This window comes from Macaca fascicularis, chromosome 5 (genome assembly GCF_037993035.2).
Source record: "Macaca fascicularis isolate 582-1 chromosome 5, T2T-MFA8v1.1".
NCBI classification, from domain to species: domain Eukaryota; kingdom Metazoa; phylum Chordata; class Mammalia; order Primates; family Cercopithecidae; genus Macaca; species Macaca fascicularis.
Window position 1 is genome coordinate 47,605,305 of NC_088379.1, and position 288,358 is coordinate 47,893,662.

General features: G+C 40.0%; 2 protein-coding genes, 1 non-coding gene and 1 pseudogene across 17 annotated transcripts; all 4 read right to left on the reverse strand.

Annotated features, from left to right (window-relative positions):
• Window positions 1-16,000: 16,000 nt before the first annotated feature.
• On the reverse strand, window positions 16,001-95,428 carry TXK (TXK tyrosine kinase). Of its 12 annotated transcripts, XR_012434814.1 has the most exons (16): window positions 95,333-95,428; window positions 73,435-73,489; window positions 72,299-72,401; window positions 71,402-71,607; window positions 63,444-63,509; window positions 57,734-57,788; window positions 48,273-48,352; window positions 47,220-47,347; window positions 42,885-42,959; window positions 38,473-38,644; window positions 32,023-32,239; window positions 28,532-28,596; window positions 26,115-26,233; window positions 23,767-23,924; window positions 19,786-19,938; window positions 16,001-18,018 (listed from the first exon to the last, which is right to left on the reverse strand). XR_012434814.1 is itself a non-coding variant. In XM_005554841.5 (15 exons), the coding sequence occupies exons 1-15, from the start codon at window positions 95,346-95,348 to the stop codon at window positions 19,870-19,872; spliced, it is 1,584 nt and encodes a 527-aa protein (XP_005554898.2). In that variant the 5' UTR covers window positions 95,349-95,428; the 3' UTR covers window positions 19,353-19,869. The 12 variants fall into 12 exon arrangements, 8 of the variants coding, with proteins under 8 accessions (XP_005554898.2, XP_073895838.1, XP_073895839.1 ...); XR_012434817.1 differs by lacking the exon at window positions 47,220-47,347; XR_012434816.1 differs by lacking the exon at window positions 26,115-26,233.
• Window positions 58,930-59,037, reverse strand: LOC123573697 (U6 spliceosomal RNA). The gene has a single exon (XR_006698440.1). It is a non-coding gene; the product is annotated as a U6 spliceosomal RNA (small nuclear RNA).
• A 551-nt stretch (window positions 95,429-95,979) lies between the features above and the next one.
• On the reverse strand, window positions 95,980-96,328 carry LOC102132917 (large ribosomal subunit protein eL43-like; annotated as a pseudogene).
• Window positions 95,980-233,703, reverse strand: TEC (tec protein tyrosine kinase). Of its 4 annotated transcripts, XR_010586809.2 has the most exons (19): window positions 233,588-233,703; window positions 194,481-194,666; window positions 140,180-140,284; window positions 135,310-135,391; window positions 134,038-134,166; window positions 132,348-132,388; window positions 131,542-131,714; window positions 126,654-126,719; window positions 118,574-118,628; window positions 112,753-112,832; window positions 111,446-111,579; window positions 108,242-108,316; window positions 107,310-107,481; window positions 106,977-107,193; window positions 102,954-103,018; window positions 100,451-100,569; window positions 100,205-100,362; window positions 98,102-99,053; window positions 95,980-97,978 (listed from the first exon to the last, which is right to left on the reverse strand). XR_010586809.2 is itself a non-coding variant. In XM_005554845.5 (18 exons), exons 2-18 carry the CDS (start codon window positions 194,616-194,618, stop codon window positions 98,970-98,972), a joined length of 1,893 nt encoding a protein of 630 aa, XP_005554902.1. In that variant the 5' UTR covers window positions 194,619-194,666; window positions 233,588-233,703; the 3' UTR covers window positions 95,980-98,969. The 4 variants fall into 4 exon arrangements, 3 of the variants coding, with proteins under 3 accessions (XP_005554902.1, XP_045248275.1, XP_073895837.1); XM_005554845.5 differs by having other exon boundaries at window positions 95,980-99,053; XM_045392340.3 differs by lacking the exon at window positions 140,180-140,284 and having other exon boundaries at window positions 95,980-99,053.
• Between the last annotated feature and the right edge of the window lie 54,655 nt (window positions 233,704-288,358).

The following is a 288,358-nucleotide window of genomic DNA, read 5'->3' on the forward strand; positions in this document are numbered from 1 at the left end:
CAGCCTGGGCCATAAAACTAGACCCTGTCTCTACAAAAATTTTTAAAAACATTAGCCAAGTGTGGTGGCATGTTCCTGTAGCTCCAACTACTTAGGAGACAGAAGTAAGAGATTCCCTTGAGGCCAGGAATTGTAGGCTACAGTGAGCTATAATCACGCCACTGCACTCCAGCCTGGATGACAGGGCAAAACCCTGTCTAAAGACCCCAAAAGAGGCTGGGTCCAGTGGCTCACACCTGTAATCCCAGCACTTTGGGAGGATGAGGCTGGCAGATCACCTGAGATCAGGAGCTCAGGTGAGTTTCATCCAGCCTGGAGGTTTCATCATGGCCAACATGACAAAACCTCATCTCTACTAAAAATACAAAAACTAGCCAGGCTTGGTGGCATGTGCCTGTAATTCCTCGAGATGCTGAGGAAGGAGAATTGCTTGAACCTGGGAGTGGAGGTTGCGGTGAGCCGAAATCATGCCATTGTACTCCAGCCTGGGCAACAAGAGTGAAGCTCCATTCTCCAAAAAACAACAACAACAACAACAACAACAAAAAGAAAATCTCTACATTACCTCTAGAATGGATCCTGGGTAATGACATATGGCTCCTCCCTGAGTTATTTGTGCCTCGCAAACATCCAAAAAATAAACTCAAACATGTCCCATAGCTCAAGGCCAATAACACAGATTGTTTCAGGACTGGGCAAAATACCTTTTAACTGCCCAGTGGTTTCAACCTTGCCCCACTGACTAGACAGAGCCAATTTATCAAGACAGGGAAATTGCAATGGAGAAAGTTATTCAAGCAGAGCTGGCTAGTGCGGAGACAGGAGTTTTTTTTATTACTCAAATCAGTCTCCCCGAGTATTTGGGGATCAGAGTTTTTAAGGAAAATTTGGTGGGTGGGAGGCCAGTGAGTCAGGAGTGTTGGTTGGCTGGGTTGGGGATGAAATCATAGGGAGTAGAAGCTGTCTCGTGGCGAGTCATTTCCTGGGTTGGGGCCACAAGACCCAATGAGCCAGTGTATCCATCTGGGTGGTGCCAGCTGATCCACCAGGTGCAGGGTCTACAAAATCTCTCAAGCACTGATCTTAGGTTTTACAGTAGTGATGTTAGCCCCAGGAGCAATTTGGGGAGGGTCAGAATTTTGTAGCATCCAGCTGCATGACTCGTAAACCATAATTTAAAATTTTGTGGTGAATTCTTTAGTCCTACAAAGGCAGTCTATTCCACAGGCAAGAAAGGGTTTGTTTTGGGAAAGGGCTGTTAGCATTTTTGTTTCAAAGTTAAAATGTAAACTAAGTTCCTCCCAAAGTTAGTTCGGCCTATGCCCAGGAATGAACAAGGACAGCTTGGAGGTTGGAAGCAAGATGGAGTCAGTTAGGTCAGACATCTTTCACCGCAACAATCCTCTTAGTTATATTCTGCAAAGGCGGTTTCAGCCCTTCAGCTCAAAAGGCCTCTTTGTCGCTCAATTCACTTTTGCCTTTGTGTTCACTGCTAATGTTTCACTGTATTAACAAGAGTTTTCAATAAAAATGTATTTCAATAAAAGAAATCTCTCCTCTCCTTAACCCGTGGAACTGTAAAGCTGGGTTAGAATGGGCAAGACTTGGAAGAAAAAGAAAGCAAATTCTCACGGGAAGAATGAAATGAGGCTTTGTTTACCATTGTTAGCTTGCTTGAACTTAATTCCTTCTGAGTAGTCTTGCATGCACATTTTTAAAAGGCAAGGCTTTCTATCAGTTTTGAGTCTCTGCTTTCAGGATCTCAGGGCATGAATTTAAATAATGGTGATTTGGTCTTTTCAGCCAATACTGAAACAGACTGTATCAAGTTTACCTGGGCAAAAAGGACCAGCATCAGTGCCATGTTGATTTCTCACTGTAAGAACCAAACTGGTTTAGAATCAGACAGACCTAAGGAATTCAATGCAATTCAGGTTACACAAAACAGTTCCACTTCTTACAGGGAGACCTGCTGATTGAAGATTAACCTGCAGCAAAAAGGAAAAGTAAAAAGCGTGGAGGAACTGGTCAAACTAGATAAAGTGTTACACTCTTTGTTTCGCTGTTCAGTGTGGGATAGCAGGGGCTGGAGAAAGGAAATACCTGCAATGTAAATACATGATCTACTTTCACAATATCTGAACAATTCACAGTCCAACCGAGTGAAGAGTAAACACTGCCATCAAATACATGTATGTGTCTGATGTCTCTAAAAGGTGACTTCACCATCATGAATGAGAACATAAAGGGTGAGATGCAAAATACATAGCTAAGCAGAAACATGCTCAATTTCATTAACAAATAGACCAGATAACACTGACTTTAGTCAGAAATATACTCACCTGATTGTCATTTCTCGAATCAACCAGCAGACTCCACAAAACAAAAAATCTCCTTTTAAAATACTTGAATCTCTGGCTCTTTGCTAAGGTTTCATGGAATTCTGCATATAGCACAGCCTCCTGATGAGATACATGGTATAGAATTCCACCAGTTTCTCAGCACCTCTAGTATTTTGTTCCAGAGTCCTGATACTATTGAAATCAAGTGAGGAGAAGCCACAAACTCCCTGATAGGGTTTCTGGCTCTCTGTTACATAGCATTGTATTCCCTCTGCTCTACTGTTTTGATTCGTAGCTATTCTGGTGGCTGACACAACTGCTTTTAACCCTTGTCCATCAGTGAACTAGCAGGGAAACTAGATAAAACACACGAAGTTAACCAGGGATAGCCTATTGAAAAGCTGTTAGTCATCAGCATTGAGGGGATATCCTTCTCCCTTTTTAAAAAACCTCACAATAAGTGGATATCCTGATCCACTTTTTAAAAAACCTCACAAGAAGCCTCAACCCAGAATAAACATTTGTTTATAAAGTATTTAATCTAATGTTTTTGGCCCTGGCTATACATCTACCTTCACCTGCGAGGGTTTTAAAATCTACTTTAAAATTACCTATTCCTGTTGGGGCGGTGGCTCATGCCTATAATCCCAGCACTTTGGGAGGCCTACACAGGAAGATGACCTGAGGTCAGGAGTTCGAGACCAGCCTGGCCAACATGGCAAAACCCCATCTCTACTAAAAATACAAAAACTAGCTGGGCATAGTGGCAGGCGCCCTTAATCCCAGCTACTCAGGGGGCTGAGGCAGGAGAATCACTTGAACCTGGGAGGAGAGGTTGCAGTGAGCCAAGATTGCACCACTGCACTCCAACCTGGGTGACAGAGTAAGACTCTGTCTCAAACAAGCAAACAAACAAATTAATTAATTAATTAATTAAATTACCTGTTCCTTAGGTCTGTCTGATTCATGCCTGGGCCCCACCTCAGACCAATTAAATAGAACATCTGAGGGTGGATAGGATCAAGATAACAATATTTGCTAAAATCTCCCCAGGTGATTTGAATATGCAACTAGGGTTGAAAACCACAGATCTAATCCAAGACCTTGCCTATTAGAAGTCACATCCCAATTTCAGAGTTGCTTTTAGAAAAGTGCTGAAATAATGATATACACATTCTGTGGTTGTGGTTGTTCTCAGTTTCTTAGATTTTAACCATCTTTGAAATAAGGTACATAATCTGCTCCCACCCTCCCCTAACAATGAGAGTTATACTTTCTTGAAAAACATAAGGAATTCAACAATGCTATTAATAACATATCTAAGGTATTTACACGAAAATTGACATAGAATATCTTTGCATTAGTCAGCTTGAGCTGCCATTAACACAATACCATAAACTAGGTAGCTTAAACAACAGAAATTTCCCACAACACTGGAGGCTGGGAGTCCAAGATTAGGCACCAGCAAGGTTCCATTCTGGTGCGGCTCTCTTCCTGGCTTGCAGATAGCCTCCTTATTGCTGTGCATCCAGCTGGGAGGGAGAGCTGGGAAGGAGACTAGAGCAAGCTCTCTGGCACCTTCTCTTTTTTTTTTTTTGAGACAGAGTCTCACTCTGTCGCCATGCCAGAGTGCAACAGCATGATCTCTGCTCACTGCAACCTCCGCCTCCTGGGTTCAAGCAATTATCGTGCCTCAGCCTCCTGAGTAGCTGGAACTACAGGCATGTGCCACCACACCCAGCTAATTTTTGTATATTTAGTAGAGATGGGGTTTCACCATGTTGGCAGGGTTGGTCTCAATCTCTTGACCTCTTGATCCACCCTCCTCAGCCTCCCAAAGTACTGGGGTTACAGGTATTAGACACCACACCCGGCCTCTGACATCTCTTCTTATCAGGGCACTAATCCCATCATGAAGGTTTTACCCTCAGAACCTCATCTGAGCCTAATCACCTCCCAAAGACCCCATCTTAAATACCATTGCATTAGGGCTTAGGATCTCAACATAATGAATTTGGTTGGGTGAGACAGGGGACATATTCAGTCCATAACATTTTCACTACAAGCAATTCAACTAATTCAAATCAATAAGTACATATTAGCTAAGACTTATCAAGTATTGAGACTGTTCTAAGTATTTCATGCACAATCTTATTGAATTCTAACAACTCTGTGAAATATGGGTTATCATGCCCATTTTACAGAAGAGGAGGCACAAGTTGGTGAAGAACTTAGGAAGCTAGGAAGTAGCAAAGCTGCATTTGAATGCTGGCCGTCCTTGGCATCCACAATAGCCATTCCTATTAGAGTCATCAATATAATTAAGGGCTTGATAAAGATTTCTAAGTGGATAGCCCACCAGCTGCCATCAGAAGAGTCAAAAGAAATGTAACACTTAGGAATAAGACTTAAGTCTTGTTTCTTAAGACTTAAATAAAGCACTCTGATTTCTGGGGTGCTTGGTTTTAAAACCACCAATGCCTTGTCTCATATAACAAGTCTGGAAGTGGGCAACTCAGAATCAGTGCAACATCTCAAGAACACTAGGAGGGACCAGGTTTCTTTTATTTTTCTACTTCATAGGTGGAGCTGCCAGATTTAGCAAATAAAAACACAGGTCAGGACATCCAGTTTATCCTGAATTTCAGATAAAAAATGAAAAAAAAATTAGTATAAGCATGTCCCATAAAATATTTGTAACATAGTTATGGCAATAAAGAGTCTGACTTTGTTTTCCGTATTTGCTGACAACTTGCAAGCCCCGACATGCCCCTGCCCCTTCTGCCCTACACCTGGTCAAGATGATAAGAAAGTCAAAGCATTCCCTTCTTCCGTGACAACTGGAAGTTCAAACCACACTGACCTCAGCCCTTTCATAAAACCGCAAGGCAGCCTGCCCTCCCCACTCGCTCAACCTATTTTCAGACCTGCTTTGGAGCCTGCCCTGTGCGCCTCAGAAAGCCCCATTATTTGAGTCATAAACCTTTTCATATCCTCTTGGGGTATGGCATCAATAATCCCAATCTTTGAACCAAATTTAGGGTAAGAGGTTCATCCATTTCTGGGGTTGACGACAATATGGAGGGTGACCACAACTCCTACACTAAAAAATGATTCATGTTTTATCTGAAATTCGTATTTACCAGTTGTCTCATATTTTATTTGGCAATCCTGTCTCCAGGGCTTCATCTTCATGCCTGTTTCCTCAGAGTCACAGATGGGTGCTCTACTTCCAGGTCCCAAAGCCATATTCCAAGCAGGAAGACACAAACATTGTTTTCCTTCTATTAAGATATGGGCTTTGTATTTGGGAAAGGAAGCCCTACCCAGGCACTTCTGGCTATATCTCACTACACAGAACTTTCTCATGTGGTATGCTTGCTATGAGAGGGTCCAAAAAATTGAGTATTTTAGCCTTCCAAAACACGAAGAATAAAGAGTTGTGGGTGACTTTTGGAATATAAACCCAGCGTCCACTGGGAAGCTGTCTGTTGCCATATATTATGAGTATAATCCTTTTAGAAGACTTCTATTTACCCACAAGCTAGTTTTCCTCTTCCTGAAATCCTGTCAGTTAAGGGAGTTGGGGACAAATGCTGCCCTGGGAGGAATGATATGGTCCAAGGACCAGCACCTGTGTCATTACCCGAAAGCTTGTTAGAAATTCAAAATCTGAAACTCCACCACAGATCTCCTGAATCAGAATCTGTTTTAACCAGGTCCCCAGGTGACTGCATGTATTAATGCATTAAAGTTTGAGAAGAACTGGCTTAGAAGAACCCTAGTTTTCACATTTGCCATTGGAATAGCCCAGGGAGTCTTTAAAAATACCAATGACTTCCCTAGATATTTTGATTTAATTGGCCTGGGGTGCAGCCTGGGCATCAGGATTTTTTAAAGCTCCCAGAAGATTTTAATAAGCAGGGATGTTTAAGAACAACTGCCCCAGAACAGCGACGCTCAACTCTGGCTGCCCATTGGAATCACTTAGGGTGCTTGGTTTTAAAACTACCAATGCCTGGGTCCCCCTAAGAGCATTTAAATCAGAACTGGGGGGATGGAGGGGGATGAGAAGGTGAGACATGGGCAATGGTGTTTTTGAAAAGCTTTCAGATCATTCTAGTGTGTGAAAACCGCACCAGGAAGAGGAAGTGAAACACCCACATTCTCCAGCCCAGTGGTTTGCGGGCAGAACAGGGAGAGTGGTGTTAGAGGGATTAAAGATACTGCAGGGGCAGGAGGGCCAGGTAGAGGGTACTGGCAAGGGCAGGGAGGCTTGCATTCTGCCTCATATTCGGATTCCTGGAGGGAATTGCCCCACAAACTGTCTGGAAAGCAGCCATGGATAAACTCTGCAGCACAGCCTGATTCAGCAGGGGAGTGAGGGTAGAGACAGGAGTGCAAAATTGTCAAGTTTTAGCTTTTTGAGCTATTCTCAGTCCCTGTGTGGTATGGACAGGACCCAGAAGTTCCCACATGTGCTCAAGATGGGCCTCTGGAAGCAGCTGAGTTGAGTCATTTCCCAGAGAAATGACATGGCACTCACCCTTCAAGAGCAAGGTGACCTGCAGCCCAGGCTGAGGGGCCAATGAAGGCTGTGGCAGAGACTAAACTTACACCATAAGCCTGCCGTGCCCGCAAGAGCTGGGGTGAGGTTAAGTCAGCCAGGGAGAACTTCTGTGCCCTGGCCAAGTCAGGAAAGACCAGTCCACACCAGTCACCAACTCCACCTACGAAGGCTAGCAGGGTAAGCAGCAACTAGGATGATAAGAAACTTTAAGGAGACCAGTGGTGCCAAGGGACACAGCTCCAACACAAACAGCCCTTCCACTTCACTTCACCACTCTGAGGTCACCTTGCCAGGGCTGAGAGTCACAGTCTGCATTGGAAGGGCTGCTAATTGCTAGCTGTTAGAATCCACTCCAATGGATTGTGTCAAATCAGTTAATTATGTTGAATGTCACTCGTAGATAAAGCTACCCCTTTCCCTACCCTACCCAGATGCTATGTTGGGCAGAAACAGAAAAGGAAAAGCAAGACCTGAGAGCCTACCCATTTTACTGAATGAGAATAGTTTCATTATTGCACTGAGCTAAAGCTGTAGGGTTAAGCTCAATCAAGTTTCCCCAGCCCTACCCAGCCAGTAGGGACACATGAGGAAATCTACAGAAGTTACAGGCAAAATAAAAGAGCTACAGCTCTATCTAACAGTAGTGTGAGGAAATTTCCATTCCTGCTGTAGACATAAGAATAATCAGCTTCTTCTATGAAGTATTATTATTATTATTCTTAGCGATGGAGTTTCGCTTTTTTGCCCAGGCTGGAGTGAAGTGGCACGATCTCAGTTCACTGCAGCCCCTGCCCCCAGGTTCAAGTGATTCTTCTGCCTCAGCCTCTCAAGTAGCTGGGATTACAGGTGCCTGCCACCACGCCCAACTAATTTTTGTATTTTCAGTAGAGATGGCATTTTGCCATGTTGACCAGGCTGGTCTCAAACTCCTAACCTCAGGTGATCCACCCGCCTTGGCCTCCCAAAGTGCTAGGATTACAGGTGTGAGCCACTGCGCCCGGCCCAAAGTATTTATCTGTTTATAAAATATGGATTTGTATTTCTCCATAGATGTATTCAGGTGTCTTTTTTTTCTATTAATCTGATGTTAGTCCCTAACATAGTGTATTTTTCTTTGTCTATTTAAACAGAGAAAGGGAGATACAGAAAGTTGTGTGTAAACCCAAATTGTTCTGGAAAAAGTAAGATCTATACCAAAAAGAAGAAGGGCCAATGACCACCTGAGGTTGTCACGTGGAACCAGATGAAAAAACAGCCCATTGCTCTACAGAAATGCAATGGATTGGCCCAGAATCCTGAAAGGAGGCTACCAACCAGATTGGATCTCACATCTCCGGGAAATGAAGCTTCTGGGTGATCCCGCTACTTTTATTTCACTGGGTCATGCCGTGAATACTCACTTAGCTCAGCTCTATGCCAGGCCCTGTTCTAGGACCTAGAGATGCCACAGTGAATGCAACAGACAAAAATACCTGCCCTCACAAATGTTACAGTTGAAAGAGGGTGGGGATAAAAGACAGACAGTAGACCAAAGAAATAGGTTTTAAAAATGTATATGATTTGTGATATAATGTTAAGAGCTATAGAGAAAAATGATATAGAGAAGGGAGACAGGGAATGTCCAGGTGGGGTTGCGATTTTAATCAGAGGTGGTCAAAGAAAGCTTCAAGGAGAGGACGACAGTTGAGCAATGACCTGGAGGAGATGGGGAAGCGAGCCATGTAGAGATCCAGAAACATTGCCAGCGCAGGGAACAGTAGCAGGTGCAAAGGCCCTGAGATGAGAAGGGCCTGGCATGGGCAGCGGGCAGCAGGGAGGCCAGGGGCCGCACGGGTGAATGGGAGAGTAGCAGGAGGTGAGCTCAGTGAGGCTGTAGGTCCAGGTACAGAAAGGAAGCCGAGCACATTGCTCCAATCCAAGCAGATTCTTCAACTGCATCTTCAGCTTTCCCAGACAGCTCCATGCAGTGGAAGCCGCCAAATCCACCACTACTTGCACTCAAGGAAGGTACCTGCACAGGATTGTCAGCTTTTTCTTAAGATCTTCTTATATTGTTAAGGCTGTCTAATTGTGAGAAAATTTGCCCCCAGATCACTTCAAAATGTGAAAGTACTAGAGAAAACTGAACCTGGCCAACCGGCACTAAATATTGACAACATTCTCCCAACTTACTCATCATGTTTGAGCTAATTTCCATTAGAAAAACAAAGGTCATAACCGAAGTCTTCCAATTTGTTACTAGAGAAGATGGTGGGGGCAGGTGCAGTGGCTCACACCTGCAATTCCCACACACTGGGAGGCCAAAGCAGGCAGATCACTTGAGGCCAGGAGTTTGAGACCAGCCTGGCCAACACAGTGAAACCCCCATCTCTACCAAAATCACAAAAGTTAGCTGGATGTGCTGGTGCACGCCTGTAATCCCAGCTACTCTGGAGGCTGAGGCAGGAGAATCACTTGAACCCAGGAGGCAGAGGTTGCCAAGATCACACCACTGCAGTGTAGCCTGGGCAACAGAGTGAGACCTTGTCTGAAAGAAAGAAAGAAAGAAAGAAAGAAAGAAAGAAAGAAAGAAAGAAAGAAAGAAAGAAAGAAAGAAAGAAAGAAAGAAAGAAAGAAAGAAAGAAAGAAAGAGAGAGAGAGAGAGAGAGAGAGAGAGAGAGAGAGAAGAAAGAAAGAAAGAAAGAAAGAAAGAAAGAAAGAAAGAAAGAAAGAAAGAAAGAAAGAAAGAGAGGAAGGAAGGAAGGAAGGAAGGAGAAAAGAAAGAAGGAAGAAAAGAAAGGAAAAAAGAAAAGAAAGGAAAAAAAGAAAAGAAAAGAAAAAGAAAAAAGAAAAGATGCTGGACTACATGCAAAATGGCCAGAAAGCAAGAGGGGAATTGGGAAAAGACGAGCATTTGGTATTTGTTGATTATCATTCCAGCATTTATCACTCCCCTTTCCAGACCCTCTGAATGGCTCTCATTTTCTATTTTCAAGGTAAATGGATTTCAGCCCTGGCTCTTGCGGAAACATGTGCCCAAGTCCAAACCAGTCAAAGCATTCCATGTCCCTAGCTACAGAGATTTGTTCCTGGAGGGCGTGTGGATCTGATCCAGTCAGAGAGAACCTCAGGACTCTGGTGGAAATGCTGGGACAGAGATGTTCTCTCCCTCTGGATGGTATAGTATGTCAAGGTAAGGTATGTGACCACAACATCCACTTTTGATCTGGGAGGGGTGGAAGTGGAGGCAGTCTGAGACATAAGAAATGGAGCTGGAAGGATGATAACAGGGTGAGTGTCTGCATCCCTGGACTTCACAGTCACAGGGTCTAATGATACCCCTTTTAACCTTAGCACTGTTAACATTTTGAGCTGGATAATTATTTGTTGTGGGGGGGTGTGGTCTTTGTAGAATGTTTAGCAACATCACTGGTCTCTACTCACTAGATTCCAGTAGCACACCCTGCCTGGTGGTAACAACCAAACATGCCAGTTCAAATTGGATTTTGTTTTGTTTTGTTTTGAAAGTGGCATGGAGCCACCCCGCCTCCAGAGAGTTATGATTCACCCACTTTATCTCCCTTCAACTAGCTGGGTGTGGCTCCAGAGGAAAAGAGAGGCTCAAGTGCTCATCTGAAGATGAACCCAAGGCCAATTGGAGGGGGTGGTTGGAGCCAGCTTCTCTCTCTCTGCTGCCAAACATGGGGGCAGTTGAGGCTCTTCACTCATCACATCTTGGATCCCACCATAGAGGGTTCAAGGCCAGGAGAAAAGGGGACATGCAAACCAGAACCAAGGACCAGTCACAACAATATCTGGGGTGAAAAAGGCTTCGCTGGATACGCACATCAGGGAAACAGCTTGCAGGACTGGCCAAAATTAAATCTTCATGGGCCTGCTTTGTAGTCAACAGTAAGTGGCTGATTGGCTGTGTGTGGCCCAACCTCCCTCCAGATTCAGAAATCGTATTGGATACAGAAGGGTTTTGAACATTTTTTATGCTACAGACCTCTTTAGAAGTCTGGAGAAGCCTTCCTACTGCTTCTTGGAATAATTTTTGTGTTTTTTCTTTCCTTTTTTTGAGACAGGTTCTTGCTCTGTTGCCCCAGCTGGAGTGCTATGGCACAAACAGTTCACTGCAGCCGTGACCTCCTGGGCTTAAGTGATCCTCCTATCTCAGCCTCCTGAATAGCTGGGACTACAGACGTGTACCACTATGCCTAACTGGAATAATGTTTTTAAACACATAAAATAGAAGTACATAGAACTAAAAAGGAAATCAATTATATTGACATGAAGTTATCAAAATATTTATAAAACAAATGTGTGCTTTCATAATATGTCTTTTTATGTGTTAAATGACAAGATCTAGTGACAGTTCTAAAAACTATCACAACTTTGAAATAGTGATGAATGTAAATTGAGAAAGTTGAAACAACTCCCACATGATATGAAAATAATAGTTTTTCATATTTTGACAAAGTCCCAGAAACTTCACATAGAAAGTACTGGAGTTTTGTTTTATCCCATAATTCTAAATGTGAATTCACATTTAGAAATGCTAAAGCTTAGAGATTGATAAAAATAAAGATGTAGTTTTTTCTCTATCCAAGTCCATGAACCTCCTTAAACCCAGGTCAAGATCCTTTGGTAATGAAATCAGTGGTTCTCACCCCCCAGGAGACATTTGGCAATGTTCTAGGGACATTTTTGGTTGTTTCTCCTGGGGGAAGGGTATTGGCATCTAGTGGGTAAAGGCAAAACATGCTGCTAAATATCCTCCAATACACAGCACATCCTCCCACAACAAAGAATTATCCAGCCCAAAATGTGAACTGTGAGGTCCAAGAACTCTTGGATCTGGAGAAACTAGAGTCTGAACGAAGAAGATTCTCCAAAGAGAGTTGAGAAACTGCCCCTTGCACAAACCACACACCTTGTCCTTTGGAAGCCTGAAAAGCATATTGCTCCTACTTGCACCCTCAGTGCTGCTAGTGTCTAGAAGATGTTCCCATGGCAACACAATTCAGGGAAGACACAGGAAAGAGCACAAGTACAATGTGGGTAAAGGAACTGCATATGTTTTTAAGAGAAAAGCAACTCACTGATAAAAAGACATTTTGTTTGGTTTTGAAAGTTTGGAAGAAGTAATAAAGCATCTCCTTCCCCGCTCTCATCCCAGGAGAAAAGGGCAGGATTGTGATTCACAAGGTTTGTGCTTCTTACAACACCTAAGTTTCCCAGAATGAAAACAGTGTTTCAGATTTAGATCCAGTGAAGACAATCTGGATATCATTTTGTGACATCCAGAGTGGGTTGAGGGTGGTGCTTAAAGATGAAACAGAAATGTGCTGATCTGGAGGTGAGAGGCTGGCTTTCCTGAGACTGGCAGTTAATATGAGGGGTGGTAAGAGATTCCCTTCTTGATCAAATTTTAATTAACGTTTCTACAAGCCCTCTTCTTATCTAGGCCTTATCTTAGGTCCATCCTTGGCCTGGCTTTAGCAAGAATCCTGCTAATTCAGTTGAGCCAGAAGTCCCCAACCCTTGATATCTGATCAAATTCCTCATCCTTGATATCTTAATATCTTAGTCCTTGACCTGCCTTTAGTTAGAATCTTGTTAAGCCAGTTTAGCAAAAATCCCCTACTGACCCCAGCTGTCTTTGCTATAGTCAGAGCTGAGTTCAGTGTGTCTCTACTATTTGAAATATTCTCAAATAAAGTCTCCCATATCATTTTAACAAATGTCAAAATAATTTTGTTTTAAGGGTCAAGGCCCAAGCTCTACAGCACTGAGAATGGCAAAGTGGTCCCAGAATGTGTGAGAGGCTGAGCACTAAGGGATATGGCTTTCTAGAGAGCAGTGGCTAGGCCCTGGGGACTGAGCCCATAATCAGCAGGGAGGACTTCTGTGAGGGGGATCTCTATGCCCGACAGAAGCAGAGGACTAGGGGCAGCTCATCCTGAAAGGGAAAAAACAATAGAACTCACAGGGCACTATGAAGAAACTGCATCAACTAATGGGCAAAACAACCAGCTAGCATCATGACAGGATCAAATTCACACAAAGCAATATTAACCTTAAATGTAAACAAGCTAAATGCCGCAACTAAAAGACACAGAGTGGCAAACTGGATAAAGAGTCAAGACTCATGGTGTGCTGTATTCAGGAGACGCACCTCATGTGCAAAGACACACAGAGGCTCAAAATAAAGGGATGGAGGAAGATTTACCAAGCAAACAGAAAGCAAAAAAAGCAGGAGTTGCAATCCTAGTCTCTGAAAAAACAGACTTTAAACCAACAAAGATCAAAAAAGACAAAGAAGGGCATTACATAATAGTAAAGGGATCAATGCAATAAGAAGAGCTAACTATCCTAAATATATATGCACCCAATACAGGAGCACCCAGATTCATAAAGCAAGTTCTTAGAGACCTACAAAGAGACCTAGACTCCCACACAGTAATAGTAGGAAAATTTAACACCCCACTGCCAATATTAGACATATCAATGAGACAGAAAATTAACAAGGATATCCAGGACTTGAACTCAGCTCTGGACCAAGCGAACCTAATAGACATCTACAGAACTCTCCACCCCAAATCAACAGAGTACACATTCTTCTCAGCACCACATCACACCTATTCCAAAATTCACTACATAATTGGAAGTAAAACACTCCTCAGCAAATGCAAAAGAACAGAAATCACAACAAACTATCTCTCAGATCACAGTGCAACCAAATTATAACTCAGGATTAAGAAACTCACTCGAAACCAGACAACTACATGGAAACTGAACAACCTGCTCCTGAAAGACTACTGGGTAAACAGCAAAATTAAGGCAGAAATAAATAAGTCCTTTGAAACCAATGAGAACAAAGACACAATGTACCAGAATCTCCAGGACACAGCTAAAGCAGTGTTTAGAGGGAAATTTATACAACTAAATGCCCACAGGAGAAAGTGGGAAAGTTCTAAAATTGACACCCTAACATCATAATTTAAAAAACTAGAGAAGCAACAGCAAACAAATTCAAAAGATAGCAGAAAACAAGAAATAACTAAGATCAGAGCAGAACTGAAGGAGATAGAGACACGAAAAACCCTTCAAAAAATCAATGAATCCAGGAGCTGGTTTTTTGAAAAGATTAACAAAATAGATGGACCACTACTAAAGAAGAAAAGAGAGAAGAATCAAACAGACACAATAAAAAATGATAAGGCGGATATCACCACTAATCCCACAGAAATACAAACTACCATCAGAGAATAAATACTATAAACACCTCTACGCAAATAAACTAGAAAATCTAGAAGAAATGGATAAATTCCTGGACACATACAAGCTCCCAAGACTAAACCAGGAAGAAGTTGAATCCCTGAATAGACCAATAACAAGTTCTGAGATTGAGGCAGTAATTAATAGCCTACCATCCAAAAAAAAAGCCCAGGACCAGACAGATTCACAGCCGAATTCTACCACAGGTACAAAGAGGAGCTGGTACCATTCCTTCCAAAACCATTCCAAAAAATAAAAAAAGAGGGACTCCCCACTAACTCATTTTATGAGGCCAGCATCATCCTGATACCAAAACCTGGCAGAGACACAACAAAAAAAGAAAATTTCAGGCCAATATGCCTGATGACCATCCATGCGGAAATCCTCAAAAAATACTGGCAAACTGAATCCAGCAGCGCATTAAAAAGCTTATCCACCATGACCAAGTCAGCTTCATCCCTGGGATGCAAGACTGGTTTAACACACACAAACGAATAAACTTAATCCATCATATAAACAGAACCAATGACGAAAACCACATGATTATCTCAATAGATGCAGAAAAGGCCTTCAATAAAATTCAACACCCTTCATGATAAAAACACTCAATAAACTAGGTATTGATGGAACATATCTCAAAATATTAAGAGCTATTTATGACAAACCCACAGCCAGTATAACTGAATGGGTAAAAACTGGAAGCATTCCCTTTGAAAACTGCCACAAGACAAGGATGCCCTCTCTCACCACTCCTATTCAATACAGTATTGGAAGTTCTGGCCAGGGCAATCAGGAAAGAGAAAGAGAGGGCATGCCCAAGATGGCCGAATAGGAACAGCTCCAACCTCCAGCTCCCAGCGTGAGTGACACAGAAGACAGGTGATTTCTGCATTTTCAACTGAGGTACCAGATTCATCTCACTGGGGAGTGCCGGACAATTGGTGCTGGTCAGCTGGTGCAGCCTGACCAGCGAGAGCTGAAGCAGGGCGAGGCATTGCCTCACCTGGGAAGCGCAAGGGGGAAGCGAATCCCTTTTCCTAGCCAAGGGAAACTGAGAAAGAAATAAAGGTATTCGAACAGGAAGAGAGGAAGTCAAATTATCTCTGTTTGCAGATGACATGATTGTATATTTAGAAAACCCCATCATCCCAGCCCAAAAACTCCTTAAGCTGATAAGCAACTTTAGCAAAGTCTCAAAATACAAAGTCAACGTGGAAAAATCACAAGCATTCCTACACAACAATAATAGAGAGTCAAATCATGAGTGAACTCCCATTCACAATTACTACAAAGAGAACAAAATACCTAGGAATACAACTTACAGGGGAAACAACAGATGCTGGAAAGGATGTGGAGAAATAGAAACGCTTTTACATAGTTGTGGGAGTGTAAATTAGTTCAACCATTGTGGAAGACAGTGTGGCAATTCCTCAAAGATCTAGCATCAGAAATACCATTTGACCCAGCAATCCCATTACTGGGTATATACCCAAAGGATTATAAATTATTTTACTATAAAGATACATGCATATGTATGTTTATTGAACTTAATGTATAATTTTTTTAAAAAGTTAAAAATTGGAAATAACTCAAATATTCATTGAAATTAGAATAGATAAATATGTAAAATAATTGTACAATTCAAGACAATGCAAAAATGAGAATAAATGAAGTACAACTATATACAACAAAGATGGATGAAACAAACATATTATTGAGTGCAAGAAGCTAGGTACAAGAGAGTACATACCATAAAATTCCATTTATAGAACATTTTAAAATAGCCCATACAAATCCAAGGTGCTGGAACTCAGGCTATTAATTACTCTTGGGTTAGTGACAAATAGGGAAACAGAATGGCTTCCGAAATTCTAGAATGTTTTCTTTCTTTTCTTTTTTCTTTTTTTTTTTTCTTTTTCTTTTCTTTTTTTTTTTTTTTTTTTTTTTTTGGACAGAGTTTCACTCTGTTGCCCAAGCTGGAGTACAGTGGCACCATCTTGGCTCACTGCAACCTCTGCCCTCCAGGCTCAAGCGATTCTTGCTTGTGCGCCTCAGCCTCCCAAGTAGCTGGGATTACACACATGTACCACTGCACCTGGCTAATTTGTGGGTGTGTATGTGTGTCTAGTAGAGGTGGGGTTTTCACCATGTTGGCCACGCTGGTCTCGAACTCCTGGCCTCAAGTAATCCGCCCACCTTGGCCTGCCAAAGTGCTGGGATTACAGGTGTGAGCCACCACACCTGGCCAGAATGCATCATTTCTTGATCTGAGCCTGATTACAGAGATGTATTCACTTTGCCAATATGAATATACTCACGATTTGTGTACTTTTCTTTATGTATGTGTGAGCAAAGAGTTAATAGCGGGTCTGTACCATTTTTCTCCCAGAACTAAGCCTGCCTGGGAAATTGTAGGTTTGTCTTCTCCCAGCACAAGTTTCTTGTAAATGACCCAAATTAAGACAGATTTGGAATGTTGGGTGCCAGGGACAGAAACTTTGTGCACTGTGAAACCTACAATCTATGGGACAGTACATGGGGCTGGGAGACCTGTGAATCGTAGGCCTATATGACTGGTGGGAAACTCAAGTAGAAGTTTCTTTGCATCAAGATGAACCCCACATACCACAACCTCATCCCCAGCAATCATGCACGCTCTTTAGGCAGGTGAGGAGGGACCCAGGCATCATGCATGCTTAATTTCCTGTCCTGTATCCTACTACAAAGTTAAGCAAATTTAGTGCCAGGCTAAATGCTGTTGGATCTCATCAGTTTGCTTGCCAGTTCAACCATGTTACCAATATCATGGTGGTACCATGTGTTGTACTTCAATAAAAAGTTTACTAAATACCTTTATCTATTCTTGCCAAAAGGTTATTTTCACTGATTGTATATTCTTCTTGGCCTCCAAATTAATTCCATTTTTCTGAGCCTCCTCTCTGTCTGTTGACCTCCTATATTCTCCTTTTTAGGACTCTACAATCAACCCCTAAACCTCCTATTCAATTATTATGCAGAGCTGTTTAAATATTGCACTATCTTCACCTCAAATGACCCAGAGAATCCTCATATCAGTAACTAATATTAAGATTGGTTGCAAAACATAGTTCCCTTCCAGGAGAAGTTGTATCTTTTCTTTTTTTTTTTTTTTTTTTTTTTTGACAGAGTCTCACTCTGTCGCCCAGGATACAGGGCAGTAGCACAGTCTCCGCTCACTGCAACCTCCACCTCCTGGGTTCAAGCAATTCTGCCTCAGCCTCCCGAGTAGCTGGGATTACAGGCACACGCCACCACGCCTGGCTAACTTTTCGTATTTTTAGTAGAGACAGGGTTTCACCATGTTGGCCAGGCTGATCTCTAACTCCTGACCTCAGATGATCCACCTGCATTGGCCTCCCAAAGTGCTGAATTGCAGGCGTGAGCCATTGTGCCTGGCTGACAACCTCTTAAAGAAACTTTTTTGTTTAGTTAAACAAAGAATGGTAAATCTTTTTTCATGCACCTTCAAAATTCACACATTATCTGGACTCTTAGTTACCTAAGACATACCCCCAGTTATTCTTGTTCCTAATTTAGTATCTCAAATTTTCCTGAGGTGTTAAAATAAAAGGAATAGAGCTTGCCCAGTACCTTAGAAGTGCTGCACCCTCTTAGAAGTGCCAGGCGCTGTCATAGTTGTTGCCCTCTTAGAATGATTTACTTCTGGGTGTCACTCTTTGCTCTGTACCTGGTACATCTATAGTGATGGCAGATGCTCCATACTCAGTCCTGGCTTTTCAGAGTTTGGCTTTGCTGGGTTTTTTCTTTCTTTCTTTCTTTTTGAGAGAAATTGGCACTTCCAAGCTGAGTAAAACATGGAAAGGGCAACTTACTGCATCCATATATTGATGCTACATTATTTCCTATGTCATAACATTAACCTCCCTTCTGTCCACTTTTGCTGTTTCGTAGTCTCATGTCTTCTTGAGCTAGACTATCTTATATAAATTCACATATTATGTGAATTGAGATCTCAGTAATAGGAGCCTTCTATCTCTCCTCATCATAACAGGAGTCATAGGAAAGGGGGTGTGATAATCTCAGAAACAGACTAGCATCTCATACAAACTTGTTTCTGTTTTTGAGACAGGGTCTCGCTCTATCACCCAGGCTGGAGTGCACTGGCACAATCATGGCTCACTGCACCCTGGACCTCCTGGGCTTCTGTCTCAGCCTCTCAAGTAGCTGGGACTACATCACTACACCTAGTTTTTGTTTTGTTTTGTTTGGTAGAGACGGGATCTCACTTTGTTGCCCAGGCTGGTCTCAAACTGGACTCAAGCTATCTTCCCACCTCAGCCTCCCAAGGTGCTGGGATTATAAGCATGAGCCACCACATTCAGCCAAAACATTTCTGAGACCACCACTTGAACTATCAAGTATCTTCTTGTACCTGATTCTCATTAGAAATAATACACATTTATTGAGTGTCATTGATATATAAAGATACCATTCTTTGAGTGGGGAAATATAATTTAAAAGTCACAACTACTGACAATCAACAATTTAAACACTAATGAGAATAATAAAGCTTGTTCCCAGAGAACCATGATACAGGGTGGGAAAGTACACAAATAATGGGCTCCTGTTGTTAAACTTCATGGTAATTACACTTGTGCGTTCTCCAGTATCTTTCTTCCTATTGTACTCCTGAAGCACTCAGAATGATAAAGATAAATTTCTGATCATTCCTACAAAGAGTGCAGGCAAAGTTAAGATTTAACTGTGATTGCTGGTTGTTTCATCTTGAATTCAAAATCCTGAATTTCTGAAACAATGGAGCTTGATGTCCCATTTGGCTATCTTACTTTTGTCTCCTCTTCTAGAAAGAACAAGTCATCTTCCTGAAAATTACAGGAGACATTTACTATGACAAAATAAGGCCTCTGAAACTGTCTAATCTCACATGTAAAAAGTGTAAAATCACAGAACTAAAATCAGGTTCTGGATTTTCCTGGAAATAGGATGTCACCAGGGTCTGTTCAAAGGTGAGCTTTGGCTACATCTTATAACAGTGTTTAAAACTCAAATGCAAAAAAACTGCTTTCAATATAATCAGATATGTGGAAAAACAATTTGTTAAATAACATAGGAAGATCATATTAACAAAAGACATTTCCAGAACACTAGCATTCATGCGGTTTATAAAGGTGCCTTTACTATAAAGATCTACACAGCCCAAAAACATGAAATTATTCAAGGGAGGCCCTCTATCCCATGAATTGGCAGAATTCATTTTCGTCTTCTATGCGTGGATCACCGAAGTGAGGAATGTCACTCCTCTTCAAGAAGGAAACACCTTCAGCCTTGTGAAGGGTCAGGTTTTCATGTAACCTCAAGGGTTCCTGGGGCTATGATCATGAAGAGCAGCCACTATGAAGACTGCTGAGAAGCCTTTTTCACTTCTTCACATTCGGGATGTGAAATATTTTACAGAAAAATAAGAGTGTGCAAGTCCCTCTCACACATAGCGAAACGATTGTCTGCATACTCTTAAATTTTTAAAAGTTTTAAAAACTGTGATCTTTGCACTGTTTACAAGAGTCAGCAACCACGAAGAAAGATATTCACCGTAAGTGACCCCGTATGGTGAAGATGTTCACAATAGGTGACAGTTTTGCAAGATGACTCTTTGAGTTGGCATTGTGTTTCGGGTTACCAGGTTTCCGCAAGCTCTGTGAGAGCCCGCAGCAGCTCTGCAAACGTAGGGCGGCCTTTGGGTTTCTGGAAAAGGGAAGTGGGGGTGGTTAGCTTAGCTTAACCCACTTATGCCAAGTGTTTCATTTTTGGAACGCTAAGCATGTGGGAGTTGTTTATATCCCACTGCTCAAGATCATTGCCAAGGTCTGATTTTTCACTCATGCAAAAATTCAAAAAATTGCCACCTGTGGCATAAATGGGCTAAGGATCACTCAGAGACCAGCTCTGGAACTTGCTGGCAGAGACCTGAATCTAGGCTGGCTCGCCACAAAAAGGAAGAGAAAGGTATCTCCACCGACATACCACAGCGTGATTGGCAGTTGAGCGAGGCGTGAGTATGAAAATGTTAGAGAATGCTGCAAAAATAAAATGGCTAGACCTGCAAACACTGGCCACATGTGGCTATTTAAATGTAAATTCCTTAAGATGACATAAATGTTTAAATTCAGTTATTCAGTCATGCTGAGTGGCTGCTATATTGGGCAGCACAGATACAGAACGTTTTCAGCATCTCAGAAAGTACTCTAGGACACCACCACCCTAGAGACATATTTGGATGACTTGACATGTGTGAGGTCAAGAAAGGGCTGGCAGAAGGGGCATCTAGAGTACCAGGCTCCCAAGCTCAGTTCAGGGTATCTATGACACCTGAGCCGTTATAGAAAGGAGGATTTCAGTCAGAAAGCAAAAGGCATGTTTTCAGGAGGGACTTTGAAGATCCTGGGGTATAGGCTGTGCTTTCAGTCGCAGTCAACAGAAAAATAAGAGTGTGGAAGTTCCTCTCACTCATAGCAAAATGATTGCTAAATATTCTTACATTTTAAAAAGTTTTAAAAGCCTGTGATCTTTGCACAGTTTTCAAGAGTCAGCAACTCTAAAGGAAGATATTCACCATAAGTGACCCCATATCCCTGGTCATGGAGCCAAGGATTGGAGCATTTTTTCCTACTTCATTTAAGGGTGTGGTTTTCCTACTTCATTTAAGGGATGGCACTGTCAGCATCTTTGAAAACTGTGGGAAACAGAGCTACTCATAGTAGCCACATTCTCACAGGTGTCACCAACAGCAGGGTCAGCGGAAAGATACCCCTCTTCATGGCTTATAAACAGAGAGCCTCAATAAAATAAACAGAGTAGAAGACAGCACAAGTGCAAGTGAGGGTCCTCATTGAGACTCTGGGAATAAATTGTGGAGCTCTCTGAGGAACCTGCTTCTGTGCATGAATCCTGAAATTTGTCTCTCAAATATAACATAATCACTTTTGACTCTAATGCCCTAAGCACATGGGGTAAAGTTGTAGGCAAAATCAACTTTCGCACCTGACACAATGGCTCACATCTGTAATCCCAGCACCTTGGGAGGCCAAGACAGGAGGACTGCTTGAGGCTGGGGCAACAAAGTGAGACCCCATCTCTAGAAAAAATTTTTAAAAATTAGCTGGTCATGGTGGCACATCACTGTAGTCCCAGCTATTCAGGAGGCTGAGCTCGGCGGATTGCTTAAGCCCAGGAGGTCAAGGCTGCAGTGAGCTGTAATTATGCCACTGCACTCCAGTCTGGGCAATAGAGCAAGACTCTGTCTCAAAAATGAATCAACTTTTTCTTTTCTTTTCTTTTCTTTTCTTTTTTCTTTTTTTTTTTTTTTTTTTTTTTTTTTTTTTGAGACAGTCTCGCCCTGTCTCCCAGGCTGGAGTGCAATGGCGTGATTTTGGCTCACTGCAACCTCTGTCTCCCAGGTTCAAACAATTCTCCTGCCCCAGCCTCCCAAGTGGCTGGGATTACAGGTGCCTGCCACCACGCCCAGCTAATTTTTTCGTATTTTTAGTAGATACGGAGTTTCACCATGTTAGCTAGGCTGGTCTTGAACTCCTGATCTCATGATTTTCCTACCTCGGCCTCCCAAAGTGCTGGGATTACAGGCGTGAGCCACCACACCTGGTCAAATCAACTTTTTCAAACAAATAAATCAACATAACTACACCATTGTATTAATCAGTGTTCTGACTGCAATTTGAGACTAATGTTGTTTACATGGTCCTTCTGACAGCATCCTACTGATCACTTCCCTTCCTCCTTCTCTGTCTCAGATCCACTTATATATAACATCTCAATAAGTATTATATTACACACACACGTACATGAGTATTATTTCATACACAAGGTATACTTCTGAGCTACTTACATTATTATTGCAAAGATGCTCCTAAAATAGTTGTTTGTTACTACTTACTGAACATTTTTCTGAACATTTTCTTTATAGCTTACTGAACATTTTTCTATGTCTTTCAAGATTCCTTGTAAAGTAATTAATATATGTAAAATATTTTCATACATTGGGGCTTTCTATAAATGTAATGCTTCTTGGAATATGAACAACCACATCACTCTGAAAATACTCAATATTCTAGTGTTTGTGGTTATAAATTGATAATCAAGTGCTTTATTTTTTCAGCCAGGAGGAAACTTCTCATCAAGCTGTAATTTTCTAGGCTGAAACTGTCAGCTGGAAAGAGAGTAAAGCTCTCAAAATCACAGGGAAGTTCACTGAGAAGGGCAGGGGTGTGTTGAGTCAGTGTCCAGAGGTGGAACAGAAGCCCCTCTGGCTTTACTTCTAAGCTTGGCATTTCAACAAATAGAAAAACTAAGTTCTGGAGAGATTTCTTCCTGAATGGAAGTTCCTGACACACTTTCTGCCTCCATTCCCAGTCTAGTTTAATCTCTAGCAGGAGTCCTGAGTGTCAGAAGACAGATGAAACCCATTACTATTAGCGTTAGAAAAGCAAGACAAAGGAAAGTTGAGTGAAGTAAATGGAAACACCATCTTTCTTTTTCAACGTGGAAGTTTAACAAACCTCGTTCTACCCTTAGTTTCCACCATTAATTCTTTCATTTATTCTTTTATTTGTTTGTTTGTTTGTTTGTTTGTTTTGAGACAGAGTCTTGTTCTGTTGCCCAGGCTGGAGTACAGTGGTGCAATCTCAGCTCACTGTAGCCTCTGCCTCCCAGATTCAAGCAATTCTCCTATCTCAGCCTCCCAAGTAGCTGGAATTACAGGCGTGCACTACCAGGCCTGGCTAATGTTTTTAGTTTTAGTAGAGACAGGGTTTCACCATGTTGGCCAGGCTGGTCTCAAACTCCTGACCTCAAGTGATCTGCACACCTTGGCCTCCCAAAGTGCTGGGATTACAGGCGTGAGCCACCACACACAGCCTCCATCATTTAATTCTTTTTTTTTTTTTTTTGAGACAGAGTCTCTCTCTGTCGCCCAGGCTGGAGTGCAGTGGCACGATCTCGGCTCACTGCAACCTCTGCCTCCCAGGTTCAAGATTCTTCTCCTGCTTCAGCATCCCCAGTAGCTGGGATTACAGGCATGCACCACCATGCCTGGCTAATTTTTGTATTTTTAGTAGAGACGGGGTTTTACCATGTTGGCTGGGCTGGTCTCAAACTCCCGACCTCAGGTAATCCACCTGCCTCGGCCTCCCAAAGTGCTGGGATTACAGGCATGAGCCACTGCACCCGGCCCATTAATTCTTAAAGCTAATAAAACACCTAATCACTGAGGCTTGAGTAACACCAAGAGTTTCTGCAAGAACCAATCTCAAACAGATAAGACTCAGAAAATGCACTGAATTCCTCAGATAAAAGGCCATTGTTCAAAACAAAATGGATTCATGACTTTGTAGTGAGTTTGAGATAGAAATAGTACTTCAGACTCTCAGGATCATGACCAAGGCACAGATGCCTTTTCCTGCCATGACAGAGTTCTGAAGTCATGTTTGTGATAATCAGATCTGCTCTCAGATGCTGGGACTGCCAACCTTCGTAGGAAAGTAACGTATACTTACTTACCTCATGCCAGCAGCTGTACATAACTTCATATATGGACATTGGTGCTAGGTGAGGGCGATATAACCTGAAGCCTTCAGAAATAGCTTCCACGACTTGCAAATTTGACTTATTTTCAAAAGGCATTTTTCCTTCTGTAAAAACTTCCCACATTAAAACTCCTGCAAACAAAAATGCATGAAAACAAGGGGTTAGAGAGAAATGATTGCTTGGGAACTGAAAGAATAATTTCAAACTACAAGGCATTATTTTTGTGCTCCAGGCTTTGGGTTATAACCATCCTGAATAACAGCGGTTCTATCAAGGAAGCAAATCATATGTACCTCAGGTTTCAAAGAGACCTGTAACCTGAAAATAATCTAAGTGAAAACAATGCCTTTCCTTTTCCATGAGTTTTGATTGCCTTCTCTATCAGGAGAAAATGCCGGTAGCATTTCCTTTTTTTTTTTTTTTTTTTTTTGAGACAGGGTCTCACTCTGTCGCCCAGGCTGGAGTGTAGTGGCATGATCTTAGCTCACCGCAACTTCTGTCTCCCAGGTTCAAGCAATTCTTCTGCCTCAGCCTCCTGAGTAGCTAGGATTACAGGTGCCCACTACCATGCCCAGCTTATTTTTGTATTTTTAGTAGCGGCAGGGTTTCACCATGTTAGCCAGGCTAGTCTCGAACTCCTGACCTCAGGTGATCTGACCACCTCAGCCTCTCAAAGTGCTGGGATTACAAGCATGAGCCACCACGCCTGGACTAGCATTTTCATTTCTAAGTAGCAGTCATGTCCCTGCACTCTGAAATCAATGAACCTTTCTGTCATTCCATAGAAACTGACAAGATTATGTGAGCCTCTGCTGCCTACTTAGCCAAGAGTTTCAGCCAGTAAATGGCATGTGTCCCCTTCTTTCTGCTAAAAGATTAGACTGATGGGCAGAGCCCCAGAGTATCTAGCCGGGTCCAGTAATCATTGATTGATTGGTTAGTGAAACTCCTGCAAGAACTCCCAATTTGAGTTCATTCAATTATTCACTTATTCTACAAATATTTGCTAGACATTGATGAGAGGCCAGGCATCTCCCGGGGCCTGGCGATTTTATACGTTTGAGATCAACCCATGTGCCTAAGGAGCTCACTGTTCAGTGAGGGAGATAAGTACGTAAAATTCAGGGAGTTCTAACTGTTCTGCAACCTTCGATGAGGTCCCTATATTGCTCTTCATTGGTGTCTAAGATGTGGTCTCACAACCTAACTGCTCTTCAGTAAAGCTTCAAATGTCACCTGCTGAGACTATCATATGTCCATGGAAAGCTGATGAGATTAATGACACAAGCTTAACCTTATTGTATTTTTTTAAATTTATGTTTTAATTATTTTTTAGGCAGGTTCTTGCTCTGTCACCCAGGCTGGAGTACAGTGACACGATCCTGGCTCACTATAACCTCAAACTCCTGGGCTTAAGCAATCCTCTTGCCTCAGCCTCCCAAGGAACTGGGACTACAGGTACATGCCACCACACCTGGCTATTTTTTTTTTTTTTTTTGTAAAGACAGAGTCTTGCTAGGTTGCCCAGGCTAGCCTTGAACTCCTGGTCTCAAGCAATCCTCCCACCTCAGCCTCCCAAAGTGCTGGTATTGTAGGCCTGAGCCACTGTGCCCAGTTTTAACCTTATTGTAGACAATAAAACTGACACCCTTCTGAGGACCCGGAACCCACAAGCCTCCAGGCAGTTCTGGGTGAAAGAGGATAGATAGATTTTTGCATATTACCATTTCTTGAAAATCAACCTCGAAACTTCACTGGACGTGGGTCTATGGTGTCTCTTTTTCAATGAAGAACATTATCCAATATGAATATCAATTCACAGATCTCAAGGAAGCCTATGTCTAAATTCTACAAACTTTAAAGTTAAGGAAGTAAATGAGATGCCACCATTTTTTAAACTCAGGTTTTAAGTTCAGGTTAACAACTAAACAATTGGAAAATAGTCAAGCTGCTTCATAGTTTAGACAATGAAGTTTACTAATTACACTCTAAACTCAACAGTGTCATAAGATCATTTTTCCTTCAAGCGTCTGCAGAGTGGAAAACTTGTCTGAGTTTTTTTCTAGATCAGTAGACTCTTTGTTACAGTTTTACAGTGAGTGCCCATGGAGGAAGGAAAAGATCCAAAAGTCAGACTTATGTAAGAAGGTATGTGACACTAGTTGCCAAAGACAATCGGGATGTGGTTAGAACACACAGAAGGAAGAACAATTACAAGAAGACTTTTTAAAAAATTCTACATCAATTAGGAAATCAAAGTTAAAAATAACATATTGCCCATTTTATTAAATCAAGATCTAGCAAACATCAGATGCACTCACCAAATGACCAGACATCAGATTTACTGCTGTACTTATTGAAAAGAAAAACTTCAGGAGGGGACCACTTGATTGGGAACTTGGCTCCAAAAGAACTGACATACTCATCATCCAAAACATACCTACAGTTATCAGATTCAAAGCACATTGTGTTAATTACTTCCAAGCTCTATTTACTTCAAATCCCTTTAGTTAACTCTAAGTTGTTAAAAGACAAAGTATTTTACCCTAGAAAGCTTGTGGACACCTTCTTGTTAGTAGAGTGTGAAAGTGCCCTTGATAATGTTTCCTCCCCAAATCATGTTTCAGTTGTGTTTGTTTTATGTGGATCTCTGAAAATCAGAATGCTGCTTCAGTTCAAAACATGGCTCACCATTTATGTTAATTATGGTAAACTCTTGACTCTACAAAGAAGCATGCTAACAACCAAGATTATAAAAAGGAAATAAAAGACCACTCTTCCCAGGGGTGGGGAAAACAAAAACCACTCTCCTTGAAATGGAAATGAATGATTCAAAGTTGGATGTCGAATTTCCTTCCATGTTTATGTTTTTTTGTGAGGCATAGAGAAGGGGAGAAAGTAAAAGTATATGAACATAATGCTTCTGATGTGACAAATCTCTAATGCATTAGAATGGCCCTATATGGAAAGAAATCAAGAATAACTACCATCTCCTTAAAATAATAATAAGTTGAACCCTCTCTCTTTTTTGAGAGTTGTATGCAGGGATGTCCAAATGTGAGAAATTGGGGAGAAGAGACAAAAATTAACTTGTGCTTGTTGCCCCTTAAATATACAATATAGTGTTTTCACAGCATTTATTAATGCTGCCTCTACACTCCCACTTTTCTTTTTAATATACACTACCTCCCTCCACCAGTCAGCGCTTTATTGAGTCAGAGGTCATTCTACTTAGGTAAAGAATCAGTAACAGAAAACAAAGAGAGAAAAGCCATTGTCTATAGATTTTGAATTTTTCAAGTCTAGGCTCTTCAGAGAAGAAATATTGAGTTATTAACAAAATATCTTGGAAAATGGGCCATGAACAGGAGTGAGATCTCACTACCACCGTCCCTATTACCACCACTATCTAGAAAAAGATCTCTTGAGCTAGAGGAATGGGGGAAATAGAAGGGAAAGAAAAGGGGAGTACTAGACATTAGTAGGTCAGTGGGTTAGGATCCTTTATCTTGTACCCTATAAGGGCTGCCCAAGTCACACAGCAGAGAAAGAAGCTCCTAGTCCCACATTAGGTTGGTGGGATTTAAAAGTGAAACAGAACCTGTGCTCTTTTCCCTTGGAAAGGCAGAAAGATGCCAATGAACAAATGGCTGTGAATGTGCCTAGGTAAATGAGATCTGAGATCCCACCATGGAGTTTTGTAATCATAAAGAATGCTGACCAGGTGAGACTGCTCACGCCTGTAATCCCAGCACTTTGGGAGGCCGAGGTGGGTGGATATTTGAGGTCAGGAGTTCAAGACCAGCCTGGCCAACATGGTGAAACCCTGTCTCTACCAAAAATTTAAAGGCGTGGTGGCATGTGCCTGTAGTACCAGCTACTTGGAGGGCTAAGGCAGAAGGATAGCTTGAGTCTGGGAAGTCAAGGCTGCAGTGAGCCAAGGGAGCACCACTGCACTCCAGCCTGGGCAACAGAGCAAGACTCTGTCGAAAAAAAAAAAATGCCAGTTCTGAAGGAATCTTGCAGAAAAAAATCAGTATGGGTTAGCAGTTACCTGTTTGAGTAGCCAGCCAAAGACAAGACTGGAGGATGGTGGCCGCAAGGATGCCATGCACACGGATAACAAAAGGACCAGTAAGCCACCTTCCTACCAGTACGATAGCCCCACGAGACCAAGAACTTTGACTTTGAAGCTTAGGGAAGCCAGAGAAAAACCCCAAATTCCCTGGAATTATATCTCTAGCACCATCCCAAAAAAGGATGCTCAAAATTTAAACTATATTGAGTCGTAGAAAAATATGGCTAAATTTTTCACACTCTTGAATTGTAGACTTAGAGTCAACTACTATACTTAATAATAGAAATGTTTGGTGAGGACATAGAAAAATCAGAGCTGAGAAAACAAATGTATTTATTTTTCTCCCAAAAACATATGTATATCAGAAATGCTTTTTTCTTCACCTTTCTCAGTGGACCGAGAAATTCCTTTTTTAATTTAAAAATATACCATAGTTTTCTTAAAAGATGCGAATAGTCCACAGTAAACATTTACCTCACAGCTAAAATTGTACATGTCCTAAAATTCAAAGTGGGTCAGTAGGCCATACAACCAGGCCTACAACCTAGGAAGATAAAAACACAGTCTGCAGCATCTTCAGTTTATCAGTAAACAAATGTAAGATTCCCTCTTATGAGTAAACAAACAAACAAAATACATATATATATACATAGCACGTACCTTGTCATTCCAAAGTCCGAAATTTTTACTGTGCATGTTGAACTGACCAAACAATTCCTTGCCGCCTATGGAAAGAAGAATCCAAGTTTGAATACAAGTTTTTATTTCAAGAGTTTTTCCTCTCCTCTTCCTTAGGTTATTTGGACCCCACGCTACCTGTCTGTGTGGACAGCCAAGTCATTTTTATGGTGATATCCATCAATGGTATAGATTCAATAGTTTGCCTTCGTATTTTTTTTGAGACAAGATCTGGCTCTGTCGCCCAGGCTGGAGTATAAGGGCACCATGTTGGTTTACTGCAACCTTCCCCTCCTGGGGTCAAACCATCCTCCCACTTTAGCCTCTTAAGTAGCTGGTACTACAGGCACACACAACCACGCCCAGTTAATTTTTATATTTTTGGTAGAGATGGGGTTTCACTATGTTGCCCACACTGGTCTTGAACTCCTGGGCTCAAATGATCCACCCACCTTGGCTTCCCAAAGTGCTGGGATTACAGGAGTGAGCCACCAGGCCCAGCCTGCCCTCAATTCAATCTGAAAGATGATACAACTATAAATCTTGGCATAAAAATAGTGTATATTTGTTAACATCTTTATAGGAAAGCCCAAAATACATAACAGATAAGGCATATTGATTTTATATCTTTGGGATCTCTAATACATAATAAAAATTAAGAAAAGATAATTCAACACTGATTTCACTCAAGATAATTATTTACAGTGATAATTTCATATTTCTTAAAATTATCACAATGAACTGAATATATGCTATGTAGAAACAATGTATTTGAGGCCAAAGCAATTCATTCTCAGCAACTTAATCAAGAAAATCATTGATTTGATTATTTAGCCTCATGTAGGTAAACTAGATAAAATATTTGATAGAATTTTCCTCTTTTCAGCTAATTTGTGGTTCAATTAGTTAAGCAACAAAAGCAAGGAACTTGAAATAATAAATCACAAGGAACCAGTTTAGAAGATGCCAGCAAGTCCTAGCAATGACCAAACCACAAGAAAAGTTCTTGATGGGGAAAAGACTCATTGTTCACTGACATATTTTAAGTAGCATATAGGGAGATAAAATAGAACACAAAAGAAAATGAGCAAATAAGGGAAAAAACAGGAACAGGAGGGCCTGTCAGAATCCACTTGGAGCAAATAAAATGACCAGAACTGTCACCCAATTGTTATCCGCAAAGACAAACCTGCACAGACTAGGAAAGTGAGCCAGTTGGAGTTGATACCGTATTCACCCATTCAAAAATTTGCTCATTTCTCCTAGGTGCTGGATACCGGGAAATGTGCCTTTAGGAAATTTTTTTTAATGATCTATCTCTGTAATAGCAATAGTTAACATTGCTGAGCTCCTCTACATGCTAGACACTGTTTATTAATTCATGTAATTCTCCCAACAAACCCATACGAGGAAGGTGCTATAATTAATACCACTTCACTGGTTAACTAGCTTGCCCAAGCTCTCACAGCTAGTAAAAAACAGTATTTCAACCCAGCTAGCCTGGCTCTAGAGTAGTCGTTCTCAACCTCAACTTCACATGGGGCTCATCAGGGGAATTTTCAAAAAACATTGATGCCTGGGTTTCAGCCACAGAGATTCTGATTTAGTTGGTCTGGGGTATGGCCTGGCTATTGCAATTTTTCTAAAAGCTTCCAAGTAATTGTAATGCATACCAAAGTTTGAAGTTTGAGAATGACTGTTTGAAACCTATGTTCTCAATCACTGCATGGTATCTCAGACATCTAGGCCTTGATCTCAAAGACTCTAAGTCTCATAAGATAGACTCTAGTATTTGTGTAAACGATGTAAATAATTAACTATTGGGTGACGCAGTAAATAGCAAATGCCCTGAGTGTTCCAAGCCACGGGTAGGATAAGCATACTTCCCAAGGTGTGCTGAGGCCAATGTAACTATGCCCCCTTTTTCTCCCCAAAATACTCCAGCCTGTACAGTGAGTAATATGATCACTTTGATCATGTGTGATGGAAGCACAGAATTACTTCCAAGGGGCAATATCAGGGATTTCTCATAGACTTCTCCAATTCTCATTTGAGTTAATTTTTAGATTTCAAAATCAGACATGGAAGGACATAAGGACATCAAGGGAATAGTGTGAATATCATGAATAAATGTGGAATGGACAGAAAGTGTTACTCAAGGGGAGGTAGCAATGCAGGGAAGCAGTGCTGTTAGCATATGGTTTGGGTAAGACAATCATTTATTTAAATAGGAATGTTCTGAGCATTACAGAAAAAAATAATGTAGCATTCCTAGTCTCTTCAATAATGCCAGCAGTGCTCTTGCAATCCTGTTAGGGCCAAACTACCTCCACGTCAGGAGCCGTTATGCCCCTAGGTGACATTCTTTAGATAAAGTTGGAGACTAAAACTGGAAATTGTTCTTCACTGTTGTATCTCCAGTGCTTAGCAGAATGCTTGGCATATACTAGGCACCCGATACATGTTTGATTATGGCTTGAAAGGGAAAAAGGTGGAAGGAAAGAAAGAAGAAGGAAGAGAAGGAAGAAGGGAGAGTGGAAAGGAAAGGAAATCAGTTTTAGTCACATGATAAGTTAGGTGGTTAATTAGTTCAAGGCATAGAGTAAAGCCTTACTTGACTATGAAATCACCTTTGCAAAATTATGACTGAGAACCTAACTGACTCCATCTTGCTTTTAACCTCCAAACTGTCCTTGTTCATTCCTGGGCATAGCCTAAACTAACTTTGGGTGGAATTTATAGTTTATAGTTTAAAATGAAGATGATAACAGCCCTTTCCCAAACAAACCTCCCTCTTGCCTGGGGACTAGACTTCCTTTGTAGGACTAACAAATTAGCCACAAGATTAGAAATTATGGTCTAGGAGTCAGACAGCTGGAGGCTACAAGATTCTGACTCTCCTTAAACTGCTCCTAAGATCAGTGCTTGAGCTATTTTGCAGGCCCTGCACTTGATGGATCAGCTAGCACCACCCAGATCGATTAACTGGCTCACCTGATCTTCTGGCCCCCACCCAGGAACTGACTCAGCATGAGGACAGCTTCAACTTCCAATGGTTTCATCTCCTACCTAACCAATCAGCTCTCCTGGCTCACTGGCTTCCCCCCACCCACCAAATTGTCCTTAAAAACTCTGATCCCCATATGCTCGGGGAGACTGATTTGAGTAATAATAAAACTCCAGTCTCCTGCACAGTCGGTTCTATGTGAATTACTCTTTCTCTATTGCAGTTCCCCTGTCCTGATAAATGGGCTCTGTCTAGGCAGCAGGCAAGGTGAACCCATTGGGTCTTTACAGCAACAGCATCAATGTGCAATTAAAAACAAAGTTACATTTTACAACAAATTGCATGAATAGGTAAATGTTTAAAAATTAAATCAAGGATACATTATTCAAAGTATTGAAAGTAATTGTCACATCCTTCTGAATATTGGTACGATACATTTTAAAAAGTAAATTTGCACCATACTTACCAAATCCCTATGAATATAGCCATTCCTCTCCAGATATTCCATTCCTTCACATATATCCTGGCATACACTCAGTAGCATTTCCTTTCTAAGCTTTCCTTTATTCTCCCTGAGATAGTTAAGCAGGCAGCCATTTTCCATGAACTCTGTCACAATGTAAAGGGGCTTCCACTGTGTACAGACCCCATAAAGTTGCACTAGCTTTGAATGAGATAATTTCCTGGTGAAGAAAAACATACACCAGTGAGCAGAATTGTGTTTGCATTTTAAAATGTTTGAACACAACCGGTAATATTTACCATCTATTTATCACTCTCATTATCAAGATAAGATGAAAATCCACCCAAACACAGAGAAAGTAATGCAGCTTCCTTGCCACTTAATGCACTGAGAATGTGGGGTCAAGAGTTTAAGTGGTAATGCCAAACGCAGTGTGGAAACAGAATATTACATGCACCACATTCTACGTGTCAGCATTTTATTTTTCTCTTCTTCATTTTATAATCCTTTTGTTTCTAAACGCTGTTTATCCGTTGAGCAGATTTCCTTTCCTGTTCCTTGAATTCCAGCTTTCCTACCTGCAGCTGTCCAGATGAAAAATTTTGGACAGACAAGAGGGAGGAAAGAGTGACTAAAAAAAGAAAACAAAAATTAAATTCTAAAGCATGAAATTCTTTAAAAGGAAATTTTTAGATAAAGTTGGAAACTAAAAAACATTTACCAACATGAAAACTTGCAGTGCACACACACACACACACGCGCGCCTTGAATGTTGCCTATTAAAATATACCCAGAACTTTTTAGTTATCTAGACTTCAAAAGTTTACTGGTTTTGTGCACGTGTGTGTGGAATATTATATTCAATCTCTAAAAGCCTTTTATACCAACTAGTCATCATGGAAAATAATATTCAAATTAACACTTATAATTTTAGAAGACGTACCTTGTGTCAAATGTGCCTTGAAAATTTATTGCTTCTTTTCATTCTTTTCATTCATAAATGTAAAATAAAATCAGTGACTTGGGAAGACTGTGTACCTTAACACAATGTATATGAATGATTTTTGACTCATTATCATAAAATTAGCTTATGAAAACACTCCAGTTAATGTGGAAGAGAGGCATTCAGAGAACTTAACATTATCTTAATTTGGAGATATATGTATATGTATTATATTTTGTCTGGTTTACTTTTTGAATTCATAAAGTGTACTTTCAGTTAAGGGATGCAGTTTACATGTATATAGCGTAAGTGCAGAAAAGCAAGTCTTGAGATGAAATATTAATTTGCCACAGGAAATCCACCAAGTTGATACCCACATGGAAGCATCTGAGAATTGAAACATTACTGCATTTCCTTATCAAGATCACTGGTAAAAATCTAACAGAAATAAGGCAAACCTTTATCAGAAATCAGGCAAAGACAAACTCTCATATGATTCAGTCTAACAAATATGACAAATATTTCTCACAAGCACAGAAAGATGCAAATGGAAAACCTACATTCTTGTATGTTATAACTCTAGGACTTCTTAATACACATTATTTCTCAGTTTAGAGAAGTATGTGGGATTCATCATAGTCCAAACACACATTTAAATTCATTTAAATTTGTTATTTAAATATTTTCAGACCCTTTACAGGCTTCTCCAGTTCTCCTTTTCTAATTATTCTCTTTCCCTAAGTAATTGCATTAAGTTTCAGGGTTTTAAATATCATCTCTGGTGACCACTCTCAAGTTAATACCCTCCACTCTGACCTTTTTTCTGAACTCCAGACTCATATATTTACCTCACTACTTGATCACACCTAATAAATAACAGTCTTCTTAAATCCAACATGTCCAAAGCAGAATTCTTAATTTTTTCCCCTAAACCTGTTTGGTCTTCCCCCATCTTTGTAAATGGTGCCACTCTTTGCCTAATATAATAATGTACACCAAAACCTTAGCATCATCTTTGTTCCTCTGGTTTCTTCCGACTACCTACCACATTCAATTTATCAGCAAGTCTTGATGACATCTCAAAAATGTATCCTGAAACAATTCTCCTCTTTCCGTCTTTTGCCCTCTAACATATATTAGTTTTCCAAGAGTGTGTTGATAATTATGTTCATTAAGGTCACGTTTTTTGTGCCCAGACAGTTCACAGTTTTGATTTCAATTAGAAGCTCTAATGATGTTTTGTTGTGGGACTGCAGGCAAATTACATAATGTAAACCAAAAATAAAATTCTAAGCCCCTAACCATCTCAATGGACTCCTCCTCTTAGCCAAGGGCATTCCAAAGTTAACCTGCAAAACTAGTTCAGGCCACGATGGGAAGAGGGAGTTGGACATGCCTCATAACCATTAACATCAACACAGACATTGAGACTGATAGAAAAGACTCTTCAAGTCTAATAAGAAACATTTACCTTCTATTTTCCCTGAAACCTTCTACCTGGAAGTTTCATCTGCATAATAAACACAGACCATCTGTGCTGGTCTCCACAATTCTTTATAGTAACCCAGACATTCCTTTCCATTGATTTCAGTTCTTTGGATAATAACTCAACCAACTGTCAATCAGAAAAACTTTGAATCTGCCTATGACTTGGAAGCCCCGACTGATATGGACAGGAGACAGGGAAATATTGGGTAGAAGAAGGCAGTTTCCCCAGGAGAGTCCTCACCCTCAAGCCTAGATACCCATGGCCATAAATGAGAACAGCCATTCCTGTTTTTGTGCCCCAAAAGTTGCTTTTTGACCCAAAACGTCCCCATCCTGTACCCATATAAATCGCAAACTCCAGGTCCAGAAACAGATGAGGAGACAAATAGACAAACAGCAGAATGGTAGAGCAGAGGAGGGGAGAAGAGAAGAAACATCAGGAGGAGTTCGGCTGGACCAGTTAGAGAATTGGCTGTTGGATGGCCAAACTCCAGGGGAAGATCATCTTCCCAACCCATCCCCTGTCCAGCTTCCCATCCATCCTGCTGAGAGCCACCTCCAACACTCAATACAACCCCACATTCATCCTTCAAGTTTGTGTGTGACCCAATCTTCCAGAACACTGGACAAGAGCTTGAGATACACAAAGCTGTCACACTGGCCCCCTGCCCTTGCAAAAAGGCAGAGGGTCCACTGAGTTGGTTAACCCTTAAGCCATCTGTGGATCACAAGGCTAAAAGAGCACACTGTAACACGGGCCGACTTGGGCTTTGGGTGTTGCAGACACCCAACCCTAGATGCTGCTGTTGGGTTAGAGACCAAAAGCACTCACCCTGATTCCTGCACCTGCCCATCTGCATGCTCCCTATCCTGTAAAAGGTTTGAGATCATGGTGGCTGAACAGAAAGCCACACCTCTGTTGCATGTCCTGCAAGTGGGGGCCAGAAAACTCTCCTGTTTCACCACTCCCTGTTGTCCTGCCTTTCCCGACCAAACCAATGTACATCTTACATGGATGGATTGATGTCTTATGTCTTCCTAAAATGTGTAAAGCCATTTTTACATTTTTGCAGGCCAATCACCTTGGGCACATATCATCAGGACCTCCTGAGGCTGTCATGGGCATGTCCTTAACCTTGGCCAAGTAAACTCTTAAATTAATTGAGCCTTGTCTCAGATACATTTTGGTTTGTAATAAGCCTTCTAAATTTTCTCTTTCTTGTCTATAAAACTGGGATCTTAATAGAAGCTATCTCTTGGAATTGTGGTGAGGATTCATTAACTCATTCAATAATCCATAAATGTCTTTTAAGCACCAACTACATGCTAGTCATCCTTTTAACACTCACCAGGTTAAACAGGACAAATAAATAAAAGGTTCTATTATTAGAGAGCTTGCAAGCTAGTGGGGGAGAAATAAAACTACACAGGAAGCTTCAGAATATGACAAGGACTTTGATGGAACTAACACAAGGCGATACAACAGAAAGCATTTGGCAGTGGGTATGCCAGCTTAAACAGAGTAGTCAGAGGAGACCTCCTGAAAGAGGTGGTATTTAAACCACACACGGAAAGGAGCTAATATGTGCAAAGCTGTGTGTCCTTGGTAGATAGTATGTCAGTGCACGTCAACTATTTTAAAGATAAATATATTTGCAATAGGATGTTAGAATGGAAGATTTTCTGCCTCACTTTTTAGAAATCAGGGATGTGTGTGTGTGTGTGTGTGTGTGTGTGTGTGTGTGTGTGTATGACAGGGTCTCACTCTGTCACTCAGGCTGGAGTGCAGTGGTGCCATCATCATGGCTCACTCTAGCCTCAACTTGTTGAGTTCAATTGATCCTCCCACCTCAGCCTCCTGAGTAGCTGGGACTATAGGTGCTCACTACCATGCCTGGCTAGTTTTTTTGTTTTTTTGTAGAGACGGGGTTTCACCACGTTACCTAGGTTGGTTTCAAACTCCTAGGCTCAAGTGATCCTCCCACATTGGCCTCCCAAAATGAATCGGGGGGAAATATTGTCCTCAAAGATCCTGACCTCAAATGCCCAATGAGGCTTGTACCTTTCAAGAATTCTCTCATTCGGACATTAAACATCTTCAATTCTTTCTTGTTTGATAGAGATTCAAATATGGTTTTAACTCCCCCTGAATCACTTGTCTCCCATTCATTCTTTTTTTATTATGCCTATTTAATCCAACGCAGGAATACAATTTTTGTCCTTTAGGTGTAGAAAATCCATGGTAAGATGTAGACAGCTACAGGAAGCAAAGGCCAGCTAGAGATAGGTGCCTGAGGCACCTAGGGACACAAAAACATCATTGGGAAGCTGGTGTCACTGCAAAATTGTGTTTGTAACAACTTCTCTTGGAATTCATTCTATTGTAAGTGAATGGAAAGGATATTTTGATAGGACCCCCAGGGTATGGGTTGAGAGCCCCAAGGGATACACTTACTTTGCCTTTGAAAGAGAATAGGTTCAGTTAATCTCCTCTGATTGTTGTTTGCTTATTTGTTTGTTTGTTTGTTTGTTTGTTTTTCTAGTTGGAGTCTACAAGTGTGGGTCAGAACTAAACTTCTCTGGGAAACAGAACAGAATCTAAATACTGCCATCTGGAGTTTTTCTTCTTCACAGCATTGTTGTTCCTCTAAATAAACATTGAACAAATATTTAAAGAATGTTAACTTAAACTATGGTCAAATTATTGGCCTGTCCTGGCCCAGCTCAGGTTGTTACAGTTAATGAGCCACAGAAATGGGTTCAACTGAGTCAAAATGCTGTCCTGGGAAATCACAGAAGAGTTGTGTCCAATGGTCTACAAAGAGCCACTTCTTTTAAAGCTCTGGACACTTATATCCTCTGAAAGCAAATACTGTTTTATCCTTAAAAAAAAAATTAACTCTTTTTGGCCACTGGAGGATGCCCTTTCAAAAGATGAGTAGTATATCACTACTAAGACATAACCATCATTTTTGCTTCTGGGAAAAGGAGAAAAAAAACAGTACTTGTAAAGTACCTATTCTTGAGCTGAAAAGAACACGCTTGTCACTGATACCGACAGGAGGCAGGGAAATACTAGGTAGAAGAGGGCAGTTCCCCAGAAAAATCCCCACCTTCAAGCCTGGAAACCTGTAGCCCTAAATGGGAACAGACATTTTTATTTTTGTGCCCAGATGTTGCCCTTTCCAAGACTGTTCTAGCCTGCCACACCCCTGTCCTGTGCCCATATAAACCCCAAGCTCCATTGGCAGGTGACAGAGCAGTGCAGCACAGAAGAAGAGAAGAGGAGGAGTGTCTGAACATTGAGGAGTTCTGCTGGGGGCGGTTAGAGATTGGCTGCAGAACAGTCGAACTCCCAGGGAAGATCATCTTCCCACTCCATCCCCTTTCCAGTTCCCCATCCATCCCGCTGAGAGCCACCTCAATAAAATCTCTGCATTCACCATCCTTCAAGTCCGTGTGACCTGATTCTTCCTGGGTGCCATACAAGGACCCAGGTATCGAGAGGGCAGGATGCAAAAGGCTGTCACCCTGACTTTCCACTGAAGTGGTTAACACTTAGCCATCTGCAGATGGAAAAGTTAAAAGAGCAATGTAACACCTCCAGACACTGTCGTGGGGCTGGAGCCCAAAAGCGCTCACTCTGGCTCACCTGCATACTCTCCATCCCGTAAATGAGCACACAGTAGCTGAGTAAATGAGCCACCCCCTTCACAAGGAGTTCTGCAAAGGTGTCAAGGGAGTTCTCCTGTCTCATCACTTACATAAATTCTCTTATTTAATTCACACATTGATCCAGTGAGGTAGGTACTCTCATCCCATTTTATACATGAGGACATTGAGGTTTGGAAATACAAAATAATTCACCCAGGTCACACAGAGATCAAATAAGGTACCTGGGTTACACAACGAGCTTGAGCAAAGTTGTGACACAAATCCAGGTGTGGCTGCCTCCAAAGCTCATGTTGTTTCCATGACACCAGGGCATGATATTTATCAGTGTGTTGTTTATACGTACGTACATCATCACTTTGGCCTCTTCAATGAAATCCTCTTCAGACATGGAGCCTTCATTGATGGCCTTGATAGCTACCTGGATATGTGACCGCCATTCACCTAAATGGACCACTCCAAATTGACCACTTCCAATCTCCTTTATAAAAGCCAACTCAGATGGATCTATCTCCCACTTTTCTGAAAAAGTAAAACATCCATGTTACAAGTAGAAAGAAAGAATGCTAAAATATTAGGGCTGGGAAAAGTTTAGGAATTATCTATTATTTGACAGAGAGGTTAAAAAATGTATAAAGTGGAGAGGATCTGAAGCCATTTTAATACTCTATGACTTAAATGTAATTCAAGAACTCAAGTTTCAAAACACAAACTTTATTTATTTGGTGATGTTTGTATAACAAATTAAGGATAGCAAAACGCACTCTCTGCTCCCAAAGAGAACAGTGAACACACTTCTGTGCCTCTCTAAACTAAACCTACCAAAACTAGACCTGGGACCCAAAATATTTATGTTCCCAGTCTGGTTTTTTTTTCCTGGTGAGTAAACTTGTAAGGTAAATAAAACTGTGATTTCAGTTCCTCCTGTTGTTCTTCTCACTCCATCCCTAAAGGGCTTTTCTCCCTTGGTATCTTTTCTTCTTAGGGAAAAGTCCAATGAAATCATTTAATAAATTCAGTGTTAGAAATCTAACCCACATATATCTAAGAGTATATCTGAAGTGAAATTTTTACTGTATATTTCTCATTTTATAGAAGCAAATTGGGAAAAAATAAACTGTTTTTATTTTATTTTTTTAATTTATTTATTATTATTATACTTTAAGTTGTAGGGTACATGTGCATAACGTGCAGGTTTGTTACATATGTATACTTGTGCCATGTTGGTGTGCTGCACCCATCAACTCATCATTTACATCAGGTATAACTCCCAATGCAATCCCTCCCCCTCCCCCCTCCCCATGATAGGCCCCTGTGTGTGATGTTCCCCTTCCTGAGTCCAAGTGATCTCATTGTTCAGTTCCCACCTATGAGTGAGAACATGCGGTGTTTGGTTTTCTGTTCTTGTGATAGTTTGCTAAGAATGGTGGTTTCCAGCTGCATCCATGTCCCTACAAAGGACGCAAACTCATCCTTTTTGATGGCTGCATAGTATTCCATGGTGTATATGTGCCACATTTTCTTAATCCAATCTGTCACTGATGGACATTTGGGTTGATTCCAAGTCTTTGCTATTGTGAATAGTGCTGCAATAAACATACGTGTGCATGTGTCTTTATAGCAGCATAATTTATAATCCTTTGGGTATATACCCAGTAATGGGATGGCTGGGTCATATGGTACATCTAGTTCTAGATCCTTGAGGAATCGCCATACTGTTTTCCATAATGGTTGAACTAGTTTACAATCCCACCAACAGTGTAAAAGTGTTCCTATTTCTCCACATCCTCTCCAGCACCTGTTGTTTCCTGACTTTTTAATGATCGCCATTCTAACTGGTGTGAGATGGTATCTCATTGTGGTTTTGATTTGCATTTCTCTGATGGCCAGTGATGATGAGCATTTTTTCATGTGTCTGTTGGCTGTATGAATGTCTTCTTTTGAGAAATGTCTGTTCATATCCTTTGCCCACTTTTTCATGGGCAAAGACTTCATGTCTAAAACACCAAAAGCAACGGCAGCAAAAGCCAAAATTGACAAATGGGATCTCATTAAATTAAAGAGCTTCTGCACAGCAAAAGAAACTACCATCAGAGTGAACAGGCAACCTACAGAATGGGAGAAAATTTTTGCAATCTACTCATCTGACAAAGGGCTAATATCCAGAACCTACAAAGAACTCAAACAAATTTACAAGAAAAAAACAAACAACCCCAATAAACTGTTTTTAAAATAACCTTCTTGAAAACTGTGCCAAACTTAATGGTTTAGGGTCTCCTTTTTATACAGCAATACCACCATCTGCTGGAACTTTCGAATAATGCATTTAAAAGAATTAAAGAATTGTAAAATCTGATAGTCCCTTCTACCAGCTGTGCAACGTATTCCCCCTCCCTATAGAAGGTATGTTTTATTTTATTATTATTATTATTATTATTAATTTTTTTTGGAGACAGTCTCACTCTGTCACCCAGGCTGGAGTGCAGTGGCGCAATCTCAGCTCACTGCAAGCTCCACCTCTTAGGTTCAAGTGATTCTCCTGCCTCAGCCTCCCAAGTAGTTGGGATTACAGGCATGCCACCACGCCTTGCCAATTTTTTATATTTTTGGTAGAGATAAGGTCTCACCACGTTGCCTAGGCTGGTCTCAAACTCCTGAGCCCACCTCAGTCTCCCAAACTGCTAGGATTATAGGCATGAGCCCCACACCAGGCCTCATAGGTATGTTTTAAAAGTAACATGGGAGGATATATTCATGGCCTTCAAATTGGCATGCATTTATTCAACAGAATATAACCACAAAGAAAAATATTGATAAATTATACTTCATAAAACTTCCGTTCATCAAAAATACCCTCATTAAGAAAGTAAAAAGTTAAGCCACAGAAGATATTTCTAAAATATACAACCAACATAGAATTCTTATTCTGAATATAAATAAATCAACTAGAGGAGACATATACCCTAACTTTTTTAAGGGTAAAAAATTTGAATGGAGTATTCTGTCATGAAGAGAATATCCAAATGGCCACTAAGCCAAATTGATCAAAATAATTAGTCATCAGGGAAATGTAAATTTAGACCATAATGAGATACTACTACACACCAGATTGGCTAACATGTTAAAAAAAAAAAAAAAAAAACCTAGAATAAAATATTGGCAAGGGCAAAGGTATGGAGCCACTAGAACTTATATATAGTTGATAGGAGTGTAATTTGGTGTAAGCTCTTTAGAAAACTGACTGTATCTACTAAATCTAAACATATGCATAGCCTATGACCCAGCAGGTCTGCACTTAGGCACATATCCAACATATACTGGAATGTAAATGTGCACTTAACTTCATCAAAACACACACAGAAATGTTCTTAACAATATTATTTGTAAGAGCCAAAAATTGGTAACAACCCGAATGGCCATCTACAAGAAGCACAGCTAAATAAGCTGTGGTATGTCATGCAGTATAGCACAGCACCACAGTGAAAATAAACCAGCCCTACCCAGAACCATGGATGAAATTCACAGATGTAATGAGGTGAGGAGGAAATCAGACACAAAAAAATGCAGTGTCCAATTCTGTTTATATAACGTAATCAAACCAGACAAAACAAATCGAGCTATAGACTTATGACTTATGAGTTGTACACTATTCTGTTTGTTTTTAAATTTTTTAAGTTTATTTTTAAGAAATAAAAAAGAACCATGTTTAACTTAAGTAAATTGTTAATAGTAGAACTTTGAATTATATATACTATCTGTGGGCCAGAGGACTAATACAGGCAACAATAATAGCCAGAAATCCTGCTTCCATCCCACTTAACTTAATGAGATCCTGAGTCCCAGTTACTTGTTTCCCAATATAATTGTGTTATTAATTTTTTTTCAGTATATTCTGAATCCCACTACTGAGAGAAGTTTAAAGGAGTAAAATGTCACCAAATTAGAAAATAGGATTCCCTGGCACTTACTTATTCTCACAGATTTACAAATACCACATTTGCTAGAAAGTGGTTCAAATTGAACTTTGTGCACGTTCTGTTAGAAAAAAAGAAAAAGATGAAGAAGATACTTTGAGCAGCTCTTTTTAGTAGCTTCTCTTGGAGAGGAATCATTTCCCAGGCACCCTTGTAACCAAAGAACAACAACCCAAATATCCAAATGAAAAGAATTGTAATTTATCAAAAGGGTGAAGATTAAGGCTCCTGGTAATGTGACAGTAAAATCTGAAGTAAAACTGAAGCATTTCTCCCCAAACTTTAAATTGTCCTTATGAGATGTACGTATTTAAACGGTCTCAGAAGGATGATGTAAACTTTGAGAAGAAATGTTTCTAGATAGACATTTCAGAAGTGCTGATAGTTCAAAGAATCAATAGGGAACTTAGAGTAGATTCTTTTTTCTCTCTCTCTCTCTTTTTTGAGACAGAGTCTCACTCTACTGTCCAGGCTGGAGTGCAGTGGCATGATCCTGGTGTAACCTCTGCAGTGTAACCTCTGCCTCCTGGGTTCAAGCGATTCTCCTGCCTCAGCCTCCCAAGTAGCTGGGATTACAGGCACCAAATCCAGCTAATTTTTTGTATTTTTAGTAGAGGCAGGGTATCACCATTTTGGCCAGGGTTGTCTTGAACCCCTGACCTAAGGTGATCCACCCACCTTGGCCTCCCAAAGTGCTAGGATTACAGGTGTGAGCCACCGCACTCAGTCGGACTAGATTCTTTACTACTGGATTTGCTATTTTACTTCAGCATGTGTGCACACTTTACCGTAGCTAAACCCAGCTGTGGCTGGTAAACAACTGCCCATCAGCCCAACTGGATATCGGAGACGGGTCATGAGACCTAAGGAGAAAGAGAAATCAATATTTCAAGCCTAGTTGCTAATACAGAAGAAAGAATGAAATATACTAGAAGATAGTATCATTCTTTAAATAATTAAATAACTGGTACAAAATTCATTGTACCAGTTAGTCCATTTGCTTATTTTCCCATTTGAAAAACATTTTCCAAAAAAAAAAAAATGCTCATTGTATACAATTTAAAGAATCTAAGAAAGTATAAAGACGACCCCAAAAGATCCCTCACAAAATCTTAGTATCCACAGATAGATTGTTATCATCTCGGTGAACATTTTTGCAAAAATCTCTATGTGCATAATTGAAAACATGAACACATCCAATATATTTTACAGAAGTATAAATATTTTGTTAAAAACTTTTTGCACTATGCACGTAATTGATATATGTCATTGACTATAAACAGAGCTTAAATTTATTTCCAAGATTTCACTATTATAAAATATGCCATATGTCCTTGAACATACATTTGTCTGTACTTCTCAAATTATCACCTTATAAAATGTGATTTCCAGGTCAAAGAGTGCCCAGAAAGGCTATACTAATTTGTTCAACCACCAACGGTGTTGAAGTGTGCCCATTTTCTATACTCTTTTTTTTTTTTTTTTTTTTTTAATGCATGGTAGAGTAAATGAGACTTCATTTGGTTCAGTAAACACATAGAATTCTATACATTAAATGTCTCTTTTTTTCCTTTCAGTGACCCACTTAGGCATATACCTTACATTTCAACTTAGTTTAATAATCATTTATTATTTATTTATTCAACTAATATTTGTTAAAAGCCTGGTTTGTACTTTTAATAAAAGCTTTTAATAAAACACTATCTAGATGTTGGGAGACAGTAGAGAACAAGGCTGATGATTCCTGCTCTCATGAAGATTACATTCTAGTGAGAGGAAGAGAAAATAACAAGTGCACGCACACACAAGAAAAAGTAGATGATGATGATTCAGTGCAAGGCAGACCAGATAACATACAGTTACGTTAGAGTGGGTGCTCAGGAAAGGCCTTTCTGACAAGATGACAGCTCTGCCCACGTTGACTGACGAAGAGCCTTCCAGGCAGATGGAACAACATGTGCAAATGCTGGAAGACAGAAACGAGCTTGACCAGTGTAACAACAAAAAGAAGCATATATTAAGTGCCTATTGTGTGCAAGGCGCTCTTCTAGGTAGATTCCCAAAGATCACAGCAGATTCCAAGATTAGTAAAATGAGGACTCTGCCCACAGGGAGCTCTATCTCAGTGCAGGAAGACACGCAAAGAGAGGCCATTCTAATGTGAAAGGAATAAGTATTGTGCTGGAGATGCATATAGGGTGCCTTGGGACGTAGAGAAAGAGCACTTAACACATTGTTGGACTCAAAGAAGTCTTCGGAGGAAATGACTGAGATGAAACTAAAACATGGAGTTAACCCATGTGGAGAAACTAGGAAGGACCCTACTTTCTAAGTAGAGGTAACAGCATGAGATGAAACTTAGAAATGTGAAGCATGATGGTGGGCACTTGAGGTAGTAGAGCCAGATAAATTACACTGGAGAGGTAAGCAGTATTCTGGGTATGATGGGCCTCATAAGCCGTACTAGGGAGCATTACATTTTCCTGCAGGTGAGAGGAAGCTATTGAAAAGTCCCAAGTTAGGAGGGCACAGTCAGATTTACATTTCTTTTTCTTTTCTTCTACTTTTTTTTTTCAGATGAAGTTTCACTCTTGTTGCCCAGGCTAGAGTGCAATGGTGTGATCTCGGCTCACTGCAAACTCTGCCTCCCAGGTTCAAGCGATTCTCCTGCTTCAGCCTCTCAAGTAGGTGGGATTACAGGCATGCGCCACCATGACTGGCTAATTTTGTAGTTTTAGTAGAGATAGGGTTTCACCATGTTGGCAAGGCTGGTCTCAAACTCCTGACCTCAGGGGATCCACCTGCCTTGGCCTCCCACAGTGCTGGGATTACAGGCATGAGCCACTGTGCCCAGATTTACATTTCTGTTAGATCACTCTGGTACTAGCAGAATGGATTAAGGGGAAATCAACACTGGAGGCAATGAGACCAGTTAAGAGGCTACTGCAGTTGTCCAAGTGAGCAATGATTAGGGTGGTACTAGAAGGTAGGGAGAGGCAGGGATCTATAGGAGACACATTTAGGATATGAAATCAATTGCATTTGATAATTAATCAGAAGTGAGGTATTAAGAAGTATCCATTTAATTCCTATGCTTCCAACCCTTACAAGGGGCTGGATGATGCTGGTATTACCTGAGAGAGACAAAAGAAAGAGGACATTTGGAGGGAGAGTAATGGTGTAAGATGAAGCATCTATTTCATAAGTGAAGTTCAGGGTCTGCAGGATTGCAAGTTCCTTTGTCTACAAGAGAGAAGATTATGCAAAAGGAGATGCCTAAGGTGAGAAGACAAGTGATCAGGGATGGATTCTGTAGGAAAACCACTATTTAAGGGAAGAGTAGAAGTAGGGCACGTTGGGAAGACCCACTAGGAACTTCTCAGTTAGAGAAGGCCAAAAAGGGGTGGTGTCAAACATCGAAGGAGCAACAAGTGACGCTGCCAAATGTAGCAGAGAGGACCTGAACACATGAGAACTAGAAAGCACCACTGTACTGTCAAAATACGGGCCACTGGTCAAATAGGGAGTGCTGAAAGCAGAAGACAGATCGTAGATGTTTAAAAAGTAAATGGAAAGTGAGAGAGTGGAGACAGTGGATGTGGACACATTTTTCCAAAAGTGCAACTTACAAGAGCAATGTGTAAAGGGAGAAAGAATTAGGGCAGCAGGAGGAGAGTTGTTTTTGTTTTAGGATAAGAAAGTCTTAAGCATGTTTATAGGATTAAGAGCTAAAGGGAGAAAGTCAAAACAGAAGAGATACAGGAGAGAAAGGAACAGTGGATTGGCAGGTAAGGGCAAGAGCACAGGCATGCCCTCATTACTACTGGAGGGAATGAGGATGACAGGGCATGGGGACAGAAGAAGAGACGGAGGTTGCTCATGCCTGGTGACTTCACTTTTCCTAGTGAAGTAGACAGATGGGAGATTTGCTAATAGGGCAGTGGTTAATTTTGGTAAAGGAGTCTTGAGAATGGTAAAAGTTTGAACAGGGAACAGGAATGGATACTTACCAGTGACTCTAAGACCTAGTTGAGGTTAAAGCCCTCATCTAACCTCATTTAACTTTTTCACCATAACCACTCTTTCTTAAGTTTTTTCTTTGGAGGAAGGAAAAAGAAGAATGTAAAGGAGAAAACTCAGAACTGACATCTTGACTCTATCTCTAGCTACAACTATGACCTTTATGGCCCCACCCAGATATTTTACCCTCACTCCTTAACCAAAATTCCAGTGACTGCCTGGAATATCCGTGTGAATGCATCCCACAAGTGGATAAAAATGTCCTTTGATATATTCCTGATACTTAGAACCAGTGTAATGGAAAAGTGAGCTCTTTCCAAAAGGAATATTCACTTTTCATGAGAGAAATCTAAAAAAGAAATGCATGACAAGAAGTCAAAGTAATATGAAATGCTACAGTGGATTCTGAATTCTGCAATGCTGAGGTAAGAAGATTCCCCATGGGCTCAAAGTGGTTCAGCACAGGCTGGGCAAGGGCTGAAGGCCAGAGAGGTGACTGTAATTGTGCTGGAGCTTTCTGGGATCCTATATCTGTCCACAGATGATAGGTTTGCACGAATAGCAATTATTGCAAACAATGGCTGGGGAGATGGGTTAAATATGTTTCTGGTATAGTTACGCTAAATTGTAACTGTGAAAGGCTATATTCTCTGTGACTTTTTATATTCTCCAAACAAGAAAGAACAGAGAATGAGAGATATAAGGGTAATTTTCTATTGCAATTGTCTAAAGTAGAGAGCAGATTTATTGGGGCAAAGGGAAAGAAGCATCATTATTTAGGGTATTTGAAATCTTATTACATTTAGTCCTATGTAAATTTCCAGAACAAATGCATAATGATTGATGACTATTTGCTTCTCTGTCATCTATCATTTTTCTAACCTGGTAGAAATATAAGAAATTGACCTACCTCTTACCCCCAATTAACTAGAAAAATGAAGAGGCATCAATAAGAAATAATTGTTCAAAAGATAGATTGTACTTCAAGCGCTTAAACTATTTCTACAGGGAGATTTGCTCCTGTTGAGTGCCTGATACCAAAGATGCATTGCCCATCAAGGGCCTGGCTCCCTGACTCACCCAGTTTGAAGTTCCCCACTTACCGGCCGCATTGTGCTGGTGATACCAGATTAACTCGGGGACTGATTGAAAGACGTGTCTTTCAGTCACATACCACTGTCCTGAGTCATTCTTTTTTATCTGATAATGTTTTATGGCAGCCTCTGTACTTCTACAATCAAGAAAATGTGAATTACTAGAAGAGCGAAAGATCACTTTGGATCTAAGCCAACTCATTAAACAATAGAACTCCAGTTCTAAAACTCATCCTAGCAACACTACACTGAGAAGTGGATTGACTAAATTCAACAAGTGCCTCCCCATGCCAAGAAAATTCCTCAACTAAATTATTGGGGCCTTAGATTCAAACATAACTTCAGCCAAAGTTGTCTGAGTGACAAGACCAGTGTTCAAAAAAGTAGATCTCACAATGAATACATATAAGTACATACTGAATATCAAGTATTGGTTAAATGAATGAACACAAGCACTGTAAGCAATTGGAGATGTGAGACAAGAAGGGAGGAAAAACCAATGCCAGGTGCATTAGTTAGCAGGTTACTGCTATGGTTAATTGGGGCTCAATACTTGTAGGAACCTAGGAGATACTGGGGAACACACTTCACAGTTGTCCCACTGAAGTGCAAAGAAGCTGAGATATTTATTCACCAACTCCCATTCTCTTTAATGTAGGGTTGCTCCTGGGATGTTACCTCTCAGGTACTTTCAGCCTAGCCGTAAGTACCACAAGTTCCCACAGCCAGAGAACATCCTCAGGCAGACAGACACAGGAAGCTTTCTGAGTACAAGAGACCTTTCTGCAAGTGAATCCCAGAACAGATCAAGGGATATGAGGAAAGTGCCCAACAGTGTCTACTACAACTTTACTTGATGGTTGAGAAAAGGAAGACAGGAGAGGTTAAGAAATGTACCCAGTGTCACATAGAGCATGCTAGGGATATATCACAGACTGGCTGGTTTTTCTAACTTCCAGGCCAACAATTTTTTCCCTAAGCTAAGCTCTCACTAACATTCTCTATTTCATAGAGACTGTCCCAGGGATTATTTCTATAGTAACCAAAATCGCAAGTGCTTACCTTCTAGCTCCTATAAATACGGAAATTGTGTAGGATCCTAAATGTCTTGAATCTCTGACAATAAATGCACCTTCTTTAGACTGCAAAAAAAAAATCATTTATTGAATAAGTCTATTCCTTCTTAGAAAGACAAACCTACAACTCAGGGATGAAAATCAAAGCTATATTAACCTACCATAAATAAGCGACCTGCTATATTCTCAATATAAAGAATTAGATTGTCTTTACAAGTACACAAAATCTTATCTCCCTTATAGATTTAGAAGTCACACCTGTAAAATAAAATGTAATTGGGACATGCATTTATAATGTATTTTAGGATATTGTTACTGATTTTTCTAAGAAAAATTCTCTATTTGACAACCTTGTACCCTATTATTTATTTTTGTTATATTGGTCAGGATAATAGATTAAAAATCACTGTAGAATAGGAAGAACACTGGGACAGACTGACCGGATTGTACTTTGCACTTTGGAAGAAGAGCAACAGGGTGGCAGGGAGGAACACAACTGGGGCAGCAGGGAGTGGGGAAGGACACCAGAGTTCATGGGAAGGAGAGAGAAAGAACAGATTTGGGGGAGTCTGAAAAGAAAAGCAAAAGGAACCATATTAGTTGTAATAGGGGTATGGGAGAGATGAAAATAAATGGTAAAGGAGAGAACATGATCATAAACCTGAAGTTATATTATAAATTAGATTCCTATTAACACTTTTTGGGAGATGCCAATAAAGCTGTAAATTGCTTTCAAAGAATCTTGAATGTTGGATTGTTTTGATTCATTTGTTTGATATTGTAAAATGATTTAGCTTTACTGAGTGTGCTTATGCTTATGAATAGGGAAAATACATCTCAGAATCTTGTCAAACCCATAGAAGCTTACACTTATAAAGTGCTGGTGTTATTTACTTTGTGCTTGAGAATTGCAGAACTCAAATAGCATGGTCTGACCCTCAAGGTAAATGTATTACATTAAGTAGAATCTTCTCCTTCTCATTCCAGATATTCACCAATTAAAACATTTTGACCAAGCCTTATTCCCTGGCCAAAATGTTTTAACCAAAGAATCTCTTGCAGCCATTTGAAATAATAAAATCTAGCTTTTACTATATTCCTATGGTGTACAAGGGTTCTGTTACATACCACAGAGGACACGATGTAAAAGACAAAGATGAAAAAGTAAAGTTGAATGTATTGTGTATATGTATATAATACACACAAACAAGTATATATAATATGTATATAAAGTTGCATATGTAGTGATTGCTTCATAGAAACAAAGTAGAAAGGGTACAAGCAAGATTTCCTGACTACAAAGGAATAAAACCAGAAATTAATAACAAACTCAAAAGTAAAAAAGCTCCTATCACCTGTAGATTTTTAAATTTTCTTCCTTCCTTTCCTTCTTTTCCTTCTCTCTTTCTCTCTTTCTTTCTTTCTTTTTGAGATGGAGTCTCACTTCATCACCCAGGTTAGAGTGCAATGGCATGATCTCGGCTCACTGCAACCTCCGCCTCCCAGGTTCAAGCCATTCTCCTCTTCTCCTGCCTCAGCCTCCCCAGTAGCTGGAATTACAGGCACATGCCACCACGCCCGGCTAATTTTTGTATTTTTAGTAGAGACGACGTTTCACCGTGTTGGCCAAGCTGGTCTCGAAATCCTGACCTCAAGTGATCCACCCGCCTCAGCCTCCCAAAATGCTGGGATTACAGGCGTGAGCCACCATGCCTGTGCTTTTAAATTCTCTTTCACATAGCTCAAGGAAATTCAAATAAAAGTAAAAAATATCTAGAAAGTAATAAGGAAACATCACATATTAGAACCTCTGCTATGCAGTTCAAGCAGTACTCAGAAAAATAAATTTATAGTCTTATTACTTATATCAATAAACAATAGCAATAAAAATAAGCGTATTCAACTCAAGAAATTAGGATTAAAAACTATAAAATAAGCCCAAGTCAAGTAGAAGAAATAAATTAATAAAGACAAAATAGAAAATAATAAATTATTAAAGTAAGAATATAATATGACTAGTAAATTCAAAATCTGATTGCTTAGGAAAAAATAATAGACAAACTGCTAATTAACCTAATCACTAAATAATGGTGAAAACCCATCAAAAATAATAAGTCACAAGGAGAAAATTATCAAGAATCCAGTAAAAATTAAGGAATTTACTTGATTCTATACAATAAATTTGGAAACTCGAATGAAATGGATAATAAACTAGCAAGACATAAAATTTATCAAAATTGAATGCAGAAGAGTTAGGAATCTTTTTTATCTTTTTTTTTTTTTTTTTTTTTTGAGACGGAGTCTGGCTCTGTCGCCCAGGCTGGAGTGCAGTGGCCGGATCTCAGCTCACTGCAAGCTCCGCCTCCCGGGTTTACGCCATTCTCCTGCCTCAGCCTCCCGAGTAGCTGAGACTACAGGCGCCCGCCACCACGCCCAGGTAGTTTTTTGTATTTTTTAGTAGAGACGGGGTTTCACCGTGTTAGCCAGGATGGTCTCGATCTCCTGACCTCGTGATTCGCCCGTCTCGGCCTCCCAAAGTGCTGGGATTACAGGCTTGAGCCACCGCGCCCGGCCTAGGAATCTTAATGGACCTGTTGAGTAGAAAAATTGATAGGGTTTTTAAAAAGCTATCACTTTTTTTTTTTTTTTTTTTTTTTTTTTGAGACAGAGTCTCACTCTGTCACCAGGCTGGAGTGCAGTGGCATATCTCGGCTCACTGCAACCTCTGCCTCCCCGGTTCAAGCGATTCTCTTGCCTCAGCCTCCAAAGTGCTGGGATTATAAGCGTGAGCCACTGAGCCCAACCAAAAGCTACCACATTTAAGCAGTACTATAGTCACACATTACAATGTACCGAACCTTAAACAACAACAACAAAAAAATGGTATAGAGATGAAACTATGCCAGAGCACATGACATGAAAAGAAGAAAAACTTTTCCGTTTGTATGTATAAAATGAGCTTAATATCAATAATCAACAGCACAGCCAGAACTGTGCACAAAAGAGAAAACTACTGACCAGTCTTATCAATGTAAAACTTCTAAATAAAATGTTAAGAAACAAATCCAGTGGCACAAAAGAATGATATACCATGACCAAGAAGAATTGCATGACGAGTGTAAGAATAATTCAATATTTGGGATTTTATTAATATAATTTATCATATTATTAGGTTTGTGCAAAAGTAATTGTGGTTTTTTTCCATTAAAAGTAACTAAAAGTAATGGCAAAAACCGCAGTTGCTTTTGAACCAACCTATACAGCAGACCTAAGGAGAAAAACCACATGAACATCCCTAGAGATGTTGAAGAGCCGTTTGACAAATTTCAACTTCTAGTATCAATTTTTAAAAATCCTCAATAAAATAGGAATGTGTGTGTACTTCCTTAACACAATAGCACTTAGTCTCAAATCCAGCCTTGTGCTATACGTGGAAATCATTCCAAATAAAATCTCAAAAAGGGCTGGGCGCAGTGGCTCATGCCTCTAATCCCAGCACTTTGGGAGACCGAGGCAGGCAGATCACTTGAGGCCAGGAGTTCAAGACCAACCTGGCCAACACAGCAAAACCCCGCCTCTACTGAAAGTACAAAATGGTGCCACATGACCATAATCCCAGCTTCTTGGGTGACTGAGGCACGAGAATTGCTTGAACCCCGGAGGCAGAGGCTGCAGTGAGCCGAGATTGTGCCACTGCCTTCCAGTTTGGGCAACAGAGCAAGATGGTCAAAAAACAAACAAACAAAAAAAGAAAAATGGGAAAAAAGAAATAATGCCCACTACTATCATCACTGGCATTTCATACTGTTCTGGTGACACTAGTCAATTCAACTAAGTGAGAGGCAAACATTAAAAGTACTATATTAAAATTATAAAAGAGGAGTTGAAATCATCACTGTTGGCTGCTGATTGTATACTGAAAACCCAAGAGAATCAAGTGAAAACCTACTACATAAAACATGAGAATTTACCAAAATTATCAGTTACAAAATTAATTCACAGAAATAAAAAGCTTCATAAGTAAAAACAAGATATACTCATTTATGACACCAACACAAAAGATGAAATTCTTTAAGATAAACTTAAAAATAAATATACAAAAGTGGGATGAAGAAAACTCTAAAATGCTCCTGAAGAATACAAAAATGTTTACTTTTCTCTTTAGGTGTTTAATATACCTATGGTTATTTTTCCAAGAGGTATGAATCTAATTTTAATTTTTTTCTATATGAATATCAATATATGGCTTCTAGAACAAAAGGGTCCCCAAACCTCATTGATTTGTAATGCCTGAAAATTTTTTCCCAATTTAATCTGTACATTTAATGCAACCACAAGGTGATTCTGAAGTTTATATGGACAAAAATATATATTAATATATCCAGAATATTTCTGAAAAAGAATAATGAGGGAGGCTAGCCACACTAGAGACAGCCTCAGTACTTAAAACAGTGTAGTAGTCCTCTGTGAGGACTGATCAATAAAACCAAGTAGAAAGCCCAGATATAGTCCGAAATAGGGATTTTGTTTATGATGACAGTGGCATCTCAAATCAGTGCACAAAGGTGGATGTTTGGTAACCATCCAGAAGAAAATAAAGTCGGATCCATATCTTACTCCTTACATCAGGAAAAATTACAAATGGATCAAAGATACAAATGCATAAAATAAAACCACTAAAGCGATCAAGAAACATGAGAATATTTTTTAACAACCTGGGGATGGGAAAGGCAATACATATAAAATTCAAATACTCTTCAGGCCAAAAGACCATAAGACAATAGAAAAACTGCAGGAAATAACGCCACATGTCACAAAGGGCTAATTTCCTTAATATAGCTACATAGGTCCTACAAATTCTGAGAAAAACCTCAAAAACCCAATAGAAAACAATGCAAAGGATATGAACAAAGAGTTCACAGAAAAGGAAATACAGACATATAAAATTTAGCATATAAAAATGCTTAGCATTCCCAGAATATGAGAAATGCAAATTAAATCCACACTGAGATCAGGTGTCAGAGAGCAAAGATCCAGATGTTTTCTACAAAGTGCCGGCTGAAAAGGCTGTGGGAAAACAGACTCGCTGTTTTCTGGTAGACATATAAATTGATACAAATCCTACTGAGGACATTTCAATACCTGTTAAAATTAGAAATGTGTATTTCATTTGACCCAGAATTTGCACCTTTGAGGGTTTATCCTACAAACCCATATAAATGGAAAAAGATATGTGTATAGGTTATGGATGGTAGCATTGTTTCAACAGCAAAAGGATGTATACTATTTAATTTTCATACTGAAGAATTGGTTTTAAAAATTGTGATACACTCAAACTAAGGAATACTATGCAGGTATAAAATGAAGGAGGACACGTTTTGTGTACTGATGTGGAAAGATTCTAAATATATACCCTTATGTGAAAAAATAATATATATGTAAATGTATATAGTATGCTATCATTTGTGTAAAAGTAGCAACACAAGAAAATATATTTGAACTTCCTTGTGTATGTGTTAAATATCTTGGAAAGGACACAAAATAAACTAATAGTAGTTTTTCTGTGGGGAGGGAAATTGGTGGCTTGCAGACAAGATGGAAGAAAACTTTCCAAAATCTTTCGATTTTGAACCACGTGAACATACTGACTATTGAAATATGAAATAAATAAAAATTATAGGATATTGCCATGAATTGTTTGTGCAGTAAATTTGAAAATAAATTTAAAATAGGCAATTCTCTAGGTAAATATGTTATCAAACATTTCAAAAAGAAAAGGAAATTCAATCAGTAATCACGTATCTACCTGCTTTTAAAAGCAGCATATCTGGACTATGTTACAGGACAGTTATAGTAGCTAACCAACCAATATAAACTATTCTCGAGATAGGAAAGACAGCCAAAGCCCCACTCCTTAACTCATTTTATGATGTTAATGTAACCTTTATACTAAAATCAAAGAGAACAGAAAATTATAAGCCAGGCTCCCTTTTGAACATAACAGGATAAATGCTGAATAGAATATAAGGAAACCCAAACCAGAATATGTATTTTAAATGCCTTGTGACAAGTAGGAGGGCCAGATGTATTTTTAAAATAAAAATTAGAAGACCGGATGTAGTGGCTCACGCCTGTAATCCCAGCACTTTGGGAGGCCGAGGCGGGAGGATCATGAGGTCAAGAGATAAGACCATCCTGGTTAACACAGTGAAACCCCGTCTGTATAAATATACAAAAAATTAGCCGGGCGTGATGGTGGGGGCCTGCGGTCCCAGCTACTCGGGAGGCTGAGGCGGGAGAATGGCGTGAACCCGGGAGGCGGAGCTTGCAGTGAGCCGAGATCGCGCCACTGCACTCCAGCCTGGGCAACGAGTGAGACTCCCTCTCAAAAATAAATAAATAAATAAATAAATAAATAAATAAATAAATAAATAAATAAATTAGAAAATACATAAATTAGAAAAACATTTTTGAGATAGAAAAAAAATATGTATACTTTAAATATCCCATGCTTTATACACACATACACACTCATTTCTGAGAAAGACCCAGATGTGGAAAGCAAATCCTTAATACATTTAAAAGAGGATAGAAATCCATTAATTACTTCAAGAGGAAGAAAAGTTTCTTATACTAAGAAGAAAAGAAGCATAGATAATAAAGGAAAATTTGAGAAATGTGACCACATTAACCTTTTTAAATTCTATGCAAGAAAACAGCATAAAGTTTTCCTAAAAGCCAGAAACCAGAAGAATATATTTACAACAAATAGCTGACAAAAAAGATTGGTATTCAAAATATTATTTATTTATTTATTTATTTTTTATTTTTTATTTTTTTTTGAGATGGAGTCTCACTCTGTCACCCAGGCTGGAGTGCAGTGGCGTGATCTTGGCTCACTGCAATCTCCACCTCCCAGGTTCAAGCGATTCTCCTGCCTCAGCCTTCTGAGTAGCTGGGATTAGAGGTGCCCACCACCATGCCTGGCTAATTTTTGTATTTTCAGTAGAAATGGGGTTTCGGCATGTTGGCCAGGCTGGTCTCGAACTCCTGACCTCAAATGATCCACCTGCCGTGGCCTCCTAAAGTGCTGGGATTACAGGCTTTAGCCATCGCCCCCGGCTGTATTTTTTAAATATAGACGTACAAGTTCAAAAGGCAAGCACTATAGAAAAGTGGACAAAAAATGTTGACAGGCATGTCACAGAAGAGTAAGCTCAACTGGCCTACAGACACTTCAAAAGTAACTCAATTGCACTGGTAATCAAGAAAATGAAAAGGTATACAATTTTTCACCCAATGAATTGAAAAAAAACTGTGAAACTACTTGCCACCTGCTGGCAAGAATGTTGGGAACCAGTTTATCTCATTCACCACAAAAGCATAAATTAGTATAACCATTTTGAATCATGTTTTGAAAATATCTAATAATGTTAAATCTGCACATACCCTGTGACCACATAATTCCATCTCGCCCTGTGTACAAAATGACATTTATAAGAAAATTCATTGCAGCACTGTTTGTAACAGTAACAAATCAAAAACATTTTGAATGTTTATCCACATTGAATACAATTTTATATAGTCATATCATGAAATACACTAATATACAGTTAAAGGAATGTATTTGATCTATAGTATACATACCCATATCGATAAACTTTGAAAACATAATGTTTAACTAAAAAATCCACATACATATGATCTCCTTTCTATCAAATGGTAGAATACATAAAATAACATTATAGGTTGTTTATGTGCATGCATATATGACCAAAATTTAAACACATGGAGAAAACAGGAACATACCCTTCTACTGTGATTGCCTCTAAGGAATGAGAGAGGACCAAGAAGATGAAGGGGGTGGGCTTCAACTGTATCTGTAATGTTTTATTTATTTTTAAAATGTCATGGCCAAATTTTAATATTTGCCATGTCTGGGTTGTGGGCCTGTGCGTATAATTCCCTATTCAAGTCTCTGAAAAGAGATGAGACCCTTGCCTTGTCTGGTTTCTTTTCAGATGCAGAAGCTCTTATACTGAATCTCCACAGCCCAGTGATTTGGGCCATATTACCTGTGACCAGTGTGCTAACTGCAGACCTCCTCTGGGACTTTCCTTCTCTCATTCTGCCCACTTGTCATAACATTTTATTTCTCCATGTTGGACCTATTAATGTCATCTTACAAAAGGCCATTTGCTGTGACCATACCAAGAAGATAGCACATTTTCTGCCACACTCAGTTTCCTCCAAGCAAGCAAGGCCTGTCCAACCTCCATCCGTGGTCACCTGAGATGGGCCTGTGTCCCTCATTCTCTGCCTATAGCCCCTGCTATGAAGTGAGTCTTCATTGTACCCTGAGCCATTACTGGCATTGAGTTTTGAGTTACAGAACTGATTCTTTCTCATTCGCACTTCTAGATTTCCTCAATATCCAACAGCAGAGCAAAATGACACACATACTCTTACCTAGTTTCTAGTTTTGATTCTACTTTTACCCACAGTTAACGTTTACTGACAGTTGGAAATTTAAACTATAGGTAGCTTTGTTTTGGTTTGACCTAAATGAGTAGTTTTGATATGAGTTTGATATTTTGGCTATTCTACTCTTTCCTTTGTTTCCAAAGAACAAAGACACTGCAGCAGCAGGTATTTTTCTTTGTGTTTTTAATGAGTCTAACCTAAGTTCCTGAGGATCAAGTTTATACTTTACTGCCTTTGATGCAAAGGTTATAATGAGCAACTCAAATACAGGACTCCAGACTGGGCGTGGTGGTTCACACCTGTAATCTCAGCACTTTGGGAGGCCAAGCCAGGCTGATCATTTGAGCTCAGTAGTTCAAGACCAGTTGGGCAGCATGGCAAAACCCTATCTCTATAAAAAATACAAAGAAACTAGCCAGGCATGGTGGCACGCCTGTAGTTCCAGCTACTCGGAAGACTGAGGTGGGAGGACAGCTTGAAGCCCAGGAGGTCAAGACTTCAGTCAGCTGTTACTGAGCCACTACACCTCAACCTGGGTGACACAGTGAGACCATGTCTCAAAATAAATAAATAAATAAATAAATAAATAAATAAATAAAATATATATATGTGTGTGTGTGTGTGTGTGTGTGTGTATAGAGAGAGAGAGAGAGAGAGAGAGAGAGAGAGAGAGACTCCATTGGCTTGGCAGAATGCACCTTGGAGTGAGTGCAGTAGTCTCCATATGTTAGAGCTGAAATCCTTTCAGGAGAAACATATTTCTGAAATTATAATGAAAGTTGTTGGAAAATATGATCTAATACAAATACATCTGATTTACAGCTTCACATAAAATATATAGTTGGGATATAATGATATTTTAGAACTAGAAAAGACAAGAAATAATATACTTTTTTAGTTGGTTAAAGTCTTTATAAGTACTTCTCAGAAATATTGAAAATGTCCACAAATATATTGAATTACCTCTTGTCTCAACAGACGTTCTGCCTGATTTCTGGTAATGTTTCTATGGTACCACCTGTAAAAGCAATAAAAATGATTTCTAAATTTTATATTCACTTTTTTTAAGAAAAAAACAGGGCTCCATTTCCTTCATTTTTAAGAACTTACTTCAGATCTGATCTTAGAAAGTTGAGTGTTTTTTTTTTAATTCAGATAAACAATAATATATCATTATGGGTTAATTAAGTTTAATATAATTTTATTTTCAAGCCAATATCTAGTTTATTCTATCATATCTCAATTCAACTTCTAATATATACTTAGTATACATTATGAATGATTTAACTTCTTATAGATTTCCATGAAAGGTATGTGGTAAAGACCTCATCATCTTGAACAAACACAGAGTTTTGGCAAACTAAAAAAATACTCATGTCTGTCTTTCCTCTCAGAAACTTCCTACTTACATGTTTTTATAGGTGCTTTGTTACACCTTCCAAAAATTAAAGCCCATTCTTACTTTTCTGACACTCCTAAGTGCATTACATTATATATAGTCAGTAGTTAGTAGATGTTCTCACTTTTAAGTGGGAGATAACAGGGGGAACACATAGCCATAGAGATGGAAATAATGGACACTGGGGACTCCCAAAGCAGGGAAGATCGAAGCGGGATGAGTTGAAAAATGACTTATTGTATAAAATGTTCACTATTTGGGTGATGAGTACACCAGAAACCCAATACCCACCATTACACAATACACTGTTGTTAGAAAAAAAGAAAAAAAGAAAAAAACTTGCATGTGTACCCCCTAGATCTAAAATAAAATTTTTAAAAAATCAAAAAACAGAATACATGTAACAACCAATACATGAACTTGCCTCTGACACCCTCTCCCGCCCCATCTCTCTCCTGAGGCTCCTGTCACTCACTGAGCTTCAGTCTCATTGGAATTCTTTCCTTCCCCAGATTCACCAACCCCTTTTCTGCCCTCAATCATGCTGTTTTCTCTGCATGAAACATGTCATTAAATGACTTTAGAATATCAGAAGTACACACAGTAAACATAATTAACTAATATTGTAAGCTAAAGATACAGTTTGATATAATACCTAGTCAATAAGCAAATGTTGTACAGGAAGGAGAAAGAAAAAAATGGTAGAACAAAAGAGAGAGAAAGGAAAACTGAAAGGCTTTCATTTCAAAACGAGACTTTAAAAAAAATTTAATGCTTCACAAATTTGCATGTCATCCTTGCACAGGGAACATGCTAATCTTCTCTGTATTGTTCCCATTTTTAGTATATGTGCTGCCGAAGCAAGCACTCAAAAATAAGATTTTTAAGAAGATTTTAAACTTAATCTAATATTGCCAGATAGAAGTATGTGACAAATTCAAGATCCTTTAAAATAATTCCGAATTCTATCAGGCAGGAAAGAGACTGAATGAATGGAACTTAGAGGATGCAAGAGCACAGTATTTCAGAATTTCATCTATTTAAATCAGATTATAAAAGTTAGAAGGGGTTTTTAAAACAAAAAAATATATATAAGTAAAACTGTAACTCTTATACCTAGACAACACTGATTACAAGTAAGACCAAATGATGTGCATGAAGGAGTTAGGGACAGGAATCCTATTTACATTTTGTTTTAATCCGGCACGTCCAGCTACGGGTGAGTAGAAACATTCTGTATGTTATGTGAATACCTCTGGTACCATGTCCCAATCTTAGATTTCTGATCAATAAGTAAACAGTATTGTGTTCTTGAATTTTTGATCTAGAAGCCCCATTAGATCTGAGAAGGTGAATCTGCTTCCCTTAGTAAGTGACTTTCTGTGAGAAGATTAAGGATTCCGTGTAGAGATAATGAGATAAATGAAACTCATACTTCTGTAAAGTTCAGGAATAATCAACATGTTTGGTATTTAAAATATCTATTATTTTAAGAGAACCTGGTGTATTAGATTTTTGCCTCTGATTTAAAGGGCATAATTAATTTTAAACTGGTTATTTGAAGTTGAAGATAATTTGACTCGTTTTTAAAACGATATTTATACAGTTAAAGGAACTTGATTTCCCACATTTGTAAGTTTAGTTTATTAGATTTCCAGGATCATTTAAAGACTTGCATAGGGCTTTTTACAATTGTAAATTTGCCCTGTCAGGCATGTGAAGTACTTTGAAAGAAAACTGAATTTATTCAGTTTATTAATGCAAATTAAAAGTTTCCAAAAATTTAATTAACTGAGCTTATAAATCGGACTGATTGTTTAAGGATATCTAGTATGTTGAGTCTGAATTAAGCTGATTGTTCTTACTTTTTTAGATTTATATATAGTATACCAAATTTTATAAGTCAAATTTGAGGACTTTCTGAAAACTAGGTCTTTATGTTGTAATGTTGAAAATTCGGATATTTCATTTAAAGCCAAAGTAGCCATAAATCTTTCTATGCACAAAGGTTCCCCTGAAATATCAGAACTCCACATTGACGCAGCATTCCTTCCACTATACCCACCCTCCCTCAACACACACTACCTGCTACCACCTTTAGACCTCAAGTCACTTCCTCAGACACAACCCAACATCCTCCATCTAAATTACATCCCCTGCCGTGTTTTCTTCCACAGTGCCCAATACTGTTCCTTCAAAACACTACAGTTTTTTTTTCTCAACTTTTATTTTAAGTTCCGGGGTACATGTGCAGGATATTCAGTTTTGTTACATAGGTAAATGAGTGCCATAGTGGTTTGCTGCACAGATCAACTCATCACCTAGGTATTAAGCCCAGCATCCATTACCTATCCTTCCTGATGTTCTCCCTCCCCTTGCCGCCCTCACCCCACCCCCAGCCCCAGGCTCCAGTGTGTCATAACACTACGATTTAAAATTGTATGTTTATGGGCCGGGCACGGTGGCTCACGCCTGTAATCCCAGCACTCTGGGAGGTCGAGGTGGGCGAATCACGAGGTTAGGAGATTGAGACCATCCTGGCTAACACGGTGAAACTCCGTCTCTACTAAAAAAAAAAAAAAAAAAAAAAAAAAAAATTAGCCAGGTGTGGTGGCAGGCGCCTATAGTCCCAGCTACTTAGGAGGCTGAGGCAGGAGAATGGCATGAACCCAGGAGGCGAGCTTGAGTGAGCCAAGATCACACCACTGCACTCCAGCCTGGGTGACAGAGCGAGACTCTGTCTCAAAAATAAATAAATAAATAAAATTGTACATTTATTTGTGGACTTAGGGTTGTTTAATGTCTATTTTTTTCCCAAGAAACTGTAAGTTCCATAACTCTGCATATTTCATGTTGTTATATCTGGTACATCATAAGTATACAATAAATACAGATGGAACAAATAAGGTTTTGAGGACTGAAGTAACAAAGGAGTGTTGAATGCCTGTAAATAATAGGCCAGGTGGACCAAACTGTAAATGTTTTTCCTATTAGTTTCATAGTTCATGAAATAATAATAATCACTAGAATGTATTGAATATTTATTATGTAATAGATAGAATAGGTATTATTGTCTCTGCTTTTCAGATCATTCAGAGGTTTAGAGACATTAGGTAACTCTGCCCTGAACCAAAGCACTAGTCAATGCCGATGCCAGGATTTGGACCCAGGTTGCTCCCATTTATATACACATGCTCTAGTACTTAAACCTAGGGCAGTAACTTTTGTACAGTCATTAGAACAGTGCTTGGGACATAGTAAGTGATCAATAAATTTCAGCGATCAATAATGATAACGACTTTATCTGCATCTTAATAAAGCTGTTTTTAAAAATGGCAATAAAATGAAAAATTAGTTTTCTCATAATTGGAGTCGTTTTAAAAAGGATGATTTTTTTAAAAAAAACTCATATATAAATCAAGGCCCAAGGAAATGAGGTAGCAGTTGTAACCCCAGAGTAGTATAATTCAGATGCTCCAACATCCACAGTATGAACAGGTTGTTATAGCCAGAGTCTAGGCCTTGTCTAAACAGGGTAATCAATGAGCAAATGAATGAATAACAAAAGGGTGGAAAGTAACATTCCTAGGTAGTGAGTATCCATTCACTAACTACCAGGCACTGTGTTAGCTACCTTCACAAATGTCTCCTTTAATCGCCTGTAAAATCCAAATTATATGAAAAAAGTCTCATTTTTCTAATTTTTCTGAGCAAGAGATTTTCATATATCTGTAAATACACACAAAATCTCCTCTGACCCGGCCTTGCAAGAGGCCTGTTTTTGTTGGTCAGCTTAAGCTCGGGATAGCAGTGAGAACTCATGAGGACACGCTCTTGAGTAGATAGCTGTGGAACTGTTTTTTTCTTTTCTTTTCTTTTCTCTTCTTCTTCTTTTTTTTTTTTTTTTTTTTTTTTTTTAACAGAGATAGGGTCTCACTATGTTGCCCAGGACAGTCTTGAACTCCTGAGCTCCAGCAATTCTCCCACCTCAGTCTCCCAAAGTGCTAGGGTTACAGGTGTGAGCCACCATGCCTGGCCTCTTTGTTTTTTTTCCAATTTTTAAAAATTGCCATGCTAATCTCCTCTGTATCATTCCAATGTTAGTATATGTTCTGCTGAAGTGAGCACTTTGGAACTCTTTTCTAAGGAAGGTGGGTTCAGTCACCTGAGGACTTTGATTTACTGGAGATTAGAATCTCGGGAAGGGCTAAATGGCTCCAATGGAGCCATGAGGCCCAGTGAAGGTGGGAAAAGAGAGAAGAGACCCTGTGATGGAGCTGAGGAGAGTGACTGGAGAGAGAACAGAAATAGCTACTGGAGAAATCTCATAGAGTAATGTAGATGAGTCATCTGTCCTGAAGTCATCTCCTTTTCTCCTCCAATAAAGTCTACATTATTCACCAAAGCTTTCGAATTCAAATTTGTTTTAGGAGAGATGTACTGAGTTAGGCCTCTAGGTGGGCTTTATTAGTAGCAAGACCAACCAAGAAGTTTCTCTCATTCAATTGTATTTGCTGCCTGGTTCTCAGAGAAGCACTTGTCTTAATGCCTCAATGCATATATTACCTACTGCCACCTGGTGGAAGCATATGCTAATTTTAAGATAAGTGCCCAAACCAGATGGAGGTGGGGGAGATGCTCAAACTGAAAATCTAAATTTATAAAAAACATATGACTAGTCTCAGTTCTACCGCTCTCTACCTGTAATCTATCAATCTTCTCATCTGCAAAATGAGGGGCTAAAAAAGTGATTGCTAAGATTTCCTCCATCTTCCAAATCTGTAATTGTAACAAAAATAGATTTCAGGCAGAACTCTAGTGAACATGCCAAATGGTTCTTCCAAACTACAGCATTAGCCTAGTTCTTATCTTCAGCTATTTCTAAAACACATAAAAACATGAGCCAAAATATAGTCATTTATCTATATGGTTAAGTCCAATTTACCACTCATTGAAAATTTAATGTCATTTTTTAAAGTAAATTTTCCAGTTAAAATATACAGTAAAACAGGTACCAGATGAATGTTTGGTTTCAGACTGTCACTGTTAAAACAGAAAAAGTGGCTATACAAAACAGAACAAAAATAAGTTTAAGAAAAAGAAGTTTCTGAATCAACCATGATAAGGATCAAACGTCTCTTTATTATTAATGCTGTCAAATGTGTTACTTTCTTTTCCTTTTACAGACCCAAAACAGTATCTATACTTACAAGCTGCCAAAATGTCCCTGATGTTCATAGGTTAATCATAGGTTATATTTTGGAGAAGACTTACTCATATATTTCTAAATTAGTTATTTTGTTTTCAGTCACATAGTTGCTTGGGATTAAGCCTTCATTCCTACAACAAAAGAAAAAGCAAAAGTCAAAATGCTTGGCATGTTTGTGGCATTATCATGGCAATAATCCTTTAAAAACCTCAAGGATGTAGGGGGAAATCAAATTCATTTTACTGATTAAATTGTTAAAAGGAGAAAAAAAAGTTTTTTAAATTTCAAACTCAACAAAAATCTCTGTACAAGAAGTATATTAAGATCCCGACTTGTAACGTGAGTAGTTTAAGAGGTTTTATGACCCCACAATCTTTTCAGAGAGAAAAGGGGGCATTTAAATGATCATCTGATATCATAGTGACTGTGTTAAAAACACAGCGATTACAAAGACATTGGCTTCATTCTTTTCAATTGCTGAGGAGTATTCCATAGTATAGGTATTCTAGTTTAGCCATTTCCCTGGTAGAAGCAATGCTGTAAAGAAATCCTTGAACATGCCTTCTTGTACAGAAGTAAGAATATTTCTCAAAGATAGATAGCAAGGAGGGGAATCGCTAAGTCACGGGATATGTGCATCTTTCAGGATATGCAACAAATTGTCCTCAAAGGAGGATATACCAATTAACACACCTATCAGCATGGTAGAGGCTTCACTTTTCCTATACCTTAACCAACATTTGAAATTACAAAAAGAGGGCGGAGCAAGATGGCCGAATAGGAACAGCTCCAGTCTCCAACTCCCAGCGCGAGCGACACAGAAGACCGGCGATTTCTGCATTTTCAACTGAGGTACTGGGTTCATCTCACTGGGGAGTGCCGGACGATCGGTGCTGGTCAGCTGCTGCAGCCCGACCAGCGAGAGCTGAAGCAGGGCGAGGCATTGCCTCACCTGGGAAGAGCAAGGGGGAAGGGAATCCCTTTTCCTAGCCAGGGGAACTGAGACACACAACACCTGGAAAATCGGGTAACTCCCACCCCAATACAGCGCTTTAAGCAAACAGGCACACCAGGAGATCATATCCCACACCTGGCCGGGAGGGTCCCACACCCACGGAGCCTCCCTCATTGCTAGCACAGCAGTCTGTGATCTACCGGCAAGGCAGCAGCGAGGCTGGGGGAGGGGCGCCCGCCATTGCTGAGGCTTAAGTAGGTAAACAAAGCTGCTGGGAAGCTCCAACTGGGTGGAGCTCACAGCAGCTCAAGGAAACCTGCCTGTCTCTGTAGACTCCACCTCTGGGGACAGGGCAATAACAAACACAGCCGAAACCTCTGCAGACGCAAACGACTCTGTCTGACAGCTTTGAAGAGAGCAGTGGATCTCCCAACACGGAGGTTGAGATCTGAGAAGGGACAGACTCCCTGCTCAAGTGGGTCCCTGACCCCTGAGTAGCCTAACTGGGAGACATCCCCCACTAGGGGCAGTCTGACACCCCACACCTCACAGGGTGGAGTACACCCCTGAGAGGAAGCTTCCAAAGCAAGAATCAGACAGGTACACTCGCTGTTCAGAAATATTCTATCTTCTGCAGCCTCTGCTGCTGATACCCAGGCAAACAGGGTCAGGAGTGGACCTCAAGCAATCTCCAACACACCTACAGCTGAGGGTCCTGACTGTTAGAAGGAAAACTATCAAACAGGAAGGACACCTACACCAAAACCCCATCAGTACATCACCATCATCAAAGACCAGAGGCAGATAAAACCACAAAGATGGGGAAAAAGCAGGGCAGAAAAGCTGGAAATTCAAAAAATGAGAGCGCATCTCCCCCGGCAAAGGAGCGCAGCTCATCGCCAGCAACGGATCAAAGCTGGACGGAGAATGACTTTGATGAGATGAGAGAAGAAGGCTTCAGTCCATCAAATTTCTCAGAGCTAAAGGAGGAATTACGTACCCAGCGCAAAGAAACTAAAAATCTTGAAAAAAAAGTGGAAGAATTGATGGCTAGAGTAATTAATGCAGAGAAGGTCATAAACGAAATGAAAGAGATGAAAACCATGACACGAGAAATACATGACAAATGCACAAGCTTCAGTAACCGACTCGATCAACTGGAAGAAAGAGTATCTGCAATTGAGGATCAAATGAATGAAATGAAGCGAGAAGAGAAACCAAAAGAAAAAAGAAGAAAAAGAAATGAACAAAGCCTGCAAGAAGTATGGGATTATGTAAAAAGACCAAATCTACGTCTGATTGGGGTGCCTGAAAGTGAGGGGGAAAATGGAACCAAGTTGGAAAACACTCTTCAGGATATCATCCAGGAGAACTTCCCCAACCTAGTAGGGCAGGCCAACATTCAAATCCAGGAAATACAGAGAACGCCACAAAGATACTCCTCGAGAAGAGCAACTCCAAGACACATAATTGCCAGATTCACCAAAGTTGAAATGAAGGAAAAAATCTTAAGGGCAGCCAGAGAGAAAGGTCGGGTTACCCACAAAGGGAAGCCCAACAGACTAACAGCAGATCTCTCGGCAGAAACTCTCCAAGCCAGAAGAGAGTGGGGGCCAATATTCAACATTCTTAAAGAAAAGAATTTTCAACCCAGAATTTCATATCCAGCCAAACTAAGTTTCATAAGTGAAGGAGAAATAAAATCCTTTACAGATAAGCAAATGCTTAGAGATTTTGTCACCACCAGGCCTGCCTTACAAGAGACCCTGAAGGAAGCACTAAACATGGAAAGGAACAACAGGTACCAGCCATTGCAAAAACATGCCAAAATGTAAAGACCATCGAGGCTAGGAAGAAACTGCATCAACTAACGAGCAAAATAACCAGTTAATATCATAATGGCAGGATCAAGTTCACACATAACAATCTTAACCTTAAATGTAAATGGACTAAATGCTCCAATTAAAAGACACAGACTGGCAAACTGAATAAAGAGTCAAGACCCATCAGTCTGCTGTATTCAGGAGACCCATCTCACACGCAGAGACATACATAGGCTCAAAATAAAGGGATAGAGGAAGATTTACCAAGCAAATGGAGAACAAAAAAAGCGGGGGTTGCAATACTAGTCTCTGATAAAACAGACTTTAAACCATCAAAGATCAAAAGAGACAAAGAAGGCCATTACATAATGGTAAAGGGATCAATTCAACAGGAAGAGCTAACTATCGTAAATATATATGCACCCAATACAGGAGCACCCAGATACATAAAGCAAGTCCTTAGAGACTTACAAAGAGACTTAGACTCCCATACAATAATAATGGGAGACTTCAACACTCCACTGTCAACATTAGACAGATCAACGAGACAGAAAGTTAACAAGGATATCCAGGAATTGAACTCATCTCTGCAGCAAGCAGACCTAATAGACATCTATAGAACTCTCCACCCCAAATCAACAGAATATACATTCTTCTCAGCACCACATCGTACTTACTCCAAAATCGACCACGTAATTGGAAGTAAAGCACTCCTCAGCAAATGTACAAGAACAGAAATTATAACAAACTGTCTCTCAGACCACAGTGCAATCAAACTAGAACTCAGGACTAAGAAACTCAATAAAAACCACTCAACTACATGGAAACTGAACAACCTGCTCCTGAATGACTACTGGGTACGTAACGAAATGAAGGCAGAAATAAAGATGTTCTTTGAAACCAATGAGAACAAAGATACAACATACCAGAATCTCTGGGACACATTTAAAGCAGTGTGTAGAGGGAAATTTATAGCACTAAATGCCCACAAGAGAAAGCTGGAAAGATCTAAAATTGACACTCTAACATCGCAATTAAAAGAACTAGAGAAGCAAGAGCAAACACATTCGAAAGCTAGCAGAAGGCAAGAAATAACTAAGATCAGAGCAGAACTGAAGGAGATAGAGACACAAAAAACTCTCCAAAAAATCAATGAATCCAGGAGTTGGTTTTTTGAAAAGATCAACAAAATTGACAGACCACTAGCAAGACTAATAAAGAAGAAAAGAGAGAAGAATCAAATCGACGCAATTAAAAAATGATAAAGGGGATATCACCACCGACCCTACAGAAATACAAAGTACCATCAGAGAATACTATAAACACCTCTATGCAAATAAACTGGAAAATCTAGAAGAAATGGATAATTTCCTGGACGCTTACACTCTTCCAAGACTAAACCAGGAAGAAGTTGAATCCCTGAATAGACCAATAGCAGGCTCTGAAATTGAGGCAATAATTAATAGCCTACCAACCAAAAAAAGTCCAGGACCAGATGAATTCAGAGCTGAATTCTACCAGAGGTATAAGGAGGAGTTGGTACCATTCCTTCTGAAACTATTCCAATCAATAGAAAAAGAGGGAATCCTCCCTAACTCATTTTATGAGGCCAAAATCATCCTGATACCAAAGCCTGGCAGAGACACAACAAAAAAAGAGAATTTTAGACCAATATCCCTGATGAACATCGATGCAAAAATCCTCAATAAAATACTGGCAAACCGGATTCAGCAACACATCAAAAAGCTTATCCACCATGATCAAGTGGGTTTCATCCCTGGGATGCAAGGCTGGTTCAACATTCGCAAATCAATAAACATAATCCAGCATATAAACAGAACCAAAGACAAGAACCACATGATTATCTCAATTGATGCAGAAAAGGCTTTTGACAAAATTCAACAGCCCTTCATGCTAAAAACGCTCAATAAATTCGGTATTGATGGAACGTACCTCAAAATAATAAGAGCTATTTATGACAAACCCACAGCCAATATCATACTGAATGGGCAAAAACTGGAAAAATTCCCTTTGAAAACTGGCACAAGACAGGGATGCCCTCTCTCACCACTCCTATTCAACATAGTGTTGGAAGTTCTGGCTAGGGCAATTAGGCAAGAGAAAGAAATCAAGGGTATTCAGTTAGGAAAAGAAGAAGTCAAATTGTCCCTGTTTGCAGATGACATGATTGTATATTTAGAAAACCCCATTGTCTCAGCCCAAAATCTCCTTAAGCTGATAAGCAACTTCAGCAAAGTCTCAGGATACAAAATTAATGTGCAAAAATCACAAGCATTCTTATACACCAGTAACAGACAAACAGAGAGCCAAATCATGAATGAACTTCCATTCACAATTGCTTCAAAGAGAATAAAATACCTAGGAATCCAACTTACAAGGGATGTAAAGGACCTCTTCAAGGAGAACTACAAACCACTGCTCAGTGAAATAAAAGAGGACACAAACAAATGGAAGAACATACCATGCTCATGGATAGGAAGAATCAATATCGTGAAAATGGCCATACTGCCCAAGGTAATTTATAGATTCAATGCCATCCCCATCAAGCTACCAATGAGTTTCTTCACAGAATTGGAAAAAACTGCTTTAAAGTTCATATGGAACCAAACAAGAGCCCGCATCTCCAAGACAATCCTAAGTCAAAAGGACAAAGCTGGAGGCATCACGCTACCTGACTTCAAACTATACTACAAGGCTACAGTAACCAAAACAGCATGGTACTGGTACCAAAACAGAGATATAGACCAATGGAACAGAACAGAGTCCTCAGAAATAATACCACACATCTACAGCCATCTGATCTTTGACAAACCTGAGAGGAACAAGAAATGGGGAAAGGATTCCCTATTTAATAAATGGTGCTGGGAAAATTGGCTAGCCATAAGTAGAAAGCTGAAACTGGATCCTTTCCTTACTCCTTATACGAAAATTAATTCAAGATGGATTAGAGACTTAAATGTTAGACCTAATACCATAAAAATCCTAGAGGAAAACCTAGGTAGTACCATTCAGGACATAGGCATGGGCAAAGACTTCATGTCTAAAACACCAAAAGCAACGGCAGCAAAAGCCAAAATTGACAAATGGGATCTCATTAAACTAAAGAGCTTCTGCACAGCAAAAGAAACTACCATCAGAGTGAACAGGCAACCTACAGAATGGGAGAAAATTTTTGCAATCTACTCATCTGACAAAGGGCTAATATCCAGAACCTACAAAGAACTCAAACAAATTTACAAGAAAAAAGCAAACAACCCCATCAAAAAGTGGGCAAAGGATATGAACAGACATTTCTCAAAAGAAGACATTCATACAGCCAACAGACACAGGAAAAAATGCTCATCATCACTGGCCATCAGAGAAATGCAAATCAAAACCACAATGAGATACCATCTCACACCAGTTAGAATGGCGATCATTAAAAAGTCAGGAAACAACAGGTGCTGGAGAGGATGTGGAGAAATAGGAACACTTTTACACTGTTGGTGGGATTGTAAACTAGTTCAACCATTATGGAAAACAGTATGGCGATTCCTCAAGGATCTAGAACTAGATGTACCATATGACCCAGCCATCCCATTACTGAGTATATACCCAAAGGATTATAAATTATGCTGCTACAAAGACACATGCACACGTATGTTTATTGCAGCACTATTCACAATAGCAAAGACTTGGAATCAACCCAAATGTCCATCAGTGACAGATTGGATTAAGAAAATGTGGCACATATACACCATGGAATACTATGCAGCCATCAAAAAGGATGAGTTTGTGTCCTTTGTAGGAACATGGATGCAGCTGGAAACCATCATTCTTAGCAAACTATCACAAGAACAGAAAACCAAACACTGCATGTTCTCACTCATAGGTGGGAACTGAACAATGAGATCACTTGGACTCAGGAAGGGGAACATCACACACCGGGGCCTATCATGGGGAGGGGGGCGGGGGTAGGGATTGCATTGGGAGTTATACCTGATGTAAATGACGAGTTGAATGGTGCAGCACACCAACATGGCACAAGTATACATATGTAACAAACCTGCACGTTATGCACATGTACCCTACAACTTAAAGTATAATTAAAAAAAAAAAAAAAGGGGAAAAAAAAAAAAAAGAAATTACAAAAAGATCTCCAAGACATATTATTGAGAAATAAGAGTAAGCTGCAGAATCATGCATAAAGTATGATAAGATTTAGGTAATGAATTCTACAAACAATACCATATATTTTGATAGGTGTATGTAAGTGCATTGAAAATAATCTGAAAATGGATAACGGTATTTACTTTTGGGGAGACACTTGGGTTTGCAGGTAGTGGCAAAGTACAATTTTGATATTAATATTTGCATATTATATTTTTTAAAAACTCTATTCACTTACTGTGAAATAAAAAATTCAATTTTTAAGTCTGAGGCATGCCAATAGCATACCCGCAGATGTGGCTAATTACACAGTCCTGAACCTACTAATGCCTCTTTTTCCACTGAAAAGTCTCCATCACATGTTGAGAACTGTTAAGAGAGCCACATCACTGAGAAAATGTAGTTGGAGAGGTATGTAATTTACATGCTTATAATACTTGGATACTTAGAATATCCAAATCTTGACAAATATCAGAAATCAATGCCAGCCTTCTCTCTCAGGAAGTCCAGATATTCCTCAGAATTCTTCTCAATCAGGACTCCAGTCAGGCATTAACCATCTGTTGCAACTGACACAATGAAACCTATCTGCATCCCAGGATCTTTTCTCTTTCTAATCTAATTCAGCAGCGACTGCAATGTTTGCTTTCAAAACTTGTCATTGTAGAAACATAAAAGTGAATAAAATACTATTTCTGTTCTTACCTTAGAGCTTAACAGGAAAAAACCGACAAATTCCCAAATGAAAGCACAAATTAGAATAAGAACCTACATTGTCAGAATTACTATTTCCATTGTACAAATAAAGAAACAAAAATTCAGAGAGGGTAAGTGACTTGCCTGGGGACACACAATAGTAAGCGGCAGCATCAGGATGTGAAGCCAGGTGTACCTGATTCTGAGACTCTGCCTGAAAACTGCCTGAAATCACTGTTCTCTCATTCTCTCACATATCTTGGGGGAGAGGGGACAGATTCCATTTCATGCAGAGGAAAGAGTTATAAGCCTGAGTCACTAAATAGTCTTCTTTGTGTTGGAGGAATTGGATATGGACTAAGTCATGTAAGTGTCTTACCCCAAACGGTCTCTTGCCTTCCACCAATGAGGATTATATTTCTCCAGTATCAGGTATTCTTCTGCTCTCCTTAAGGCTAAATTACAGGGTTCTCTGGGCAGAAAATCATAAAGTGCCTTGACTTGGATCTTCTCTTCAGCAACCTCAGAGGGTGGGAGGGGAGGCAGTGGCTTTCGTTTTGACGGCTGCACACAGCCCGTGTTGGACTGTGAAAACCAAGAAATGAGTTGTTTTACAATCATTTTAATAATTTGTACTAAAAAATATAGGGATAAAGCATATTTGCCTTCTGCCTCACTTTTCTTATCTAGCTACACCAAGGCAGAAGCCAGGATGGCATAAATGTAGAAAAGGACTAACCATAAAACTCCTTTTGGATCCAGCAATACCCTCATCATTTTGTACACTTTTGAGATAACAAGCTCTCTTGCCAGCATTTCACTGGACTTTTTAATATCAAAATTCTCAAAAGATGATGTACTCTTCTTCAATAGTTTTACCTTGTTTTAAGGATTTTTGTCTCCTTAAAAGAAGAAAAAAGGCCTTTTTCTTTGTGTGTGGCGGCAGCTCGTGCTTGGGTTTACCATACTTCCTAAGAATGCTGTTTCTCACTGAAGTGAAAATTAATCTCAGCCTCAAAATGACAGGAGCCAGAATATGTTTTTTCCCACTCATTGCCCATTTTCAAGTTCTGCCTGTAAATATAAGTAGCCTATTTTAACTGGTCTTTTCTTTTTCCTTTTACTTTCTTCTAGAACATTCCTTCACAAATTATTGAGCACTTATTTTATGCCAAGCATGATACTAGATTTTGGGTAACAAACAGCACCTCGTGAATGAAGACTCTCAAAAGACAACCTTTTCCATTCCCCTCTTGCCTGTCAAAATGATACTCACTTGCTTCTTATTTGACAATTGACTGAGCCATGGCCTGCGATGCTGGGTGTGTTTTTCTGGAAGCTCTTCATCTGGGCTCAGGCTTATCTGTGTTCTCACTTGTCTGACATTGAAAAGCAATCATGTTACAAATAATTATTTGTACAAAAGGTATCTATACATCCACTAGATTTTCACAGAAATAGTAGAAACATCCAGGTCTGTTTCCAACTCCATTTTCATTTAGAAGACTTCCTAACTCCATCTCCCTGGGCAAATTACTAGTTTTAAGAACTTAAGTTTCCTTATCCAGTAACTAGAGGTGCTAAGAGCATAGAGTTGTTATAAAATAAAATTGAAAAAACATGTCACATTCCCAGTAGAGTCTGGTGCATCTTTGGGGCATAAAATTATACTCATGGTAATAAAAACGTACTCTGTATCTGGCTCAGTGCTTGTCATTTTATATGCATTAGCTCTTTTGATGGTGTCTTTTTGTTGTAAATAGACACGGTATAGTGATTAGGAACATGAGTTTGAATCCCAGCTCCACCATTTCATAGTGTGGCCTTGGGTAAGCAGTGTAACCTATCTAATCCTCAATTTCCTCATCGGTAAAATGGGAATTGTAAAAAAAAAAAAAAAAAAGTAGGTGGTTTTGAGAACTGTATGAATTAATAAACATAAATCTTTTAGCATAGTATCTGATATACAGGACGCTCCTGTTAAATGTTAGCCTTTTTCTGTTAACATGCTGCCTTGGATTTAATTCTTACAGAGTCATTTACTGCCACTAAAGAATAAGATACACCGATAGTTTTGGGGAGATACATAACTAAGATAGGATTCTTGCCATTAAAGGGAAAAACTACATATTGGAGCACAGACCTATAAACAACATACATGAAATAAAAATTAAGTGGAGAACCATGCCGCACACGGTGGGAACACAATGGGATGAACAACTAAGTCCGAAGGACCAGGAAAGGATCCCAGATGACCTGACATTTGACCTCGACCTGAATTCAACAGGGAGAAAATGGGAGAAGGTTCCCAGGTAGAGAGAACAGCAGGTGCAAAGAGACATGGTGACTCCATAGGTATTAAAGAAACTGAATTAATTAATTTTCAAGAAATTGCCCCTGGAGTAGACTTACCGCTTCTGCACTGAACAGCAACAGCAGCAACAGAAAACCGACTGGATGGTGTTATCTGAAAAGCAGGTCATTTCTCAGCTGTTAGAAAGCCACGAGTACATGATATTGAGGGAGTCTCTAAGGGATGGGTGATACGAATTACTATAAAGCATATGAAAGTCTCGATCGTGCCTTCCTTCACTAGTGGAAGACAAATAACTGTCACTAAAGCAAAAAATAAGTTTCTGGCACCTTGGCCAGTGTGGTTTCCCTTCTCAGGCTCTTCTCCCCTGGCCTGGTTTTTGCATTTCCTCAGTCTGTGAGTGATAAATGACCAGTGTATTCTCTTTTACCTTTGTCAGGGCTGATGTTCACTAACAAATGTACAAGAGAATAGGATTCCAAAAGTGATGCTTTCCTAGGAAATCTGTTAGCAGAGATTTTGAATTAGGTCTGTCATGTATTTTTAAATTAAAATGCTTAACACATAGGCTCTTTTTAAAAATTCCATCAACATTTCAGTGGGATGGTATTTCAGTGGGATGATTCTTTTATTTATTTCTTGCAATTAAAAATTGTTCTAAACCTTAGCAGCATGTTAGAATTATCTGAGGAGCTTTTAAAATATTCTGGTGCACAGGTCATACCCTGCATACCCCACACCAAAAAAAAATTAGACTATCTGGGGATGAATCTAGGTATTGGTATTTCTTTTTTTATTATTTTTTATTTTACTTTAAGTTCTGGGATACATGTGCAGAACAAGCAGGTTTGTTACATAGGTATATATGTACCGTGGTGGTTTGCTGCACCTATCAACCCATCATCTAGGTTTTCAGCCCCGCATGCATTAGGTATTTGTCCTGATGCTCTCCCTCCCCTTGCCTCCCACCCCTCAACAGGCCCCAGTGTGTGATGTTCCCCTCCCTGTTGTCCATACGTTCTCATTGTTCAACTCCAACTTATGAGTGAGAACATGCAGTGTTGGGCTTTCTGTTCCTGTGTTAGTTTGCTGAGAATGATGGCTTCCAGCTTCATCCCTGTCCCTGCAAAGGACATGAACTCATTTGTTTTTATGGCTGCATAGTATTCCATAAAACATAGGCTCTTACTCTGGAATAAGTTTAAAGATAAACTGAATATTTGAAGAAAGAACTACCTAATAAGTCTAGGTTATGCCTAGACTTTCGTTGTCAAGCTTCATCATTATTTGATTTAAGTGAGATGATTTTCATTTTTAAAGTCCATAAATAAGCCAAGGGTGGTGGCTCATGCCCCAGCACCTTGGGCGGCTGAAGCAGGCAGATCACTTGAGCCCAAGAAGTTTGAGATCAGCCTGGGCAACATGGTGGAACCCCATGTCTACCCCAAAAAGCTTTTTTAAAAAATTAGCCAGGCATGGTGGTGCATGCCTGTAGTCCCCAGTAGTCAGAAGGCCAAGGTGGGAGGATCCCTTGAGCCTGGAAGACGGAGGCTGCAGTGAGCTGAGATTGCACCACTGCACTCCAGCCCGGGTGACAGAGTGAGACTCTGTCTTAAAATAATAACAATAATAATAAAAAAGACCATAAATAAATTTTGAATTTCAAAAGGATATTTTATTTTCATAGAACCTACATTTCCCCATCAGTTCATACTCATATTGACATCTGAAAATATTCTGGAGGCAGCAGAGTACCTTAGAGGTGAGCATTCACTTTTAGGGGAGACAGACCTAGGGTTTAGCCCTAGTCACCTGGCTGACTACATCTTGGATAAGTCTCTTTACTTAATCTAAGTCTTAGTTTTCCTAACTGTAAAACTGAGGTAAATAGTATGTACTCCCTTTGAAAAGCCCTAGAAGGCAGAGATAAATGTCTACCTTTGTGACTTTGAGTAAACTAGTAAATGTTCTGTGTTTCAGTTTCCTCATCTGTAAAACGGGAATAATAGGATGGCTAACATGTAAGCCAATGGTGAGGACTAATTAAATTGATTCATGTAAAACACCTAGACCAATACCAGGTATATGGTAAGAGGGTAATCAAGAAGACTGATTGTAATAGGATCGTGGTGAAGAACCAATTAGATAACATCTTTTAAAGTCCCTGGAACATAAAGGGAAGTATTATCAGTCAGGATCCCAACAAGAATCAGAAGGCACATAAACAGAACCAAAGACAAGAATCACATGATTATCTCAATAGATGCAGAAAAGGCTTTTGACAAAATTCAACAGCCCTTCATGCTAAAAACGCTCAATAAATTCGGTATTGATGGAACGTACCTCAAAATAATAAGAGCTATTTATGACAAACCCACAGCCAATATCATACTGAATGGGCAAAAACTGGAAAAATTCCCTTTGAAAACTGGCACAAGACAGGGATGCCCTCTCTCACCACTCCTATTCAACATAGTGTTGGAAGTTCTGGCTAGGGCAATCAGGCAAGAGAAAGAAATCAAGGGTATTCAGTTAGGAAAAGAAGAAGTCAAACTGTCCCTCTTTGCAGATGACATGATTGTATATTTAGAAAACCCCATTGTCTCAGCCCAAAATCTCCTTAAGCTGATAAGCACCTTCAGCAAAGTCTCAGGATACAAAATTAATGTGCAAAAATCACAAGCATTCTTATACACCAGTAACAGACCAACAGAGAGCCAAATCATGAATGAACTTCCATTCACAATTGCTTCAAAGAGAATAAAATACCTAGGATCCAACTTACAAGGGATGTAAAGGACCTCTTCAAGGAGAACTACAAACCACTGCTCAGTGAAATAAAAGAGGACACAAACAAATGGAAGAACATACCATGCTCATGGATAGGAAGAATCAATATCGTGAAAATGGCCATACTGCGCAAGGTTATTTATAGATTCAATGCCATCCCCATGAAGCTACCAATGAGTTTCTTCACAGAATTGGAAAAAATTGCTTTAAAGTTCATATGGAACCAAAAAAGAGCCCGCATCTCCAAGACAATCCTAAGTCAAAAGAACAAAGCTGGAGGCATCATGCTACCTGACTTCAAACTATACTACAAGGCTACAGTAACCAAAACAGCATGGTACTGGTACCAAAACAGAGATATAGACCAATGGAACAGAACTGAGTCCTCAGAAATAATACCACACATCTACAGCCATCTGATCTTTGACAAACCTGAGAGGAACAAGAAATGGGGAAAGGATTCCCTATTTAATAAATGGTGCTGGGAAAATAAGTAGAAAGCTGAAACTGGATCCTTTCCTTACTCCTTATACGAAAATTAATTCAAGATGGATTAGAGACTTAAATGTTAGACCTAATACCATAAAAACCCTAGAGGAAAACCTAGGTAGTACCATTCAGGACATAGGCATGGGCAAAGACTTCATGTCTAAAACACCAAAAGCAACGGCAACAAAAGCCAAAATTGACAAATGGGATCTCATTAAACTAAAGAGCTTCTGCACAGCAAAAGAAACTACCATCAGAGTGAACAGGCAACCTACAGAATGGGAGAAAATTTTTGCAATCTACTCATCTGACAAAGGGCTAATATCCAGAACCTACAGAGAACTCAAACAAATTTACAAGAAAAAAGCAAACAACCCCATCAAAAAGTGGGCAAAGGATATGAACAGACATTTCTCAAAAGAAGACATTCATACAGCCAACAGACACATGAAAAAATGCTCATCATCACTGGCCATCAGAGAAATGCAAATCAAAACCACAATGAGATACCATCTCACACCAGTTAGAATGGCAATCATTAAAAAGTCAGGAAACAACAGGTGCTGGAGACGATGTGGAGAAATAGGAACACTTTTACACTGTTGGTGGGATCGTAAACTTGTTCAACCATTATGGAAAACAGTATGGCGATTCCTCAAGCATCTAGAACTAGATGTACCATATGACCCAGCCATCCCATTACTGGGTATATACCCAAAGGATTATAAATCATGCTGCTATAAAGATACATGCACACGTATGTTTATTGTGGCACTATTCACAATAGCAAAGACTTGGAATCAACCCAAATGTCCATTAGTGACAGATTGGATTAAGAAAATGTGGCACATATACACCATGGAATACTATGCAGCCATAAAAAAGGATGAGTTTGTGTCCTTTGTAGGGACATGGATGCAGCTGGAAACCATCATTCTTAGCAAACTATCACAAGAACAGAAAACCAAACACCGCATGTTCTCACTCATAGGTGGGAACTGAACAATGAGATCACTTGAACTCGGGAAGGGGAACATCACACACCAGGGCCTATCATGGAGAGGGGGGAAGGGGGAGGGATTGCATTGGGAGTTATACCTGATGTAAATGACGAGTTGATGGGTGCTGACGAGTTGATGGGTGCAGCACACCAACATGGCACAGGTATACATATGTAACAAACCTGCACGTTATGCACATGTACCCTAGAACTTAAACTATAATAATAATAATAAATAAATAAATAAATATTAAAAAAAAAGAAGGCACACAAACTGGGATATGTTGAGAAGGATTTATTTATAAAAGGAAGTATAGAGATGTAGGTAGAGCATAGTAAAACTACAAGGATAGTGCAGGAATCCAGAGCTGAGCCATCACCACACCTAACCAAGTGAGGAGGGAAGGGAAGGTTACCAGAACCTAGAAGGCGAGGGTGTCTGTGGCCCAGGCCACCTGGAAAAGAGCACGTATCATCCATCCAAGGACACAGATGGCCCAAGGAGACTTCATAGCAAGAAAATCAGGAGAATTAATATCCTTACTCCACTCTCCTCCCTCCCTCCTTGCTGGGCTCTCCATTGGCCTAACCCAGAAGGAAGCCAGATGGTTGTATGTAAATCACACAGGAGCGAAGAGCAGGCTGGTGAAAGGCAGAGAGTGGACCAGCAGGGAGAGGGGCAGACAAGAAACATCCAGCACAGTACACCCCTCAGCATCCATTTTTTCTTTCCTTCTTTTTTAAACAGAGTCTCACTGTAGGCCAGGCTGGAGTGCAGTGGTGCTATCTTGGCTCACTGCAACCTCCTCTACCTCCCAGGTTCAAGTGATTCTCCTGACTCAGCCTCCCAACTAGCTGGGATTACAGACATGTGCCACCACACGCAGCTAATTTTTTATAGTTTTTGGTAGAGACGGGATTTCACCATGTTGGCCAGACTGGTCTTGGACTCCTGACCTCAAGTGATCTGCCCACCTTGGCCTCCCAAAGTGCTGGGATTACAGGCATGAGTCACTGCACTCGGCCCATCTGAAAGTGGAAATCATATATGCCCTCTTCCATTATCCATTCCATTTCCCCTTTGCCACTGCCAACACCTTGGCTGGAGGAGGTGCCCAAATATTCATTCCTGTAGGATTTGGGTTTTTGTTTAGTCTGGTCTTTGTGGGGTTGCTACAGTTTTCCATTGACCAGGACTATTAAGAACACTAGGAAATGAAGCGAATGCATTCCCTAATTTTTAAACAAAGTTCTCTTTGCCATAATTGTGAAGTACCAACCCAATTTTCCTCTGTTAATCAGGATAATCACCCCAGCTACACTGACCCCCTTCAGGGCCTATAAATTCAGTAGTACAAGGAATCCCATAGCGGCCAGAGGGCAGTTCAATTTTCAATATTCCTTAATAAAAGGATTCTTCTCTTGGCAATGGAATCTCCAAACCTACAAAAACCAAAGTCACAGGGAAAGTAAACAACAATACTCTGGTGGGTTGCTAGATGAAATGGTGAGAGAGGCTGCTCCAATCTCCACCGCTTTGTTTCCAGACTCATGTATCCTGGCTATGGAAAAACAAAAGCATATAATGTATCCTGGCTATGGAAAAGCAAAAGCATATGATGGTTTAAGACATTTATTGCATCCTACAGGACCCTACCTGAACTTTGCAAGATGTTGTCTTCCAGATGTGATAGTAATTGAGCCTTTAAAAGGCCGTTCTTCTGTTCTATCAAGTCAGCTGCTTTGGAGTTATGGGACACATGGTAAGATATTCGGGGGCCATTGAACAAGCACCAGTGAGACTAAGAAAAAGCTAACTCCCTCCACAACATGGGTCATCTTGTCAGTCTCTGGTTATATCTTCCTATTCTGTCCCCGTTTTAAGAAATTCAACCACATTCCTTTCCCCAAGATCTCCTTGTCACCTATCTTCCAATTTTGTTCCTTCCAAGTTCCCATTGGCAGACTGATTTGTTTTTACCATTGCCCGTGAATCAAGGTAGATCAATGTCTCCGACTATCTCTTTTCCTAATGAAGTGAATAAACTTACGTGTTTCCTGAAGTTCTGGGAGGACTTTATTTCAACACTATCTATCAGGCTACCTCTGAATGAGGCTGTAGTACAATGGCTGTTTCCTGTTGGTATACATTTATGACGCAGATCTTCCAGCAAATCAAACCAGAAATTTTTCTCCCATAAGCTGTTGGAGAACTACCCAAGAGGCCACTGGTGTGAGTTGAAGTAGAAGCAGAAAGAGCAGGTACAATGTGAATAGATGTTGCATGCTTATGAAGCTTTCTTGAAGCTTCTGGATCTACTAGGGCCCATTTTCACATATGCCACTTCTGTATTAGGATAGAAAACAAGTATGCATGACCAATTTCATAGTCCATTGAATCAGATAACACACAGCTCATGATAAGCAGCTTGAATCACATAAATATTTGATGATCTATGATTAAGCATTTAGTCTTTACCAGTAGCAAGTCAGGAGCTGCTTTTTAGATGGAAAATATTCCTAAGGGTTTGTGCTGCAGTTTTATTGGGGCTTTCCTGAAACGCCATAAAGCCAGCATCTTGCCCTCTCTTTGCCCTTTATCCCAAGCAGTACCAATGACAATTTGATTAATTGATAACTGAGTTATTTCTCCAGCAGAGGGTATCTCTGGACCTCTAAATATATGACCAAATAAATCCCAGACCCAACTCTGAATCTGCTTCCTAGAGCTACTTCTGATACAAGAGAAAACATGACATATTTAGATTAACTTTGAAAGGGTTATTTATAAAGGGACTAATTACAAAGGAGTGAAAACCACAAAAGATATACAGGAACCCAGGTCCAGCAGTAGTAGAACTGTCACCATCCCTAGGTTCAAAAAGACCAGGATGGGGAGAGAGAGTAAAGTAGGGCAGAGATCACTTTGAGGAGGTGAATGATCTGCTGTTTAGGGACAAAACAACCTCACTACAACTTCATTCCAGGGTTCCCAGTAGGTGTAATCCAATTAGAACCAGAGGGTTTAGGAGGACGTTGAACTAACCTTGCAGATTTTTGTTTCTAAGATAGAGTTTAGGATGGAGAGGAATGATTATTAAAAGGTGGGGAACACTGAGCCATTTTGGAGGCTGGCTGCAAAATTCAATTCCTACACATTATCAATACATACTAGTTCCTTTCCTATCAAAGAAGTTGATCTTCCAAACCTACATTCATACATCTGTGACTTACCTTTCTCTGATTTGGACATCACCATTGCTCAGTTGTTGAGCCATTGACACACTGATGGTCTAATGGGAAATCTCTCTTCTCTACCCTGGACATACAGTTCAAGTCCAAGCCCAGGCAAGGACTCACCTTTGCACCCACTGCTGTTTCATTGCTCCCCTCTGATTTCTCTCTTCCTTTTCTTTCATTTCTCTCTTCCTTTTCCTGCACCCAGAAATCACTCATTTTCCATGGTCCACCCAAAGACTTACTTCTGGAGACAAAAATAAAATAAATTACTAATTCCCAAGAATCTGCACTATATCATATTCTTTGGTGTTTGGATTTCAGCTACTTCTGACTGTCCATTTTCATCTGCTGTGTCTGCTGGGATGAGCAAACTGCAAAAAATCACTCTTCGAAGAGAGGGTGCGTTAGCACTTAAGGACTTTGGCAGGAATGGGTCTCGTTTACATTCTAACCAATTTATTCCAGTGTTGTTTTAGAGCCCCAAATAGATCTGTATCTATCCAGGCCAGAGGATGCAAAACTAAATGTTGGTTACATAAATGAATGAAGTAGGTCAGAATAGAGTGTAGACTGTGGCAAAATGTTGTGACCAAGCCCACTTGGAGGTATTCAAATTCAAAATTTAAAAAATACTCCCTTCTTCTCCTATATCACCATTTTTTCCCTCTCTACTGGATCATCAGCATACACACACACACACACACAGACACATGCACACGTGCGTAGTTACTTCAGCGATTAAAAACAGAACAAACTTCTCGTGATCTTATTTCCTTCATTGATTTGCTGCCTATTTATTGTAAAATCTAGAAATAAGTCTCTCTCTCTTTTTTTTTTTTTTTTTTTTTTTTTTTTGGTTGAGACCGACTCTTGCTCTGTCATCCAGACTGGAGTGCAAGTGGTGCCATCTTGGCTCACTGCAACCTCTGGATCCCAGGTCCAAGCAATTCTCCTGCCTCAGCCTCCAGAATACCTGGGATTACATGCACCTGCCACCACGCCCGGCTAATTTTTGTATTTTTAGTAGAGATGGGGTTTCACCATGTTGGCCAGGCTGGTCTCAAACTCCTGATCTCAAGTGATCTGCCCACCTAGGCCTCCCAAAGTCCTGGGATTACAGGCGTGAGCCAGTCCTCCGGCCCTAGAAATAAGGCTCTTTACTTGCTGTCTCCAACTGCTCTCCTTCCACTACAGTCAGGCTGTCATCTCTACCACTTCTAAAAAAAATACTGCTCTTGTTAAGGTCGCCAGTGACCCATGCACCACTAAGTCCAATGGTCAACTCTAAGTCCTCCTCTTACTGAACCTCTCTCTTGGCAGCATTGGTACCACATCCCTTGGCTTTGCTCCTTGTCAGTCTCTTTTGCTGCTTTGTTCTCTACCTCCCTGACCTCTTAATAATGCTAGATTTCCTGCAAAGCATTTGATTTCTTCTTTTCTTTGTCTTATTCACTCTTTTGATTATCCCATTCCCTCCTGCAGCTTAAAAACCATCTATCAACTGATGACATCCAAATGTACACATCTAGCCCAGTTCTAATTAACTCCAGACTCACCTACCCAAATGCATTCTCAAATTCTCCACTTGGATGTCTAGTAGATACCTCAAGTAAACAGGAGATGAAATCTGAACTCTTTTACTTCCTCCCTCCCCAAACGGGTTCTGTCACCCTTCTCCATCTTGTCAAAAGCAATTCTGTCTTTCCAGTTGCTCAGGTAAATAATCTTAGTCACCCTTGACGCCTCTCTCTCTCTCACACCCAGGCCAATTTATCAAGAAAGTATGCTGATTGTGCCTTTAAAAAATATAGTCTTCCCCAGTGTCCATGGGAGACTGGTTCCAGATCCCCCAACAGATATAAAAATCCACAGATGCTTGAGATCCTTATATAAAATGATGTAATATTTGCATATAACCTACACACTTCCTCACATATACTTTAAGTCATCTCTGGATTACTTATAATACCTAATACAATGTAAATGCTATGTAAATCATTGTTACACTATATTGTTTAGGAAATAATGACAAGAAAAAATGTGTGTACATGTTAAATACAGACGCAACCATCCTTTTTTTTTCAAATTTTTTTTTCAACAGCTGGTTGAACCCAGGAATGTGGACCCTGTGGATATAGAAAACTGTTTACTCAAGAGTTTTCATTTGGGATGATGAAAAAATTTTGGAGATAGAGAATAGTTATGGTTTACAACAATGTGAATGTACTTAATGCTGCTGAACTGTACACTCAAATATGGTTAAAATGGCAAATTTTTGATACATATATATATATCTATTTCAACACAATTTAAAACACACACACACACACACACACACACTTATTGCTTTCCCCATCTCATCCGTCACCACCATGGATAAGCCACCATCACCTCACCTGGCTCACACCAAAAGCCTCCCAACTTCTTCCTGCTTCTTCTCCTCCCACTATGCTTTATTCTCAGCACAGCAGCCAGAGTAATTAATTTAACTCTTAAGTCAGATCATGTTGCTCCTTGTCTGAGAACCCCACAATAGCTCCCCATTTCACTCGGGGTTATAGCTACATGTCCCACAAGAGCCTATAAAATGTTCCATGATCTGGCCTCCTGTTGCCTCTCATCTCCTCTGCAATAAGCTCCTGATCACCTCGCTCAGCCACACCCCGATGCTGCTGCTGGAGCCATAGGGCCTGCTCTCACCAGAGATTCTTGGCTTTTGTTTTTTCGAGAGCACTCCTCCCTCCATTTTCAACTCCCTCCAATCCCTCCAAGTCTTTGCTCAAACCTCATCTTCTAAGTGAATAGCTCTCTGATTTGTTATTATGCCTATCTGTACTTCCTTTAAGGTTCCTCACTCTGCTCTACTTTTTCTTTCTTTTTTGGTGCATTTCTCATGTTCTAACATGCTGTGCAATTTATTTACCTTTTTTTCTTTACTGTTTGTCTCCCTCACTAGTATGTAAACAAGCACCTTTGTCTATTTTGTTCACAATTGTTATATCCCAAGAGGCTAGAACACTTTTTGACACAATGAATGCTCAATAAATATTTTTTCAGTGAATGAATAAATGAATAAATATGTTTGAAAGAGCATCAAAATTATAGGCTTGCTCAGAGGATGTACCCGTCTTGATTCATTCCTAGTGGGAATTTGCAAATGGTATTTGGAACAGAACAAGCAGGTTCAATTGGAAGTGGTGAACAGTATGACCAGAGAGGAATAACTCAGTCATAAAAGTCCTTGAAATAAAGGAAGATAAGACCTTGGGAGTCTATGTAGTAGGGGGGCTTGATAGATACTGAAGCTAGAGAACAACTTGGCCACAGGCCAAGCAAAGCAATCAGTTCTCAGCCTAGAAGCCATTGGAAAATGGTCCAGCAAGATGAGCTCTGATCATCTATGTAGCCTTCTGTTTTAATATAAACAAATTATTTATTATCATCAAAGCCCGAAAGTGTATATAATGGCCACCTTATTCTTGAGTAATCACTAGCATGTTATGTTATTCTCTACTTTTTTCTGTATGCTTGAAATATTTCAAAACTTAAATTTATAAAGAAAAGGAAAAACTCAGAAAACCAAATAGGCCTGTGATTTGATAATTAGGTACCCATTCTATGATTGATAGCTTTCTACATGTACATAACTTTTAGTGATAGATACAAAAGGATTTTTATTTCCCCAATTTGGCCTCTGTCTTACCTTTTCCCCAACAAGATTTATCATCTTCCTCACTATCCCCAGTAGGAAAACCGTTCTGTCGCTTCCCCTTTCCGATCTTCCCATGTCTGTGAATGAGTCCACCATAGAAAACTTAGATTCTTCCTGAGCCCTACCCTTTGTATTCAATCTGCCATCAATCTATCAATCTGTTCACAGGGCTTGGCTTTTTCTTTCTTATACACCCTTCCAATAAGCCAGGCTAAGTCCTCATCAACTCATACCTGTAATTTGGCATTAATTCACTTAGTCCTCACAATGACCCTGTGAAGTAGATGCCACTTTACAGATGAGGAATCTGAATCAGAGAGGTTACTCCTTACCAATAAAGGGCTAGTAAGCAGGGAGCCAGGATTTGAATCTAAATCTAGAGTCTCTGCTTCGAGCTGTCTCCTTCAATTCACCCTATATACCCATTTCCCTAAAAGCCTGCCTCAGCCAACTGCTCTTCATCTTCAGCATTATATCTTCCCCCACTTTCAAGATCTTCCATAAGTGACCTCACCCTAACTGCTTTAGCTTTCACCAATTCCCGCTGCACTAGCTTCTTCCGCTTGCTCTGTTCTCACAGACACATTGTGCATCTCTGCCTCCAACCTGGAAAGGAAGACTTACATTGCAATCCACTCCCATCTACTCTTCCTTTCAGTTCCCAAAGCACCTATGGTCAGTCCTGCCCTGTGGCTCCTAGTTAGGTACCACCTGAGATGGTCATTTAAGTTTCTCTATGTAGGCGTCATCTCTCACAGGGCTTCTCAATCTCACCAGTATCAACATTTTAGACAGGATCATTCTTTATTGTGGGGAGCTGTCTTGTGTACCACTGAATATTTAGGGCATCTCTGGGCTTTATGCACTAGATGCCAGCAGCAACACAGCCCTCTCCCTTCTAACACCCACACCACCACCACCTTCCAATTGTGGAAACCCAAGTGTTTCCAGGCATTGCCAAATGTTCGCTGGGGACAAAATCAACCCCAGCAGAGACACTGGACCAGACTGCAAGCTTCTCAGTCTCAGGGACTGCATCTTATCCTTTTTTTTATTTTTAATTTTTTTTGTCTTCTCCCCAGCTTCTGGCATCAGTGCCTGGCACATAACAAGAACTCAATAAATAGCTGTTAAATAAGACCCAACCAATATCAACACCCTTACATTATATCTGAGCTCTTTTTTTTTTCCACTCATTCATCTTATCACCCAGTATTTCACAGTGTGATGCTGGCCACAGAGAAAGACAACTTGATCGTGACCTTTTGACTGAGTGGAATGACAAAGGGGTGAAGACTGAGCTTCCAGAGCTTTAGCCAGCATTTGTGGTGGCTCATAAGTCTAACCTTTCATTCCAGACGTATATTTTTAAATAAATCCTTATCCAAAATAAAGTACCAAACCATGAGATGCCAAATGAAATTATTAAAAACTCTCTGGCATTCAAATGTGTTTGTTTTTTCTTTTCTGTATTAAAAGAAAATATGGGGTTCAGCAGGCTTTAGTATCAGGCAGACATGCAGTCAAATCACTGCTCCCTTTTCTTGGAGTAACAGTGTGATTTTGGGCAATCAAATCTAGAAAATGTAGGTAATAAAAGCTGTCTTCTAAGAAAGGGTTTTCCCACTTCTACCAACATAGCCTTTACCATATGCCAGGCATGACAGATATACTAAGATCTTACTATACTATGCTATGCTAACTTACTCACTATACTAACATTATGAATCCCATCTTAAAGAAACAGAGGAACAGAGAGCTTCAGCCATTTATCCAGTCACATAAAAAGCAGCTGAGCCAGACGTCAAGCCCAGAGTCCATGAGCATCACAATAAGACTATCCTTGTGGATGAGAAGATTAAATAAGATCACAGAGGCAAACATCGCTAGAACATACCAGCTACTCTCAGTTACTTTACCACTTTGTCCCCCAACCAGTTCCCTAGAACTCATTCAGCAACTATTTATTGGGTACTCACAAAATACATTTAAGGTAACCAAACAGGAGCAGGTATGGTTTTTCCCTCTGAAGACAAAATGGAGGAAGAAGACTGAGTAAACCAAAGTGAATCTTCAGCTCCAACTCCTCTCTTCTGAGCCAACTCCACCCCTGACTCAAAGGCAGGTGTTTCCCCCATTCAGGACCCCAGGAGACTGACTCTGTCTCCCTGCTATCAAAGCAGGCCTCAGGAGAGGCTCTCACACTTTTTCTCAGTAAGGTATAAATGACTGACACAATGTTAAATAGTAAACATGCTGTACTGCAGAGCTTCAGCAATGTCATGCTTACTGCAGTGCAGAGGCGTGTACATGTTTGTAAGCATGACATTTGTAACAGTCAGGGTGAACACAGAGAGAGGTTTCTCTTAAGGAACTGGCTCAGGTAGTTGTGGAAACTGGCAAGTCCAAAATGTAACAGGGTAGGCTGGCAAGCTGAAGAGTGAGAGAAGAGTTGCAGTTTGAGGCCAAAGGTGGTCTGCTGGCAGAAGTCCTCCTTGCTCAGGGAGGTCTGACTTTCATTAAGGCCTTCAACTGTGGATGAGGCCCATCCACATGATGGAGGGTGACCCACTTTAGTCCAAGTCCACCGATTTAAATGTTAATCTCATCCAAAAAGTACCTTCACAGAAACATCCAGAATAATGTTTGACCAAATATCTGGGCACTGTGGCCCAGCCATGTTGACCCATAAAGTTAACCATCACAACACATGAAATTTAAATAGTTTGACCCTTGAAAAACATGGTATAAACATTTACATGAAGATTTTCTTCTGCCTCTGTCACCCCTGAAATAGTAAGACCAACTCCTCCTCTTAATCCTCTTTCTCAGACTATTCAACATGAAGATGATGAGGATGAAGGCATTTATCATAAGCCACTTTCACTTCATGAATAGTAAATCTATTTTCTCTTCCTTATGACTTTCTTAAAGCTTTTCTTTTCTCTAGCTTACTTTATTATAAGAATACAGTGTATGATACACATAACATACAAAATATGTGTTGATCAACATTTATGTTATTGATAAGGCTTCTGGTCAATGTTAGGCTGTGAGTAGTTACATTTTGGAGAACCACCTTGTTCAAGTGTCAAGAACTTTGTGTGTGTGTGTGTGTGTGTGTTTTGTTTTGTTTGAGATAGAGTGTTGCTCTGTCACCCAGGCTAGAGTACAGTAGCATGATCTCGGCTCACTGCAACCTCCACCTACCAGGTTCAAGCGATTCTCCTGCTTCAGTCTCCCAAGTAGCTGGGACTACAGGCATGCTCCACCATACACGGCTCAATTTTTTGGTATTTTTAGTAGAGATAGGATTTCACCACATTGGCCAAGCTAGTCTCAAACTCTCGACCTCAAGTGATCTGCCCTCTTCGTCCTCCCAAACTGCTGGGATTACAGGAGTGAGCCACCACACCTGGCCAGGTCAAGAACTTTGAAAGAGAAATTGCTGGTATCAGTCAGCAGGCAGGAGTATCTGGGACTAGAGAAAGGACTCCCCCAGCTCCCTGACCTCACAACACATGGCCACACCTGATAATATTCCCCTTGGTTTCTTCTGCAGCCTGGAATTTAGGAGAAAATATTTTCAAAAATTCTTATGTTTCCCGATTCAATAGCAAAGACAATGGCCTTTAAAGAAAGGTACAGACTTAACCTACCACTGCTTTAATTACCACCCAATTTTATTTAATTTTCCCCAAAGACCAAGAACAGTGGTGAGCAGAAAGGCAAACCACTGCCTTGTTTGTGGTTCCATCCTCTACCCAGCAGACTTGCTGCCCCATAAATAATCATTGCGAGAAAAAAATCACACCATGAAAGCCAAACAGCTCCCTAGTGTTCCCTTGCTTGGCATGACTTTCCAAGACAGCAGGCATCTTTATTTACAGATTGAAGTGTTGGGCCAAAATTCATCCCAATGCGTGTATCAAGGAGTATTCGATGCATGATCATTTTCAATTTACAGCAGCACAGGTGTTCCCAGTAAGTAAGTAGAGCACGCCTTTCCACAGGCATTCTGTGATTACAGAAGCCATTCTTTGCATTGTTTTGCCTATTAATCTGCAGAGAGAAAGCCCATGAGCTATTAGCAAATTCCCAACTTAGGCTGGAACTCGTGCATATCAAGGGCCTTTGCCAGAGCGACAAAAATGCCCCAGAGATAGGCAATGACTATTTGCCTGCTGGAAGGAAATGTGGAAATAATATATTCAGGCTTGAAGATTATCACTGAAGGAGCTGAGCTTCCTCTCCCATGCTTACATCTGCGCTGTTCTTTTCATCTATTTCTTATTCCTCGGCAAATATCTCTCATAATGAGCCTCAGGCCAGCAAATCAGAAAAAGGGCATCGCATCAGATGTAATCTCTGTGACCTTTAGAAAACGGAACGTCTGTCACGGGGTAGGCAGTTGGACCTGCCATCCTTGGTATTTGTTTTTTCCTGGGAAGGATTTGTGCCCCTCTGTCCTCTGGGATAGGCTCCTATTGGTATTCTTTCCACCCCCAGAGGTTCCTGGGTGGCAACAGCTGGGCTGATTGGAAATAGGTTTCCACCAGGGGGCACTGGAAGAAAGCAAGAGTGAGAAGCGCCCCTTCTCAGAACAGTTCCTAAGGTCACCTCTGAAGAGGACAAAGGAACAGATGTGAAGAGCTGTGGGGCCCAGGCTGCGCGGGAAGCAAAGCCGCTGTCGCTTCCTCGTGTCTAATGTTTTGAAGTTTACATCATCACCTCCAGTTCATCCCCTGGCATTTCCGATGTTGGGGTTTCGTTTTGAATCAGTGCCTTGAGTGAAATGCATTCCTACTGAATTTGGTCATCATAATAACTGGCACATGGCTAATGATTTGTATTTAAAAACATGGCTTGAAACTAGCTGTTTCAAGAGCTGCCTTAACCCAAAGACCAGGCTTGTCGACCAACCCAGGCACTCCAGATTGTGGTTTTAAGATGAGGAATGTCTGATACCGGCAGCTTTTGCAGTTGATAGGCTGTGGTGAGTCGGGAAGCCTTGAAAACTTGTAGTTTTGGAAAAATGGCTCTGGGTGACCAGAGCTGATTCTATAAGTTTGCTGCAAAGTATCCCTTTTTTTTTCTTTCAGAAATTTACAGAAAGGCCAAACTTCCTCATTACTCTGCCATAAATGCCCACCACTACATCCATTTCTTTTCTTTTCTTTTTTTTCTTTTTTCTTTTTTTTTTTTTTTTTTTTTTTTTTTTGAGACAGAGTCTCGCTCTGTCCCCCAGGCTGGAATGCAGTGGCGCTATCTCGACTCACTGCAACCTCTGCTCCCAGGTTCACGCCATTCTCCTGCCTCAGCCTCCTGAGTAGCTGGGAGTACAGGCGCCCGCCACCACACCCAGCTAATTTTTTTTTGTATTTTGAGTAGAGATGGCGTTTCACCGTGTTAGCCAGGATAGTCTCGATCTCCTGACCTCGTGATCTGCTGGCCTCGGCCTCCCAAAGTGCTGGGATTACAGGCGTGAACCACTGTGCCCGGCCCCACTACATCCATTTCTTAAGGGCCTTTTGAAGATAGGCACGTTTTAGCCACATTAACCCATGTTATCCGGGGAATGTGACACGTAACTAGCTTGGCTATAGCATGGATTTCTACCTCTGAACAGGAGTTAGAAAAGGCTTCCAAGTTGGAGTTAGACTTCTTGGTTTGGAGTTAGACACCAAACCAAGACCCCACACCAAGGAGAGGGGAAAATAATAAAATTGGGACATTGAGTTTTTCACGTAAATGTTTATTCAATTTAGAAACGTATCCTTTATTCTGAGTTTATAACCTTTATGCATTTGGGGTGTGAAGTGATCCTGTGTCTGTGTTTGCACGGGTGTACACTTTTTCTTTTGATACTAAAATGTCCATTCTTCTAAGTGATGGTCTCCAGAGATGTTAGTTTTTCTAAATGTAGGAATAAAATAAGTAATTTGTATTAGACCTCGACTGTTCTGTTTTTTTGACATTATACTGCCGGTGAGACCTTAAAGAAGGGAGGATAACTACTTTAGGTGAGTCATTGGCAACTAAGAGAAAACAAGTACCTAGCTAATGGGACAACAAACTGGTCAATTTGAGTGGAAGAGTGGTGCTTGACTCGTCTATGGCCTGAAGGGGTGCTGTGTGGGGCAAGGAGATTCTAGAAGCCTGGGAAGCTGGATGGGGGTCCCAGGCACCAGGGAAGATAATGGTTTCTGGGAGTAAAAGGTGCTATAAGGAAAGGCAGAATCTTCCTGAAGATGACCGCTCATCTGTTTCTCAGCTTCCGCCAGGGCAACCCCCCCAGGCACGGACAGCAGCCACCCAAACCCTTGTTTGGTCTATGAGGCAATTTTTCTTTCTTTCTCAGAAGAGGCTGATGTGAGTTGGACTTTACAGGCACCTTGCCCACAACCTCTCCCCTCCCCTACATCTCAAAACAGTATTTCCTAGAACACTGTTTTCTGTGAGCTCAAAGTTCATAACAAGCTCGCAGACATCACACCCAAGACATCGAGCCAGCTTGTGATGTGAAGAAGCGCTCGGCCACAAGGCGCACGGGCGTGGCTGGCACTGGGCCGGAAGCCATGCTGCTCACTGACCCTTGGTGGGCAGGAAGTGCGGGCGCTGCTGGCCTGAGGGGCTCCACAGAGGAGTAATGGGGGGATCTGCAGTAGTTACAAAAGGTGGCTGCAGTTATTACCAGACACTTGAGGCAGTGATGGAGTGGAAAACTGAAATGATTTAAAGACAAAAGAAAAGACACATCTAGTGTCCATTTTAATCTTGAGCCTATTTTTCAGAAAGGGCATCAAATTCCAGCCCCAGGCAGAAGGGTGGCCAAAGTGGCCAAGTTCTTTTTTAATCTGCGGCTCCTCCTGCTTTTGTCACAGACTTAGTTATCTATTGTTGGAAACAAATTATTCTGAGACCTAATGACTTAAAACGTTTATCTGACACTTTCTGTGGGCCGGGAGTTCTGGAAGGGTTTAGCTGGGTGCCCGTGGCTCCAGATCTCTCAGGTAGTTGCAGTCAAGCTGGGCCCAACCAGAGCTGGAGAATACACTTCTAAGCGGATTCCATGGTGCCTCAGTTCCTCGTGATGGGGATTCTCTACGGGCTGCCTGAGAGTGCTCCCAACAAGGCAGCCAGCGATGCAGAAGGCAGAAAGCCTGAGATCGCAGGAATGGGAGCCGCAGCCTCTGTAACCTGGTCTCAGAGGTGACATTCCATCACCTTTACCATATTCTAATCACGAGAAGTGAGGTACTAGGTCCAATTCATACTCAAGGAGGAGGACTGCATAAGGGCCTGAATATCTGGAGGCAGATATCATCAGGCCATCTTAGAGGCTGCCTACCACAGCTACCCTCCTTATCTTCATATTCATAATAGTAATAATGGAAGGTGTTGACCTAACAAAGTTGGTCTGAGAATCAGATACAAAAAGGAGTAGGATAGGACTCCGAAAAGAGAGGCCCAAGAAAGGCGGTGTGACCAAAATGTCCTTACCTTACCCACAGATCCAGTTATCGAGATGAACCCAGAAACTTGCCTTTTAATAGCACCCAAGGCATGCTTCAGGCACACCAAGACTTAGAAACCACTCTTTCTACTAAGTTGTAAATAAAGAAAGGCAGAGAAATTAGGCAAACAGGGGAGCTAAGAGGTGAACTTTTTAAGCCCCCAGCTATTCTCCCTTGCCCTGTCCTTTAAATAATTCTCCTAGGCTGGATCTGTTCTCAGGGCAACTGTGAGTTGATGGAAATGCTGGCAATACCAAGTACATTTCACAAACTGAATCTCACTGGAGCAGTGCCCTGAAACCCCACTCCAAATCTCCCATCAGTATGATCAATATCCCACGCTCCACAATTACCTTCTCCTACCATATAGCAACCTTTGAAGCCAGACTTCTATGACAATGCTTAAAACAACAAACGTTTTTGGCAAATGACCCTAACAAACACATAAACTTTTTTTTTTTTTTTTTTTTTTTTTTTTTTAAGAGACAGGGTCTCACTTTGCCACCCAGATTGGAGTGGAGTGGTGCGGTCACAGCTTACTGCAACCTCAAACTCCTCGGCTTAAGCAATCATCTTGGCTGGACCTTTTTTTTTTATTAACAGTAATACATCTTGAGGCATCACTTAGCTGTCTCCTTGTCAACAGTAAACACTCATTGTTTTACCCAGCAGAAAATGTAGCCACATTCAGCTGCAATTGACAGTAGACAACAGGTGATTCTTATCATCAAATCAAATTAACAGACGCTGGAAAGGAGAGTGAGCTTTCATCAAAGCCATGCCAGAGAGAATAATCCTCAAAATACCCCGCCAATAGGTAGTCCCTTATTTAATCCCTTGGGCAATCAAATCCTTGTCTCAACCTTCACAATGATTTATTTTATATATAACCGAATCGTTCCTGCTCTAATTTACAGCATTTTCTTTAGTTCTGACCTTGACGGAAATAAAGAGCAGATGCTCACACAGCTTTTAACATTTAAAGATTCTTAAGTCACTGTTGAGCTTGTCTTGCCAGTGGGGGTGGCAGGGGACACAGGTTGCTGCTTTTTCACTTTTTCTGCTTTGCTCTGCTTGGCCTATATTTCTGTTAACAGGAGCCTTGTTCTTATCTGCGTGAATGGAAGACTACGAGTTATTTTCAGGTCAGCACAACTGGAATAACGTGGTCTATTTATTTATTTTTTTACAAAATCTACAAACAATTGTTGGCTCCTGTAAGGGGATTTGGCTTAAATAGATGACATTTAAAAATTACAATCATTTTTTCCTTAATGCCACCTAAAAGTCAGAAATGTAAAAACTTGACTTTTTTTAGCTGGCCTTTGATTGCTTTAATCTGATATGACTGAGCTTTGTTGAAGCTTGGTTCCATCATCATCTAGTATTAAAATCAAAGACAGTATTTTCCTTCCTTATCTGCAAAATAACGCCCTCTGAGTCTTAGAGATAAATTAACAAGTATTTCCAAAACTGAGCAACTCCCAAAATAAAGTTCTTAAAGCACCTCTTAGGTTTATTGTTTCTTTACATTTTGTTGCAAGGTGGCCAAAAAGGGAGTCGCCTGGGCAAAAGTTCTAGTTCTGGATTTTGTCCAGCATTTGTGGATCACGGTTGGCAGATTTATATGTATACAAATATACACATACACATACACACACTCCCTTTGAGAGCTTATTTATATATACAAACTTATATATGTGTGTACATATGTGTGTGTGTATATATATTTTTTTATATATATATATATTTAAGGCAAAAGGAAGAGCGCTTAAATCCCAAGTCTGGCAAGTCTCATGCTTGGCCAGGTGTGGTGGCTCACACCTGTAATCCCAGCACTTTGGGAGGCTGAGGTAAATCATTTGAGGTCAGGAGTTCGAGACCAGCCTGGCCAACATGGTGAAACCCTGTCTCTACTAAAAATAGAAAAATTAGCCAGGCATGGTGGCGTGCACCTGTAGTCCCAGCTACTCGGGAGGCTGAGGCAGGAGAACTGCTTGAACCCAGGAGGTGGAACTTACAGTGAGCTGAGATCACGCCATTGCACTCCAGCCTGGGTGACAGAGCAAGACTCTGTCTCAGAAAAAAAAAAGTCTCATGCTTAAATCCTGAGTGTGACAACCATGTGAGCTTTTGGTGAGATTTAAACTTTCAAAGGCACTATTTTCTTATTGGCTACATAAGAATAACAATTTTCACCTTGCCAGTTTGTAGTGAAGCTTTCAGATAATGAATATAAAGGAACTGGTATAGACCATGGCCCATGGTAGGTGCTCAATAAATACCTTTATAAAGAAACAAAGATATTGCAATTCTGATATGATGGCTGCCTTCTTATTTAGAAGACTATTCTGCTTGTTTTTCTTTTTATTCTAATTTCTTTGGATTTATAAGCATCCCCACGGCTCTTTCAAACCAAGGATCTTCACAGATAACAGCATCTAGGGAATCTTTCTCTGTTCTCCTAAAACTAGCACTTATTTTTAACGGTGGTCTTATATTCTATAAAAATATTAAAATAACATCTTCATATGTAATATTATATATGAGGGAAAGAGACATTTAAGCCAGTGTTCACACTCGACCATGTTCACACTCTTAACCATGTGGAGACTCATGACTTTGACTCTTATTTTTGCCTTTACTCAGGCTCTGACTGCAGGTAAGAATCAGTTTTGCCTAAATTTCAATTGCCTGGGAAAGGTCCTCAATAACGGATGTCTACACAAAATTGTGAATAAATACTCCTGTGAAAATAAGGGTAAGTCTATATGTTTACATGATAAACACAGTTGTGTTTTAACCTCTCTTCCTTTTGCCTTAAATATATTTATTTGTGTCTGTGTGTGTATTTATATATATATAAAGTTGCCAACTGTGATCCACCACTGCTGGAGCAAATCCAGAACTAGAATTTGGTCTCCTGGCCTTCAGTCCAAAGTTCATTACAGTCTCATTCTAAAAACAAGTACTTCACACTGATTGCATTTCTACACACACATATGTAGATTCCTGGACATTCTTTTGTTTTTCTTTCATTTATGTTCTCAATGCTGAACCTTTATTAGAATTACATCACCACCGTGGTTCTTTAAATAAGAAACAAAACTCTGTCACAACATCTGAGGAAATTACCTTTTAATGTTCCCAAGCTCTGTGCCTTAGAAAGAAAAACATCCTCTGCTGTTCAAGAAGAATAGGTCCAGAACAAGCCCCGAAAATAAATTGAGAAAGCTCATCTTACTCACAGGAGGAAAGGATCATGGCAGCCCCTTCTGCAGGGAGCACACAACAGTCTTCAGTTCTTCTGCAGTGCTCCACTCACAAAAACACATCTTTCAACTGAAATCATAGTTCACTCAAGATGTTTCTCACGGGCAGAGTTAACCCCACCTATTTTCCTGTTCTGAAAACCTCAGAAGAGTATAAATGACAACCAATGGCCTATATAAGAAAGCTCAGTAATCTCCATCCCAATCTCTGAGGGTGTCTGCTATTAGTCTCTCATCCCCAAAGGTGTGGGTGACTCGCAAACATCATTTTCAAGAAATCACAAAATTTTGGTAAAAGGCACCTTTAAAATCATCAAGTCAAACTGCCCTCTCTGGACTGGGAAGGAAATGGAGGCACAGACAGAATAAGGGACTTCCCCAAGGCCACACTCTGAGTGGCAGAAACAATTAGATTCTAGGCTCTGGAATATTGAGTTTAGAATGTTCCATCCTCCCACTCAGCAGATACTTTATTTGGGCGAAGTCAATCTAGTAATAACCCTAAAATGTGATTGGGGGATGACTGAGAAATATAAAAACACCAACAATACAAAACACACTTGGGAGTTTCACTTCATCCCACTGGAAAGCATAACTATGTGTTAACTAATTAACAGAACAACTTTTTTTTTTTTTTTACATAAATTAACCCATTTATTATAGGCCAGTGATGTCTCAAAGAGTAGAGGAGCATCTACTGGTCTTTCAACTCCTTCAGTCTTCTGATGGCGGACTTTATCGTGACAGCGGAAGTGGTATTGTATGTCCAGGCACTGCCAGCCACTGTCTTCATGCAGGAACCACAGTGCCAGATCCCCACAGCTCGTCTCTTCATCTTGGTTTTGCCACAGAAAGAGCAAGTGTACTTGGTGTGCTGGCTGATTTCAATTTTCTTCACCATTTTCTGGCGGGAGGCCCCATAGCGGGTCCCGTATTTACTGATGATCCAACTTTCTTAGTACATTTGGCCATCTCGCCACGAACCAGGTCCGAGCCCAGAGAGCAACAGAACAACTTTAATGAAGACACAGCATATTCCCATTGCCCTTCCAATCTCCTGTTTAGATTAGGGTCTCCTTAGCATTCTGGGTGATGACTGTTATTTTTACTTCCCCTTCTGCCTTAGTTATGCTTTCGTATAAAACCTTTTTTTTTTAAGTCTTAGTGAAAAATATTTAAAGTTTTTTGAAGGAAATGTTCACAAATGTTGCCAGGTACTATCTATCTTGTTTTCCCATAAAAAGCATACATTGACCATTAGGGTAGGGACTCTTATCTTCTCCTCACTCTCTTTCATACCACCTAGTACTTCCCATAGCTCCTCAAGGTGAAAAAGGAAGTATGGGATGGGAGGAGGGAAGGAGGGAAGGTCAGGAAGGAAGGAGAAAAGGCTGATAGTGATAGTAAGGTAGAGTGTGCCAGGACCGACTCCTTGAATAAGCTACAAGTCAGTTAAAAGTTGTGCATGGTTAGCAACCAAAATGCCCATCAGTGATAGGCTGGATAAAGAAAATGTGGTACATAATGCACCATGGAATACTATGCAGCCATACAGAATGAAATCATGTCCTTTGCAGGCACATGGATGGAGCTGGAAGCCTTTATCTTCAGCAAAGTAATGCAGGAACAGAAAACCAAACACCACATGTTCTCACTTATAAGTGGGAGCTGAACCATGAGAACACATGGACACAGGGAGGGGAACAACACACACTGGGGCCTCTTGGGGGAGGGCAGATGAGGGGAGAGCATCAGGAAAAATAGCTAATGCATGCCAGGCTAATATCAGGAAATATATCAGGCTAATATCAGGAAAAATAACTAATGCATACCTAGGTGATGAGTTGATAGGTGCAGCAAACCACCATGGCACACGTTTACCTATGTAACAAACCTGCACATCCTACACATGTACCCTGGAACTTAAAAAAAAAGTTGTGCATGTTTTTGTCATGGGGGTATGGTTAAACAGGTAGATGAGAAGGAATGTGGCAGATTGTGATAAGGCTCAGAATAAGCAGTTTACTTTCTTCCATTACAAGGGGCACAGGAAAAGAAAAAACACAGCCTTCAGTGGATGGACTGCCTGCTGCACAGACTCTAGACTGGCCAGGATGAAATGAAATGGTTCTCCAGGGTCAAAGTGAAGGTGCTGCCCAGAGCAGCCAGTCTGTGTGTTCACCCAATGCTCCAGAGAGACCATCGCAGCCTCCAGAGGAGACGGAACTCCTGAAGGGAAGGCACTGTGTCTTCCTCAGCTAGTTACCCCACCAATAGCAAGAATAACGTGTTGGGCAATAAACAGTCTCTGGGTGACTGATATAGTTTCTTTTCGCTGGCACTCACGTAACCAAGATAATTTCTTTTCCTTGGTGCTCACGAGGAAAAAAGGCAGGCCCTAACTCCATTGATGTCTTAGTAGAGCTTCTAAGGGTGAGAAATCCACACACAGAGTCTTGACAGCAGGGTCTCCTGTGAGGTACAACAGTCCTACCCATCCAGGAACCCAAGTCCAACCAGGCCTCCTAAAAAACGTGCGGGAGCCAGCTCAGAACACCATGCTCACTGTTTCTCTTGGTAGCTTCCTGGATCCTCCACCACAACTTGGGGTGCTTCTGGGCCCTGCGTGAGGTGGGGGCAAACTTTGTTGTGAACGTCACCTGATCCTTCTGCCCTAGAGCCCAGCACTTGCAATTATAGTGCCTGTGCCCCAGGGAATATTCTTAAGGGTTAGAAGTAGATTACCTAGTTTAATTTTCCATCTGATTCTGATTAGCTGCGGCCACCATGGGCAGGATTACATAGGCCAAATGCACGTGGTTAAGCTGGACAGGCATCCCCAGACACATTTACCTGAGTGAGGAGGGGGTGTTACTCATAGAAGAGTCTAGACTTTCTTCTCTTCAGGTATATTTGATGTTCAGGGGGAAATGAATTAACAGCTGTTAGGCACAGTCTCTAGTCCTAAGAAGGTGAGCTCATATACTACAGGATTAAAAGTTTCAATTAAAAGACAACTCGTGTTTCTTATAAATATATAACTTTATATATTACATATATTTACAATATATACAGCATACAAATATTGTTCATGTAATACTAAGAGCAGTCTTGAAAACTGAGATGTTTTCAAAACAAAAGATGGGTACTTATTTAGGTGGGTTCCTGATTTATCTAGAACCCAATTGTAGACAATGTCTCAGGCCCAGATTTCTGTAGAAGTCAAAGGGAAAAAGAAGGGTTGCTGGGTCATGACTCTAATACCCTTCCCCTTCCCAAATACCCTGGCCTTCAACTGGCATCAGTTAACATGGTCCCATGTGTGCACCCCTAAATGGCCAAACCCTGGGGCTACACACAGTGCCTGGTAAACAACTGTCACTCAAGTGCCTGAGGAATGAATAGAAATGAGTGATTTTAATCACCATTTCTAAGGCAACAGAGTGTTTCTAAGTGGAAACACTCTGGGAGATTCCGTCTAGAAACAAATTCTTTATGTGTTTCCACTTTACAAGTAAAACCATCTACATGTCCAAGTGCTCAATAAATTAAAAGCCACAAAGTGCCCATCCTTCCTTGCACTTTGGAATCTGGGAGCCACTGGTTACATCACTTATCTTCCAAAAGTTTCTTCACATTCAACTAGTTCATCTATTGTGCGCAGCAGATCTTCAAAAGAAGGCCTTCCCTCTGGTTTCTACAATTAAAAGTCAAAGAGAAGCTGTAGGTTCCAGAATCCATTCCAAAAAACCTCTCACTGCTCCAACTCCTAAACATAGCATATTACAGAGAGGCTTCACTGCTTTGGGACTGGGACATACAGGCATCTCCAGAGGGGTCTTGTCTCTACCCTAATCTACCCTGCATGTATTGCTGCTAGGCTAACCTTTCTAAGACACTGCTTTCATGTCTCTCTTCAAGATACATGCCTGTGAAATCAAGTCCTGCAAATTTATAGGACCCTCTATAATCTGCCACTCCCCCACCCTCTTGTCACCCAATTTTATTCCCCACAAAATCCCTCACATGGGGTGTCTGTTAAATACGGCCACTATCTCCACTGTCGTGCACAAACATCGTGTTTATAACCACCTCCTTACCTTTGCTCAAGCTGTTCTCTCTCCCTTTAGCACCACTTCCTGCCCAGAATGTCTATGCCCATCCCAATCAACTCTTGGGGAGGCAGTACAGCCAGTGGTTGAGACCCTGGACTTTGGAGTCAGACAGGCCTATACTGCTCTGTAGTTAAGTGACCCCAGGCAAGCAGCAACCTCATGACCCTTAATCTTCTCATCTACAGAGTGGCACAAAGTGTCTCCACCTCAAAGTGTTGTTTTGAGAACTAAATCCAAAACACTAAGTATAGTGCTTGGTACATAATACATGTGAGCTAATGTTACTGTCTTTCAGAAGTCATTCGGCATCTAACCTCTTTTAGGAGGTGACATTTCAATACTTCCAAAGATCTCGGAAAGTTGAGGTTTAGAGAAAGAAACCAACTCTGGTAAAAAAAAATAATATTTCAACTCTACAAGTGACCCAGTGAAAAAAGAGCTACTTCTCCAGGTGTATTCCCCAAGTCCCTAGCTCAGGCAACGATGGAAGGAGTCCCACTTGCGAGTGAGGAAGCAGCCTGAATGTATCGAGGTAGTTATTAGCATTTTCCACATCTTTACATTCTTCTTCCCGTTATTCAGAATTTGAGTTGAGAGGGTTGGCTTCCTACCTAGAGCTTGAAATCACTATAAAGCACGCAGCACCTCACTAGGCTATAAAGACTGCATGTTGTCTATTTACCAAGCCCAATCCCTAAAAGATTCAAAAAGAAAGCCCACAAAAAATCTATACCTCCTGCCAACATCTCAGCATCACTTCATATACATAGTTGGATGCCAACTTCGGCTGGTAGAGTCGGTGGCCTCGAGTAACCATGGTTACCACTTCATAATTGGTATATTTTTCAAAGGGCATTCTGCCTTCTGTGAATACTTCCCACATTAAAACACCTGGAAAAGAATCAGGATTACCAAATGGATGTATCCACTTCCTCCTCAGGGCGGACGGACATGAGGAAACATGGACCATGGATCTTACCAAATGACCAGACATCTGATTTGCTGCTGAAGCGGCTATAATTAAACACTTCAGGTGGACACCACTTCACAGGAAACTTAGCACCAGAAGAACTTGTATACTGATCATCCAGAACATACCTAGAGTAAGACACACCATGGGCTTACACCTCTGAAGAAAAATCTGCATTTTCTACTTGTTCTTTCATTTTTTTTCCCCTTGCAATCAAAAACACAGTTGACTGAAGTCCAACAAGCATCCGGTTGAAGCTAAATGTTCACCTCAGTGGCCACACCTGGTGATTTCCAACTTCCTCTCAGCTTAATTTAAGTGCATGAGATGGATGCATCACCACATTACCATCTGCACTTTGATTTTTCTGTTTTTCTTTCTTTTTATAAGGCAATGGAGACAATGTATCATAAAATACTTTGCAAGCTTTTCTTTGTAAGCAATTCTGTTCTTTAAATAAAATTTTACCCACAGGCCCCATATGTAAAAAATCTAAAGCAGAGCTGCTCCAGAGGAAGTGGTATAAAGCATCTAGAAACACACATGCTTTCAGCCCTCACAATTCCACAGAGCACAATTTAAAACTATAGCATATGAAGATGGCAAATGCAAAAAACAAACAAACAAACAAAAACACAACACAAAATGCCACATGTAAACAGTGGAGTATGCATTTATACATAACATCCCCACATACATACATGCACTCAAAACAATACTATATAACTTTTTTTTTCTTTTTTTTATTATTATTATTATTTTTTTTAATAACTTTTTTATGTGAACATACTATGTCCTTCTGGAAGAACATACAAAAACTGTTAACAGTGGCTAACTTTGGGGGAGAATCCTTGATTAGGGTTGGTAGATGAAAAGACTTCAGCCCTTTCTGTAAGGTGGGCAGCACATATTTACAAAAGGAATGTATTTCTGTATTATATGTGAATATGCCATTAATTTCTAAAAGCTTCCATGAGAAAATTTTCAAAGAATTGCACAAACGTCCTTTGCTCTGTAGACAAAGATGATGACTCAGCACAAAGCCAGCTGCTGGCTGGCAGACAATGCCACTATGGGCTGGATCAAACTGTCGGCCAGGGGAGTCTGACTTTAGGGTATAAAGAGTGTTTTTGAGTGGTTGATACAAAAGTGCAGATTTTCTGAAAGCCTAACATATGAAGATTGAACATATGAAAGTGGCCGACAGCCTGCCAAATATATAGTATCTTTATATAAAAGCAAATAAAGAGCACTGGGTAATTAATATCCTAAGAGTTGGAAGTTCTGGTCCCATTTCTGACAGTAACAGTTTTCTAATCTCCCTGGGCCTGAGTTTCCTTAGGAGTTAAACCTGGCCCTACATGGCCTGGTCCTTGCCTGCATTTATAAGCATTCCTGGCGCTGCCCGTTGGCCAGCTACCCTAGCGCTTTTTCCATTCCTTGAGCAGGCCAGACGTGTCCCAGACTTCAAGCTTTTTCACTTTTTCTTCCTACCTGAAATATTTTATCCTTTTATTTTCACCTATACTGGCTACTTCCTACCTTCTTGTCTCCAAACAAATCTCCCTATCGCAAAGAAGTCGTCCTGAACATCAGATCGAGTAGCCACCCTCACTCTTGCCCTGCATTGTCACTCAGCACCACCTCAAATTATCTGTATTACAGGGATCAGTCAACTTTTCTGTAAAGGGCCAGATAACACATATTTCAGATCTGGCAGGCCATACAGTCCCCAAGACAGCTACTCGACTCTGTATCTGTAGCGGGAAAGCAGTCACAGGTAACACCTAAATGAATGAGCGAGGCTATGTCTCAGTCACGCTATTTTTATGGACAGTGACATTGGAGTTTCAGATTTTTTTTACATGTCATAATATTCTTTTCATTTTTGCATCTATTTAAAAATGTGAAACCCAAATGAAGTGTGGGTCAGACTGACAGCCACAGTTTACCAGTATCGACCCTGCTCAATCATGTAACTTTATCAGGTCTTCTGATTCACCTTCTTCCTGAATGTAAGCTGCGTGCGGGCAAGGACTTGTAGGTCTTATTCTCTAATGTGGTTCAGCCTATCATTATGCCTGGCGTGCAGCAGGCACCTGATTTTTTATGGGTGGATGTATGGATGAATCAATGGACAGACAGAGGAAGAAGCGACAAAAAATAAACTAAATACCTTTTAAAGGTATTTTATAATACTATTAAATTATAAAAATTAAGAGAAGAAAAACACTGCAGACATGGACATACTAAAAACCTCACCACCAAATACGTTTTTGTGAAAACAAAAGATTCTAGAAATCTAATCCACACCAGGAAATATAGTATATTTAACAGGCTATACTACCACCTAGTGGAGAGAACTACTAACATCACAATATATACTTATTTTAATCTGAGAATCAGTTAACAAGATTTCCTTTCTGCTTCGTCATTGCAAATTATTCCCACACTTATTAATTCCACCAAAAAAATGCAAACATCACCTAAAACCACATATACTTGGACATACCTGGCCATTCCAAAATCAGATACTTTTACAACTCCCGCCTCACTTACTAGACAATTTCTGGCAGCCTGGAAAACAACATTATGATGGTATATTAGTTTAAAAATTCCACCATTTAAGTAGGAAAATATAAGTTCTGTTCATATTAAATTTAGTGTAACCTAGTCAACATTTGCAGAGAGTGGAAATGTCCTTTAATAAATTGTTTTTACCCCTATGGAAGTATTTCCATTGTGTATTTGAAAAAATGAATAGAAAGGCAGGTCAGAAAGTCATATTGCAATAAGGCATTATTGCATAATCTTTACCAATTGTCTTTTTTTTTTTTCTTTTTTTGAGACAGGGTCTGCCTCTGTCGCCCAGGCTGGAGTGCAGTGGCGCAATCTTGGCTCACTGCAACCTCTGGCTCCCAAGTTCAAGTGATTCTTCTGCCCCAGCCTCCAGAATAGCTGGGATTACAGGCACCTATCATCACACCCAGCTAATTACTGTATTTTTAGTAGAGACGGGGTTTTACCATTGTGGCCAGGCTAGTCTTGAACTCCTGCCCTCATCCATCTGCCTCGGCCTCCCCCAGTGTTAGGATTATAGGTGTGAGCCACCACACTGGCCAACTGTCATTCTTAAACAAGGGCTAATAGAAGAGTCAACTCACTTTTCTCCCTCCCAGACCTGGTCTTATTAAACTATCCAATTTTCTTACTGACAATGAGAACATCTCTTGAAGTCCTTAATCCAGTTCTCACTGGATTAATCCAGTTCTCACAATGATGGGTGACCAATCTCTTATCCAATATTTCTGCTCAGTGATTGGTCATCTCATCCCAGTCAAAGAACAGGCTGGGTGCAGTGGCTCACGCCTGTAATCCCAACATTTTGGGAGGCTGAGGCGGGTGGAAAACTTGAGGTCAGGAGTTTGAGACCAGCCTGGCCAACATGACAAAACCCCATCTCTACTAAAAATAGAAAAAAATTTGCCAAGTGTAGTGGCACACAACTGTAGCCCCAGCTACCTGGGACTGGAGGCAGAATTGCTTGAACCTGGGAGGCGGACGTTACAATGAGCAGAGATCACGCCACTGCACTCTAACCTGGGCGACAGAGCAAGACTCGGTCTCCAAAAGAACAGCTATGTGTGAATACAGTTCGCTTTTTCATTTATGTTCCCAGTATATTATAACATGATGTACAAAATTGGTCAAATACAATTGTGGATTATTTAATTTATATTTTCTTGCACATTCTTCAAGGTTACAAGGTTCAAGAAAATAGCTTGACAGAAAGACATGGTATTTCTCAGAAGGAAGACATGATGATTTTTTTTTTTTTTTTTTTTTTTTTTTTGAGACCAAGTCTTGCTCTGTCACCAGGCTAGAGTCCAGTGGTGCCATCTCGGCTCACTGCAACATCCGCCTCCCGGGTTCAAGTGATTCTTCTGCCTCAGCCTCCCAAGTAGCCAGGACTACAGGCGGCCGCCACCACACCAGGCTGTTTTTTGTATTTTTAGTAGAGACAGGGTTTCATCATGTTCGCCAGGATGGTCTCGATCTCTTCACCTCATGATCTGCCCGCCTCGGCCTCCCAAAGTGTTGGGATTATAAGCGTGAGGCACCACACCAGGCCAATAATATTTTAATACCATAACCCATAGACCAAGGTGTGTTTTTCTTTCTTCCTGACTGTTCATAATTCTATTTTCTCTATGCGGCAATTGCACTATGAGGTTCCTTCTTGCTGAGTGTATTTTAAGAGTCTCATAGGCCGGGCATGGTGGTTCACGCCCAGCACTTTGGGAGGCCGAGGCAGGCGGATCACGAGGTCAAGAGATCAAGACCATCCTGGCTAACACGGTGAAACCCCATCTCTGCTAAAAATACAAAAAAAATTAGCTGGGCATGGCGGTGGGTGCCTGTAGTCCCAGCTACTAGGGAGGCTGAGGCAGGAGAATGGCGTGAACCCGAGAGGCAGAGCTTGCAGTGAGTCGAGATCACGCCATTGCACTCCAGCCTGGGCGAGTGAGACTCCGTCTCAAAAAAAAAAAAAAAAAAAAAAAGTCTCTTATAAAATGAGAGTTAATGCCCATTCCCTGGACTGCCTGCATCTTCCTATGAAAACACTTCACAACTCCACAATGCCTGCGCTGGATGGTCAACAGGATTCTTTACCAAGAAGACAAGAGCATCCGAAGTTTCCCATAAGGGGTGACACAAACCTACCATAGTAATACCAATGTCATAGGCACAGAAATATGAGAATCGTTTTTGCCAAAATATAATCTGTCTGGAAGGTGTAATCTGCCACACTGATGCAGATATTCAGTTTTTATCAGTTTTGTAAGGACAAAACAGACAAAGGTTCTTAGTTTACGAGTTTCAATTGACAGAGATGTTCTTTGTCATCCCTGACATAATGATAACAATAACTGATGCTATCTATAGCATGTATATCTTACAAAGCCCTTTGCCCCAGTCAAATAATGTGATCTTTAAAACAGTCTTGGAAGCCAAACAACATTATAACCCACAATTTACAGACACCGAAACTGAATCTAAGATAAGGTAAGTATCCCAAAACACACCTAGGAAATCAAGTGTTCCATCTCCAAATCTTCAACTCTCTAATATGCTTTAATTCTAGAGAGCATAGCATAGTAGTTAGGTAGGGACCCTAGAGCCAAGCTGCCCGGGTTCAAATCCTGGCTCTACAATTCACTTGTCCATTGGTAAGTTATTTTATCCTATTTGCACCTCAGTTTCCTCATCTGTAAAAAGGGAATAATAAGAAAATCTACTTCCCAGAATTATGATTAAACGAGTTTATTTGTAAAATACTTATCAGAACAATGTCTGTCTAAGGTGACTGCTAACTTTAAAAAATGTTTTGCTGAGGCTGGGCGCAGAGGCTCACACCTGTAATCCTAGCACGTGGGAGGCTGAGGCAGGCAGATCGCTTGAGTTTGAGACCAGTCTGAGCAACACAGCGAAACCCCATCTCTACAAAAATTAGCCAGGCATGGTGGCACATGCCTATAGTCTCAGCTACTTGGGGGCTGAGGCAGGAGGATCGCTTGAACCCGGGAGGTTGAGGCTGCAGTGGGCCAAGATTACGCCACTGCACCACAGCCTGGAAGACAAAGTGAGATCCTGTCTCAAAGGAAAAAAAAATTTTTTTTTAGGTTTTTCTGCTTTCTAAAAAAATGTGTCCATGCTTTATCACTAGAAAGCTAAAACTAAAATATGGGAGGAAGTCCCAAATGAAAATTACACTCTTCTTGGTGAAAGAATTATTTTCTTTCAGGGGACAGACAGTGCTACTGATATGCTGAAAGCAAGCATTTTCAGCTGATTATTTTCAGGGGACAGACACTGCTGCTAATATGCTGAAAGCATTTGTAAAGAACAGGTAGAGAAGAAAAACAGAAGGAAAAGAAGAATGGAGGAGAGAGTGAGAACAGGTGAGAAGGGAAAAATTGTCTCCATCACAATAATTTAGAACTGGTAACAGATTTCTTTTTCTGGTATTTTGAGAAGTTAACATGAACCTCCATGTTTTCCCAGTGATTTGAGAGATTTTTTTAAAAATCCAAAGGATATCTCTTATAGTTTCTGTTTATAGTGTATGAGGTGGAAAAGAACTTGGGATCTAGTTAGAAAGTCAAGGCCAACTGCAACTTCCCTACTTATCACAGGAGGCAAGCCATTTCACTTCCCTAAAGATAATTTTCTCATCTGTACAAGAGTGATGGTAAGAGAATCCACTGTGAGTAGCTATCTCATGGGATTCTTATGGAGATCAAAAAATTAAAACATGGAAACTTGCTTGGAGATATTAACTAGGTAAATAATTAGACTGAATAAAGATCTTTCCTTTAAAATTACAGGGCAAGTTAAATTTACCAACTTTAAAAATAATGGTGAAAGATTGTTAAGAACAAAAATTGGCTATTAACACATCATTGCACATTTGCTGAGCCAGTGTTACAAAGGAATTCAGCCAATGAGTGGGAATGTGGGCAGCTAGGGTTACCAGATCTCTGTGGATGAAGCTGTTTCTCTCCAGATACTCCATCCCTTCACACACATCCTGACACATGCTCAGCAGCACGTCTCTACTGAAATGACCTTGTCTCTGTCGGAGGAAATTCAGAAGGCAGCCCCTTTCCATGAACTCGGTAACAATGTATATTGGTTTCTGCTGGGTGCATACACCATAAAGCTGCACTAACTTCGGGTGTGTCAGTTTCCTGGAAAGGAAGACATACACATATATAGTTACTATAGGAAAAGAAACTACCAAGTTTTTGGTGAGGGGCCACTTTTTAATACAAAAAGGTGAGCCAGAAAGACGATCACCACTTACATCATCACTTTAGCTTCTTCTATAAAGTCCTCCTCGCACATGGCACCTTCCCGAATAGCTTTGATTGCGACTTTGTACTGGGCTCGCCATTTGCCAAGCCTCACCACTCCAAACAGTCCACTTCCCAATTCCCTCATAAAGGTCAGTTCTGAAGGGTTAATCTCCCACTTCTCTGCATGACAGAAGGGGAAAATGTTCATATTTAAAAAGGAAAACATAGCATGAATCAGAGAGGGGAAAAAGAACCTATAACCAAGATCAACCTGAAAATTACAGGATAACACTGTAATAATTCCTGGTAAAACACAGAAGAGACTTGAAACCTGCATCTGAACTGCCAAAGGTGGGGAGGATGAATCCCTTCTAACCGATGTGAAATGAAGACGGCAAGACAATTCTCCACAAGTAATAATAATAATAATAATAATAATAATATAGCCTGAAAGTTAAAGGTACTTTTGTCAAACAAACACTTCCTTCTTTACCACTCTCCCTTCTCAGGTTTGTTGTTTTTTTTTTTTTTCTTTTTCAATTCCATCAAGTTGGAAATAATGTAATCTGCTGTTTTAAAGGCTTTTGTCAGAAGCGACAAAGACAATTAAGTTGGAAGCTTTCTTTCTTACCTTCATCCTGACTCACGTTCTTGTAAGCAATACAGCTGGTGAGAACCAGGAAGGGCTTTGATTTATTTTAGATGTTAACATGATAATGCTTATTTTTTTACTGACAGAAAGTTTTCTATGGAATTATGAATAATGATGAAAATATAATACCTAGGCTGCTACGGTCTTAAGTATAATTACCTAAAAACCCATACTATAAACTTACGAAAACAATTCCAGTATGTGAAATAGTACACATCCAAATTTATCTTATGACAATGGATTCTTTTCAAGGAAAATCAGCTCACACAACCACAAAATAAGAGTTACCATAGCTGAATCCTGCAGTGGTGGGTGCATTCTTCCCTTTCACACTAACTGGGTACCGAAGCCGGGTGACAAGTCCTAATAATCAAAGAAAGCGTTGCAGTCAAACTCATTCATAATCATTCTGCTTGGTCACATGCTACAGGAAACTAACTTATAAAATTCATCATTTATTCATTTACTGCGCATCCTCTGTGTGTACATACAGCACTGTGCTATATGCTTTTATTCATTCAACAAACATTTTCTTTTAAATACTACAGTGTTTAACAGGCACCATGCTAACTTTCTCTTTTTCCAAATATTTTAAAGGATGTTAAAAGGTTTCTAACAGTTATTTCACGTTCTTTTCCAATATGAGAGCTGAACTATGAAAGGGAATTATATTAGTCTGCTAAAAATGAAAGTTATTCACCTGACATGACTCAGTATTAGCAATCTTAGCATAAAAATCAGGCTCTAAGATAGCAACAATTCGGAATACCAACTACTGGAAATCAGTGTGTATCTTTTAACCCAAGTTGCATACAGCACTAAATAAGAAACAGGAGGTGTCTCTTCCAAAAACACCCATAGCACTCTGTATTTCCTCTACTACAAGATATCTCAAAGCAATTTAAAATCATTATGTACTTCTCTGTCTCCCCGCAAGTGGTAGGGTCTCGGAAAATCAGGATCAGTTACTACACCTAGTCCACCACAGTCTCCCCAAAGTCTGGCTCTGTTTCTGGCATGCAGTAGGCACTTGATACATGTTTGTTGAATGAATTGAGATGACAGTGAAGAATAAAACTTATACAGGAATACGGAAGAAAAAATTAGGGAGCAAAAACACCAAAAAAGAAAACAACAGAATGAGATATAAATTGATACGAAATCAGTTCCTCAAATGTTAAACACAGAGTTACCATATGACGCAGCATACCCATAACTAGGTAAATACCCAAAAGAAATGAAAACATATTTCCACGCAAAAACTGGTGTACAGGTGTTTACAGAAGCATTATTCATAAGAGAACTAATGTGGAAACAACCCAAATGTCCATCAACTTATGAATAATAAACAAAATCCATACAATGAATTATTATTTTTATACCTGGCCACAAACCAATTTCTAACAATGTGTTCAGGAAGTCCATCACAGCAATAAACATTAATGTCAATTTTCATTGTCTAGAATTCCTAGTGATATTGTCAGCAAATTTTTTCCTTAACCTCATTTTACCTATAGTTTTTACATATCTAGGCTGTGTCTTGGCTTCCATAAATAGATGAAGCACGACTTTCTAACACAACAGGTGGATGGTAAGATATTCCCCCTGTATTTGAAGATAGAGGGGTTGATCCCATCTCAACATTGAGCATTATTATACTCAATTTGAAACTGTTATTTTACTTAAGAGTTAAATGTAGACTTGTATGCTGGCCTGAGAACCTAAGCATTCCACAAATATTGTGTTAGGCTCTGGGTTGTGACTCAATAATAAGTAGAAGTTATTGTGCAATTACTATGTGTCAAGCCCTGTTCATTTTGTTTATATTATCTGATTATTTCAGTAAACTCGTGATGTATGTTTTTAAAAAAGGGAATGGAATGCATCTACATACTACAACATGACAACGTCAACAACAGTTACGTTAAGTCAGTGAAGCTAGTCACGGAAGACCACATATTCTATAATTCCATTTATATGAAATGTCCAGAATAGGCAAATCTATAAGGGAGACAGAAAGTATGTTAATGGTTGCCTGGGGCTGGGCTGGTGAAGGGGGATGGGGTGACAATTATTTGATACAAAACTTCTTCTTGGGATGATGACAACATTCTTTAAAAAAAAATTTAGATTATGCTGATAGTTGGCACAACTCTGTAAATATGCTAAAAACCACTGAATTGTATACTTTAAATGGGTGGGCTTTATAGTATATAAATTTTATCTAAATAACCATTATTATTACCTGAAAAAAAGTGAACAGTCACAAAATAGCAGGCTTTGCAAAGGGTGCCTTCAATAAAATTTCAAAATTTTTCATAAGTTGGGTGAAGCACTTGGCTATCCCTGCCCAGTTACATTTTTAAAGTCAAAGGCTGGAAATCTTTCTATATAATCCTGTGGAACTTTAATTTTCATAAATGTTGTTTCGTTTCTGTTATTTTTTGGTTTTCAGTTTGTTCCCACTCTGGTGGTAGTGTACCAGAGATTCAAGAAGATGGTTAACTTGTAGGATATGATTACTCTACTCTCTGGAAACCTACAGCATAGGACTGAATCCTGGTTTATCTGGCATCTTCTGTGACTATTCTGAAATAGACATATCTTGGACTTTAGTATCAAGGACATATATACCACATAAATGTGAACTTTTTTTAACTTTTAAGTTCAGGGTTATAAGTGCAAGTTTGTCACATGGGTAAACTTGTGTCATGGGGGTTTGCCATACAGATTATTTCATTACCCAGGTATTAAGCCTAGTACCCATAAGTTGTTTTTCCTGATCCTCTCCATCCTCCCAACCTCTACCCTACAAAAGACTCCAGTGTGTGTTGTTCCCCTCTATGTGACCATGTATTCTTATTGTTTAGCTTCCACTTACAAGAGAGACCATGTGGTATTTGGTTTTCTGTTCCTGTGTTAGTTTGCTAAGGATAATGGCCTCCCTGCAAAGGACATGATCCCATTCTTCTTTGATGGCTTCACAGATTCCATGGTGTATATGTACCAGATTTTCTTTATCCTGTCTATCACTGATGGACATTTAGGTTGATTCCATGTCTTTGCTATTATGAACAGTGCTGCAATGAACACCCACATGCATGTGTCTTTATAATAGAATGATTTATATTCCTTTGGGTACACACCCAGTAATGGGACTGCTGGGTTGAATGGTGTTTCTGCCTTACTGTCTTCCACAATGGCGGAACTAATTTATACTCCCACCAACAGTGTATAAATGTAATGTGAACATTTGCTATATACCAATGGAATAACTCATGTCCTAAGGTCAAGACAGAGCTTTTTATAAAACTTGATATTATTTCTAATTATTCTTTGTATATATTATTCCTTTAATATGCAGTAATTTTAAATCAACCACATTCTACAATGAACTAACTATAAAATAAAACTGCTCAAGGAATTAATCACAGTATCTGATCATTTTAATCGCAACCTTATATTTGAAGTAGGTTTTCACAGCTCACTTACCTGCTGCATTGTGCTTATGATATTCAATAATCTCAGGAATTGAGCCAAAAGCATGTTTTTCAGCTAGGTAATACTTCTTTGGAGATGTTGTTGTTTCCTTTATATGATAATGCCTGAAACCCGATGAACCTTCTCTAGAACAAAAATCAAAATGTGTCAGAACCAAGTTGAAATAACAGAACTTCATTCTTAAGGTGTTTTCTACAAGGGCAACCACAGCATCTATCCATATGATTCCCCCTATTCCTGGCACGAATTTTACTTCCCCTATGTTCTTCTTAGCTTCGTCTTTCATATTAGCATGTCAAAGTTTTTAAAGTACTCACTGAAAACACACATGGCCCTTTGCATGAGATTTGGAAAGAGAACATTTATGAATTCCACTTACCAACAGCTGGAAATCTTAACGTAGCTATTAGCAGCTACTGCTTTTTGTTCCTGCTGTTGCATAAACTTACAAATGTCTAGAATACTTAAATCGCCAATAGCGAATAAATTAGACTTTTAAACATTCAACTTTAGGTACCTTTCTAGAGCAGAGATCTTCTCTAGTCCTCTCTTGCTAAAAATGCTTTCAAGATGACTCCTGTTGCTCTTAGGGTAAAGCTCAGACTTATTGACATTGACATGAACTTGCCTCTGCTTCAACTCTCAGGCTTCTCTCTCCTCCCTTCACTCTGCTCCCATTCTACCACACAGCTACAACATACTTTTCAGTGACTTGAACTCACCACATCCTCTCTCCCCTCTAGGTCCAGGCAATTTCCTGGTCAGAAACACTCCGTCCCCTCCCTCTGAGTTTTTCCTGCTCACCTCTCAGGTCTCAGCCTGGATGTCATTTGGGAGAGCGTTCATGACTAACTCAAGATGTGCCTAGGCTGTTTACCATCCCCCACCCCCAAACCCACCACACACACACATTACCCTCCCACATGGCACTTACTACCATCACTGTCTGTTACTGGGCTGTAGCATCTACTAACCTACTGGTGGGCAGGGTCTCTGCATCCTTTGCTCATGATTTTATCCTTAGTGACCAGCACCGTTCACTATAAATGTTTGTTGAATATTACTAAAGTTATTATAGCCATACTCAACAAATACATATGAAAAACTATAGGGAAAATTACTGAAAATATAAATACAAAAAACAGTATATACACTTCAGAAATCAAGTTCAGGTTTTCTTTTTAATGGTGAAATGCTGCATATTTTTATGAAAATTAGGAATCCATATAAACTACATAGGAAGTTCATGCAAAAACTCTAAATTATAAAAAAAAAAAAAAAATGGCAGGATTACTCACCCTCCAAACTTGGTATAAAGGGAGACTGTGTACAAGCCTGGTTGACTGGAATCCCTTACCATAAAACCACCTTCTTTATCCTAAAATCCAAGTTCAGAAAAAAATTGTTTTATTCCAATTACTAATAGCATCACCATGGAGAATACTGAAGAACCTAATATTATAATTTTATAATTATTATTCTTTCCCAGAAAATCTGCTTTGAAGAAGCACAACTTACCAATAGGGCCCCTTGGTTTCTCCCACCCACATGACTTTGTACTTCAAATTACTGCGCTAGGAGAGTAGTTAAAGAAATTGCACTCAATTCCCCACAATCACAAATCCTCACAAATGGTGAGACATTTCAATCAAACAATCTCTCAGTGCCCTTCCAGAACTGAGAGACAAGATTTTGCAATTCCTGTAAGGCCTGGACATGTAGGAAAACTGTCATGGAAAAATATATTTCTTAATGATTGGGTTTCATTTCATACATTTTTTGTATTTGTTATAAGCTTTGATTCTTGACTCAGTATGATTTTCAATTCACACTGAATTTTCCTATAAATGTCTCAGTGCTTTTTATAAGAATGAATTTAAAAATTCTTAATTCTCTAGAAGTTGAAGTTAAATATCAGTCTTTTTTTTTGAGACAGAGTCTCGCACTGTTGCCCAGGCTGGCTGGAGTGCAGTGGCACGATCTTGGCTCACTGCAGCCTCCACCTCCTGGGTTCAAAGAATTCTCCTGCCTCAGCCTCCCGAGTAGCTGGGACTATAGGCGTGCACCACCATGTCCAGCTAGTTTTTATATTTTTAGTAGAGACGGGGTTTCACCATGTTGGCCAGCTTGGTTTTGAACTTCTGACCTCCAGTGATCCACCCTCCTTGATCTCCGAAAGTGCTGGGATTACAGGCGTGAGCCAACATACCCAGCCAAATATCAGCCTTTACAAAAGGAGAGATGGAGGCACAAGTAACTTAAGCAGAGAAAATCAAGAGTTGGAAACAATGCTAAAAGACTAAAGGTCAAATCTTTCTCAGGTTCCAAGCTGAAAAGCAAGAAATAGACCCTATGAACCTCAAATACCTCTCTGTCCAGTAACACTACCATCAATCTCTAGTATTTAAATTGCTTTAAGATGAAAAGTGTGTCCTTTATTAGTTGAAAAATAAAACAAATTATACTCTTCTTCATAGGAAAAACAATGGAATTAAATAAGGCCCCACAAAAATACCTGATAACAATTAGGGATAATAATTGTAATAATCGATCAGTAAAAAGTATAACAGAGGCTGGGCACGGTGGCTCATGCCTGCAATCCCAGTACCTTGGGAGGCTGAGGCAGGCAGATCAGTTGAGGTCGGGAGTTCAAGACCAGCCTGGCCAAAATGGCAAAACCCCATCTCTACTAAAAATACCCCATCTTTACTAAAAATTAGCCAGGCATGGTGGTGCATGCCTGTAATCTCAGCTACTTGGGAGGCTGAGGCAGGAGAATCGCTTGAACCCAGGAGACAGAGGCTGCAGTAAGCCAAGATCACACCACTGCACTCTAGTCTGGGAGACAGAGAGAGAGAAACTATCTTAAATAATATAAATAAATAAATAAACAAACAAATAAACACATTTATTTATTGAAAATTTATTCTGTTCTAATGTTCTAGCATATCAATTTATTTAATCATCAAAACAGTCCTATTACATAGGTACTATTGTTATCCCCACATTACTTCGCAGGTAAGGAAATGACAAACAGAAAGACTGGCTGGGTAATTTGCACCAGGTCACACAGCTAGCAAGCAGTAGAGGCAGGATCTGGTCCCCAGGCTGCCATTTAGCTACTCCCTCCGCTACATCTGCCTCTCACTGTGGGGTCTCCAGAGAGGCATGGAAGAATCCTGTGGGCATGGTTACGTGTAGTCAGAATTAACCAAAGTCACCTACTATTGTTTTTTTAACATCAACTACAAAAACAAGCATTCAACAAAATCTTGATGCATGATACTAAGCAGGAGGTAAAATGAGAAAACATGAGTTTAAAAGACTGGGAACAATAGCTAAATAGAAAACTAGATCAGAAATGCAGAGAATTGTAGAGATCATCTTCTAGTCCAACTCCTTCTCTTACAGATGTGAAAAGTAGGCTAGAAAAGTCACAGGGAGACCCAGGTCCCATTACTCAGCACAGGGTAGTTCCCTCTATACATTTTACCCTTTCATTTTATTTCTTTTTAAAGGTATAGCAATTTCAGCACATTTATTTCTAAATGGAATTAAACATCTATTAATGCTTTATTTATAAAAGACATTATGTAGTATCAATGTAAACTATTTTGAAATAACTAACTTCGAGCCAAAAAAAAAAAAAAAAAAACCAAACAAATACTTAAGTACTAAAAGTCAAGACAGCAAATGATCAATCAGGAAGAAAGCATTAGAGTAAGCTTGCCCCTCATGCTAAGGAAAGTGAAAGTGCAACAACTCCAGCAAAATGAGGATGGGCCACTACAGGAGACTCTCCCTGCCAGGGAATACACTGCTGCAGAACTCAGAGACTGCAAAGACCTTTAACCAACTACTGGCTGGTCCTAGAACAGTAGTGTTTGTTACTCATTGATAACAAACAGTTGCAGATTTCCTTTTTCCTTCTCTACTCCCACCGCTTCACTTGATTAGGCTTTAATCTATTTATGCCTAGGGTTCCATTATTGGAACACTAAGCTTGTGGGCGTTATTTACATCCTACGGCTCAAAGTCATCAAAGGTCTGATTTTTCACACACAAAAAATTTGCAACCTCCAGCATAAATGAGTTAAAAAAAATAAAAATAAGAAGCAACAACTCCCTAGGGAACCCCTGGCTGCTTGGATGGTCTAACTGCGGGACACAGTGGGTGATGATATCTCCCTAGCCAGGAATGAAGCAGAAAAAAATGAGTGACATTACTACCCACCCAGCCCTGCAGCAACGCCTTCATAATGCAAGGCATACATACACAAGGGAATTGTAGCCTTATGGCCTGGATCATTCTGGCTGTGACAGAGGTTTGGCCTAATGAAGGAAATTTACCAGGAGGGACAACCTTGTGGTGGTTAGTGGAAAGCCCCTGGGGCTTCTCTAAAAATTAAGAATGAGGTAAGCCATCTATGCTCAGGTTTTCATGGGACTTGATAAAGCAATTTTTACTTCCAGGATGAAAAATAAATTGCTACAGGATATGCTGTGCTAACAAAAGGAAAATGAAAACTATCTGAAAGGTGGCAATGATAATTCTTTATGTAAGCTATAAGTTTTGCTCCTGTGTGCCTGTATGCCTATATGTCTATATGTGTTATATATGTGTGACATTTCTATGTGATCTAAGAAAACATCCGGTAAATGAAATTAGTTTTTAAATTGTTGGTAAAATAAAATAGAAACATCTTCAGAATTTAATTCAGACATTTTGCCTAGATCTACTAGTCAGACAGGTTTAGGTTGTCTCTGCCTCAGGTCATAAAACTGCTGCTTCTGAGACGTTTTTGACACTTGTTTGACTTGTATGTGAGCTTAATTAAAATTAATCACTTCCTAGATATTTTACTGGAAATTAGAACTACTAAGAGTTACAATAGTAGTTAGTGTATATAATTAAAACTACTAGATGTAAGAGAAACAATTCTATATACAGAGTGTATAAAGAAAGTAAGATGAATTTTTGGTGAAGAAGGCTACATAAAAGATAGGATAGAGCTTTTGCTTAAGAAAAAGTCATTTTTTCTAGTTCAGAGGTTATTTAAAGGTTGTTTCAAAATGAAGGAAAAAATGATATAGATAAAACTAAATGGGTAGAAAGAGAATGAAGAAAAAGAAAGGAAAGTCACAGAACTTGTCCCAGCAGGAAGAAAATCTTTAGATGGTTATTAAAAAATCAAATGAATAAAATGGAAATTAATGGCGTTAAAACAAAGGTCTTAATACAACACTACTGAAGGTTGTGTGGACCAAAAGGAGCCCCTGCTGGTTCCCCAACATTAAAGAGCCCAGAATTACTTTGCTATATCTCCAGTCTGCAGAAACGTAAAAACCTAAAAGACAGAGATTATAATGATATAAGGCTGACCAACAATTGTTTCAGGGCAAAATTGAAGCAGGTTAATCAAGATAAAGACTGACAAAAGGGCTAGGGTCCCTTGGCTCAACCCCCTGCTGGGAACCTAAAGCCTTCTGCACAACAGAGGGTAAAATGTTCTGGAGGTAGAGAAGAGAAGTTCCTAGGACTAAAACATAAAAACATAAGGGTTTATAAGACTATGAAAGTTGGAATGTTTGAACAGGTTTTATGTAAAGTAGCTGTGTCTCCTTTATCTAAATGTTTTATGGGAATGAACATTGTATTTGACTGGGGAATGTTTCTTCTACTGTAAAATAGAGGGCATGTAAACCTGCCCTTCAAGCAATATTAATTGGATGTGATAAATGGGAGCCAGTATGACTGTCCAAGTTCATAGTGTAGAGAAAGTTGGAATGCTGGTAGGGACAAATTTTCTACCTGATAGTCTTTTGTTGAGTGTTACTAGGTCTTATGGCAAAAGCCAGTTAGCACCTCCCAGTGACAACTACTGGCACTCTGGACTAGAGAACTTCTACTAGAGGGGCATTTACTGCCTTGCTATGGATGCTAACTATAGCCACATCTACGACTAAAGAACATAAAATGCTCTTGACACCTGAAATATCCGTGCTGTCTCAGGTGAAGTCAGAGGAACACTCTAATGGAGATAGCAGTATCTAAAAGAGTTCCATCATAAAATGGAAATGGTTCATACAGGATCACACTATCTGGTAGGTACAAGGAGGAGACACTCATGAGCAGGGAGCCTCTCTAACCCAAAGACTGACTCTGGAACTGCGTGAGTAGCTGCTGGATTCTACAGTGCCCAATAAACAGCTCTCAACCGACCAAGCAAGAGTTGCATGGTTTGTGGATGGCGGTTCCAAGGTGAATGGACAACAACCTGTGTGGAAGGCTGCTACTCTGAAGAAGAGTCAAGAAACTGTGTTTTTGTGTATTCTGAACTATTTAAAGCTTACAGCAATTGAGTAAAGTATAATTTTGAGAGCCAAACTGAGGCATTAACTATTCTCTCTACCTGATTTCTCCAAAATTTGGAAGCTATTTGTGAGTATTCTTATTTTGTGGCAATAAAGTTTCTTGCATAAGTTCAATAAGCTATGTTTTCTTTTGTAACAGGACACACTGGGGAAACCACTGCTACAATAACCACACTGGTTATTTTACCAAGGCTTTGGGCATATGAAATTGTAAGGGCCAGTTTCAAGGGGTAGCGAGTAGGAAAACAGCCTGTTAACATGGCAAGAGTGATGTAACCTTGAAGTGAAACCACAGTGATGACCAGTGCTCGATCCCCACTTACCAAGGTGTTTGCAGCAAGGTGTTTAAACAATGCTTTCATAAAGATGCTTATCTAACCTCACAGTGGTCACATGTGCTGGTAAGAAAGGCTAAAGACATGTCCAGCTGCACATGTTTTACCCTAAAAGTTTGCTATATAAAGAATACTTTCTGGAGGGCAGGTGTGGGGATAACTGCCCTGAGGCCACAGGCCCACCCATGATTACTTCTGTTTATAAGTCCCTATTAAATATTTCTTTCTAGAAACTGAATTTGTCAGTCTCTTTCTTCAGTCTCTGAGCTCCCTCAGCCTCTGGGAATAGTTTTGCATAGACTTGCTCACTGCTGAACAAATTTAGAAAGAGAGATATGTGGAACTACTTATTATGGACTCATTAAAATTTATTTGCCCTTAAGCCAAACCCACAAGTACAAACACTTACTTCACTGCGGAGGAGTTGCTCTGCCTTGCTTCTATTCATATTTCTGCAATACCATCTGAACAGAAAAAACAATACATTTCAGGCCTCAGGTTTTTAGGACGTATTTTATTATTTTCAGAATTAATAAGGTAATTCCACTCATTAATAATAAATCTAACAAATAAGAACAAGATATCACTCATAATTTCAATAACAGACAACTAATAATTTTGATGTATATACTTCCAGACTTTTTCTACCCATATTTCTATGAAAACATGTATGTATGCCCATATTCTTATGTTTTATTAGAGTGAGATCAAACTACATAGGCTATACTATAATCTGAATTTTTCATATAACACTATAGGATATTTTTGCAAATCAATATAAGTCTACATATGATAGTATGCATGTGCCATAATTTATTTAAGCTATTCTTCACTGTTCAACATAAAAATCATTTTCAATTTTTCACTACTAGAATCACGGCAAGAATGAATTTTACTCCACTGACTCAAACATGCAGGAAGTGGCACTTTGTATTACTGTCTTTAATTCAAACTAAATCTTATTCCAAACTAAGGCTTATTCCAAGCCCTCCTCCTATCAATATGGCAGCAGATTTCATCTCAAGTCATAATGGTGGCTCCCTCAATGAGTTTCACAAAGGTCCTAAGTGAAAAAAGAAACAACAAAACATAAGCACAGGCCTCCTGGGTCTTCAGACTTGCTGCTTTCCAGCAGAGCCCCAAGTCCTGTGGTTGCCCAAGACTCTATTGTAGAAATGTCTGCCATGACCAATCAGCTGGTCTTCCCTCCCATGAGATCTTTCAACCACCCTGTGCCACATCCCAAGACCCTGCCAATCTGTACCTCTTCTTCTTTTTTTTTGAGATAGAGTCTTGCTCTGATACCCAGATGAAAGTGCAGTAGCGCAATCTCAACTCACTGCAACCTCCACCTCCTGGGTTCACACGATTTTCCTGCCTCAGCCTCCTGAGTAGCTGGAATTATAGGCATGCACCACCACACCTGGCTAATTTTTGTATTTTTAGTAGAGACAGGGTTTCACCGTGTTGACCAGGCTGGTCTCGAACTCCTGGCCTCAAAGGACCTGACCACCTTGGCTTCCCAAAATCCTGGGATTACAGGCGTGAGCCACCATGCCTGGTCCTGTACCTCTTCTTATCCTTTGGAAAGCCCTTTTCTTGATGCTGTCATTAACCACCTCATCCTTAGAGATACTTGCCTCTCTGTACTTTCCCCAGCATAATCGATCCCTCCATGTGATTTAAGCAAACAGGCCATAAGAACATGAACTTAGATAATTTTTCTTTGGCCTTTGGTTTTAAACTTATTTTGTTAGATCCTTACTCGTTGGCAAGGAATTCTCCACCACAGTCATATACCCTGAGACTTCAAATGTTATAAAATCAGCTCAGCTCCTCTGGACATTTAAATTTCCCAGTACAGCTTCAGCCTTCCATAAGAGAACCAGCACCTGCTTTTGGCCCAGCAAAACCCTAAGACAGGGAAACACAGGCCTTCCCTGACTAAAGAAGGGAAAAACACAAAGAACAAAAAAGACAATACAAGATCTTTTTCTGTCCAGATTCTTTTATGTAGTAGCCAAATGCAAATTACAGCCTCCATCCAAGCTAGACTGTTAGACATTTTAATTGGAATCTGAGGTGTTGAGCCAGGCCTCAGAATTGTCAACATCTCATTACATGGACCTCGTTTTATGAAATGAGACCAAGTTCAACAAAATTGCAGTTGTGATCAATACATTTCTGAATGCAATTGAGAAATATAATAAATTAGGTGAACAGAATTCTGTCCCTAATGCTTTTCCACTGATACAAAGAAACATTTATCATGTGCCAAAAACATTCATAAAAATTAACTAAGGAAACATACCTGGAGCTTTAATTATGAATTATAAAGTAGCAGGATTTGAGAGATTGAGAAAAAGTTATTAAAAACAGAAGATCCAGTCCATCTTCACAATAAGAGTAAGCAAAGGTGGTTTCATCTTGGGTTCAGATATAAGAAATCAATGAAGCTAAACTGTAGCTCTTAAGAGGAAACTAGACATAAGATATTTAGAGAAAGGAGGAGGCCGCTGCCTCATCTACTGTATTCCAGCTCCTCAGAAGGAGGAACGAAGGAATCTACTGCACAAAGGGAAGGCTCTTGAAAATCCTGTTCTGAGGGGTCATTTTTAGGGCGTTGACAAGTTCCCTGGAAAGGATGTTCCCTTCTTTGGGATATCAATTCAGACCTTTAAGTGTCTGTTGAAAGACAGAAAGGAGGAAGGAGTCATATACAAATAGATGAATTAACTCATGGTCAGGATTTTCTAACAGTTCAGTTCTTGGTGGCTTCTTTATCCTCTCTTGTGACTATCTATCTCCAGGCAAGAAAAAAAAAAAAAAAAAAGACAACAGTGGCTCCCCTGAATTCTCCCATCAGGAAGAATTACACACACAGGTAAAATGTGACACAGATACCATACACCTCTATAAAGGAATACCTGAGGCTGGCTAATTTATAAAGAGAAGAGGTGTATTTGACTCATGGTTCTACAGGATGTACAGGAAGCATCGTGCCAGCACCAGCATCTGAAAAAGACCTCAGGATGCTTCCACTCATGTCTGAAGATGAAGGGAGCTGGTGTGCAGACATTACATGATAAGATAGAGAAAGCAAGAGAAGACAGAGGCACCAGGATTTTTTTTTTTCTTTATTTTTTTGAGACAGAGTCTTGCTGTGTTACCCAGGCTGGAGTACTGTGGCGTGATCTCGGCTCACTGCAACCTCCACCTCCTGGGTTTAAGTGGTTCTCCTGCCTCAGCCTCCCAAATAGCTGGGACTACAGGTGCATGCCACCACGCTTAGCTAATTGTTTTGTTTTTGTTTTTTTTTTTGACATGGAGTTTCACTCTTGTTGCCCAGGTTGGAGTGTAATGGCACGATCTCAGCAACCTCTGCCTCCTGGGTTCAAGAGATTCTCCTGCCTCAGCCTCCCAAGTAGCTGAGATTACAGGCACCTGCCACCATGCCTGGCTAATTTTCACCATGTTGGCCAGACTGGTCTACTGACTTCAAGCAATCTGCCCATCTCAGCACCCAAAATACTGGGATTACAGGTGTGAGCCACTGTGCCCAGCCCAGGCTCTTTTCAACAACCAGTTTTCGTGGGAACTAAGAGTGAGAACTCACTTCCTTGAGAATGGTACCAAGTCATTCACCATGGGGGAGAGCTCTACCTCCATAATCCAAACATCTCCCTGCAGGCCCCTGCTCCAACACTGGGGATCAAATTTCAACGTGAGACTTGGCGAGGTCTCCAGATCCAAGCCACAGCAGTCAGGTGCTGCTCTAAGCATGTTACATTTATTACCTCATTTCATCCTCACAACTCTTAGGAGGTTAAGTAGTATTATCACTGCTGTTTTGCAAATGAAAAAATTGAGAAACAGAGAAGTAAAACATATCTCAAGGGCATACAGCTAGGAAACAGCAAAGCCAAAATTGAACCAAATGTCTGGTCTCAAAGCCTGTGCAGTACTAAAATGGTTCCTACTGATCTTTTAAAGATGAGAAAACTGATTCTAAGAGGTTAAAATGTGCCTACTGTTACGCCAATCAATGGGTCCTGAAGTAGAATATACACCCAAGCCTAATTTCAATGCTGGGAACAACCATATTGCCAGTGCAGCAGTTGGGAGACAGGGGAAAGAGGGCCCAACAGTGTTGTGGGAAGTCAGGGACCCCGAACAGAGGGACCGGCTGAAGCCATGGCAGAAGAACATAAATTGTGAAGATTTCATGGACATTTATTAGTTCCCCAAATTAATACTTTTATAATTTCTTATGCCTGTCTTTACTGCAATCTCTGAACGTAAATTATGAAGATTTCACGGACATTTATCACTTCCCCAATCAACACTCTTGTGATTTCCTATGCCTGTCTTTAGTTTAATCTCTTAATCCGTCATCTTCATAAGCTGAGGATGTATATCACCTCAGGACCCTATGATGATTGCGTTAACTGCACAAATTGTTTGTAGAGCATGTGTGTTTGAACAATATTAAATCTGGGCACCTTAAGAACAGGATAACAGCGATTTTCAGGGAACAAGGGACATAACCTTAAAGTCTGGCTGCCTGTGGGCCGGGCAGGACAGAGCCATATTTCTCTTATTACCGAAAACAGCTGAATTCTTTCCCCAGTGAGGAATATTAATTAACAGCCCTGGGAAAAGAATGCATTCCCAGAGGAGGCCTCTGAAATGGCCACCCAGGAGTGTCTGCCTTATGCAGATGTAGATAGAGATGAAACATGCCCTAGTCTCCTTCAGCACTACTAGGCTTGCTAGTAAATGTTAATCAATGACAATGCTTAAAATGTTTATCAATGACAATGCGTACACAGTGGGACGTGGAAGTTCATTAGTGATTTTAGTTTTGCCCTGATCTTGTGATCTCGCCCTGACCTTCTGCCTTGTGATCTTTTGTTGCCCTTGAAGCATGTGATCTCTGTGACCCACACCCTATTCGTACACTCCCTTCCTTTAGAAAATTGCTAATAAAAACTTGCTGGTTTTATGGCTTAGGGGGCATCATGGAACCTACCAACATGTGATGTCTTCCCTGGACACCCAGCTTTAAAATTTCTCTCTTTTGTACTCTTTCCCTTTATTTCTCAGACCGGCCGACACTTAGGGAAATAGAAAAGAACCTACATGAATTATTTGGGGCAGGTTCCCCTGATACAACGGTTGAAAGAAAAACCTTTGGCCAGGGGAGGTGGCTCACTCCTGTAATCCCAGCACTTTGGGAGGCCACGGCAGGTGGATCACTTCAGGTCAGGAGTTTGAGACCAGCCTGGCCAACATATTGAAACCCTGTCTCTACTAAAAATATGAAAATGAGCCAGGTGTGGTAGTGGGCACCTGTAATCCCAGCTACTCAGGAGGTTGAGGCAGGAGAATCACTTGAACCTGGGAGGCGGAGATTGCCGTGAGCTGAGATTGAACCACTAGACTCCAGCCTGGGTGACAGAGTAAGACTCTGTCTACAAAAAAAAAAAAAAAAAAAAGAAGAAAAGAAAAGAAGAAAGAAAGAAAGGAAAGAAAGAGAAAGAGAGAGAGAAAGAGATGGAGGAAGGAAGGGAGGGAGGAAAGCAGGGAGGGAGGGAGGAAGGAAAGAAGGAAGGAATGAATTCGAAAGCAGTGGGTTGAAGAGTAGGGATTTAAAAAAAAAAAAGCATGCCACAGAAAAGCTTTATTAGAGGCTAATACTTTCTGATGATCGAACTATACATCTAGAAATTAGGCCCTGAATTTGTAGGTCATTTGTCAATTGTTCTTAGATATTAAAACCCTAACGTGAATTAGTTTTTCAGATTAGCTAGTTACCCCAAAATAGCAATGTCAATAAGGAAAGAAGAAGTTTGAGGGCATTTCATCTTTTAACCAGACCCTTGCCAAGCTTTGAGAATCTTTTAACCAGACCCTTGCCAAACTTTGAGAATGGGTGAGAATAAATCATGAAAAGAAGACAAGAGGTAGAAACAAAGGAAAAACATAAAACCAACCAGTTATACACCTTAGCTTGTTCTCTAATTTTGCCCCTTCTAACTATGTCACCTACTCAAAGCCTTTATCCTAAGCTTTTTCCAGTCCTAAGGGCCCTCTCACTTCTGTTACCTTCTCCCTTTACCGTCTTCCCACCAAGAACATCTTCTTATTAACCATCACAATGAATCCGCTTTCTTTTCCAGCACTGATATCTGTGATCTTCTCCTCCCTATACTGTTGACTGGCTATGGAAGTTAGAACTAGGTTACTGATAACACTGGGAGTTGCTGGCCTGGGAATCCTGAGTTCAGCCCAGTGACAGTCTGTGGCCTGGGATTCCTCCTGGGCCCAAGCAAACAGCAGAAGAACTATTCACTCCACAGCTGTCAGAGGCTTTCTTTTTTTTTTTTTTTTCTTTTTTGTAAATTCCTGAGAACATTTAAGTTGTTGTGATGGTTAATATTGAGTGTCAACTTGATTGGACTGAAGGATGCAAAGTATTGCCCCTGGGTGTGTCTGTAAGGGTGCTGCCAAAGGAGATTAACATTTGGGTCAGTGGACTGGGAAAGGCAAACCCACCCTCAATCTGGGTGGGCACAATCTAATCAGCTGCCAGCACGGCCAGAATAAAAGCAGGCCGAAAAACGTGGAAAGACTAGCCTGGTTTAGTCTTCTGGCCTCCATCCTTCCCCCGTGCTGGATGCTTCCTGCCCTCGAACATTGGACTCCAAGTTCTTCAGCTTTAGGACTCAGACTGCCTTCCTTGCTCCTCCGCTTGCAGACGGCCTATTGTGGGATCTCACCTTGTGACTGTGAGTCAGTACTCCTTAATAAACTCCCTTTTACATATACATCTATCCTATTGGTTCTGTCCCTCTAGAGAACCCTGACTAATACAATTGTGTTACAGGATGGGCTGTGGCCAAAACAAAACAAAGCAAAACAGAACATGGAGTAGGAAGACAGAATAGGGTCTCTGCCTGCCCTCATGGGAACAGGTTTCCCCTTGGTCGTCTACCAGGCACGGTACAAAGGCCATGTGGACTCCCTGGCCTCTGAACAGAATGCAGTGGCACTCCCACGCTGGACACTGAAGTCCAGAGTTATGCAGAGGAAGAAAACCCCTCGGAAGAGAGAAAATTTCCAAATTAAGGTACATTTGAAACACTCGTGGCCATAAATCATAAACTTCAGTATTGAAAAGCCTCATTTGAAATCACATGAGTCATAAAAGGAGTTCTCATATTTAGATAAGGATTATCTGGCTTCTAAGCATCTTCTTTCCCCAATTTCAATCAGTTCTCCACGCTATCACTTTAAAACCAGGCCCAAGTTTTCACCTTTTAGCACCTTCCCTAATTCTAACGATTTTATAAGTTTTCCAAAAATCTATCTGACTTAAGAGCAGAAATGCTACTTTATTTATATGTTGTTTATACTCTCTCCTACTTCTAAAATTACTTTGAGGATCACACCCCACTGAGCGCTGTGGCTTTTTGAATTTGTTAACCCTTTCTTAGATGTTAAGGTATACTTATAGTATAGCAAGGGACATGAAGAAAGGAAACAGCTTGTTGTTGCTGTTGTTTCTAAGGAGGTGAATGAAGCATCAATACACCACCTCAGAATGACAATAAAAGAGCATTCGATGTATATAAGCCTCACATTACAACTTAGCCATACACTGCTAGTGGGTATATAAATAATACAATTTATCTGGAAAGCAATTTGATAGCATGAGTCAGGAGCCTTCACAATGTTCATGTATAGCCTTTAGCCCAGCACATAGATTTTAGAGATCCAGTTTAAGATAAGAAACAAGAAGTTACCCCATTTTTTTTTAATATAGAAAAGGTGCCTAAGACAACCTAAACCATACAAATAAGGAAATGATTACATAAATTATTGGACATCCACATGCCATCTGCCTGGTTATGTCCCTAAGGCCACACATAATGCTTGATACATGCTAAGATCTCAGGAAATATTTAATAAATTTATGATCAAATGAAATAAAATGTAGCTAGGAAAATGTTTTCAAAGAATATTAAAGTGTATGAGGAAATAAGTATGATTCTATCTTGAAAAATCATAAAAAGATTGAAAGGAAATATACTAATGTTGACAAAGGTCAACTCTAATTGATTTGAGTAATTTTTTCTTATTAACATTTCCACTCTGGAAACTGTTCTTATATCCTGAATGAATGGACATGATCTGTATTTCAAAGTCAGCTAATCTGTGATTTATTTTGAATCAATTCAGTTATACTTATGTAATTTATGTACATAAGCTTATGTAACTCCATTCACACAGTACCTTCAGGAAAAATATATTATAGAGATTAATTCTCAGTCTTTTACCACATCAGACAACTGAATTAAGGCTATTTTAGCACCCACTCCCTTCAAAGAATCATGAAAGATATCCATTAATCTTCAAAATGCCTTACATAATTAGGAAAATGAAAACTTTCTGATTTTCCATTCACAAAATAAACATTTACTTACTCATATTGATCTAAGTTGTTTGATTTCTTTCCCGTTACATAATTACTTGGGATATATCCTTCATTCCTAGAAATAAGAAAAGTACTTTAGATAAACTAAGATTACTTTACTGGGAGGTTATTAAAAGAAAGAACAATTATTGCCTTTTGAAATAAAGCATAATATTGCTTAAAGCTTATAAGAAAGACTAGCTGACCCCTCAAAATTCAGTATCTGTAATTCATCTGACATTTTACAAAGTACTTTCACTTTTGGTGCCCACAAAAATTCTGGGTTAGGCAAACATTATCGTACACATTTTCCGGTGGGGAAACTAAAGCTTAGAAAGATTATGGGATTTTTTTTCCCAAGGTCCTAAAATTAGCCAGCAACAGGGCCAGAACTCGAACTCTGGACTTGTGACTAGGTCCTGTGCTCCTCCAACATTCCACAATACTTCTCCAGAATTCACAGTTTTGGTGATATGTGTTAAAGAAACCACTAATTCAGAAAAGTCAAAGTGTTGGATTAAAAACACCCACCACTCTAATACCTCAATAGTTCTTATAGAATAGTTTCACAAAGGATAACTCCTGGCCTTTCGGTCATTATCACTTGGGGCACTTGTTAAAACAGCAAATTCTTGGGTCATAACCCAATCAATGTGAATTGAGAAGACCTATGTCAGGTCAAAAAAGGTCCAATTTTACCCCAAATGACTTTTACACACATCACAATTGAAGATGCACTCTCAGGTCAGTAGGAGCTCAGGTTTTCAGCATAAGAAAAGAGATACACATATAAAATTTAAAAATTGAGTAGAAACCTTATAATCTTAAATTTGAATTTAAAGTATTAGTAAGAACTCATAATACACACACACACACGTGTACATATAGGTAGCTCCGTTGCACTGAGAAAGGCCTAGAAGGAATGGCAATCCAGCAGCAATTAGAATCTTAGCATCACCACTGTCCCTATATATCATTTGTGACTAAAAGGAGCCAGTCCTCCTTAGAAAAATGTCAAATTGTGTCCAGGTGCGGTGGCTCACGCCTGTAATCCTAGCACTTTGGGAGGCCAAGGCAGGCAGATCACTTGAGGCCAGGAATTCGAGACCAGCCTGGCCAACATGGCGAAACCCTGTCTCTACTAAAAAATATAAAAATTAGCCGGGCATGGTGGAACATGCCTATAATCCCAGCTACTTCAGAGGCCAAGGCACAAGAATCACTTGAACCTGGGAGGCGGAGGTTGAAGTGAGCCGAGATCGCACCACTGCACTCCAGCCTGGGAGACAGAACGAGACTCCATCATCGAGACCATCCTGGCTAACACGGTGAAACCCTGTCTCTACTAAAAACACAAAAAAATAGCCGGGCGAGGTGGCGGGCACCTGCAGTCCGAGCCACTCAGGAGGCTGAGGCAGGAGAATGGCGTAAACCCAGGAGGCAGAGCTTGCAGTGAGCTGAGATCGCGCCACTGCACTCCAGCCTGGGGGACAGAGCAAGACTCCGTCTCAAAAAAAAAAAAAAAAAAAGACAAGAAAAGAAAAGAAAAAAAAAGAAAATAAAAATGTAAAATTGTAAGTTTGGCCCCCCAAAAAAATACAAGATAACTTGAGTCATTTCATTGAGCCAGAAAGTAGGAAAGAAAAACTAACAGGGTCCTCTACCAAAAACAGCTACCATCGACCTAAAATTGGCCAATTCAAGCAAAAAGAATAATGGTGGCAATGGATTGGAACCAAATATATAAGTATCCATAATAACACTAAAAATAAACTGTTGGTTAGCATTGTTATTACAAGAGAAAGCTCAGTCATCAACTCATTATTCGGAAAATCAGTAAAAGTTTAAGAATCCAAATTTCATCTTTCCTTTCCTTCATGAACTACATGAATTGGTAGATGAGGCAGTTCTTCTTTAGAGAACTAGTAAATGCACATGGAATGACAAAATTAGGAAATCACCATTTTGTAATCCCTAATGAAATAATGACTCTAAGAAAGAATCATTAATGAACTCCCAAATCATTAGGGTAAACACCAATGAAGAACTTTATGACAGAGGAACAAGGCTGACACCTGAATCACTAAGCAATCTTAGCATTATTAAAAGTAGGACAGCCAGATATCACCTTCTAATGTGATCAAGCCTCTAGCTCTACTTGCCAGTTCATAAGAAATACAAGAAACACAGGCATATTAAGTGACAGCATAAGAAAACAATACATTTAATCTAGATTATGGCTCATTTTAGTGTTAAATGACCTCCTTTCATCAATAAATCAAAAATGTAGAATAAGAGAAACATAAGAGATATATTAACCAAAATGCAGTGTGTGGGTCCTGATTTGAACAAATCAACCGTAAAAATAAGTATTAGCACTAATCAGGGGAAACTGGAGTTACATCATTGGTTCCATCCTTACACGTGGGCCAGAGAAGCTCTTGCTCCGACCCCACACTTTTGAGAGCTCTGTGAAAGTGCATATTCCCTCTGACCTATGTTCCCATGCTCCTTTCTGGGTAACTAGGACCCCAGAATTCCCTGCTCATTTCCAAGGCCTACATGGGCCTTCTACTGGGTCCATCTTCCAAAAAACAAATTGTGCTGGCTGGCCATGTGCATTCCCTTTCACTGGGGCCAAAGGTGTGGCCATGATGGGGGATAGCTTTTGCAGGCCACGTGGTAAGAGTGTGGGTTTACAGGCTGGAAGATCCATATGGTACACAAGAGATAGAGCCAGGGCAGGAGGGAAGAAAGAAGAGAGGTAGCCCCCAGAGCCAGCTTTCCATGCACTGCAACATTCTGGCACAGAGTTCTAAATCCAAACCATGCTTTTCTTGTCACTAGGAAAGGGTATTTGTCAAGTTGGAGGATAAAGTTTGTTAGCTTGATTTATAATTTCTAAATACTTACATATATGTTATGTGGATTTTCATTTGTACTCTTCCTCCAGGTCCAAAAATATTAAGGGAACGTCAACAGATGATCTTATTTAAAATACTATGATTAGGAATGATAATGACGAAACTATTCACAATAGCAAAGACTTGGAACCAACCCAAATGTCCATCAGTGACAGAATGGATTAAGAAAATGTGGCACATATACACCATGGAATACTATGCAGCCATAAAAAAGGATGAGTTCATGTCCTTTGTAGGGACATGGGTGAAGCTGGAAACCATCATTCCCAGCAAACTATCGCAAGAACAGAAAACCAAACACCACATGTTTTCACTCATAGGTGGGAATTGAACACTTGGACACAGGAAGGGGAACATCACACACCGGGGCCTGTCGTGGGGAGGGGGGAAGGGGGATGGATAGCATTAGGAGATATACCTAATGTAAATGACGAGTTCAATGGGTGCAGCACACCAACATGGCACATGTATACATAGGTAACAAAACTGCACATTGTGCACATGTACCCTAGAACATAAAGTATAATTTAAAAAAAAGACCAAAACACTTCTAATATTAAACATGGAAACAAATGTGAGCTATACATATGTATAAGAAAGATTAATAAAAATAAATAAGATAACTCAAAAATAAATAAATAACATTTACGAGGAAAAAAATGATAATGACATGGTGGTTTGTTTGTTGTTGTTTTTTTTTTAAGTCTTTAGAATTTAGATTTAGGAGTGAAATAACATGATGACTTGAATTTACTTTTAAATATTCTAGAAAAAAAGGAAGGATTTAGACTGGCAAAATGTTGGTAATTTTTGAAGTCAAGCAACAAGAGATTCCATTATACTATTACATACTTTTTGGACGTCTGAAAATTTCTACAACAAAAAAAATTAAAAATAGAAATCAATCTTACACAGCATCTGATAACGAGAAGCAGTGACAACCTTCTTGTAAACATGGAATAAAAGGTTAAGAGTTGCAAATAAGTTAATAATGCACAGCAAAACAGCACTCAGATATGCACCATGCCTAGGAATCAAGCAGAAGAGAAGGATCCTGCCTAAACCAGAAGTTTCCACTGCTTCTCCAGAAGTGAAATGAGGAACAGCAACTTGAAATTGGGAATGGGGCTGGGACGTGAGAAGGCAGGTGGAAGAAGAGTGTGCTCTGGCAAGACAAAAAGTTCTCCTCTTCTCATCCACTGGAACTCAGAGTATAAGTGGGATTGTACTGCAGAGGTAAACACAGGATACAGAGTTTGCTTATGAAGCCTGCAAGATACTCATACCCTATAGTTACCTCTATCTGCCCATACATTTATCAATGATAGGGTTGAAAGGACTGTTTTCTTTAAATCCTAAATTATCTTGTACAAAAAAAAGGTTGCTGTTTAATTTCCTGCATGTACATATATATATATTATATATATACACACACACAAACACATGCACACACACATAGACACACACATACATATATATATATATTCTTTTACTCCTCCATATATTCATGGAGACAGAGAGAGAGAAAAAAGTGAGAAGAGGCTTCATTACACTGTGTATGTGTATGCATACACACACACACATACACATGTGTACATATAGAGAGAGAAAAAGTCTAAGAAAAAAATTACAATAAACTATTTCTTAGAAAGATCTAAGGTTACTTACTTATGGCAGGTGGGGACAAAATATAAAATTTAATTTCCCTCAAGGTCAAAATAATCAAATTAAACATGTATCAGATGAGAAAGAGACCAATGTATTCTAACTTTTGAAAAGAAGTGATTGCTCAATTTGCATTTATTGAGTGACCACGAAGAAAAGACTGTGTTACTACAAAGTAATAAGGTGTGCTTCCATTTATGGCTGGTGGAATTAGTCTCATTACACGATAGTTACGACTCATCTTCTTCTCCCTCAACACTTGACTCCCACCCACCCACTGCATGTCACACACAGAGAGGGAATACTTACCCATATTTATCTCTTGCTCTCCACCAATGAACATCATTCTTTTCTAAAATGAGATATTCTTGGCCTCTCTCTAATCTGAGATCATGTCCTTCTGTTGCTTGGAAATCATACATGGCTACAACGATTTCTTCACTATTATCTTCTTCCAGTGGAATTGGTGGGGGAGGCCTTCGCTAAACAAGGAAGATAACATTTGAAAGTTTAGTCTTCTATATGAAATTGATCATGAATCAAAATGCTAAATGAGTCATACTTCACCACAGAATAAAGTAGAAACCTCAAGTCTACTTACTATAATCCAACAAACTCTCATGGAGAAGAGTATTGTAATTCCTGTTTCATAACTAAGGTAACAATGATTTAAGTAACCCACTCAAAGTCACTCATATCAGATCAGGTCTTGACTGGGTCCAAAGTGCATGTTTTCTCCACTATACCCCACTCCTGAAAGGCATATCATAATATCAGTGAAGTCACTTCTTTGTCACACTATGGTCTTAAGACTGAAATATTTCTCTAAAGTCCCACTCCTCTTAATATAACTCTTTAAGTGAAAATAGAGGTAAAATGCCAGATGATAACAGGATCTCCAATGGTAAAATCTCATACAATTAAATTGGTATTATCTGACACTACAAAAAATTGAAATAAGCTATAGCACATCTGTTTCTGAGATGGTCCTAGGGGAAACCTGTGTCACATCAATGAATAAACCCCATACTCAATAAGCCACAAACACTATAAAAACTTAAGACTTAAAGAATTCAAATGTAAAGATTAACTCTCAAAAGCTAAAGACCACCTACCTTCTTTGTTTCTGGTGCTGGAGGTAGTGCTTTTCTTATACCTGAAAATGCCAACAACAAAAACAGATTAAAATGCTATCTACCAATAATTGATAAAAATAAGATATTGGTAGTTTTAAGGAAAAGTGGGAATTAACACATAGACAAGCAGCACACTCTAACCAACTCTGGTGTATGCTGCTTGTATCTCTATTCTAGAACAGAATTAAAAACTGCTATTATAGCTGGTTTGTATTACTGACTTTCTGAACAGACTATAAATGCCACAGGGATTGAGGCCAGGTCAGTTCTTTGTATTCCCACCACTGCATAAACTGGGGACTCAACAATGCTCATGGAATCAAACGGTACATTGAAATCATGACAACACTGAGAAATTAATCAGCTTTGACTGTCCCTTCCTCTACAGTCCACAGTCCTAGAGTTTTGGCTGACACATGGCTACCTAAGATAAAGACTGTTTCCCAGCTAGGTGTGGCAATGGAACCAAATTCTAATCAAAGGACTCTGTGTATAAATGGGGTGTGCATTTTTAGATTTCATCCCTAAAAGGATTTCCCATGGGCATCCTTGACCCCCTTCTTTCTGCTTCCAGGAAGAGAGAGACTGCTAGAGCTGCAGCAACCTCAGGAACCACTGCAGGAATACCCCCAGGCCCAGATCACCCACCTATCACCCACCTATTACATGAGACTGAAATAGTTTAAGTCTATTTAAACTATTACATGACTTAAACTAGTCTACTCTAGTTTAAGTCACTGTAACTTTTTGCAGCAGGTCAGATGGTGCATTCACTAGTACCAAACCTTAAGACATTAAAAAATATATAGGGAACAATAACAGCCTTAGAAACTTGGGCTTCCTCTTTAATGTGCTAAGTTAATGTCAAGATATCCCAAGAGAATCAGGGTGCCAGAACTCATAGAACTGAGGGCTGGATGGACTGAGAAGGTCATCTGCTCTGGTCTCATTCATAATACAGCATCCCTGCCAAGTAGTAGTTCTGCTCATATCCAGAAGCTCTGTCAGTTCTGAGGGACCCAGTGGGCATTCTGCATGGCACCAGCAGGAAACAGTATATCCAATCATTACTATGGGTGTCCTATTACAGCACTCGTAACTTAACAATCTCCATGTATTTTTAGCTTATGACTAAGGGTCTCTCATTCCCAGGATTTATAAGGGTCTTTGGTGTCAAAATTAACCTTAGACATTGTTGTTCATCTCAACATTTACATATGAGTATCATTATGACATCTTACTGTTCTAACAGACTGAAGCCACTACTGAAATCCATACTGCTACACCCCATCAAAATGAGAACAGCCCTAATCAGACTGTGGATGCACTGCTACGTGAGGTTTCTAGCTCCACATCTTGGTTTATTTGTTGAAGAACATTAATGCTTTTCAAAGCTGCTGACAGTGCCACATTAGGCTCACACTTTCAATGGATTCATTTTGAACAAGATTCAGTATTGTGATAAAAGCTTCCTAAAATAGACCTTTTGATTCCATGAGAAGTTCCCACTGTAACTAAATATAATTTTTCTTAAAAAACACACCTACCCTACATTTACACTGTACTAGAAAGTGTGCTGTACTTAATCAAAACCATGTCACTTTCTTACCATACCAATAATATGTTCATTCTAAGCACAATATAATTATGGAATAAAATGAATACTTACTGCTCTCAAAAAGATTGTATTTTTCACACCCAGGTGCTAATTTTTCAGTTTGTCTACAACACTGATAACTTCCATCTGTCCAGAATTTAGGGTGATATTTAATCATAATATTATTGTTGTTCTTTATTTCTGTAATTCACAGATATAGTAATGATTAGTGAAATACAAAAGTGACTACAGAATGTTTCATAAGTAACAGTATCAATCATTTCTTATTCCTTGGATACTATGTTTACTATAAGAACTCCCTTAGATCATACGACTCAGCATTCAGAAAAGCTCTATAGTTCTCTTTGACCTCCTCTTTATTTGTGTGTGAAGCACCCTTGTTAGCAGAAATGACTGCTGCTACACCAATGATGGATAATGGCAAAAGTCAACCTGCCACCATTTTGTTCTGCAGGAGAAGCAATGGGGACTATGCAGGACAAATTATCCATTTAAACCCTTCATGAATATGTCATTCCATCCACACCAAATGTTGACTACATGGGCACTTTCTTAGAAAATACCAAATTCTGGGCCAGGCGCAATGGCTCATGTCTGTAATCCCAGCACTTTGGGAGGCCAAGGAGGGCAGATCACCTGAGGTCAGGAGTTCAAGGTCAGCCTGGCCAACATGGTGAAAGCCTGTCCCTACTAAAAATACAAAAATTAGCCGGGCATGGTGATGGGTGCGTGTAATCCCAGCTACTCAGGAGGCTGAGGCAGGAGAATCACTTGAACCCAGGAGGCGGAGGTTGCAGTGAGCTGAGATCGCACCACTGCACTCCAGTCTGGGTGACAGAGCGAAACTCCATCTCAAAATAAAAACAAAAAAAGAAAACACCAAATTCTGTTATCATAAAAGCTTGTACTTTATCACCTTCAGATATATTACACATTAAATGAGAGTGTGCTTTTCTTAGAAACGATACGCTACTAGAAAAAAATCAGATTTTAAAAAGGGAAGTTATCTTCAATATGCTGGTATCACAACAACAGCATATCCTTGGAGAAACACTTACTGTAGATTAAGAGATTACAAATGCTCTTGTGGTGCAGCACAGCAACATGGCACAAGTATACATATGTAACAAACCTGCACGTTATGCACATGTACCCTAGAACTTAAAGTATAATAATAAAAAAAAATAAATAAATAAATAAATAAATAATAAAAAAAAGAGATTACAAATGCAATAGATGTATTAACTGTATTTCTGTCTGAGTGATAACAGTATTACATCTCCTAAAATTATATACAGAGTAATATTTCATTGTGAGTTTTACCTTCTTTTAACTTCTTCACCCACAGGTCCCTGCTTTGTGGACTAGGTGCAAAAATGTAAAGTGTGTTAGCATCATGAACAACCTAAAATAAAACAAAAGATGGAATTGGTCAGGAGGACTTAGACACAGCACTTCTGTCTAGCACAGAACCCTTGGTACTACAGGCACCAATAAATGATTCTCAAATAACTGAAAGTCAATAACTTCACATCAAGAAAACCCAGATTATTTTCTTACAAAAGCATATGGACTTCTTCATTTCTACATTAAGTAGAATAAACATTTTGCAAAGGACCATGCTTTATAGAAGAAAAAATATAAAGGCCAGGATACTTCATTAATCTCAGTATTTCTTTCAATCTAATTAACTGAAGTTCCTTAGATAAATTTGGTGTAACAGAGATTCAGTATTTCTCTAAATAATATTTTAGATGAATGGACTACTCCTTCAGCATCACTCTTACAGCTTCCTTTTGCCACTATCAATAACTGCAGTAGCTAAATGGATTAAGCACCAACTACCCCAGCACTGTGCTGTGTGCTTTACAGACCTTAACTCAATCCTGCCATCAAGGTACGAGTTTTTCTATTTTATAAATGAGAAAATAAAGGCCTACCCAGTCCCCCACTCCTGTGTAACTTCAGCAGGTACCACTCATGCACCACGCACTGTAGATGCTGTCCCCTGATGTTGTACTGCCTCACCCACCCATCGCCATTTGGCTGGTAATCCAGAAAGCCAGAATTCAGACTTCAGAACCCAGCCTCTTAACCACAGTGCCTCACTTAGAGGCAGTCTTTGGTGGGCAATTAAATAGTGTTATTTTTAACATTTCTAATATTAATAATAAGATAACCCAGGGAAACTAAGCCAGAAATTTTGTCATTTTATTCTTCATGGTCAGTCACAAGGCAAAAAAACAGTCTAGACTGGCTAAAACGTAATACAAGGCTAGAAACCTCCCTTTGTCATGTCCACACCCACTGCATTGAAAACCAAAACCAAATAGCTCTTTCATTGATAAATGGCTATCACCCACCATATTCAATAGATAATTCCTTCTTGTTCATTTAAATCAAAGGAATGTACTTTCTTTTTTTTTTTTTTTTTTTTTTTAAGAGACGGGGTCTTGCTGTGTCGCCCATGCTGGAAGGCAGTGGTGCAGTTACAGCTCACTACAAGCTGGAACCCCTAGGCTCAAGTGATCTTCCCGCCTGAGCCTCCCAAAGTGCTAGGATTACAGGTGTGAGAGCCATGGCAACCAGCCAGAAATGCGCTGTAATAGTAATGTGAACACCATAGAACAAATGATGCTATATACCATTCCCATAAGACACAAAAATAAATCAGACATGAAGCCCATTTCCAAGACAAATACAGAAATACCTTATTACAAGACAGAAATGAGCCATGATATCAGAGCAATAAAGTGCTAAAGGAGATGTGAAGAGACATGTTTCCTCATTTGCTCCATGATTTTCACATCTATGTGGGCTTGCCCACACAACCAACTCTGTTCAGAAGGAACCATGCACCATGAGCTACTCATCCTGAATGGACATTGAGATGTCTGGAAAAGACTGCTAGGGCCTTGAACCTTCCAGAAACCTGTACTGTATTGTAATAACAATTTAATTTATTATAATAACTTACCGAGTCCCTACAATTAGGCTAAGCACTTTATATGCATTGCCTCATATCATCCATACAGCAATCCAGTTCTTTCTTAGTGTTAGAATCCTCATTTTTGAAATGACAAAACCAAAGTGGCTGAGGGTAAGTCATATGAGTAGGATATTTAACCCCCAAATATCGCTTGACTGTTCCCCTCCTGGAATCTGCCTTTCCAGACTCCAAGCAGTCTGACTTCCCCACAAAACTCATCTCATGTCAGTACCATGAGCCTTTAAAACTTCCTTAAAGTTTGTTAGACTAGCTAACCGCCTACCCCACCAAAAAAAACCTAATCCAAATTCAGAGTTTTGATAACTAAAACTATCTTGATATGTTACCTAGCTAACTTGGGATATTTGTATTTCTGTGAGAAGTTTCTAGGAAGAGTGCCCTGAGCTCAACTAACAAGCTCCTACTTTTGGCATCTCAGGTTGTTTGGTAGGCTGAAGAGATATCTGTGGGCCAGTATCTCCCCCAGCAAACTTCAGACCACACCATGTTGGCCTCCTTCTGAGGAGGAGGATCCAGGGAGCTGCGTTTCTCGCCGCCTTAAGTCTTGTGCTGAGTCATCCTACCACAGCAGAGGCTGTTGGGGAGGGAAGAGCTTTGCAAACTTCAAGTGCAGAAACCATTTAAACAAGGAGGGAATACTCTCCCTCAGTAACACTACCCACTCGTAGTTACCCACCCTCCTATTTCTATCTTCCATCCACTCATTCATTTATTCCATAGACTTATAATAATAGTGTGGTGTAGGAGAAACAGCACAGACAAAAGGTAGACAGATCTGGGTTTGAAACCCAGGGAAGACATGCCAGCTCCTGAGGATCTTCCAGCTGCCATGAGAATGACTCATCTAGAAAAGCATGGAGGAGGAACCATCCCATCTAGGCAGCTGGTGCGGATTCCCCAGCATTTTCTCCATCTGCCCCACTTTCTTTTTCCAGTGTCTTTTGAAAACATCTACTTCTACTTTCATTTTTTTCACTTTGCATCTGAACCTAATGTAAAATTTCACTATGAAAACGTGAAACTAGGATCTATACTTTCTTAGTTATACTTAAGTTATAATAAGAGAGGGTATTTTTCACCTTTCAAATCATGCTGCTTTAAACTGTATAAAGCTCAAGCTTATCCCTTCTTGATTAATTTTTCAGATTGTTTTTGAACTTTTCTCATATTTATTCATCTCAACAATTTTAATAGTTCAAGGATGGAATGCTTTCTGTTCTACTTGTATTATCATTCTTAAAAGCAACTCAAAACCTGCAGAGTGAATATCTTTTTCTTGGACAGCAAAAGTCCTAATTCTGGGTCCAGAATCATGAGAGCCACAGCTCCCTCATGCTGCCAATCCCTAATATGTTTAACAGCCATCAAAACTGTGGTAGGAGGCCAGGTGCAGTGGTTCATGACTGTCATCCCAGCACTTCGGGAGGCTGAGGCAGGCAGATCACTTGAGGCCAGGATTTGAGACCAGCCTGGCCAACATGGTAAAACCCTGTCTCTACTAAAAATACAAAAATTAGCTGGGAGTGGTGGTACATGCCTGTAATCCCAGCTACTTGGGTGGCTGAGGCATAAGAATCGCTTGAACCTGGGAAGTAGAGGTTGCAGCGAGCTAAGATCGAACCATTGCACTCCAGCCTGGGTGACAGAGCAAGACTCCATCTCAAAGGGGGGAAAAGAAAAAAAGAAGTGTCGTAGGAATGGTTTTAAATGAAATTACAGATTTCAAATGAAATTACAGAGGCACATACACACACACCTAGACACACACACACCCCCATTATATATGCATTAAACATACTTAAGAAGGTTTAAATTTATCTTACTTCTAGATCCAGGTGGCAGGTGTAATATTAGGTGTAATATTAATAGCAGCAGCAGTAGTAAGAGAATAGTAATAATAATAATAGCAACTATCACTTACCTTGCTCTTATTAAGTGTCAAAGCTATTTATACATTACGTCAGTTAATCCTCACAACAACCCTATGAAATTATACTATTATTGTTATTATTCCCATTTTTCAAGAGAGGAAACAGGCACAGAGAGGTTAAGTGACTTAGACAAGCTCACATGGCCAGTAAGCAAATCAGGCAGTTTGACCTCAGAGTCACCTCTCTAAGCACTTACTGTCCCTGTCCTTCACTTAGAGAAACAGTAGCAATAAAATAAGGAACAGGGAAAAGGAAAATTAAATGTAGCCCTTCCTCCATTTGTGATGTTGCCACCCTAGTGCAGAATAAGCCAGAAGCTTGGATATTTTAGCTCACAAACATCTTCATTAGCTTCGTTAGCTTCCCAAACATCTTCATCCCCCAAAACTGGTAAATGTATAATTCCAATGTAATTGATAACTTCATATGAGCAATTAAAAACAAGCAAAAACTCCACCACATTGAAAAAGACTTTTGTAACTTTCCTTTCAGGACACGGTGAGAACACAGCCATGGGTAAAAGGTGACTTTCACTAGGGACATTCACTGTTCAAGGAGAGCATAAAAACATCCTTGAGCAGGGAAGGAAGTGGTGAGGTGCTGGGGAGGGGCTAGAGCTCCAGATTATCAGGATCCAACTCCACACTCCTGAGTTCTCAAGGCACGTGGGAAACAAGACACCGGCATGAATGCGGAGTAGCTCAGGACGTGGTACCCTCCTCTTCAGGAGAGGAGATGCGCGCATGTGTGCTTGGCAGGCTTTTCATTTACAAGGTGACCTTGGAGAAGCTATTTAACAGGTGAGCACTGATTTCCTCAGACATAAAAGAGAATAATGAGACATTTACCTCCCTTATGCAACAGAATCATTGTGAGGGGAAAAAAATAACATGATTACCCCAAAGAAATATAGTTTAATCAATATATAAGGCTAATATTATTTTTTTAGCACAAGCAGCTTTTTAATCTCATTTCCTTTTGAGGATAACTCACGCCTTTCACTTCTCAGTTTCTCAGATTCATAGGGAAAACTTCAACCCTTAAGGATTCTTAAGCCCCGAGTCCTTAAGAATCAGATAATGTTTCCACAAAGACTTAAGTAGTTCATGAAGAAAAGTCATAACTATTAAAGTGGCAAATGAACCTAGAAATCAGCCAATCAGCCACCAAAGCAAAGACAGAAAACTGTAATGTCAAAGAGCAAACATGACTAAGCCCAGCACTGCACTGCCACAAAAATACACCAGCTCACCTGAAATGGATACTTATTTTGACAGGGAATGACACCATCATCATTCTTCACTATTTCCACACACTTGATTTTTGAAACATCAATAAACCCCTTTCTGTATTTCTTCTGTTAAAAGATAAAAAAGAGAAGTATTACAACCATAAGACATAAGAAAAATTAACAGTATTATTATTAATGAAATTTTGCTCTGATTCAAAATATTGCAATTTCTTTAAAATTATCTAAATCATGTTTCCCACTAACTGCTAAAATTATTCAAAATACTAACACTGTGATTATTGTAATCAAAATTATTAAATCCTTTAATTTATCAAGATGAAACTGTTCTGTCCTGCCCCCAAAAAAACTCCAGAATGGGCTGGGTGCGGTGCCTCATACCTGTAATCCCAGCTCTTTGAGAGGCCAAGATGGGATTACTTGAGGCCAGCAGTTCGAGACCTGGCCAACATGGCAAAACCCCCATCTCTACTAAAAATACAAAAATTAGCCAGGTGTGGTGGTGGGCACCTATAATCCCAGCTACTCAGGAGGCTGAGGCACGAGAATCACTTGAACCCAGGAGGCGGAGGTTGCAGTGAGCCAAGATTGGGCCACTGTACCTCAGGCCTGGGCAACAGAGTAAGACTCTGTTTCAAAAAAATAAATAACTCCAGAACAAAAAAACTCCCTTTCACAGCTACCTGCCCCTGCCAGATACACAAGTTGTTCAACTTCTTCACGTTCTTGATGATAGTCCCCCAAAATAAAGCATCAAAGACCAAGTCAAGCAAAATTCCATTTACTCAATTACAGATGCAACTTCTAGCCAGCTCTGTTTTCCCCTTCACTGGGGTAGATGCCTCCAGTAGAGGCAGCAAACAGAACTGAGAGTTATGTGAGGTGGACTTAAAATATTCACAGAAAGCTTCCATTCAGAGTCTATTATTAAATATTCTAATTTTCTTCCCCATTGCCTGCCCTCCCTGCCTGCTGTAGATCTGCCTGTAGCAATTAACCAACAGCCCATCAAGACTCCCTGCTCCAAAATCATCCACACCTTTAAGCATAGTTATCCCACACTTGTGAATTTATCCTAGGGAAAAATCCAAAAGAAGACAAAGCAGTAAGTGCAAAGATAATATAATACAGCCACTAAAAATTATTACAAACACAATGTAGAAATAAAAATGCATTTGCTGAATAATATTAACAGATGAATTCCACACAAAAGTTACATAAAGACTAAGGTTACTTTTTCTTCATTGGTAGGTATTCATATGACAAAGAATAGAAGAAAAAGAGAAATGAAGAATGTTGTATTTGAGATGCCAGCCATCCCCTGGTGTTGGTCATTGAAAATTATTTTATCTAATGTTCTGAAACCCCAGCACTGGCCACAAGCTTTGGGGTCCCCACCCCACTCCCAGGAACCTGCTCTGCATCCTCATTGTCACCACAGGACTTCCACACCTGCCCCATTCACCTGGGCCATCAGCAGTTCCCATCCGACTAGAGGACTTTGGCTGTCATCTCCCCCGTGCATATTTATATCCCCCAATATACGCACACACTAGAACCCCACACCCCCTTGACACTTGATATGGTCTGGCTCTGTGTCCCCACCCAAATCTCATCTCAGAATTGTAATCCCTACAATCCCCATGTGTTGAGGGCAGGACCTAGTGGGAGGTGATTGGATCATGGTGGCAGTTTCCCCCATCCTGTTCTCGTGACAGTGACTGAGTTTTCAGGAGATCTGATGGTTTTATAAGGGGATCTTTCCCTTTTACGCGTTTCTGCTCTCTCTCTCTCGCCTGCCGCCATGTAAGATGTGCCTCTTCCCCTTTTGCCATGATTGTAAGTTTCCTGAGGCCTCCCCAGTCATGCATAACTGAGTCAATTAAACCTCTTTTCTTTATAAATTCGCCAGTCTTGAGTATGACTTTATAGCAGTGTGAGAATGGACTAATACAACAGTTTTGTCAGTCCCCAGTTCCATCCACACCTTTCCCCATTCCCTTCACACCTGGCTATGGAAGGTCACACACACAATCCTAACTGCCATCTCTATGCCCAGTCAGGCCTTCACTGCTGCTCATCAGCCATCATGTATATCACTAGTGAAGAGAACTCGGCGGCCTCCAGGGTCACTACCAGTGCCCTCAAAACTACAAACTTCACATTCCCTTTGCCTCAGTGGACTCCCTCCCTCTCTGCTTTACAGAGGAGACAGCAGTTATCCAGGGGTACATCCCCAAATTCTTCCTTCTGCAGTTCAAGAACATGCTAAGATTTTACCCTTTTTTCTTTTCTTTTATCCTGTCTCAAAGAGAAAAGTTAAAAAGACACAATGGTTGAGGCACTATCGTTAGCACTGAACACATGTTATTTCATTCTGTGCTCACAGTATCCCTGTGAGGTACACATAAGTTGATTCTTTTATTTATTCTGCCAGCAAACACTATGGGACACCAACTGAACAGGGCAACAAGTACCGTGCTGAGTGCTGGGGTTTCAAAGTTATGAAAGGAGGGTTGAGGGTCTCTTCAAGAGGATTTCACCATATGATGGGTGGAAGGGGAAGAGGGATGATTCACAGTCTAGTAATGATCAAGCAATGTTCTCTTGTGGCATCCTACAGAGTGGGGCAGTGATGGGGCCATGAGAAGATGGGGAAGTTTCAGGAAGGAAGTGATATTTTGATTTTATTTTTAAAGGATAAGTATGAGTTTTCATACAGAGACAATGGAGAGAGTTTCAGGCTTCAAAACAACAAAGTGCTGAATATTTAGGGAACAGAAAGAAATTCACTGGGGTTGAAGCTCAGGGTGGTTCAGGGGGCATGTGGGAAATGACACTAAAGAGGCTGTCTGAGGCCACATTAGGAAGATGCTTCTGCACCAGCCTTACAAGCTTGGATTTATCCTGAGCAGTTTTCAATGGAGAATCAGGAGTGCAGTACTGGGGTCTGTTTTTAAGAAGATAATGATTACCAGCAGGTGAAGAATAAGTGTTGACAGGGAGGCTAGCTTGGTGACTGCTGTAATAGTTCAGGTGAGAGATGAAGTTCTGAACCAAGTCAGTGGCAGTAAAGTAAGAAGAGCAAAGACACCAGAGAATTTAGAATTTAGTCACAAAACTTTGTGACCATTTAGAAATGGGGATTAAGAGTAGAGAAGGACTGAGGGGGGCTAAGGGATTTTGAGTTTGAGTGACCAGGAAGCACGGACACCGTAGATTATGAGAAGGAACGCATAAGAACAGATCAGGTACGAGGAGGCAGGGCTGAGAAATGTTCGAGTGACAATTGAACAACCAGGTGGAAGTTAAAATATGGGTCTAGAACTCAGAAATGCTTAGCACCGTCTTTATAGATAAAGACAATTGTGCTGCAGAAATGCTTAGCGCCATCTTTATAGATAAAGACAATTCTGCTTTTCACAACACATACACAGCGGCAGCTTATTCTAGCCACATCTGAAGGTAACCTTGGGAGGTTAGGCAGGGCTGAGGAAAAAAAGGATTGGAAGGGGCTGGGCGCCGTGGTTCACTCCTGTAATCCCAGCACTTTGGGAGGCCGAGGAGGGTGGATCATGAGGTCATGATCTGGCCAACATGGTGAAACCCCATCTTTACTAAAAATACAAAAATTAGCCAGACTTGGTGGTACGCACCTGTAGTCCCAGTTACCTGGGAGGCTGAGGCAGGAGAATAGCTTGAACATGGGAGGCGGAGGTTGTAGTGAGCCGAGATAGCACCTCTGCATTCCAACCTGGGCAACAGAGTGAGACTCTGTCTCAAAAAAAAAAAAAAAAAAAGAAAGAAAGAAAAGAAAAGAAAAGAAAGAAAGAAAAAGGAAAAAGAAAAAGAAAGAAAAAGAAAAAAGGATTGGAAGGGATAAAGAATTCACCATAGGGAACAGAGAGTTACTGAGTGAGGCGTGCTGTCCCATGCACTTTCTCCCCGAGCCCACTTTTACTCCTGACATGCCAGCTTTCTAAAGCTTTTCCACAGAGGGGCCCTTTAGGAATAAGAGCTTTAGGAAATGACTTCTGAGCAGTTACTGTAGAAGGAACACACAGTTTTTCCTCCATTTAGACTATTCTTTAGAATTTCTTCAGTAAGAAAATACTTCATGATTCCTGGTGTATGCTATATGCTATTGTCAATATTGTGGCCCATCTGGGTGCAGTGGCTCATGCCTGTAATCCCAGCACTTTAGGAGGCCAAGGCAGGCAGACTCAAGGTCAGAAGTTCGAGACCAGCCTGCCTAACATGGGAAAACCCCATCTCTACTAAAGATACAAAAAATTAGCCAGGCTTGGTGGCACATACCTGTAATTCCAGCTACTCTGGAGGCTGAGGCACAAGAATCTCTAAAAACCAGGAGGTGGAGGTTGCAGTGAGCCAAGATCACACCACTGCCCTCCAGCCTGGGTGACAGAGCAAGACTCCATCTCAAAAAAATAAAATAAAATAAAATAAATTGTGGCCCAAGGAGAAATATCCAAGATCATTACTTTTTTGTGTGTTATATTTCCCTTCTATTCTATAGCCTTTGCCCTGTTTACTAGACTGAAAATCATGATGAAGCTGAGACTTTCCCTGACTCACCTTTGAATCCTCTATGAATCTTCTGAGCTAAGAAGACCACCTGACACTTAGAAGATACTAATTCAACAGTGTGCTAACCCAGTATGCAAAGAACCATGGGCAATACTCTGTGTGTGTGTGTCCTCTCTTGCACACTTTGCAAAGCTTGAAAATGGAAGTAAGCAATGACCATTTTCTATATCGTAAACCAGCATATACGGGAAAACGAGGCAGACAGATTAAATATAACTTGCTTTAAACTACACATCAACTGAATGGCAGAACTGGGAGTTAGATGGAAGAGATTTTGTCCCCCAGCAAGACTTACAAGGTACACTGTTTTCCTTTAATTTCCAGAATACTCTGTATTTTAATATCCATCCTAATTTAAAGAAATTAAATGAGGAAAAAATGTATACAAATAACCAGGCTGGTCTCAGGTGATCTGAGAAGTCATTTATCTCAGGACACCCTCTTGTCCTTTTCCCAAGGCATCCAGAGTCTCCACCATGCACAGGGAAAGGCTTGCCAGGGTATCCCTCCAATATTCCAAATGATTCATCCCTTTCCCACATCACAAATTTGATTCCTGATGTGGCTGTTCCCAGGGTCTTGCGGCAGAGGAAATCTCCTATGTGAATCACGTCTGCATCGCAAAAGGGCCTCAGAGAAGGAGCATGAGCTTTGCAAACAAGCAGATCCTGACTTGTAGCCTCTGCTTTGCCACTTATAAGCCATACAACCTAGGGCAATGTCAGTTTTCTCTCTATGCCTCATTTCCTTTCTCCATAGAAACAGGTCAATGCTGCTCTCTTTGCCAAGCTATCAGCAGGATTAAAGATAATGTTCATAGGTACTTAACAGTATCTGACACATGGAACTCTGTGATGGTTAATTTCATGTGTCAACTTGAGTAGGCTAAGGGATACTCAGATGGCTGGTAAAACATTATTTCCAGGTGTCTGTGAAGGTGTTCCTATAAGAGATTAGCATTTCAATCAACTGAGTGAGTAAAAAAGATCCACCTCTGCCGATGCAGATGGGCATCATCCAATCTGATGAGGGTGCAAATAGAACAAGCAAAGGCAAAGGGAAAGCGAACTCTCTTCTTAAAGTTGGGATGTCCATCTTCTCCTGCTCTCAGACTTTGGTGCTCCTGGCTCTCCAGACTCCAAGGCTTCCACCAGCAGCCTCCTCCCCTACTCCTGGTTCTCAGGCCTTTGGACTTGGTCTGAATTACACAACTAGCTTTTCTGTGTCTCCACATTGCAGATGGCAGATTGTGGGACTTCTCAGCCTCCATAATCAATCGCACGAGCCCATTTCCATAATAAATCTCCTCATATACATCTATATATATCCTATTGGTTCTGTTTCTCTGGAGAACCCTGATTAATACAAACTCACTCCCCAAATGGTAGCATATACTATCAGTTTTCACAGTAACCCTAGGAAGTTGCAGGAAACTGAGCACTGAGAGGCTATGGATTGGCTAAGGATTGTAGAGGCTGAGCCAGAATTGAACTAAATTCTCTCAAAAACAATTATGCTTTTACCTGACTCCAGGTCTCTCAAGCTTGAATAGTTATGGACTTTTATTACAAAAAAAAAGAATATTATGTTCATAGCTAACAATTATAGAACATTCGCTATAAACCAGCACTATGTTAGCCTCTTAATGCGGATATTCTCAGTGAATTCTCACAGCATTATAACATGAGAATTATTGTCACCCCCATTTTGCAGATGGAGAAATCAATACATGGAGAGTATAATTAACTTGCCCAAAGTCACACAATAATCCAGAATTTGAACTTAAATTCCAATCCTGAATTTGTAAGTGCCACCTATACCTACGTAACTTGATATCATTTAATTACGTGCAGACATAAATTCAGTAGAAACTTCTTAAACTTATATAGCTTGTATACAACTATAAAACCAAAGCAAGTTCACAAATTAAATACAAACAAGACTATACAGCAAATAAAGTGAAATTAACATTACTTGGATGTGACAGATGGGGTGTTGGCTGGAACTGAATCTTTCTCCCTAAGTAGTTCTCTTGCCATCCACATGCTTATATTATTGTGTGCCACATGACACCCTCTCCCACCTCTTTTCTCATTTTCAATTATAAAGAACCTCTGTTTGTACATATATTGCTATCCTATCATTAGGCCCCATTTTGCACCAGTCAATTGTTTTGTGTTCAGTCTGTCTCTGTTCTTTCTCAACAGGCCAGAGCAATTAAAACAGATCTCAAACACGAAACCAAAGCAGACTGCTGAAATGGCATGTTTAGCAACAAAGGACCAAGCAGACAAAAAAGTACACACACACACACATACATTAAATATTATTGGGGGATAAAATATTTCATCAAATTAAGAAGACAAAATTTAGAAATTGCGGTTTTCAACACATGCATAGCACTAAACCTGTGGCTAACATTCATTGCATTCCCTCACAATAATTTGCATTTAATTTGTGAACTTGGTTTAGTCCTTCAGTTGTGTTCAATAAATATTGACTGCAGTGTCCTTCTACCATCTGCAAGGCACAGATACCAAAGTACCATAATAGAGACTTGAAAACACACACACACACACAATCTGTTGCCTTTATGGAATGTACAAAAACCCAACATCTTCTAGGGTTACAGAGACAAATGATCATGTTTACAATCAAAGTTTGGATGAGTCAATAGTGAAAGACTAAAGAGTTCCAGTCATCTGTTTAACAGAAAAGAAAATGAATGACGTATTCTGCTAAAAATCCCAAATGACCCTAAAAGGCCTATTCTATTCATACATGTAGTCTTTTCCCTTTCCACTCAGAACAGATTTAAAAGAATGGGTCTTAAGTACAGTAGAACACATTAATTAAGAGAAATGAAAAAAATCTTGGGATGAATTTGACATTTTTCTTGTGAATACTGAGAATAATGTTTACACAGAGCTTTCTAAGATAAGTCAAATGAATAGAATTTAAAGGCACTTCCAACTTGGTGATTCTATGAGAAACTGCCGCCTCTTTACCAGGGACAAATTCTAACAAAAACTTGGCATTCCATTACTTAGTATCTCATTACTTTTTCCTCCCTTTAAACTAGCTTATAATAGTAACTTATATGGGTGATTTATATTTTATAAAGCGCTTTCACACTAAAAAGGAAAAGAAAAATATTAAGAAACCAGTAATTATATATATAAGCATGGCATAATTTTAAAGATTATAGTTTTTAAAGTAATATCCAGAATAAAAACAGGAAAAGGAAAATCTCCATGAGAAATATGAAGGCAAAAATTTCATTTCCAAAATCACAGAATAATCTTGATATAAGATCGTGTTGATGTAGGCAATTTTATAAATCACAGAATAATCTTGATATAAGATCGTGTTGATGTAGGCAATTATAAAGTTTCTAAAGACATACTTCCACTGTATTTAAAATTCAAGTGTTGTTTTCTCCCCCTAAGTGATCTTATGACCACTTAAGACTTTTCTATACCTCCTGGCAACCCTCTTCACAACTCCCCTTTGTGGCCTCAGAGCTAAAACCTATCACCAGGTGTGTTTTATTACAGTTGAAAGCAAAACTTACTAACCTATGTGTTTTGAATTAAGTCTAAAAGTGATTTAAATGGTTTAATTCTTAACATTAGTAGAAATTACAATACACTGTGTAAAAATAAATGCATACAGATCCCTTACTGCCTAAGTTTCATGTAATAGACTTCTGAATTCAAGGAATTCCAAAATTAATAAATTCAATCCAAAGATTACAAATTCCCTTGGAGCAAGGACTATGCTAGTGATCTCTGATTGCCACATTTTTTCTTCCCTTTCTGGGGAGTTGGCTCAGCTAGATTGCACTTCCTTATCTGCCATGCACCTAGGTGAGGCCATAAGACTGAGTTCTAGCCAAGGGGGCATGGAAAGAAGTGACATAACATTACTTCCCATCCTCCAAAACCTTTCACACTATCCTTCCTGTTCCATCCCCTTCCTTGTCGCCCTATTGAACTCAAAAGATCCACGGAAAGACTGTGGTGACTGAAAAACAATGAAGCCGTTAGATGGAAGAGGCCTGGGTCCCTGAATCACCATGTAGAAGGCGGTTATATATAATGTAAGGAAGAAAGAAACTTTCTATTGTGCTAAGGCAGGAGTTTCAGGGTATTCTAAGTTATAGCAGTTAGCTATCCTGAATAATATATTCTAGATTAAGAGTACTCCACACCCAGCTACTCAATGCCTCAGAATTTTTATTGATAAAGAGACATGTTGAACTAAATCAGTGTTTTCCAAAGAGCGGTATGGTGGTTTCTGAGGGTTTTTTCCTTTATAATCTTCATTATTTAATTTTTTCCACACCACTGCAACAAGAAGAAGCAAACTTTCTTCCCAGTCATTCCAATACCTCTCAAACGTAATTTAACCTTTCAAGTGTTCTCCTACACTTTTTAGAATACTCATACAAGCATATGTATGTATGCTATATATACATGTACACATAGACATAAACATGAATGCATATGTGTGCATTCACATAATTATACAAGTACTTTCATTTATATTTGGGATTGTGTTGCTTTTTTTTCACTTTTATATACTGTAGATGTCTCAGGTCAATACATACAGGACAAAAAGGAATTCTTTTTAATAGTACCATAACTTTAAAGAAAATGTTTTCTTATGATGATGCTTGATGAAAAGTACACAGTAATATAACAAGGTGTGTGTGTGTGTGTATGTGTCTGCGTGCACGCACATAAGCGCACGCACACATTAATTGCCAGGAAAAAGATCAGTTAAATATCTCAAGCTGAAATGGTTTTAGGTGGAACTTGGATAAATGTTTGTAGTTACTGTATATAGTTTTATGATTACCTTTTATTCATGGTTTTCCATTTACTGACTGATACAGTTTCCTTTCTAAATAATTGTGTCTAAGGAAAAAAAATTAAATTATTTAAAGGAAAACATTAAATAAATAGTGCTTTACAGATGGCACATATATGGCAAATTCATGTAAGTAGTATAAATAATGGCTGAAGTTTGGACAACACTGGCTGAAATTATCTCTTTATTTTGAATTCTAACATTCCTTGACATTTGTTATTTTGTACCTGTCACTGTATTCCTCGACCACCAGGCCTGCCTAACACACCTTCCAGCACACTGGGAACACTGACTTACACATAACAAGATTCAATCTATAGGGGTATGTTCAGGTAAAACCCCCATAAAGGTTACACACACTAACTCTCAGTCACCTCTCCTGAGATGTAAGCATTTCCAGACAAATCCAAAATGCCTACTTATTCCCACCCCCCAGGTTTCAATACATTTTACTGAAAAGATACAGAAAATGCAGAAATAGACAATGGATTTTTATGGCAACATTTGGCTTCTGGAGACAGATCTCCCACCTGGACACATTTTCAGCCTAGAGTGGTACATGGGGAAATGTCTCACTAGGAAATAATAACTTAATATGAAACTCAGTGTTGGCATTTGGGATCTGAATCTGGCAGCAAAATGCAAAATGTGGTGAATGGAAATATGCTAATTCATAGTATCTAATTTAACCCATATTCAAACAATAAAGAATAATAGGTAAGACTTATAATAGCACTGTGTGCCTGGTACTGTCCTATGGTTTATGCATATCAATTTGTTTAAGCCTTCCAATGACCACTATACCATGTTACCTCTCCAAAAACAGCAAGAGCAAAAACACCTGTGGGAAACTAACACTAGGTGACAGCAACAGAAAGGACTCCCACTTTGCAGATCTGTGAGGGAGGACAGTCCCTGGCCATATCTAGTATATGAAATATCTACCATCTGCTTAGCACTGGGAGCTAAGCACCATGGGAAGTAGGGTGCTAACTACCACCACAAACATTAATATTTAGATTTGAAAGCAATAACATGTAAATACTTCATTTGTCTTAGGTACTTTTCCTGCAATTCTAGTGAGTATGTATGCTGACTGGAGACTTATTCAATACAGTCTGAAATGCCAGATGAGTGTTTATCAGATTATAACTATGAATTTTCCCATTTAAAAACCTAAATTAACTCTGCTAACTGCTACATCTAAAGTTTAAGCTTTCATGGAGCCAATTTCTAAAAAACAGAAGCCCACAGAGGCACCCTCTACAACAAATTCCAATTTATCATTACACATTAATAAAACGCTCTTACTCTCCATGTGTCTGCTAAAATGATCTTCCCAGGTTCACTTGGAATTTTACTGAGAGGCAAATTTCTCTGACTCCAGGATTTCAGACCAATGTGATATCAGAAACCTCTTTAGTAAGAACCAAAGAAATATGGGATAGATTTCCCACGTACAAAGCATTTATAATCAAGGTAGGAAATAACTCATGGACACCATTTTGACACCCTAGCAAGATGAATCAAAGTACCCAACCAAAGTTATTTAAAATTTCAGGCAAGAAATAGAAAGATAATCAGACAGCATTATCTGTGGATCACAACTGGATCCAGAGTGCCAAAGAGCCTCAAGTGCAAGAGACAATGGTGATTTGATTGTTAAAGGAAAAAGGACTGGATATTGCTATCTCCTGAGACTAATAAGAAGTGACTGGAAACAGGCTGGCAAATGTAAATGATGAGGAAACTACAAAAATGTTACCCTAAATATAAAATCAGAAGTTATTAGGAAAGTTTAAAACTGATGAAGAACTTGTAAAGTTGATTGACTTTCAGAGACATGTATGTGAATAATATATACAGCAATTGACTATGCTGCTAGGGGACTTTTTAGAAAATTTATTGAACATGCCACAATATTCTCAGTATTGTCTCAATGTTTTAACACAGCAGAGTCAATATGACATAATGGTGGAGCACCCAGGCTTCAGTGACTGGCAAGCTGTGCTTAAATGCCAGCTCCATGGCCCTATACAAATTAAATAACCTCTTCTAGTCTCTATTTCCTTATCTGTAAATGGGGATCTTAAAATTATTAAATTAACATAACCTATCTCCTAGATTATTTTCAGGATTAATTGTGAGATGCTCACAGGCACATAGCACAATTTATCTGGACCCCCACAATCACTTACTGTCAGTTATTTAGTTTGTTTTTGCCTTTAAATATAAGACTTAAATAATTTTTCAGCATTTAAACTTTTTTCCCATATATACAGCCTTAATTTTTAATATTGTATACTAATTTTGTTATACAATTCAATAAGAAAAAATGTTTAATAAGATCTTTTTAATATTTCACTGGCATTTACATTGTTTTATTAGGTAACATACCAATATTTTTTCACTTTCTCCTTAAGGATTGAATTCAGTAAATATTCCAGCAACTCAATAAATACAGGAGTAGACAGTTAAGTTTGGCTATAATGCATAAAATATCACAGAACAAACTAGGGAAATAGGATAATAGCAGAACCATTCTTTCTCTTTAAACAGAATAATATTTTAAATAACTATTTTAAAAAGTAAATTGGTCTTATTTATCAATTATCATAGAAATGTAGGGAAGGCAGGGCACAGCGACCACCTTGGGCAACATAGTAAGACCTTGTTTCTACAAAAAAAATTTAAAAATTACCCAGGTGTGGTGGTGTGCACCTATAGTCCCAGCTACTCGGGAGGTTGAGGCAGGAGGATTGCTTGAACCCAGTTCAAGGCTGCAGTGAGCTATGATAGCACTACTGCACTCCAGCCTGGGCGACAGAGTGAGACCATAAAAGATATGCAGATGAAGTCTAACAACCACTCAGGACAATATTTGCTGAGTATATACTATATGCTAGATAATGCACTAAGCACAAAAGACATGGAAGCATATGTCCACACAAGGACTGATACAAAAACGTTCATAGTGGCTGTATTTATAATAGCCCAAAACTGGAAACAACCCAAACATCCATCAACAGGGGAAACAAATTGCGGTACAGCCATACAATGGAGTACTTCACAGTAATAAAAAGACATGCAATATTGTTACAACCAAATGAATATATCTCAAAATAATATGCTAGTCGAAAAAAGAGTACCTGCTATATGAGTTTGTTTATTCTAGAATTCCAGAACATGCAAACTAATCTATCATGTCAAAAATTAGATCAGCGATTACCTAGGGATGGTGGGAATGAAGGGGGAGGTATGAAGATAAAGTGGCATGAGGGGTTATGGGCATATTCAGTATTTCAGTTGTAGTGATGGTTTCATGGATGTCTACCTAATGTCAAAACTCATCAAATAATGCAATTTAAATACATGCAGTTATTGGAGCATACCTGTATAATGCTGAAAAAAATATGGCCCCTGCTCTCGGGAACTCTGAAGTCTGGGGACACTTGAAAACTATAAAATTCTTTGGTAATAATTTAATGTTCTAAATCATAAGCTTAAAACTGCAATAACAACAATGGTAAAAGAAAAAAAATGAGGAGAAAGATTAAGCAAAATAATTCTGGTTTATAATGGGCCAGAAGTAGGTAATTGATCAGCTCTCATTTAAATGAAGGCTCTGTTCTAGTATTTATTCCAACTTAGAAAGAACTCACCCATCCATTTGATTCACTTGGTCTTAAATGAAAATGAATAAGAAATAAAATAAATTCAACAACTCCTACCAAGGCTGCTGCTTGGTCCTAGCCTTCTCTTTATCACCCCTTCTTCAAGGCAGGCCTAATAAAAGTCACCAACTGGATGCTCAGCAAAGGCACAACCACTCCCTCTCCAGCACCTGCAGCAGAGCCTGGCACCTGGCAACCTGGCGCCTAGCAGGTGCCCAATAACTTTGTTGAATAAGTCAATGAATGAATGAATAAATAAATAGGAGGGGACTCAACTAAGTGGAATTGTTAAGAAGCTAGGCTTTTCTCAGGCCTAATTTCACAATATCCAATTGTAACCACCACTTTTTATTTTCCTTTTTTTCTGATTATTTTTTTTTTCTTTTAAGAGATAGGGTTCTTGCTACATTGCCCAGACTGAACTCCTGGGATCAAGCGATCCTCCCACCTAAGCCTCCCGAAGAGCATAACCAGCACCACCACTTTTTCTTAACTATACCATTTCCAAGAAGAGTTTTTGCTTTTATTTTTTTATCTTCTATCTTTTTTTTTTCTTCTGCTGCAGCTCTCTCAGACCTATACCACACCAGGTGCAGCACAGGCATGCCAGGAATCTCCAGGACCTGCTTCCTGGAAATAATCCCAGACTCTGCTTCCTCTCCTCTCTATTCCATCAAAGTGTACTGCTGCACACAGGAATAGCCAAGTGACAGCGTAACTGTCCCATTACAATCTTCAGAGATAAACGTAACTACTGTCAAGGGAGAGATGGTTATCATTGGATATGTTACTGAGCATCTTTTGGCTTGTTTGTTTGTTGTTTTGTTTTTCTTAGCAGCAAAAAAGAAGGCAGGTCCTTTAGTGTAGGTTTCAGTTCTTAGGTTTCTATGGTTAATACTGACTAGTAGCACTTTGCTTCTCTAGTAGGAGTGTGTGTGTTCTGAGGCTTTCCAGTAAGCACTTCATGTGTTAGGGTTTTTTTTTTTTTTTAAATGATACTTTATATCTTTATGAAAGTGGAAATAACTAGAATCACATAAACATGATTTCACATCAAGAGGAACTTGGAAGAGATAAGCTTTGTAAGTTTCTGTTGGGTGACAGTTACAGATGACAAACGGGACAAGATAGAAAATGCAATTTCCGGGATAGATGGTGGGTGGCAGGGGCAACAAGTAATTCAAATACGCAATGGCCAAATCTGTGGAACAAAACCTACCACTGCAGCCCGAGGGGAACTCCATTCCCACAGCACCTCCTAGTATCCCAACCATGACCAATGGATTGATGAAGTGATACTCAGAGCAATGACAGCCCTGAGGGTGGGAACCCTGTGGCAATTCTCCTAAAGCCTTCCCCTGGGGCTGGATTTCTGGAAAGGAGCATCAAAAGGCTCACAGCCTCTTGGAAACTGTGCCTCCACCCTGCCCATATCTAACCAGTTCTTCCTCAAAGAAGAGTCCCACTCCCTGCTTATCTGATGTTAGTGGAGGGCACAGAGGCATGCACCCAATTATGAACTGGAAATATAAATTACTTAAAACTGAACTGAGCTTTGCTAGGGAACTGCAAAAGCAGAACATTAACCCGGTCTTTAAATCAGCTGCTACTTGGCCCTATATCTCTCTCTAGTTCTCTTCAATGTTAAAGAGATCACACTGCAGTTTGTTTTCTAGATGTCTTTAAAATATTAAACTGCATATAATGGCAGCTTCCCTATACCCTTTGCTACCCCCTATAAGATAAACATCCCCTCCTTGTTTTCAATGAATACAGTCAGCCTTACCAGGTAAAATTTCTTCCTCTTGCTTCTCTACTGGGAAGTTTGATGAGTAGATGATAAGAGTTGGGGGGAGTGAGGAAGTGGGCCCAGGGAGAAGGAATCACCATAACAGCACCCACAAGAAGAGAACATGTATTTTAGAGCCAGGTCTCTAGTAGCAGATGATGAATTGCCCATCAACTCTCCCCTCAGTAAAATACTCAGAGAAATACACAGAATTGCCTCATTCTGTATTCCATGGGTTTTTGTGGGTTTAATGCATGCCAATCACTGCTTTTACTACAGTTTCTACAGGAATATTCATTCAACTGGTGTTGCAAATAACCAACTTACAGCAAACTTTTGTAACACAACCTACCAACTGGGAACATTCTGTAGATAAAATTATTTTTAAAACGATTTCTTCCACTGACTGAGTGCTTGATGATATTAAGGAAGTTCTGTTGATATTTAGCAGTGTGGTGATGGCACTAAGATGCTGCTTAAGCTGGGGGCTCCCTGACTTCTGGAGATGAGTACTGAACCATCTGTAGAAGAAATGATGTGGTTTCTGCAAGACAATGGGAGTAGGAGGGATTTGTTACAGATAATGAGGTGGGAGGAAGTGTGACTAGGGTTACTTGCTTGGGTGATGCACACAGCGGTTCACTGTACTATTCTGTCTACTGTTGAGTAAGTTTTAAATATTCTATGATAAAAGGTTACAAAATACTTCTCAAATATTTTTTAAAGCCTGATCAAAGTCGTAGCTGAATCTACTTACAAACTTTTTTTTTTTTTTGAGAATACAGAAAGAGCCCATTATAAACAAGTAAAAGTAGAGATGGAATATTTCTTAATTGCTACTAATAAAGCTTTTGCTATCCTTGTTGTAAAGTGTAGACTGGACTCAGAGCAGGAAGCAAGCCTTAGAAACAACAACAATCCCTATGTTTACACAACTGCTCGTACAGGTCATGTGTGCACAGCTCCTTGCATTCATTAATCTTAAAGTGCTCCATAATTAATTATAGAACCACTGACTCTGCCAAAGTAATGAGTCATTTAGCATCTGCAATTTACTGTTGGGTAAATGGGGCACTGAGGTTAAACAAATTGATCAAGGGCAAATGAATAAGATACAGAAACCTAGGCTGCAATGCTATACTCTTCGCTGGCTATCACAGCTAGGAGCCTTAGTTAAACTATTCGTCCCCTCTTAGTCTGCTCTTGCTAATGCAACTAACTCTCAATTGCTCTAGTGAAACTAACTCTCACTTATCCATGTTGCACAGGGGACTGGCATGCAAGTTAGTAGACTGAGTGGGGAAGATCCCTACTCAGTGTGGGCAGGCCCCTCTGGTTTACACGTCTTATATCTCCCTGGGCTAAGAACCAGCAGGACTCCATAATAGAGCTTACTGTTTAAAAGCAAAGAGTCTGAAGCCCAGCTGTCTGAGTTTGAATCTCAGCTCTGCTACTTACTCACTATATCTCCTTGAACAAGTTACTTAACCTCTCTGTGCCTACATTTCATTAGCTATTAAATGGGATGAATAATAGCACCAGAACTTCATATGATTGCAGTAAGAACTCAAAAGAGTCAATTCATGTAAAGCTTTTGGAAGAAAGCTGACAAATGGTTTAAGTGCTTGATCAATTTAGCTACTAATATTATTTTTGAAAAGCATACTAGCGCTTAGGAAAAATAAAAGCAAAAGCCACTAGTTTTGATTAAGGAAAGATCCTCACACCTACCTTCTAAACTCCAAGAAAGATCTTCTGAGAATTGATGTTGAATTTGACTATGTCTCATAAAATAAAAAGCCGTGAATGAGATGTTTCCTCAGGTCATGACAAAAATCAGTTTTCTAAAATTACACGAGGCCATAATAGAAATGACCAGTGTCTACCAATATCCACTCTTTTCAAACAGAAAAAGAAATTAACCTTTCCTCATGGGTTTTACAATTCTGTTTTTAAAATGACAGTTGACGTTTCATGTGACTCCACTATTTTTACCCTTTGAGGCAGTTATTTTAGTTCTGTCTTACAGTACGAAACCAATACTGAGCCAGACAGTGACTAGATTAGCACTTCCTTTTTACGTTAGGAACAGTTGATCTCTGGTAACTCACAGCCTTTAACACACGATAGCTGGGAGCATCTTTGGTCAAAAATTTTTCTTCAAAGCATTAGAGTGATGTTACAAAGACATATTTTGCCAGTTTGTCAGGCTGTCTCGACGGCTAAGTCATATTCCGATGAATATAAAGATGAATATATGTCTGATCCTTCTATAAACACACAATTTGGATGGCCAAAAAATATCACAAAGCTATCCAGAGGCAGCACAGAACAATGGTTCAGAGCTCTGGGAATCAGGCTGCATGGGCTGGGGTCCACATGCCCACTCTGCAACCTTGGGCAAAGTACTCAACCTCTCTGTTCTTCAGTTTCATCATCTGTAAAATGGGAATAGTAACTGTATCTGCCTCATACAGTTCACAGGATTAAAGTTAATACTTACAAAGCATATAAGACCATGCTAGGCACATGATAAGCACACAAAAATATGCCACTTTGGCATATGGATTGAGTTAAAGGTACTTAAAAATAAACAGCACATGCAAGAAGGGCACTGTCATCTTCCTTGTTCTTCTTGAAAGCATAAGATTAACTCCCATGAAAAAGGTGCCCTCCCTGTACCAGGAGGATGAAAGACATTCATTCTTATGGGGATGGGGAGTTGAGGCTGAGGGAAAGCTGTACAAACTTTATTATGCTAGTCCTTATCTTGCTACTTTTCCACAATTCACTGTCCTAGTCCTGAAGTGAAGTATAAGATACTTTTATGTTGCCTTAGCATCCATTTTGAATAGATTCAACTTTTTCATACCCAAAGCAGGGCTCAGTCATCCTTGACAGTTCTAGTTCCACATGACACCCAAATGGTTCAGGCCAGCAGCCAGAGATAAGAACTTAAAGGCATCTCTCTTGTCTAGCAGATGGGCTTCCCCACTTTATCGAAGCTTCCCTTAAAAGCACCACTCAGGCATTTGCCCAGGAACTTAAAGTGACCCCACACCGTAGCCCCTTATATATACTGCCGATTTGCACATGCATTTTCTCTCTCTGCCTGACTCCATTCCTGCCTCATGCAACCCAGGGATGGAGGACTGCCCTCCCAACCCATTCTGCCCTTCCTATCCAGGATCTGTAAGTAAAAATCTCTGAACTGGTTTCCTACCTGGTGGTGTATTGAGTTTGCACCTTTCATTTGAAGAACCAGTGGCGGCAGCTGCCTCAGGCCATGTTTTCCCAGGGATCCTGGGGGGAATATCAAGTCAGGCTCCCAGCACCAGGGTGATGGTCAGGCAGGTATAAGCTGGACGTGGGTCAGACAAGAGCCACAAGAGTGACTGCCACATAAACAAGATGAACAAGTTCCCCATGTGAGGGAGTCCCCAGGTTCCAGGTGGGCCGACGAGGCATAAAGTCATCCTCCATGAAAGGGATACACTGTAGACATTCATGTCCAGCTACCCCGCATTTCCCATCAGGACAGGGTTGCTAGCCAACCTGGCACTGGAACCCCATTAGCGAGAAGCTCTCAAAATAGCCCCAACTCCTTTTTCCTATCACATCTTTACAATTTACCAATTTACTACTCTTTGTCCAACATAATATATAAGCTTTCAACCCTTACAACTTCTCAGGTCTTTATTTTCCTGGTGAAGGCTCCCACATACATGTAAAAATTACTAAATAAAAATCCTATGCTTTTCTCTTGTTAATGTCTCTTTTGGCAGTCTAATTTAAAAGGCCCCAGCTGGAAAAACTAAGACAGGCAAGGGAAAAAATATATTTTTCTCTCCTTCACACAATAGAAGTATATTTAAATTTTTTTTTTAAAAAAAAGAAAAAACTAAACTAAAAAAGACCACAGAGCCCTTCTGTTTCTAATCCCAGAAGCCAGTCTTGATTTTCACTGTGCAAAATGTATATTCAAAGGTACCAAGGAGATGATAAAGAAAATAATGTTTTCCATTGTCTCTGTTTTTAAGGCAGAAATGTTTTCATTCTTAAAGCATCTTTTAAGCCAATGGACAGAAAGGTTTCTAATATTCTATTGGCCAGAGGCTTACATACAAATGGCCTGGCAGGGCAGGTATTTTCTCCTTTAGCAGGTGAAGAAACAGAGACTTAGAAAGTTTCATCAACTGCCCAATTTCACAGCTGCCAAATGACAGATCCAGATTCAGAGCAGATCCGCCTGGCTTCAAAGCCCACAGCATGTCCTCTCAGGAAGCCACCTCCTTTCAGGATAAACAGCATTAAAGGAACCAGATCCGATGATTCCAAATTTACTTCTCTAACCCCAACTTCTCACTTGCATCTTGATTCTATATCTCTAAACTACCCAGGAAGACATGTCTCCTTATCTCCTTCATTTGCATCTCTTTCACATGACACAAAACAAATCTATCACTTTCTCCTTGAACCTGGATTCCACTCAATCACTCAACAACCACTGCACTCCAGCCCGGGCTACAGGGTTGTTTTTGCTTTTTTTTTGTTTTTTTTTTTGAGACAAAGTCTCACTCTGTCACCCAGGCCGCAGTGCAGAGGCAGGATCTCAGCTCGCTGCAACCTCCGCCTCCTGGGTTCAAGCGATTCTCCTGCCTCAGCGTCCTGAGGAGCTGGGACTACAGGTGCACACCACCACACCCGGCTAATTTTTGTTTTTTTTTTAAGTAGAGATGGGGTTTCAAAACATTGGCCAGGCTGGTTTCGAACTCCTGACCTCGTGATCCACCCACCTCGCCCTCCCAAGTGCTAGGATTACAGGCGTGAGCCACCATGCCTGGCCAAAAAAAATGTATTTTTATATCCTGAAACTTAATGACAATGGTAATATTACTAACTTTTCTTCAAGGCTTACCATATGCCAGGTTTTGCTTAAAATTTATTTAGTGTATGTTGTGTATAATTTCAATTGATCCCCATAACAGCCCTCTGAAGTAGGATGAGTACTGGGCTAAGTGATGCCTTCACCTGCTTTGTGAAGCTTATAAATGAGAATGAGAGAAAGAGACTGAAAAACTAATTGCATTAATAATGTATTAAAATAAAATAGAGATAGGTGGTGCAAAGTAAAAGTGCAGGATGACATTATACAGGGAAATCTAATCTAATCTAATCTGGAAGATCACAGCAAATATACCAAGGAAGTAATAGTTAAGCTGAGGAGGAAGATGGCCGAATAGGAACAGCTCCAGTCTCCAGCTCCCAGCGCGAGCGACACAGAAGATAGGTGATTTCCGCATTTTCAACTGAGGTACTGGTTTCATCTCACTAGGGATTGTTGGACAATCAGTGCTGGTCAGCTGCTGCAGCCCGACCAGCAAGAGCTGAAGCAGGGCGAGGCATCGCCTCACCTGGGAAGCGCAAGGGGGAAGGGAATCCCTTTTCCTAACCAGGAGAACTGAGACACACAACACCTGGAAAATCGGGTAACTCCCACCCCAATACTGCGCTTTAACAAGGGTCTTAGCAAATGGGCACACCAGGAGACTATATCCCACACCTGGCCAGGAGGGTCCCACGCCGAGGGAGCCTCCCTCATTGCTAGCACAGCAGTCTGCGATCTAACTGCAAGGCGGCACCCAGGCTGGGGGAGGGGCGCCCGCCATTGCTGAGGCTTAAGTAGGTAAACAAAGCCTCTGGGAAGCTCGAACTGGGTGGAGATCACAGCAGCTCAAGGAGGCCTGCCAGTCTCTGTAGACTCCACCTCTGGGGACAGGGCACAGCTAAACAACAACAACAAAAGCAGCAGAAACCTCTGCAGACACAAACGACTCTGTCTGACAGCTTTGAAGAGAGCAGTGGATCTCCCAACACAGAGGTTGAGATCTGAGAACGGACAGACTGCCTGCTCAGGTGGGTTCCTGACCCATCAGTAGCCTAACTGGGAGACATCCCCCGCTAGGGGCAGACCGACACCCCACACTTCACACGGTGGAGTACACCCCTGAGAGGAAGCTTCCAAAGCAAGAATCAGACAGGTACACTCGCTGTTCAGCAATATTCTATCTTCTGCAGCCTCGGCTGCTGATACTCAGGCAAACAGGGTCTGGAGTGGACCTCAAGCAATCTCCAACAGACTTACAGCTGAGGGTCCTGACTGTTAGAAGGAAAACTAATAAACAGGAAGGACACCCTCTACACCAAAACCCCATCAGTACGTCACCATCATCAAAGACCAGAGGCAGATAAAACCACAAAGATGGGGAAGAAGCAGGGCAGAAAAGCTGGAAATTCAAAAAATAAGAGCGCATCGCCCCCTGCAAAGGAACACAGCTCATCGCCAGCAATGGATCAAAGCTGGACGGAGAATGACTTTGACGAGATGAGAGAAGAAGGCTTCAGTCCATTAAATCTCTCAGAGCTAAAGGAGGAATTACGTACCCAGCACAAAGAAACTAAAAATCTTAAAAAAAGAGTGGAGAATTGATAACTAGAATAATTAATGCAGAGAAGGCCATAAACGAACTGACAGAGATGAAAACCATGACCCGAGAAATACGTGACAAATGCACAAGCTTCAGTAACCAACTCGATCAACTGGAAGAAAGAGTATCAGCGATTGAGGATCAAATGAATGAAATGAAGCGAGAAGAGAAATCTAAAGAAAAAAGAACGAAAAGAAATGAACAAAGCCTTCAAGAAGTATGGGATTATGTAAAAAGACCAAATCTATGTCTGATTGGGGTGCTTGAAAGTGAGGGGGAAAATGGAACCAAGTTGGAAAACACTCTGCAGGCTATCATCCAGGAGAACTTCCCCAACCTAGTAGGGCAGGCCAACATCCAAATTCAGGAAATACAGAGAATGCCACAAAGATACTCCTCAAGAAGAGCAACTCCAAGACACATAATTGCCAGATTCACCAAAGTTGAAATGAAGGAAAAAATCTTAAGGGCAGCCAGAGAGAAAGGTCGGGTTACACACAAAGGGAAGCCCATCAGACTAACAGCAGATGTCTCGGCAGAAACTCTACAAGCCAGAAGAGAGTGGGAGCCAATATTCAACATTCTTAAAGAAAAGAATTTTCAACCCAGAATTTCATATCCAGCCAAACGAAGTTTCATAAGTGAAGGAGAAATAAAATACTTTACAGATAAGCAAATGCTTAGAGATTTTGTCACCACCAGGCCTGCCTTACAAGAGACCCTGAAGGCAGCACTAAACATGGAAAGGAACAACTGGTACCAGCCATTGCAAAAACATGCCAAAATGTAAAGACCATCGAGGCTAGGAAGAAACTACATCAACTAACGAGCAAAATAACCAGTTAATATCATAATGGCGGGATCAAGTTCACACATAACAATATTAACCTTAAATGTAAATGGACTAAATGCTCCAATTAAAAGACACAGACTGGAAAACTGGATAAAGAGTCAAGACCCATCAGTTTGCTGTATTCAGGAGATCCATCTCACATGTAGAGACATACATAGACTCAAAATAAAGGGATGGAGGAAGATCTACCAAGAAAATGGAGAACAAAAACAAGCAGGGGTTGCAATACTAGTCTCTGATAAAACAGACTTTAAACCCTCAAAGATCAAAAGAGACAAAGAAGGCCATTACATAATGGTAAAGAGATCAATTCAACAGGAAGAGCTAACTATCCTAAATATATATGCACCCAATACAGGAGCACCCAGATTCATTAAGCAAGTCCTTACAGACTTACAAAGAGACTTAGACTCCCATACAATAATAATGGGAGACTTCAACACTCCACTGTCAACATTAGACAGATCAACGAGACAGAAAGTTAACAAGGATATCCAGGAATTGAACTCATCTCTGCAGCAAGCAGACCTAATAGACATCTACAGAACTCTCCACCCCAAATCAACAGATTATACATTCTTCTCAGCACCATATCACACTTATTCCAAAACAGACCACATAATTGGAAGTAAAGCACTTCTCAGCAAATGTACAAGAACAGAAATTATAACAAACTGTCTCTCAGACCACAGTGCAATCAAACTAGAACTCAGGACTAAGAAACTCAATCAAAACCGCTCAACTACATGGAAACTGAATAACCTGCTCCTAAATGACTACTGGGTACATAACGAAATGAAGGCAGAAATAAAGATGTTCTTTGAAACCAATGAGAACAAAGATACAACATACCAGAATCTCTGGGACACATTTAAAGCAGTGTGTAGAGGGAAATTTATAGCACTAAATGCCCACAAGAGAAAGCTGGAAAGATCTAAAATTGACACTCTAACATCACAATTAAAAGAACTAGAGAAGCAAGAGCAAACACATTCAAAAGCTAGCAGAAGGCAAGAAATAACTAAGATCAGAGCAGAACTGAAGGAGATAGAGACACAAAAAACCCTCCAAAAAATCAATGAATCCAGGAGTTGGTTTTTTGAAAAGATCAACAAAATTGATAGACCGCTAGCAAAACTAATAAAGAAGAAAAGAGAAAAGAAGAATCAAATAGATGCAATAAAAAATGATAAAGGGGATATCACCACCGACCCCACAGAAATACAAACTACCATCAGAGAATACTATAAACACCTCTACACAAATAAACTAGAAAACCTAGAAGAAATTGATAATTTCCTGGACACTTACACTCTCCCAAGACTAAACCAGGAAGAAGCTGAATCCCTGAATAGACCAACAGCAGGCTCTGAAATTAAGGCAATAATTAATAGCCTACCAACGAAAAAAAGTCCAGGACCAGATGAATTCAGAGCTGAATTCTACCAGAGGTACAAGGAGGAGCTGTTACCATTCCTTCTGAAACTATTCCAATCAATAGAAAAAGAGGGAATCCTCCCTAACTCATTTTATGAGGCCAACATCATCCTGACACCAAAGCCTGGCAGAGACACAACAAAAAAAGAGAATTTTAGACCAACATGCCTGATGAACATCGATGCAAAAATCCTCAATAAAATACTGGCCAACCGGATCCAGCAGCACATCAAAAAGCTTATGCACCATGATCAAGTGGGCTTCATCCCTGGGATGCAAGGCTGGGTCAACATATGTAAATCAATAAACGTAATCCAGCATATAAACAGAACCAAAGACAAAAACCATATGATTATCTCAATAGATGCATAAAAGGCCTTTGACAAAATTCAACAGCCCTTCATGCTAAAAACGCTTAATAAATTTGGTATTGATGGAACGTATCTCAAAATAATAAGAGCTATTTATGACAAACCCACAGCCAATATCATACTGAATGGGCAAAAACTGCAAGCATTCCCTTTGAAAACTGGCACAAGACAGGGATGCCCTCTCTCACCACTCCTATTCAACATAGTGTTGGAAGTTCTGGCTAGGGCAATCAGGCAAAAGAAAGAAATAAAGGGTATTCAGTTAGGAAAAGAAGAAGTCAAATTGTCCCTGTTTGCAGATGACATGATTGTATATTTAGAAAACCCCATTGTCTCAGCCCAAAATCTCCTTAAGCTGATAAGCACCTTCAGCAAAGTCTCAGAAAACAAAATTAATGTGCAAAAATCACAAGCATTCTCATACACCAGTAACAGACAGACAGAGAGCCAAATCATGAATGAACTTCCATTCACAATTGCTTCAAAGAGAATAAAATACCTAGGAATCCAACTGACAAGGGATGTAAAGGACCTCTTCAAGGAGAACTACAAACCACTGCTCAGTGAAATAAAAGAGGACACAAACAAATGGAAGAACATACCATGCTCATGGATAGGAAGAATCAATATCGTGAAAATGGCCATACTGCCCAAGGTTATTTATAGATTCAATGCCATCCCCATCAAGCTACCAATGAGTTTCTTCACAGAATTGGAAAAAACTGCTTTAAAGTTTATATGGAACCAAAAAAGAGCCCACATTGCCAAGACAATCCTAAGTCAAAAGAACAAAGCTGGAGGCATCATGCTACCTGACTTCAAACTATACTACAAGGCTACAGTAACCAAAACAGCATGGTACTGGTACCAAAACAGAGATATAGACCAATGGAACAGAACAGAGTCCTCAGAAATAATACCACACATCTACAGCCATCTGATCTTTGACAAACCTGACAAAAACAAGAAATGGGGAAAGGATTCCCTATTTAATAAATAGTGCTGGGAAAATTGGCTAGCCATAAGTAGAAAGCTAAAACTGGATCCTTTCTTACTCCTTATACGAAAATTAAATCAAGATGGATTAGAGACTTAAATGTTAGACCTAATACCATAAAAACCCTAGAAAAAAACCTAGGTAATACCATTCAGGACATAGGCATAGGCAAGGACTTCATGTCTAAAACACCAAAAGCAACGGCAACAAAAGCCAAAATTGACAAATGGGATCTAATTAAACTAAAGAGCTTCTGCACAGCAAAAGAAACTACCATCAGAGTGAACAGGCAACCTACAGAATGGGAGAAAATTTTTGCAATCTACTCATCTGACAAAGGGCTAATATCCAGAACCTACAAAGAACTCAAACAAATTTACAAGAAAGAAACAAACAACCCCTTCAAAAAGTGGGCAAAGGATATGAACAGACATTTCTCAAAAGAAGACATTCATATAGCCAACAGACACATGAAAAAATGCTCATCATCACTGGCCATCAGAGAAATGCAAATCAAAACCACAATGAGATACCGTATCACACCAGTTAGAATGGCAATCATTAAAAAGTCAGGAAACAACAGGTGCTGGAGAGGATGTGGAGAAATAGGAACACTTTTACACTGTTGGTGGGATTGTAAACTAGTTCAACCATTATGGAAAACAATATGGCGATTCCTCAAGGATCTAGAACTAGAAGTACCATATGACCCAGCCATCCCATTACTGGGTATATACCCAAAGGATTATAAATCATGCTGCTATAAAGACACAAGCACACGTATGTTTATTGTGGCACTATTCACAATAGCAAAGACTTGGAATCAACCCAAATGTCCATCAGTGACAGACTGGATTAAGAAAATGTGGCACATATACACCATGGAATACTATGCAGCCATAAAAAAGGATGAGTTTGTGTCCTTTGCAGGGACATGGATGCAGCTGGAAACCATCATTCTCAGCAAACTATCACAAGAACTGAAAACGAAATACCGCATGTTCTCACTCATAGGTGGGAACTGAACAATGAGATCACTTGGACTTGGGAAGGGGAACATCATACACCGGGGCCTATCATGGGGAGGGGGGAGGGGGGAGGGATTGCATTGGGAGTTATACCTGATGTAAATGACGAGTTGATGGGTGCTGACGAGTTGATGGGTGCAGCACACCAACATGGCACAAGTATACATATGTAATAAACCTGCACATTATGCACATGTACCCTAGAACTTAAAGTATAATAATAATTAAAAAAAAAAAAAAGAAGAAGAAGAACCAAAAGCACCAAAAAAAAAAAAAATAGTTAAGCTGAAACCTGAAAGACGGGGAGAAGTTAGCCATTCAACGGAGGGGATACATGGGTTCTAGAGAAAGGACATAGGTAATGTACATGTTCCAAGGTGCGAAGGAGGTGGTACCTTCAAGGAAGTGAAAAACAGGTGGGCTGGAGGGTGGGGAGTGAGGAGAAGGAATTGCAGATCAATGTGGACAGGTTGGCAGGCTGCTGGACCACACAGTGTCCCATAGGCCGTCCCATAGGCCATGTTGAGGACTTTTGAGATTAAAATTTGGATAATAGGCCGGGCGCGGTGGCTCAAGCCTGTAATCCCAGCACTTTGGGAGGCCGAGACGGGCGGATCACAAGGTCAGGAGATCGAGACCATCCTGGCTAACCCGGTGAAACCCCGTCTCTACTAAAAAATACAAAAAACTAGCCGGGTGAGGTGGCGGGCGCCTGTAGTCCCAGCTACTCGGGAGGCCGAGGCAGGAGAATGGCGTAAACCCGGGAGGCGGAGCTTGCAGTGAGCTGAGATCCGGCCATTGCACTCCAGCCTGGGCAACAGAGCAAGACTCCGTTTCAAAAAAAAAAAAAAAATTTGGATAATAATTTCTTGTAGGGTGTTAGGTAAGAGAGAGACATGATTGTATTTGTGTTTTTAAAAGATCACTCAGCCATTGGATACAACAGACTGGAGAGGAGCAAGAGTGGAAAGAGGAGCCCATTAGGATGTGGCAGAAATTGCTAGTTGTCTGCTTAGGATATCCATTTCCCACTAATAATGGATCCTGATTTTGGTACACAGAATAAAAGACTGTACTTCTCAGCTCCCTTTGCAACTAGGTTTAGCCATGTGGCTAAGTTCTGGTCATTGAGATATAGGCAGAAGTCTTGAATGGAACATAAGGCAAAGCTGCTAAAGGGATCTGACTCTGGTGGGAGATGTCCCTTCTTGCTTTTCTGCCATTCTTCCTTCCTCCAGTTTGCAATTCAGACAAGATGGCTGCAGCCATCTTTGGCAAAAACAAAAGATAAGCTAGGATTATGGAGAGGAAAGACAGGATCCAGGATCCCTGGATTGTATCCACTAGAGCAATTCTAGACAGCCCACTTCCAGTTTTTGGTTTGGTTTTTCCACACTGGGAAAAAGAAAAAACTTTATCTTGTTTAAACTATTACTTAGGGATTGTGTGTGATACATAGCCTAACCCAATCCTAACTGATACAGAGGCTACTGTATTCACCCAAGAAGAGGTAGTGGTGGCTTGGATCATGGTGGTGGCAGAGATAGGAGGAGAAAGAGCAGGACTGAGATATATTTAGAAGGTGGAATTAATAGAACCTGTTGAGAGTCCAGACAAGAGAGGGTGAGGAGGGGGTAAGTTTAGACAGACTCTCAGGTTCCTGGCACAAGCAACTGGGTAGACCATGGTACCAATTACTGAACTAGAGATTACAGGGGTAGGGGACATCTTGAGATTCTTTTCAGACATTTGAACTGAGACACCTGCAAGAACTCAGACCTCAGAATAGATATCAGGCTGGGAAACAAAGACTGGGAAAGTCATCTGCACACAGAAGCTAACTGAAGTCACTGGAATGGATGATGTCTTCTAAGGCAAGTACAGAGAGAGAAAAGCCCCAGGAAAGAACCCTGAGGAACACCCACATGTGAGAGGTGGGCAGAGAAAGGGCAGCCCTTGAAGGAGACAAGAAGTGGCCAGAAAGGATGAAGGAAAACCATGGATTTCACAGGAAGAGATACACACTAATTATTTACCGCATAAGCAAGAAGGGCCGTGGGCTATTGAAGCAGCAGGGAGAGAGAGCTGCTCACTGAATTTCTAAGAGCAAGGACACAGGCTCTCAGAGGAGGATCACAGACAGCCAGGAGGAGGCTAAGGAAGTGGGGGAAGCAAAATGTTCTGAGTCTGGTGAGGTAGGAGGCATGTTCCGGCCTCCACCTGGAGAGACAAGCTGGGGAAAGACTGTGGAGGGATCTCCATGCCAGAAGGGGAGACGAGAAATCATTCCCTTTCTCCCCAGAGAACCAAGAGCCCAGTCAGTGGTTCCTCAGCTCACAAAGGCAGGGAGAGTCACAGGGGAAGCCCCGAGGCTGCCAGATTCCAAATACTGTGGCTTATTCGGAGGTGGACAGGTTTCTACCTACCACACTGGAACTTCTTTCAAACAATTATCTTCAGTTTTTCATTGTTAAATAAATAAACGTGTAAAGGTATATGGGGTAGAAGGCAAGAAATTTTATTTACTCAAATCAGTGTGAACCATCAAAAAGAACAGATTTTTAGGCCAGGTGCAGTGGCCCATGCCTGTAATCCCAGCACTTTGGGAGGCTAAGGTGGGCAGATCACTTGAGGTCAGGAATTTGAGACCAGCCTGGCCAACATGCCAAAACCAATTTTTAGTCTCTACTAAAAATACAAAAATTTGCAGGGCGTGGTGATGCACGCCTGTAATCCTAGCTACTTGGGAGTCTGAGGCAGGAGAATTGCTTGAACCCAGGAGGCAGAGGTTGTAGTGAGCCAAAATTGCCCCACTGCACTCCAGCCTAAGTAGCAGGAAAAAAAAATGGATTTTTATATCCTGAAATTTAACAACAATGACAATATTACTAACTTTTCTTCAAGGCTTACCATATGCCAGTTTTGCTTTACATTTATTTAGTGCATGTTGTAGTTGTATCATTTCAACTGATCCCTGTAACAACCCTCTGAGGTAGTAACTATTTATTGAATCTGTTTTACAGATGAGGAAACTGAGGAAGAAAGTGGCTATGCTCACTTGCCCAGCATCATATAAGCTAGGGAGTGACAGAACCCAGGATTTGAACACTGGCTGTCCGACATCAGAACTAGTGCTTCTGGTTTCAAAAAATCTGCTTTTCCTAACTACAGAAAAGAACATTGCTGGCCATTACATTAAAGTAAGCAAAGGGAAAATAATTATGCAAAGCTGCAGGCAGGAAAATAATTTTCACTTCACTTGAGAACTGAGTGAACTAGCTAGACAAAGGCGAGCTGAGTTGTTTTTGTTTTCTTTAACTCAGTCTATCACAGTAACTAAGAATAAAAAGAACTTGGATTTTATGGCCAGGCGCAGTGGCTCACACCTGTAATCTCAACACTTTGGGAGGTTGAGGCAGGACGATCACTTGAGGCCAGGAGTTTGAGACCAGCCTGGTCAACACAGTGAAACCCTGTCTTTACTAAAAACAGAAAAAATTAGCTGGGTACAGTGGTGTGCACCTGTAATCCCAGCTACTGGGGAGGCTGAGGCATGAGAATCACTTTAGCCTGGGAGGCGGAGGTTGCAGTGAGCCGAGACTGCGCCACTGCACTCCAGCCTGGGTGACAGAGCAAGACTCTGTCTCAAAAAAACAAAAACAGCCGGGCGCGGTGGCTCACACCTGTAATCCCAGCACTTTGGGAGGCCGAGGGGGGCGGATCACAAGGTCAGGAGATCGAGACCACGGTGAAACCCCGTCTCTACTAAAAATTACAAAAAATTAGCCGGGCGCGGTTGTGGGCGCCTGTAGTCCCAGCTACTCGGGAGGCTGAGGCAGGAGAATGGCGTGAACCCGGGAGGCGGAGCTTGCAGTGAGCCGAGATCGCGCCACTGCACTCCAGCCTGGGCTGGGCAACAGAGCGAGAATCCCTCTCAAAAAAAAAAAAAAAAAAAAAAAAACTTGGGTTTTAGACAGCTCATGGTAGCAGCAGTTTGCTCATTCTCAGAACTGTTCCTCTACACAGAGCCCCCTGCAATGTGCTTCTCACAAATGCATACTGCGCAGACCATTCAGTCAGCCCTGCACATGAGAACAAAGGAAGGTGTAACCCCAACATAATGGTCCCCATGTGACCCAGACACTGGGGTCAGGTGCACGAAACTGTTCCACTTTTAGTCAAAGCTCACTGATGTATAAGTGAGTCTGAGACAGGGTATCTGGGGCTCTGGAAAAAAAGAACCAATATTTCCACCAGAGACACAAATAGCAGGCCTTAGCATTTCAAATGAAGGCTTTTAAGCGAGAAAAGTTACCGAGAATTCATAGTAGGGGTTCATGAAGCTACACTGAGATGTCTAAAATAAGCAGTCATAATTCATCAGAATTTGAAAGAGCCACTTTGGGTTAACTCAGAGAAACTTGCAAGCATAGAGGCACTCGCTTTACAGGCAGCACAGACACGAGGAGGAGCTGAGTATCCATGGGAATCTGTACAACTCAAGGAGCCATTATTAGAAACCACCATATATCAAGTCCTATGCAGGCGCTGGGGGAAGGAGGATACAATGATAAGCAGACAGGATCTCCTTCTCAATGTGCTTTCCTATATTTGCATTTGGTCAATGTGCAGAAAACAGTTAACACAGCAGGCCTGACACTGCTATTCTTAGCCAGGCTTACTTGCCTTTCTAGATTGGCCCTTGGCTGGCATCTGGGAACTTGAATTTGGGGAGGGTCCCATGATTTCCAGCAATAATGAGCGCCGCAAGGTGTCTTAACGGTTTATACAAACAAAATGGTTCATGCTGAACACCTGACTGCCTTCTGGGAGTCTGGAACTTGGGCACATGCTAGGCAGAGGGGCCTATGTGACCAGCTCCCAGTTAAAAACCTTGGACACTGAGTGATAAGTTTTCTGGTGGGCAATATCTCACCTGTTGTCACAGCTCACTGATGGAGGTTTTAAGCCCACCCTATGTGACTCCACTGGGAGAGGACTCTTGTAAGCTTTGGAAGCTTGCGCCTGGTTTCCTCCAGACTTCACATGCCTTTTCCTTTTGCTGATTTTGCTTTGCATCTATCTCTTCGCTGTAATAAATGATAGTCACGAGTACAGCTATTATCTAAGTCCTATAAGTCAGCAATCTGCAACCTTTTTGGCATCAGGGAATGGTTTTGTGGAAGACAATTTTTCCATGGACCGGGGGTGAGGGGGATCATTTCAGGATGAAACTAATTCCATTTCAAATCATCAAGCATCAGGTTTTCACAAGGAGCACAAAACCCAGATCCCTCACATATGCAGTTCACAACAGGGTTCGTGCTCCTAAGAGGATCTAATGCCAACATTGATCTGAAAGGAGGTGGAGCTCAGTGGATAATGCTTGGTTGCTCACTGGCTGCTCACCTCCACCTGCACAGCCCAGTTCCTAACAGGCCACGAACCAGAACTGGTACTGGTATGTGGTGCAGGGGCTGGGGACCCCTGCTTTAAGTCCTGCTAGCAAATCATCAAATCTGGTGGTGGTCTTGGAGATCCCCACCCCTGACACAGCTGGTTAACTAGAATGAGCTTCAGTGTAAGAAAGACCTGGTTTAAATGCCAACTTTGACACTTATTAGTTGCGAATCATTGACTTAGTTAATTAAACTCCCTAACCCTTGGATTTCTCTGAAAACTAAGATAATACAACTTGCCTCAGAAGACTGTGGTCAAGATTAAAGAAGTTATAGACAATAAATATTATATCCCTTTCTCTTTAGACTAACATGTGAATGGCACCCTCTAGGGTTATGCAGTACCTGGCCTGCACAATAGTAGGCGGCCTCAGTGAGGCTCACTTCACCTGACTCTCCCTTCCACTCACTGGTGTGCTGGAGTCAGCTCATGCCAGCTCATGAGAGCCCACTGTGCATGCCGTTCCCAGCTCTGTGCTCCATGACGTCATGTAGGGGCCAGAGAACTGCCATAGTGGGAGTACTTATACCATGAAAATTGGCAAATGCTGAAAATCAGGCTTCTTCCTCTACTCCCAGTTGCTAAAATATACTATTATTAGCACATCACTGTCCCCTACATTTTAAAAATCAAATAAAGAGGAGGTTCCCACCAAACGGGAGGTTTTGTAGCCTATATGCATTTTTTAAAATAAGCTACATATGAAGATGCTCAATGGTATTAGCCATAGGGAAAGGCAAAACCACAATGAGATACCACTTCATGCTCACTAGGATGGCTATAATCAACAAGAGAGATAATAACAAGCGTAAAGAAAGATTTGAAGAAATTGGAACCCTCGTACACTGCTAATGGGAATGTAAGAAGTCACAGCTACTTTAGGAAACAGTCTAGCAGTTCCTCAAAAGGTTAAACATATTCAAAGCCAAAGCAATTCAGCTCCTATATCCCAGAGAAATGAAAACATATGTCTACACAAAAACTTGTACATGAATATTCATATCAGTTCTATTTCCAGTAGCCCAAAGGTGGAAACAACCCAAATGCCCATCAACAGATGAATGAATAAACAAAATGTGGTCTACCCATGCAATGGAGCCATGAAAAGGAACAAACTACTAATATATGCTACAACTTGAATGAACCTTGAAAACATTATGCTTAGTGGAAGAAACCAGACACAAAAGTAACATATTGTAGGATTCTACTTATACAAAATATCCAGAATAGTCAAGTCCATATAGACAAGAAGTAGATTAGTGGTTGCCAGGGGCTGGGAGGAACAGGAAATGGGGACTGACTTCTTAAGGTGGACAGTTTCTATTTGGGTTGATGAAAAAGTTTTGGAACTAGATAGTGGTGATTTTTTAACAACGTTATAAATGTACTTAATGTTACTGAATTGTACACTCTAAAATGGTTACAAGAGTAAATTTTATGTTATGTGTATTTTTCCACAATAAGGAAAAAGAGATATTAAGAGAGTTAGACAAGCCACAAAGTGCAAAGCATACACAGACAATGAGCTTCATTCAGAAGATGTATTTTTATACCTTTTAAAAACAAATAAGAAAAAGACAGAAAACCTAAGAAACAAAATGTAGAAATAGGTATTTCGATAGAGTGTAAATGTCAATGGACAGTGAACACATGGAGATTTGCTCATCTTCATTAGTGTTAAAAGAAATTGCAAGTTAAAAATATAGTGAAATACCCTACACACACACCAGATAAGGCAGTATTTAAAAGTGTAAAATATCAAGAGTTGGCCAGGCGTGATGGCTCACACTTGTAATCTCAGCACTTGAGAAGGCCTAAACAGGTAGATCGCTTGAGCTCAGTCTTCAAGATCAGCCTGGGCAACATAGGGAGACCTCGTTGCTAAAAAAAAAAAAAAAAAAAAAAAAAAAAGTCAAAAAAATTAGTTGAGCGTGGTGATATGCACCTGTAGTCCTAGCTATCAGGGAGGCTGAGGCAGGAGGATTGGTTGAGCCCAGGAGGTCAAGGCTGAAGTGAGCCATAATCACTCCACTGTTCTCCAAGCTGGACAACAGAAACCATGTCTCAAAAAAAAAAAAAAAAAAAAAATCCACAAAGAAAGAGGAGCAAGGGTTCAAAGGGAGGAGACAGAGATCTTCTGCACTGTTGACAGGAATCCAGGAAAGGTAGAATTTGAATTAGGCCTTAAAGAATGTGTAGGGTTTAGGTAAGCAAAAAAGGATGGGCATTCCAGGACAGAAGAATGGACCAGGTGGTAGGAACATGAAAATAGAGTTCAATAGGAATCAGACAGTTTGACTGCAGCAGCAGAGAACCATGGGGAAAACATGGAATGAAGCTGAATAGGTAGACTGAGGCCCCAGAAGACAGTCTGACAGACTAGTGATTCTGGAATTTATCTGGCAGGCATCAGCTGCTTTAACCCTTCACGTCTTGAGTTGCTAGGATACTGCTTGTAACTACAAACCCTGTGTGTCTCATTCCCAAATGTCCTTTTAGGCTCCTTGTATTCCTCTGAAGGAAAGGCATTCTTCAAGACATCCTCAAAGAAAATATGTTTTCAATGTTGTAAAATAAACACATTAAAGAATTTCCAGACCAGGCATGGTGGCTCATGCCTGTAATTCCAACACTTTCGGAAGCTGAGGCAGGAGGGTCACTTGAGTCCAGGAGTTCGAGACCAGCCTGGGCAACAAAGCAAGACCATGTCTCTACAAAAAAAAAAAAAAAAAATTTCACATGCATGGTGGCACATGCCTGTAGTCCTACCTACTCAGGAGGCTAAGGTGGGAAGATCACCTGAGCCCGAAAGGTTGAGGCTGCAGTAAGCCATGATTGTACCACTGCACTCCAGCCTGGGCGACAGAGCAAGATCTCGTCTCAAAATAAAAAAACAAAAATCCAGAATTTAAGCATAATGGATTGATCACAAGCTATTAACTCCTTTCCCTTATTGCACTCCATTAAAATGGTAGGAAAAGGATTTTTTAAAGTGTATTAATCCCAATAGAAGAAGAGAAGAGGAAATTGAATGAAAGATAACACCACCATTTGGAAGAAAGAAGACCAAGGCAAACAGAATAAGTCAACATGCCCACACCTACCAATGAGGACCCCAATGAGAACACAGTGATACGTCCATCTGTGGTCCAGGCAGGTTCAGAACTTGAGAGGCGAAGAGCCAAAGTCTGAGCAGAGGGTGGGAGTGGCAAGTCTCCTCTATCCCACTTAGCCAACAACTGCGGCCAGCACATATGAATGCTTTATAACCACTTCTCCATCTGAGAATCATAATATTTGACCATGAAAGGGATTCTGGTGAGCAGACAGTCTAATTTCCTCAGTGTAGGGTGGAAACTGAGGCACTGACAAGATGCATGACTTCTACAGGATCACACTGGCTAGCAGAGCCAGAACTAACCCCAAGCTTCTAACTGCCAGTTCATGTTTCACTGTGCCCCGGCATGGCAACATGCATGAATAAGCAAAATCTTGTCTCTCCCATCTCAAAACCCTCCAAAATCTGCCTGTTACTTAAAAAACAAAAACAAAAACCAAATAAAGAAAAAAATGAATTTGCCCAGCTCTCTGGCCTCCTCCTCTCCCATGCCCACCCCACTCCACCTCAGCTCCTCTCCCTCTCTGCTGTTCTTTGAGCAATAAAGCATCTCCCACCTCCCTGGGGTCCTTTGTACTCTTGGCTTCTCCGTGGTCTGCCCTGCTCTTCCTGCGGTCTCTGTTCCCTGCCTACAAAAACAGCATGCAAGGCCCTCTCTCTCTCATGCGGCTTTACTTTTCTCATGGCAGGGGGATATTTACTGGTATCTGTATGCTGTCAGAATCTCCCCTTTAGAAGGTAAGTTCCAGGAGAACAGGGCATTTACCTTCTATACTAGTATGTCCACAGAGCCTACAAAAGTACTTGGCACAAAGTAGGTGCTTACAATATTTTTGTTAAATGAATAGATTCAAGTAAAAAAGAATTTGGGGGGGGGAGGTAGCTAAGAAATTCAAGTAGAGATGTCCATGGGTGCCTTCCAAGTTAGACAGGCTGGGTTTGAATTCAATTATCCCACCGTGGTAGCCACTATGAATTATAAATCTAGATTTCTCTAATTCTAAATTTGTATTTCAGTCAATTCAGAAAGTTTAAGCTTACTGGGTAGATATATTCCTCCACCACTCCCCTTCAATGCCTCCCTCCAGAACGCACAGCTTATAACTTTCTTAGCATAGAAAGTTTTAACCCCATGCTTTTAAATGTTCTTGTTTAGCATTTAAAATGCCATTTTAATTTTTTTCATTTTTTTCTTCTCATAATTTGGATTAAATTCAATAGAAAATAACCCTTCCATAACAAAGTTGATGATAGAAAACTTTGTCTCTATGTAACGGCTAAATGTAGCATGGTATCATGGTTAGTTACAAAATAAATTTATAGACAGGCACTGTGCCTCACTTTGGGAGGCTGAGGTGGGAGGACTGCTTGAGCCCAGGAGTTAGAGACCAGTCTGGCAACATAGAGAGAGCTCATCTCTACGAAAAAAAAATTAAAAATAATAAATAATTAGTCGGGCATGGTACCAAACGCCTATATCCCAGCTATTCGGGAGGCTGAGGTGGGAGGACTGCCTGAGCCCAGGATTTTGAGGCTGCAGTGAGTTGTGAACATGCCAATACACTCCAGCCTGGGTAACAGAGTGAGACCCTGTCTCAAAAAAAAAAATAGATTTATAAAAAATCAAGCTTGATGATATATTAACAATAACTAATTACAACATATCATGGGGAAAAAAACCTATTCACAAGAGTAGCTAAAACCATAAAATACTCAGGAATACATTTAACAAGAAAAGTATAGGACTTTTAAAACAACAATTGTTTAACTCTATTCAGGGAAATAAAATTAATAGATTAAAGTAGAGATATACCACTTTGTTTTTCAAAGGAAGAACTTCGAGAACATAAACCAATTGTAAACGTGCTTGTTTTTTAAACTGTTTTACAGTGGAAATGTTTGAGAGTATTTCACTGGCAGAGTTTGTAGATATTGTCAGATATTAGAACAAATGAAATGTTTTATGCTCTACAAAGGCAGATCGAGATTTTGAGGGACCTGAAGCTTAAATACTTTGGAGGAGAAGTTTTGTCAATTAAAAATTAAAAATAAAATAAAACTGGAATGCAAAATCATAAATGCAAAAGCTCCAGGGCCCTTCTAGAGGCCTTATGAAGGGCTATGGAATTGAAAGAGCCTAAAGCTTAATTTACTTTAACTCCATAGCAGACCCACCTCTGTTGTCATAAAAATGTAAAGTTGGCCAGACTCAGTAGTTTATGCCTATAATCTTGGCACTTTGGGAGGCTGAGGCAGGCCAGGAGTTCAAGACCAACCTAGGCAACACTGCAAGACACGATCTCTACAAAAATAAAAATAAAAAATTAGCAGGAATAGTGGCACGTGCTTGTCATCCTGGTTCTTAAGAGGCCAAGGCGGGAGGATCCCTTGAGCCCAGGAGTTTGAGGCTACAGTGAGCTATGACCACACCACTGCACTCCAGCCTGGGTGACAGAATGAGACTGCCTCTTTATTTAAAAAAAAAAAAAAAAGAAAAGAAAAGAAGAAGAAGAGGAGGAGGATGAAGAAAAAGGAAAGAAAGAAAAACTAAAACTGAGAAACCAACACCACAGTTACCACACTGGCACCCTATCATGTGTACCACTGGCAAACATCCAGAGAAAAACACCCACAGCAGATGACCCCCAACAGAGTTCCGTGAACATGGTTCAGAGATGTCAAAAACATGAACCTACCCGAGGTATGCATTTCCACCAGTTACCAGAACTCCAAAACATAACCAGACTACCAGCAGCACAGATCAATTTAAAGAGTGAATTATCTGTGATTAGTGACCTAGTAACAGAATGACACAATTACACTCATTGCAGATACATTTATATCTGGGAAAAAACAGAGGCAAGAGCAAAGACTGAAATGTGTAAAGACACAATGGGCAACAATGCAACCTACCTTATGTATATAATGGTAACAGCGGCTTACACGCACTTACCTACCAGGAACTATCCTAGCTACTTTATCTATACTGATCCATTTACCCCTCACAAACACCTATGAGGGAAGTATTATTATTCTCCCCAGTTTAAAGGTGAGACACAAAGAGATTAAGTAATTTGTCCTAGGTCACGCAATTAATAAATAACAGATTTAGAATTTGAACCCAGATAATCTGGCACAAGAGTCCATCCTCTTAGTCTCTCACTCCCTAACTTCACAGAAATTCTGTAAACTCAGAGATGGACCTAGACCACAACTGAAATTTCCTACAATTAAGAAGGAACAGAATACAGCTGATGAGCTGATTCTAGAACTTCAAAAAACATATTATCTCAACCAGTGAATTTTGGTCTTGTTTCCTGCAGATATTTTAGTCAGAACACCTATCATTAGAAAGTGATTGTGACATCTGAAAATAAAAAAATCACTCTGAGGTTCAAAAAAATGTTTTTTAATTATATCTGATCATTAGCATCAAGCTGTTCATCATTTTCCAAGAAAATTCAAAGTTTTACTATTTGTCCTTATATTGTACTACAATCAGTCCTAGTCAGGATAAGTTAACCCAAAAATAAGCTTACTTTACTATTTTCTAAAGTGTTAAACTAAATTACAAATATATTGCAGTAGATGTCCAGGAGTTTTCAACTGTGACATTGTTTCTCTGCTGTTGAGATAGACAATGAACATGAATAAATTCATCTTTGAGTCACTTGTGAGTTTTCTTTAAGACGAATCACTTAAAGTATATATGAAATGTACCATTTAACAAAACTCACTTTAAAGTTCTTGAGCCTTACCACCTAAGCATAACCCTTTTCAGCTTCTTTAACATAAGCATTCACAGGCTGGGCACGGTGACTCATGCCTGTAACCCCAGCACTTTGGGAGGCCGAGGCAGGTGGATTGTCTGAGCTCAGGAGTTTGAGACCAGCCTGGGCAACACGGTGAAACCCCGTCTCTACTAAAAATATGAAAAATTAGCCAGGCATGGTGGCACGCACTACTCAGTAGTCCCATCTACTCAGAAGGCTGAGCCACAAGAGTCACTTGAAGCCAGGAGGCAGAGGCTGCAGCGAGCAGAGATCATGCCACTGCACTCCAGCCTGGGTGACAGAGTGAGACTCTGTCTCCAAAAAAAAAAGTATGTATATATATATGCATTCACAGAAATACTTTCCTTCTGCTGGTCTCTTCTGCACAATTCTAATTTACTTAAATGCACAGGGTTCCTACCACCTCACATGGGTACAGTGCAGAAAAAACAAACATAAATGAACAACTGGTAAAAGAACACCCGTTGCAAGGTTTGTTATCTATACAGCCAAAGAAGAGAAGGAGGAAGGAAACATGAATAGAGGTGGTCAGTGAAGTTGCTGTTTAAGGAAGTCCCGCTTTGTGGGAAGTAGAACAGTGTGGTTTCACAGCACACTCGCCTGAAAGATAAGACATCTTGGTTCGCCTCCTCAAATGGGATGTCACTTCAGAGGAGACTGTCCCCTAGTTTCTTCACTTGTAAAACAGACGGTGGGCAAATCTGTGGGTTGTTTACAGTTATACTTTACGGGGCACTGAAGACAACAGAGCAATGCAAGTGTGTATACAAAACACTGATATTTCCATGGGATCTGTGCTGTATAAAATGTAAGAATAGGAGGAAACCTTGAAATCCTCTAGGCACAACTGCCCCATATTACACTTGGAAGCCCAATGTCCAGTGAAGTTGAGAGTCCCGTGGGCAAGTGCAAACAACAGTGGCACACAAGGCAAGAACACCAGGTCTCAAGAGACCCCATTCACAGCACAGCAGAGATAGTATAAAAAAGTAAGTCATTATGAAGCCACAGAGGTAGAAGTATAGCTTAAACAGACTGTAAGCTTAATGAGGCCAGAACCATTCATCTTTTAATTACTCCATCCCCAGCACTGGGTACACACTCACTAAATCTTTGTTGTACAAGTGATGAAGAAAGTAAAACAAATGAGCTGAGTCCCATATTACAAATAAAAGACTCTTCTACCACGAAATTATAAACATATTCCTCTCAAAGGCACAAAATTTATATTTTACAATCTAATGAGTAAGGAATTTTACCTATCCATATGACTTTTGTAGTCACAAATAAAATTAACAGCAATGCCTATGTGATTTCTTGGAATAAAGACAGAACGAGAAACATGTAATCTAACTAGGTAATGGGGAAAAATTCCTTTCCAATAATCTATTAAAAATCATTTGCAATTTCATCTCAGTCTCTTGCTTACTCGTTTAATTTTATTTAACAAACAATATTGCACATATTTTGTAGTATTTTCTTTTCAGGTGCTTACCAATGTAGAATCACACAAATCTTTGAGATAGTTTTCTATTATCAAAAGTAAAAAAGGTAAATGAAGAGCTTTGGTAAGAAGACCAAAATGGTATTTTTACCTGAAGTAATAATTCAGAGAACATTAATATTTATTTATCTCAGAAGTACAGTACATTCACAAAACTAAAAGGTAATAACATCAGAAGTCCTCCTAAAAGAGTAATAATAGAATTAATTGCTGAGTAACACAAGTGTATCTAAGCTCCTTTCTGCATATAATTTTCTACACGTACCTGACCAGCATCAACCTATGGCTAAGAGTTGGTGTGTCTGAAATAGCTTTAGAAACAACTCAAAATGTAGTTTCACTTTCTCAAATTGTCATGTGATTTCTTTTGACAGTTGATAACTTTGTTTATAACAATGTCCACATGTATTTTGGGGGAGAGGTTAGCACTAATAAATACTGAATTAAAACATACCCTTGTTTTAGACTTTTTTTTTAAGAGATAGAGTCTTGCTAAGTTGCCCAGGCTAGACTTAAACTCTTGGGCAACATAGCAACACTCTGTCCCTGAAAAAAAAAAAATCTCTAGGTGTGATCCTCCAACCTCAGCCTCCTGAGTAACTGGGAATACAAGTGCTAGCCACTATGCCCAGCTGTTTCTAAATTTAAATAATGTACCACTTCAAAAAATAAAATGGGACAAAATTAATGTGGGTAATAACTCTCACAATGTGAGATATTTATATTAAAGATCTTTTTGCTTACTTTAAACATTTACTGATCATTACCATTGTAATTACTACCAACAAAAACTTTTTTAAAAGGCTAACGGGTACGAGGTATTGTGAGTGATATATTTAAATTACAAAACAACTCCTTCCGTCAAGGAGATTATTATGTAGTCAGTGAGAAAAAAAAAAAAAGCAATAATAATAACACATATACATTTAACAGGAAATTAAATTTAAACAGGAATTCAGAAAGGGCAAGGCATGTATAACCAGAGGGGTGCACAAAGCCTCTCACTTAAAAGGATTTGAGATGAGACTTGGGTAAATAGACAGGAGAAGGAGAACTGCTAGACACAGTAGGACCAAAGCTTCAAAGGTAGGAAAGTGACAAGAACAGACAGTCCCAACTTATGGTTTGACCTAATGATTTTTCAACTTTATGATGATGCAAAAGCAATACATGTTCAGTAGAAACCATAATTCATGTACCCATACTACCATTCTGTTTTTCACTTTTAGTACAGTATTTAATAAATTACATGAGGACCACGTGTGGTGGCTGACACCTGTAATTCCAGCACTTTGGGAGGCCAAGGTGGGTGGATCACTTGAGCTCAGGATTTTGAGACCAGCCTAGGCAATATGGCAAAACCCTATCTCTGCTAAAAATACAAAAAAATAGCCAGGCGTGGTGGTAAGTGCCTGTGGTCTCAGCTACTAGGAAAGCTGACATGGGAGGATTGCTTGAGTCCAGGAGGTGGAGGTTGCAGTGAGCTGAGATCGCACCACTGCACTTCAGCCTGGATGACAGAGCAAGACCTGTCTTGAAAATAAAAATAATTAGGCCAGGCACAGTGGCTCATGCCTGTAATCCCGGCGCCTTGGGAGAGTGAGGTGGGCGGGTGACAAGAGGTAAAGAGTTCAAGGCCAGCCTGACCAACATGGCAAAACCCTGTCTCTACTAAAAATACAAAAATTAGCCAGGCGAGGTGGAGCATACCTGTAATAACTACGTGGGAGGTTGAGGCAGGAGAATCGCTTGAACCCGGGAGGCAGAGGTTGCAGTAAGCCAAGATCATGCTACTGCATGATCAGAGTGAGACTCCATCTCAAAAAATAAAAATAAAAATAATTAAAATAATTTTTTAAGTTACATGAGATATTCAACACTTTATTATAAAAAGGCCTGTGCCGGGTGCAGTGGCTCATGCCTGTAATTCCAGTCCTTTGGGAGGCTGAGGTGGGTGGATCATTTGGTGTCAGGAGTTCAAGACCAGCCTGGCCAACATGGTAAAACCCCATCTCTACTAAAAATATAAAAATTAGCCAGGCGTGGTGGCATGCGTCTATAATCCCAGCTACCTGGGAGGCTGAGGCAGGAGAATCGCTTGAGCCTGGGAGGTAGAGGCTGCAGTGAGCTGGGACTGCGCCACTATACTCCAGTCTGGGTGATAGAGTGAGACCTTGTCTCAAAAAAATAATTAATTAATTAAATTAAATAGGCTTGTGCTAGATGATTTGGCCTAACTGTAGGCTAATGTAAGTGTTCTGAGCATATTTGAGGTAGGCTAGGCTAACCTACAATGTTCAGTAGGTGTCCCAAATACATTTTCAGCTTAAAATGGATTTATCAAGAGGTAACCCCATCGTAAGACAAAGAGCATCGGTATTTGCAAGCAAAGGAGTCTGAATAGTCACTAGATGGTATCCATGATAACAACCATATTATTGACACTGTACAGTTAGTGTCCTCATCCACTTGGCAACCCAGACACATCCTTTCCAGAACTAAGATAGTGTACTCAGAGAGCATGATCCAGAAATATCCAATCTGAGCTTGGGTCCAGGCTTAACAACAGCTCACTAGGTGACCTGGAGCAAATCATCTCCTTATCTTCAGTTTTCACAAGTGAAAAGTCTGGAGGTGATTCTTTAAAGTCTCTTTAAGCTCTAAAATTGTATGATTCCTCCTTATTACTAACAAGTCAACTGTCTCCTTGTATTGATCCCCTTGTTTGCTTTACAAATCTTTATAGGCCTCAGAACAGAACAGTTCCACAAATACACTAAGCCCCTTGAAAGGGGGACTTAGCACATGCTGTTTCCTCTGCATTGAATAGACTCTCTCTGCCCATCATTGCTCACATTCTCACCCTTGGCCAAGAGGCCTTCCCCAACCTCCGCCCTCCAGAAAAAAAAAAAAAACAAACACACAACTGCATATGGATCTACACTCTTGCCACCAAGGATTCCTCCACTCACAATTTGGTCTCTTTTTAAACTGTCTTCCAGGGTAAATGCTATCATCCCTATCTTCAAAACAAACACTCACTAGAAACTATTAATTACAAGGAACTAATTTCAAAGATTTCTAAGAATTCCTCAGCCCAGTAGTTCATAACATAAAAGGAGAAATACAACTCAAGTTACAAAAATTGTGATGTCAAATGTAGTTCTTTTTTAAAAAAAAAATACAAGAAGTTATATACTTTTCAAATTAAGACAATTTTTTTTCAAGATAGGCAGGTAGGAAAAGAGGGGTGGGTAGAAACACTATGTTTATTTCAACTACAATGCCATTTTCCAAATATTCTAGGAATCATTCTTTTTGTAATTGCCTTCAGTTCCTATGGCACGGTCTTGAATATGTTCAGTGGGAAAATAGCTAAATAAAACTTTGCTTAAAACTCGACTTTTTGATATCATTAAAAATTGCTGAGGGACAAGTCTTATAACTAAATTAAATTAAGTAATACCATTTCTGAACAACAATGCTGATTTTTCATACAGTCTTTGTCGCATCATAATACAAATAATCAAATGAATAAAACACAACTATCGCAGTCAGATCAAAGAGTGTTTTTCAAGATCTAGAATACGTTGATTGCTTCTACTCTTAAGTTGCAGGAGGACCAAACCTTTGATTAAACTCCCCTCTTCATTTAGTAGTAATTACCCCATAAAAAGCTCTGCATGCCTGACAACTGTTCTAATACAAAACAATAAAAAATTAAGCTAGAAGGGGAGGAAATGAGAGAGATGGTAAACAGTAACAAGTGATTTTTTTTTTCTTGAGATGGAGTCTTGCCTTGTCACCCAGGCTGGAGTGGAATGGCACGATCTCAGCTCACTGAAACCTCTGCCTCCCGGGTTCAAACGATTCTCTTGCCTCAGCCTCCCGAGTAGCCGGGATTACAGGTGAACGCCACCACGCCTGGCTAATTTTTGTATTTCTAGTAGAGATGGGGTTTCACCACGTTGGCTAGGCTGGTCTCTAACTCCTGACCTCATGATCCGCCCACCTCGGCCTCCCAGAGTGCTGGGATTACAGGTGTGAGCCACCGTGCCCAGCCAGTAATAAGTAATTTTTACTCATCCTAGTGAACCATGCTACAATAATTTCTTTAGTGGGGAGGGGCACCTTCAGCTCCTAATGATAACCATGACAATGAGAGTAGGAAAATAGACTATACGATTTTTAAGTTTGTGGACTCTTACGTGAAGTCATTGTATGGACTCTTACATGAAATCACTGAGTAGTCATGAGATAGCTGGCATTTTATAGTATGTAACAAAGGACAGCATTTCTTCCATATTATCTCTTCCTCTCACCATAGATATTTTAAAACGTTATGTCTTGACCAACTGAATGCAATGTGTGATTATGGATTAGACCCTGGACTTGGGGCTGGAGGGGCAGGGAGGGTGAGGAATAGCTATACAGGCATCAGTGGAACAACAAATGAAATTTGACTATAGGCTCTGGATCTCCGGATTCAATAACAGTATATCAATGTTAAATGTCTAAATTTTGATTACTGTACTGTAGTTATAAAAAAGAATGTCTAAGGGCATGGATGGAGGGAATGTTAGTATCCCCCTATTCTGTCTTAAATAGATTTCAGCTTCCTAAAGACAGTGAATATCATTAAAGGAAGGTAAACAATTTGGCAAATTAAAGGAGTAAGACCCTTGGACTTCGGACCTGGCATCATGGCGTCTTGAAGTAATTAATGACAAGAAAGGTCAGATCCAGGAGAGTAGAATAAAAACACAGATAATGAATCAGAAATGGGAGAAGAGATACAAGAAAGGAAACTGAGACACAAAGAAGAAAGTCGATACCACCTAATTTCAGAAACAAAGAAACTCGAGTGTCTAAGAATATGAGTTTTCAAGGCATAATATAGTTGAGAATTTCCAGAGCCAGAATAATCCCATCACACACTAACGATTACATGTAGTATTTAGAGTCATGTCACTTTTGTTGTTGTTGTTGTTGTTATATAGAAGATGGCTTGCTATGTCACCCAGCCTGGTCTCAAACTCTCTACCTCCTTATGTGTCAGGACCACAGGCCTGAGACACCACACCTCCCAGAGTCATAGTACTTTTTACAAGCTGGTAGACTGCCTGGTAATCTCTATCATTTGATGCAGATGCTTCCAATGGCCCAGTAGTACAAGAAATTATTCTTTTCCCACTCCACACCAACTCCCCAGAACCCTAGGAAGTGCTAAAAGATACAAACCTTCAGGTAAAGATTAGAAGGACCCAGTAAACCTATAGTTTCCACTTGGGGAACTACCTAATATACGGATATAACTAAGGGAGAAACATCAGATCATCTCAGAAACTCAACAGGCTCTTATCCCTGTATCACTAAGTCTCCAGGTTCCCAGGACTGGTCAAGAAAAAAACCAATATGACCCAGGAGAGCCTATACAGATGAGAGATTTCCCAGGGTGTTTAAGAGACTCATGTCATCATACTTGTAAGTGATTGCCTGCCTCCACCATCATGTTTGTTAACCTAGGTAAAAGATTAAAGTTTCAAGCATCTCATAACAAGAGAATGCTCAATTTCAGTACAACCAGATTAAACAAGAGAGGCACTGTGGGTGGAGGATTACCTAGGTGCCGAGGCAAGAGACTGAAGGCACAAACTGCTTCAGTGTAATAAAGAAAATAGTTAGAATAAGAATAGTCATAATACAAATTAGATATAGAGAGGATCATGAACAATTATCAATCATTAATATAAACATTATTAATCATTAGCTTTTAATATTGTTCTCTGTTGCATTACTAATATAACCTAGGAATAACCGGTGGGTATAGGGTCAGGTGCTGAAGGGACATTGTGAGAAGTGACCTAGAAGGCAAGAGGTGAGTCTTCTGTCACACCCGCATAAGGGTCACTTGAGGGTTCCTTGGTCAAGCGGTAATGCCAGTGTCTGGGAAGGCACCCGTTACTTAGCAGACCGCGAAAGGGAGTCTCCTTTCCTTGGAGGAGTCAGGGAACACTCTGCTCCACCAGCTTCTTGTGGGAGGCTGGATATTATCCAGGCCTGCCCGCAGTCATCCGGAGGCCGAAACCCCTCCCTCTGGTGCTGTGCTTCAATGGTCATGCTCCTTGTCCACTTTCATGCTCCTTCTGTACTCCTCGTTCCTCTTTGAAGTTCATAGTAGATAGCAGTAGAAGAAATAGTGAAAGTCTTAAAGTCTTTGATCTTTCTTATAAGTGCAGAGAAGAAAACACTAACGTATGCTGCCTTCTCTCTCTCTCTGCTTTGGCTACCTAAAAGGGAAGGGCCCGCTATCCTGTAATCAGGTGACTTGCTTCACCTTGTCAATCACTTAGAAGATTCACCTTCCCTACCCAGCCCCCTTGTCTTGTGTGCAATAAATATCAGCGAGCCCAGTTGTCTGCGGCCACTCCCAGTCTCCGCGTCTTAATGGTAGTGGTCCCCTGGGCCCAGCTGCTTTTTCTTTATCTCTTTGTCTCGTGCCTTTATTTATTACAATCTCGCATCTCTGCACACAGGGAGAACACCCGCTATGCCCCATAGGGCTGGACCCTGCAAGGCACCTGTGGCATTTTGGGAAGAGCACTGAACTTAAGAGTCAGAATATCAAGGTTCGAATTCTAATTCTTCTACCTATTAGCAGTATGACAACCTTTCTGATTGTCATGGTTTACAACATACATTTATGTCATGGTTCACAACATACATAAATCCTAAATTTATCCTAGAGATGGGGAGATGGGGAGACCTCAATCCTAAATACATTTGGGACTGAGGTCTCCCCATCTCCCCATCTCTAGGATACCCAGTGTGTCCAGCCATGCAACATGTTCTGAGTATTCACTCTGCCCTAGGCCCACAGAAATACAAAGATGGATATGAACCCTGCCCTCAAAGAGCTTGATATGGTTTGGCAATTTGTCCCTTCCAAATCTCATGCTGAAATATAATCCCCATTGTTGGAAGTGGACTTAGTGGGAGGTGGTTTGGGTCATAGGGGGCAGATCCCTCATGAATGGCCTGGTGCCCTCCTAGATGTTAATGAATGGGTTCTCACTCTGAGTTCACGTGAGACCTGGTTGTTTTAAAAGAGAATGGCATTTCTCTTGCTTGCTCTCATCATGTGATACACCAGGTCCCCTTTGCCTTCCATCATGATTGTAAGTTTCCTAAGGCCCCATCAGAAGCAGATGCTGGCACCATGCGATTTGTACAGCATGCAGAACAGTGAGCTAAATAAACCTCTTTTATTTATAAATTACCCAGCCTCAAGTATTTCTTTATAGCAATACAAATGGACTAATACACAGCTAAAAAGAAAAGAAAAGAAAAATACTTCTTCTATACTCCCTCAGCACTTCTGACACCAAATGTGCGGCAGGGGGTGGGGTATCCACACCAGCGAACTCTCCAACTCTTGGCACACTCCAATTGAGTGTCCTACAATTTAACTCAATTCCGACACTAACTGCTCAGAATTAAGACAGACCCCACAGACTAAAAGGATCACTCCCGGAATACTGCCCTCCGCTTCAGATGTCAATCACAAGTAGTGGATCCCCAGGTTACCACAACTCCTGTCTGACTTGGCTACATATGGAGGTTCCCACAACCCCCTCCTTGGGTTCAAGAGTTTGCTGGGACAACTCACAGAACCCAAGGAAAGTGTACTTACTATTACCAACTTATTACAAGGATATTTTAAAGGATACAAATGAAAACAGGATGAAGAGATACACAGGGTGAGGTCCAGAAGAGTCCCAAGCACAGGAGCTTCTGTCTCCATGGAGTTTGGGTTATACCACTTACATAGTTTGGCTGTGTCTGCACCCAAATATCATCTTGAATTGTAGTTCCCATAATCCCCAACGTGTTGTGGGAGGGACCCAGTGAGACATAATTGAATCCCGGGGGCGGTTACCCCCACGCTGCTGTTCTCCTGATAGTGGGTGAGTTCTCACAAGATCTAATGGTTTTATAAGGGGCTTTTCCCTCTCTGCTCAGCACTTCTCCTTGCTGCCCCCATGTGAAAAGGTATGTGTTTGCTTCCCCTTCCGCTACGATTGTAAGTTTCCTGAGGCCTCCCCAACTATGCTGAACTGTGAGTCACTTAAACCTCTTTTCTTTGTAAATTACCCAATCTCGGGTATGTCTTTATTAGCAGTGTGAGAACCAACTAATCCAACCATCCTCTAGCACATGCACACATTCTTGTTCGCGAATCTGGAAGCGCTATGAACCCCTTCAGTTAGGGTTTTTATGGAGGCTTCACTACGTAAGCATGATTGATTAAATCCTTGGCTATAAATGATTATTAGCTCAACCTCTGGTGCTTCTGCCCTCCCTAAAGGTTGGAGGGTGGGGCTGAAAATCCGATCTCTAATCATGTGGTTGGCTCCCCTGGCAACAAGATCCCCCATCCTAAAGTCACCTATTACTTTCCAAAAGTCACCTCATTAACATAAACATAGCTATGGCTGAAAGGGACTTGCCAAAATGTGTATTTCTTATTATATTACACTATCACGGGAGCTTAAAATCCAGTAGGTAACACAGATATGTACATAGTCAAGTAGTCAAGACACCATAATAAAAATGTGTACAGAGCACAAAGAGGAGGAGGATCCATTCTACTTTGGGCAGGGGGAGACAGAAAAGGCTTCTGAGAAGATGGGGATTGAACTATGTTAGAAAAGATAGGTAAGTGTTCCCCAGGCACTCAACAAATTTTTGATAGATAAAATAGACAGTGGCTGGATAGATGGATCCTGGCAGGCAAGCAGAGGAGTATGTCACTCCAAATAAATTGAAGAGTATTAGCAAAGGCACAATGTGAAAGGGCAACTGTAAGTAGGAGACATAGCCAGGAGAGGAGGAAGAAGAGAAGAAGAAAAAATTGCATCAAGTACCTTGTATTCTAGACAAAGGAATGTTAACTTGATCCTAGAGAAGCTATGGGTTTTGCAGATGAAAGATGAAGATCCAGGAATTGGATCAAGTAGGGCAGTAATCCACCTAAAACTGGGGTTGGGAGCTGCAATAAGCCTGCAGTAGAGAGAATTCACCAATATGATGCTTAATTTTATGTGTCAACTTGAATGGGCCATGGGGTAACCAGATTAAACATTGCTTCTGAGTGTGTCTGTGAGAGTGTTTCCTAGTGAGATCAGCATTTGAATCTGTGGACTCTGAAAGCAAACTGACCTCCCCACTGTGAGCAGGCATCATCCAACCCTGAAGAGAACAAAAGGTAAGGAAAGAGGAATTCACCCCTTTTTTCTTGCCTCACTACTTGGGCTGAAACATCCCATCTCATCATCTCCTGTCCTCAGACTGGGATTCATAGCATTGGCTGTCATGGTTCTCAGGCCTTGAGACTGAGACTGAACTACATCACCAGCTTTCCTGGGCCTCCAGCTTGCAGAGAACAGATTGTGGAGCTTCTTGGCCTCCACAACTGTGTGAGCCAATTCCTCACAATGTATCTCCTTTTATGTACATACATACACACACACATATATATATACATACGCAGTATCCTATATATATTCTTTTGGTTCAGTTTCTCTGGAGAATGCTGACCGATACAATAGTAACTGGTAACAGATCAGATGTGTGTTGGGGTTGAAATGCTGATGAAACAGAGGAGTTAAGAGTGTGAAAAGATATTATGTGTCAATTATAAATTTAAAAATTAATTTGGGCTGGGCATGGTGGCACATGCCTGTAATCCCAGCACTCTGGGAGGCCGAGGTGGGCGGATCATGAGGTCAGGAGATCGAGACCATCCTGGCTAACACAGTGAAACCCCATCTCTACTAAAAAATACAAAAACTTAGCTGGGCGTGGTGGCAGGCGCCTGTAGTCCCAGCTACTTGGGAGGCTGAGGCAGGGGAATGGCGTGAACCCGGGAGGCAGAACTTGCAGTGAGCCGAGATAGTGTCCCTGCACTCCAGCACTCCAGCCTGGGCGACAGAGCAAGACTCCGTCTCAAAAAAAAAAAAAAAAAATTAATTTGAAGTATAAAGACAATATATATGCAAAAAAATGTTTAAACTATAGATTGGAGAAAATTATTTTATAAAGTCCAATGAGACAGTGGTAGATCCAGGACAAAAACCCTCTCAAGTGTTAATTCTCTTCCATCACAAAGAAAATTTTTTTAAAAAAGTTATAATTGAAAGTAACAAATAAAAATATCCATAAAACTTTTAAAATAAAATGTTATCTGTATTATGGAGCACTAACTTCAGATGTTTAGATTTTTTTTTCAAATTTTCATTGAAATATCAAGATTATTTCAAAGATAGGCTTTGAAGAAATACACCTGCAATTTCTGGAAGGTGTGTGCAATCTCTTGTAGGCTGTATGTTGTGCAAGTTTTTAATCTTTCTAAGCCTTACTTCTGCATTTTGAAATTAAGTCTAACAAGACTCAATACAGAATTTTTTGAGAAATAAGGGAAATAATGCATGTAAAGTACTTAGCACAGTGGTTAACTTGTACTTAGTGCTCAATAGATTGTATCATTTTTACTACTAATGTGCAGAAAAGAGCTAACACAGCAGGTTCGAGGCTGCTGTCCCAAGAAAGGCCTGTTTTCAAGGCTGATCCTTGCCGTGCATCTTGGAACTTGGACTTTGAGAGGGTCCCACTATTCCCAACACTGATGAGGCGGCTCACTGTACCCAAACTGTACAATGTAGTTCATGCTGAAGATCTGCTTTCCTTCTGCAGTCCGGAACGTTGGCACACTAGGCACAGGACACGTGTGTGGCCAGCCTCCAACAAAAACCTCGGGCACTAAGTCTCTAATAGCACAACATTTCACAATTGTCACAATTTGATGCTGGAGGAATTATACACATCCTCTGGGACTCTACTGGGATAAGATTCTTGGAAGCTTACGCCTGGCCCCACATGCCTTTTCCCTTTGCTGATTTTGCTTTGTATGCTTTTGCTGTAATAAATCATAGTTATGAGTATGACTCAGTGCTGAGTCCTGTGAGCTGTCACAGTGAATCACTGAACGTGCAGGTGGAGTTAGGATCCCTGGCACAACGCGTTTCCCCATTCCTTCAACTTTGTAAGTTATTTGCCAGTTTCCATGCTGGGCAGTACAACAAACAAAAAGCCAACCAAATTAAGAGCTCCAAAGTCCAATTCTAAAAATTCCTGATTTCTTAGCTAACAATAGTTGCAAATTTACATACTACTTCAATTTTTTAAATTCAAATCTCAACCTATAGAAATCGATTCCTCATTTTCTCTCTCACTATTATTTGTAGATCTTTTTCCTCATCAAACTCCAGCACTGCTCCTCCCTGGCTCCCATCTCATTATCCCACAGAGCCTCCACTGAAACATCAGGTGGTCTGTCCCCTGTGTCATTTAGCCCCCTGACTAGAAAGCAACATCACTTATGACACCTCCAGTGTCCTGTGCTCTGTGTTATCCTGAATAGGATCAAATAATATAAACTTCCAGGAAGATCTTTTTTCAGTTCATTGGAATACGAGGAAATATACATGAATTAACTAACTACCAGAGAGAAAGGAGGACAAACTAAAGAATGACCCACAGCGGAAATTGAAATACAGGGTTTACAAAATTAGACTGAGGAAATGGTTTAAGTGAATTTCTCGTCATCTAGAATAGGATTTTCAGCATATTTCAAAAAGCACAGAAACGTTTATTACATAATAGGAAGAATTTCAAGAAAAGCTTGCTGTCATCATGTTGAAGAAGCTGTCCAGGGAATAAGGAGAAGATGGATGTCTTCTGTCTGACATTATGAATTGAGAGTTTTAACAGAGTATTAGTGGCACTTGGTGGCCACAAAGAAACCACAAATCACAGTTACTAGATCAATCAATAGCCTCCTCATTGTTTTTCTATTGAAAATAGGAGAACTATGAACAATAAAACTAAATATCTCTAGGGCTATTTTATTTCTGAATGGCCCCTGTGATTCTAATTTACTTCTGGAGTCACAGTTTTTAACAAAAATTATTTTGAAAAACCTGTTGATTTGCAGAGATTACTCATGTCACATCCTTTTTTTCTCTTTCTTATTTTTCCTTTCTTAGATGGGAGTCTCGCTCTGTTGCCCAGGCTGGAGTGCAGTGGTACAACCTCAGCTCCCTGCAACCTCTGCTTCCTGGCTCCAAGCGATTCTTCTGCCTCAGCCTCCAGAGTAGCTGGGATTACAGGCACCCGCCACCATGCCCAGCTACTTTTTTGTGTGTGTTTAGTAGAGATGGGGTTTCACCATGTTGGCCAGGCTGGTCTCGAACTCCTGACCTCAAGTGATCCCCCCACCTCAGCTTCCCAAAGTGCTGGATTACAGGCATGAGCCACCATGACTGGCCCTCACATTCTTTTTTGAATCGCAGCTTCCAGGGATAGGGAGATGGAAATCAGAAGATTGATCTGTTCATGTCTTCAGTAAGACTTCCAGTCAACAGTAGGCTATTAGAGTAGTTAAGTTTGGAGGCAGTCAAAAGCTATACACAGATTTTTGACTGCACGAGGGTTGGTGGCCCTAACCTGCATTGTTCAAGAGTCAACTACATATTAAAATCAAATTAAAACAAATTATTACCATATAGCAAAAATGTGTAAATGTTTCCCTTAAAATCTGTTTTAGGTTTCAAAATAATTCACATTTCTGGTAACAGTCCTTGTCCAAAACACTTTTGGATTTTTAAATTTTTTAGATTTAACAAAGCAAATATAGCACATATACCATGTATTACGTAATAGTCCCAGCAGGGACTAGGGCGGCTCCACATAATCAAATACATTAATATTTCTGCACACCTATACACATACAGATACACACATATACACACACACAGGTTTTGTAACTAAGAGTTTTGAGGTTTTAGTTTTCAGCATTTGGGGGACTTAACAATAAAGGAGTATGGTCCTAAATTACATGAACCTGCAGAATACCACAGGTCACAATGACGAGCCACAGCAGAAATTAAGAGTTGAGGACCATCATGAGACACAATGCCATTCCATCTAAAATGGGGGAAACCAAACCACAGAGAAATCAGTGGGAGAAAAAAAATACAACTAAATCAACTTCTGAGGAAAATACTCTAGAAAAAAAAAAAAAAAACAGAATTAAAACTAAACCAGGGCCGGGTGCGGTGGCTCATGCCTATAATCCTAGCAGTTTGGGAGGCCCAGAGGCCCAGGTGGGTGGATCACTTGAGGTCAGGAGTTCAAGACCAGCCTGGCCAATATGGTGAAACCCCATCTCTACTAAAAACACAAAAATTAGCCGAGTGTGGTGGCATGTGCCTGTAAATCCCAGCTACTTGAGAGGCTGAGGCAGGAGAATTGCTTGAACCGGAGATGGAGGTGACTATGAGCTGAGATCATATCACTGCACTCTAGCCTGGCAACAAAGCAAGACACTGTCTCAAGAAACAAAAACAAAACAAAACAAAGAGAAAAAAAAACTAAACCAGGATCACCAACAGTCCACTGAAACCAACTGCATAACAGCATACGGTTAACCATGGGCAACTCAGCCCCTGGTCATTCCCTGGAACCCAAGGATATTTCTAGCAGAGATGGCAGTACGTGGCAGTACTAGCAAATGCCACACCCAACATGTCAGGAGCAAAAGAACCAGAAGTGACCGCACATTCAAGGCCTCATCTAGCGGTGGAAAGAGAAGCTAAGCCACCCACAAGCCAGGAGTGTGCTAACCATACATTCACCTGTGCCATGTGCTCACTGGCCAGGTTTTTTAGTGAGCTGCTTTCTCCCTGCTGCCATCAAGGGAACTTTGTAGTAGCTGCTTATCACAAAAACAATGAACGTTTAAAACCTCTGCTTTAGGTCAACTTCGATAACATGTTGAGTCCACCAAATCACTAACCAGTTTTAAGTAACTTCTACTTAATAATGAAGAAATATTCATATAAGGCAATGGACATGGATACAATCTATATTTGCTAAAGAAGACTTTGATACATAATAGGCTGTTTACAGGAGAGAGCCATATGTACAATACACCTTACAAATTCCATGAGGATCTAAAAGTAATGTAATCTAATAGATTAATTCAGTAGGTTAATTATAATAAACCTATAATTAACAGATTTGTTAATTTATATCTATATTCTAAACTTCATCTTTCAAATCCAAATGATAATAAATCATTACTTCATTAACCCAAAGCATTTTCAATAAGATTGGAGAGGGAGGCAATATTATAAAATCGTTATCCACACAGAAAGCAGCAAAGTAAATCGTGATTGTCTCCTACCTCTGCTCGACCCTCATAGTAGGTTAGCATGGACTTTGTAAGTACAAAAAGTCTCTCTTTGTAGTTTAAGGGCGATGTCTTCTTTTTCTGCTGTGATCTTTTAATAAGAATCTCCTCCAAAATAGTGTTAAAATTCATCTCCGTCTTCTGATTACTCCTTCTCCTGCCACTGAAGATCCCAGTATTCTACAGTGAAAAAAGAAACAGTTAAAATGTGACAGTTTAATTTTCTATGGATGTTGCCATTTCAAATTAACAAAATCGGCTTCACCCTCACCCCTGCTGGAGCAGATGAGTGTTCATCTCTGTGCCCGAACTGAGAATGCCTGGGGCACAAAAATTCAACCTCATCTCCTTTTCCAGTCTCCATCCTGCTCCTCCACGTCTCCATTTCATGGGAAAAATCTAATCAAGGTTCTTCATGATGATGATTCATTCCTTTTTACCTCCTACTACCCTTAGCTTTCTGGTGCACTCCTACTATTTGGTTGCAGGGAACAAATATCTCAGATGGAAAAGCACATTTCGTCCACTGCATGGCTGATTTACACTGGCATTTGAATTGCTTCAGGATCTTGGTTCACAAAACAGACAACCTTACAGACACAGCAGACTCATGAACAAAATGAATTAGCATGGTGGTAGATATGATTTATACTCCAGCTGTGATAAGGATGTAATCTCAATGAAGCATCCTAGTTACCAGTGCCACAGGGATGTTCTCTGGTGTCTACACTACCATGCTCCAGAGTTATCTTCCCTATGGCTCCTGTCTCCACTACAGGAGAAATGGAAACCCACCAGTCATACTTAACCTGCTCAGGGCAGAGTCCACCTGGATAAGAAAGTCTCAGCCCTCTAACTCCAGACTATCCATACCTAGACTAAGCCTTTTAAAATTCAACACTATTTAACTATCTGAAAACCCAAAGACATTCAAAAAAGGGCCTGAAGATTCACATTTGAGACAAGTTGAACTAACAACAGCCTCTCCTTTGCTTGCCTCCACCGTGCCTTTAAAGAAGTAACTGTGGCTGGGCACAGTAGTTCACGCCTGTTACCCCAGCACTTTGGGCAGATTACTTAAGGTGAGGAGTTCAAGAGCAGCCTGGCCAACATGGCAAAACCTCGTCTTTAATAAAATGACAAAAATTAGCTGGGCGTGGTGGCACATGCCTGTAATCCCAGCTACTCAGGAGGCTGAGGCAAGAGAATCACTTGAACCCGGGAGGCGGAGCCTGGAGTGAGCCAGACAGCACCACTGCACTCCAACCTAGGTGGCAGGGCAAGACTTTGTCTCAGAAAAAATAATAAATAGGCTGAGAGCGGTGGCTTACACCTGTAATCCCAGCACTTTGGGAGGCCAAGGTGGGTGAATTACCTGAGGTCACGAGTTCGAGACCAGCCTGGCCAATATGGTGAAATCCCATCTCTACTAAAAATACAAAAAATTAGCTGGGCATGGTGGCAGGCGCCTGTAATCCCAGCTACTTGGTAGGCTGAGGCAGGAGAATTGCTTGAACCTGGGAGATGGAGGTTTCAGCGAGCCGAGATCTCACCATTGCACTCCAGCCTGGGCAACAAGAGCAAAACTCTGTCTCAAAAAATAATAATAATAATAAATAAATAAGTAAATAACTGCATACTAAAGGACAGAGGCAAGAAGAGTCACATGAACAGCATTAAGTGGCTCTCTGACAGCACAGCCGGTAACTGGACAGGGTTAGCCACTGAGGAATTCTACCATCTTCATACCCAATCCAACACCTCCAATGCACCCTTTAATTTCCTATTACTGATTGGTCATCATCCAATCAGGCCCCTCCATTTTCTGTAAGGTTCCTTTATAACAGCTTCACTCTGAACATCAGTTCCTTCATTTATAAAGTATGTAAGGAAAGACCACAAGGTCAGTGTGAGGTTTAAATGAGATATGGGCAAGAACTGACTATGAAAACACTACACAAATGTTTATCATCATTTTTAATTCCACGGTTATTTTCCTCGCTCAGAGCATTACAATCCCACGTCTGGACCATGAGAGTAGCTTCCCAATTGGTCTTCATTTCCTCAAGTTCTTGCCTCCTTTTATTCAAACTATCTATCCATCACTCCCATTGGATCAATCTTCAAAACTTCAGCACTGTCATTTCACTCATCAGAAATCCTCAGTGCCTCCCCGCGACCTGCAGAGTAAAGCTAAAATTCCTTGGTCTGACACTACAGACTGTCCACATTCTGGCTGCAGCCTACCAGCCCATCTTTACTTCCACCATATTCCAATCAAAATAGTCTTCCAAATCTCCAGAGATTCCCCTCACAGCATTCACTCCCTGGCCTAGTGGACTCTCTACTTTCCACCTATGAAGACTATACCAGCTCAAAATTCCCCTCCTTGATGTAGTCTCTCCTAATGACTCCTATTAATTAAAAACCTTCCAACTCCTGGGCCATAATTTCTGTCACTCATCATAGAGCTAATCATATTCTGCTATGTCTACAGCAATTAATGTACATATTTTTAATTCTCAGCTGTTAAGGAATGGTTCTCAACCTTAAGTGTGTATTAGAATCACCTAGGGAATTTCATTTTAATACAGATGTCTAGGCTCCACTTCCAGATTTTTTTTATTCGGTTGGTCTGGGGAGGAGCCCTGGGCATCATGATTTCATGTACAGATAGAATTGAGAGCCACTATCTTAAAGGAAGACACTGGGCTCTTGCACCTCTTAATCCCACTCCCAGTGTCTACAGTAGCCTCTCAGTAGCAGCTAAATCACAGAACTAATTAACCCAATAGCCACCTTAAGCTAAAAAGTCACAGAAAAGCTCTTGCCCCTTTTGCATCTAAGTTGGTCTTCCTTATTCCATATTAAAATTTTGGCACTCCATCCTTCTTTCCTAAGAAACTATCAGAATGCAAGTACCATTTCTTTGGAAATTATCTTTTCATCTTTGTGCAACACATTTTCAAGGGTGAAAATGACAACTTATAAGAATGGATACCAGGGAAAAGCAAGCAATGCTCTCATAAACGGGCCATGTGCAAACATGTAGTTCCCAACACAGTGAGCAATACCATTGTTAACAAATGGAAGGCAGACTTTTGGAAGGCTCACAAGGATAAATGGGGTGGGACTCATAGGCAGTTCTAGAAGCAAAAGGTCTCAACATCAGGGGCAGAAAAAACATTCATGATGAATGTCCGGGGAAAAAATCACCTTATCTGTTCATGTATGGTGGCTCATGCCTATAATCCCAGCACTTTGGGAGGCCAAGGCAGGAGGATCACTTGAGGTCAGGGGTTCAAGACCAGCCTGGTGAAAATGGTAAAACCCCGTCTCTATTAGCTGGGTGAGGTGGCGGGTGCCTGTAGTCCCAGCTACTTGGGAGGCTGAGGCAGGAGAATCATTTGAACTGGGGAGGCAGAAGTTGCAGTGAGCCAAGATCACACCATTGCACTCCAGTCTGAGCAAAAGGGTGAGACTCTGTCTAAAAAAAAAAAAAAAAAAAAAAAAAAAAAAAATCACCTTATCTGACTTATATGTGTGATTACTTGTCTTATACAGAAACATACCATTTAAGTTGAAAGGAATCTTAGTCACCACCTAATCTATCTCCCTCAAGAAACTGAAGTTCGGAAAAGTTAAATGGCTTACTCAAGGTGACACAAGCCAAGACTAGAAAAAAGTCTCCTAGTTCCTACTTATGGGCTCTCCCTACCCTTCTATCCCATACAGTTAAAGTCCACCACTGTTGTTATAATTCATTGGCCAATGGGAAGTCCTGGCCAAGAAAACTACTGAAGTTCAGAGAGACACAAATGAAAGAAAAGTCTCCTCATGTAGACTTCCAGCCAAAGATGGAGTGCTGAATGCACACTTTGCATTGGCTCCTTCCTGAAATTCCATTAAAAACAGTTCTGTTGTTGTTGTTAAGGAATTGACTCTCAAGGAAATAGAAAACAAAAAAAGGAAAAAAACAATAGAATTTTGGAAACTGGAAAACAAATAAATATGTGGCAGGCCCCGCCGAGGTGAAGCCTGGAAACAACTCAATTTCTTCTGCAAAACCTTCAAATAGCTCAAGAATCAGCAGAATATGGTATCTCTAGAAGTGGTGATGAAGAAGGAATTAAAGCAAAAGAATTGTTGCCAAATATCAGTTGAAGAAACAGAGTCCCCTGGCACCAAAAGCCAAAATTGACAAACGGGAACTAATTAAACTGAAGAGTTTCTACACAGCAAAAGAAACTACCATCAGTGTGAAGAGGCAACCTACAGAATAGGAGAAAATTTTTGCAATCTACTCATCTGACAAAGGGCTAATATCCAGAACCTACAAAGAACTCAAACAAATTTACAAGAAAAAACAAACGACCCATCAAAAAGTGGGCGAAGGATATGAACAGACACTTCTCAAAAGAAGACATTCATACAGCCAACAGACACATGAAAAAATGCTCATCATCACTGGCCATCAGAGAAATGCAAATCAAAACCACAATGAGATACCGTCTCACACCAGTTAGAATGGCAATCATTAAAAAGTCAGGAAACAACAGGTGCTGGAGAGGATGTGGAGAAATAGGAACACTTTTACACCGTTGGTGGGACTGTAAACTAGTTCAACCATAGTGGAAGACAGTGTGGCGATTCCTCAAGGATCTAGAACTAGAAATACCATTTGAGCCAGCCATCCCATTACTGGGTGTATATCCAAAGGATTATAAATCATGCTGCTATAAAGACACATGCACACGTATGTTTATTGCGGCACTATTCACAATAGCAAAGACTTGGAACCAACCCAAATGTCCATCAATGATAGACTGGATTAAGAAAATGTGGCACATACACACCATGGAATACTACACAGCCATAAAAAAGTATGAGTTCATGTCCTTTGTAGGGACACGGATGAAGCTGGAAACCATTATTCTTGGAAACCATCATTCTCAGCAAACTATCGCAAGAACAGAAAATCAAACACCACATGTTCTCACTCATAGGTGGGAACTGAACAATGAGAACACTTGGACACAGGAAAGGGAACATGACACACTATACAACTTCTCTAGTGAAAAGGAAGGTGGAACGGAAGGAAAAAGTTTAATGAGGTGCCACTTCCAGCCTCCTAGTTTAGGAGATTGCTAAGTGCAATTGGATTCAATCTCCAGATTTCAACAGAGATAGCCTATGACTTTCAGGGCATCACTAAGAGCCACACTAAACTCTCAATCCGAAAACTGAAGGGAGACGTCCTCTCCAAGCAAGAAAATAATAGGTTTGATGTTCTAAATTAAAATGAAGATGAAACAAAACTCAGGATTCCAGCTTTCTCTCCTAGCCGTTACTAAGGATTACAAACATCTTTTTAAAATAAAACTTGACTGCAACATAAGCCCCTTTTCTCTGTCTCATTGGAGTTGAACACAAGAGTACTATTCCCTTTGCCTTAGTGGCTAACTGCTAAAAGTCTGAACATTTTAACACATTGTCTTTAAACACTAATACTCTGAGGTAGACAACAGAAACTGTCACTGTATCACCAGTGAGAAATCCAAACCACCAAAGTTATACTGTCTATCCAGCGTTGCAAATCTGAATATCTGACTAATACTCAGTTTCACAGTCCAGCAATTTTAGCCAATAGATCTTAAAACCTTTTTCATCATGAGAGATTCTGCCTGAAAACAAATAATTTTTTATGGATATGCCAATGGCCCTGATCTGATCACTATGCATTGTATGTATCAAAACATCACTATGTACCCCACAAATATGTACAATTATTATTTGTCAGGTAAAAAAGAAAATAGGCCAGGTGCGGTGACACACCTGTAATCCCAGCACTTGGGAGGCTGCGGTGGGCAGATCACTGGAGGCCAGGAGTTTGAGACCAGCCTGGTCAACATGGTGAAACCCTGTCTCTACTGAAAATACAGGCGTGGTGGCATGCACCTGCAGTCCCAGCTACTCGGGAGGCTAAGGCATGAGAATAGCTTGAACCTGGGAGGCAGAGGTTGCAGTGAGCCGAGATCACACCACTGCACTTCAGCCTGGGTGTTGGAGTGAGATTCTGTCTCAAAAAAAAAAAAAAAAAAGAAAGAAAGAAAAGAAAAGAAAAAGAAAGAGAGGAGAGAAAATAATAATTCAAACAAACAAACAAAAAAAAAACTGGTGACTAGAACAGCCTATCCTAGTCAATATGACTTTTCATACTATTTTAAGTCAAGGGAACAGAGGTGCTAAATGGGAAAGGAAATCAGAGACAAAAGAAAATAAAAGTGACTGTGAGTTACCAAATAATATTGTGGAATAGACTATAGTAAATAAGAAAAAAAGGGCCCTGATAACAGAGTTGGGAAAGGATGGACTATTTATAAGAGCAAGCAAAGAGTGATTAGAGGTTGTTGAAATTCTCATCTTATTAGGTTAAGTCATATATTATGTGCCACATTTTGCCAATATCCAGCAATAATTTATCTACAGAATTAGTAATATTATGTAATTCAATCTAATACTTGGTGATGTTCTAATATTATTAAAACTTAGTTAAAGCCCTCAGTTCACCAACTTCTACATCAGAACAGGTGACCTTATTTCACATCTCATCACAGGTTTATGACAAAGTTACCATTTGCAATCTCATCACAAGTTTGTGACAAAGTTACTATTTGTTTGCAATTTTAGGAAATTTGTGCAAATAAACATCAAACTGACCTTAATCTGAGAAATCAAATGCTGTGGTGCCTGTCAACAGTATCAATTCAAAAGTACCAAAATGAGTAGTTATTATATAAGGATAAATCTTACCACATTCTCTTCTATAACATATACTCTAAGCTTAAAGCCCCAATTTTCTTTTGTAAAAGGGGATTAAATAGCAGAAATACAACAAAGGAAAAAATACTAGGATGACTTCAATCAAAATAGAGTACATTCTAGGTTCCCCATTTAACGTCATGAATTGGCGCTATTCCAGGATTAGGCAATGTTTTTGTGCTCAGAAGGAAGTAACACTGTACACCTCTGTCTTCCTGAGCTATTAAACAAAGGCACATGTGATAACCTGTATTTTCTTAAAGTCTGTATTTCTCCTTTCAGCCAGTTGATATGCAGCAGGCTATAACGTTTTAAGTATTCATCTGCTAACCTGTTGAAGGTAGACACGGTGAGGAACCCAAGCACCAAGAGATCTCTAGTAAAACCCTTATCTTTCATTACCAAGAGCATCTAAAGAGAGTATAAGAGAAGTCCTCTTGGGACAAAAGGCAAAAGTTGAAAGGCCAGCTGATTTCTCACCTCTCCTAAAGCTATATTCCCCACCCCAGTCCACTACCATAGGGTAGGTGATTATAGCATTGGATTAGGGGGCACGTGAACCTAGAAACAGACTGAGAGGTGCTGCCCTAGGAATAGTTGCTTCTTATTGTCCATATGCAGATATATGCACTGATTTAACTCCTTTAAGACAGGTTTGGGTCTCACACTGCAGGGCTTCCCTGTGCGTCTTTGGCTATAATCAGGAATGAGGGCCTCCCCTCTCAAAAGAAAGAAGGAGATAAAAGAGCAATGGATGCAGAAAGAAGTTTTAGAAAAGATACTATGTGCAATACCTCCAAGAATCTAACAAACTTATATATTATACAGAAGATTCATATTTAAGTGGTTCTAGAGAGAAGCAAAAATTGTCATAATATTAAAATATCCATTAATCAACTGACCACTTTGGTCCCAGTCAAGTATCCTTTCCACATTACTAGGTTTTGCTTCTTTGCTGTCATCATCTCTCACTGAATGAGAAAGGCAACAGTCAACAATACAATTGCAAATAAAATATCAGATCTTCCAAAGATGAGGCATTTCAAGAAGTGCTGTTGGAGAACCACTCCAACCACACTCAATGACACTGGGAAGTAAGGATCTTAAAGTTAGCTAGTTAAACACAATAATAATACAATAGGGGAGTCAAAATCAGACTAATTTTTATAATTAAAATATTAAGATACACTGTGGCAGACTGCTTCTTACCTCTCCCCAACCACGCCCCCCACGCATACCCCCACACACCAATTCATTCTCCCCTTCTTTCTGCACATAGGCTGGAATATATTCATTTATAGATTTATATTTCCCAGCCTTCTTTGCAGTAAAATATGGCCATCTGACTAAGTTAGGTCAAAAGGATGTGGGGTAGAAGTTATACGTACCCCTTCCAGGCCATTTTCAACTTAAAGACAAGCTACTTCCCTGGATTTAGGGCATTTTCCAGCCTCCCACTGGCAGACTCAACTTCCCTTATGCATCCCAGCATTACTCCGAAGGTGGGGAAGAAACAAGATGGAGCCTGATCCTAGAATGACTTCATGGAGCAGAGGCTAGACTAGTTCACTTACTTTGTGAGAGACAAGTATATTTCTATCTTATTTTAGAAATTACATATCATGGTACCTTTGTTACAGTGGGTTAACATTTATTCTATGGAACAGGAAAACCCTTGCAAAAACTGGTAAAACTTTCTAATGCTTTTGAAAAAATAAAAAGGCTCTCTTTCAAATTGTGCTGACAAGCTCACACGTAAAGCAAGTCAAAATTTTAATAAAACATTTTTATCAGAAAATGATATCAAGAAAATACTAGATTCACTTTTTTCTATGAGTTAGTTACTCGAGAGAAAATATGAGATAAACATATTTTCACTTTATTTTTTAGGATAAAGCCTGAATCATACCAGGTTTTTTCTCTTTTACTATTTACTATGAAATGTAACTGGATTCTCTTTAAGTGGCAAATTCTGATACCAATTCTCCTCTGATGAGGGAATTCCTTGTATAAAAGGAATATTTGTCTATTTCTTGCTACTGCAGAGGGAAACAATAACAAGCGAAAATAAGACAAAACAAATTTCTCAGTGGGTACAGTGATTTTCAGGGCCTTTTACTAGGAGAAAGCATCAGAGTAAAGAATGTTTGGAAATTATATATAAGATCATCAAATACCAATGTTTGTTCCTTGGCCACAGTATTCTAAATTATTTTTAATATGAAACATTCATCCATGTCTATATATTCTTTTCTCAATGTTTTTAAAATAGGAATGAAGAGTCAAGTCATTAGTGCGTTCAATTTTTTTTTTTTTTTTTTTTTTACAAATGAGAAACTTTCTTTAACAAAAAAAAAAATTTAAGAACAAAAATAAAAGAGATTCAGGAGGGTCTGACATATATTTAGTCTTAAGAGACCTCTCAACTGAAATGTATGAGATAATTATGGTAACTTGAATACTAACTCAATATTGATGATATTAAGGTTCATTGGTAATATTTGTTTGATGATATCAGGACTTAGTGATATTAAGACAGCGTTCGGTTGTTTATGATTTGCTGTGAGTGTGTGAGAGAGAGAGTGTGTGTGTGTGTGTATGCTGGTATGGTGATTATATTTTTCAGAGTTCTTATCTTTTAAAGATACATACTGAAAAATTCGCAGATAAAATAATGTCTGTGATTTACTTCCTAATCTGAAGGGTATGGAAAAGTACAGACAAAATAAAATTGTTCATGAGTTGATAACTATTGAAGTTTAGTGATAAATACTAGGGGTTCCTTATATCATCCTATTTCTATTTATGTTTGAAATTTTCTACAATAAAAAGTGTTTAAAACATATTTACAGGAATAACATAGTTTTTCATGTCCCAGTCGTCAAACACTTCAGAGTTGATAAGAAAAAAGAGAAAAGGGTAAAAGAAGGAAGAGAAAGTAAGGAGGTGGAAAAAAGTACCAAAGCAGACAAATAACACAAGAAAAAGATGGGTGGGCTCAACTTCCCCAAGGACCATTATTACTGCCCTACCTACCTCATCACAAATACCTTCCGATGGTCCCAGTGATTCCTGAGAGCCAGCAGAGTCTTGTGCCAATGTAATCTGCGCTACCTCTTCTCAGACATAAAGGAATATGTGATTTCTAGCTCCCCAAAATAAAACCACAGTCTAATGCAACATTCGTCCTCATTATAACTCCTCTCTTCCCTCTATGTCCTTTTCATTTCCCTGTTCAAGTTCATGAAAGCTGAAGTTCTTTCTCAAGTCTACATCATGATAGAAAGAAGATTCTCTACAGACCAACAAAGTGCCAAAGCACAGTGGGCAGTCAGGCAAAGTGAGTATATTCAAACTGCAGACTTTTTATAAAAGAATCATTAGAAAGATTACCAAAGGTCAGCATCACAACTGGAACTGTAGAGCACACTAGATCATAAAGGCACATTTGACCAGACAAGTATCTGCCCTTATTTCTAAAGCTTGTGGAGCTCAGTTAATGAAGAATTTCAAAAACTGAAATGCCAGCTGTTACATACCTGATCCCTAACAGGAAAAAAAAAAAACTGTTAAAAACACTAATTTCATAGAAAACATTCTCATAGATGATTTGTTACAAATAAAAATTATAAACTACACTCAAAAAGTATCATGGATGTATGTCATAATCTAACCACTGTTTGGAAAGTGTCTAATGACATTGTCATAGGTCCCATCTCTGATGAAGTAAATTGATAATGAACTTTCCTGTTCTTTGCTCTATTCATCATTGTCATTATCTGGTCCACTTATGATATGTAGTGCTGCTGTTTCTGTTTTTTAAATACATGTAAATTCATTGACACACTTCTTATGGGTCTACGTCACCTCCCCTCCCCTTGAATTGGAGTAGGCTTGTGACTCCTTTGACTAATACAGTACAGTAAAAATGTCTGAGACTGGGACATAAAAGCCCAAGTAGCTCCTGCTTGATTTTTTTGGACATCTAGCTCTTTGAATATTCTCCCTCTTCGAACTCAGCCACCATACTGAGAAAAGCTCACTGCAAGTAGAGAAATCACATACAGTTCTATTGCAGAATTACTGCTGAGCCCAGCCTTCAAATCATCTCAGCCTAAAAGCCAGACACGAGTGAGAGACCTTCAGATGATTCCAGCTCCTTGTGGTTCAAGTCATCCCCAGCCATTAAAGTTTTCCAAGATAAGAGCCTTGACATCCCCACTGTGCACTAATTCTTAACCTTCAGAATCCATGAGGGTGATAAAATGGTTGTATCCCTTTAAGTCTTGGATGCTTTCTAACACAGCAAAAGTTTACCAGGACATATAATATATGATAGCATTCTTGACCACCTCATTCTTATTTCATTCATCTCTTATCCTTGTCAATTTTCTTCCTTCCCTCAAATGTTTCCTCTTCTTCACTCAACCATCTTTTTACCATTTTCAGTTCATGAGCTAATTTGTCCACAGAAATAGTTTCAGACATTCATGATTATTCATTCTGACATTTATTGCACAGTCATGATGTATTAGGAACCATGCATGAGGCACTAAGGTGGTTACAAAGATGAACAAGACATGATCTTTGCTCTAGAGAAGAATGGGAAAAGAGTACCTTAAAAACAACGTATGACATTACAATCTATTAAGGACTACAAAAGTGGTAATGTGCAGTGTCTTAATACATTGGTAAAATAAGTCAATGTCCAATTTCTTCCAGTGTGTGAAATTCTGAAAATCAAATTTACTTAAATAAGTAATATGGACCCACAACAAAATAAATGTTTGTGTACACATTACACGTATACATAAATCTCAATTCTGTTACATATCAATTTCTCAAAAGCATATTTCCAAGTCTTTTTTTCCTTCTGAGTATTCTGTCTTATACAAACCACACAAAATAAAACATAATATTTGGCATGATCTAGCACCCAGAACACTGCCTGAAATATATTGGGTATTTGGTAAGTATTTATGGGATGACAGTTATTTCACTTTATCCAGCTGCTGGTATTTACTTCAGAAGCCAAATCTCAAAGGCAACGGAAGCATCTACTTCAGATCTTTCACCATTTGTAGTTCCTCCTACTATCACTGGGCAAATCTGAAAGAAAACTCTTATTTCAAAAGTCACACGGATAAGGAGGGACCATTGTATATTCACTTGCATCTTAAATTAGCAAAGTCTTGGAATCGTAAGTTAATAAACAACTTACAGGATCATTTTTTCTCGGAGATGCCTCTGATGATGAATTCTGTCCTATGCAGGAAGTTCTTTCTTTCTGAGGGGAGCCAGAAGCTCAGAGATACTATCTCCAATGTGTGAAGTGATGGTATTTCAACCAAGCTCTCATGCTCTTATCTCTTTAATATAACAAGTTTTTATCCACCATTACTCTAAATTTTCTATTAATATATAAAGTGAGCCTCATGATATAAACGAACACTCTCTGCCCTTAACTGACAAAGCAACTGAGGACCAAACTTACAAACTCTATGGGCCTTGTGATATCTGTAAGATTAATGGGGCTGAGGCTGATAACCTCTAATATTGTCTTTAGCCCCAAAATGTAATTACTCTATGTAGCTTGATCTAGAAACCCACTTGTTTCTCATTTTACTACTGTGTTAAACAGAAAATTCAACCACCGAGAGGGCAGTCCTGTACCTTTTGATATATTAAAAGATCCAATTTTTAATCTATTTCCTGACACCACCGGAGAAGACATAAGCAATGGTTCTTTAAACATTATCCTGAAGTATCCTGATGTCACCTGATGTCCAGTATCTTATTTCACTCATTATTTTTACTGGAACTTCTGGCCAAGAACCCTGATTTTAGTGGAAGGAACCTAAACAGGTAAGTCTGCTTAACCTGGCTCTAAATCTTAGCTTTGCCATTTATTCGCTGCATAACTTTATACACGTTACTTAATTCCTTAGAGACTACTTTCTTATCTGTAAAATGAGGATGATGATGATACCAACCCTAAAGGATTGTCATGAGAAGTAAGAGAAATGCACATAAAATTCCTTACACACAGCAAACACTCAGGAAAGCAATTGGTCAGCTGGTCATTGCCTCGTCTTTATTCTGTATTGGCTCACATTTACATACTCAACAACTGCTAACTGAACACCTGCTAAATGTCAGATATGTTATCAAATAAAACATAAAACATGGTCATTAAGATACTCATACCCTAGTAAAAGGGACAGACAAGACAGAAGCTAACAATTTCATTACCATGTGATCCAGTGCTAGACCACAGATGGTTACAAGCTTCAACTCTGCCTGGAGATAAGAGGTGGAAAGATCACTCTTAGGTGGGAATTGAACAATGAGAACACTTGGACACAGGGTGGGAAACATCACACGCTGGGGTCTGTTGGGAGGTGGGGAGCTGGGGGAGGAATAGCATTAGGAGAAATACCTAATGTAAATGACGAGTTGACGGGTGCAGCAAACCGACATGGCACATGTATACCTATGTAACAAACCTGCATGTTGTGCACATGTACCCTAGAACTTAAAGTATAACTAAAATTAAAAAAAAAAAAAAGAGGTAGATAAACAGCAACAGTGATGCCTGGGCTGGGCTAAAAAGCTGAGTAAGTTGGTAGATGGTGAGGCAAAGGCACATCCCAGGCCAAGGGCTCAGTGTTGTGAAATACAAGCTGAATATGAAGAAATGCGAAAAGTAAAAAACAACTTCTATTAATTTAAATATATCCATTTTAATATTCCTTCCTTTCCCCACACTCAATCCACATATACACATTTCTACTATTAAAAAGAAACTAAAACTGTGTATTAGTCCATTTTCACACTGCTGATAAAGACATACTCAAGACTGGGCAATTTACAAAGGAAAGATGTTTAATTGGACTTACAGTTCCATGTGGCTAGGGAAGCCTCACAATCATGGTGGAAGGCAAGGAGAAGCAAGTCACATCTTACGTGGATGGCGGCAGGCAAAGAGAGAAGCACTTGTGCAGGGAAACTTCCCTTTTTATAACCACCAGATCTTGGAGACTTATTCACTATCACACAAACAGCATCAGAAAGACCTGCCCCCATGATTCAATTACTTCCCACTGGGCCCCTCCCACGACACACGGGAATTCAAGATAAGATTTGTGTGGCAACACAACCAAACCATATCAAACCCAAAATGACTTCTTTCCAGTCTTATGTTTATTTCTTCACTTATTTTTCAAGCAAATATTTGATTTAAACTCTACTGTATATCAGGTACTGTGACAGGGATATAACATTCAACATGGAAAACACAAGCCCTGCCTTCCCCAAGCTCATACTTCTGTGGAGTTTTGATCTAACTCCTCAAAGAGCCTTCCCCTGCAACATCACATAGGACAGAGAGATATTGTATCTAAGCCATTAGATAGCTGACTATGAGAGTTGGGCACCCTAAGATTAGAGATCATTGGATTCAAACTTCTCAATTGAGAGGTGAAATACTTAAAGCCCCAAACAAGCAGAGTTGAGAGATATCACCTCCCTCCCTTTGTTCATTAATACAGTTATCAATATCTTAATCTTTAAAAATTAGACCAGGCATGGTGGCTCATGCCTGTAACCTCAGCACTTCCAGAGGCCGAGGCGAGAGTATCACGAGGTCAGGATATTGAGACCATCTTGGCCAACATGGTGAAACCCTGTCTCTACTAAAAATACAAAAATTAGCTGGGCATGGTGGTGTGTGTCCGTAATGCCAGCTACTCAGGAGGCTGAGGCAGGAGAATCGCTTTAACCAGGGAGTCGGAGGTTGCAGTGCGCCAAGATCAGGCCACGGCACTGCAGCCTGCTGACAGAGCGAGACTCCTTCTCCAGGAAAAAAAAAAAAAAAAATTAAGCATTAACTATAACTATTGTTTGAGAACTCTAGATTAAAATTATGAGTTTTCCAAATAGACTTCATGTACACACACACACACACACACACACACACACACACAGAATCACACAGTCCTTTAAAGCTTCACCCCACTCAGTATTTAACTTCATTAAATAAGTTAATACACAGAAAACACTTAGAATAGTTACCTGGCACATAGATGTCATTTAAGTGTTTGCTATCAGTATTACTGTTTTAACTTAATCTTCATAGCATTACTATTACGATTAATCGCTAAAACATGAAAATGGACAGGACTAGATGGCAGTTTGGCAGGTACCGTTTTATAAATGAATAAATAAATGCTAAGATAATATATCCAAAATTATAAACATAATAATAATACCTTTGAGACTGGAAATCTAGTATCCTTATTCTCAGACTTCTAGGGAAAAAAGTCTGGCTACATTAAAATAGCTGAAGAGCTACATTTAAACACATTTACTTTTGGCCAAGCACAGTGGCTCATGCCTGTAATCCCAGCACTTTGGGAGGCCAAGGAGGGTAGATCACTTGAGGTCAGGAGTTTGAGACCGGCCTGACCAGCATGGTGAAACCCCGTCTCTATTAAAAATACAAAATTATCCAGGCATGGTGGCACACACCTGTAATCCCAGCTATTCGGCAGGCTGAGGCACAAGAATCACTTGAACCCAGGAGGCAGAGATTGCAGTGAGCCGAGATCAAGCCACTGCACTCCAGCCTGTGTAACAATAGTGATACTCCATCTCAAAAAAAGAAAAACTATTTTTATGGATTTATCATTTTTATCTTGTCTACCTACAGAGAGAAATTGAGATGTGTTTCAATTTTAAAAATACATGAACAAAATTTAACCAAGGAAGAATGAGATTTTTGCACGGCAAACTACAAAACATTGTGGAAATAAATTTAAAAAGACCTAAATAAATGGAAAGACATCCTACATTCATGGATGAAAGACATGGTATTGTTAAAATGGCAAAGCTTCCCAAATGGATCTACAGATTCAATGAATTCTCTATTAAAATCCCAACAACGTTTTCTGCAGAACTGGACAAGTAAAATTAATAGACAAAACAATCTTAAAAAAAAAGAACAAAGTTGGAGGACTCACACTCCCAATTTCAAAATTTACTATAATGGCATAGCAATCAAAACTGTGTAGTACTCCATAAGGATAGATATATAGATCAACACTACAGAATTAAGGGTCCAGAAATAAATTCACACAACTGGGGTCAATTATTTTTGACCAAGATGTCAATACCATCCAATGGGGAAAGAAAAATATTTTCAACAATGGTATAGGGATAACTGAATACAAATAAATTTGGACCTCTACCTCACACCATACACAAAAATTAACTCAAAATGGATCAAAGATTTAATTAAAGAACTAAAATTGTAAAACTCTTAGAAGAAAACATAGGTAAAAATTTTCATGACCTTAGATCAAGCAATGGTTTCTTAAATATGACATCAAAAGCATAAGCAAGAAAAGAAAAATAGGTAAGCAGGACTTCATCAACTTAAAAATTTTTGTGTGACATTATTGAAGAAGGTTACAAAAAGCTCCCACAGAATGAAAAACATATTTGCAAATGATATATCTGATAAGGGTCTGGTATCCAGAATATATAAAGAACACTTACAGTTAAACAAGAAAAAGACAACCCAATGTTAAAATGGGTGAAGGATTTGAATAGACATTTCTCCAAAAACATATATGAACGACCAAAAAACACATAAAACATTTTCAACATCATTAGTCACTATGGAAATGCAAACTGAAACCATGAGACACCACTTCATACACACTAGGATGAACATAATCCAAAGAATAGAAACTGAACAAGTATTAGCAAGAATGTGGAGAAATCAGAACCCCTCATACATTGCTGCTGGAAATGTAAAATGGTATAGTCACTGAGAAAAATAGTTTGGCAGTTCCTCAAAAGTTAAACATAGAATTTTCATATGACTCAGCATTTCCACTCCTAGGTATATACCCAAGAGAATTAAAAACACATTCACACAAAAACTTGTATATGAATGCTCATAGCAGTACTACTCACAACAGCCAAAAAGTGAAAACAACCCAATGTCTGCCAACTGATGAATGAATAAACAAAATTTGTATATTCATACAATGAAATATTATATCATTCTACCCTAAAAAGGAATGAAATACTGATATATGGTACAACTTGAATGAACCTTGAAAACATGTTGGATAAAAGAAGCCAGATACAAATGGCCACAAGTTGTACTGATTACTTTTACATAAAATGTCTAGAGTAGGTAAATCCATACAGGCAGAAAGTAGGTTACTGATATGGAGGTGTGGGGTTTCTTTCTGGGATAATGGAAATCTTCTGGAATTAGATAGTGGCGATGACTGCATAACATCATAAATATAGTAAAAATCACTAGACTGTACTCTGTAAAATGATTTAAATGGCAAATTTAAAGGAGGAGTCAGAGACCAAAAGGCAGAAAGTAGAAAACAGAGTGGAATTCAAACTTATGCCGGGGTTAGTTCTTAGTCAACACATAGGGTCAAAACTGAACACAGTCAGTTAGCCTTGAGCCTTCCACAGGAGACACAGGTCACACTACAGACTGACACACTCTCTCTGGATATGTCCAACACAGTATCAGCAGAAGTGTCCAGAAGCACTGGAAGTTCTATCAGTTAGCTTTTGATTAGAAGAAAAACAAAACCCACTCCATAATGAGTGGTGTACAAATAATAAAAGCATATTGTTTCTCATGATTCTGCAGGTCGGTTGGGCCTTCCTAGCCTGGATATCTAGGGTGGCCTCATTCACACTTCTGGCACTTATAAGCTATCAGCCAGGGCACATGTGGCCTCTTGAACAGGACAATTTGGGCTTGCTCCTATAGTCCTCAGGGTCCTAAGTGCAGTAAGAGAGAGCACGCCCCCAGGACACAGCACACTGCATGTTTCTGAATGCTTTACATTTATTTGCTCTTGTTTCACTGGCCAAAACAAGTCACATGACCAAGCCCAGCATCAGTATGGGTGGCGACTACTCAAGGTGAGCAGACACTGGGAGGGGAATGATGCAGGTCTTTTTGCAAACAATCCAGCCCACAGAAGAATCAATTTTGGGTTTTTTGGTTTAGGACTAAAGTATCTGGCATGGGCCTAGAGGTCAGTTTATATAAAAAGGTATGTATCTTTAACCGCAAATCACATTGAGCATTGTGAGATGCTCATGGAAATCCTCTGCAGACTCAGGCAGACTAAGAGGGTAGTAGGTTCATATGCCTCCAGCACACACCCCTTCTGGGGTGTATACTCATCAGGTGGAAAGATGAACAGGGTCACTTGCACTCTTTACATTGTTCTTTCTCTCTCTCTTTCTGTCTCCTCTTTCTTTTTTTATGACTGGCCCACAGAGTTGAACTCCCCTAATTCATATATGCTTCAATTCTACTACACACTGAAAACCAGAAATCTGAAACATTTTGTGTAATTGTGTGTCAAGCTTGGAGCTTCTCAAAATATCAAAGATTAAAGAATTTTTTGAATGCTTCATAGTATAATAATGTTTATGATAAGATACACACCAGCTTATCAAAAGAAAAATTTTCCCTGTCACTAAACTCCAAAGAGAAACTAGTTTGTGGGATCATAAAAGGTAACGAAAGATATTACACAATATCTTCGATAGCAGTTTGGGCAGAAATTACAAAAGCATTCCTCAACAGGCTACTTCTTATATTAATATTTCATAATGGCTTAGTAAATAAAGCCTTAGTAAAGGCATTCCTACCTGGGCTGGGTTAAATAGGTTACTATCTGGTTAACTCAAGAAATAGGAATAAAGTACAGAAATAGGTAAATCAGGAATATGATCCTTGGTCTGTATCTGTTCAATATTATCTCAAGACCACTTCTGGCAAAACTTGAGTGAAATTCAGTTTAATATATACTCTCCAATATGTGACAGATATGTAAATCTTATGTTAATAGTAATATTGTGTAATATAATTTAAACAGCACATTTGTAAAATTTTTTAAATGCTAATATGTGCCTTCCTGATAGGCCAAGTATTTTATGGTGTACTTGGCTGAATGGCCCAAGGTAACAGGAAACAGTCCCAAAGACCTATGGCTTCACACAGGAAGTAATTACCTTTGGAGATTCCAACTTCATCTGATTTAAGCCCTGCTTCTTGACTTCATGATCTTTCTGCTAACCCTAGCTGAAATGTCTCAGATTACTATAACTAAGAATTACTAAGACCCTGGCAGGTGTTTCAGTATTATTTCTGCCAAATCAGAAGGCTGTACATGGCAAAGTGGGACAATTGTAGTTTTCAGTTCACAGCACAAATTATACAAGTAGACACTAATATTTTAAATGAGTGAAATAGAAAAGCACATTCAAAGCACAATGTGAGTCTTATCAGTTACGCATAGACTAGAAGACTTCAGGGTGATTGGCTGATGCATTTCAGTAGATCCTAGCCAAGGCATGCATCCTGGAATTCCAGCTGAGCCATCTATAGGTTGATAACTCCAAAATCTACATCTTTAGCTTTGACATTCTCCAGAACCTCAGATTGCTGTATCCAACTGCAAACCTGATATCTTTATTTAAATATCTAGCAGGTATCTCAAACATAACACCACTTAACACAGAGCTCTAGATAGTCCCCTAAATTTTGCTCTTCATCCAGTATCCAAGTAAATGGCCTCGCCAACTCCCCAGCTGCTCAGCCAAGTATCTAGGCATTATCTCTGATTCATTCTTTTCTCTCATACTCAAATCTAATTCATCAGCATGTTCTTTGGACTGTACCCCCAAATATTTTCTGAATCTATTCAAGTTTCTTATTCTTCACTACTCTCCCATTAGTGCAATAGACTGATTGGAATAATGGCCCCAATTTTTCATACCTCCTTGTATCTTTTCACACCTGTCTGAATCCCTGTCCTTTGGCAATGCCCTCCCACACTGACTGTGGATATACCTATGTAACTTACTTTGACCTATGGGACAGTAGCAAACTTGACCCAAGCTGAGGCTTTAAAACGTGTGTGTTTGTTTCTACTTCCTCTCTTGCTTCTTTGTGATCACCATGAGAATATAACTGTCCAGCCTGAGGGTAAGCCCAAACTAGCCTACTAGAGGGATGTAATGTACAAACGGAGGAGAGCAGAGTTGATCCAGACATCTCAGCTGAGACCATCCCTATACCAGTTGACAGCCAGCTGGCCCCTCAAACATATCAGAGAACCCAGGCAATATTGCAGAGCTGCCTACCTGACCCACAGTGGATCACAGACACACAGGCAAGCCCAATTAAGATCAACCAATCCCAGCCAAGATCAGCAGAATTACCCAGACATCCTATACTCATGAGAAAAAATAAATCATAATTGTTGTATGCTGCTGAATGTATGGGACTGTTTGTTACACAGGGTTACTGTGGCAATAACTGATATAGCCATCATTATCCCTTGCCAGGGCTACTGGAATATCCTCCTCATGGGTCTCACTACTTCCTTCTTATCTACTTATAATCATTTTTCCACGCATCAGTAAATACAATCATTAAAAAACATAAATCAGTCTGTGGCATCAGCCCTGATAAAATCCTCCAACGGCTACCTGCTAAAACCCACACTCCTTAACCTAGTGTATGACCTACTTCTCTAACCACATCTAGTACCACTCCCCAGTGGCCCACTATGATTCAACCACACCAGCCTTCTTCCTATTCTTCAAATACAGCAAACTCATGGCTGGGGTCTTGGCACATGATGTTCTCTCTACCAGGAAGAGCGCTCCATTTCTTTATCCCTCCTCCTTAACCATTTCTCTCTTGCCAGTTCCTTCTTATAACTCAAATTTTAGTTTAAATGTCACTTCCACAAACAAAAGACCTTCCCTTGACTACCCAGTCTAAAGTAGACAGCCAGTTACTCTCACTACGTTATCCTGTTTTAATTATTTCCATGGTACTTATCACTGTGCGACATTTTTCTTGATTATGTGTTGTTTTTATTGTGCACTCTCCCCACTGGTTGTAAGTTTCACAGGAAAGGAACCTGGTCTGTGTATTCACCACTGGGTCCTCAGCTCCTAAAGTAGTTCCTTCACATAATATTCATTAAATACTCAAATTGAATTGGACATGATTGTATTTACTTATGATTGAGGGATAACTCTAAGGAGTATGCAAGTGGAAGAACGTAAGAGAAAGAACAGCCTTTATTACAGAAAGAAGAGGGGTGGGATGATATTGTAAATGACAAGATCAAAACTTTATTGGGGTGATTGCAAAAGGGGAGGAGGAGTAATTAAAATGGTTTCAGAAAGCTCATAATAAGACTATGGGTTTTAGAGAGAAGAAATAGTAGAAGTAAATATTGGATGAATGTTACCTGACATAGAATAAACAAATAAATCAGATCCTTTCTAAGATCTGGTTTTTACAAAGAGGAAGAAGCAAGGCAAGCTAAAATGTAAGGGAGAAAAGACCAACTGATTCTCAGAGGAAAATACTAAAGCAGAAAAAACATTTCACTAGATAACAGAATGCAGTTCACAGCCTGGACTCTGAAAACAGCCTAGAATGGAAGCTTTGCTCTGCTCCTTAATAGTTGTATAAACACCGACAATTACCTGTCTGAGCTCGCTTCCTCATTTATAAAATAGGGTAATAATTATGACTTCTTAGAGTTGTAAGAATTAAATAAGCAAATATACATAAAGTGCTTCAAACGGCACCTGGATTATAGTAATTACTCAGCATTAGTGATGACGACGATAGTGGTAGTGGTGGTGCTGCTGATACTCAAGTCAACCCTGCTATTGTTGATTAAATTGGCAAAAGCCACAGTATCTCACTGAGTCTGTTGAGTCTGCTTAATTTTTTTTTTTAATTTTCAGGCATTTCAAGTTGTTCCTTCTTACCAAGAAAGAAATGAGCACAGAACCAGAACCTAGAGCCAGAAGAACTGGGTTCTGTCCCTGGTTCTGCAACTATCTAGCTGGGTGATCCTGGGTGAGTCAGCAACTTCCCAGACCTGAAAGTGTCCTTGTCATCAGCTCTATCCATGCCCAAGGCAGCAGGTCCAGGAAACATTCTGTGAAGAGGCAGAGGTACTGACGTAAGATAGAGACATAAAGGCAGAGATATAGGCAGACAATCACTCCACGTCATTCCATTCCAGAGAACAAAAAGGAATATTAAATACCTTAACTCAAGGCTTCCCAAATCATGTTCCTCAGAACACTAGGAGCTGTGGGATGATAACATGTGCTTATATCAGACCATAATCTCATAAGTGTAGGAACACTGGGTGACTTTATTCTCTACTCTAGGATCATTAGCCAGCAGAGTACTCAAAACATACTATCATAGCATGCATTTACTGCATGTTTGTTGAATGAATGAACAAATGAATGAATGGACAAGTATATTTGGGAAAAGCTGGGTTAAACAACATCAAATTAGTCCCTTGTATGCATGTCTCAGAGGCTTTAATAGGTGAATCATGTAGAATGCAGCACTTCCCAACCTCACTCGATCATAGAACTTACTCTATTTCACCTGAACCTCGTTAATATCTCCCAGAGTTGTAGTCTATAAAACACAGTTTGGGAAACATCTGAGGCTTACATAATGTAAGTCATTTTTACTATTGTGAAATACGTAAGTTATCTTACTTTTTATTCATAAGGTAATAAAAAGGCTAAGTAACTTGATTCATATCTAGTATGTAGCTGTCGTCTCCTGGCATCCTACCCTTTCAAAATCTCCCATCACACCGGCAGGGCCTCAATCTGTCCCCTCTCCTAAGCAGCAGCTGTCCTGTCTCATATCCTCCACCCTTCTCCCTACTCCCTCATAACTACTCTGTCCTGAAAATCCTTCCACCTCTTCTTCTACTATCTCTTCTCACTAAAACCCGCAGTCTTATCATGAGCTTTCTTAAACTGTTTTAATTACTCCTCCTCACCTTTTACAATCACTCCAATAAAGTTTTGATCTTGTCATTTAAAAGATAATCATTCCCCTCTTCTTTTTGTTCTTTCTCTTGCATTCTTCCACCTGCATACTCCTTAGGGTCATTCCTCAATCCTAAATAAATGTAATCATGTCCAATTCTTTTTTTTTTTTTTTGAGACAGAGTCTTGCTCTGTCAACCAGGCTAGAGTGCAGTGGCACAATCTCCGCTCACTGCAACCTCCTCCACCTCCCAGGTTCAAGCAATTCTCCTGCCTCAGCCTCCCAAGTAGCTGAGACTACAGGCATGCGCCACCACACCCAGCTAACTTTTATAGTTTTAGTAGAGATGGGATTTCACCATGTTGACCAGGCTGGTCTTGAACCCCTGACCTCAGGTGATCCACCCGCCTAGGCCTCCCAAAGTGCTGGGATTATAGGCGTAAGCCACCAAGCCTGGCCTAATCATGTCCAGTTCAATCTGAGTTCCCTTTTCCTTTCCTACCACTTGTTTTCCAGGACTCAAGCAAACAAACAGAACAGGCCTTTTCATATCCCTATGTATCTGCTTGAGTTGTTCTCTCTGGAAGGCTCTTCCCTCTTTATCCACCTGTTGAAATCCTATTCATTTTTCAAGGTCCTGATCATAGGTAATCTCTTTTATGAAGTCTCCCTTATTTTCCACTCCTGTCATGATTAATGACTCCCATTAACTATCCCCAAGACAACTACACAACTAATGCAAACATAAAAAGTTGGTTGTATCTATGAATGCAGAGATAGCAGAGCTGGGAGATGACCATGAACCAGGTGAGTCAATCAGGGAGAATGACAAAGAGGTTGGTGGCAAAAGGAGAGACAAGGAGGGTATCTCCATGAATGGCTTGAACCCTAAAGGACAAAGGGGTTTTGCATGAAGGCAGAAAAGTGATGCCCTAGAAGTGGCAAAGGGAAGCTAGGAGTAGGTTACGGCAGAGAGAGCTGCAGGGAAGGGAATGCTGTTATTCTTTGGGGAGGCTGCAGTGTGGGAGGGTTGATTCACAGTGGAACAATGCTCTCAGAGGGCCACCAGAAAGATTTGGGAAGGCAGCCAACAGAAGAATGGAAGTTTAAAATCATAGGAGGCTTGACAGTACATAGAAAGACAGTCGATCAGAAAGGCTGGTGGCCAAAAAAACTGGGGATAAGAGGTAAGGCCTCCGCCTAAACTGGCTAAGATCCCAGATGGTGTCAGAGGCCAAATGAGGTTAGCATTCAATAGTCTTTGATCAGCATCCAAAGAGTAGGTTGAATGAGTAATTTTTCTGATGTCTATGAAGAACAGATTTCTCTAATGTTCCATTCATGGCAAAATCCTTTTCCCACCCAGGTCCATTTGTGGGCTATGCCATAGGGCAGGATGGAGGGGTGGGGGCTGTTGGTGAGGAGGTGTCGGGTGTAGGACCTCCTTTCATTAGGGCAGGGCTTATTGACCTAAAAGGTACAGAGCAAACTGAACATGGTGCAGAGTCTACAGGGATGAAAGGCCTGCAAGGCACCAAGTAGGCACAAAGGCCAAAAAAGTAGTGGATGACCAAGGGCAGACAGACAATGGCATAGGGAATCCAAGACAAAAATACTCATCTTCTGAAAAGTCGGTATAGTATTAACCAGGGTTCTTTCAAATGCACATAATTAGAATTAAGCAAACTACAGCAAAAGGAACATATTGGCTCACATAATTGAGAAGTCCTGGCACAGTTGACTCCTGCACTTCAAACAATGCTGAGTGTGTTCTCACCACCATGCAGTGCTGCTTCTCACTCCACGGCCTCATTCTCTTATACTGCGGCTTCCTCCGTGGAGCAGGGAAAAATGACCACCAGTAGCTCCAGGTTACATCACTCCAGGTTAAATCCCAGAGGAAGAGTTCCCCCTTTCCTAAATGCCAGCGGAAGAGTCCCATTGAGCCAGACTGGGTACATGCTAACCCCTGAGCCAATCACTTGGTCAAGTGGAGGGACTGCTCAGATTGGCCAAGGCTGAATTACATGATCATCCTGGGTAGTGTCAACTCCACCCAAACCACATGAATTGGGAACAGAGTAGTTCCCCAAAAGAAGAAAGTCTGGGCAGACAAATAATCAGTCCATTACAGCACAGTCATTTGTCGGGAAGGCCCCAGATACCAAAAGGGCACTTGAGAGAGCTTTGAAGTCAGACAGAACTGGTTTTAAAGGTCAGCTTTGACATTTACTAGCTGTATGACCTCAGGTAAGTAATATAACTTCTCAGTAACTCAGGTTCCTCATTGTAAAATAGTACCTACCTCCTAGAGATATTGTGAGAAGATTAAATGAAATAATTTACATAAATTGCTAAGCACATGCTTGACACAAAGTAAGTGATCAATCAATGGCAGCTATTATTAGTAAAAATAATAATAATGACAATTAGTATTATCAGAACAAGGGTACCACATGAAGGGTGATCTGTGACTCCATGAAAGAGAGGGCAAGGTCAGCATTTGGATAAATCAGCCCTGGGTCACATATCATTAAGGACAACTGAGGACACAATGCAGAGGCCCAAATACTGAGTCAAAGCTAAGATAACAATTCAAATCAATAAACATGCTGAGCACCTATTGTTCACTAAGCACTGGGAATATAATTATGAGTAACACACATATGGCTCCAAGGTAAGCTACCATGAAGAATGACTATGGCTCTGTGACAGTATTTCTGGAGGAGGAGAGGTTGACTGAGGCTGCTTCTACCCTTTCAGCCACAGGCAGGGACTGGAGTAGTGCTGAACATACAACAGAACAATGCCATGGGACCAACTGCCGGAATGTGAGGAAGAGACAGAAAGGCTACAATCCACCGCCCACCCTGCTAAAAATAACGCCTCTGTGGCTGGGCATTATTATGTAATTATTATGTAAGCATGGCTTACATTTGTTATCCCAGCACTTTGGGAGGCTGAGGCAGGTGGATCTCTTGAGCCTAGGAGTTCAAGACCAGCTTCAGCAACATGACACAACCCTGTCTCTACAAAACCTTAAAAAAAAAAAATTAGCTAGGAGTGATGGTACCTGCCTGTAGTCCCAGCCACTAGAGAGGCTGAGGAGGGAAGATCGCTTGAGTCTGGAAGGTCGAAGGCTGCAGTGAGCTGATATTGTACCACTGCACTCCAGCCTGGGCAACAGAGTGAGACTTTGTCTCAAAAAAAAAAAAAAAAAGTATTTTTGCATAAATTAGGAAAAAGTGTCTCTCCTTTTAAAAACTTTACTTCTATCTTCCTAAAAACTGTTGCAGTAAATAAGCAAATCCACTGAGTCTACAATATAAACGCCATCTCAGAATTTTGTAGTGTATAACCTGCACATTATATATAGCAGTTCTGGGCATAGGCAGGGAAAATAAAATGGATGCTGAGAGGAATCAGGAGTTAGGGATGGGCATGGAGTGTCTAGGAGTCCCCGGTCCTTAGGAGACGGAGAGTAGCTTTTGCTATAGAGCTGCACTGTTCAATACGACAGTCACTTGCCACTAGCAGCTAATGAGCACTTGAAATGAAGCCAGTGTGAATGGCGAACCACGTTTTTTATTCAATTTTAATAAACATGAATTTAAAATGTAAAACTTAAGCAGTAAATAATATTTTTTTCCATTAATCACAACCTCATTGTTTGGGAGAACTACATTTCACTCTATCTGCTGCGTTACAAAAGATGTCCTGTACTGTATTTCTCCCGAGTTATTTCTAGTATCTCAATAATTTTACATGATTACATGAAATTATAATATTTTTATATATGGTTTACATGAAATATATTATTGTTGCTTTTTCCTTTTTTAAGGTGACTACTAGAAAATTTTAAATTACATATGTGGCTTATAGAATATTTCTGTTCAACAGTGCTGCTGTGAGGACATCTTAAGACCTATAGAGTTAAGGGGCTTGGGGCGATATCCAGAGAAACTGACTGCTTGGTTTTATTTGAAGCAGGCCTTCATATTTCCTTCTAGGTTGTCCAGCTCTGTTTACAAGGAGGGAAAATATGACAGAGAGAGGGGAGGAGCATAGCTCAGTGAATGGAGCTAGCTCAGCAGAGTTCTGGACTCCAGCTCCACCACTTACCACTTACCAAGTGTTACAGAACCTCCCTGAACTTCAGTCTCTTTATCTGTAAAACACTGAAAGTAATCTTACCTACCCTAAAGGGCTGCCTGGAGGATTAAACCTGATACTCTATGTAAAGAGCTTAGCATGGAGCCTGGCACATCATATATGCCCAATAGATATTTGGGATGTTTATTACTTGGGAATAAAGAAGGTGCAAATGATTTCCTTTGTGTTATTTAGCTCAGTTTGCCATAGTACAAGAGGGTGCACCCTGTCCACACGCCTCCTCATTTATGTTTCTAGACTGAAAATTTGGATGGAAGTATTTTCCTCAATCTTCTATACCATTGATAAATTTATTTGCTTTCTTTAAATCTGTTATATCTTTAAGACACATTAATGAGCAGTGAAAAAATTATCTTAGATGCTGAAGCAACATGAAAATGCGTAAAACTGGCATTTAATTAATTATTTGTGCCAACAACTAACATTAGAAATTTTTGTTCCAAGTCATAAAGTTAGTGAATATTTTCAGTTAAGACTTTATAATATCTGAATCTCTTTCTTGAATCAAACATTGGAATGTACATCTGCATGTACAGATAGATTCATTTTATCTAAATGTATTTTCTTGTTGTTTTTTTTTTAGATGGAATCTCACTCTGTCACCCAAGCTGGAGTGCAGTGGCACAATCTCGCTCACAGCAACCTCTGCCTCCCAGGTTCAAGCAATTCTCCTGCCTCAGCTTCCTGAGTAGCTGGGATTACAGGCATGTGCCACCACACCTGGCTAACTTTTGTATTTTTAGTAAAGACAGAGTTTCACCATGTTGGCCAGGCTGGTCTCAAACTCCTTAACCTGAAGTGATCCGCCCACCTTGGCCTCCCAAAGTGCTGGGATTACAGGAGAGCCACTGCGTCTGGCCCTAAATGCATTCTTTATTTCTCTGCCATTTTGCATAGACTTGAGATCAACTGTTCAGCTTTTTCATGTCCCAAAGGGTTCATGTAGACTGTATACTCCCTCTTGTATGTAATTTATTTTAAAAATAATAACTAGACTAGTTCAATCATATCTGTATTCTGATAAACATTCTGAGAGATGTCCAACTGTGCCCAACCTTTGTTCATCTTTTAGCCCTCTCCTGAGTCCTGATTTTCAAAAACATTTTTCCCAACTTCTTGCTGACTAAATTTACTTACCAGACTTTGTGTGGGGTCTTTTCAAATCACTTGGAAAATCAGTTTATCCCTGGCTTCCCTGATTATTGATTTAATTCTCTTTAAGAACTCTAGTGAATTTGCCTAACATGGTTCCCCTCTTTCAAAGGGGCATCCTCTCCTCCAAAATGTTGTATTTGCTTAAAACAGTATAAATCCACTTGCCCAACACATACACTCATGCAGAATTTATTTTAGAGTTCATTCATTCCACAAAGTCCAAGGAAAATTCCTACAGACACTACATTAAATTTACCATGAGTCTAAGCAAACCATTATCTTCTATGAGGCTCTCTTTTCTCATCTATAAAATGGGCATAATATACTTGCCCTTTGCCAAGTAGAACAAGCCATCTCCTTGTTCATCACTGTGTATAAAACACTCTCAGAGAAGCTCAAAGTTCTTTACAAGCATTAGGCTATGAATCTTTCTGAAGTGAACTGTTAATTATGTGTCATTATAGTTTGTTGAATAGATGCAAAACCTGAAGTACAGGAAAATAATTCCAGTTAATAGTTAACTTAGAAATCCATGCAAGGTAATGAAACAGTATGTACAAAAAACCCCATGACTCGTGTTTACCTATGTAACAAACCTTCACATGTACCCCCAAACCTAAAATAAAAGTTAAGAAAAAAGAAATCCACCCAAGGCTTTAAACATTAGACCATGATATCTAGACAGATGACAAAGGGGCTGGGCGCGGTAGTTCATGCCTCTAATCCCAGCACTTTGGGAGGCTGAAGCCGGCGGATCACTTGAGGTCAGGAATTCGAGACCAGCCTGGCCAACGTGGCAAAAGCTCACCTCTACTAAAAATACAAAAATTAGCCGGGCATGGTGGCACATGCCTACAGTCCCAGTTATTCGGGAGGCTGAGGCATGAGAATCACTTAAACCCAGGAGGTAGAGATTGCAGACAGCTGAGATCATGCCACTGTACTCCAGCCAGGGTGACAAAGTGAGACTCTGTCTCAAAAAAGGAAGGAAGGAAGGAAGGAAGGAAAGAAGGAAGGAAGGAAGGAAGGAAGGAAGGAAGGAAGGAAGGAAGGAAGGAAGGAAGGAAGGAAGGAAGGAAGGAAGGAAGGAAGGGAGGGAGGGAGGGAGGGAGGGAGGGAGGGAGGGAGGGAAGGAGGGAGAGAGAGAGAGAGAGAGAGAGAGAGAGAGAGAGAGAGAAAGAAAGAAAGAAAGAAAGAAAGAAAGAAAGAAAGAAAGAAAGAAAGAAAGAAAGAAAGAAAGAAAGAGAAAAAGAGAGAGAAAGATGTCAAAGGAAAAATCTGAACAGGAGCTCACTCTACTGTAGTTCTTATCAAGACACTACATTAATGCAAAATTCTCTAACATTGCTGGTTGCCTTGCATACCTTACTGAGCCCTGATTACCCAAGCAGTAGAGAAATGGGGCAATGGATAGGAAGGCTGGAATTTCCTGAGGACATAAGATGCCTTCCCGTGTCACACAAAGTTTCATAAACCTTAGACCAGGTACTGAGGTCAAATGTCATTGCACAGTTACATAACAACTCTTCCATGTTTTGTTACTGATTCCTGGAAACTTTTCCTATAGATATCCAATAAGATGAAATGAGGCTGCACACATTACCAACAAGAACACAGCCTCTGCAAATGACCTGTCAGGTTCTTCTAGTTTTATCTGACCTATAACTGGGTATGTAACATGGCCTCAAGCGTTCTGGCTCTTCCTGTCCTCACATAACAGAGATACTGTTATTCTAAAAGGTCAAAAAAGAAAAATGGAAACTTCACATAGCTAGTGAGTTATTTTATGACTTTCTAAAACTGATGAATAGAAGCTAGAAATCAGCCAGGTGTGGTGGCTCACACCTGTAATCCTAGAACTTCGGGAGGCCGAGGTGGGAGAATCACTTGAGGCCAGGAGTTCGAGACCAACCTGGCCAACACAGCAAGACTTCATCGCTACTTAATTTTTGTTTCAATGAGCTGGGTGCAGTCGTATGCATCTGCAGCTTCTGGTTGAAGCCAGAGGCTGAAGCTCAAACCTTCTATTTGAGCCCAGGAGTTTGAGGCTGCAGTAAACTATGATGATGGCACCACTGCGCTCCAACCTAAGCAACAGAGCAAGACTGTCTCTAAAACAAAAAAAAGAAAAAAAAAAATCTAAATGTCCAACAACTGGGGAGTGGCTCAAAATACCACTGTATGCTAACATGAGAGAATTACCCAAAGAAAATTATGCATGGACTAATTACAATGTCATAAAGTAACTATCAGTGTATAAATAAAGATTATAGAATTTGGAGTTACATAAACAGTTGTAACATAATGCTCCTTAATTATTTTCTAGAACATTGCTAAAGATTTATTAAAAGTCAGATGATAATAGAGATGACGGTAAGGGGATTCACAAAGATTCTCTCTGGAATGGTGTCAGGGTTATTTTTAATTTCTTCTTTGTAAGCTTCAATATTGTTTACGTCTTCTAACAAGGAATATATAAAACTCTAGAAAATGACAATTTTTTTTAATGATGGCAAAGAGAGTCCAAGGAGCACACCAGGTGTCTGAGAACCTTGGTGGCACCCAAAGATCAAACTTTTGCCTGGGGGAAGCAAGAGGGTGTGTCAACAGCTCTGAGCCTAAAAAATGTCTTCTGGCTAGGACTCCAGAACTTATGAACAAGAATTATTTCGTGCAATGCTTCTATAACTAGTTTAAGTATGTGACAAAGACACTCACAATCCTTAAAAAAATTTAGAAGCATGTATACCTAAATTTACATGTCTGACAGCATTCAAACCCAGTTAAATTGTTTTTCAGTTTCCCTGCATGGTTAAAGGATCAAGCATTTTTATCACCCAAGCAGGAAAATGAAGAAATCAACTGCCTTCTATGAAACAAAAATAACCCTAATGGTAAAAACTAACTTTATTGCATGCTTAAATCATATTGACAGAAAAATGAAACTTTAAATCACTCTTATAAGAAAAAAAGCCAGTTTCATTTTTGGGGCAGTCATGTGGTTGAAACATAATATTGAGGAGTATATGAGGACATTAAGAGTTTCTAAGGAACAAAAGATATCATTGGAACATTTCACGCAGGATAAGATGTTTCATAGTAACAAAAGATATCATTGGAATTCCACGCAGGATAAGAGAAGAAAAATCAAAGGTTTTTCCTACTAAATCACATTATAATGTCACCAAAATTAAAAATAAAAAGAGTGGGATACTTGACAGGGAGTTTCGCATTGTAAGTATCTCATATAGTATATGACAAGTTAAAGTTTGTCACTTTGATACTCTATTGTAAGCATTTCAAGGTTAAAAGCTTTAACCTTGAAAAACAAATGACATATAGTTACAAAAGGAAAAAGTATATATTGTAGAAATCCAAACAAAAGTGTTCCTCCTTTAGAAACATAAAACTGATGAGATAACATAATGAATACTTACTTCCCTCCCTCCTCCAAAAGCCATTCCTTGTAGCCATAAAAACCAAGATAATCATAACACTATGCTAAGAAGAAATACATGGATGGAAAATAATGATAATAATGTATGTTGTCGTTTCAAGAATGTTTTTAGTGAAGAGTATTTCTAAATAATACAAGAAACAATACACTTAAGAAAACTTAAATTGAATGCTCTATATTTCAATCCATATATAGACAAAGTGATATGAAAGCCTAATCAAGAATTTAGAGAATTTAGATTGTTGGGTACAACTTGGGTAATTATCTTTTTTTTTTTTTTTTTTTTTTTTTTTTTTGAGACGGAGCCTTGCTCTGTTGCCCAGGCTGGAGAGCAGTGGTGCGAGCTCAGCTAACTGCAACCTCTGCTTCCTAAGTTCAAGAGATTCTCCTGCCTCAGCCTCCCAGTAGCTGGAATTAAAGGCACGTGCCATCAGACCTGGCTAATTTTTGTATTTTTAGTAAAGATGGGGTTTCATCATATTAGCCAAGCTGGTCTTGAACTCCTGACCTCAAGTGATCCACCTGCCTCGGCCTTCCAAAGTGCTAGAATTACAGCCATGAGCCACCACACTTGGCTCAAATATCATTTTTTCTTAACTGTAAAGTGTCCAAAATTATCTAGAAAAGTCATTCAGTATATTAAGTACTTGCTTGGTACTATGCTTTCCCTAGGAAAGAACTTCTGTGAAGACGTAGCACATTAGAGAAAAACTATACTGCATGGAAAAGGGAGGTTCCAATGACTTCAAAGGCTTTGTTTAGAAAAGGGAAGGATGCTTGTGGAAGCACAGTGTGAGGAAGGAGCTCTGCAGTATCCCTACTAGCCAAGCTTTTGTTCACAATGGTGCCTAGTGGTACCTGCTGAAAAAGCCTTTTAAACCACCTGTCATCCTCCAGAGATAAAGTCACTACTGCACTCACTCCATTGTCACAGTCGCCAGCACTTCTGTTTTCTGTATTGCCAATGCATAGTTGCCATCATGGGAAGATAAGAGCTTTGCTTTTTCCGCACAGATGAGATGACTTAGGAACAATTATCCTCCTACTTTTGTGGAAATTGACTCTTGTCATCATGTGTGTAACCATAAAGAATGCTGATGTTACAAAGCAACTGGGAGAGCATGCTGGAAGTTCACAGGCCATTAAGGGAGCCTGAGGAATGACTCAACTGATAAAATAACGTTGGAAAAGTTGTGATCATCCACAAATGGCAGGGTAGGTCAGCCCAGCCAGAAACAGGAACTTGGTGCACATTCCAAGAAGGGCACAAGTGGAAAAGGGAAGTAAGGGTGCTGCTGCTGGTAAGGCAGTTGTGTGATAAACTGACCTCCAGAAGGAAATAATGATAATTTCCATTGAGGCCACATGGCCATCAATGACAACAATCCCATCTTTCACATTAAAATAATATTGGACTTACAGAAGCTGCACTTCACTGAAAGGTAAAACATTCAGAGGTCGAGATGGCAGAGTCATCCTAAACAAAGTGAATTCAAGAAACAGGAACAATAGGCCAGGCGGTGGCACACGCCTGTAAACTCAGCACTTTGGGATGCCAAGGCAGGCAGATCACACGAACTCCTGAGGTCAGGAGTTCGAGGCCAGGCTGGCCAATATGGTGAAACCCTGTCTCTACTAAAAACACAAAAATTAGCCAGGTGTGGTGGCGCACACCTGTAAGCCCAGCTACTCTAGAGGCTGAGGCAGGAGAATCACTTGAACCTGGGAGCTGAGATCGTGCCACTGCACTCCGGCCTGGGTGACAGAGCGAGACTCTGTCTCCCCTCCAAAAAAAAGAAAAAAAGAAACAGGAACAAGGGCTCTATGACCAGTAACCTATGTACCACCCAACCTAAGATATAGGTTTTGCCCTCTATGACCACTATGATCAATTGGTAGTGGACACTTGGAGTTGTATATGAAGGCATCTGAGGTCCAAACTGGACTCAGCAGCCCAGCCTGATCCGAAAATGTTTCCAATGGGTAGAGGAAGGGGAAAATGGCAACACACTGCTATGACTGAATGGTGCCAGTCTCTGGATAGAAATTGGTAAAGAAATTATATTCCAGCCACTATTAGCAGACTGGACAAAAACCTCTACTTTCTCTCCCTTCTGAAAGCCTAAGACAATGACAATAAAGAATTTTTTTTATTTCATGTATAAATCAGCAAGGATGGAGAGAATGAGTGGAGAGACAATAGCAAAAACATTTTGGTGGAATAAGCAGAAGCCAAGAAATAATCTGATTTACACCATGGAATCTCCAAAAGGTTAAATAATTAAAGGCAATTGAACCCTCTATAAAAAGAGGGGTGGGCTAAAAAATTAGTGACTTTTTAAAGTCTTTTTAAAAAGCTGGATCTCACAGATCCCTTTGGCCACTCCAAGCAGTTAAGTGACTGCCCCTTCTCCACCCCAGCAAAAAACCTGGAGTTTCCTCCCTACTCCTTCACCCTTCAGGGAGTCTGTACACAAACAGCGTAGAAGGGTTATATGCACATCTGCTTACTGGATGCTGAGACTTCCAGTCTTCTTCTCCACTTAGTTCCCAAATTACTGGCAACCAGGCTCTCCATCAATCTCTGGGGGCAAGACTGGAAAAGCCTTCTCTGAGGACTCTCACCAGCCTAAGAGGTAACGACAACAGAGGTTCCCCAAATAAAAGCCCAGCCAGATCCCCCTACCATGAATTCCCCGGTCAACAAGCTCATCCACATCTTCAGCATTTTTTGGTTTTTTTTGGGGACAGAGTCTCCCTGTGTCATCAGGCTGGAGTGCAGTGGCACCATGTCAGATCACTACAACCTCAGCCTCTCAGGTTCAAGCGATTCTCCTGCCTCAGCCTGCTGAGTAGCTGGGATTACAGGCACATGCCACTGTGCCTGGCTAATTTTTTTATTTTTAGTAGAGACAAGGGTTTCACCATGTTGACCAGGCTGGTCTCAAACTCCTGACCTCAAGTGATCCGCCCACCTCGGCCTCCCAAAGTGCTGGGATTATAGGCATGAGCTACCCTGCCTGAACCCCAGATCTTCTGCTTTTTAATCCCCCTCTCAAGTATAAGCAGATAACCAAAGGCATTAGTTACACAAGGAAAACCTCTAACATGAAAGATAAGAAACCGAAACAAATGAAAAGACAAAAGCCGCTAGGGAAATTGAATCTGTGCAGGAAGGAAAAAAAGTTGCTCCAAAAAAATCATTAAGCTTCTCAGGGAGAAAGGAGAAGACACTGACACTATAAAACAAAAACCAGAAAGAAATAGACACACAAACCACACACATACAGATACATATGTATACATTCAGGCAACCAAAAAAATAGAGATTTTGATTTTAAATAGTCATGATTACAGTCATGAAAAACTTATCTTTGGCCCAGTCCAAAATAGCCAATATCTAAACAATATGACTTCCTCATAGACACAAAAAATAGAGCGGGAAAAAATTACCAATGAGATATATATATATATATATATACACACACACACACACATTTTTTTTGAGACACAGTCTCACTCTTGCCCAGGTTGGAGTACAGTGACTCGATCTCAGCACACTGCAACCTCTGCCTCCCGGGTTCAAGTGATTCTTCTGCTTCAGCCTCCTGAGTAGCTGGGATTACAGGTGTGAGCCACCATGCCCGGCTAATTTTTGTATTTTTAGTAGAGACGGGGTTTCACCATGTTGTCCAGACTGGTCTCAAACTCCTGACCTCAGGTGATCTGCCTGCTTTGGCCTCCCAAAGTGCTGGGATTATAGGCATGAGCCACCACGCCTGGCTACCAATGAGATAATTTAAGAAAACTTCCCAAACTGAAGAATGAAAGTTTCCAGATTCAAAGAGCCCAACAGAATGGATGAAAACAGACCCAAATCTAGGCACAGCGTCGTGAAATTTCTGGACTCTGGATGCCAAGAGAAAATTCTATAAACTTCCAGAGAGGACCCAGAAAATTGTAATCTGTACACAGATTACAAGAAAAAGCTGAGGAATCAGTACAGTTCTAAATTTCTCAACAGCAATACCACAAAGTGGAAGTCAATAGAACAAGGCCTTCAAAATTGCCATCTTAGAAATCTACACTCAGCCAAACTATCAATTGTCAGTGGAAAACAGACATTTTCAGGCATCTACAGTCTCAGAAAAGTAGACCTCTAGGCATCCTACTCCAGAAAGCTCCTTTAGGATGGGCTCTGCCAAAAGAAGGGAGTCAACTAAGACTGAGGAAGACATGTGCTACAGGTACCAGGAGATCCAACACAAGAGACAAATGATGAGAATCTCCAGAGTGATAACAAAGGGAGCCCTTGGAGTGCCAAGTGTGCCGGAGTACCGAAGGCACCCAGTCTGGATTATAGCAAGCCAGTAGGCTCAGGAACAGCTTCATCAGGAAAACGAAGTTGACAAAATACCTGGTCAATTGAGGGAGAATTTGGAAAACTGGCCAAGAGCTGTGGGTTTAATCAATGAAGAGCACAAAATAAATAAAATAAACAAACAAATCCATTATTAACTCCAAGAAAAATAAAAAGTTACGCTTAGTCACGCCTATAATCCCAGCACTTTGGGAGCCCAAGGTGAGTGGATTACCTGAGGTCACGAGTTTGAGACCAGCCTGATTAACATGGAGAAACCCCATTTCTACTAAAAATACAAAAATTAGTTGGGTGTGGTGGCGCATGCCTGTAATCCCAGCTACTCATGAAGCTGGGGCAGAATTGTTTGAACCCAGAAGGCAGAGGTTGTGGTGAGCCAAGATCGTGCCATTGTACTCCAGCCTGGGCAATAAGAGCGAAATTCCATCTCAAAAAAAAAAAAAAAAAAAAAAAAAAAGTTATGCTTGGCTTAGCTGTGAATTTTGGTCTAACCATTATTCAATATTCTGTTTTAACGACTGCAAGAATGGGAAAATAGGGAAGTTGTACTTGTGTTGGGGGTTGGAGGGAAAAAGAGAGCCAACTCATCATCTTCCACAGTGGGAAGTCAACAGATAATGCTTAAAATTGAAAAATTCAAGAAGTATCAACTACAAGCAACAAATGCCAAAGAATTACAAATGGTTGTTTCTGGAAAGGGAGAAATGTAACTTGGACAGAAGTTTATAAACCATAACAAAACAAACTTTGGCTTCTGTGCCCACCCATTTTTACATTTGTTTGCTTTTTCTTTGTTTTCCTAATAACAATCTGTTTTGAAAAAGCCCATCCTTGTTTCTCTAAACAAAAGAATATGTAATTTTCTACATCTAGCCTACAGTAGCTGTGGTCATCTCAGCTCTGATCAGTCACACATGGTGGGGAAATTAATTGTTACAATCCAATCCCAGAAGAATTGGTTGAGCTGGGGTACTGACAATAAAGCAAGCCCAAGCAGAGGCGTGTTTGGAGGTGGAGGTGACTACTAAGCCCCTCCCCTCTGGGTTGTTTCTTATTTTTCCACAAACCTTTTATAATAGCATAACCACATCATACAGGATAATTTTACAATTGCCAGTGACCATGAGCCAATTTCACTCTTTTCCAACAGACTTGAATGCCCAATTTATGATCATAATTAGTCCAACCAAGGCAGCTGGCCCCCAAGACAGTTGATCTGGGTTTGACTTCAGTAACTCCACTTTGCCTGCTGTAGACTGGACAAGAAGGGAGCATAATAAAGGCTCTGAAGCAACAGACATCTAAAGAGCATCTATGGGGAACCAGCACCATGCTGAAGACCAACACTCATGCTGACTCTGCAGACCAAGTACACCTGCCCTGAACAATATGGTGATTCTTCTAGGGGTGAGAACCTGGGAGGGGTGGGGTGGAAGCTAAGGAGCTGGAAGAGCTGGGCTAGGGAGGAGAGGCACCAACCTGGTCAACCGGGAGGAACCTGTAGGCAGAGGTGTGGCTGGAGGCCCAAAGCCCAGTCTCCCAGCACTCTGGATGCCCGGAGGAAGGCAGAGAGGCCAGTAATTCTTCCCCAAGCATAGAAGTAGGCCAGACCCTCCTCACAACCCTTCCAACCTCCCTGTCAAGGATCAACTTAAGGAAGCAAAGGCTGCCATTCTCTGAGCTTTATTTTCCATGGTTTGGTAAAACATAGCTCCTGCCCTTGAGTAACTAGCTGCTGAGAAAACATGATTATCTTGATAAAGAATAAAGTAGGTTTTAAATGCTAGAGCATACATTAATATTCTATATCCTTTCCGATTTGGGAAGATGTGAAAATTCTAGTTGGACCTATGTGGGGCAAAGGTATTGCCAACTAGAGTAGAGCGCTGACTGCATGAGTTTACAACACTTGGCCTATACAGTTTCACAGACCAGAATGTACACACTCTTGTGAGAAGAGTCAAGATCATTAACACAAACACACCACAGTATCTGCATTGGCAAGAATGTAATACATGGATCAGATTAACTGGAGTATGAGGAAAGTGTAAGTCTTTCGTAAACATTGAAAATGTAACTAAACCAAAAAATACTTTCAAATACATAATGTGAAAGTTACCCAGACTTCTATTTTCCCCTTAGAAATAAATCATAATATCCCTTACTCCAGGTGATTATTGCAGAGTAAGCAGCTACCAGTGTCAAGATCTAAAACTATTATACCCCAAACTTTATTTGGGAGATCCGCTGGTTTGTTTCTCCCCAGCTCTTTAGTAGAGAATAATCTAGAAGTGAGTAAATTCTTAGAATTTCCCAAGAGGAAAATGAGCATTCACTGGAAAACTACAAGGAATACACGCAAAACTTATAACTGTTTTGGATAATCTTCAAATCCACTTAGCCACCAGCCATCCTGTTGTTCCAAGTTAACATTAAGATCAATCTTTCGAATCAAATATTCCAGGTTCCAAAGAATAGCAATGGATGAGATTGTTTCCAAACGTGGTACACACCACCATGTTACATGTCCACGGGAAAATAAAATAAAATCCACAAGAAATTTAGGATTAAAGAAAATTAGGAAAGTGCACACTCCCAGGTCAAGGCACTAGTTTTTCCAAGAAGTACATATCTTTGCAGGGCACCTGTTTTCAATATTGAAACACAACTTCCCGGAGCGAGGTGGGCGGGGAATTGGGGATGGGGTGGCGAAGAAAACGTAAACTTGACTGGGTGCGGCACTCGGACACGTGCAACTGCGGAACATCTTGGCCGATACTGCCAAATTTCAATCAATATCGAGCCGCCGCCCAACCCGAGAGGAGGCAGCAGCCCTGCCCGCCGCTGGGACGTGACCCCAACGCTGAACTTGCTGCGGGGCGGCCTTGGGCCTGGAACTTCAGGAAAAAGGGGCGGGTGTTCCTTAGGAGAAGTCAGCGCAGGAGTTGGTGAGGTGGAGAGTCGACCGCCGGCAGGAAGGGGAGGCTGCGCCACGGTGCGCACCTGTCCCTCCTTCCCGGACCGAAAAAGGAGACCTAGACACGGCGCTCCCGCGCTCACTGTGGCACGGAGGGGAGAAAATCCTTCCCCGTTTCCGTTCCTCGAGGGGCGTGTGGAAGCCACCTCTTGCCGCGCTCATTCCCGTCCGCACCCGTCCCCGCCCGAAGTACCACACTCCCAGGGCTGCCCCAGCCGGCCCGCGGCGCCCTTACCTGGCTGAAGCGCGGCGGCTGCGCGAACCTGGGGAGACTGCGGGGTGCAGTCTGTGCCGCGAAGTCCGGAGCCTAGCTCCCTAGAGTCCAGAGCAAAGCGCCCCGCCCCGCCCCCTGATCGTCCCGCCCCGATTGCTCCCCCAGTGGAAGCCCGACCCCGCCCCTGATCGTGCAGGCCCGCCCAGTCCTCGATCGCCCCGCCCCTGTCACTTGGGCCCTGGGTGGCAGGTTTGCGCAGCCCTGCGGCGATTGCAAGGCAAGTGACCGGAATGGGTCGGAAGTGCGTCCTGGTGAGTTTCAGGGAGCGTCCCTTAGGTTTCTAGGGGCGGTGTTGAGCCTCCCTAGCCCCAGGCTTCCCATCCCAGGAGAACCGCCCCTCGAGGCTCGAACGCCCCCAGCCAGGAGAGCCCCGAGCAGTGCCACCTGTGGAAGACTAGGCGCCTGTCGGAATTAGGTACCTCACCTCCCCTTCCGCTAAGTAGTGGGAGGCCAGGCGGGTGACGCGGGGCAGTGGAGCCATGAAGCCTGTTTTACCAAAAGAGTAAGTGGTTTTCCTGTGAAACCCGAGGCAGCAGTGCATATCTGATACACTTAGAGGGTCACGTGCACTATTAATGTGTTAACATTAAACTTGCTGAAGAGTAGAAAACACATATAAGACTTAACTGTGTGTCAGGCACTGTTCTAGGTACTTCACATGTACTAAAAGTTCTCTGATATTATCAGAATCCCCCATTTCACGTACGATGCAAGTGAGGCAGAGAGAAGCTAAATAACGCCTAATGTCACCCAACTAGTAAATTGAGAAGCTGGGTTGAGAAGCTGGGCTTCAAATCCAGGTCTTCCTCCTCTGTGGTCTCCACTGTTATCCACGGCTATCCTGAATCAGCAAAATCTGTGTGCATCCTATACCAGGAACTGTTCCCATGCCTGGGGAAGATGAGGCAAGGGCTCCGCCATTAGGGAACGTTTATTCTAGTGTAGGAGAAAGACAACAAGTGATTGTCTCAAGTTTAAAAATCAAGCTGTTAAAGAATGAAAGTTTGATTCAGAAGTCTTACTGAAGACTAGAGATGGAGGCCTACAGCCCTGAAGGAGTCTTTTAGAGATTCTAGCAGATCCCTCCAACACAGAACTTCCCTTCTCAATTTAGAAACAGTTGATGAAGATTCAGTATGTGTAAAAGCACATCACAGTTTGGGCTTAAGAGTACATCTGTTTATAGATTACAGAAGCATAATCGCTAACCTCATCAGACTTTATCTTAGGTGCAGTAAAAGGCAAGAAGGACTCAGGCAAGAGACGTGGGGGATCCTGTGTTCTATCTCATTTTGTCTTCAAAGCATCTTTCCGCCAGCTGCAGATGATCAGAGTCAGGGGCTGTGTGAAATTATGCTGACAAGCAGAAATGAGCAAGCATGGCTTCTTAACATTTGTTACTTGTCTCACATAATCAACAGGCAAGTAAAAAAATAAACCACTTCGTGAGGTGTCTTCACTAAAATAAAGCAAGATGTTGGAATTGAGAGTGAAAGGAAGAGGGAGGCTACTTTAGATATGATGTTACTGGAGGCTTCTCTGGAGTAACAGCGGAGCTGAGACCTGAATGATAGGACAGACGGCCAACCCAAGGCTGAAGCTAAGGGAATGGCAAGTGCTTTGATACTTATCACACCTCATGCTTGCTTGGGACTTAAAAGTAGTGCCCTCCTATATCATTTTTCCTTTGATCACTGTAATAACCCTGAGAAATCTAACAAGATTCCATTTAATACAGTGGTCCCCAACCTTTTTGGCACCAGGGACTGGCTTTGTGGAAGATAATTTTTCCATGGACAGGTGTCAGGAAGAGAGGGTTTGGTGATGAAACTGTTCTACCTCAGATCATCAGGCATTAGATTCTCACAAGGTGTGCACCACCTAGATCCCTCGCATGCACAGTTCACACTAGGGTTTGTGCTCCTAAGAGAATCTAAGGCCAAGGCTGATCTGACAGGAGGCAGAGCTCAGCCGTAATGCAGGCAATGGGAAGTGGCTGTAAATACAGATGAAGCTTTGCTCACTTGCCCGCCGCTCAACTGCTCATCTCCTGCTATGCGGCCTGGTTCCTAACAGCCCACAGACTGGTACTGGTCCACAGCCTGTGGGTTGGGGAACCCTGATTTAACAGGGAAAACAATAACAGCAACAACTACTGAGGGTCAGAGAGGTTTCAATGACTTTCCAAAAGTCAGACAATTAGCTAGGAAAAGCAGAGACTGGAAGAGGGCACAGATTTGGACCAAAGCCTTCTGATTCCAAATCCTCTCTCCAGTGAGGGCTTTGAGTATAATGACCAGTACTTTGAATGAATCTAGTATAATTTCTTTTTTTGTGATCTCCTGTCTCCTCCCTACCCCAGTGTCTCCGGCCTCTTGTCCCATTCAGGTACTTGTTTTGGCTAGTTAACGTAATTTCCCCTAGTGCAGATGTACTTTGAGGGGACAGGACCATAAACCATCTGAAACTGTATGCAGAAAAACTGTGTTGAGGGCAGGAGAGAATTATAGATCTATAATTATAGTAATATGGTTAATTTTCTCCCAAGAAAAATGCTTATGTACGTATATTTTTAAGTGAGAGGACTTAGAACTTTTATCATATTGACTGATCCCAAAAAGGCAAGAGCCACTGCCTTAAGGAATTAATTGATATTATGATGATTAGAAGAACCAGTTTCCAATTCGCTTTGCCTGTTCTTGGTAGGTGATGGTAGCTCATACTCTTGACAATGGGAATGAGGATCTCAATGTTTATGAAGTTTGAAAAGGCAGAAAACCCAGACCCTCACAAAATTTCTTCATAAAGTTTAAATTAAAAGAGACAAGAATCTATATTGTCCCTACTAATTCTCAGCAAAACCAAAGAGAACAGATCTGTAAATAAAACACCTAGATCAACATAATGCTTAATAGTTGGGGTAATTTTCATAAAGTTATAGTTTTCTAAATAAGACATTTGTTACCCTATCAATCATACAGTTTAAGTAGGCGATTGCCACAGGTATACCATCCATAGATCACGTAATAGAGAACAATGGCAATTGTTTTCAGCAAGGTATTGAGAAAGAGACAGAGAGACAGAGACAGAAAAAGAGACCATTAGAGAACTTCAACTACACTAAGGAAAAGGTGTAAAAACTGAACTCAGAATGTGGTGGGATTAAAAACAAAGATTTAGTCTTTCTTTGATTTTATTTTTTAGGTGAAAACAGAATACTACATTTGGGCCTATATAATTCAAACTTTTACAATGGTCCCTAGTCAAAAGAAGGAATCTAGTGGTGGACTTAAAGAGAGTTCTCCCCTTGCCTCCAAAAAGAAGACTCAAACAATATTAGTATCACCATCTTTATTTTAAGAAAATCGAGATACAGGAAAAAAAGGTATTAATATAAACTTCTTGGGAGACAAGACTCTCCCTTCTTACAAGATATCGCGATGGCTTCTACAAAGTTTATTCGTTTAGATGACCAATACCAGGTTGACATAATTTCAGTTCCTTGAGAGAAGAAAATGCCTCTTTTTAACTTACATGTAGATTCCACATGGTACAGAAAAAGACATACAGAATCAACCTGGAAGGTTTGCAAAAATATATGTGTATATATATTTGTATTTACAGCTTCTTGCTTTTTCTTTTTTTTTTTTTTTTTTTTTTTGAGATGGAGTCTTGTTCTGTCACCCAGGCTGGAGTACAGTGGCGCAATCTTGGCTCACTGTAACCTCTGCCTCCTGGGTTCAAGCGATTCTCCTGCCTCAGCCTCCCAAGTAGCTGGGATTACAGGCGCCTGCCACCACGCCCGGCTAATTTTTGTATTTTTAGTAGAGATGGGGTTTCACCATGTTGGCCAGGCTGGTCTCAAACTCCTGACCTTGTGATCCACCCATCTCGGCCTCCCAAAGTGCTGGGATTTACAGGCGTGAGCCAGCATGCCCGGCCAGCTTCTTGCATTCTTTTGTGCAAGTCACTGGTTTTATTTTGTAACCTTCTTCCTACTGAAAAGGAACCTGGCCCATCATAGATAATTAATACATTTGTTGATGAATAAATGATGACAACAATGATGATAATGCAGACCTTATCAGTCTTCCATAGAGAGTCTGTTCCTACATGAAGATGACTTCATTGTGATCCTGTGATATGTCTGCTTCTCCTTCCATCATGTGCTGAAAGTAGTTGCTTCTTTAGAACTATTGCATAGAAGGAAGGAGTTTCAAATGTTGGACACAGAATCAATAATCATATTTCTGGGAAGAGATGCTAAATAAATAATTCAAAAGAAATAAAAAGCATCATATGCAAAGTATATTTATAAGATCATCATTTATAATAAAATAATTAAATGTCCAATAATAGGGAAATGTTTAAGTAAATATATATTAACAGTATGGAATGTTAAGCTGTCATTTAAAATTACCTGTGTTGGCCAGGCACGTTGGCTCACACCTGTAATCCCAGCACTTTGGGAGGCAGAGGCGGGTGGATCTTTTGAGCTCTGGAGTTCAAGACCAGCCTGGACAACATGGTGAAACTCCATCTCTACTAAGAATACAAATATTAGCCAGGCTTGGTGGTGCTCGCCTGTAGTCCCAGCTACTCAGGAGGCTGAGGTAGGAGGATTGCTTGAGCCCAGGAGGGCAAGGCTGCAGTAAGCTGTGATCATGCCACTGCACTCCAACCTGGGCAACAGAGCAAGAACCTGTCTCTAAATTAAATAAATAAATAAATAGAATTATCTATGTTAATGAAAAAGAGATGGGAAATAAAACTTATGAACAAGATTATATTTTTTAAAGTAGAGCAGAATGCTTTGAGTACCTGTAATTGCAACTAAATACAAATTATGTGGAGGAAAATTGAAAAGTAAGAATTATGATTAACAGTTATTGAGGGGATTCCCTATGTGCCAGCATCCTTTCTAAGCATATTAGATTAATTCATCTAACTCTCACAGCTGTGTGAGGTATACTATTGTTATCTTCATTTTACAGATGAAGAAGCAAAGGCACAGAAGGTCTAAGTAATAGCCCAAAATCACAGTTATTGAGTGGCAAAGCCCAGATGTGAACATAAAACAGTGTAACTCCAGAGTTTACATTTTTAACCTTTCCAAGCTGCCAAAGGGAATAATCTTTGAATCATGAATGATGTTTATACATATATTTCTTGTATAATGTTTTTATGTTGGTTTGATAGTAACTGAAAATTTTCTCAATGTTAGAGTCAGAAAAGAAGATATAGAACCAGATTGTGCTTAGCAAAAGAGACAGTGAGTTTCAAAGGGGTCCAGTATCTCAGCAGCTTGATAGTTTATAAAAGCTGAGATAAAATTAGTTGTTCTGTCACAGTAAAATGACATATTGAGTATTATTCCTATAAATAAAAAGTGTTCTCTGGCCTGAGGGTTTGAACAGGCTGTTTCCTCTGCCTGGAGTGCTCTATCTCCAGATCTTTTTGAAGTTACCTCCTTCGCGAGGGTGACAGCCATGAAAATGCACTCATCACTACAATAGCAGGAGACTGAGAATACACTGGGGAACAAACCAGACAAAACTCCCTGTTGTGGCGGAGCTGACGTTCTGGTGGAAGGTCAATCATTCAGAATTTGATTTAGCTGCAAGTAACAGCACCCCCTTGTGGTAGGCTGAATAAGGCCCTCCCAATGATGTCCACGTCTTAACTCTCTACAACCTGTGAGTATAACTTACGCCGCAAAAAGGTCTTCGTAGACGGGATGAACTGAAGGATCTTGAAATGAGATTATTCTGCACTATCTGGGTGAGTCCAATGTAGTTACAAGGGTCCTTATATGAGGGAGAAGGTAGGGTGTGATGAGATAAGTAGAGGACAGAGTAAGAGAGAGATTAGAAGACGCTACACTGCTGGCTTTGAAGATGAAGGAAGAGACCACAAGCCAAAGAAAGCAGAAAGCTTCTAAAAGCTGGCGAAGGCAAGAAAACAGATTCTCTCCTAGAGCCTCCAAAAGAAACCAGACACCTGGATTTCACCCCAGTGAAACTGATTTTGGACTCTGACCTCCATAATGGTAAGAGAATAAATTGGTATTGTTTTAAGCCAATAAATTTGTGGCAATGTATCACAGCAGCAATAGGAAACTAACAAGAGCCTTAAATACAGAGCATCAGGGTCAGGCTGGCATGATGTTCCATAGTGTCAGGGGCCCAGCTCCTTCTGTGTTTTCATGTAGGTGGAAGAACCTGGAGGGAAGTATGAACAATTCCAGGGACTCATGATGTGAGTATGCAGCCATGCATTCACCCATGTGGGTGTTTCTCAAACCTGAATCAAGTAGGAAACGTTTTTAAACAAAACATTTTCATTTTAACTCACTTAAATATATAAATATAAAACTACTTATTTATTCCTTACGTGTCTAGCATTTTATACATACTTAAAGTCAAAATAAGTTTTCAAAATAAATTCAAGCAAGATTACAAAACCAGTTATTGAGACCACACACACCCGTACCCCATGTTTTCACCGAAGGCCACACAGAGAATGGTAATAAGACATTCCTATTCCTCCCAGTTAGGGAGGTACCAGTGGAGGCCTAGTGGGGAGATGGAACTCCCAACCCCATCCAGCAGTAATGAAGAGCACCCCACCCTGAAGTGTCGATGGAGGAAGAGTGGGAAACCTGGATTTCTACCCCTACCTGGCTGTAGATAGAGGAGATGACCTGCATACCCTCCTTGCCCTGCCAAGACAGTGTCAGAAGAAGCCAGCTAAAACAAAAAGCAAAAATAAAATCCAGAATCTGATAACAGAATACCCCAAATTTTCTGGTTTTAATTGAAAATAATTCACTATACCAAGAAACAGGGAGATCTCAAACTCAATGAAAAAGATAATCAATAGATGCCAACACCAAGATGACAGGGATATTAGAATTATCTGGCAAAGATTTTAAATCATCCTCATAAAACTGCTTCAATGAACATTAGAAACATGCTTGAAACAAAGGAAGAAAATAGTCTCTGCAAAGAAATTGAAAGTTTGAGTGAAGAAATAGAAGGTATAAAAAAGAGCCAAATGGAAATTTTATAAGTGAAAGTACAATAACTACAATTAAAAACTCTGTTCAGGCCAGGCATGGTGACTCATGCCTGTAATCCCAGCACTTTGGGAGGTCAAGGCGGGTGAATCATGAGGTCAGGACATTGAGACCATCCTGACCAACATGGTGAAACCCCATCTCTACTAAAAATACAAAAATTAGCCAGGCGTGGTGGCACGTGCCTGTAGTCCCGGCTACTCAGGAGGCTGAGGCAGGAGAATTGCTTGAACCCTGGAGGCGGAGGCTACAGTGAGCCGAGATCACATCACTGCACTCCAGCCTGGGTGACAGAGCAAGACTCCATCTCAAAAAACAACAAGAACAAAAAAAAAAAAAACACTCCGTTCAGCAGAATAGATGGGACAGAGGAAAGAATCAGTGAACTGGAAAATTGAGCAATAGCAGTTACTTAATCTGAACAACAGTGATTAAAAAAAAAAAAAAAGAATAGTCCTATGGGACTATAACAACAGATCTACCATTTGTGTCTTCAGAGTCTCAGGAAAAGAGGAAGAGGACAGGGCTGGAAAAAGTACTCAAAGAAATAATGGCTGAAAACTCTTCATATTTGGCAAACTGAGTTACCCTCACACAGGTTAAACACAAAGAAATCCACACTGAGACACATCATAGTCAAACTTCTTAACACTAAAGATAAAGAAAAATCTTGAAAGAAGCAAGAGAGACATAACACCTTACCAATAGGGAAAAAAACAATTTGAACAACAGCATATTTCTCATCAGAAAATACAAGAAGGAAATGGCAGGGAATTTTTTGCAGGCTGAAATAAAATAACTGTCAGGCAGCCTAGAATCCTATATCTAGTCAAAATATCCCTCAACAATTAAGGGAAATTCAGCCGGGCACGGTGGCTCATGCCTGTAATCCCAGCACCTTGGGAGGCCAAGTTGGGTAGATCACTTGAGGTCGGGAGTTTGAGACCAGTCTAACCAACATGGTGAAACCCCATCTCTAGTAAAAAATACAAAAATTAGCCGGACTTGGTGGTGGGCAACTGTAATCCAAGCTACTTGGGAGGCTGAGGCAGGAGAATTGCTTCAACCCAGGAGGCAGAGGTTGCAGTGAGCTGAGATCACACCATTGCACTCCAGCCTGGGCAACAAAAGTGAAATTCCATCTCTAAATAAATAAATAAAGAGAAACTTGAGACTTTCTCAGATAAAAGAAAATGAAGACAACTTATCATTAGCTGATCTACCCAAAAAGAATGGTGAAAGGAGGTTCTCTAAACAGGAAGAAATCAATAAAAGATGGAATCTTGAAAGGAAAGAATAAAAAACACAGTAAACAAAAATACAGATAAATAGAGTAAATATTCATTTTCCTCTGCCTTTTGTAAGTTATAATAGATAATTGAAGCAAAAATTTAACACCAAGGCCAGGCACAATGGCTCACACCTGTAATCCCAGAATTTTGGGAGGCCAGGGTGAGAAGATCACTTGAGCCCAGCAGATCAAGACCGGCCTGGAGAACATAGTGAGACCCCATTTCTACAATAATAATAATAATAATAATTTAATTTAAAAAAATAAATTTTAACACTGAGTGGTTCTAAAAGTATGCAAAGAAAATATTTAGGATATTTATAAATGGAGGAGGTTAAATTTTAGCTCTTTTATAGGGAGCTAAAATTTCCACGTTTCCCTCAAGTGGAAAAATGATAACACCAGTAGAAGTTGTAATAGTGTGGCCAGGTGCGGTGGCTCACTCCTGTAATCCCAGCATTTTGGGAAGCCAAGGTGGGTGGATCACCTGAGGTCAGGAGTTTGAGACCAGCCTGGCCAACATGGCAAAACTCTGTCTCTACTAAAAATACAAAAAAAAATAGCCAGGTGTAGGGGCACACGCCTGTAATCCCAGCTACTCGGGAGGCTGAGGCAGGAGAATCACTTGAACCTGGGAGACAGAGGTTGCAATGAGCCAAGATCATGCCACTGCACTCTAGCCTGGGAGACAGACTCATCTCAAAAAAAAAAAAAGTTTTAATAGTGTAAAACTAATCATTTAAAAAGCTACACAAAGAGATATACTCAGAAGCACTATAGATAAACCAAAGTGGAATTTGAAAAGCATTCCCATCTCAACAACTGATAAAGCAAGTAAACAGAAAACTAGCAAGGGTACTCTACAATACCACCACCAAATCAACAGGATCTAATTGACATCTAGGGAACACTCCACCTAACAGCAGAATACACATTCTTTTCAAGTATCCACAGAATATATACCAAGATAGACCATATGCTAGGTCATAAACCACAATCAATTTAAAATCACTGAAATCATATACATTGTGTTCTCTGATCACAGTGAAATCAAACCAGAAATCAAAAGTGGAAGGATAGGTGGCTGGCAAGATGGCTGAATAGGAACAGCTCTGGTCTGCGGTTCCCAGCAAGATCAACACAGAAGATAGGTGATTTTTGCATTTCCAACTAAGGTACCTGACTCATCTCACTGGGGCTGGTTAGACAATGTGTGCTGCCCACAGAGGGCGAGCCAAAGCAAGGTGGGATGGCTCATCACCTGGAAGCACAAGGGGTGGCAGAACTCCCTCCCCTGGCCAAGGGAAGCCATGAGGGACTGTGCCGTGAGGTATGGTGCACTCTGGCCCGGATGCTATGTTTTTCCCACAGTCTTCACAACCCACAGACCAGAAGATTCCCTAGGGTGCCTACAACACTGGGGCCCAGGGTTTCAAGCACAAATCTGGGTGGCCATTTAGGCAGACACTGAGCTAGCTAGCTGCAAAAGTGTTTTTTCATACCCCCGTGGCACTGGAATACCAGCAAGACAGAACCGTTCACTCCCCTGGAAAGGGGACTGAAGCCAGGGAGCCAAGTGGTCTAGCTCAGCAGATCCCACCCCTATGGAACCCAACAAGCTAAGATCCACTGGCTTGAAATTCTCGCTGCCAGCATAGCAGTCTGAAGTCGACCTGGGATGCTTGACCTTGGTGGGGGAAGGGGCGTCCACCATTACTGAGGCTTGAGTAGGTGGTTTTCCCCTCACAGTGTAAACAAAGCCACCAGGAAGTTTAAACTGGGCAGGGCCCACTGTAGCTCAGCAAAGCCTCTGTAGCCAGACTGACTCTCTAGATTCCTCCTCTCTGGGCAGGGCATCTCTGAAAGAAAGGCAGCAGCCCCAGTCAGGGGCTTATAGATAAAACCCCCATCTCCCTGGGACAGAGCACCTGGGGAAGGCGTGGCTGTGGGCACAGCTTCAGCAGACTTAAACATTCCTGCCTGCTGGCTCTGAAGAGAACAGTGGATCGCCCAGCACAGCGCTCGAGCTCTGCTAAGGGACAGACTGCCTCCTCAAGTGGGTTCCTGACCCCCATGCCTCCTGACTGGGAGACACCTCCCAACAGGGGTCGACAGACACCTCATACAGGAGAGCTCTGACTGGCATCTGGCAGGTGCCCCTCTTGGATGAAGCTTCCAGAGGAAGAAACAGGCAGCAATCTCTGCTGTTCTGCAGCCTCCGCTGGTGATACCCAGGCAAACACAGTCTAGAGTGAACCTCCAGCAAACTCCAGCAGACCTGCAGCAGAGGGACCTGACTGTTAGAAGGAAAACTAACAAACAGAAAGGAATAGCATCAACATTAACAAAAAGGATGTCCACACAGAAACCCCATCTGAAGATCACCAACATCAAAGACCAAAGGTTAATAAATCCACAAAGAGGAGGAAAAAGCACAAAAAGGCTGAAAATTCCAAAAAACCAGAATGCCTTTTCTTCTCCAAAGGATCACAACTTGCCAGCAGAGGAACAAAACTGGACAGAGAGTGAGTGTGACAAATTGACAGTATTAGGCTACAGAAGGTGGGTAATAACAAACTCCTCTGAGCTAAAGGAGGATGTTCTAACCCAATGCAAGGAAGCTAAGAACCTTGAAAAACGGTTAGAGGAATTGCTAACTAGAATAACCAGTTTAGAGAAGAACATAAATAACCTAATGGAACTGAAAAACACAGCATGAGAACTCTGTGAAGCATACACAAGTATCCATAGCTGAACTGATCAAGCAGAAGAAAGATATCAGAGATTGAATATCAACGTAATGAAATAAAGCATGAAGAAAGATCAGAGAAAAAAAATTGAAACAACAAACAAAGCCTCCAAGAAATATAGGACTACGTGAAAAGACCAAACCTATGTTTGATTGGTGTACCTGAAAGTGACGGGGAGAATGGAACCAAGTTGGAAAACACTCTTCAGGATATTATCCAGGAGAACTTCCCCAGCCTAGCAAGACAGGCCAACATTCACATTCAGGAAACACAGATAATACCACAAAGATACTCCTTGAGAAGAGCAACCCTAAGACACATAAACGTCAGATTCACCAAGGTTGAAATGAAGGAAAAAATGTTAAAGGCAGCCAGAGAGAAAGGTCGGGTTACCCACAAAGGGAAGCCCATCAGACTAACAGTGGATCTCTTGACACAAACCCTATAAGCCAGAAGAGAGTGGGGACCAATATTCAACATTCTTTTTTTTTTTAATTTTATTTTTTATTATTATACTTTAAGTTCTAGGGTACATCTGCATAACGTGCAGGTTTGTTACATATGTATACTTGTGCCATGTTGGTGTGCTGCACCCATCAACTCATCAGCACCCATCAACTCGTCATTTACATCAGGTATAACTCCCAATGCAATCCTTCCCCCCTCGCCCCTCCCATGATAGGCCCCGGAGCATGATGTTCCCCTTCCTGAGTCCAAGTGATCTCATTGTTCAGTTCCCACCTATGAGTGAGAATATGTGGTGTTTGGTTTTCTGTTCTTGCGATAGTTTGCTGAGAATGATGGTTTCCAGCTGCATCCATGTCCCTGCAAAGGACACAAACTCATCCTTTTTTGTGGCTGCATAGTATTCCATGGTGTATATGTGCCACATTTTCTTAATCCAGTCTGTCACTAATGGACATTTGGGTTGATTCCAAGTCTTTGCTATTGTGAATAGTGCCACAATAAACATACGTGTGCATATGTCTTTAGAGCAGCATGATTTATAATCCTTTGGGTATATACCCAATAATGGGATGGCTGGGTCATATGGTACTTCTAGTTCTAGATCCTTGAGGAATCGCCATACTGTTTTCCATAATGGTTGAACTAGTTTACAATCCCACCAACAGTGTAAAAGTGTTCCTATTTCTCCACATCCTCTCCAGCACCTGTTGTTTCCTGACTTTTTAATGATTGCCATTCTAACTGGTGTGAGATGGTATCTCATTGTGATTTTGATTTGCATTTCTCTGATGGCCAGTGATGATGAGCATTTTTTCATGTGTCTGTTGGCTGTATGAATGTCTTCTTTTGAGAAGTGTCTGTTCATATACTTTGCCCACTTTTTGATGGGGTTGTTTGTTTTTTTCTTGTAAATTTGTTTGAGTTCTTTGTAGGTTCTGGATATTAGCCCTTTGTCAGATGAGTAGATTGCAAAAATTTTCTCCCATTCTGTAGGTTGCCTGTTCACTCTGATGGTAGTTTCTTTTGCTGTGCAGAAGTTCTTTAGTTTAATGAGATCCCATTTGTCAATTTTGGCTTTTGTTGCCGTTGCTTTTGGTGTTTTAGACATGAAGTCCTTGCCCATGCCTATGTCCTGAATGGTATTACCTAGGTTTTTTTCTAGGGTTTTTATGGTATTAGGTCTAACATTTAAGTCTCTAATCCATCTTGAATTAATTTTCATATAAGGAGTAAGGAAAGGATCCAGTTTCAGCTTTCTACTTATGGCTAGCCAATTTTCCCAGCACCATTTATTAAATAGGGAATCCTTTCCACATTTCTTGTTTTTCTCAGGTTTGTCAAAGATCAGATGGCTGTAGATGTGTGGTATTATTTCTGAGGACTCTGTTCTGTTCCATTGGTCTATTTCTCTGTTTTGGTACCAGTACCATGCTGTTTTGGTTACTGTAGCCTTGTAGTATAGTTTGAAGTCAGGTAGCATGATGCCTCCAGCTTTGTTCTTTTGAGTTGGGATTGTCTTGGCAATACGGGCTCTTTTTTGGTTCCATATGAACTTTGAAGCAGTTTTTTCCAATTCTGTGAAGAAACTCATTGGTAGCTTGATGGGGATGGCATTGAATCTATAAATTACCTTGGGCAGTATGGTCATTTTCACGATATTGATTCTTCCTATCCATGAGCATGGTATGTTCTTCCATTTGTTTGTGTCCTCTTTGATTTCACTGAGCAGTGGTTTGTAGTTCTCCTTGAAGAGGTCCTTTACATCCCTTGTAAGTTGGATTCCTAGGTATTTCATTCTCGTTGAAGCAATTGTGAATGGAAGTTCATTCATGATTTGGCTCTCTGTTTGTCTGTTATTGGTGTATAAGAATGCTTGTGATTTTTGCACATTAATTTTGTATCCTGAGACTTTGCTGAAGTTTCTTATCAGCTTAAGGAGATTTTGGGCTGAGATGATGGGGTTTTCTAAATATACAGTCATGTCATCTGCAAACGGACAATTTGATTTCTTCTTTTCCTACCTGAATACCCTTGATTTCTTTCTCTTGCCTGATTGCCCTAGCCAGAACTTCCAACACTATGTTGAATAGGAGTGGTGAGAGAGGGCATCCCTGTCTTGTGCCAGTTTTCAAAGGGAATTTTTCCAGTTTTTGCCCATTCAGTATGATATTGGCTGTGGGTTTGTCATAAATAGCTCTTATTATTTTGAGATACGTTCCATCAATACCGAATTTATTGAGAGTTTTTAGCATGAAGGGCTGTTGAATTTTCTCAAAGGCCTTTTCTGCATCTATTGAGATAATCATGTGTTTTTTGTCTTTGGTTCTGTTTATAGGCTGGATTACATTTATTGATTTGCGAATGTTGAACCAGCCTTGCATCCCAGGGATGAAGCCCACTTGATCATGGTGCATAAGCTTTTTGATGTGCTGCTGGATCCGGTTTGCCAGTATTTTATTGAGGATTTTTGCATCAATGTTCATCAGGGATATTGGTCTAAAATTCTCTTTTTCTGTTGTGTCTCTGCCAGGCTTTGGTATCAGGATGATGTTGGCCTCCTAAAATGAGTTAGGGAGGATTCCCTCTTTTTCTATTGATTGTAATAGTTTCAGAAGGAATGGTGCCAGCTCCTCCTTGTACCTCTGGTAGAATTCAGCTGTGAATCCATCTGGTCCTTGACTTTTTTTCATTGGTAGGCTATTAATTATTGCCTCAATTTCAGAGCCTGCTATTGGTCTATTCAGGAATTCAGCTTCTTCCTGGTTTAGTCTTGGGAGCGTGTAAGTGTCCAGGAAATTATCCATTTCTTCTAGATTTTCTAGTTTATTTGCATAGAGGTGTTGATAGTATTCTCTGATGGTAGTTTGTATTTCTGTGGGGTCGGTGGTGATATCCCCTTTATCATTTTTTATTGTGTCTATTTGATTCTTCTCTCTTTTCTTCTTTATTAATCTTGCTAGCGGTCTGTCAATTTTGTTGATCTTTTCAAAAAACCAACTCCTGGATTCATTGATTTTTTGGAGGGTTTTTTTGTGTCTCTGTCTCCTTCAGTTCTGCTCTGATCTTAGTTATTTCTTGCCTTCTGCTAGCTTTCGAATGTGTTTGCTCTTGCTTCTCTAGTTCTTTTAATTGTGATGTTAGAGTGTCAATTTTAGATCTTTCCTACTTTCTCTTGTGGGCATTTAGTGCTATAAATTTCCCTCTACACACTGCTTTAAATGTGTCCCAGAGATTCTGGTATGTTGTATCTTTGTTCTCATTGGTTTCAAAGAACATCTTTATTTCTGCCTTCATTTCGTTACGTACTCAGTAGTCATTCAGGAGCAGGTTATTCAGTTTCCACGTAGTTGAGCAGTTTTGATTGAGTTTCTTAGTCCTGAGTTCTAGTTTGATTGCACTGTGGTCTGAGAGACAGTTTGTTATAATTTCTGTTCTTGTACATTTGCTGAGGAGTGCTTTACTTCCAATTATGTGGTCTATTTTGGAATAAGTGTGATGTGGTGCTGAGAAGAATGTACACTCTGTTGATTTGGGGTAGAGAATTCTGTAGATGTCTATTAGGTCTGCTTGCTGCAGAGATGAGTTCAATTCCTGGACATCCTTGTTAACTTTCTGTCTCGTTGATCTGTCTAATGTTGACAGTGGGGTGTTGAAGTCTCCCATGATTATTGTATGGGAGTCTAAGTCTCTTTGTAAGTCTGTAAGGACTTGCTTTATGAATCTGGGTGCTCCTGTATTGGGTGCATATATATTTAGGATAGTTAGCTCTTCCTGATGAATTGATCCCTTTACCGTTATGTAATGGCCTTCTATGTCTCTTTTGATCTTTAAGGGTTTAAAGTCTGTTTTATCAGAGACTAGTATTGCAACCCCTGCTTTTTTTTGTTCTCCATTTGCTTGGGAGATCTTCCTCCATCCCTTTATTTTGAGTCTATGTATGTCTCTACATGTGAGATGGGTCTCCTGAATACAGCAAACTGATGGGTCTTGACTCTTTTTCCAGTTTTCCAGTCTGTGTCTTTTAATTGGAGCATTTAGTCCATTTACATTTAAGGTTAATATTGTTATGTGTGAACTTGATCCCGCCATTATGATATTAACTGGTTATTTTGCTCGTTAGTTGATGCAGTTTCTTCCTAGCCTCGATGGTCTTTACATTTTGGCATGTTTTTGCAATGGCTGGTACCGGTTGTTCCTTTCCATGTTTAGTGCTGCCTTCAGGGTCTCTTGTAAGGCAGGCCTGGTGGTGACAAAATCTCTAAGCATTTGCTTATCTGTAAAGTATTTTATTTCTCCTTCACTTATGAAACTTAGTTTGGCTGGATATGAAATTCTGGGTTGAAAATTCTTTTCTTTAAGAATGTTGAATATTGGCCCCCACTCTCTTCTGGCTTGTAGAGTTTCTGCTAAGAGATCTGCTGTTAGTCTGATGGGCTTCCCTTTGTGGGTAACCCGACCTTTCTCTCTGGCTGCCCTTAAGATTTTTTCCTTCATTTCAACTTTGGTGAATCTGGCAATTATGTGTCTTGGAGTTGCTCTTCTCGAGGAGTATCTTTGTGGCGTTCTCTGTATTTCCTGGATTTGAATGTTGGCCTGCCCTACTAGGTTGGGTAAGTTCTCCTGGATGATATCCTGCAGAGTGTTTTCCAACTTGGTTCCATTTTCCCCCTCACTTTCAGGCACCCCAGACATAGATTTGGTCTTTTTACATAATCCCATACTTCTTGCAGGCTTTGTTCATTTCTTTTTCTTCTTTTTTCTTTAGGTTTCTCTTCTCACTTCATTTCATTCATTTGATCCTCAATCGCTGATACTCTTTCATCCAGTTGATCGAGTTGGTTACTGAAGCTTGTGCATTTGTCATGTATTTCTCGTGTCATGGTTTTCATCTCTGTCAATTCGTTTATGGCCTTGTCTGCATTAATTATTCTAGTTATCAATTCTTCCACTCTTCTTTCAAGATTTTTAGTTTCTTTGCGCTGGGTACGTAATTCCTCCTTTAGCTCTGAGAGGTTTGATGGACTGGAGCCTTCTTCTCTCATCTCATCAAAGTCATTCTCCGTCCAGCTTTGATCCATTGCTGGCAATGAGCTGTGTTCCTTTGCAGGGGGCGATGCCCTCTTATTTTTTGAATTTCCAGCTTTTCTGCCCTGCTTTTTCCCCTCTTTGTGGTTTTATCTGCCTCTGATCTTTGATGATGGTGACGTACTGATGGGGTTTTGGTGTGGGTGTCCTTCCTGTTTGTTAGTTTTCCTTCTAACAGTCAGGACCCTCAGCTGTAGGTCTGTTGGAGATTACTTGAAGTCCACTCTAGACCCTGTTTGCCTGGGTATCAGCAGCAGAGGCTGCAGAAGATAGAATATTGCTGAACAGCGAGTGTACCTGTCTGATTCTTGCTTTGGAAGCTTCCTCTCAGGGGTGTACTCCACCCTGTGAGGTGTGGGGTGTTGGTCTGACCCTAGTGGGGGATGTCTCCCAGTTAGGCTACTGAGTGGTCAGGAACCCACTTGAGCAGGCAGTCTGTCCGTTCTCAGATCTCAACCTCGTGTTGGGAGATCCACTGCTCTCTTCAAAGCTGTCAGACAGAGTCGTTTGTGTCTGCAGAGGTTTCAGCTGGTTTTTGTTGTTGTTGTTGTTGTTTACCTGTGCCCTGTCCCCAGAGGTGGAGTCTACAGAGACAGGCAGGACTCCTTGAGCTGCTGTGAGCTCCACCCAGTTCAAGCTTCCCAGCCGCTTTGTTTATCTACTTAAGCCTCAGCAATGGTGGGCGCCCCTCCCCCAGCCTCGCTGCTGCCTTGCCGTGAGGTCGCAGACTGCTGTGCTAGCAATGAGGGAGGCTCCATGTGCGTGGGACCCTCCTGGCCAGGTGTGGGATATAATCTCCTGGTGAGCTCGTTTGGTAAGATCCTTGGTAGAGCGCAGTATTGGGGTGGGAGTTACCCGATTTTCCAGGTGTTGTGTGTCTTAGTTCCCCTGGCTAGGAAAAGGGATTCCCTTCCCCCTCGCGCTTCCCAGGTGAGGCGATGCCTTGCCCTGCTTCCGCTCTCGCTGGTCGGGTTGCAGCAGCTGACCAGCACCGATTGTCCCGCACTCCTTAGTGAGATGAACCCAGTACCTCAGTTGAAAATGCAGAAATCACCTGTCTTCTGTGTCACTCGCGCTGGGAGTTGGAGACTGGAGTGGTTCCTATTCGGCCATCTTGCTCCGCCCCTCTTCAACATTCTTAAATGAAAGAATTTTCAACCCAGAATTTCATATCCAGCCAATCTAAGCTTCATAAGTGAAGGAGAAAATTATAGACAAGCAAATGCTGAAAGATTTTGTCACGACCAGGCTACCTTACAAGAGCTCCTAAGGGAAGCACTAAACATGGAAAGGAAAAACTGGTACCAGCCACTGCAAAAACACCAAATTGTAAAGACCGTCGATGCTGTGAAGAAACTGCATCAACTAACAGGCAAAATAACCAGCCAGCATCATAATGACAGGATCAAATTCACACATAGCAATATTAACCTTAAATGTAAATGGGCTAAATGACACAATTATAAGACACTGACTGGCAAATTGGATAAAGTCAAGACCCTTCGGTGTATTGTATTAAGAAGACCCATCTCACATGCACAGACACACATAGGCTCAAAATAAAGGGATGGAGGAATTTTTACCAAGCAGATGGAAAGGAAAAAAAAAAGCAGGGGTTGCATTCCTAGCCTAATAAAACAGACGTTAAACCAACAAAGATCAAAAAAGAAAGAAGGGCATTATGTAAAAAGGGATCAATGCAACAAGAGGAGATGTATATGCACCCAATACAGGAGCACCCAGATTCATAAAGCAAGTCCTTAGAGACTTACAAAGTGACTTAGACTCCCACACAATAATAGTGGGAGACGTTAACACCCCACTGTCAATATTAGCTCAACTAGACAGAAAATTAACAAGGATATTCAGGACTTGAACTCAGCTCTGGACTAAGCAGACCTAATAGACATCTACAGAACTTTCCACCCCAAATCAACAGAATATACATTCTTCTCAGCACCGCATCGCACATAGCCTAAAACTGACCACATAATTGGAAGTAAAACACTCCTCAGCAAATGCAAAAGAATGGAAATCATAACAAACAGTCTCTCAGCCCACAGTGTAATCAAATTAGGACTCAGGATTAAGAAACTCACTCAAAACCACACAACTACATGGAAACTGAACAACCTGCTCCTGAATGACTACTGGGTAAATAACGAAATTAAGGCAGAAATAAATAAGTTCTTTGAAACCAATGAGAGCAAAGACACAATGTACCAGAATCTCTGGGACACAGCTAAAGCAGTATTTAGAGGGAAATTTATAGCACAAAATGCCCACAGGAGAAAGTGGGAAAGATCCAAAATCAACACCCTAACATCACAATGAAAAGAACTAGAGAATCATCAGCAAACAAATTCAAAAGCTAGCAGAAGACAAGAAATAGCTAAGATCAGAGCAGAACTGAAGGAGATAGAGACAGATAAAACCCTCCAAAAAAAAATCAGTGAATCCAGGAGCTGTTTGTTTAAAAAAAAAAGATTAACAAAATAGACCGCTAGCCATTCTAATAAAGAAGAAAAGAGAGAAGAATCAAATAGACACAATAAAAAATGATAAAGGGGATATCACCACTGATCCCACAGAAATACAAACCACCATCAGAGAATACTATAAACAACTCTATGCAAATAAACTAGAAAACCTAGACTAAATGGATAAATTCCTGGACACATACACCCTCCCAAGACTAAATAAAGAAGAAATCGAATCCCTGAACAGACCAATAACAAGTTCTGAAATTGAGGCAGTAATTAATAGCCTACCAACCAAAAAAAAGCCCGGGACCAGATGGATTCACAGCCAAATTTTACCAAAGGTACAAAGAGGAGCTGGTACCATTCCTTCTGAAACTATTTCAAACAATAGAAAAAGAGAGACTCCTCCCTCACTCATTTTATGAGGCCAACATCATCCTGACACCACAACCTGGCAAAGACACAACAAAAAAAGAAAATTACAAGCCAATATCCCTGATGAACATTGATGCGGAAATCCTCAATAAAATACTGGCAAACCGAATCCAGCAGCACTTCAAAAAGCTTATCCACTATGATCAAGTAGGCTTCATCCCTGGGATGCAAGACTGGTTGAACATATGCAAAAAAATAAACTTAAGCCATCGCATAAACAGAACCAATGACAAAAACCACATGATTATCTCAATAGATGCAGAAAAGGATGTTGATAAAATTCAACACCTCTTCATGCTAAAAAACTCTCAATAAACTAGGTATTGATGGAACGTATCTCAAAATAATAAGAACTATTTATGACAAACTGACAGCCAGGATCATACTGAATGGGCAAAAACTGGAAGCATTCCCTTTGAAAACCGGCACAAGACAAGGATGCCCTCTCTCACCACTCCTATTCAATATAGTATTGGAAGTCCTGGCCAGGGCAATCAGGCAAGAGAAAGAAATAAAGAGTATTCAAATAGGAAGAGAGGAAGTCAAAGTGTCTCTGTTTGCAGATGACATGATTGTATATTTAGAAAACCCCATCATCTCAGATCAAAATCTCCTTAAGCTGATAAGCAACTTCAGCAAAGTCTCAGGATACAAAATCAATGTGCAAAAATCACAAGCATTCCTATACACCAATAATAGAGAGTCAAATCATGTGTGAACGCCCATTCACAATTGCTACAAAGAGAATAAAATACCTAGGAATCCAACTTACAAGGGATGTAAAGGACCTCTTCAAGGAGAACTACAAACCACTGCTCAAGGAAATAAGAGAGGACACAAACAAATGGAAAAACATTCCATGCTATGGACTGGAAGAATCAATATAATGAAAATGGCCCTACTGCCCAAGGTAATTTATAGATTCAATGCTGTCCCCATCAAGCTACCATTGACTTTCTTCACAGAATTAGAAGAAATTACTTTAAATTTCATACGAAATCAAAGAAGAGTCCACATAGCCAAGACAATCCTAAGCAAAAAGAACAAAGCTGGAGGCATCACACTACCTGACTTCAAACTATACTACAAGGCTACAGTAATGAAAACAGCATGATGCTGGTACCAAAACAGATATATAGACCAATGGAACACAACAGAGGCCTCAGAAATAACACCACACATCTACAACCATCTGATCTTTGACAAACCTGACAAAAACAAGCAATGGGGAAAGGATTCCCTATTGAATATAAATGTTGTTGGGAAAACTGGCTAGCCATATGCAGAAAACTGAAACTGGACCCCTTCCTTACACCTTATACACAAATTAACTCAAGATGGATTAAAGACTTACATGTAAGACCTAAAACCATAAAAACTCTAGAAGAAGACCTAGGCAATACTATTCAGGACATAGGCATGGGCAAAGGCTTCATGACTAAAACACCAAATGTAATGGAAACAAAAGCCAAAATTGACAAATGGGATCTAATTAAACCAAAGAGCTTCTGCACAGCAAAAGAAACTATCATCAGAGTGAACAGGCAACCTAAAGAATGGGACAAAATTTTTGCAATCTATCCATCAGACAAAGGGCTAATATCCAGAACTTACAAAGAACTTAAACAAATTTACAAGAAAAAAAAAACCATCAAAAAATGGTGAAGGATATGAACAGACACTTCTCAAAAGAAGACATTTATGCAGCCAACAAATGAAAAAATGCTCATCATCACTGGTCATTAGAGAAATGCAGATCAAAACCACAATGAGATACCACCTCATACCAGTTAGAATGGCAGTCATTAAAAAGTCAGGAAACAACAGATGCTGGAGAGGATGTGGAGAAATAGGAACGCTTTTATACTGTTGGTGGGAGTGTAAATTAGTTCAGCCATTGTGAAAGATAGCGTGGCTATTCCTTAAGGATCTAGAACCAGAAATACCATTCAACCCAGCAATCCCATTACTGGGCATATACCCAAAGGATTATAAATCATTCTACTGTAAAGACACATGCACATTTATGTTTACTGCAGCACTGTTCACAATAGCAAAGACTTGGAACCAACCCAAATGCCCATCAATGATAGACTGAATAAAGAAAATGTGGCACATATACACCATGGAATACTATGCAGCCATATAAAAGGATGAGTTCATGTCCTTTGCAGGGGCATGGATAAAGCTGGAGACCATCATTCTCAGCAAACTGACACACAAACAGAAAACCAAACACTGCATGTTCTCACTCATAAGTGGGAGTTGAACAATGAGAAGCCATGGACAGAGGGAGGGGAACATCACACACTGGGGCCTGTCAGGGGATGGGAGACAAGGGGAGGGACAGTATTAGGAGAAATACCTAATGTAGATGACGGGTTGATGGGTGTAGCAAACCACCATGGCACATGTATACCTATGTAACAAACCTGCATGTTCTGCACATGTATCCCAGAACGTAAAGTATAATTTTAAAAAATGGAAGGATAGCAAGAATATCTCCAAACAAATACTTGGAAACTAAACAACACACTTGTAAATAACCCATGTATTAAAGAAGAAATCTTAAGGGAAAAAAATACTTGGAATTGAATAAAAATGAAAATATAACATATCAAATTTTGTAGGATACCAGCTAAATAGTGTTGAAAGATAAATTTATAGCAGGAAAAGCCTGCATTAGAAAAGAGGAAAAAGTTTCAATAATCTAAGCTCCCATTGTAAGAACCTAGAAAGGGAAAAGTAATATAAATCCAAAGCAAACAGAAGAAAGGACATAATAAAGGTAAAAGAATAAAGAAAATTAAAAAATTAATAAAAAATATAGATAAAAGATAAATCAATGCAAATAAAAACAGAAAAGCAATGGAGAAAATCAGAGAAAGAGTTAGTTATTTTAGGAAGTCTCTAAAATTGACAAACATCTAGCAAGATACTACAAGATAAAAAGAGAGAAGACCCGAACTACCAAAATCAGGAGTGAAACAGAAGCTATCACTAGAGACTCTTCAGAAATCAAACAAGTGATAAGAGACTGCTACAAACACCTCTCCACACATAAATTTGACAATTCAGATAAAATCAACCAATCCTTTTAAAAGTACACATTACCACAACTAAACCAATATGAAATAAGTGAGTTGAAAAGCCCTATAACTATTGTGATATTATGATACATATATTGGTTTTTATCCATTGTTCCTGGCTAACTTCCATTGCCCTTATTACAGTCCTTTGTTATAATGTTGGGGCACTTTAGGCCTCAGAAAGCAAAATCTCCCTCTCTAAACTTCTGCCCTCCTTTCACCTGTTTCTTTTTCTCCGCAAGGCAGGAATCTTCCTCTGCCTTTCAGTCTTGGAGTTGGCCATAAAGAAATCCTCTGACCTACCCTATCAGATTGTAGATTTTCAGACCTACATTGTAGGAGAGGTCCTGTCCCATACCCAGAAGGAAGAAATGCTACACAGAGAGGTTATGAAGAATCTGAATAGGCAGGCCTTGCTGTGTTCCTCCGCTCAGTTAATGTCAGTTCATATCCTCTTTTGTCCAATCACATTTCTACAGGACTGTCCATGCTTCAATCATTTCTATCCAATGAAATCTCTATAGAAGGCCCGAGGGAACTGATGAGTTATGGAGAACTTCCAGACAGCAGAACACATGGAGGGTTCTGGAGGGTGGTGTGCCCGGAGAGGGCGTGAAAGCTCCACACACTGTCCTGTATGCCTTTTCTATACATCCCTTTATCTATATCCTTTGTAATAACCTTCATGATAAACCAGCAAATGTGTTTCCAAGTTCTGTGAACTGCTCTAGCAAATTAATCAAACTTAAGGAGAGGGTCGTGGGAACCTCAGTTTATAACCTTGTTGGTCAGCACAGGTAAAGCAACCTGGGGCTTGCAATTGGCATCTGAAGTGGGACTGAGCCCTCAACCTGTGGAATTCTAAACCATCTTCAGGTACATGACATCAGAATTTAATTGGAAGGCACCCAGCTGGTATCCACTGCAGAACTGATTGCTCACTTGTTGGGGAGAAATCTACTGGCCACAGAAATCTTCTGTGCTGATTGTTTTGTGGTGTGAGAACAGAGGAAAAATAGTTTGAGTGCTTTTCACTCAACTGTTAAGGAATTGAATACATAATTTTAAAACTCCCCCAAAAGAAATCTCCAGACCCAGATGGTTTGCTGGAGAATTCTAAAAAATGTTTAAAAAAGAATTAACTCAAATTTTTAATAATCTCTACCAGAAAACAGAATAGGAAAGGATACTTCCCAGTTCATTATATAAAGCAGTATTACCCTGATGCCAAAACCAGAAAAAGTACCAAAAAATAAAACTACAGACCAAGATGCAAAATTCCTTACCAGAATATTAGCAAATAATGTTCTGTCATAGATAAAAATAATTGTATACTATGTAATATACTTTGGATATCTGTCCCCACAGTTCAAGGCAATTCTTGTGTTAACTGGTGGGAGGTGGGACCAATGGGAAGTGTTTGAATGGGGGGCTGGGAGAAGTGCCGATCCCTCATGGCTTCATGTTGTCTTTGTGATAGTGAGTTCTTACGAGATCTGGTCATTTAAAAGTGTATGGCTCCTCTAACTCCCTTGCCCTTGCTCCTGCTTTCACCACATAAAATGCCTGCTCCCACTTTGCCTTGAGCCATGAGACTAATACATTGCTGGTGGGAATATAAAATGGTACTGCTACTCAGGAAAACAGTTGGACAATTTCTTTAAACATTAAACATGCAACTACCATACAACCTAGCAATTGAACCCATAGGCATTTGTCTCAGAGAAATGAAAACTTATGCTCACACACAAAAAAACTGTACACAAATGTTTACAGAAGACTTCTTCCTAATAGCCAAAGTTTGGGCCAACCTATGTGCCCTTCTAAAGGTGAATGGTTAAACAAAATGTGTGCTGTGTATCATACTAAGGAGTATCACTCAGCAAGAAAAAGTAACAAACTATTGATCCACACAACAGCTTATATAAATCTTTCGAGGATTATGCTTAGTTTAAAAAGCCAACCAAAAAAAGGTTACATATTATATGATTCCACCTACATAATATGCTTGTAATGACAAAACTGTAGATGTGGACAACAGATTCGTGGTTGCTAGGTTTTCCTGAAGGGGTGGGGCAAGATGGAAGTGGCTATGGCTATAAAAGGCTAACATGAGTGACCTTTATGGAGATGGAAATGTTCTTTTTTTGACTATATCAATATTGACATCCTGGCTGTGATATTGTACTACAGTTTTGCAGAGGAAAACTGGTAAATGTGAACTCTCTCTGATTATTTCTTACAACCCACATGTGAATCTATAATTATATCAAAATTAAACATTTAATTAGATTTTTTAAATTAATAGCTAATAATGACAATAGCCAACATTTATTGAGTGCTTAATGCTAAGTATGATCCTATGCACTTGATCCACTTAATCCTGATAACCACCCTATGGCATAGCTACAATCATTAGTCCCATTCTACTGATGAGAAAACTGATGGTCAGAGTTATTAGGTAACTTGCTCAAGATTACATAGTTAATGTAATTGGTAGATCTTTGATTCAAATTCAGGCTGTCTGGCTCCAGAGTCTGATCTTGACCACCATGCTAGTATTTAGGCAACTGTACATACCCAGCTTCTTCAGTTTTCCTTGAAATTCACATCCATATTCCTGCTTGGCAACTGTTAGCTGGGAATCAGTAGCTGTTACCCCCTTTAGGCAGGGCATTGTAATACATTTGCCACAGTCCCCACTACTCTGTTCTAGAGTCTATTTTATTACTCCCAGTTCACTTTTACTCATTAATATTTATTTTACCTGTCAGATCCTGTAGGTATTTACATTTTCAGACCCTGGCATGCAACATTCATTACCTTGGGCTTGCAAAATAAAAAAAAATGGAGAGAAAAATCACATTTAATTAAATATTTTAAAAAGAGTATTAAAACTATATTGACTTAAACCTAACACAGAAGAACCACCATTAGAATTAACATTAACTCTGAATTATAGAATGTTTTAAAAGTAACTATAATAAAGCAAATGCAAATAAATACTGCTAATGTTGTGGCATTTTTTTAAGCAAAAATAAATCTTCCTATGGGTCTGTTCATACAATTAATTACTTAGTTCGTTTCGAAACTAACTGTTGTTAACTCTCTTTCCCTTCCTTACCCCCACTGTAGTCATTGTTAGCGTCCTCATATATCCTTTTGACATTTCCCTTTCTGGACAAAATCACTCTGTCACCCAGGCTAGAGTGCAGTGGTGTGATCTCAGCCAGCTGCAAACTTCGCCTCCCAGGTTCAAGCAATTCTCGTGCCTCAGTCTCTTGAGTAGCTGGGATTACAGGCATGTGCCACCATGCCCAACTAATTTTTGTATTTTTAGTGGAAATGGGGTTTCGCCATGTTGGTCAGGCTGGTATCGAACTCCTGACCTCAAGTGATCAGCCTGCCTCACCTCCCAAAGTGCTGGGATTACAGGCTGAGCCACCCCACCCAGCTGACATTCCCCTTTCTCTTAGATTCACAGGTCATCTTCTGCCTGAGAGCTTTCTCTTGGTTCTCCTATAGGGAGTAAGCCAGATGCCAAAAGAGTTATCCCCAGGGAGCTGCCACCAAGCAATGATGGATAAGAATTGGAGGATAAATACCCTGGTTTCCGTGCCCCTTGGGTGGGACAATTCTGAGGCATGTGCCCAGTGGTTCCCAGCAGGAACGAGGGCCACTTGCCCTCAGTGATAACTTGTTCACTAATAGTCTTTATTCACTTCTCCCCCTTCCTTGTCTCACTTCCTCAGTCCCTTACAAGTGGTTTCTGGAATCTCCTCCCAAATAAACCGTTTATACTAAAATCCTTATCTTGGGATTGATGAGTATTCATCGCAATCTAAGTAAGATGCTCATCCCAGGAAACAGAGATCAGCACGGTGTCTTTAAACACCCAGCCTCACCCAGGAGGAAAGTAAACATTTGTGGGCCCGTCGTGGTGGCTCACAACTGTAATCCCAGCACTTTGGGAGGCCGAGGCAGGCGGATCATGAGGTCAGAAGATCGATATCCTGGCTAACACGGTGAAACCCCATCTCTACTAAAAATACAAAAAAATTAGCCAGGCGTGATGGTGGGTGCCTGTAGTCCCAGCTACTTGGGAGGCTGAAGCAGGAGAATGACATGAACCCGGAGGTGGAGCTTGCAGTGAGCCAAGATCGCGCCACTGCACTCCAGCCTGGGCAACAGAGCGAGACTCTATCTCAAAAAAAAAAAGAGAAAAAGAGAAAAAAAGAAAAAAGAATTGCTGTGTTCCTAACCCACTGAGAAGGATTAAGCTGGGTGGTTTTAGATGGACAGATAATATGGTCCAACTTTGAATTGAAAAGGGGTGAAGTGAAGGCAAAAGCATGTGAAGCCTCAACTCACATCCTTTCCTCCTGTCTCTGAAGTCGTCTAAATCAGAATCTCTAGTTACTTTACACTGATGAACCCCAGGTTGCCAGTTAACACTTCCAAGGGAAGCTGTAATTGGCTGAATTATGTCCCCTCAAAATTCATAGGTTAAAGCCGTAACCCCCAAAGTGACTGTATTTGTAAATGGGGACTGTCAGGAGGTAATTAAGGTTAAATGACATCCTAAGTGTGCGGTCCTAATCCAATAGGACTGGCATCCTTATAAGAAGATAAAGAGATTACAGGCATGAGCCACCCTGCCTGGCAGAGGCAGGCAGATCATGAGGTCAGGAGATCAAGACCATCCCAGCCAACATGGTGAAACTCTTGGGAAGACCAGCTCGGTCGGGGAGACCCTAACCCAGCAGTGCTAGAGGAATTAAAGACACACACGCAGAAATATAGAGGTGTGAAGTAGGAAATCAGGGGTCTCACAGCCTTCAGAGATGAGAGCCCCAAATAGAGATTTACACACGTATTTATTAACAGCAAGCCAGTCATTAGCATTGTTTCTATAGATAGTCGATTAACTAAAAGTATCCCTTATGGGAAGCGAAGGGATGGGCCAAAATAAAGGGGTGGGTCTGGCTAGTTATCTGCAGCAGGAATATGCCATTAAGGCACAGATGGCTCATGCTATTGTTTGTGGTTAAGAATGCCTTTAAGCGGTTTTCCACCCTGGGCGGGCCAGGTGTTCCTTGCCCTCATTCCGGTAAACCCACAACTTTCCAGCATGGGCGTTATAGCCATCACGAACATGTCACAGTGCTGCAGAGATTTTGTTTATGGCCAGTTTAGGGGCCAGATTATGGCCAGATTTTTGGGGGCCTGTTCCCAACACTCTGTCTCTACTAAAAATACAAAAATTAGCTGGGCTTGGTGGTGCGTGCCTGTAATCCCAGCTACTCGGGAGGCTGAGGCAGGAGAATCACTTGAACCAGGGAGTTGGAGCTTACAGTGAGCCAAGATCGTGCCACTGCAGCCTGGTGACAGAGTGAGACTCCATCTCAAAAAAAAAAAAAAGAAGAAGAAAGAAACACCAGGAATGTGTACACACATACACACAAAACCAGGTAAAAAAGCCAGGTGACACAGCAAGAAGGTGGCAGTCTGCAAGCCAAGAAGACAGGCCTCAGGAGAAATCAAACACCTTGATCTTGGACTTTTAGGCTACAGAACTGTGAAAAAAATGTGTTTCTGTTGCCTTAGCCACCCAGTCCATGGTATTCTGTTATGTTTGATATAGCCCTAACAGACTAATGCAACAATCCTCGACAGACAGGGGACAACCTGATGTTTATATATAAGGTTTCCACCTCCAGTCCTTCAAGTGGAAACTCTGAAAGGCACTTAGTATGCTGCTCAGGAGGTTTCAGCCGAATCAAAGCCCTGTGGCACAATGCATTCACCTCCATAATCCATAACACACCCTCATAGTGGCATGACCTCCTTCCCTGGTTTACTCCCCCTCCTATCTCACGCCTGCTTTCTGGGATCTCCCTAAGTATACTGCTCACATAGAAGTCCTTAACTCGAGCTCTGCTTTTGGGGGAACCCAACCTAAAACAGAACCTACCCCTAGACTGAAAATAGGGTCTGGAGTTTGGAGGGACTTGTAGGAATGGCAGCTCTTAAGGCCCCCACTCAAATGTGGTTCCAAATGAGCTCTGAGAGGCACCAAGCAAAAGTCTACTTCATTTACCAGTCTTTTCCACCTGAGTCCCAGCGACCAGCAGCCACGTCAGGGAAAAGAATCAGTGGAAATGAAGTCCACGGACTAAGTATGGGCCCCAACATTCCTGGACTGTGTAAGCCTGTGATTCTTGTAGGATTCCATGGAGGGGAGTAAAAGGGCTTGAATAATAACTGAGATTTGATTTCCTGCAAGGTATGCAAAAGAGGGCTCCAAGTGAGTGACATTTGGTTTAGACTAATAAGGAATATGACCTGTCTTTCACTCTGGTGTTATGAACTCAGTAATAGCTACAACTGATTACATAAGAAACCGAGAAACTGAGATCAAGGCATGTTCCATGCCATCTCCAGAGGTCCCCACCCAGAAGTGCTCAACCAAATTAATTCCAAATTAAGGAGGTTTTGTATTACATGTGTTTATAAAACGGAAGAAATTTTTGCCTCTTCCCTTTTCCCCCAAGACTAATTTAAATACAAGTAATTTAAAAGTTAGGAACTCCGTTTTGCTGTGTTTGTTTTTCTAATAGTGTATGTGATTTCATCTCATTGATAACACAACATGATGACCAAAACCAAGCTAGGCTCCCTTAGTTCAACTTATTTCTTGGCTTCTGAACAATAGTGGGAACAAAGCCCACAGGAAAATTTGGCCTTCCAGACATCGTTGAGATGATAAGGAAATATGCTAGAACCGATGGCAGCCCTCTGAATCATTTTTAAGAGGTAAAAATTAGTATCTTTTTCCTTTAAAAGGAATTTCTTTCTCTCTTTGCCAACTTTGAGTTTCTCCATTTTGAAGTTTTCAGATATGGACTATAAATTGTCTTCTGTGGGGTTTCTTCTTAATTGCCTGCAAAATTTCATGAAATTAGCACCTACTGTATACCTTCTCCTTGTATCCAGCTAGGAGACTCTCATCACATTGTTGAGTGAGTGAATAAATGAATGCATTTCACTTTGTGGAATATGGGCTAATGAAGTCAATTATACTTTCAAAATAGCATTTTATTCTATGTGGCTGAGGCTGTCTGCTCTTTGTAATTTCCTGCATTGTTAACTTTAACAGAAAAAGAAACATCTTAAGACTTGTACCCTATCTATTGAACATCCTTCCATCATAATGCAACTCAAGCAACTCTTCTGAGGCTGACAGAAACATTCAAATGGACAAGTCAGGATATTACGAGCTCCTATCATGGATCCTAAGTGTAGGTATTTTTGATTAAGTGTCAAACAGCAAAGTAGCATGAGAATTTGACTGCTTCAGGTATAGGTAAAGTTAGAGGGGAACAGTGCGGGACAGAGAAGTTAGCGTCTATCCTTCCTTGAATGACCCAGAGCTAGCTAGCTCCTGAGGTCATTGAGAAAATAAATCCCCCGCTGTGTTTAGAATGAAATAGAAAAGTTCAGAATTCACAATAAAAACCAGCAAGTAATATCATAATATAGGTATGTACATATATCAATGGATTTGTTCAAAGAATATTAAGTGAACAGTCACAATGATGTATAGAACAAATTTCAATTGCTATATTTACAAATCCACATACCTACTATATTAATATATTTTTTTAATTTACTCACTTCTTTAACTTAAATAAATCCACTTAGTAAGGAAACCGAAAGTGCCCTCTACCTCATCCACTTTCAATCTCCACCTCCAACTCAGCCCCGGGCACTCAGCACCTAGCTCCTTCACGCAGCCCCCTGCTTTTGGCCATCAGATAAATCCTCCTCACTCAGCTTGGGCTAGAGCTTTCTCTAGTGGTCCCAGGTGTAACTCCCAGCATGCTGTGGGAGTGGAATGTTGTGATGGACCGGAGCTCTGCCAAGTGGTCTGTCCAGAGCAGCAGCTGTCCAATATAAATATAAGATGAGCCACACATGCAGGCCACATGTGTAATCAAAAGTGTTCTAATAACCACATTGAAAGAGGTAAAAAGAAATAGGCAAAATTAATGTTAATAAGGTGTCTTATTTAAACCAATTTATCCAAAGTATTATTGCTTCAACATGTGATTGGTACAAAAAAATTATTAAGATGTTTTACCTTCTTTGTACTAAGCTTTCATATTTTTGTGTATATTTTATACCTACAGCACACCTCACTTTGGATTAATCACTGTCAAGTGATTAGTAGCCATATATGACTTGTGGCCCCAGATCTAGAGCATACCATGGTAGTACATTCACAGAAGGGTGAGCAGGGAAAACAACATTGTGTTAAATACTCCCAGGCATCACACTTTGCAAAGCACTGCCATTGGCGTTTCTATAGCCTGAGTTCATGATATAAAGGGATCCCTAGTCATTTTATATTAAATGAGATTCCTTAATTGACTCTAAAGCTGCCCACAACCTCCTCAGAGGGATTAATTACCCTGTCCTAGGAAAGATCTTTCATACTGCAACAGATGCACCTAGATTCATCGTAGTCTGAATTGCCGTTCCTTTGGGCCATTGTTGAAACTAAGAAAAACTCTGAACTGGAAGCATTTGGTTAGACAATGGGTTCTGTTTTCCCTTCTATCTCCTGGCAAGTTTTGCAATTTTACAATCCAAAGCTGGATTGTACAATTCCAAAGCTGTTGGTTGTCAATTAGCTGCTCCTATAGTATTTATACTGTACTCTAATTCTTACTTCAGTCCATGTGCATAGTCAATATGGAGTGTGAAAAAGACTATTTAAAGCATATATCCATTTTTTTAAGTTATCCTCACTACATGTAAAAATAGCATACACCCTGTCATCTCGAGTGAGAATTGTTTAGACTAGTCACACAGTTCTGCTATCTGAATCCACTAGGCCACAGAATTGCTCAACTCTGTTTGCCATTGACAATATAGTCTGCTTAATTGTGCATGTTCTGTTTTATGTTTCAGTTTTTCTGAAAATAAAGGATATGAAAAATAACTGGTTTTTTTTTTTTTTTGCCATCTGTAGGCCAATGAGTTCTGAAATCATAAAATAGATTTACATAAAATAGAATTATAGTAGATGAAAGGATTAGTGGCTCTTCAGGCAAAATCTGTCACATTTTAGATGAGGATAGTTCTTTTAAAAATATCTACAAGTCTTGATCTGGATTTTAATCCAGAGATTTTTGAAAAATAAGATATTTTGAATTATTTATATTGTTAAGAAATAAGTAAAATAATTTTAACATCTCCAAACTTAATATACTTGCTTAACAATCTTTCTTTTTTTTTTTTTTTTTTTTTTTGAGATGGGGTCTCACTCTGTTGCCCAGGCAGGAGTGTAGTGGTGCAATCTCAGGTCACTGCAGCCTTGACCTCCCAGGTCCAAGCAATCCTCCCACTTTGGCCTCCTAAGTAGCTAGGACTACAGATGCCCACCATCATGACTGGTTAATTTGTATTTTTTATAGCAACAGGGTTTTGCCATGTTGCCCAGGCTGGTCTTGAACTAATGAGCTCAAGTGATCCACCCACCTCAGCCTCCTAAAGTGCTGGGATAACAGGCATGAGCCACCACACCCGGTCCTTAACAATCATTTATTGAATCTCCCAGGTGCGAAGAAGACTGATAGATACAGAGACCATAAAAACAAACAACTTGATCCCAGTTTATATTTATTCTAATACATTATGATGGCAGTTTACATGATTTGTAATGCTTTCAATGAACATCTAATAATAAAGCTAACATGTTATTTATAATACATAAAGATACTTTCGTGGTTAACCACAGTGATTACATTAGTTAAATAACAAATTTAAATTTCAGCCAGAAATAAAAGCATTATAATAACATAGCAGAAGAGATTTTATGACAAATAGAAGGAAGACTTCCCGATAAGAAAGTTATTAAAACACTAGAAGGGCTTACCACAGGAGAATGGGATCTTTATCTATAAATTTAGGTTATTTCTTCATTATTCAAGGCTGTTCGAGGAAATGTACCTGCAAGCAATAAAAGACATTTCCCTATTTGTTTTAGTAAATTCATTTTTTTTTCTACTTATGAAAGTAACCACAAGCATTTTGGAAAACATAGAGATAAAATCTCACCGCAACCCCACCACTCTAAACATAGCCAAGATTAGCCGTTTAGTATTCTTCATCCCTGTCTTATTTCGTATATACACAGTTTTATTTTATATAGCTTTAATCATGGTGTAAATACATTTTTCCTATTCTTTTCACTTCCTGTGACATAATTGTTTTTTCATGTAAAACCGAATATTTGGAAGGTATGAGATGCAATGATTTTGTGAGGTGTTAGTCCCATTATTTTATTCCCCACCCCACCATTATTCATGGCAATCTTTCCCATTTGGGCTGCAGGACAAGAGGCTACCATCTAGGTGGGGTCAGGCAGTGGTCAGTTCTGGGTGTGAGAATAAAGATCCTGAAGTCTAGCTTTTTAAGTTTATAAGGAATGTCCAGATGTAAGGCTATAAACAAAAATGTGAAAGCAAGTGCACCCACATCCCCATCACCAAAAACCAAAGGAAGGAACAAACCTGTAGAAGATAGGGAAGAAAAACTGAAGGGGAATCTATGGGGTTTAAGAGCTGGTCACCTCCTTCAACCCTCACATTTCAGTTCATGTGTGTGTGGGGCTAGGAAACAAGTATTGGCAATGGAGCTCCCCTCAGGGAGGTTTAGGGACCTCTGGTAGAGTATAATGTGCCTTCATAATCCTGCCTGAAATTCTGGTAGTTCCACCAAGTCATGGAGAAGTTGAGGAGAAGTCTAGAAGGGGATGGTAGGACCCTGCCAGATCCAAGATTCCCACAGACCTCAAGAACAGTGTTTATTTGAATACTGCCAGGCAATGAACTCCAGCGAACAGGTATGGAATGGCTTGGAGCAAGCTGGGATTCTAGGCAAACAGGTCAGCAGTGGATGGTTCCTCCTTCGCTGAACATTCTAAAAAGACATGCACGAACCAGGAAACAGCGGGGGACACTGTGCTAGCCATCTTCTAGGAGAGGGACCCCATTCCCTCTATTGTACTCTCTCTTTAAGCAAAGTGAGTATGAAAGTGGCAAATGGACTGCTTGAACAGTCTGAATTTAATTGCCAGCTATTTTGGGGAGTGCTGAGAAAGCTGGCTGCCCAAAATCTGGAGACTTTGTGGGAAGATGAATTTAGATGCAGGGCCTCCTGCTGCAGAGAGAGGGGATCCCCAGTTCTAGCCATTCTCATTTCTGGGCCTTCAAGGTCATTCATCAAACATATTTGTCTACACATATATCCAAGGTTTAATACTCTCTATATTTGTTTGTAATTTAGGCATCATAAAATTCTGAACTTGCTAAGTAGAATATGAAATTGCTAATGGAAGATTGCTTAGTTTTTAAAAAAGACTAGCAGTCTTTAAACTTCTAGCTCAGATAGGCACTCAAATATTGGTTGAATGAGTGAATGTAAGGATAATAGAATATAATAAATTCCAATTGGGATCAGATTATTAGGCTATCTAACATTTATGATGAATCAAGTTCATGAAAAAGTGTTACTTAGTTAAATAATTATATCTACTTAACCTCAATTTTATTTTTGATTTAATTTTTTTTTTTTTTTGAGACAGAGTCTCACTTTGTTGCCCAGGCTGGAGTGCAGTGTCATGATCTTGGCTCACTGCAACTTCTGCCTCCTGGGTTCAAGCAATTCTCGTGCCTCAGCCTCCTGAGTAGCTAGGACTATAGGCGCACACCACCACCCCTGGCTAATTTTTTGTATTTTAGTAGAGACGGGGGTTTCACCATGTTTCCCAGGCTGATCTTGAACTTCTGAGCTCAGGTGATCCACCCACCTCAGTCTCCCAAAATGCTAGGATTACAGACACGAGCCACCACACCTGGACCTCAGCTTTAAAAGTCAATCACTATTCAATTATCCATGAATTTATCTAAATATTTTTTATTTTATATTATAGCTTCAGACTATAGAAATTTTAGGGATAACAATTCTCAAAAGTTTATATTTTAATGAAAAAATATACTTCTGTTCAAAGACTGCCTTCGTCATGTATTACTCATTCCTCCAATGATCTGGGAGTGTGTGGGGAAAAAAAGTATTTTCTTGAATGTATTTTGAAATAATTTATGGACAAGTTTTTAAATTTATTTTTCATCTTCAGGTAATGCTAGAAATGTCTCACATTAATGGTTACCTAGTGCATGTTAGAGACTTCTGCTGGACGATACTCTAGTAAATGGATGCTAATGCATCAGCAGTCCATTGAAAAACATTAATAAGCTTGACATGCATTGTCTACAACAGGAGTCCCCAATCCCCTAGCCAGACTGGTACCAGTCCATGGCCCGTTAGGAACCTGGCCACACAGCAGGAGGTGAGTGGTGGGTAAGCATTGCTGCTGAGCCCCACCTCCTGTCAGATCATTGGCAGCATTAGATTCTCATAGGGGTATGAACCCTATTGTGAACTGTGCATGTGAGGGATCTAGGTTGCCCGCTCCTTATGAGACTGTAATGCCTGATGATCTGTCACTGTCCCCCATCACCCCCAGATGGAACGTCTAGTTGCAAGAAAACAAGCTCAGGGCTCCCATTGATTCTACATTATGGTGAGTTGTATAATTATTTAATTATATATTACAATGTAATAACAGTAGAAATAAAGTACACAATAAATGCAATGTGCTAGAATCATCCTGAAACCATCCCCTTTCGTCCTCCCAAATCCATGGAAAAGTTGTCTTCCATGAAACCAGTCCCTGGTGCCAAAAAGACTGGGGAATGCTGGTCTGCAAAGTAGGGTCAATAAATCTAAAATCTTATCTGTAAGAGTAAAAATGAGAAGATATCCATATGCAGAAGAATGAAACTAGACCCCTGGTTCTCTGGAGGGACAGAACTAATGGAATATATATATATATAAAGGGGAATTTATTAAGTATTAACTCACGTGATCACAAGGTCCCACAATAGGCCGTCTGCAGGCTGAGGAGCAAGGAGAGCCAGTCCAAGTTCCAAAACTGAAGAACTCAGAGTCCAATGTTCAAGGGCAGGAGGCATCCAGCATGAAAGATGTAGGCTGGAGGCTAGACCAGTCCCTGTTTTCACATGTTTCTGCCTGCTTATATTTTAGTCACACTGGCAGTTGATTAGATCGTGCCCACCCAGATTAAGGGTGGGTCTGCCTTTCCTAGTGCACTGACTCAAATGTTAATCTCCTTTGCAACACCCTCACAGACATACCCAGGATCAATACTTTGTATCTTTCAATCCAATGAAGTTGACACTCAGTATTAACTATCACAAGTCCACTCCTTGTCAACTTGGACTAATACACATCTCCTGAGATCATACATAATCTTCAAATAAAGATAATAATAAGGTCATAATTACACCTAATATAACGCAGCTATCCTTCATACAATGAGAAACACACCAATCACCAACCCAAATACAATACTTAAATGCTGATGTGAAGTCAATAAATCTTATGTCACATGATAAAGAAGAAAGGAAATAAAATGAAGATATTGTCTTAGTACAGATGTATACATGCACAAACATGTTTTTAAGAAAAGAAGGAGGAAATACTCATGCCAATTACAGTCCTTGTTTTTTGCAGCTGGGCACATGGTCATAGCTGGTAATGATGACTACCTTCTACTACCTATTCTGTATTCCCTTTGCCTTCAACAAGCACCTCAGCAGGTCGTGGTTTTTTTTTCCTGGTGGAGTGACTCAAACCTTCATTCTTGAAGTGTCTGGACCATTTGTAGTCCTGCCTGGTTTGGGCTGTTGTAGTTTCCCATTGACCTTAATCACAGGGCATGGTAATACTAAGAGACACCCTAAGGATACCTTGATTATGGAGTAGTAGACTGATTTCATCTTGATAGTCCAGATCAGTCACCCCAGCCAACACTGTAACGCCCTTCTTAGCCTGTTGACTTAAAGGCAGGAGGAGCCCAAAGTGTCCAGGTGGCAATCTTAATTTCAGTTTAATGGAATCATTGTTGTGTCTCCTGGTGGCAGTGTTCCTCCCTCTGGAACTAAGACCTCTAGGCAAGCAGAATGTAACGTCGTGGGAACAGGAAGAAAAAACTGTGCTAGTGGATCAGTAGGGGTGATGGTGAGTGGTGCCACTTTCACTTCTACCCCTTGATTCCTGAACCCATGAATCCTGGCTATGGGAGAAACAGTACCATATATTGGATGCTGATTCAGAGCATACATGGCCCTCTGGAGAGCTCTGCCCCAGCCATGCAAAGTATTGTCACCTAGTTGGCATTGTAATTGTGACTTCAAAAGGCCATTCTACCATTCTATCAATCCAGTTGCTTCAGGATGATGGGGGGGAACTTGGTAAGACCAGTGAATTCCATGAGCATGAGCCCACTGCTGCACTTCTTTAGCCGTAAAGTGAGTGCATTGGTCAGAGGCAATGCTATGTGGAATACTGTAACAGTGGATAAGGCATTCTGTGAATCCACAGATGGTAGTCTTGGCAGAAGCACTGCGTGCAGGATAGGCAAACCCCTATCCAGAGTAAGTGTCTATTCCAGTGAGGACAAACCTCTGCCCTTTTCATGATGGATGAGGTCCAATATAATCAACCTGTCACCAGGTAGCTGGCTGATCACCCCGAGGAATGGTACCATATCTAGGGCTCAGTGTTGGTCTCTGCAGCTGGCAAATTGGGTACTCAGCAGTGACCGTAGCCAGGTCAGCCTTGGTGAGTGGAAGTCCATCTTGCTGAGACCATGTGTAACCTCTATCCCTGCCACCATGGCCACTTTGTTCATGGGTCCATTGGGCGATGACAGGAGTGGCTGAGGAAAGAGGCTAAGTGGTGTCCACAGAATGGGTCATCCTATCCACTTGATTGTTAAAATCCTCCTCTGCTGAGGTCACCTGTTGGTGAGCACTTACATGGGATACAAATATCTTCACAGCTTTTGGCCGCTAGGGAGGTTTATCCACATACCTCTTCCCCAAATTTCCTTGTCACCAATTTTCCAAGCATGCTTCTTCCAAGTCCCTGACAATCCAGCCAAACCATTGGCTGCAGCTCATGAATCAGTATATAATCACACATCTGGTCATTTCTTGTCCCATGTAAAGTGTACAATCAGGTGCACTTCTTGAAGTTCTGCCCACTGGGAAGATTTCTCTTCACCACTGTCCTTCAGGGATGTCCTAGAAAGGGGCTGTAGTGCTGCAGCTGTCCACTTTCAGGTAGTGCCTGCATATAGTGCAGAACCATCTGTGAACCCTAGTCTTCTCTTCCTGTCAACTGATCATAGTGAACTTCCCATGAGGCCATTGATGCAGGCTGGGAAAGAAGGCAGGATGGCAGGAGTTGAGACCATGGGCATTTGAGCCACTTCCTCATGTAACTTACTTGTGCCGTCAGGACCTGCTCAAGCCTGATCACATATATACCACTTCCATTTGATGATGGAAGTGCTGCTGTGCAGGAAGTATCTAGCATGGGAGAAAGATGTAGGCTGGGAGGCTAGGCCAGTCTCTCTTCTCACATTTTTCTGCCTGCTTATTTTCTAGCTGCACTGGCAATTGGTTAGATTGTGCCCACCCATTAAGGGTGGGTCTGCCTTTCCCAGCCCACTGACTCAAATGTTAATCTCCTTTGACAACATCCTCACAGACACACCCAGGATCACTACTTTGTATCTTTCAATCCAATCAAGTTGACAGTCAGTATTAATCATCACAACCCCTATCTGTCGTCATATACAAAAATCAAATCAAAGTGGATTAAAGACTTACATCTAAGACCTCAAACTATGGAACTACTACAAGAAAACATTGGCGGAACTCTCCAGGACGTTGGACTGGGCACAGATTTCTTGAGTAATACCCCACAAGCATAGGCAACGAAAGCAAAAATGGACAAATAGCATCACATTAAGTTTAAAAGCTTCTGAACCGCAAAGGAAACAATCAACAAAGTGAAGGGACAATTCATAGAATGGGAGAAAATATTTGCAAACTACCCATCTGACAAGGGATTAATAACTAGAATATATAAGCAGCTCAAACAACTCTATAGGAAAAAAAAATCTAATGATCTAATTTTAAAATGGGCAAAAGATCTGAATAGACATTTCTCCAAAGCAAATATACAAATGGCAAATAGGTATATGAAAAAATGCTCAACATCACTGATCTTAAGAGAAATGCAAATCAAAACTATAGTGAGTTATCATCACATCCCAGTTAAAATGTCTTTTATCCAAAAGATAGGCAATAACAAATGCTGGTAAGGATGTAGTGAAAAGGGAGCCCTTGTACACTGTTGGTGGGAACGTAAATTAGTACAACTACTATAAAGAACAGTTTGGTGGTTCCTGTAAAAACTAAAAATAAGAGCTACCATATGATCCAGCAATCGCACTGCTGGGTATCTATCCCAAAGAAAGGAAATCAGTATATTGAAGAGATATCTGCACTCCCATGTTTATTGTAGCACTGTTCACAATAGCTGAGATTTGGATACAACCTAAATGTCCATCAACAGATGAACGGATAAAGAAAATGTAGTACTTACAAACAACAGAGTGCTGTGTAGTCATAAAAAAGAATGAGATCCTGTAATTTGCAACAACACACATGGAACTGAACGTCATTATGTTAAGTGAAATAAGGCAGGCACAGAAAGACAAACTTCACGTGTTCTAATTTATTTGTGGGAGCTAACAATTAAAACAACTGGACTCATGGAGATAAAGAGAATGATGCTTACTAGAGGCTGGGAAGGGTAGTGGGGTTGGGGTGGGGGATGGGGCGGTAGAGGGGGGATGGTTAGTAGGTACAAAAAACTAGAAAAAATGAATAAGATCTAGTATTTAATAGCACAACAGGGTGACTATAGTTAATAATTTAATTGTACATGTTAAGATAACTAAAAGAGTATAATTGTATTGTTTGTAACAAAAAGGATAAATACTTGAGGTGATGGATACTTCATTTACCCTCAAGTAATTATTACACATTGTATGTCTGTATCAAAGTATCCCATATGCCTCATAAATATATATACCTACTACATACTCACATAATTTTTTAAATGAATAAAAATTAAGAGTTTAAGGCTCTTAGGTGCATACGTTATAAAAGCTTTATCAAGGGAATTTTGTAGTAAATAGCAAAAACCTTAAAAGTTTGTGTACCATTTGATCAAACAATTCCATTTCTGGAATTGTATTCTAAGGAAATACTTATGGACATGTGCAAAAAGTTATTAAGAATGATTTTCATCAATGTTAAAATTTTAACATAAAAAGTTGGAAATGGTTGGGAATATTTGTGTACGTTATGCCCCAACTCTGTGACAAAATATGCATGTTTTAAGAAATATTTAGCAATATGGCAAAATGTTATAACGAAAAATAAATTTATAAAATCGATGGACTGTATGATCTCATCTTTGGTTAAAATGAATTGCTGCATGCATAGAAAAAAGACTGAAGTCATGTTCTAAAATGTCAATAGTTGTTACTTCTGGATGATATCTTTATAATTTTTATATTTATGGTTTTTGTTTTTTTACATTTTCTACAACAGTACGTATATTTTCTATGATCAGATTTTCAAAGCTTTTATAAAAAAAACTATTTTTGATAACAATTATACTAAATTTAAAGTCATACTTTTATATAAGAAATAAAAATTTAATCATTTAAGAATAAAAACAGTCCTTAATCCATGTTAGAGATTATCATGAAAAATGAAGAAAGCTTCACATATAAACATGAAAAGAAAACATTAAAGGAAGTGATAACTTGATACAAGTTTCTGTCTGCCTCACCCAGCCGGAAGTTAAGCCCTCTATCTGTGGAGCATCAGTAAAGTAAGGGTATAATTTTTAGTATTAGTAATAATAGGTTCTTGCAAACCTATTATGCAAATTGCTTTAAAGCCAAAATAATTCTTTGAATATAAATTTGGCTTTAATTCTATAAATTTAAAGAATTAATTTGGAAGCAAGATGGGTATTGTATCAACTTTGCATATATCCTATTATTCAAGCATTCAGCAAGGTGGCATTGGGTATGAGCTATTTCATTTTGGATAAGAAAAGTGGCCAGCCATCTAATCCTTCCAGGAAAGAAATTTTTTAACATATGGCAGAGTGTGAGGCATCAGGTGTTATAAATCCCAGTTGTCATTCACACAACTAGCAGGCTGTTATGAGAAATATTCTGGGTATTCCTATTCAGTCGTGTGATTGAAGACTTGGTGTCTTTTTTGTTAATTTATTCTTATTATTAAAAAGTAGCATATTCCAGATTATTAATACTTCCCTTTTCCATTAAACACACATTTCTTCTAAGAATAATGTAAATTATGATCATTGTTAAGCAATAAAATCCCATCTACCTCATTCAACCCTTGCCCTCCCCAAATAAAACAAAACAAAACAGATACTAAAACTGTGAGTTGTTCTGAACTTTCTCCAGTTAGCTCAGGGAAAACATTTGCCTAAACTGCAGCTTCTTGTAGTCACTCTTAAGATTTCCATCTATGTTCAAACTCTAAGAATTTGTCTCAATTTCTTCTGCTACTATAGGCATTGGTAGGGATATAGAACTAGGGAATATGTATCACAGACAAATAGGTCTCATCAAGGTAGTCTCTAATGCTGCTTGTCTCATCTTCAAGACACACAAAAAATTAAACTGTATGGTTGGTAATTTTAGCTATATTAAATTTAAAACTTCTACTTAACCAAAAGCACTATAAATAAAGGGATCAAGTAACAGGTAGGAGAAAATGTTCACAAGGTACAGAACAAAAGATTAAAATTCACAATAAATAATGCTTACAGATGAATGAGAAAATGACAAACGACCCAGTAAAAATGGGCAAAAGACATAAAAAGGTATATAAGAGAGAAAATCCAAAAGCAAAAACATATCAACAGAAGCTCTATCTACTACAAATTAAGAAATGCAAATTTAAGCAATAAGAAGAAAAAAGTTCACATTCTTCTAGTTGTTAACAAAGTATAAAGTCTGATAACACCAAGCACAGAAGGATGTGAGTTGCTGATAGGCATATAAATAGGTACAACCATTGGAAATCAATTCGATACTACCTAGTAAAGCTGAAAATGTCTTTACACCAAGACTCAGGTTTTTTAGTCCAGAGAAACTTGCCTACATACACAAGGAAGAATGTATAATATAAGAATGTTTATTACCTCACCCTTTGAGGCAGAAATAAAGAAAATAAAAACAGTCTAATTCTTCATTGGTTGGGAAATAAACAGTATGTAAATATTCATACAGTAGGTTTTCATATAGTAGTTAACAAGTAAATCATAAGTACATGTATGCAGTGGATCAATTTCAAAAATTTAAGTAAAAATGAAAGTAAATCGCAATAGGATACAATCAATATGATACAATATATACAAACATTATTTTGTGCATGTAAAATTATACACAAATTATATCAAATTGAATGTATCCTACTGTGATTTATTTTTATGAACATAAATTTTTTTTCCTTTTTTTTTTTTTTGAGACAGAGTCTCACTTTGTTCCCTAGGCTGGAGTGCAGTGGCGCCATCTCAGCTCACTGCAACTTCTGCCTCCCATGTTCAAGCAATTCTCCTGCCTCAGCCTGCTGAGTAGCTGGGATTACAGGCACACACCACCATGCCTGACTAATTTTGTATTTTTAGTAGAGACGGGGTTTCACCATGTTGTCCAGTTTGGTCTCGAACTGTTGACCTCAAGTGATCTCCCCGCCTCAGCCTCCCAAAGTGCTGGGATTACAGGGTGAGCCACCATGCCCAGCCTACTTAAAATGTATATATATACACACACAGTATATATAGAGAGAGCATATATACAGTATCTATATATAGTGTGTGTGTGCGTGTGTGTGTGTGTGTGTGTGTCCAAAACACAAACTCATGCATGGCAATGATACATTATTGGCAGGAGCTATTTCTTTCCCCAGGGAAAGAAAGCAAAGAGATGGAAGTATGGTTTTAGTTATATCCATAATATCATGTATCTATATTATTTTATTTATTTAGAGAAAAAACATTCTGAAGCAAAGATGGTAAAATGTAAATATCATTTAAATTCAGATAGTAGGTAAATGGTTGTCTAATATTACTTACTGTATACTGGAAATATTTAATGATGAAATTAATTTTTTATTTAAGTTATTAATAAGAAAAATGCTCAAATTGTTTGGGGAAATACAAAAGCAAGGCATATTGAAGCAATCTGAAAAGGCTTAAGTTCATTAATAGTTCATTTTGCCCCCATAACAAATACTTAATGTAACAACTCCGGTTCAGCCGGAAGAACATCTGTTTTTCAACTTATCTTGGTGGGGGGCAGACCCGTTTTCTACTTATCTCCCATGACAGTGTGACAATTCAATTTTAAAAGGTTTTCCAGGCTTTCTTTGACCTTACATTTACAAGTCAAAAGAAAGATTCAGGCAAGTGAGCAAGTCATTCATACTTCAAATCAGTTTTTGTTATTTATTCAAATTTTTTGTTATATTTGCTTCTTGTGTTTTTTGTTTGTTTTGAGACAGGCTGGAGTGCAATGACATGATCTCAGCCAGGCTCAAGCAATTCTCCTGCCTCAACCTCCCAAGTAGCTGGGACCACAGGCGTGTGCCACCATGCCCAGCTAATTTTTATTTTTATTTTAGTACAGACAGATTTCACCATGTTGGCCAGGCTGGTTTGAACTCCTGACCTCAAGCGATCAGCCCTCCTCGACCTCCCAAAGTGCTGGGATTACAGGCATGAGCCACCGTGCCCGGCCTTTTATTTCCTTCTTTGGGTTGCTGATTTATTTGTTTGATTTTCTCTAAAATTGTATACATTTGATGAAAATACAAACCAATATAATTTAAGAAATCCCAAACTAAAGAATCACTTTGTACCATGGGTAACCATCACAGTAGCAACTGGTTCAGTCAATAATCATTAATGGGTGCCAAAACTGGTGGGCAAAAGTTCAATGGGAAAGAGGATATAGTCTCGAAGTATCTCGCCACAAATTACTGTTTAACTTTAAAGGGAAAAATAGTAACTTCAGAGTGGAGAAAACAGGCAGACATTACTTTAACCAAAGTAGCATCATGACTACTGAGACAAACCAATATTATGTGAACTGATGTGTGTATGACACAACACATTGAGATTACAGCATCACTTCTGTGCTAACCCTAACCCAAATGCATAACCCAAATCTAAGCATGAGGTGACATCAAACAAACCTAAACTGAGGGATATTCTGCAAAGTAACTGGTCCATATGCTTCAAAAATGTCAAACTCATGAAAGACAAAGAAAGCCAGAGGAATTATCCCAGATGAAAGAAGACAAGAGCGACATGGCAGCTAAATGCAGTAAGTGACGCTGGACTAGATTGGACTCTGTCACAAAATTGTTTTTATTTTCCTAAGAATGACATCATTGGATAATTGGTGATTTTGAGTAATTTGTTTCATGTTGCTTTTGTTGAGAAGCCTCAGAATGCAAATTTAATATAAAATACTTACAGTATTTACACCATATAACAAGATTAAAACTATGAAAACATTAGTCTCACCTTGCCCCTCTATAAGAATAATCCAGTTCTAAGAGATGGTTCTTCAGACTTTGCTCTCAAAAATTACAAACAATTCTCATAGTAACATTGACAGAGAATTTCTAATATATATAGGTCCTGAATATGTTACAGATTTCATAAAATAAATTTGAGGACTGTTGGTGGAAGCTCAGTAGCTGATCTATTCTACTGAAAAGTTGAAAAAGGAGAAATGATTAATAAGGCTGTCATAACCAAACAATATGAGTTGTATAGCTTATACCAGCTTTCAGAATTGCACTTAGAAACACAGTGGCAATCAGTCTAGTATTTTGACTTTGATGCAATGCATTCTACTTCCTGTATCATTTAAATGTAGTGGAATTGTTATGAAGATGAGTGTTACACATCCCAGTTTTTTGGATAGTGCTCTCCATAAATTTTATATATTGACTGCAATGCCAATTACAGTTAAAGGCAAGCTTGTTTCTCATTGACTATGTAACTTCAAGCTAATTACTTGGCTTCTTTGAGCCCTAGAGCCTGAATTTGTTATATGATAGGATCAGAATCTCTTGTCTTTGAAATTCTTTTCAAGTCTAGTTATGGATCATTCGAGATTTCAGTCAATAGTTAAGTTATCCATAAAAATGACATATTTCTTCTAAAGCCAAAATAGAAAACCTCTCTTCCTTAAGAGCAATTCCTTATGTTAGCTTATTTTATGAAGTATTTTAGATACATGAAAAATGTATAATTAAGAATAGAACAAACTTCCACGTACCCACCATCCAGCTAAAATACAGAACATTACAGTTTGTTATCTATCATGTTGGCAAAAATCCTTGAGTCTGACAAAATGCCTTATTATCAACTCTGCAGGGAAATAGACACTTTCACATATTGTTGGCAGGAATGCAAAAACGGTATGATGGGAATTTGGCAATATCTAGCAAAATTACATATGCATTTAATCCTGGACACCACAATCACCCTTCTAAATCTATCTCAGAGATATATAGGCAGAAATATGAAATGATGTATATACAAACTTATCCATTGTAGTACTATTTGTAATAGCAAAAGATTGCAAACAATCCAAATGTTCATCAATAAAGGACTAGTTGAAGAAATAATGATGAAATACTCTTCCACTATAAAAAATACTCTATAAGATGCTGTGAATTGCATACAGCATGCTATCTTTTGTTTAAGAAAGAGGGACTATAAGTGTATGTGTATGAGTGTGTGTGGAATAAGCATTTTTTAAAAGTAATAATAGAAGGATAAACCAAAAGCCAATGAAAAATGATTACTTATAGTGGAAGGAAAAAACAGGAATCAGAGGATGACAAATATGCATAAGAAAAGATGTTCAACCTCATACATCATTAGGGAATTGCAAATTAAAATGAGATACCACTACACATATATTAGAATGGCTAAAATTCAAAACACTGACAGCACTAAATGCTTGTGAGGATGTGGACAACAGGAACTCTCATTCATTGCTGGGGGAAATGCAAAATGGTAAAACCACATAGGAAGACAGTTTGACAGTTTCTTACAAAACCAAGCATACTCTTACTATATGATCCAGCAATCATACTCCTTCATATTTGTCCAAATGAGTTGTAAACTTATATCCACACGAAAAGCTATATGTTAATTTTTACAGCAGCTTTATTCATAATTGCCAAACCTTGGAAGCAGACAATGTCCTTCAGTAGGTGAATGGATGAACAACCTGTGGTACATCTTTACAGCAGGGTATTATACAGAACTAAAAAGGAATGAGACATCAAGCCACTTAGAGACATGGAGGAAACTTAAATGCATACTGCTAAGTGAAAAAAAAAAAAAAAAAAACAGTCTCAGTAGATAATTATGACGGCAATAATCCACACTTATCCACAGTTTTGATTTCTGCAGTTAACCAAGGCCTGAAAATATTACATGGAAAGTTTCAGAAATAACTAATTCATAAGCTTTAAATTGCACACTGTTCTGAGTAGCATGACGAAGTCTTGTGCTACCCTGCTCCATCCTGTCCTGGACCCGAAACATTCCTTTGTCCAGCACATCCATGCTCTATATATTACCATAAACATTCATTACTTAATAGCTGTCTCTGTTATCAAATCGACATATACAAGAAAGGTGAGTACGGTACAATTAGATGTTTTGAGAGAGAAAGCATATTTATATAACTTTTATTACAGTATATAGTTATAATTGTTCTATTTTATTATTAGTTATTGTTGTTAACTTCTTATTGTGCATAATTTATAAGTAAACCTTATTATAAGTATGTATTTGTAGGGTTCTATACTATCCATAGTTTCAGGCACCTTCTGTAGGTCTTGTAACATATCCCTTGAGGATAAAGGGGGACTATTATGTATGACATTCAGGAAAAGGCAAAACTATGGATACAGGAAAAGGTCAGTGGTTGCCAGGATTCTGGGGAAAGAAGGGACGGATGAATATTGGAACATAAGGGATTTTTAGGGCAGTGAAATTACTCTGTATGTTATTGTAATGGTGGATACGTCATTAGACATTTTTCAAAACTCACAGAATGTGCAACACAAAACAACAAACCTTAATATAAACCATGGTCTTCAGTTAATAATAGTGTACCAATGTTGGCTATCAATTGTAATAAATGTACTACAATAATGCAAGACATTAATAACGGGGAAAAAGAGGCAGGTTTTCTGTAAACCTAAGGCTGTTTAAAAAAAAAAAGTCTGTTAACAAAAAAGAAAGGCAGGGGACACGGACTGGAAATAAACCTTCTCAGATGAAATCTGTCATATGGTCTTGACTTTCAAAACATGTAAATGTGGCTATTAAATAACCAATTACTTTAAGAAGAAAATAAAAGAACAAAGCAATCCCTAAAAATCTAAACCAAATTGAGACAAGCGAACTTAGCTCTACAGCAAGTTGGTGGCACGACCAAATAGAGAAGAGCTCTGTCTAATGACTGCAAAAGGAATATTTTGGCTTTCATTTTTTTGTGAGATATATCCTAAAGACTAAAACATCACAAAGAACTGTAACCTGTATTTAGTCATTTTATTGTTACTTACAACATTGGGGTTGCTATTTTGAAACTGTTATTTTTAAAATACCTATGATACTGGGTGTGGTAGCATGCACCTGTAGTCCCAGTTACTCAGGAGGTTGAGGCAGATTGCTTGAGGCCATGAGTTTGAGGCTGCAGTGAGCTATGATTGTGCCACTGTACTCTACCCTGGGCAATATAGCAAGCACTCTACCCTGGGCAACATAGCAAGACCCTATCTCTAAAATAAATAAATAAATAGCTACATATACCAAATATATATTATTTATATGGTAGGAAAAGACAAATATTTAATATTATTTAATATTATATTTATATATAATATATTAATATATAATAATAAATATATAATATATAATATAAATATAAATATAATAAATATAATAATATATTTAATATTATTAAAAACCAGGATTTTTAGCTTAAGAGAACAAGGCAAAATATTAAAAAGTAGGTGAAAGTTATAATCTTTAATTTAAATAGAAAATACCAGTAGGAGCTCATTATTTACTTTTCTTCTTCTAGAAAACGGTTATTTCCGAGTTCTGCCCACTGGAAAAGGTCTGGAAGTAATAATAACTTAGTAGCAACGATCATCCCTAGCATTCAGATTATAGTCTTCAAAGACTAATGAAGCAGGGCCTTTGAAGAAATGGCTGATTTCATACAGAATAGGAAATATACATGCTGAGCCTGAGACCACTTGCTATGCCTGAAAGCCAGAAAGCTATCAGAGACTACTGGGGTCATATCAAATTAATTAAAGAGTCAAACTAAAAATGCTCCACTCACCAAAAATGGCAACAATTTGAGCATCAAAAGAGAATAACAATACACTTACTATATGATGCAATTGAGTAAAAGAATGCAGAGACATGATTCTATTTTTAGGAATTCCTAGAAAAACCTAATATATAGTGACAGGAAGCAGATTAATGGTTGCCTAGGGCTAGGGATGGAGTGGAACTGACTGCAGAGGGACCCAAAGGAATTTTGGGGGGTGATAGAAATATTCTATATTCTAGGCTGGGCACAGTGGCTCACACCTATAATCCCAGCACTTTGGAAGGCCAAAGCAGGTGGATCACTTGAGGTCAGGAGTTCAAGACCAGCCTGACCAGTATGGTGAAACCCCATCTCTACTAAAAATACAAAAATTAGCTGGGCATGGTGGCAGGCACCTGTAATACCAGCTTCTCAGGATGCTGAGGCAGGAGAATCGCTTGAACCCTGGAGGCAGAGGTTGCAGTGAGCCAAGATTACACCACTGCACTCCAGCCTGGCAACAGAGCAAGACTGTCTCAAAAAACAAACAAACAAACAAAGAAATATTGTGTATTCTGATTGTGGTAGTAGCTATACAGGCATATGCATTTTTCAAAATTCATTCAACTGCAGTTTCTAAATGAGTGCATTTTATTGCATTTAAGTTATACTTCCAATAATATTGATTTAAAAAAAAAAAGGAATAAAGACTGCAATGAATAGAAATCATAAGTGTAAAAATCTCAGAGTCCTTAATAAGTCTTTTTTAAAAATCCTCTTTGTTCACCAATTACCAGGATACTAAATGCTACAGTTTGGAATATTGTTCCCTCTAGATCTCATGTTAAAATTGGATACCCTATGTTGGAGGTGGGGCCCAATGAGAAGTGTTTGGATCACAGGGGCAGATCCCTCATGAATAGTTTAATGCTCTCTCCCAGGAGTGAGTTCTTACTCAGTAAGTTCTCATGACAGCCTGTTGTTAAAAGGAGCCTGGCATCTCCTCCGTTTCTCTCTTGCTTCCTCCCTCACCATGTGGTCTCTGTGCACACCAGGTTTCCTTCACCTTCTACTATGGGTGGAAGCAGCCTGAGGCCCCCACCCGATGCAGATGCCTGTACTGTGCTTCTTGTACAGTCTGCAAAACGGTAAGCCAAACAAACCTCTTTTCATTATAAATTTCTCAGCCTCAGATATTCCTTTATAGCAACATACAACAGACGAAGACACCAAATCATTATTCTAAAAATCGATAAATGTAAGTTATCACTTACCCTGCTTTTCTTATGTGGGCCAGACTTCAAGGTACCTAGTGGTTGAGAAGGGAAAGTTCTTTATTGAACAATTACAGTTAATAAATGCAGAAAGGATGATAAAATTAGAAAATTACTATTTTTGAAATATTTTACAAAATGATGGATCTAAGTAATAATCATCAGTGGTTTCTAAAACCATTAGGTGAAAGATAGACAAAGATCCTTAATACTATATCTATTGATGAGTCAGGTCAACCACATTTGAACCACATTTAACTGATGGATAACCAGACATTATGTGCCTCTTGATGTGATACAATAGGAAGTATAGAGCATCATATATAAAATATCTTACCTAAATAAATAAATCTTAAAAACTGAATCAAAAACAAACCTCTAAATCTTACTGTCAGTTTGTAGGAAATACTATTTTGTACTCACTAAATGAGAAAACTTAGTGAGTCTGAGCTTAGCAAGCTTAGTGAAGATGTAGAACCCTGGAAACTCTCACACCCTGCTGCCAGGAATGCAAATTGGCCCACGCAGTTTGAATTCGACAACACATACAAAATGGGGGAAATCACCTCCTTGCCACTAGGTGGTGCTTATTGGCTTTTGAGTAGTTTATTGTATTGTTTTCTATTACATTGCTACATTCCTCTTTTTACTTCTGGTGGATCACTGGAGGAAGGGACTGGGCACTAGGGACTAGAGCCTCACCAGAATGTTGTCACTGGGATCCCAAAAGTCATATCTGCTGTGGAACTATGTTGCCCCTGGGAACACATCTCTGAGAGCTGCTGTTTCCCCTAACCACTTACATTATTCAGTTCCTTAGCAATATCTATCTCTAATCCTGTGTCAAGGGTATTTTTCTGAAGAATATATTTTTCAATATAGTCTTATTATCTTTAATTATTTCACATAATATCTGTGCTCTCTATTTATCTTTTTTAAGATAACTTTGAAATTATAAAATATGGTACAAGAAAATCCTATACACACTTCACCTAGGCCCCAGGTTCACCAGTTATTATTGATTTACCATTCTCTCTCTCTCTAAATCATATGTACATAATTTATATATGCCATATATAAATTACATGTATTATTTTATATAATTTTTATATATTATATATAATTTATATATTATATAATTTATAGATATGTATATAATTTATAGATATATTACATAATTTATATATTAATTTATATATTTTATAATTATATATAGTACATGATACATAGTTTATATATATTATGCATATATATACATTTCTAAACCATTTACTAGTGAGTTGCAGACATAATGCCCCACTGGCCTTATAAACACAGACACTATTCTATAAAACCACAGCATACCCATCAAAATCAGGAAATTAACATGGATATAGTGCTATCTAATGTACAGACCCCTTTCAAATTTTACCAATTATCCCAATAATATCCCTTATAGCAAACATACAACAAAACAAAATAAGAAACAAAAACCCACAATTGTTTAAAACCCTCTTTCCCTTTCACCCTTTCCTTTCTGTTCCAGGACTCAACTCAGGATTATCCACAGTATTTAGCTGTCATGTACATATCTTCTTTAATCTAGACAGCTCCTCGGGCTTTCCTTGTCTTTTATTATCTTGACATTTTTGAAGGCCAGATATTTATATTACCTTCAATTTGGGTTTGTCTGATATTTTTTCATGATCAAAGTTATGATTTTGCAAGGCAGGACTATCACAAGTGACACTGTGTTAGGGCATCATATTAGGAGGTGCACAATGTCAGTTTGTCCTATTACTGGTAAATTAACCTTTATCATTTTGTTTGTCCACTGTTAATCTTATAAATAAATATGTTTAGCTATTATTAAATAATTTAAAAAGCATTTTATGGGGAGATACTTTGAGAATATGTTAAGTACCTTTTCTCTCATCAAACTTTAACCACTATTTTGCCTCCTATTTTAGTATGGTTGTTATCAAATGGTGATTCTCTAATTCCATTATTTATTTATTTATTTATTTTGAAACGGAGTTTTGCTCTTGTTGCCCAGGCTAGAGTGCAATGGCCTGATCTAGGCTCACTGAAACCACCTTCGGTGTTCAAGCAATTCTCCTGTCTGAGCCTCCTGAGTAGCTGGGATTACAGGCACCCACCACCACACCTAGCTAATGTTTGATATTTTTAGTAGAGACGGAGTTTCACCATGTTGACTAGACTGGTCTCGAACTCCTGACCTCAGGTGATCTGCCCGCCTCGGTTTCCCAAAGTGCTGGGATTATAGGCGTGAGCCACCATGCCGGACCTATTATTTCTTTTACGTTAACTATTTGGCTTAAATTGTAAATAAGAGCTTTCCATTTATTTATTTATTCATATCTTTGTATCAGTATAGGTTCATAGATTCTATTTTATTCAATGACTTATAATCTGTTACTAATGTTACTTATTTTGATGCTCAAATTGTTTTATATTTGGCAAGTGGGATCCCCTTCAGTTTGAATCCTTTGTCGTTTAATGTGGTTCAAATCTCCTTTGAGAGCTTTCTTATTTTCTGGTGGAAGAAGATGTTTCACACTCAGCTTATACTTTCATTGGCACAGCCCTGAAACTGGTGACTTCTCCATGAGCCTTGGTTCCTTTTAGTAAGGTATTTAAAAACCAAGATGTGGGTACGAAGTGTGCTTATCGCTACAAAGATGCCACTGTTCACAGACCCTCTTACCAAACACAGCCAGAGAATACAGATTCCTATATCTATTTCAAAATCTATATCTGCATATTAATACCACTATGAGATCACAGAAGTATCTATAATTCTAATCATTTACCACAGAGTTTTGTTTTGTTTTTGAGATGGAGTCTCACTCTGTCCCCAGGCTGGAGTACAGTGGTGTGATCTCGGCTCACTGCAACCTCTGCCTCCTAGGTTCAAGCAATTCTCCCGTCTCAGCCTCCCAAGTAGCTGGGACTACAGGCACTTGTCACCATGCCCAGCTAATTTTTATATTTTTAGTAGAGACAGGGTTGCACCATGTTGGCCAGAATGGTCTCAATCACAGAGTTTATTCTAGCCTTTCCTCTTTCTGTATTTGTTCTCTTTACTCTGTAAGAAAGTTGTCTTTCATTGCCCTTAATCTATTAATTTTCCCTGTAGGTAATCAATATCCAGATGAAGTGAATTATCTCCTTGACAGAAACCACCACACCATATCCACAGTTTACTTCCTCAGCCCCAGCCCCTCTAAAATTTTCAGGCACATGGCATCAGTCTCCCTACCCCAAATGATCTCCAGTCGCTCATGATTTCTCCCTTCCCTGCACTGCACAAGTAGGATCAAGCACTATCCCACCTCCTAAATTTTTCCTGAATCTGCATTTTCCTCTATATTCTATGTGATTGTATGACTAGGAAAACCTTGCCAACTGCCTAGCTAATCATTGATGTCTTTGAGAGAGCTAATATAGTCTTTCTCCCTCTAATTTTTTTGACTTATTAAAAATTATTAAGGGTTGGCCAGGCACAGTGGCTCACGTCTGTAATCCCAGCACTTGGAAGGCCGAGGCAGGCGGATCACGAGGTCATAAAATAGAGACCATCTTGGCTAACACAGCGAAACCTCGTCTCTACTCAAAACACAAAAAAAGTAGCCAGGCGTGGCAGCGGGCGCCTGTAGTCCCAGCTACTTGGGAGGCTGAGGCAGGAGAATGGCGTGAACCCGGGAGGCGGAGCTTGCAGTGAGCCGAGATTGCTCCACCGCACTCCAGCCTGGGCGACTGAACAAGACTCCGTCTCAAAAAAAAAAAAACAAAAATTATTAAGGGCCTTATTAGTCATAGGTAAAGATCAGCATATTTCCCCGGCCATGCTTGTTATCGTCCTAGTAATTATTCAAAGCGTTCAAAAATTGAACGTGAGAAGTTAAGCCTTGGTCCTGGCCCACAAAGTGGGGAGAATGATACCCGGGTGACAGAGCTATTTTAATTAAAGGATGGAGGGAGTGGGAGAAGGTGGGAGGCCATTTCTGTCAGTTCAGCCTCACTGGTGGGCTCCTTGTCCTCTAGCTTCCAATCCTAATCTCTAATGGGTAAGATCCAAAGCTCAGCTCTTCTCTCCTATTCTGGCAGGGATTAAATTCAGTATTAATCAGCTACTAACTAATTGCTGAGCTTCTATGGGTAAGTCAGGTTGATGCTGCACTCTTTCTAGTAATTTACCCAGGAGTCTAGGTGACCTGTACATGTCTTTTAACAATTTTGCTTTGTCAACCATCTTGCTTTATCACTTCAGAGCTGATATAACAGGTGAGTGTGGGGTAGGGTTGGAAAAAAAGCAAACTTTATTCTGATTATAAAAGAAATCATTACATTATAGAAATTGGAGAAAAATAAAATGAAGAGAACAAAAATCACCTATAATATCACAACCCCTGATACAATGTTTTCCAGTTTTTGCTATGTTTTTATAAAATAAACTTGACATTATAGTAAGTATTAACCTTTATACTGTTTTTCTTTTTCTTTCTTTCCTTTCTTTTTTTTTTTAGAGACAAAGTCTTGCTCTTCCACCAAGGCTGGAGTGCAGTGACACGGTCACAGCTGATTTTTGGCCTCTTTGAACTCCTGGGCTCAAGCAATCCTCCTGCCTCAGCCTCCTGAGTAGCTGGGACTGTAGGCACAAGCCACTATGCCTAGCTAATTTTTAAAATATTTTTTGTAGAGACAGAGTCTCAAACTCTGTCTGCTGGTCTCAAACTCCTGGCCCCAAGTGATCCTCCACTTCAGCCTTGTTTTTCTCTTAACATTATAATATAAGCATTCTTCTATTTAAAAATTATTTTAAAACATTAATAAACATATAGATGTGTCTGATTTCACAAGGCACAAATTTTTTACATGGAGCTTGTTTTCAGTTTTTTACTATTATAAATATTTGCAAAATAAACATTTATGTACATAAATCATTTTTCCACATTGATAATTACTTTCTTAGGTTAAATTGCCAGATCTCGAATTATCTGGCCTAAATCTGTGAATACAGTTAAGCTCTTGGAGAATACTACCTTATTGTTTTTCAAAAAGCTTGCTGTAATTTGCACTTTCATGCGCTGTGTATGAGAGTGAGTGCTTTTTTCACACTCTAAACATTGCACCTTAAAAAACAGAGTAAGAAGTAATATGATGAAAAGGGGAGAAATGAAAAAGGGAGATCAAGCCGTCACTTGAGAGAGAACGTTCGCTTCTGAGTTCTCCCCTTCGACGTGAGTATGTGATGGGGCTGTTTAGCCATTCTGATCTTCTTGGG

Coding starts and splice junctions, on each gene's coding strand:
- TXK (XM_005554841.5), bottom strand. Junction 63,510..71,401: donor AAGGCAAGAGACCGTTTGGG/GTAAGACACTTA, acceptor CTTTTGTTGTAG/GAATGAAGGCTTAATCCCAA. Junction 23,925..26,114: donor ATCTGATGTCTGGTCATTTG/GTGAGTGCATCT, acceptor TTTTGTTTGCAG/GAGTTTTAATGTGGGAAGTT.
- TEC (XM_005554845.5), bottom strand. CDS start 194,618: ATGAATTTTAACACTATTTTGGAGGAGATTCTTATTAAAAGATCACAG. Junction 135,392..140,179: donor AAAATAAGTATCCATTTCAG/GTGAGCTGGTGT, acceptor GTTTTATTTTAG/GTTGTTCATGATGCTAACAC. Junction 99,054..100,204: donor TGCTGAGATGTTGGCAGGAG/GTATAGATTTTT, acceptor TTTTAATTGTAG/AAACCAGAGGGAAGGCCTTC.